The 281,096-nt window shown below is 41.8% G+C and overlaps 2 protein-coding genes across 4 annotated transcripts; one reads left to right on the top strand and one right to left on the bottom strand.

Moving 5' to 3' along the window:
• Window positions 1–78,942: 78,942 nt before the first annotated feature.
• Window positions 78,943–194,265, top strand: Pds5a (PDS5 cohesin associated factor A). The gene is made up of 33 exons (XM_028882242.2): window positions 78,943–79,092; window positions 79,985–80,159; window positions 113,509–113,712; window positions 115,381–115,467; window positions 115,928–116,025; window positions 121,576–121,702; window positions 122,843–122,923; window positions 125,737–125,877; window positions 127,406–127,521; window positions 128,177–128,271; window positions 129,087–129,232; window positions 134,028–134,179; window positions 135,702–135,815; window positions 139,631–139,712; window positions 140,527–140,575; window positions 141,371–141,510; window positions 145,830–145,945; window positions 153,673–153,778; window positions 156,337–156,497; window positions 158,364–158,487; window positions 159,817–159,975; window positions 162,676–162,744; window positions 164,299–164,435; window positions 165,800–165,923; window positions 166,310–166,514; window positions 167,657–167,771; window positions 172,949–173,081; window positions 174,152–174,271; window positions 178,136–178,198; window positions 178,841–178,986; window positions 179,891–179,999; window positions 184,559–184,911; window positions 191,794–194,265. The coding sequence occupies exons 2-33, from the start codon at window positions 80,025–80,027 to the stop codon at window positions 191,795–191,797; spliced, it is 4,011 nt and encodes a 1,336-aa protein (XP_028738075.1). The 5' UTR covers window positions 78,943–79,092; window positions 79,985–80,024; the 3' UTR covers window positions 191,798–194,265.
• An 8,397-nt stretch (window positions 194,266–202,662) lies between these two features.
• On the bottom strand, window positions 202,663–265,743 carry Ube2k (ubiquitin conjugating enzyme E2 K). 3 transcript variants are annotated; one of them, XM_028882240.2, is made up of 7 exons: window positions 265,618–265,743; window positions 235,549–235,642; window positions 229,304–229,362; window positions 220,012–220,094; window positions 208,176–208,275; window positions 206,038–206,166; window positions 202,663–205,783 (listed from the first exon to the last, which is right to left on the bottom strand). In XM_028882240.2, the coding sequence occupies exons 1-7, from the start codon at window positions 265,678–265,680 to the stop codon at window positions 205,709–205,711; spliced, it is 603 nt and encodes a 200-aa protein (XP_028738073.1). In that variant the 5' UTR covers window positions 265,681–265,743; the 3' UTR covers window positions 202,663–205,708. The 3 variants fall into 3 exon arrangements, with proteins under 3 accessions (XP_028738073.1, XP_028738074.1, XP_037064944.1); XM_028882241.2 differs by lacking the exon at window positions 235,549–235,642 and having other exon boundaries at window positions 265,618–265,636; XM_037209049.1 differs by lacking the exons at window positions 220,012–220,094; window positions 235,549–235,642; window positions 265,618–265,743 and having other exon boundaries at window positions 229,304–229,357.
• Window positions 265,744–281,096: the final 15,353 nt, after the last annotated feature.

The following is a 281,096-nucleotide window of genomic DNA, read 5'->3' as shown; positions in this document are numbered from 1 at the left end:
TGAGCTTGAGGCCACCTGGACAGCTGAGTTCCAGGACAGCCAGGGCTATGTAGAGAGACACTGTCTCAAAAAATAATAAAAATAAAATTTGATTTTATTACCTTTCCCCCTCAAGCCCTCTGCACATTCTTCTCTTTTTTAAATGTATACTGATGTCTTGCCTGTATGTATGTCTGTACACCACATGTATACTTGGTACCTATGGAGGTGAAAGGAGGATGTCAGGTCTCCTGAGACTAGAGTTACAGACTGCTGAGCTGCCATGTGGGTGCTGGGAATCAAACCCAGGTCCTCTGGAAGAGGAGCCAGTGCTCTTAACTGTTGAGCCATCTCTCCAACATCCCTTTCTGGCTTTTTGAGGTAGGATTTCTAGCTCAGACTGGCCTGGAACTCATTATGTAGCCCAGGCTAACCCTGAACTTATTTGTGGCAGTCTTCCTGCCTCAGCTTCCCAAGTCCTGAGATGACCCGTGAGAACCACTCTTGGCTTGTTCTGGTTTAGAAGTCCTATTTTAATTACATTTAAGTTCTGAAAGAATTCTTTCTAGACTTTAGACTTCTCACTGTGGTTCTTTCATCATCTATTGGGACTTTGGTAGGTACACATTTAATACGAAGCAGCTTTAACAAGAACAAGACCCAAGACCATCCTCAGCCACATACTAAATTCAAGGTCAGTCTGGGCTACATGACACTGTGCCAAAAAAATAAAAGGGTAGAAACCGACAAGCCATACTTAAAACAATGACCTGTGGACCACCAGCCTAGGAAGTTTTAGTGAACCAGGCACACACTAACGTAGGAGCAACAATGTGGAATTTCTGGCTAGTTATTCATTGATTAGTAGTCATAAAAATCCAGCTGACTCACCAATTTAGTGTCCCAAAGAAATCAATGAAGTACTCTTTTAATTTGTTAAGTTCTGTGTGTTCAGATAGAATCGATTAGATTAACTGCAGTCTAGGTGTACTAATTCATCGCTAGAAGGCAATGAGCTCTGAGCTCTGGGACAAGGAGGAAAGTCCTCCCAGCCTTCGTAATGCCTTCCTTCTAACCACTGCAAAACCTACCCTAGGCCGAAGACCTCCAGGAGGACAGGCAGGAGGATACAACTAAATCCAATAACCAAAACCCTTAACCATTTTAAAAATATGTATCTTTTTTGTTTGTTGGGGTTTTTTTTGTTTTTTCGAGACAGGGTTTCTCTGTGTAGCTTTGCACCTTTCCTGGATCTCACCCTGTAACCCAGGCTGGCCTCAAATGTACAGAGATCCGCCTGCCTCTGCCTCCCGAGTGCTGGGATTAAAGGCGTGCGCCACCACCGCCCAGCATATGTACCCTTATACATGGGAAACTAAAGTGTCAGAGGGAAAAATGTCCAGGTGAGGCTCCAATACATTTTATTTCATCCACATAAGACATATTTGTACATGGTGGCAGTTGACCCTACAATCAATGACATGGCCATTTACTTGGGATAATTTATTATACTGGCACATAAAATAGTAAGAATGTCTTATAACTGATGGGTTGAATGGATTTTTGAAAATGTAGTTATTTTCTGGGTATCAAAGATTTAGGCCAGACATGGTGGGGTTCACCTTCAATCCTAGCTTGGAAAGTAGAGGTAGGTAGATTCCTATATGCGTTTGAGGCCAGCATGGTCTACACAGCAAGTTCTGAACAGCAAGGCTAGCTACACAGTGAAACCCTATCTCAGACAAAAAGCAAATGAAGTTCTAGTTTCAATGGAAATGTGCTAAGAGAAAGGTGAGAATCATAAAACTCTAAGTTTCCCTGAATCCTCGTGTATACCTTGCTTGGGTGACATTTAGCAATTTGAATATTTCCTAGTCTCTTCTTATCTGTAATCAGAACTAAAAACAATGCATGCAAATTTCCACAGTGAGGTGAATTAAACACAAATACTATCCATAAAGTCCTTAGAACAGTACCTGGCATCAGTAGGTGTGGTTTTATGACCATGAAGATGAAGACAATCAAGGAAATAATGTATTACTCTGCCTAGCACAGGAAGTACCAAGAGGGTTCGATCTCAATTCCTACATAAACTATTTTCGAGAGAATTTAACAGATGTTGAGATTCACTGCTTGACCTGACAGGTGACTCCTCCCCAAACTTACATCATTTTGCATATGAAAGGCTGAAGGGAAGTTAAAAAAAAAAAAGGCAAGTCTTTCCTACAACTCAAGCTGACTAGTAAACTGCTCTGCTGGGTACGGTTGCCCATACCTTTAAGTACTTGAGAAGAAGAGGCAGGTGACCTCTGCGTGGAGGCCAACCTGTAGGAAGTTCCAGGCCAGCCGAGGCTATATACGGCGACCCTATCTCAAAAAAATAAAAATAAAATGAAGCTTCCTTTGTATATCAAAAGGCAAGGATAACCAGGATTAATAACGAAGGTTTAAAAAGATTTTTTTAAAACACACATCTACAATGATAGTCGTTAGCCTCTAATTGTGTACACGATGCACGCCTTTACCACAACATGCTGTTTTCCTATGAAGTTCAGTACTGTACTGCCACTGTTTCCCCCTCACGGCCACTAAAGCCAACAGGTGCACAGACCCGCTGGGTACTGTATGCTGATTTGCAGGAAAGGCAGGTCTATTAAGCCTTTTCCGGTTGGGTTGCTTTGTTGTTGTTGTCTGTTTGTTTGTTTGTTTTCTCCTCGTTAACTAAATCGCGGTCTCTCTGCAGAGAAGCAGCAGCCATTTCTTTCTCATTCTTCCCACCTTCGCCACCACGGTAGCCCCCCATCCTCGCAGAACATTTAAATAATGCGTTGGCATAGTAACCGAAAATGGACTTCATTTCTGACCTTTAAGAACAACAACAACAACAACAAAGATCGGCTGAAGGAAAACCATACCACGCCTGTCAAGGCACAAAACGCATGTTCTGATTTCTTAAAATACGTAAGAATTATCTCTGCGAAAACTGAACCACAGGAGTTCAAAGGAGTTGCAGTCGAGAGCTAATCTGAAAGACAAGAGTGGAAGCGGTCTTTTTTTTTTAAAGGGCTGAAAAGGGGGACATTGTTATCAAAGGACAACGTATTGACATAAATAAATAAGTGAAAACGGAGAGGCAGAGGCAAATCAGTCATTGTTTTCTAAAAGGCCAGGTTATCTCCGGGATTTTCTCCTCGGAGCTCAACCAATCCCCACCTTTTCTGAGTTAACCAGTCTCCAGGCAAGCCGCGCTTCCTGATTGGCTCGGAGGTATCGAGTAGAAAAAGCAGCCAATCCTTCCCCAAGTCAGAACTGTGCTATGGAGACATTACAACCACTGCATGGCAAGAATGTGTACAAACCTGTCGGTGCAGCAAATCTCAGCTGCTACCCCTAAAGACAGTTGCGGAAGGAATCTCTAAAGCCAGCGGGCCCCCCCTAGCTCAGACGTGGCTTCGACTTTAAAAAAAAAAAATTCCTCGGGCTCTCTTTTCTGGGGGAATCGAAGTGTCGTAACCAAAAGCGCACACGGGGTAAACTCTGCCCTCGGTATGACTCATTCTCTCGCAGCCCGGTTTCCAGAGAGCTCGCACTGGTATCCGGGAGAGCGGGAAGGAAAGTTCGGGGTGGGAAGGGGCCGGGGTGGCAGGCGCACACGCCGGGAGGGGGAGGCAAGCGTGCCCCCGGCGGGGTGCAGAGCGAGCGATCGAGCGTACGTGCGTGTGTGGTTTGGAAGGGAGTAAATAAACACCTCTACGAGCAAGCACTCCGTGCCCGGGCAGGCGGCCCAAGTTCCCAGAAGGCTCGGCCTGGGAAAACGGCGGGGAAGGCTCGCGGGGGCGCGAGGTCAAGTCGGGGCGAGGAGGCACCGGGAGAGCCCCGGGGGCGGGAGGGGTGTGTCGCGGCCTGGAGGCCCGCCAGGCGCTGGAGGCCCGGGAAGCGGCCGCGGCGCCCGCCCGCCCGTCCGCCCGCCTTCCCTCGGCTCCCCGGGCCGCGCGCCAGGGCCCGCCTCCCGCGACGCCTCACTCCCCTTCCGCCCGGCGCCCGGCCCGCGCTTGCCCGGGTCTCCGCGTCGCTCGCCGCCCGCCCCGGGGCCCTCTCCTCTCCCGGGATCCCCCCACCCCGACCTCCGCGCACCCAACCCCGCGCGCGCAACCTTTCCATCCCCTTCTCCTCGCTTGGCCCCCTTCTCCCCGGGTCCCGTCGCCTGTCTCTCCCCCCCCCCCCCCCCGCAACAACTCTCCGTCTTTACCTGCTCCGGGGAGCGGGACGTCGAGGCCCCGGGTGCCGCGTCGTCGAGTGAGCGCCGCGGGTCCGCACAGCCCTTTCCCGCCGCCGCTGCTGCTGCTGCTGCTGCGCTCTCCGGCGCGGCGCGGCGCGGCGCGGGGCTGGCGAGCAGCTGTGGCCGCGGGGAGGGAGGGAGGTGGAGGGGGGAGAGAGAGAGACGCAGCGAGCGAGGGGACGAGCGTGCGGAGCGGGGACACACTGCCGCTCTCCGTCCGACCCGGGAAGAGCAGCGGCCCTCTCCGGAGCCCGCCGCCGCGAGAGGGCGGGTGGGCGGCCGCGTGGGGAGGGGTCTCGCGGGCCGCCGCAATGGCTGCCACGTCGCCAGGTGGATCGCCGCCCTCCGCCCCCGCCCCGGCTCGGGGCCGTGACCTCTGTCACTCAGGCCCCTCCACCCCACCCCACCCCCGGGGGCTCCCTCCAGGGTGCGTCGGCCCACGCACGCCCCAGGAACCGGCCCGGTGACCCGAGCCCACCGGTGCTGGCCACTCGCGGGCTTCCCTTAAGGGAAGCGAGTCCCGGGCCTGGCGGACGAGCGGGCGGGCGGGCGGAGCAGCCTGGGACCCGCGGAGGGTCCCCACCCACCCGGGGGGCTCTCCCGGAAGCTTGCGGCGCGCTTCCCGCGTCCCCTCGGGCTCTGGGCAAGAAGGCGGGCGCGGGTCTGTCCCTTTGGCGGTGCCGCGGGGCCCCGCGGACTGCTCGTCCCGGTGTGCCGCGGCCGGGTCAAAGCCCTCACCTCGCTCCCCGAACCCGAAAAAAGCCAAAAAACAAGGTCGTTTTTTTGGCCCGGGCGGCGAGGGAGGAACTGGGAGCTGGGGCGGGCCGGGCTGCAGCTGCGAGGTCGGCGGGGCGAGGCGGGCGGTGGGGCCCGCGGTGGCCCCACGGGGGCCCCCCGCTCGCTCGGGGCAGACAAGGCGGAGGCGCCCCCGCGGGGAAACAAAGGGCCCGCGGCCACCGCGGCGACCGGGACGGAGGCTGCCGGTACCCGGCCCGCGCCGCCAACGTGCGGTCGGCACACGCTGGCCCGAGCCCAGGAGAGCTGCGGCCTTTGCCCCCGCGGAGCTGGAGTTTTCAGGTGCCAAGAAAAAGCAACAGTGTTCCCTTCCCTCTGCCGATCCGGGAGTGTTAGCCCGTCCCCTAAGCCCGCTCCATGTTTTTCCGTGCTGGACTCTTGACTTCCCTGTTTCATGTGTCCCTGCCCTGACGCGAAACGATCGCGGTGCTTTCAGAGTACAAAAGTGTCTCACGCTAGCCTTCTGATTAATGATGATACTGGACGTTTCGGCTTTTTTTTTTTCTTTTCTTTTCTGTTTTCTTCGGGAGTTTGCTCTCTCTTTGTAATTACTTTGTATTCTTTCACTGCCCCACCCCCCCTGCCGCAGTAAAATAACCTCATGATAAAGTATTCGCCTACATCAAAGAGACAGATTAACTGTCAGTGCTGTTACGGCAATTACTTAAACTGAATGTAAATTTGGAGAGAATACAAGTGAAAAAATGTTTCCCTTCCTTCCTTCGGGTCTGGTTTCAAACACTCTCACACTCAATGAGAAAATGGTCTAGTGGTTGGTTTGTTTGTTTGTTTGTTTGTTTGTTTTAGAAACTAGTACATTTAAGCAGAGACCTTAGGGTGGTAAATTTTCTGAAAAATCTCCCACACAGAAAAGAATATAAAAGGAAATTTTTTGGCTTTTTAGAGATGTTGAGTTTCAGTGTTTAAAAAAATTACTACACAAGCGCCTTTATTAAGGCTTTTTCTAAATATCATAAACAAAAAAATGTAATAATCCAGAATCCCAAGCATAAATAGCTATTGCTGAGAACCTAACATTAACTCTGCTCCAAGCAGCTATTAGGAGGCTAATAACTAACTAATATATGCCACTTTTGAAATGAAAGAACCTTAGTAATTATAAACTTCAAACAAATCTAGCAAGCCTATATTAATTTTGTTCACCTGAAGTATGTTCAACACGATAATAAAAACTTGTATTTAAGTTCTTGATTTTCTTTTGAACATCGGTTAAGGATTTATCACCTCTTAAGTCTGAACAATAAAAAAGGAATTAACATTAGAGAATATATTTCAAGGCAAACACCACCCAAGCTGAATTATTTTTGCTTACTATTTCAAAAGAAAAATGTCAACCCCATAAAATGCTGAAAGTCAGAGGCAAAGAACAAAGCGGTCTCTACCAGCGTTCACAATGCCAGGCTGGCTTGAACAGTTACAAGGCTCCTGCTTCCTTATTGGTTCACATTCTAAGCCAATAGGAAAAGTACAACACATCTTTCAAAGGAGAGACAGCATTGGAATAAATGGATTGTTTATCACGTTCTCTTCCAAGCTCGTGTGTCCTGTCATTTCAAAGAAGAAATGTAAGAATTATTGATGGGTGATACTCCTCACAACACACACACCTTCTGAAGTCTTCCAGTTGACTCTAGTATAATTGGTTATAATCAATTACGTGAAAGTAATATTTCTTTAAAATACCAGGTGAATGTGAAGATTGGCAAAATGCCTACTAGCTTTTTTATTAATGAGGTAAGTCCTCAAGTTTTAGATAAGAAACTAACCTTTAAGGGAATAGTGAAAATTTGTAAATGTTTTGCCAAAATGACATCGGCTTTTGTGAATAAAATTGCCAAGGCATCACAAATCTGTATCTTACCTAGAGCCATTTTGAACATATGTAACGGATAAATTCTCAACCTGCTTGTTTATATTTGCATTTAGAGCCTAAGTATGATTTCATTCCAACAAAAGTAATCTGTGGCACTTTACTATTCCTCTGCCTTGGGTTCTGATCTACATACAGCATTCTGGTTAATTCTAGCTATTTACATATATGTGATTTCCCTTGCTGGGTTATCAATTCCTGGAAGATAGGTTGTTCCCCGCCCAGCCTTGTGTTCCTCACTGCCAAACCCAGATACTTGTACAAAATAAGCAGTGAGCCAAGTGAAAGCTGGAGTAAGCGTGCCCTATGACAGCAGATGGTAAACCGAAGGAGAATATGTCTGGGTTTTTTTCTTACATGATAGCTGATCGATTGTTTTCATTCCCAATTACACTTGGAATTGTTGCTAGGATGTTATTAAGAGAAAGCAGAGCATACACTGAAAGCCTGTGTCTTATTTCAGGTCTCAGAAGGGCTGGGGTTGTAGCTCAGTAACAGACCCCCTGCTCTTGCTTAGTGTGTGAAGCCTCGGTACTAGAGAAATCAAACGAGTCCTGTGGAAACGGAATAGAAGATGCTACTGCTGTTATCTAAAGTAAATGAGCTTTAGTGGATTTGTGTCCGACTTCCTCACCACACTCAGACAATGGTAGTTCTGTGGCCTTGAGAATTGCTTCAGTTCTCCAAACTCAGTTTCCTCATCTTTCAGATGACACTCATAGTATCTACTCTTTGAATGATTAAATAATGAACACATTAGAAGTTCAATAAATTATTATAGATATGAGTGGGCTCAGTCATGAAAAAAGTATAATTTTCTACAATTATTTAATCTATAAAAGGCAGGTAGAGTTCCACGGGTGGTGGTGGTGCACACCTTTAGTCCAGGCAGAGGCAGGCCGATCTCTGTGAGTTCGAGGCCAATCTAGTACAGAGCAAATTCCAGGACAGCCAGAGCTGTTACATAGAGAAACCCTGTTTTGGGGGGCGGGGGAGGCAGGTAGAATCACTTAAAGTTGTCAGAGGTTGGGGACACATATGGCTCAGTGGGTGAAGTGTTTGCCATGAAAGTGTCAGGGCCAGAGTTCAGATCCCTGGGACATAGATAAATGGTGGGTGTGGCAGCCTCCCTATAATTAGATCACTTGAAAGGTGGAGCTATGATCCCTTCTGTAAATAGCCACATCAGCGAGCTCTGGGTTCAAGTGAGAGATCCTGCCTTAAAGTACAGTGGAGAGGAATGAAGATGCCTCGTGTCGGCGTCCAGCTGCAAACATGCATGCACCCACACAACTGTGAACATGCATACAAGCCCACATGCAGATCCGAAAAGACCATGATGAATCCCACTACTTTATATCCTACAAAATTAACTTTGAAAATTCAGTAAACGGGCTAAAAATAGCTGAGGGGTAAAGTGCTTGCTCTACCAGCATAAAGAACAGAGTTCAGGTTCCCAAAACCTACAGAAAAGCTGGGTAGATGTGGCATCCCTCTGTGATCCCAGCACTCAGCAGGCCAGACTAGCCCAACTGAGTTCTGGGTTCAAGAGCCTTGTTAAATAGAGTGAGAGGGATCGAGGTCAGTTCTGGTCCTGTGTATACACGTGCCCACCACACCCACTCCCTCACACAATGCAAGAAAAGAAAAAATGTCCTGCGTGAAGGACGGAGCACCATGGGCATCTACCAGAAGAGATTTTTGTTTTCTTGTTTATTTTCTTATCTTTTCTTAAGATGTGTGTGTGTGTGTGTGTGTGTGTGTGTGTGTGTGTGTGTGTGTGTGGTGCATGCAAGTATTCTCAGAGGCCAGAAACTGGCGTTGGATTCCCAGGAACAGGAGTTATAGGGTGGTGAGCCATCCAACATTTTTGTCCAAAATTTGAGTCCTTTGGAAAGCAGTAAGTCCTCATCAACCAATGAGCCATCTCTCTCGCCCCCAGATTTGTCTCCATTTTAAGATAGGCTCTCAATTATTAACCCAAGTAGGCCTGGAATTCATGGTCCTCTGTCTCTGTCCTCTGCGTTCTGGGGTCACAGGCATAGACTTCCCCACCCAGCCAGAGGAGGTTACTGCTACCAATCAGGAGAACTCTGACATGAAAAAAAAGAAAACTTAGTATGTCGCTCTTTTCTCAGAAACAGTACTCACTATGCTAGCTTTTCTCAAAGTTGTGAGAAAATACACAAATAAAGGATAGTAAAGAAATTAAAATAAGGGGTGATTAAAAATAGGCTTTCTCTAGCCGGGCGGTGGTGGCGCACACCTTTAATCCCAGCACTCGGGAGGCAGAGCCAGGCGGATCTCTGTGAGTTCGAGGCCAGCCTGGGCTACCAAGTGAGTTCCAGGAAAGGTGCAAAGCTACACAGAGAAACCCTGTCTCGAAAAACCAAAAAAAAAAAATGCTTTCTCAAAGTTATGAAAAAACAAGGAGTCAATAGTACATGTCTTTTAAACTGGAGGGTTCTTCTTAGTCCTTTGTGTTTTTCCCCTTGAGTTCACAGAGCCTTTATGATACTCATGTGCTAATGAACTTTAAGAGAGTATTGTATTAATAAATATATCCAAACTTATTTGACTACAAGTAAGTAGTCAAATTAATGGCAAGTGTCTCGGGACATATTCAGATTGTATATTATTCTATAGGAGGAAACATTTATCTGTTCATCTGACAGTCCATGTGTCTAAATCCTGCTACTCAGGTCAGCCCTGTCAGCATAGGCCTGAAACCCCAGCTATTTGGAAGAGACAGAAGGATCTTAAGTTCAAGGCTGGCCTAGGCAACTTCATGGGGACCTGTCTCAAAATATAAAAATCAACGAAGAAGGCTGGGAATGCAGGTGAGTGGTGGAGCACTCGCCGAGGATGCGTGAGAGCATGGCGTCAGTCCCCAGTAATAGTACATTGGTGACGATCCAGCCACTCTTGAAGAAAGGGACCTGAAACAGGCACTCTTGAGAAGCAGCCCTTTGTTTTATCCAATTTTTTGACATGAATAGACAAGCATGCAGCAAACTCTAAACTTAAAGACAAAAATGGGATCAGTAAACATTATTTTTAAAAAAACACAGCTAGGTAATGCCAAGGATATCATCCTTATCTGGGATATCCTCTAGGATAAGCTCTGTATTTTTGTGAGGACTTTATGACAAGCCATATCTCAGACTGGAAACATGCTATGATTATATCACCTGCTTTCTATCGCTCTGAATTTTCATGTCTTGGCAGGGGCTGTAGCTCAGTGCTTACCATGTGCACTACCAACACCAACAGCACCAATGGTAATAATGATGTGTGTATCCTTTAACCAATAAGGAAACTGTATTGTCGTGGGATATCTGTACACTGTGTGAAAATGTATTGCAGTAATTGGTGTAAAAAAATACAAACGGTCAATAGGAGGTATAGGCAGGACATCCAGGCAGAGAGAGAAAGGAAGAGGAGGAGGAATCTAAGTGTGCAGGAGATGCCAGGAGATACAGAGAGCAAACAGGAGGTGCAAGAGATGAAAGAGAGATAACACCACGTAATAGGATGTAGATTAATATAAATGGCTTAATTTAAGTTATAAGAGCTAGTTAGGAACAAGCCTAAGCTATAGGCCGAGCTTTCATAGTTAATAAGAAGTCTGAATGTTGTTACTTAGAGGCTGTCTGGCAGGACAGAAAAAGACTCACTCACTACACAGTATCCTGTTTTCTGGATACTATAATCTAATCTGTGATACACACACATAGACACACACACACACACACACACACACACACACACACACACACAAGTTAAAAATGGTAGTTTTAGATCATGCCTTCCTGCCTCAGCCTCTATTGTCATGGGATTACAGGTGAGTCAGGCTCACTTTTTTCCCTCTGGTACTAAGAAGTGAACCCAAGCCGGGCAGTGGTGGCGCATGCCTTTAATCACAGCAATCCGGAGGCAGAGCCAGGCCGATCTCTGTGAGTTTGAGGCCAGCCTGGTCTACAGAGTGAGATCCAGGACAGGTACCAAAACCTACACAGAGAAACCCTGTCTTGAAAAACAAAACAAACAAATAAACAAAAAAAAGTAAACCCAATGCTTGTTGACATTTGACATCTTGTTTGGCTGCTGAACCACTCTTTCATTTGAAACAATCACAATCTTTCCAATACATTCTGTTTCTATAATCAACCATTTGCCTATTTCGTCATTCCGTCATTCACTTATCTTTAACTTTACACTCTAACTCAAATGATCTTCCAATAAAATTTTCCCAGGTGTTCAAACAAATGAAGTGCTTCTTTCTCCTCTATGTCCATGTTCCCTCCTATTCTGTGTCTCCATTGCAATGGTAGCTTTTTATCGGATGGGGGTAAGTGTGTTTGTGTGTGTGTGTGTGTGTGTGTGTGTGTGTGTGTACATATTTTACTAAAACTGGGAGTTATTTTCCTCTAGATAAAGAGATACACCCACATTAACTAAAAGATGTTTCTTCCTCCTGTATCGAGGTGGTGCACGCCTTTAATCCCAGCACTCCAGAGGCAGAGACTGGCGGATCTTTGTGAGTTTCGGGCCAGCCTGTGTAGACAGAAGTTTCTGTCCCCCCAGCAACTCCCAAATACCCAGAAGCTGCTTCCCAAATTACCACACAGAGGCTTACATTAATTATAAATGCTCACACAGTAGCTCAGGCTTATTACTAACCATCTCTTACACTTAAATTAACCCATTATTCTTACCTATGTTTAGCCATGTGGCTTGGTACCTTTTTTTCAGTATGGCATTCTCATCTTGCTTCCTCTGCATCTGGCTGGTGTCTCTGGACTCTCCCCTTCCCAATATTCATAGTTTGGTCACCCTGCCTATACTTTCTGCCTGGCTACTGGCCAATCAGCATTTTATTAAACCAATTTGAGTGACAAATCTTTACAGTGTACAAAAGGATTATTCCAGATCATTTCCCCCTTTTTGTCTAATTAAAAGGAAGGTTTTAACTTTAACATAGTAAGATTATATACAACAAAAACAGTTATTAAGTAAGAATTGCAGTAACACTAATCCATTTGCATTTGGCAAAATTACAGAAAATAATTATCTTATCTTTGTGAGTCTAAAGTTTTGTATCTATTTTACTTTCTATTATAACTAAGGAAAACTATAATTATAACTATTTAGTCTTCAAAAATCAAAGACTCCAGAAGCTTGAAATGTTACCTAATGACAGGATCCTCAAACTGCCCGGACAGTCACCCAAAGTTTCTCTGCAATGTTGGGGCATCCAACTCTGGCCTACAGACCTAGCATGTCCAACAGACTTTCCTGTGAAGGAGGATTTTTGAAGGAGTGTCTCACCTTGTCTTGGTAAAGTTTGGTAGTCACTCTCTTTTGTGTTCGGCTTGTCCAATTTGGACAGCATGCTGTCAATAGTCAAGGCAAAGGCAGTTTCTTGCCCAGTGGCCAATTTTTGCCACAAAGAAAGTAAAGTCCACAGACCCTGAGCACAACCATTAATAAATGGGACCTCTCAAAACTGAGAAGCTTTTGCAGGGCAAAAGACACAGTCAATAAGACAAAAAGACAGCCAACAGATTGGGAAAAGATCTTCACCAACCCCACATCTGACAGAGGATTGATCTCCACAATATATAAAGAACTCAAGAAACTAGACATCAAAGCACTGAACAGTCCAATTAAAAAATGGGCTAAAGAGCTAAACAGAGAATTCACAAAACAAGAACTACAAATGGCTGAAAGACATTTAAAGAAATGCTCAACATCCTTAATCATCAGAGAAATGCAAATCAAAACGACTCTGAGATACCACCTTACACCAGTTAGAATGGCTAAGATCAAAAACACCAATGACAACCAATGTTGGAGAGGATGTGGAGCAAAGGGAACACTCCTCCACTGTTGGTGGGAATGTAAACTTGTACAACCACTGTGGAAATCAGTATGGCAGTTTCTCAGAAAATTAGGAATCGAACTACCTCAAGACCCAGCCATCCCACTCTTGGGCATATACCCAAAGAATGCTGATTCATACCATAAAGATACATGCTCAGCTATGTTCATAGCAGCACTATTTGTAATAGCCAGAACCTGGAAACAACCTAGATGCCCATCAACGGAAGAATGGATGGAAAAAATGTGGTACATATACACAATGGAGTACTACTCAGCAGAGAAAAACAATGAAAGCATGAAATTTGCAGGCAAATGGATGGAACTAGAAAAAATCATCCTGAGTGAGGTAACCCAAACCCAGAAAGACAGTTATGGTATGTACTCACTCATTGGTGGATTCTAGATATAAAATGAACAATCAGACCACAACCCATAGAACCATAGAGGCTATATATATAGCATGGAGGTCCCTAGGACGACTGTGGCATATAATAAATTTCAGTTTTACTCAATTATTGAAAAAAAATAGCCAAATGAATGGAAACACATGAACTATGAACCAAAGGCTGAGGGGCTCCCAGCTGGATCAGGCCCTCTGAATAGGTGAGACAGTTGATTGGCTTGATCAGTTTGGGAGGCATCTAGGCAGTGGGACCAAGTCCTGTGCTCATTGCATGAGTTGGCTGTTTGAAACCAGGAACTTATGCAGGGACACTTGGCTTAGTCTGGGAAGAAGGGACTGGACCTCCCTGGACTGAGTCTACCAAGTTGATCACAATCCTCGGGGGAGGACGTGTCCTGGAGGAGGTGGGAATGGAGGGTGGGCTGGGGTAAGGGGAAGGCGTGGGAGGGGGGAGAATAGGGGAACCCATGGCTGATATGTAGAACTGAATGGTATTGTAAAATAAAAAAATATATATCAAAAAAAATGCTGTAAAATAAATTTAAAAAAAAAAAGAAAGAAAGTAAAGTCCACATGGAGTTTTTTCGATGGTCATCATCCTCTTTGAAGTAATTGGTGCTATCAGGAGCAGACATATCTCACTGTTGAGAAAAATCTAAGTTCTTAAAACATTTTTAAATGCCATATTTTGTAGGTCTTTGACAAGTTTGAAGATTACCTATCTATCTTAAATATATCTCTGTATGACCTTGAAAACCTGAGTATGTTTGCTATTATAGATGACTATTAATCTGTATTTCTTAATTATATATTATATTTTTAAATGAGCTGCATAAACAATATGCTAAGCAGGAGTAGAGATATATATACAGTATAACAAAATTAACTTTAAATTTGTATCAATAAACCAAAATCCATATCAATGTAAAATATGTAATGTTAATAGTTGTTTTTTGGACTAAAGTAGATTCAATAATCTACCCTTTTATCCTATCATTTCTTTTTCTTTTTTCTTCTCTCTCTCTCTCTCTCTCTCTCTCTCTCTCTCTCTCTCTCTCTCTCTCTCTCTCTCTCTTTGTTTTTGGAGACAGGGTTTCTTTGTACCTTCCCTGGAACTTACTCTGTAGCCCAGGCGGGTCTCAAACTCACAGAGATCCACCTGCCTCTGCCTCCTGAGTACTGGGATTAAAGGCATATGCTACCACCGCACGGCTCTTATCCTATCATTTCTATATCCCCCATTTTTCTTTTCAGAACAAGATCCCTGAATCTAATCTCTTTGTTTAGTTTTTTTTTTTTTTTTTTCCTGACCATCACCAGTAACAAGCCTGGTCTACAGAGTGAGTTCCAGGACAGCCAAGACTACACAGAGAAACTCTGTATTGAAAAAGACAAAAACAAAAAAACAAAAAACTTATTTGGGACAGGATCCAATGAAACCAAGCTTAATGACCTGAGTTTAAGGCCAAGATTCATGTAGTGGAAGGGAAGGGAAGAATTTATTCCCTCAAGTCCTCTGACCTCCACATACATGTGGCATGCATATACCCACACACATCCACATATAAGTAAATAAATATAATAAAAAATGTAAAGCTATGATGGCATTGAGGAAATATATTGATATTACATGTTAACTTTGGGAGGTGTGGCTGGAGAGATGGCTCAGAGGTTAGGATCACGTACTGCTCTTTTCTTCTTCTTCTTCTTCTTCTTCTTCTTCTTCTTCTTCTTCTTCTTCTTCTTCTTCTTCTTCCTCCTCCTTTTTTTCCAGAGCTGAGGACCGAACCCAGGGCCTTGCGCTTGCTAGGCAATCACTCTGCCACTGAGCTAAGTCCCCAACCCCCCACATACTGCTCTTAACCCAGAGAACATGGGTTCTCTAGTTCTACAGGATCTGACACCCCCTTCTCACCTCTGCAGGCAAAACACCCATGCACATAATTTTCTTTTTCAATTGTGTGTTTAAAAAACCAGTTTGGGAGGTGGTAAGACGGGGTCTCGCTATGTAACCCTGGCAAACCTCAAACTTGCAGCCACTCTCGGCCTCCAAGTGCTAGGGAAACTGGCATTACCAACATGCCAGCTACCCCTGTGTTGGTGCGTGTATTTGTGTGTGATGAGCGTGTGATATGTGTGTGAGTATGGATGCACGTGTGCCATAGTGAATGTGTAGCCATCAAAGGAGAACTGTGGGAATCAGTTCTCTTCCTCCACTACATAGGTTCCAGGATTGAATTTAGGTCCCAAGCCGGCAGTGGTGGCACACGCCTTTAATCCCAGCACTCGGAAGGCAGAGGCAGGCGGATCTCTGTGAGTTCGAGGCCAGCCTGGGCTACAGAGTGAGTTCCAGGACAGGCTCCAAAGCTACATGAGAAACCCTGTCTCAAAAAAACAAAAAACAAAAAACAAACAAACAAACAAAAAAGACTTTAGGTCCCGGTGTTCCTGCAGCAACCCCGTTTACCCACTGAACAATCCCATTTGCGCTTGTTTTGTTCTTCATGTTTTAGATAGTGTCTCTTGTGTACTGATTCTCTATGCAGCCGAGGTTGTCCTTGAGTTTCTGGTCTTCCAGTCTCTACATCCAATTCTGGGATTACAGGCATGCATCACCAAGTTGTATGTCCTGCTAAGAATGGGACATAAGGCTTAATGCATACTAAGGAAGCAGTCTATCTCCTCACTCTATTTTTTCCTTTTTTTATTATTTTGTTTGTTTGCTTGCTTACTTGCTTGTTTGGAGACAGGGTCTCTCTACATAGCTCTGGCTATCTGGAATTCTCTATGTGGACCAGACTGGCCTTGAACTCACAAAGAGATTTGCCTGCCTTTACCTCTTGAGTGCTGAGTTGAAAGGCATGTGCTACCACACCTGGCTTCTTTTAATTTTTAAGCGTTTATTTATTCTATTTTTACATGCATGAGTGTTTTGTTTGAATATATGTATGTACATCACATGTGTATCTCCTACCTGAGGATGTCAGAAAAGGGTATTGGATCCCCTGGAACTGGAGTTACATGCAGATGGTGGTGAGGTACCAGTGCAGGTAATCAAACCCACATCCTCTGCAAGAGCAATAAATGCTCTTAACTGCTGAGCCGCTTCCCCAGCCCATTAGTTTTTTGCTTTTTGTCTTTTCAAGACAAGGTCTTGCTATGTTGCCCTGGCCAGGAGATACTCAATGTGCAACCCAGGCTGCCTGGGGAGTCTCAGCAACCCTCTGCCTCAGGCTTTCATATATTGGGATTACAAGGTTGTGCCAGCACAAATAGTTTTTCTCTTCTGACTTTAAAGGAAATATAAAAATTATCATGGATCTCTGTAGGTACCACAGACCCTAAATACTATACTCTCTTTGGGTGATGGAGAAGTTGGCCTTGGCACCCCTGGACGCTGGAGGAATTGTGTACTCTCTGGGAGCAGACTGACTCAAGAGAAAGAGGAGCTGAGACCGGCAGGCCTAGGCTGTTCTTCCAGAGTCTGTCAATTTGGTGAGCCTCTTTCCCCTCAGTTGGAATCAGTGAAGAGGTAGCAAAAAACTAGAATTTACACCACTCCAGCTCAACTCCCAGGAAAGATAATATCAGCAGAGAAGTACCAGTTCACCATGTATAATCCCAGCACTTGAGAAGTGGATGCAGGAGGATCAAGAGTTCAAGGCTAGCCTTGTAACCTTGGTTACACATCAAATTTGAGATCAGCCAGCTATAAGAGACTATGCCTCAAAAAAAGAGAGAGAAAGGAAAGAAAAGCCAAGCATTTTTTAGAAATTCTATCCTTATTACAAAGACTGTTGTATTCAGTTTTGTGTGGTCCCAAATGATACTTAAGTACTGAGGGCGCCAGGTGGTGGTGGTGTACGCCTTTAATCCCAGCACTCAGGAGGCAGAGCCAGGCAGATCTCTGTGAGTTCCAGGCCAGCCTAGTCTACAGAGTGAGATCCAGGACAGGCTCCAAAACTACACAAAGAAGCCCTGTCTCAAAAAAAACCAAACAAACAAATAATAAATAAATAAGAACTGAGGGCATCTTGGGAGAGTTTGGCTATATGATTTCCTGTCATTTTGACTAAGACATTTGGTGTGCTAGTTGTAGGGGCATAATTAGCTCTCTCTAGTCTTGCCATCTTGCTCCAACTTCCCATTAATCAGAAAATAGTTTATGATTAGGTTTCCCTTGAAGATTTTCCTACAAAAGAAAAGAGTCTCAAGTAGGTGACAAAATGAGCTTTATAGTCTTAGAATAAATCAACAGTCTGGTTTACAAGTCATTCTAAGAGACAATATGAAAGCCCACAGATTCATACAACATATTTGTTGAACTGAATTTTTTTTTTTTACATTATTGAGTCAGAGAAGTGCTGTGGAATAATTCTCTTGTACACTGTAAAGATTTGTCACTCGGATTGATTTAATAAAATTCTGATTGAACAGTAACCAGGCAGGAAGTGTAGATGGGGTGACCAAACTAAAAATGCTGGGAAGAGGAAGGGCGGGGTCAGGAGTCACCGGCCAGATGCACAGGAAACAAGATGAGAATGTCACACTGAGAAAAGGTACCAAGCCAGGGGGCTAAATGTAGATAAGAATTTTGGGTTAATTTAAGTGTAAGAGCTAGTCAGTAATAAGCCTGAGCTACTGGCTGAGCATTTATAAATAATGTTTATCCTCAGAGTCAATTATTTAAGAAGTGGCTGCCAGGTATTTGGGAACAGGTAGGCGAGAGAGAGATTTCCACCTACAGAGAAGTTCAGGTTTAGAATCTTGGCCACGATGGTTTGATCCAAGTTCCTACAACCCTACAAGACTCAATCTTGTAGCAAGTTTTTATTTAGCTGAGGTTCAATTTTCCCATTTTCTAAGCTCAACCTACCCCACTATCCCTACACTGCTTCTCATAGTTTCCTATCTTAAGACCAATCAAGTGAGTGGAGAAAGAAACATTCCAGCAATTTTTTCCCCCCACAGCTATTACTTTCCTACAGTCCTATCCAATGAGAGGGAATTAAGAATACATGATTTTTTTTTCCTCATGGCTCCTAACTGGGAAAGGATTAGTCATTAGCAGTTAGTTCTATATAAAACAAGTCATGTCCTTTATTCTTGGCCAAAGAACAGGGCAAGCCCCACAGATCAGCTTCTCACCTCATCCTTCCTGACAAGCTGACTGACGGAACTTTTTAATTGGGTTGTAACCATCTGTTAGGCTCAATAAGAATTCAGCTTCATAAAGAGAGGGAAAAAAACCTAATGCTGGGAATGTTGGTACACACTTGCAATGCCAGCACTTGGGAGGCTGAAGCAGGATTGCAACTTAAAGGCCAACCTGGGCTAATTTAGAGATTCTTTCCAGGAAAAGAGCAGGAAGTCAGGAATGCAGAGGGGGGGGAGGAGTCAAGCCTAGTGGCAAAGGCATGTAATCCAAGCTACATGGGAGGCTGAGACAGAAGGAACACAAGCTCAGGCATGCCTGAGGTACAGAGTGAGTTCAAAGCCAGCCTGGACAGTCCAGCCCTTGGAAGACTAAGACAGGCAGACCACGGTGGGTTTGAGGTCAACCTGGGCTACATAGTGTGTTCCAGGACAGCCTGGGGCTACAGTGTTAGAATCTGTGCAAAACAGATGAATCACCAGTCAAAATTTGTTTGGATGCATGCTGTGTGATATTTTGATTGTGTTCTGACAAATAAAGCTTGCTTGGAGTCAGAGGGTGAGGCCAGCCACTAGCTGACCAAATTAACCATAGAGGTTTGGAGGACTGTAGAGAGAGGAGACAGGGCAGAGAGAGGATCTCAGAGGATCTCGGCCCTTTTGGATGGAGGAACCAGACAGGTAGGAAGCAACTGTGGTTGTTCCTCTGTTTCTCTGATCTTTCAGGTTTTTACCCCAATATTGGACTCCCAAATTTTTATTGATAAGATGAATTAGATCAATACTTCAGGTGCATGCATAGCAATGGTTCTATTCTTTCACCAACTCAGCAAGCATAGATGGACAGCAACTTGAGGCCTGGACATTTGTATGACAGCTCCACTTAGGGGCTGGCAAACATTATCTGATTATGTGACCATAAGAAATAGAAACCGATTTTATCAAATACATACTAATGTCTCCCTCGACCATTAGGATAATTATCTCCATTTTCAGAGTAAATTGAAGTTCAGACAGAGTAAGCAATCTCCCTAAGGCCACACAGCTAGAACTAATGACTGAATCATATCAGAGTAATGACTCACATGCAAGCATGTCAATAAACATCACTTGAGTCTGCACTCTATGGCAGGCCCTTTGAGTTGGCATTGAGGGTCCAGCTGTAGTCTGTCCTTGAACTCCATCAGCTCCTACCACTAAGTCAGTAAGCCTGCCCCACACAACACTCATGCTTTATGCAAACCCTTCTGAGAGAGGGGCATCATTCCTCCAAGAGCTCCTTTCCTTTGTATCTAGATCTTCATCTGGATCGCCCCTCTTCTCTCTCCCTGCCCCGTTTTTCCTCTGCGATGGTCTCATATTGCTCAGGATGGCCTCAAACTTAGTTCAGAACTGAGGATGTCCTTAAACCTTCTGATCCTCTTACCTCCCTCTCCTGAGTGCTGGGATCACACGTGCGTACCACTGTTTACCCCTCCTAGAGACAGTGTGACCTGGGAGGTGGGCTAAAGTCTCATGCAATAACCAACTTTATTCAGAGCATCGGACAGTTTATACTCGGAGTTAAGAGGGGTCACGTGAGTAAACTGTACAGTCATAAGGGCAAGCCATTTGTGGCTAAAAGCTACACATGGCAAAAACATGTGTTTCCATAGAGACATATAAACAAATAACAATAGCCAACTGTAGAAAATGATCTGAAGTAAACTCATTCATATCCGATACACTTGGGAGGGGTATGGAAGCATAATCCAAGAACGATTCTGCGTTGTTGAAGAAACAAGGGTCACAAGACTCTTGTCTTGGTTTCTTGAAGTTTCCTCACAATGGCTCAGAAGTCTCCTTACGTGACTTCATTCCTGGACCATGCTCTGACATACCACCACACCCACTGTATACAGTACTGGGGGGAAACCCAGGGTTTTCTTCATACTAAGCACGCACTCCATAACCTGAGCCGCATCGACAGCCTTCACTTTTTGAGATAGAAAAGTTACAAAAACATGTCAGAGTTCACGTCCACTCTCCACTCGGCTCCCCATATTTTCAACTTGCATAAGCACAGTCCTCAGACCCAGCTTGTTAACGGGGTAATAACACTACCAAAGAAACCATTGCTCTAGACCTCTCAGCACCGTGACAGAAGCCTAAGAGAAAAGTTTGAAGACCTGAAGGTTTATTTCACCTCATTCTTTCTTTCACAAGTTTCTTTTTTTTTTAATTATTTATTTTATGCATATGGATGTTTTGTCTGCATGCATCTCCAGAAGAGAGGATCCGCTCCCATGAGACAAGAGTTATAGGACAGTTGTGAACCACTGTGTGGATGCTGAGGTCCCCTGGGAGAGCCGCTGGTGGTCCTAACCTCTGAGCCATCTCTCCAGCCTTCCTTCACAGGTTTCGGTTCCAGGTATGTTGGCTCCTTTACTTAGTGTCTGAGATAAAACATCACGGCATGGGAAGTGTGTGGAAGAGCTACTTACCTCATGGCAGCCAAGACGCTGAGAAGAGGCACAGAGAGGGATCTGGGAGGAGAAACAGCCTCCAAGGACATGTCCCAGGGGACGTACTTCCTCCAGGTAGGCCTACCTCCTGAAACTCTCTCAAAATCGTGTCACCCGCTGGTGACCACATCCTCAACACGTGCGCTTAAGGGAGACATGGCATTTTTAGCATAACAGCTACACTTTACCCGTATTGAACCACCTTTTCTCCTGGTGTTCTTTTTTTCTGTTCTAGAATTCAGTCTAGAATCCCACACAGCACATAATCAATGTGCTTAGCCCCCCTCCATATGTGGTTGGCAGTTCCTTTGGTCTCATGATCCGGGCACATTTGATCAGGACTTGAACAGTCTCCTATTGCTTGAATGTTTAATGGTCTTATTAAAAAAAAAAAAAAAAAAAAACTCAGAGCCAGATATTGGTGTAAATGCTGAAAGGTCAGAGAGACAAAGGAACAAGCCACTAGAGAAACTTCTCACCACTACCAAATCCTCAGGCCAAATGGAAGGCAAGATCCTAGCTCCATGAATCTTCTGACTGAAAGCCTCTGAGTCCTCAGCCGAAAAAGGCCTTCTTAGTTCCTGTCTCCTCAGGCCTTATAGCCTTTCTCAGGCCAGCCATTTCACTTCCTTCCTAGTGCTGGGATTAATGACATGTGTGCTTCCCAAATACTGATAGCAAAGGCATGATGAGATCTCAAGTGCTGGGATTAAAGGCTGTGATGCTCAAGTTCTAAGGTTAAAGGTGTGTGCCACCACTGCCTGGTTTTGTTTCTCAATTAGACTGAATCTCATGTAGTCCAAGGTGGCTTTGAACTCACAGAGATCCAGACGGATCTCTGCCTCTCAAGAGCTAGGATTAAAGGTGTATGCCACCACTGCCTGGCCTCTAGTGGCTGACTCTGTCCTCTGATCCACAGGCAAGCTTTAATACACAATATATCACCACATTTCCCCCCTTTTTTTTTTGTCTAAAATAATAGAAGAAGGTTATAACTAATATAAATAGGTTTTTTCTGTATCCCAGACTCTAATCAATATTTATAAGTATAATTCAGCTATCATTTGGCTTAAAAGGGCTTATTGGGAAAATTATAACCTGTTTTTATGTTCAAGCTATCTGTGTATTATTTCTGCTGCAGTTGTACATAAAATATTTTTACATTCAAAAAAAGGACAAATACTATAGAATTGTATTACATAAAATATATAAAGAATATACAAATTCATAGAGACAGAAAGATTAGATGTTATCTCAGATGGAGAAGAAAGGAATATAGAGCAATGATTTACTAAGTACGGAATCTGTTTTGTGTGATGGAAAAGCCCCACAAATAGTCAGTAGTATCAGGACATAATATCATGAATGTAATAAATCAATACAATTAATGTAATTAATGAATATCATAAATATAATTATTGAATGAATACTGCGAATGTAATAAATGAATACCACAAATGTAATTAATATCATGAATGTAATTAAAAAATAAATAAATAAATAAAAACAATACCAAAAAAAAGAAAAACTATATACAATAAATACAGTAAGTATATACAATATATACAGTCAAGAATTGCATTAACAGGGTTGGAGAGATAGCTCAATGGTTAAGTTCATTAGTTTATGAGTCCTTTTGATATTTCCACTTCTCTTTTCAAGCACTTCTTTATTTCCTGGTGCCTCAAGATGTTTCAGGTTCAATATGTCCCTCAAATCAAGTCCTTTTAATTAAAGAGCAGTATTGAGGAACCAAGATCTGGGCATGAGGTGTGCTCATTGCTATAAGTTCTCACTATTCCTGGTCCGTCTTAGTGAACAGAAATAGTGAATTACATGTATGTATGTTAACATACACACATACTCACATTTATATTTCAGTCATGTTGGATATTGTGGCTCACACTGAGTAGGCTGAGACAAGAACATTGCCTCAGGCTGAAGGCCAGCTTGGCCTACACAGTGAGTTCCAGGACAGCCTACCAGACTTGAAAGAATGAACGTCAATATTTCTCAAACTATTCCACAAAATAGAAAGGGAAATAAGACCATCAAGTCAGTATTATCACACTACTAAAACCAGTTACCCAGACACCACCAATAACAAAAGGAAAACTATGTAATAATTTCACTGATGACCAGACACAAAATTTGTCAACAAAATAATCACAAACAAAAGGCATTGGGCAACATTTACATACCTGTAATTCTAGCCCTTGGCATGTAGAAGCAAGATCAGGAGCTGCTAGTTCAAGGCCATTTTAGGCTACTTTTTTGTTTGTTTGTTTGTTTTTTGAGACAGGGTTTCTCAACGTATACCTGGCTGCTCTGGAACTTGTTTTGTAGACCAGGCTGGCATCGAACTCACAGAAATCCACCTGCCTCTGCCTCCTGAGTGTTGGGATTAATGGCGTGCACCACCACCACCTATCAGTGTTGTTTCTAATGGCTGTTCATCCAGCAGTGTGCTAGGGTTTTTTCCGTCTTCTCCAACATCATCTTTCATCTTTTGACAGAAGTCAGGAGACAGCTCATTGTGGCTGGGCTTGCGCTTCTCTGATGATTAGTGATGCTGAGAATTTTTCATCTAGCTCTTTGCAGTTTGCGTGTCTCCTTTTAGAAATGTCTGTGCATATTCTTTGGCCGTTTAAAAAATCACGGCATGTGCTGCACCTTTGACGGTGTACACATAGAGGTCACAGGACAGCTTGAGGGAGGTGGCTCTCTTCTTCCAAGCATGAGATCCCAGGGTCAAACTTGAGTCACAAGCTTGGCGGCAAGTACCGTTATCCATTGGGCCATCTCATTGGCCCTAACCTTTTCTTTCAAAAACTTCCCTGAAACACAACCCAAACAAACGGAAACAAACCTCCTTTCCATAATACTAGGAGCCATGTGTACCCAAACACAGAGGAAGGGTAACTACTAGGAGAGCAAGGGAAAGCCACACATCCCAGGAAGACACAGCCACTGAATGCTGGAAGATGTGTTAGGGATGAGATACTGCAAACAGCAAGGGGTATGCTGGGAATGGTGGGTACACCTGTAACCCAACACTGGGGAGGCCGAGGTACAAGGATTGAGAGTTTGAAGATAGCCTGGGCTACATAGTAAGTTCCAGCACTGACCACTAAGGAAGGGAGGGAGTGAAGAAAAGAAGCCTGGGAGAGAGGGAAAGAGGAAACGTGGGGGAGGAGGGGGAGAGAAGAGAAGCGGGGTGGGCCCTGCATCAGTTACACAACCTTCCCTCCCCACAAATCCATTATCTAAGGAGAACCAAATGTGTGCCCTGAGGCAGGTGGGCAGATTCCCTACATCCTCCCTTCCTTCCTCTCCCTGGACTACAGCCCCAGAAGTCAGGGTTATTCTTCCTGGCAGGAGGTTGGAGACTTTCTCGCCTGATTAAATTGCTACAGAGAAAATACCTAGATAAACAGGCACGTGGGGGAACACCCCCGCCCACGCTGGCTAGCTGTCTCATGGATCTAAAAATAGTCTCACAAGCAACAAGACCTGCCTCCTCACACCCAGCTTCCAGTTAGATCTGCCACAAGTCCACTGAAAGCCAAAACAAACATCCATGGATCAACAGACCTGGAAGGCTTAGAGGAAAGCTTCCAAAATAAAGATGGACACCAAGACAAACAAGCTGGAGGAAGAAAACTATCTTAGGGATCACCAAGATAATCCAGGGAGCAGCGGAAATTTTTGAAAAGTAAATTAATATGGTTCTACACCAGAGGACTCACATCCTGTAAGGAGGAAAAGAAACGGGGGATGGAGGGATGAGGAGAGAGAGCTAATGAAGAAGGAGGAAGGAGGAAATGGGCTGGGCGCCTAGCTCAATTGGTAGTGTGCAGGTCTAGCCTTCACTAAGCACTGAGTAGAGTCCCCCCACCACATATATTGGATGTGGAGGCACACACAGTGTCAGCACTCAGGAAGTGAAGGCAGGAGGATCAGCAGTACTTGAATCATCCTCAGGGACACAAAGAAGTGGAGGCCAGCCTGGGCTACATGAAACCCTTCAGGGACACAAAGAAGTGGAGGCCAGCCTGGGCTACATGAAACCCTTCAGGGACACAAAGAAGTGGAGGCCAGCCTGGGCTACATGAAACCCTATCTCAGGGACAAAATTGTCTTAGGGGGAAAAAAAAGATATATCTTAAAGTTTAATTTGGGGAGTGGGAAGGGTTGGTGTTACTTTTGTTGTTGTTGTTGTTTTGGTTTGGTTTGGTTTTTTAATCAGGATCTCACTCTATAGGCCAGGCTGACCTAAAACTCACTATGTGCCCAAGCTGGTCTTGAACTCTTGGCAGTCCTCCTGATTTCCCCTTCCTGGAATCACTCAGTTCAAACTTTCTAAGCACTGGGTAAAAGGAGAGGGGCAGCAAATCTTTAAAGGGGAGGAAAAGGCTGCTTGTGAGTTAGAATAAATTAAACTTCTCCATGACAGAAGACAATGGTTCATTGCTCATCAACTGCAGAATCGGGAATAATTTGAACTTAGAGTATGACACGCACAGTAGGCTAAGTTTTCACTTCTTTGCCCCCCTTTCAGGACGCTGCTGAAGGATACGTCTGAGTAAAGGAAGAGAGCAAAAGGAAGGGGTAAGCCATCAAACCAGGACAGGAAGTGGGGTAGAGATGAGCACCGCACAGGAGTCCAGCCAACCAGAGAGGGCCAGCCGGCTTAGGAGGCTAGACAGAGAGCTGCCTCCTCCTGCAGGCTCCAGCTCCCACCTGCTCTGGCCTCCATGCTCACACACCAATAAGATAGATAAAAGTAATACAAGATTTTCATCCAGCGGGAAAGATCTGAACGGCACAGGGACCTCCAAGAGGTGGGACCGTGTGAAAGCGTACAGCGTGGTGAGAAAATGGAGTTCGTAGGCATTGGAAGATGGGGAAAGACTTCTGAATCTGGTTAGAGGATCAATGCGAACAAGAAGGAGAGAAAGTGACTACCATTCTTCTTTAATTGGAGGCCCAGGAACAAACATATAGTATCTATATATGTGTATGTATATGTATATATGTTTGTTTATGTGTATGTGTGTGTGTGTGTGTGTGTATACACTAATGGTATATATTCCTGAAATTCAAGGAGGTAGCCCTTTTTCCAAATTCAGAAACAAAATCTATGGATAAAAATATCCACCAGGCGGTGGTGGCGCACACCTTTAATCCCTGCACTCGAGGCAAGAGGCAGGCAGATCTCTGTCAGTTCAAGGCCAGCCTGGGCTACAGAATGAGTTCCAGGACAGGCACCAAAACAACATGGAGAAACCCTGTCTCAAAAACCAAAAATAAAACAAACAAACAAACAAAATCCTATATATCAGGCTGGAGAGATGGCTCAGTGGTTAAGGGCACTGGCTGCTCTTCCAGAGGACCCAGGTTCAATTCCCAGCACCCACATGGCAGCTCACAACTGTCTGTGTAACTCCCGTTCCAGAGAATCCAACACCCTCACACAGACATATATGAAAACAAATCATCAATGCACATAAATTTAAGGGTTGGGAATTTAGCTCAGTGGTAAAGCGCTTGCCTGGCAAGCGCAAGGCCCTGGGTTTGATCCTCAGCTCCAAAAAATAAAATAAAATAAATTTAAAATATCCTATGCAGTAATTAATTATAAAATCAGGGTCTGGGGGTTGGGGATTTAGCTCAGTGGTAGAGCGTTTGCCTAGCAAGCGCATAGGCCCTGGGTTCGGTCCTCAGCTTCAGAAAATAAAATAAAATAAACGTGTGTGCCACCAAAAAAATCAGGGTCTGATGTAGCCCAGGATGTCCTAGAACTCACTCCTGATCCTCCTGTCTCTGCCTTTTTTTTTTTTTTTTTGTTTTTTGTTGTTGTTTTGAGACAGGGTTTCTCTGTGTAGCTTTGGGGCCTTTCCTGGAACTCACCCTGTAGCCCAGGCTGGCCTCGAACTCACAGAGATCCACCTGCCTCTGCCTCCCGAGTGCTGGGACGCCTGGCCTGTCTCTACTTTCTAAGTGCTGGGGTTACCATGACCAGCTTCTTCTCTTTTGCTTAATTATTTGAATACATGTGGGATTTAGTGTATGCATTTATTCAGGACAAATTCTTAGAAGTGGAATCGGCAGGCCAATAGTCACTCCATTCTGTCCACTTCTGCAAGGTAGTTTTTAAAGCATTTCCTTTACTTTTATTTGTGTATGTGTTTGCACACGTGTGTGCAGGTGATCACCAAAACCAGCAGAGGGTGTAGCATCTCCCAGAGCTGGAGTTCACAGGTGGATGTGAGCCTACTGAAGTAGGTGCTCAGATCTGAATGCTGGTCAACACAAAGCGCTCTTAACTGTGAGGCAGGGTAGGGAGGTGAGAGGTGGACAGAAAAAAAAAAATCCAGCTCTTAGTGCTTCAAGGTAATAAACGCAGATTAAAATATTTTTGGAGGAATATGCCCATAACTGGAAGAAATAGTTATGCCTGCTCTGGGAATGCATGAAGATTTCTCGAGGAATTTGGCCTTTGTATCCTTCCGCTGCCTTTAGGAGTTTGGTGGTAACCATGGCAACTGGCCTAGCACTAGAAGGTGTGTCATTTAGCAGGAATTTAATGTGTCATCTAGGTGAAACTGTGAAGCTCAAGATGGTCGTGGAGATACTCTGGCAGCCCTCTTAGCTCCTATGGTTTTTGGCTAGTCCGCCAGAGCAGCAGCTTCCGGCCTCCAGGCACCCTGCCCTCCAGGAGAAGAGTCGGGTAGGGCGAACATTCCGCAGTCACTGAGGCAGAACAAGCACATCGGGTGATCAGTGACAGCGCCTTGCTCTTCCCAGCAGCTGCAAGCATGACGTCCTGAAGGCTTCTGTGAGGTCCGCGAGCTAAGAGGGAAGAACCCAGGGGATAACTGTTAGCAAACCGGCGCCCCCAGAGGCTCTAAAGCCGTAAGTCAGAACTTGAATCCTGATGCTACAGGGCTGTCAGATGTTTCCATAACTGGTCAACTTTGGGTCTATCTTACCCCATCGCAAACAAGGTAAACCAAAACACAAGGCAAACACAGGTACCAACATCCTTCCTTTCCTTTTTTTTTTTTTTTTTTTTTTTTTTTTTTTTGTAGTGACAGGGTCTCACTATGTAGCCCTGGCTGTCCTGGAACTCACTCACTCTGTAGAACTAGAAGGCCTCAAACTCACAGAGATTTGCCTGCCTTTGCCTCCAAGTGCTGGAATTGAAGGTATGTGCTCCCACCCCCAGATATTTTTTTTAATACTGGGACAGACAGCCTGGTCTACAGAGGGAGTTCTAGAATAGCCAGGGCAACTACACAGAGAAATCCTGTATCAAAAACAAACAAACAAACAAACGGAGACAGAGTCTCATGTAGCCCAGGCTAGCCTCAGATTTTCTCTGTCGATGAGAACAGCCCTGAACTTCTGCTCCTGCTGCCTGAACCTCCTGAGTGCTGGGGTTCCAGGGGGCATCATCTCACCTGGTTCATGCTAATGCTGGGAATCGAACCCAGGCTTTGTGTATGCTAGTCAAGCGCTCTATGAACCAATCAATAGCCCTAGCCCCTACGTTGAATTTCCTTTTTCTTTCTTTCTTTCTTTCTTTTTTTCTTTCTTTCTTTCTTTTTTTTAAGATTTATTTATTATGTATACAATGTTCTGCTTCTGCTTGCACATATCCTTTCAGACCAGAAGAGGGCACCAGATCTCATTACAGATGGTTGTGAGCCACCATGTGGTTGCTGGGAATTGAACTCCGGTCCTCTTAACCGCTGAGCCACCTCTCCAGCCCCGAATTTTCTTTTTTTAGCTCCAGCTGTTAGAAACACAAACAGCTCCCGTTCCCATCAGCCTCGGTAGGAAATCACTATAAGGAAAGGGGGAAATCTCCAGCGCAGCATGGACAGCTGTCACACCTCCCTCTTAGTCACTCTTACTCTGGCTCTTCCCCCTCCTTCTTTTCCCTGCCCTGCCCCTCACAGATTGCCCTTGCCACGCCTCCTTGGGTCTGCATTCCTGTTTTCATTATTGCTGAAGCTAGGTAAACCTCTGCCATGTCCTCAGCCCCTCCCCCACCCCTTTGCTACATCATTTTCCTTCTATTAGCTATTAGAAAGCCCTAAGAATAAATCTCTTTCCTACACAGTTGACCTCCCCACCACCACCCACAAATTGTCTGTGGTTTCCCCTATTAGCACTTTTTGACCAACACTGTTTTGGAGAAAGTGCATTGAGGCAAGGTCTCTCTCTGTAGCCCAGGCTGACCTAGAACTCACTATGTAGCCCAGGTTGGCCTCAAACTCCTACCTCAGCCTCCTAAGTGCTGATATGATTACAGGCATGAAACAAAGGTAATTGGATTTCTGTGGGTCCAGGCCAGCTAGAGCTACATAGTGAGACCATGTCTTTCAGAGAGAGAGAGAGAGAGAGAGAAGAAGAAGGAGGAGGAGGAGGAGGAGGAGGAGGAGGAGGAGGAGAAGGAGAAGAAGAAGAAGAAGAAGAAGAAGAAGAAGAAGAAGAAGAAGAAGAAGAAGAAGGAAGGAAGGACTTTAACAAGAAAGACCTATTACAAAGCCATAGTAAAAACGTTGGTGTTGAGAATTAAACCCAGACTTCCTGCATCGTGGGCACACATTCTACCACCGAGTTACACCCCCAGCACTAGACGTATGCTCCTCACACACGGGCACGTTCACTTCCTGTCTCTGGTCGTGCAACACCCTGTGCTTAAGACTCTGCCAGCAAGAAGACCATCACCAGATGCACACCTTCAACCTTGCAGCTCCCAGACCATGAGCCAAAATAAATACATCCCCACCCCCTCCTCCCCTGTCTCTCCAACAGACGCACAAGCCAGTATGATCTTGGGTACAGAAGTCAATTTAAAACCGTGGGAAACTTTCTTCCTATTCATCACAAAGGACACAGGGTGAGTATTATGGCCTCAGGACGCTACCACCCAGTTCCTCAAGCTCTTGCTCTGTTTCCACCTGCAGGGCTTCTGTACACTGTCTTCCCCCACACAGTAATGACAGCCAAGGGCTGGAGAGACAGCTTAGGGTTGGATGCACCCCAAGGGGACCAGGGTTGCATTCCCAGCATCCATCCACATGGCGGCTCACAACCTTCTGTTACTCCAGTTTCAGAACTGAGGGCACTGCATAATGCAGTACACATACACACACGGAGGCAAAACACCCCCACACAGAGTGTCCAAAGATATGGTACTTACTTTGGAATAGTAGAGCACTGCAAAGTCTGTGACTACGTGAGTCACAGTCAACTGTAGGCAAATTCAAATTGATCAAGGCAGGGGCCATTTTTTGTTGCAGTTGTTCTAATCTGTTTACATTTATTTTTGTTTTTGTTTGTATGTTTTGAGACAGGGATTCACTATGTAGCCCTGGCTGTCCTGGGACACACTATATAAGCCAGATTGGTCTCAAACTCGCAGAGATGCACCTGCCTCTGCCTAGTGCTGGGATTAAAGGCGTGTGCCACAATGTCCAGCTTGCATTTATTGGGTTGGTTAACATGTACATGTGCTGAGGTCAGAGGACACCTTTTAGAACTCAGTTCTCTCCTTCCACCATGTGAGTCCTGGAGGTCCGACTCAGATCGTTAGAGCTGGCAGTGAGTACCTTTACTTGGTGAGCCTTCTCACCCACCGAGGGGAAGATTTTAAAGGCAAAATTGATAGGAAAGTCAAACATGGTGGCACATACCTACTGTCCCAACATTTAGGAGGCAGAGGCAAGAGGATTACCACTAATGTGAGACCATCCTGGTACTGCTTAGGAAATCATAGACTAGAAAGGGCTACATATCAAGAAGCTGACAAAAAAAATTGAAGGAAGATGATGATATAACTTAATCAATAAAATGGTTGCCAGACATGTACAAAACCCTGGGTTTCATCTCCAGTACCACATAAATCAGGCATGGTGGTGCACACCTGTAATCCCAGCATTTAAGAGGTAAAGAAAGGAGGATCAGAAGTTGAAGGTCAACCTCAGCTACATGGCAAGTTTGAGGCCAGAGTGGGCTAGATGTCATACAGTCTCAAAGAAAAAAATCAGGCCTGGGGATGTGGTTCAGTTGGGAAAGTGCTTGCCTAACACACACGAAGCCTTGGGCTCCGTCCCCAGCATCGTGTAAAACCAGATGTGGCCGGGCGGTGGTGGCGCACGCCTTTAATCCCAGCACTCGGGAGGCAGAGCCAGGCGGATCTCTGTGAGTTCGAGGCCAGCCTGGGCTACCAAGTGAGCTCCAGGAAAGGCGCAAAGCTACGCAGAGAAACCCTGTCTCGGAAAAACCAAAAAAAAAAAAACCAGATGTGGAAGACCCTGCCTGCACGTGAGAGGGGGCCGTAGAAGGTTCAAAAAGTCAAGTTCATCCTTGCCTGAGCTCTCCTGTCTCAGAAATAAATAAAAGAAAAACAAATTATAAATCAAATAATTATAATAGCCAACTATTATTTTTTTTAAATACCTGATGTAATCCTCATTTGAGCGAGGTCATCTTATTTGTTTTTGTTTGTTTGCTTGTTTTTGTTTTTTTATGTGCCATGTTTTGCCATGGGTGTGCAGGGCCTTGGAACTGGAGATACAGACAGTTCTAGGCTGCCCATGCCGGTGCTGGGAATTGAACCCAGGTCCTCTGGAAGAGCACTCAGTGCTCTTAAACACTGAGCCATCTCCTCCAGCTGCCTTATTTGGTTTTTTTATTATTCATTTTATTATTTTTATTTTATGTATGTGGACATTTTCTATGTGCACCATCTGCATGCCACTGAGGTCAGAAGAGGGTGTTGGATCCTCTGGGACTGGAGTGTTGGACTCTTGTGAGCCAAACCAGGGTCTTCTGCAAAAACGACACGTGTGCTTAGCTACTGAGCCATCTCTACACCCCCTTATTTTTGTTTTTAAACAGGGTCCATATGTATCCATGCTGACCTGGAATTCACTATATATTCCAGGCTGTCTTCACACTTGGGATCCTTCCCTTCAGCCTCCTGAGTGCTGAGATTACAGGTATGTGCCACAAAAACTCAGCTTGGGCCAGGCGGTGGTGGTGCACGCCTTTAATCCCAGCACTCCGGAGGCAGAGCCAGGCAGGCGGTGTGGTGGTATTCTAATGGTACTGAAATGTGATTTTGATTATGAACCTGCTTTTAAAGAACAACTTGTTTAAAATGTTTTACATTGGTATAGATTTTAGTTTATGTTTAAAATGTTTTACATTGATATAAATTTTAGTTTATTGATACAAACTTGAAGTTAATTTTGTTATACTGTACATATATCTTTCTATTCTTGTTTGAGGTATTATGTTTATGTAACTCATTTAAAATTGTAATGGATAATTAAAAAATAGATTAATAATTAGTCATCTATGATAATCATATCTGTAGCCATGTTAGTTAAGTCTTCTAGGTATACATAGATATATTTCAGATAGATAGGTAATCTTCAAACACTTCATAGACCTAGAGAATATGGCATTTAAATAACTTAGAATTCTGTTGACATGAGACACAATTGCTCCTGGCTGCACCAATTGATCCCGAGAGAATGTTGGGCTTCTAAGACATTTCCATTTGGAAGTTTGTCTTTTTGGCACAAAATGGCCTACTGGGCAAAGAACTGCCCTTGCCTTGATGGCTGACAGTACAAATGCAATGCTGTCCTTTCTGGACAAGCGGGACACAAGGAAAGTGACCACTCTATTCTGCCAAGACAGGGTAAGATGGTCTCTCAGAATTCCTGCTTCTGAAAATGGTCTGTCAGATACTCTAGGCCTGTAGCCAATTTGAATGCACCAACAATGCTGAGAAACATTAGGTGACTGTCCAGGCTGCCAGCTGTCTTGGTCTACTCTTACAAGATTCCCGAAAGTTGCTTGCATCCATCTACCATTTCTCAGGTACCATTATGTTCCTTCTCAGGTCTTTGATGTGGTTGAAGACTAGATAGTTATAATTTCCTCAGTTATGATAAAAGATAAGTTAGATATAAAACCTTAAACTCACAAATATAAGATAGATAGGATATCTTCTTTAATATTGTAACTAATTCTTGCTCGATAATTGTTTTGTTATATGTACTTTTACCATGTTAAAGTTAAAACCTTCCTTTTTAAAAAAAGAAGAAAAGGGGAAGTGCTGTGGATATCATTCTATATAAATAAAACACTGATGGCCAGTGACCAAACAGGAAGTATAGGCGGGACAAGGAGAGAGGAGAATGGGGGAAACAGGAAGAAGGAGGGAGACCAGCAGCATGTGAAGACGCCGGTAAGCCACCAGCCACGTGGCAAGGTATAGATTTAAAGAAAAAAAAAAGGTATAGATTTATGGAAATGGATTAATTTAAGCTATAAGAACAGTTAGCAAGAAGTCTGCCACGGCCATACAGTTTGTAAGCAATATAAGTCTCTGTGTTTACTTGGTTGGGTTTGAGCAGCTGTGGGACTGTCGGGTGACAAAGATTTGTCCTGACTGTGGGCAAGGTAGGAAAACTCTAGCTACAAGGCCGATCTCTGTGAGTTCGAGGCCAGCCTGGGCTACCAAGTGAGTTCCAGGAAAGGTGCAAAGCTATGCAGAGAAACCCTGTCTCGAAAAACCAAAAAAAACAAAACTCAGCTTGACAATGATTCTTGGGAGTGGTAGTAGTCCCAGGTTGAACAAACAGTTGCTAGGTGGATGTCCCTGAGTAAGTGCCTTCCGTGTAAGGTTGGAGTGACCAGCCTTTATACACGCTGAAATTTTAGGAGAGTCTCTGTAATGAGTCTTTTTCTGTCCAGCCAGCCAGCTCCCAAATAATGACATGAAGACTTCTTGTTAATTATAAAAGCTTGGCCTATAGCTTAGGCTTGTTCCTAACTAGCTCTTGTAACTTAAATTAACCCCTTTATATTAATCTACATTCTATCATGTAAATCTACCTCTCCCATCTTTGCACCTCCTCTTTCCTCTCTGTGTCTCCTGTGAGCCTAGATTCCTCCTCCTCTTCTTTTCTTTCCCCGGAAATCTGCCTATACCTCTTACCTAGCTATTAGCCATTCAGCTTTATATTACACCAGTCACAGCAATGCACCTTCACACAGTGTACAAATATCTCACAACAGTCTCTTGTCAAAATTACTAACCAGAAAGCTTTTTTAAGATACTTTCCGCTCTTTCCTTTCTGCTCCTTCCTTCTGTCTGGACCTCCTCCTTCTCTTCTCTTCTCTTCTCTTCTCTTCTCTTCTCTTCTCTTCTCTTCTCTTCTCTTCTCTTTTCTTTCTTTCTTTCTTCCTTCCTTCCTTCCTTCCTTCCTTTCTCTCTCTCTCTCTCTCTCTCTCTCTCTCTCTCTCTCTCTCTCTCCCCTCTCTCCCAATAAAGCTCTAAAAGGTTTAAAAAAAAAAAAAAGCCGGGCGGTGGTGGTGCACACCTTTAATTCCAGCACTTGGGAGGCAGAGCCAGGCGGATCTCTGTGAGTTCAAGGCCAGGCTGATCTACAGAGTGAGATCCAGGACAGGCACCAAAACTACACAGAGAAACCCTGTCTTTTAAAAAAAAAAAAATGAAACAGTGCTGGAGAGATGGCTCAGAGGTTAAGAGCATTGGCTGCTCTTCCAAAGGTCCTGAGTTCAATTCCCAGCAACCACATGGTGACTCACAACCATCTAGAATGAGATCTGCTGCCCTCTTTTAGCATACAGGCATACATGCAATTAGAATACTATATACATAATAAATAAATAAATCTTTAATAAAACAAAAAAAAAGATACTTTCCTTCATAATCTTCTGATTTTATTTACTCAATACCCTATCACTTCTGATTCCAGGTTCTTGACCTGTCCATCTTCAAATAGACAGCCTCATTCCACCTCTGCATCTCCTCAGAGGGTCATCCCTAGGTCTACCTTCAAAACCAAGAACTCAACCATTCTCATATGAAAGCCAGCGAAGCTTGTTTGAATGAGAACAGAAGCCATTTCCTGCACACAGCACCCGCCAAGAGTTTGGCTGTCATCACTTGCTTTTGGCAGAGGCTGAAAGGTGAGCAGGAACTTATCTAGTGAGAGCAGAGAAGGCATCAGGTTTAATGGGATTAAACATCAGATTCAGAGACCATGAGGAAGCTGGAGCTGGGGTGACTAGGAGTGAGACATCCTACAGGGTTGACATAGAGAGCTTATTTAGTTTGGTCTTGCCTTGAATTTAAATGGAGAGAGGGGAAGACTAGAGGTCACTGGCAGAAACCCTGACCCTCTCGGACCAGTTGCCGCAGAGGTAATTCAGTGTTCTACTGTCTTACTTGGTTTGGCCAGTGCTCATTTGCATATTCAGTGTTTTACTATTTATTGGCTGTGACTGTGAGTTTTTTCACTTTAGCTTGTGCAGTTTTTCACACTGGATGACTCCTTGCCTTTGGACTAATTCCCATCTCTTTTAATGATTTTCCTACTTCTCCATGCCAAGCCTTACCTTCTCTCTATTAGATCTTCTATACCTGGCCTCGTCTTTCTATATTAGATTTCCTCCTCCGTGTGCAAATAGGATGTAGTCTCTCTCATCAATCTTAATTTGTCTATACGTGTTTTCAGTTGTGAATCTTCTGGAAATCGAATTACCTTCTTCTCACTCCTTTGGGGTAGTCACTATTCTAAACGTTGATGTGTGTCTTTTTCCGTGTGGATGGCTCCATCTCATGGGCTGAGGGTCTACACTGAGTATACGAAAAGCAAGCAAACTGAGTACCAGCATTCCTTTTTGCTTTCTGTTTGTGGACACAATGTGAGCAGCCACCCTGCCACCCTGCCTTCCTGTCATGGTAGACATGACATCTATTCATTCATCTATGTATGTATGGCATTTATTCATTATTCTTTATTTGTGACAATTATTCCCTCTGAAAGTGTGAGCCCCTGCAAATCCTGTCTCCCTCAAGTTGCTTTTGGTCAGGTATTAGAGTGCAGCAAGGGGAAAAGGAACCACTACTGCTGTGGAATAATCCTTCTGTACACTGTGAAGATGCATTGCTGTCATTGTTAATATAAAGCTGATTGGCCGGTGGCTAGGCAGGATTTTGGGGGGCAGAGAGAATGCTGGGGAGAAGAAGGGTAGAGTCTGGGGAGACAATGAGACACAGAGCCAGCAGGGTGGGAAGTTCAAAGATGAGGTAAAGGCCTCAGGGCAGCACATAGATTAATAGAAATGGGTTACAGGTAGGTTATAAGAGCTGGCTAAAAACAAGCCTGAGCTATCAGCCAAGCATTTATAATTAAGTCTCTGTGTGGTTATTTGGGGAGCGGCTGGTGGGACAGAGCTGATCTGTGGTCTCGGCGGAAAACTCTGCCTACATGCTCCCCCACCCTCAAATGGATTTCAGCCTTTCCAGTAGATTTAGCTAGGCAGGGACTGAATATTTAGTTATCTGGAATTAAAAACAAGCTCATTTCATTCAACGTAACATAAATATAATAGACATTAAATAATAGGTCCATTTTCCATCTCTAAAACCTGTCATTTGAGAAGACATAGAGGTGACTTGGCAGATAAAGGCGCTTACCACCAATCCTGAGTGGAAGGGCTCAATCCCCGAGACCCGCACTATGAAAGGAGAGAAACAAATTCTGTATGCTGCTCCCTGACCCACACACATTCCCTCTGCACACAAAATAAATAAAATGTAATTTAAAACCTGTCATTTTGAGAAAGTTTCATAAATCAAAGAACTCAGTGGATATCTTCTGAACTTGGCTTTCATGCCACACAATGTCTTGAGATTCCCCCCAAGTTGTTGCTCATATCCTTAATTATTCCAGGGCAGGTAAAACAGCTCTGAAGATTAAATGCACTTATAGAGCAAGCCTGGTAACCTGAGCTTGATCCCTGAAAGTTACATAAAGGTAGAAGAACCCACTCCACAGAGTTGCCTTCCTACTGCCACGTGTGCATTGTGGCATCTGTGTTTACACACATCCATACATTAATATACACTATATATACACATATACTACTAATAGCATCCAGGAGCAGGAAAATTGCTGTGAGTTTGAGGCTAGCCTAGGTTACACAGTTCACAGCCTACCTTAGCCTTGGAAAAATAAGAGTTCTTTTTTGTTTGTTTGTTTTTAAATCTATTTATTTATTATGTATACAGTATTCTGCTTGCATATATGACTGCACGTCAGAAGAGGGCACAAGATCTCATTATAGATGTTTGAGAGCCACCATGTGATTGCTGGGAATTGAACTCAGGACCTCTGGAAAAACAACCAGTGCTCTTAACCTCTGAGCCATCTCTCCAGCCCCTTGTTTGTTTGTTTTCTGAGACAGGGCTTCTCTGTATAGTTTTGGTGGCTATCCTCGATCTCACTTTGTAGACCAGGCTGGAGCGAACTCACAGAGATCCGCCTGGCTCTGCCTTGAGAGTGCTGGGATTAAAGGTGTGCGCCACCACTGCCCGGCTAAGAGTTCTTTTTAATAGTGAGTACCCATGGTCACCTATTAGGCACACTTTTGATGGTTTCCAGATTAGAGTTATTTCAAATAAAATAATTACAAACATTTATATGTAACTAGTATGTGAGCATAAATTTTCTTTCTCCCATTTTTTTTTTGTTTTTTTTGTTTTTACAGAGTTTCATGTAGCCCATACTAGCTTCAAATTCTCTATGGAGCCAAAGATGACTTGAATCTTCTAAATGCTTGGACTTTTTTGTTGGTTTGTTTTTGTTTTTTCAAGACAGGATTTCTTGGTGTAGCCCTGCCTTTCCTGGAACTCCCTTTGTAGACCAGGCTGGCCTCTAACTCAGGGATCTACCTGTTTCTGCCCCCCAACTGCTGGGATTGAAGGTGTGTGCCACCATGCCCAGCTAAGTGCTTAGATTTTAAGAAAATAAACCGTCAAAGCGGTCCTAGAGTGGTTGGCCGTGAACTCAACAACGGTTTATTTATTTCAGGCGGTTGTGACAGGGTCCCACACATCCCAGGCTGGCCTTGAACTTGCTATAGAACTGAAGATGACCTTTAGCTCTTGACCCTCCTGTTCCTGCCTCCTGAGTGCCAGGCTTGAAGTGCAGGCGTATGCCAACATGCCTAGCTTTGTATTCCTCCCAGGTAATTGTATCCACTTGCACAGCTTCAGATGTCCAATTTTATCTCTATGCACAGGACTGATCTTCTGCTTTCCAGACCTTTATCTCTAACTCCAATCTCAACACCTCCACTCCAAGGCCACACACTTGGACATCTCAAAACTTAGTGTTATCAAACCTGTACTTCTGATAAGACTTGCAAACCTAGGCTGCCTCCTGTGTCCCGTTCCTTGGCCAACAACCTCACAAAATCAACTGTTCGTGCCAGAACCTGGGATTCTACTTCATAATGCTTTCTTCTATGTCCGTCCAGTAAGTCTTGCTTTGTTTAGTTATTTGCCTTTTGTTAATGGGGGGGGGGGCCTTACATAGTACAAGCTGGTCTTAGAGTGGTTGTGTGGAAGACAATGACCCCCAACATGCAGTTACTGTAGTAACCCTCAGTTTAAGATGCTACACCTATAGAAACAGAGTATATGTGTGCATTCATATGTATGCTCAATTGTGAGAGTACATATATATATTCCATTTATATATATTACATATATACTTTCCATTTATATATATATATATATATATATATATATATATATATATACTTTCCATATATGTATGAATTCTAAAAGGCAGTTTAAGTTTATTGATTGGCTAACACCATCACTGGAGGCTGAATGGTCTAACAATGACAGTCTGGACAGTGAGAGGCAGAAGGCAGAGACAATGGTATCTGCTCAACCTGAGACTCGGAAGGCCTGAAGACAAGGAGGAAGTACTGCTGATGCTGGAGGCCTGGAGGTTTCCTGATAGTCACTAGTTCAAGGCCCACGGAAAGGCTGAAGAAGTCGCAGTGTGATGCCCAGACAGCGGCAACAGCAATAGATGCACTGGCTTAGGGAGGTGGAGCTTCCTTTATACTCTGGCTGGCTTTCTCTTCCTCCCCTTGTGTTCCAGCCGGGCCCCTGACTTGGTACTGCTGGCTAGATTCAGGGACTGGGGAGTGATTCTCCCCTCACAGGCACACCCAGAAGTGTGCTTTCCTGATCCTAAGCATCTCTCAGTCCATTCAAGGTGACAGTCGGTATTAAGTACCTGGAGCCTGGGGCAGTTTTGCTTGAGCCTAAGAAGTTCAATGCTAGGGCTGAGCAGTGTAGGAAGACCCCACCCAATAAATAAATAAACAGATAAATAAACAAATAAATAAATAAACAGATAAATGAATGAATAAATGGATGAATGAATAAATAAATAAATAAATATAAATAAATAAATAAATAGCATACGCCTTTAATTCCCACACTCCTGAGGCAGAGGCAGGCAGGATCTCTGTGAGTACAAGGCCAGCCTGGTCTCCATGACAACTTCCAGGCCAGCTAAGGGCCACATAGTGAGAATGTATCTTGGCGGGGAAGGGCAGAGAATTCGACCTTGGCTACGTACCACTTCAGAGCTTTAGCCCAGCTCTTCTGTTCCCTCTGAGCCTGGCCAACTCCTCCAATGGAGACATCCTCTTTTCAGGGAGAGCTTCTCTGGACCCACATGCTGGCTAGCTCCGAGCACATCTTTAACCCATGTTTTGGCATAATGATCCTACTTATTAATCGGTCGTTATAGACTATATGATGCTTAATCTTAATTACCAGCTTGAGGTGATTTAGAGTCCTAGAATCACCTAGGAGATGCAGCTGTGTGTGTCCGTGAGCACATTTCCAGAGAGGTTTAACTGAGGAAGACCCACCTTGCTTGTGGGCAGTACCAGCCCATGGACCAGGGTCCTGTAAGTGAATAATAATTTAAAATAAGGTGATAAGCGAGCTGAGCATCAGTATTCATCTCTGATTTGATTCTGGGCTCTAGAGGAAATGTGACCAGCTGCTTCACACTCCTGTCCCTGAGTTCTCCCCAGAGAACTCCCCAGAGAAGGTGGATTGTACCTTCGGACCATGAGCCAAATGAAACGTCTTCTCCTCCTCCTCCTCCTCCTCCTCCTCCTTCTCCTCCTCCTCTTCCTCTTCCCTCTTCTTCTCCTTCTTTCTGTCCTTCCTTTTTGTAATTATCATCTTTTTCAATTATGTGCATCATGTAAGTACAAATATGTGAGTGCAGATTCTCACAGAGGCCAGTGGTGTTAGATCCCCCTGGATCTAGAGTTCCAGGTGATTGTGGGCCACCTGACATGGATGCTGGGAACTGAACTCAAGTCCTCTGGAGGAGCAGTAGGTGCCCTTTTTCCACCCCCTGAGACAGGGTTTCTCTGTGTAACAGCCCTGGCTGCCCTGGAACTCACTTTGTAGACCAGGCTAGACTTGAGTTCACAGAGATCTGCCTGCCTCTGCCTCCCAAACGCTGGGATTAAAGGCACGTGCCACCACATCTGGCTTATAGTAGGTGTTCTTGAACCCTGAGCTATCTCTGCAGCCCCACTTTCAGATTTAAATTGCTGTAACCGCGTTAAGAAAAGTAGCTGTTAATACAGATAGTGTGTGTTAGAGGCCTACTCTGTCTTGTTTTGAGAATACCATGCTGTCACAGATTACTTACACCTATTTACTGTCCTGTTACCGGCCTTTAGCTCAAAGTACAGTCGGCAAGTGATACACATATCTGTGGAGTAAACGAGTAATTGAGATGGACCACCGTATATTTCTATATTTTTTTCAAAACGCCGATGATCTTTAAGCACCCTTTTGGATGACAATGATTTCATAATATTATCTCTCTTGGAGATACTGAGGATAACCCAGCCTCTAATCTCCATATTGTTGGTGAGTTTTCTCTCCTTATTTGCTAGCTTCTCAAAATTTATAATGACTGCCGGGGGGCCATGGGAGTATACAGCAGGTGACAATGAGTGTTTGACAAGTCGACCTCCCTGATGGGGAGCCCCACCTGGCAAAGCCGTGGGGTGACTGGCTGTGGAAACTGCTTGTTTTCTGTCTGTAACTTTTTCGGGTACCACTGTTATGCCTCCCTAATAAGAACAGCTGCGGGGTCCCTTCCACAGCCCTTTGGTAGTATGTCTTATATCTCTGGGCACACATTCAGCTGTGGATTTCTGTTTAAGCTGTATAATTCTGACGAGCAGAAATATTACCAGAATATTCTTCACTGACACAGGAGAGTAACAGCATTCTCAGTCTCAAAGACAGCCTTTTACACACTTTGCAAAGACCTTAGAACTAGTCCAAAACAGACTAAGCTGCCCCGACAGAATATACACAAAGACTAATTCCAGGTGTTGTTTATTGCTAAACCAAGGCCGGGCTGTTTACACTAAGATTGGCTTCTTGCAGTAGTTCCTTCTGCCTGTACCCTGGCTGCTCAAGGTTCAGCCAACTGTTTAATGTCTGGGACCCCTCACCAACTTAGAGCTATGTGCATGGGTCAATGTGACATTACTAGCCTGAGAGAAACTATGTGACTTATCTTGTGTTTTGAGAATGGGTAGGACCCTGAAAATGTAACCTATAATTGTCCAGAGTTTGGCGGTGAGCAGCAGCAGCGGTGTGCAGAGAAACGTCTCTGTAGAGCTCTGTGAGAGCCGCTGCAGAATGTGAGTGAAGTGTGTGTGTGTGTGTGTGTGTGTGTGTGTGTGTGTGTGTGTGTGCTGAGTGAGAGATGAAGAAGCATGAGAGAAGTGTGAGGGAGTGAGTGGGTGAAGGAGTGAGTGAGTAAAGAGTGAATAATGTAAAAGAAAGATGTATGAGTGAGTATGGGAGAGGGCCGTGTGAAGGAGCTGCTGCTGTGTAGAGGAGCCGTGCCTAGGCACTGTGGAAAGTGCTGTACGGTGAGAGAGCCGTGTAAAAGAGATATTTAACTGCGGCTGTGTGGAGATTTGTAACTGAGTGGAGACAAGGAAGGTGAAGCTGTATAGAAAAGAGATGCAGAAGAGAAATATATGTAAAAGATAGATATGTAGCCATGTGAAAACAGATGTAACTGTATAGAGATGTATGGCCGCAAACATGTAAAGAAAGATACGTAGCTGTGTGCAGCAGTGTGGAGATATGTAGCTGTGTGGAGACAGACGAGTCAGAGACCATCTTTAAGATGAAGTAAAAGAGAAAGTTAACACCAGAAAGCATGTGTGTTTCCTTATTTCTCCAGTCATAGATAGATTGAAACTTTTTCCTAATTACCCTCAGATAAAAAAGTTTCCTATCCCCAGCTACTCTGAGGCATTCCTTTTATTTCCCTGAGCTGAGCTGGTCTCCCACCGGCCACTTAAATGACACTTCAACTTGTTTTAGTAACATCAGATAAACTTTTAGGATAGTTGACAAGGTTGGGAACCACCCTCCACCCCACCCCAAATCAAGTTTCCTTCATGTATAAGATACAAATTTTCAGCCAGGTGGTGGTGGAGGTGGCGCACACCTTTAATCCCAGCACTCAGGAGGCAGAGGCAGGCGGATCTTTGTGAGTCCGAGGCCAGCCTGGGCTACAGAGTGAGATCCTGGAAAGGTGCAAAGCCACACAGAGAAACCCTGTCTCGAAAAAAAAACCCAAAAATAATAATAATGAGATACAAATTTTCAATGCTCAGTCTTGAGGACAGCACAAACAAATGTGAAAATGTTACATTGAGAAAAAGAAGCCCTCCACAGGGACTAGAGAGATGGCTCAGCCCTAAGAGCATTTACAGCTTTATCAGAGGACCCGAGTTTGGATCCAAGCACCCACAGCTGGGCAGCTCATCAATGCCAGTAACTCCAGCTCCAAATGATCTGATGCCTGATTCTGACCTCTGTGGGTACCTGTACACGCGTGCGTGCGTGTGTGCGTGTGTGTGTGTGTGTGTGTGTGTGTGTGTGTGTGTGTGTGTGTGTAAACAAATATAAAAAATATCTTTTAAAATTAAAAAAAAAAAAAAGCCAGCCAGGCATAGTGATACACACCTTTAATCCCAGCCTTTAGGAGGGAGAGGTAGGTGGATCTCTGAGTTCAAGGCTAGCCTGGTCTACATAGAGTTCCAGGACAGCCAAGGCTACAAAATAATATAAAATAAAATGATAATAATAATAATAAATATTAATAATAATAATAATACCTACAGGAAAATGTGTATGTTTCAAAATCTCTTGGGTAGTAATAAAGCTTAAATACTATGTGTTGCTTTATTTTGTATCTGCAGTGCTGGAGAAACCAAACCCAAGGTCCTGTGTAGGCTAAGCTAGTGCTGTCCTATTAACGTTCATTAGTGAGTTGCTATGGTATAGTTCCTGGCAGCCATTCCCATGCTGGGATAAATTATAATGTCATAAGGAAGCAAAAAAGTGAATGTAAACTACACAGACAGACTCCACTGAATCCCAAATAAATGTATCTGAAATTCCACCTCTCCACAGCTAAATCCCCAAATGTCTAAGGGCTTTGTAAGGTTGCCCCTCATAAGGGTCATGCTAAACAGGGGCCTGGTGCAGAGTCTTTGGTGTGGGTGAGGGGTGGCTCCAAGTTTATAGCTGTTTAAGTCACTTATAAATGGACCCAGCTGTCATTTCTTTTTAATAAAAACATGAAGTTATCAGTAGTGGTGGCACATGCCTGTAATCCCAGCACTTGGGAGGCTGAGGCAGGAGGATCACAGCTTGGGATTATACAATGAGATCTTGACTCAAGAAACAAAATAAGAGGTTGGGGATTTAGCTCAGTGGTAGAGCGCTTGCCTAGCAAGTGCATGGTCCTGGGTTCGGTCCTCAGCTCTGGGGGGAGGGGAGGGAGGGAGACAAAATAACAAGAAGCAAAATGAATGAAAATTTTCAAAATCCTTATACAAAAAAAAAAAAAAAAAAAAAACTAATGGGGCCCAGAGAGATAGCTCAGCAGCTAAGAGCACTGGCTACTCTTCCAGAGGACCAGGATTCAATTCCCAGCTTCCACATGGCAGTTTGCAAATGTCTGTAACTCCAGTTCCAGGGGATCTGGTGCCTCTTCTCGCCTTCACAGGCAACAGGCAAGCACATGGTGCACATACAGGCAAGCACGCACACACATGAAATAAAAATATATACATATAAAAAAGATGGAGCACCGTATACCTAAGTTGTTGCAAATAACTGGACTGCATCCTTTCTACAGTTACATAGTAATCTATTCTGTGCACTGAGTTTTTCTCTCTCATTCATCAGCTAGCTGGTTGGGCACATCTGTTGTGTGCAGCTCACGTCTATCCCAAGCAGTACTGCATTGAACACTGGGGTGTAGATGCCTCAGCACAGCAATTTCATTTCCTTTGGATAGACATCCAGTAGTGAGACTGGATTAAATGGAATGTTCTATTTTTAATTTTTTTGAAGAACTCCCATATTGTTTTCATATGGCTGTACTTATTTAATTTCCATTCCCACCAATGATGCTCTTACACATCCACATCCTCACCAGCATTTTGTGTCTTCTGTCTTTTTGATTATAGCCATTCTTGCTGGCAACAGACTATTTTGATTGTTGATTTGACTCTGCTATTTATATATAGTGGCTCAACCTACCTCCCCTTTGGGGATCCAGTGCCACTGCTTGGCCGCTGCCACCCTGGCATCTAGTCACTTCCATTGCATTTTGTTTTTCTAATTAATTTGTGTAATTACAGTTCCCAAAATAAGGTCTGGCCTGCAAGAAGAGTAATCACAGAGCTCTTCAGGGATGCTAGGGCTCCTCCCACACAAACGTAATTTTCCAAGAATTTAATTTCTCAAAAATATGTATTTGGTGGAAACTTAGGCTGAGATCACATAGAACAAAGATTTGCACCAAGATATCATAAGCAAAGACATGTGTTCACTCTCCTAGACAGAGAGGGGCCAAGGCACTAAGGATATCAGCCCTCCGGTGCTAGAGGCTAGAGTCTGTCTAAGGTTGACAAAATTAGTAGCTGCTTCCTAGAAGTCGTCCACAGTGCAGTCGCTGGGCTGGTTCCAAGAAGCTGCCTGCAGGGTGGTAGGATTTCCCTCCTTTGTCCCTTATCTGGCTAGCAGACAGATGTCTCAGGGTGAACACAGTACTTTTCCACTCAGCTAAGACTCAAAGAAAAGGCAGCTTAAAGGCTGTGGCGGGGTGGGTGGGTGACGGAGACGAGACTGATGGACACCAGTTTTGAACTTATAGCCATATAAAGTTTGGCTCTTTCAGCCCGTCTTCTTGGCTCTCCCAGTAAAAAGGAACAATGTTACTGGAGCTAATGTCAGAGCCGGCAAGTCTTGGCCACTGTGCTGGCTACTTTTGTGTCAACTGGACACGGCTAGAGTCATTTGAGAAGAGGAACCTCCGTTGATAAAATGCCTCTACCAACCTGGCCTGTGGTGCATTTTCTTAATGCGTGATGGATGTAGGAAGACCCAGCCCATGGTGGGTGGTGCCACCCCGCAGGTTGTCCTGGGGTATATAAGAAAGCAGGCCAGGCGGTGGTGGCTCACGCCTTTAATCCCAGCACTTGGGAGGCAGAGCCAGGCGGGTCTCTGTGAGTTCGAGGCCAGCCTGGGCTACCAAGTGAGTTCCAGGAGAGGCGCAAAGCTACACAGAGAAACCCTGTCTCAAAAAACCAAAAAAAAAAAAAAAAAAAAAAAAAAGAAAGCAGACTAAGCCAGCCCCAGGAACAAGCCAGTAAGCAGCATTCCTCCATGGATCTGCTTCAGTTCCTGGCTTGAGTTTCTGCCTTGACTTTCCTGGATGATGAATTACGAGATGTAAGATGAAATTAAATGCTTTCCTCCCCAAGTTGATTTTGGTCATGCTGTTTGGTTTTAGTTGGTTTGTTTTCTAAGAGAGGGTCTTATGTAGCTCTGGCTAGAACTCTCTCTCTCTTTTTTCCCCCGCCCTGAGACTGGGTTTCTCTGTGTAGCTTTGCATCTTTCCTGGAACTCACTCTGTAGCCCAGGCTGGCCTCGAACTCACAGAGATCCGCCTGGCTCTGCCTCCCAAGTGCTGGGATTAAAGGCGTGTGCCGCCGCCCAGCTGCCACCACCATCTGGCTAGAACTCTCTATGTAGATGAGGCTGACCTCGAACTCACAGGGATCCCAGAGATCCACCTGTCTTTGCTTCCCAAGTGCTAGGACTAAAGGTGTGCGGCAACACACCTCGCTTTGACCCTGCTGTTTTATCACAATAGAAATCCTAAAATAACCACCCATGCTGAATAGGCCAATTAAATGGACTAAAAGGGGTGAAAAGTAGAAAAAGGGAATCTATTCACTGAACACTACAAGTCCATCTTTGGGGTCCTGATAGGAGGTTTAGGTTTATTTTCTTTTATTTTAATTTATTATTTTTGAGGCAGAGGCTCATGTAGCACAGGCTGGCCTGGACTGGATATATAGCCATAGATGACCTTGAACTTCGATCCTCCACCTTCCCAGTGTTGGTATCAGAGGCATGCTCCTCCTTACCCGTTAATTCGGTGCTAGAACTGGAACCCAAGGCAAATGATCTACCCACTGAGTTACATCCCTAATCCAATTATGACAGGCTTATTATTATTATTATTATTATTATTATTATTATTATTATTATTATTACATTTGTTTATTTGTGAGAAGGGGCATGTGTCCCACATCAGACAGAACCACCTGTAATTCCATCTCTATGGGATCAGATACCTCTGACCTCAGTGGGTCCCTTCACTCACTCATAAACACATAGGTACACACACATACACCTAATTAATAACAAAATATGTTTGGCCTGCCCTCATGTCTGTGCACTGTGTGTCTGGTGCCCAGGGGGCCCATTGGATCCCCTGAAATTGGAGTTACTGATGGTTGTGAGTCACCGTGTGAACCCAGGTCCTCTGAAAGAGCTACAAGTGCTCTTAATCACTGAGCCATCTCTCCAGCCCCAATAGATTTGTTTTTAAAAGGTGGAGAGTGATGCAGGAAAACAACCAGCTTCAGACCTCCACACGTGCATATGTGTGTATACCACAAAGATACATAATACCACACACAAAATTAAAAATAAATATAGATCGGGATGAAAGAACTTGTGTTGGTCCCAATCATCGAGGGAAATTGGGACGACTGGTAGTTTCCAGACAACAAAATCACTATATCTTGTCAACTTATTGTTAATGAATTCTGACGTTGCGGAAAGACACAAACATTGTCCATCTATGTTTCTGAGATAGCAAATTCACAGTACCCAGGCTGCCCTAGAATTCTTAGGTTTCCCCTGCCACAGAGAATTCTCCCAGGACCGTGCCCATCTGTAAGGGCTTTGGGGACTCCCACGGTGACTACATTAAATGTAGAATAGAATCTCTTAGTGGGTTTGCATGGACGAACTAGCCGGATTCAGTTTTGTGGTCTCTCACCATCGCCCAACACCTTTAATAGCCGTTCTCTCTCGTGTTCCCTGGATCTCCACTCGCGTGAATGTGTTTATTCAAACGCTTCTTTCCAAGCCCAGGACACCCCCTCACTCGGGGTGGGCCTCACTCGGTACCTCACTTTAGGGGCCTGCTGGGCCTTGAATCTGGCTACAGCTCTAGAAGCAAAGAGCGGTCGGCCTTGAGATCTTCTTGTCTGGCTATTGCCAGGAGAGTGGCTGTGCTGGGGGGTGGGGGTTAGGGGGCCGTGGGGGGGCGGCGGGGGGGGGCAGTTCTGCTAGGGAAGGGGAGACCTCTCACCAGCAAAGAAGACTCAGCAGAATCAAGGAATCCAAAGCCCTGATGTGCCAGGGGCAGTCTTGTCCCTGTTTTCTTGAGGGAAGAACGGACTTTCCGGAGGTCTCTTGAAAAAGCAAGCTGTAGGAGAGGAGAACTGAACTGCCTTCCGGATAGTCTTTCGGTTCTTTCTCAGTTCCCTGTTGAGCTGTAATTTTACCCTGGTGGTGGTGGTGGCAGGCACCAGGGTGTCTGTCTGTCTGTCACTATCTCCCTCTTTTGCTGTCTGCCTGTTTATCTCAGTAGCTTGCTCACACTAGTTACTTTTCCTTTGTTCCTTACAAAGTGAACCAACAGCAATGATGGTGTTAATACTCACAGTGGGTCAACATACACTTAAACACACAGTGAGCGCAGGCACTGTGTCTAAGTACTTTATCCCATTAGACATAGATTTTTGTCTAGCAGGTTTTTTTGGTTTGTTTTTTGTGGTGTTGGGAATTTAAGTCAGGACCTCAAAGACACTGAGATCTGCCACAGAGCTACATCCTCAGCCCACTGTCTGTCACTTTTTATTTGTCTGTCCGTCCCCGTCCCCATGTCGTGCCCTACCCCCACCCCACAGACTCTCTCTGTATCCCTGACCATCCTGGAACTCTCTCTGTAGACCAAACTGGCCTCAAACTCAGATCCACCTGCCTCTGCCTCCCAAAGCATTGAGATTAAAGGCATATGCCACCACCACCACCCAGCTACTTTTTTCTTTTTTTAAGAAGGGTTTTGTTATGTAGCTCAGACTAGCCTTGATTTCACTATGTAGTCCAGGATTGCTTCAAATTTACAATCCTCTTACCACCATAGACATGATCTATGACACCTAGCTGTCACATTTTACTTACTTATTTTTATTTTTTAAATAACTTATTTATTATTTAAATTTTATATGCATTGGTGTTTTGCTTGCATGTATGTCTGTGTGAGGGTGTCCGATCCCCTGAAACAGGAGGTACAGACATATGTGAGCTGCCATGAGGCTGCTGGGATTTGAACCTGGGTCCTTTGGGAGAGCAGCCAGTGCTCTTATTTTTGTTTATTTATTTATTTATTTATTTATTTATTTATTTATTTATTTATTTTTTTTTTTCTTTTTCAGGCAGGCCTGAAAATACCCTGTGAACACCAGGGTCACCATGAACTTGCAGGAGTCCTTCTGCCTATGACTTCCTCATACTGGAATCACAGGCCTGATCAACCACACCCAGCTTGTCTGACATTTTCTTCCTTTTCTTTCTTTTTTGAGACAGGCTCTCTCTGTATACCTCTGGATGTCCTAGAACTCCAGACCAGGCTGACCTCGAACTCACAGAGATCTGCCTGGCTCGGCCTCCTGAGTGCTGGGATCAAAGGCAGGCACCCACCGTGTCTGTCACTCTTGGGCCTGGCAGCTTGTGCACGCACACATCTGTAATCCCCCAGCTGCTGGGGTAGAAGCAGGACCGCCCTAAACTGGAAGTAGCCTGATCCACATAGTTTCAGGCTAGCCTTAGCTACACAGCAAAATCTTTTTACCCTAAATGACAGCAAGAACTGGGATGTAGCTCAGCAGGCAGGGTGCTAATGCTTGACTAGTATGCATAAAGCCCTGGGTCTGAGGCCGGGCGGCGCTGGCGCATGCCTTTAATCCCAGCACTTGGGAGGCAGAAACAGGTGAATCCCTGTGAGTTCGGGGCCAGTGTGGTTTACAAAGTGAGTTCCAAGATTGTTACACAGAGAAACCCTGTTTCGAAAATAACAACAACAACAATAATAAAGCCCTGGGTCTGATCTCCAGTATAGCATAAAATGTAGCACATGAGAAGTAGAGGGGTGAAGATCAGAAGTTCAAGACCATCCTCCACTACATAATGAGTTCAAGGCCAGCAGGGATACACAAGAGATGAGAGAGAGAGAGAAAGAGAGAGAGAGAGAGAGAGAGAGAGAGAGAGAGAGAGAGAGAGAGAGAGAGTCTTATTTAGTCTAGAATTCATTGCACAGCCAGCAAGACAGACCAGAAGGTAAAAGCGATTGCTGTTAAGGCTGACCCCTGAGTTCGATCTCTGGGACCCGTGTTGTGGAATGAGAGAACTGACTCCCAAAAGTCGTACTCTGCCCTCCACATTCATGCTGTGGTATGAGTCCCCACCCCAACCAGTCACTCAACTAAATGTAATTTTAAAAATTAAGAAACAGAACATTACAGAAGCAAAGTATACTGGTAGGTGGTGGCACACACCTTTAATCCCAGCACTGGGAGGCAGTTAACAAGAAGAATATAAAACACTTATTTGTGGCATTGATATGTTTTATGCGCCTGGACATGGTGGCACATGCCCTATCACTAGCGTTTGGGAACTTGAGGCAGGAAAATCACTGGGGAAGGGGGGGTAGAGGCTGCCCAGGCTTCCCAGCAGGTTCCAGGCTGGCCCTGTCTCAAATCATTGAATAAATCAATGTTTGTAAATGATTACTTTATTAAAATGTTCCCCGATGTTGTCTAACCTCTGCTAGCATACTATGTATTTCAACCGTTTTTGTTGCGTTGGTCTTAAATGGAGATGGATTCTTAAAAAGCCCGGGATGGCCGGGCAGTGGTGGCGCACACCTTTAACCCCAGCACTTGGGAGGCAGAGCCAGACGGATCTCTGTGAGTTCGAGGCCAGCCTGGGCTACAGAGTGAGTTCCAGGGAAGGCACAAAGCTACACAGAGAAACCCTGTCTCGAAAAACAAAAAAACCAAAACAAACAAACAAACAAACAAAAGCCCGGGATGGCCTAAACCACTTTTAAAATCCTCCTGGGGACTTTTGCCCATCAGGTGACAAGTCCTCTGAGCTAAGCCTTTGGGGGGTGGGGCTGTCTGCCAACCAGCAGTCTGTTCCTGCAGCTTCTTTGTGCTAATTGTGCGAGTACTGAATTGTAAACTATTGCTTATTTATTTACAAGTATACTTTTTTGGATTTTTGTTTTGTTTTGCTCTGTTTCCTGAGAACAGTGATTTGTTTGTTGGTTTGGTTTGGTTTTTGGTTTTTGAGATAGGGTTTCTCTGTGTTACAGTCCTGGCTGTCCTGGAACTTGATTTGTAGACCAGGCCGGCTTGAACTCAGAGATTGGCCTGCCTGTGCCTCTGGAGTACCGGGATTAAAGGCGTGCGCCACCAACAGCCCTGAGACAGTGATTTCATGTTCTAGAACCCTCCTGCAAAGGCAGAGGCTTGGTGTTGGTGTGTACCTGTGACGCCAGCGCTCAGGTGGGATTTCCCGGTGAAGACAAAACACCGTTGTCAATTATACAATGAGCTGGACTCAGTCTGAGCTACAGGAGACGCTCTCTCAGAAAACAAAGCATAAAGGCCAGAGAGATGGCTCAGCTCAGCGGGTAAAGGTGCTTGCCGTGAAAGCAGAGAGACCTGAGTTTGATCCCCACAACCCACAGGACAGTGGCGAGAACCAACGCCACAAAGCTGTCCTCTGCCTCTTGTGCTATGGCAAGTTAGTTATCCCATGTAACAATTTGTGTATAAAATATATAAAATAATGAATAATCTTTTTTTTTTTTTTTTAAAAGTACAGTTCAGCCGGGCAATGGTGGCGCACGCCTTTAATCCCAGCACTCGGGAGGCAGAGACAGGCGGATCTCTGTGAGTTCGAGGCCAGCCTGGGCTACAGAGCGAGATCCAGGACAGGCACCAAAACTACACAGAGAAACGCTGTCTCGAAAAAAAAAAAGGGGGGGGGGCTGAAGAGATGGCTCAGAGGTTAAGAGCACTGGCTGCTCTTCCAGAGGAACCCGGGTTCTATTTCCAGCATCCACATGGCAGCTCACAACTGTTTATAACCCCGGTTCCAGGGAATCTGGCATCCTTACACAGACTTACAGATAGGCAAAACATCAATGCATATTTAAAAAAAAAAAAAAAGTACTGTTCAGAAACTTCACAGGTCAAAATAAACTCTTTCTTTAAAAACGGAAACAAAACAGAACAACACAAACCACAGGAGGCTAGAGAGATGGCTTGGTGGTTAGGAACACTTCCTGCTCTTGCCAAGCAAGATCCGAGTTCTGGTCATGGCCAGTGTGACTTGCAACTGACTATGACTCCAGTTCCAGGGAACGCTCTTCTGGTTTCCAAGGGCACCAGATACGAAAGTGGTGCACAATCCGCACGCAGATAAAACACTTATACACATAAACGTAAACAAATCTTAAGTAAACAAAATCATCTTAAAAAAAAAAAGGAAGGAAGGAGAAAAGGAGGGATGCATGACTTATGAAAAAGAAAGAGAAAGAAAAAAATCAGAATCTACCTAAGTTAGCTCAGGTTGGGCACGGGGTTCCTCACTGCAGGCCCAGCTACTCATGAGCTGAAAGGAAAAAAAAAAAACAAAAACCTTGAGATTAGGAGTCTGAGGCCACTGCGGCAACACGGTGCACCCTTATCTAAATAATTAAGTAAACAAATGAGAGGGAAACAACTCCTACTGGATCTAAGGACTGAACCTGTCTGAATAAACACAAATAAAGAACTCGGGTTTCCTTGGCCTGTAGAGACAAAGCGAGCTGGAGAGGCTGGCTGTAATTCGTCAGACAATTCCCCTGCCTCAGTTAGCTTGTTATTGTATGGGGGTTCAGTCTAGGGCCTCGTGCCTTCCAGGCAAGCCCAACACTTCTACTGAGCTATATCACCAGAATCCTTTTTTGCTTTTTTTTTCTATTGTTTTTAGTCATGTAAAATTATTTATTTCAACTTACATTTTAAATGTTGTTAGATGCCAGATGCATGCTAGTACTGATAAAAAGCTGCAACAGAAAGGCACCTGGAAAGTAGGCACAAGTTACTCTCCTTGTTAGTGTGACCAAGTTTTTGAAACACTATCTCATTTAGCCCAGCCTGGCCTCCAACTTACCATGTATCTGAGGCTGAACTTGAACTCCGATCTTCCTGCCTCTACCTCCCGGGTTCTGGGATTGAAGGCATGTGCCACACCAGGTCTGATTTACTCTTTCCACTGTTTATGTTGAGACAGAGTTTCACTAAGTTGCCCAAGCTGGCTTTGAACTCACTTTGTAGCTCAGGCAGGGCTTGAACTTGTGATCCTTACGTGTCAGATTCTCAGTAGCTGCCAGTACCATTTGGCACCAACAGGCCTAGCTGAAAGTTTCGTTGTTGAGGAGTCTTAATTCAGAGTTCCTCTCACTAATATGCTGTTTCTCAGCTAAGCCTATTAACTGCATTTTCTCTTTCCACTTTTCTTTCCCACACTGGCCAGTGTCCGGCATGCTTTCACGGTCACTCGGGCTTCCTCTGACATGCTCCTTCCGCCAGCCTCTGCTTGCTGACCTGCACTGTCGAGATTCACAGCTCATCTTCCCTGTTGTTTTTCCCCAAATTCTGTTAGTAAAACTGTCCCCAAGCTCAAGAAAAACAAAGAAAAGTAACCAAAATACAGCTCTAAAGAATTCCTCATGCTAACTAGCATTGTCGAGAAAAAGAAATGGCCGTGATGACAAGAAGTCTTTGGCTGGAGGGAGATAGAATTTTTTAATTCTTTTAAATAGAAATATCCTTTAATTTTTATATGGATATAATTTTTGAAAATATTAAATTATATTAAAAGTTTTGCAACTCTTTTGGGAGTGTGGGATGTGTTCCCTCCAGCCCTTGTCCCAACACTGGAGTTCCAGGCACTCCAGGCCTGGTCCATTTTTACATGGTACTGAGAATTGGAACTGAGGTCTTCACACTTCCACAGAAAGCATTCTTGCTTACTGATTCATCTCCCCAGCCCTTGTTTTAGGTTTTTTTGTTTTTTTTTTTTTTTTTTTTTTTTTTTTTTGGTTTTTCGAGACAGGGTTTCCCTGTGTAGCTTTGCGTCTTTCCTGGAACTCACTTGGTAGCCCAGGCTGGCCTCGAACTCACAGAGATCTGCCTGCCTCTGCCTCATGAGTGCTGGGACTAAAGGCGTGCGCCACCACTGCCCCGCTGTTTTAGGTTTTGAGACAAAGTCTCACAATAGCCCAGGCTAGCCTTGAACTTAATATGCAGCTGAGTATGACCTTGAACTTCTGATCCCCCACCCTCTACCTCTCAAGTGCTGAGGTTACAGGCATGACCTACTACTCTCTAATCTTTGTCCTGAACTCCACTAGCTGAGGATACCGCAAGAACTACTCAATCCCCTGAGCAGTGCTGAAGAACTGGATTCCACCTCTTGAAGGTCTCATCAAGAACTGAGTCTTTACACAGGAACCTTGGAGAACACACCACAACCACACTGTCGCAGTCAGACTTCAAAAGTGTTTTTGAGACTGGCCCCCTCCATGCTGGAGTTACAGAGGTAAAGCACCATGTCTGACTCTGCTTTCCATTTTAGGGGAGGTGCACACAGATAAAACACTTTTGGGTACAATTACACAGTCTTTAAATAACTATGTGCTGGGAGCCATCCCATGATGAGGACAGGTCCTAGCAGAGGATGTATGGAGTTGGCGGGGGAAGGAGAGAGCCAGGCATGATGGTCGGGAGAATCTTGCAGCCTGACGGACTAGCAGCCAGAGTGCTTTTTTATTTATACAAAATTTAGTAAGTAAGGATAGATTCATGTTGTTCCAAAACATAGATCCTATCATTTTTGATTTTGGACATGTGTCTCACTTTTTCTTGTTCATCTTTTAGTCATCATTGGTAAATTATGACAGAACAGTGTTATCATTTCCAATCATTTTCCCTCAAGTTTTGACATCATTGATGAACAGAGTTATCATTTTTACTCATTAACCCATAACCCAATTTTTAAGAATCTAGAGGCTCAGGCTCAGGCTGGTAGCTTTGGTTGCTTCAAGGATGCTAGACCAAAACAAAATCTTTTTTTTTTTTCCCAAAACAAAGTCTTGAAGCCAGCCCACACATATTGCCATGTCCCAAGCAGTGTATTATTAACTCTTAAGGGTCAGAGTGCCCAAGAAAAATCTTCAGGCCAAAGCTGCTGAAGTTATTCCAATTCTGACGTGGTAACTCCAGCTAATGTAACTTGGTTGCTGTATATGCCACATAATTGTCGGAGTGTACAGTGGGAAGAGACTTGCAGTCTGAACTGTGGCCAACTCCTCTAGCCCATCGAATCTTGTTAACCTTTTTGAGTGAACCTTTTTGATTATCCTGTTCCTGAGTAAATACGGGGACAGATATTTCAAGAATGTCTCACAGCCTCATAAAGAGACCTCTGGCTTCTTTATGTGTCACAACCTCCAGGGAAGGAAGACCTTCAAGTAGATAAGGGTATCTCCCTAAAAGTGGGAGGGGTAGTGTGTGAGGACTTTCCTTGGGAGTCTTAGAATCCATACTCCTGGAAGAATGCATAAATGATTCATAAGAAAATTTCCATCACCCAGGTGGTGGTGGTGGTGGTGGTGGTGGTGGTGGTGGTGGTGGTGGTGGTGGTGGTGGGCACACGCCTTTAATCCCAGCACTCAGAAGGCCAAGCCAGGCGGATCTCTGTGAGTTTGAGGCCAGCCTGGACTACAGAGTAAGTTCCAGAACAGACTCCAAAGCTACACAGAGAAACTGTGTCTTTAAAAAAAAAAAAGTCCATCAATACCCCCAAATTGTACAACTATTAAAAGTCTCCCAAGTATGCAGCAGGTGGAGATGAAAACCAAAGGTGGCATGGCAGCCATCATGCGGCTCGGCTCTGCTGGGTCCTTGACAAGCAGCTGTGCTGGCTTTGTGACTTTTGTTTGTTTGTTTGTTTTTTGAGACAGGGTTTCTCTGTGTAGCTTTGCACCTTTCCTGGAACTTACTTGATAGCCCAGGCTGGCCTCAAACTCACAGAGATCTGCCAGGCTCTGCCTCCCAAGTGCTGGGATTAAAGGCGTGCGCCCCTGCCCGGCTAGCTTTATGACCTTTGCTGTTCCCATCAGATACAGCCGAGGCCAACTATGACAAAAGAATTAATTATGAAAAGCTTGATCACGCCCGGCACAGAGACACATGCTTGTAATCCCAGCATTCCCGAGGCTGAGGCAGGAAGATTTATGTTTGGGGCAGCCTGGTCTGCATAGCCAGTTCTAGGCCGGCTAACACTACATAGTGAGACTTTGTCTCCAAAAAAAAAAAAAAAAAAAAAAATAGTGTTACATTTGAGTTCTATCCCCAGCAGGACCGTACACCTGGCATTGCGGCCCATCCCATTATTTACCATTAATCCTAGAATTTAAGCTGTAACATCTGGAGGGTCAGAAGTTCAAGGTTGTTCTAATGCTACATGCCTAAAACATCAAACTAAGAGAGCCCCCAAGATGGCTCAAAGCGTAAGGCCATGTAAGCCTGGTGACCTGAATTGGACCCCTGGATCCACCTAATGGTAGAAAGATAGAATTGACTCCCAAAAGTTAGCCTCTGACCTCCACAGGAGCTCTGTAGCATGTACACCTCTCTCATGATGCATACACAAATAATAAGTTAAACAATATTCAAACAAACAAAACCAAAAAGGAATGCAGTCATAGGAAGCCTCAGTGATTCAAACTCCTTCTCTTTGTCTTTATCAGTCACCAGCAAAACACAGGTAAACTACAAGGCTGTATTTTAATACATAGTCAGCTCTCTATACCGGCAGCCTTTTATACTCATCTTCAACAAGGTAGATTGAAATACTCAGAAAAATATATGTGTTGGGTGTGGTGCAAGCCTATAATCATCCCACTTTGGAGGGAGAGGCAAGAGGATCAAGAGTTCAAGGCCAATTGCAGGAATGTATTGAGTTCGAGGCCCACCTGAGCTCCATGAGGCTGTGTTGAAGGAGGAGGAAAAAGGATGCCATGTTGCCAGAGGCCTGCAGTTCCTACCCTGGGGAGGGTGAGGCACAGAGACACTCTGTCTTCAAAAACCAAAAGAGAAAAACAGCAGCAGCAGCAGCAGCAGCAGCAACAACAACAATAACATGCACTCCACATGCAGTCTGCTTCTCTTATTATTATTATTTCCTAAACAACGCAACAGATATGTGTATGACACTGATACCATATTAGATATTATAAGCAATCTAAACGTGACTTAAAGTACGGGGGAGTCAGGCATGGTGATAAACCTGTAATCGCAGCGCTTGGGAGACAGAGGCCAGAGAATCCACAGAAGCTCAGGTGACCTACAGCTTGGGAGGTAGAAGCAGCAGAGTGTGGTCCCTATGTTCAATGGCCTGGCCCGCATAGTGAGTTCCAACACAGCCAGAGCCACACAGTAAAACCCTGTTTCAAAACAACATAGCCGCCAGGCCGTGGTGGCACCAGCACTCGGGAGGCAGAGCCAGGCGGATCTCTGTGAGTTCGAGGCCAGCCTGGGCTACAAAGCGAGTTCCAGGAAAGGCGCAAAGGTACACAGAGAAACCCCGTCTCGAAAAACAAAAAGACAACAAAAAAAAAAAAAAAAAAAAAAAAAAAAAAAAAAAACATGGCCAAAGAACGAATCAGAAGGTAAAAGCTGTAGCTACACAAGCCTTATGACCTGAGTTCAATCCCTGGAACCAACATGGGGAAACTGGGAGCCTGGAGAGCTGACTCAGTAGTTAAGAGCACTGTCTGCTCTTCCAGAGGACCTGAGTTCAATTCCCAGCACCCACATGGTGGCTCACAACAGTTTATAACTATATTCCAGGCTATCTAGTCTAAGAATTTCACCATGATTCTGTCTCCATCTCCCACCTCGTGTAGGAGTGATGGGATTGTAGATGAATAACATATCTATTTTTTTTAGATTTATTTATTTTTATTTTATGTGTATGGATGTATTGCCTGCATGTATGGCTACATACCACGTGCATGCAGTACCCAAGAAGGCTAGAAGAGCGCATTGGGTCCTCTGGGTCTGGAGTTACAGACTGCCTCTCAAAACAAGGTGGAAGGAGAGAACCAACTCCAGCAGGGCTGTTCTCTTACCTCAGTATCATGCTGTAGCACAGGCATGTCCGCACTCACACACACACACAAAATAAACTAAAGCAGCAATGCAGTATACAAGAGAACATGCATAGACATAAATGTTACACACTTTTACGGAATGTGCGGAGAGTGTGTACAAACATCGTACCATTTTATATAAAGGTCTGGCATGTTACATCTGCAATGATCAATCTCTCAGGTTCCCTATTTGTTTAGATTTGCTTTACTGGTACCAGGGATGGAACCCACAAATGCCAGGCAAGTACCCTGACAACTGAGCTGTATCCCCAGCCCCCATGCTTTTAAAATGTAAGCCACGATTTTAGAGATATCTAAAAAGCACAAAGTCTCACTTTTTTTTAGTTTGATGGTGTTTGTTCCATATTATTAAACGTTCTATATAGCTAGAGATATAAGGATAACCAGGTCTCCATGAACCAAACAGACTAAAACTGAATAAACCAAAGCTGTGTTCAATAGCCTGGTCCACATAGTGCATTCCAGCACAGCCAGGCTACACAGTGAAACCCTGTTTCAAAATAACAGGGCTGAAGAAATGAATCATCAGGTAAAAGCTGTAGTTCTATATAACTAGAGATATAAGGGTGATTCCTATTTATATTTGTGAAAGTGCACAGGATAGATTTAATTAGTTATATTTCAAATTAAAAAGCAACTTCAAATAAACAGAATCAATACAGTTCTGCTCTGGGCATCTTAAACATTTAGTGTGTTTATTTATTTGGTTGTATTTCACCTCCATTCACTTTCACTGTAGCAGCTCTAGTCTTCTGTTACCTTAATTCATCCCTTTAAACATGCTCAATATCTTCCTTGGCATCCTGTTAAAAACAGTATATCTTTGCCAAAAGACAATATCACAACAATTTTTATTTCACTAATGGCTGTTTTGATGGTTTAGGAATTGAGGCAGACTTCATCCTACAAAATAAAAGGAGAGCTTCCACTAAACAATAGACTAACCAAAAGTTGCTTGTTTTGTTTTGTTGGTTTTGAGAGAAAGTCTTGAACAGCCTAAACTAGCCTCTAAACTTGATGTTGCTGAGGCTGGCCTTGAACATCTGATCCTTCTGTCTCCACCTCTCCAAGTGTTGGGATAACAGGCTTGCACCAACGTACCCAGCTGGTTTTTGAGATAGGGTCTTCCTATGTAGCTCCAGGCTATCCTCAAACCGGATCTTCCTGCCTCTACCTCCCTAGCTGCTGGATTACAGGCCTGAACCACCTTACTGGTTTGCACTGTATTTTGTTTCTAGAGACTGGCCTCAAGCTAAGTGATCCTCTGTCTCAGATTTCAGAGTAGCCAGGACTACAGTTGGGTATCACTACACCCATCAAATACCGAGAATTTGAAGTCTCTGTAACCAGGGTCTCCATGAACCAAACAGACTAAATCTGAGTAAACCAAAGCATGAAGATAATACCTGTTTGCTATGGTTTGATGCCCACCCTAAAAGTCATCTTGAAATGTAGTCTCCATTGTGAGGTGTTTGGAGGATGGAATATTGGGCTAGGGAGATGGGTCAGTGGATGAGACACTTACTGAGCAAGCATAAAGACCAGGGTTCAGATCTCTAACACCCACATAAAAGTCAGGAGGACATGCAGAACCACCTACACCCCCAGTGCTTGGGAGGCACTGAGGCAAACTGCTAGCCACACTGGCCGAATCAGAGACTTTTCCAGGTTTATTGAGAGACCCTGCCCCAGTAAATAAAGAGGAGCGTGGTGAAGGAAGACTCCTAGTATTAACCACACAAATGTGTGTGTGCACTTCTACAGTGCATGCCAAAATGAGAACAGGCATACAAAACATGTTCACCACACACAGAGAAAGAGAGAGAGAGAGAGAGAGAGAGAGAGAGAGAGAGAGAGAGAGAGAGAGAAGCACGAAGAAGACAAAAAAGTGGGTGGAGTCCTAAGCTCACTCTAGTTGGGAAACCTCTGGAAAGTAATTAAAGTTAAATAAGGCCTTTATAAGAGAGAGCTGATATAGGACGCTCTGTATCACCACATGATGCCTTGTACTATGGCCTTTGGCCTTTGAAGAGAGGCTCCACCAGAAAGAAGCAACCACCAGATGTAGCTTCCAAGTTTTAACTAGGATTCAGAACCCTGGGCCAAATACACTTTTCTTCTCCTTCTCCTTTGTTTCCATTTTTGAAACAGGGCATCTCTATGTAGTCTAGGCTAGCCCTTAACTCATTTTGATCCTCTTGCCGATTACAAGCATAGGTCATCATACCCAGCACCTTTTTTTCTTTAGAAATCAGTCATTCTGTGATACTTGTTTATACCAACAACACATGAACTAATGCCCCCATTTTTGAGACAGGGTCTTGGGGTGTAGCCCAGGTATGGGGTCCAGGAGTGGTAGCACACATGTGTAACCTTAGCATTCAGGAGGCTAAGACAGGAAGATCACAGTTCAATGCTAGTCTGGGCTACACAGTGATTTGAAGGTGTGGGGTAGGACTTCTTAAACTTTTTCCACTCATGGTGTCTTTTCATCCAAGAAATTAATTAATTTTGAGACAGGGTTTCTTTATGTAGCCCTGACTGTCCCAGAACTTGCTAGGTAGACCAGATGATAGCCTTGAACTGCCATCACACCTGGTGCTTAAGAAATTTTTAAATGACCCAAGTATCTAGCTCTATAAAATAAGTATCTAAATTAAACATTTACTTGCAATATTTCATGAAAAAGTTTAAAAATTAATTTTCTTTGGTATATATCTTTTAATTATATACTTCTTTGCTTATTTATGTATTTGCTTTCTTTTGAAACAGGGTCTTGTGTAACCCAGGCTGGTCACTGTATAGTCAGGCCTAGTGACGAATGCCTTCGTTTCCAGCATTTGTGAGTTCGGGGTAGCCTGGTCTACAAATTGAGTTCCAGGGCAGCCAGGGATCTGTTACACAGAGAAACCCTGTCTTGAAAAAACAAACCAAAATAAATAAATGAGTAAAATAAGTCACTGTGTAGCCAAGGATGGCTCTAACCTCCCGATTCTCCTGCCTCTACCTCCCAGGTGCTAGGATTACAGGTATGCGCCATCGCGCCCAGCTAATTTCAACATTTATTCAAACTTTAAGCCGTTCCCATTCGAGGCTCTGGGAGCATTGAGGAGGAGGTGGGAGCAGAAAGAATGTAAGAGCTGGCGGATGGGGAGGAGGGCTGTGTGAGATGCTGACTTCTGGCTAGCGCACACATCACCTCACAGCAGCCAGGGGCGTCTGCCCAACACCAAGCGGTCAACATTCCATTGTGAACGAGGGAGGGGCCCGAGAGGCCCACTCTTGGAAGGAGAGCCATTGGCCATTGACGCTGCTGAAGGAGAGTCATTCTTTGTGGGACCGTGGCCCAGTGGGTGGCCTCATACTCATGCCCATATGGGCAACACTAATTAGACTCGGGGTTATTAATACCACACCAGAAAAAGAGACATTTCTGGCCTTTGGAGGGAGTTAAAGGGAAGCAGTGGATGGCTATGGTCAAAATACACTGTGTGAATGTCAAGGCTGGAGGGACCGCTCAGCGGTTAAAAGCACTTGTTGCTCTTCCAGAGGACCTGGGTGCAATTCCCTGCACCCACATGGTGGTTTACAACCATCTGTAGCTGCAGTCCCCAGGATCCAATGTCCTTTTCTGGACTCCAAGGACTTCTAAGCACATACATAGTGCACATAGGCAAAACACACATAAAATGAATAAATCTAATAAAATAATACATTGCATAATACAATGTATATATATTTTCAAAGAATAAATAAAATATATATTTTTTTAAAAAAATAAACACACACACATAGAGTAAATGATAACCTAACTAAAATCTTCTTTGCTTACACTATACCGCCTTCTTTTTGGTTTCCTTATTTTGTGTGTGTGTGTGTGTGTGTGTGTGTGTGTGTGTGTGTGTGTATGTGTGTGTGTGTGTGTGTGTGTGTGTGTGTGTGTGTGTGTGTGTTGGGGGTTATGCATGGTACAGCACATGTGTGGAGATCAGGAGACAATTTGCAGAAGTCTGTTCTCTCCTTCCTCCATGTGGGGCCCAAGATTGAATTTGGGTCTTAAGGCTTGGCAGTTTACTAGTTGGTTTTCTTTTTCTTTCTTTCTTTTCTTCCTTCCTTCATCTCTCTCTCTCTCCCTCTCCTTCCCCCTCCTCCCTCTGTCTCTCCTCCTCCCCGCTCCGTGTCGCCCCCCCCCCCCACACACTCCAGGTTCTCTCTGTATAGCCCTGGCTGACCTAGAATTTGCTATGAAGACCAGACTGGCCTCAAACTCACAGAGATCCACCTGTTTCTGCCTCTGCCTCCTGAGTGGTGGGAATAAAGGTGTGAGACACCATGCCCAGAGGTCTGATTTCTGAGATGGGTCTCATGTAGCTCAGGCTGGACAGGAGATCACTATGGAGCTGGAGATGACCATAAGCTCCTGATCCTCCTGCCTCCACCTCCCAAATTCTGGGAATACATTTACGCACAGCCAAGCCTGGATCTTTTGTTTACTCTTATTTATATTTGTTTATTATAGGATAACACCTTGCTTAACAGCCCAGAGTGACCGTGAACTCACAATCCTCCTGCCTCAGCCTCCTGAATGACGGGATTATAGGTGTGTTTCTGCTCTTACAACTTCCACCTAAGCAGGGAATTAGAGGCACAGGACCTAGACCAAATACCCACCACTGTCAGGGACAACACTGCTGCTCTCTCAGGCACTCCGTGGAACCCTTTATCCATCCCTCCTCTTTCTTCTCACGTGTGGTGATATTTTATTTGTATGTTAATAAAGTTTGCCTGGAGGTCAGAGGAAACAGCGAACCATTTTAAGTAAACATAGAAGTCAGGCAGTGGTAGCACTCGCCCTTAATCCAATCCCTTAGCAGACAGGGTCTCTGTGTGTTCAAGGCCACACTAGGGAACAGAGTCAAGCGTGGTGACACACGCCTTTAATCCCAGTACCAACCATAGAGACCTGGAGGTCTGTACAGACAGGCAGTGGCAAGAAAGTGAGGTAGCTGGGCTAAGAGAGCCAATGAGAGAGCAGAACAGCAAGGCAATAAAGGCACGGGTAAGACAGGAAGCAGCCCACATTTGGAAGCTGCAGAGTTGGTGAGGTAAGGTTGGCTGGTGGCTTTCCTATTTCCCTGATCTCTAAGGCTTTCACCTCTATATTTGGCTCCGTGTTTTTTATTTAATAAGATCATTTAGAAATTCATCTACACCCCTGTCCATTCTTCCCCTCCGCCCAGCACCTAGGAGCAGAGGAATGCTGCTTGGAGATGAGCCGTAGGGCGGTCTCACCTGGCCTCTGTTACCAGGATGTGGCTTTGGGTGTCCCAGTGCTACATTGCTCACAAACTCAACCTCAGGAGTCTGGGACCGACTGTGGCCCAGCAATCCCCGGGATTATAGACATTAGCCACCATAATGGGCTTCATTATGATCTCTTCTCTCTCTCTCTCTCTCTCTCTCTCTCTCTCTCTCTCTCTCTCTCTCTCTCTCTGTTGTTTTTTCAGGACAGGGTTTCTCTATGCAACAGCTCTGGCTGTCCTGGAACTCACTTTGTAGACCAGGCTTGAGGTCACAGATTATCCATCCTTGCCTCCCAAGTGCTAGGATTTAAGGCGTATGCCACCACTGCCTGGCTTTCAGGATGATCTTAAAAGTATCAGAAACCTGGGTTTTTCAGAGCTCTTCCTAAGAATTGCCTTAAATACACAATATTTTCATGTTATAGTTGTCTGTAAAGTGACTGGTGTTTTGTTTGCTTTTTGGCTTTTTGTTTTGTGTTTGTTTTGAGACAAGGTCTCACTGTGTAGACCTGGTTGGCCTAGAACTCATGAGATCTACTTGCCCTTGCTCAACACATTCATGATTTCTAGACACATGTATTTCCTCATAGAACAATTCTACTCTATCCATTTTCACTAACAGTCCCAAATGTTGTGGAATATTAGTTTAAGATGTGTTACATGTGTTTATGCTGTGGAATATTTGTTTAATGATGCAAAGATAGGTTGCATTCTTTTATGTTGCATTTGTTTAACTCTGTAAAGCTGTGTTGCTTTGTCTGCCTAAAACACCTGATGGTCTAATAAAGACCTGAATGGCCAATAGCTAGGCTGGAGAGAGAAATAAGCAGGACTGCCCGACAGAGAAAATAAATAGGAGAAATCTAGGGATGAGAGGGAGGAGCAAGAAAAGAAGAGGAAGATGCCAGGGGCCACCAGCCACACAGCCAGCCATGGAGTAAGAAGGAATAAAAAATATATAGAATAAAAAAAGATAAAAAGCCCAGAGGCAAAATGTAGTTAAAGAGAAATGGGATAATTTAAATTAGAAAAGCTGGCTAGAAACAAGCCAAGCTAAGGCCAGGTATTCATAAGTAAGAATAAGTCTCTGTATTTTTATTTGGGAGCTGGGTGGCAGATTGCCAAAGAGTACAAAAAAAAACAACTGCACCAAACTTATTTAGTTTCCTTACAGTAATTTAACTTAGAAAGTTGAGCTCAATGAAACACTCCTGTAATCTCAGATAGTAGGGAGGCTGAGGCAAGAACCTTTAAAGTTCAAAGCCAGCCGAAGCTTCAAAATGATTTCAACTTAGTGAGAACTTGTCTTAAAATAAAAAGCAAACAAGAGAGCTGGACATGGGGCACACACCTTTAGACCAGAGGCAGAGGCAGGAGGATCTCTGGGACTTCTAAGCCAACATAGTGAGTGTCAGGACAGCCAGGGATACATAGAGAGATCTTGTCTCAAAAACAAACAAAACAACAACAACAACAACAACAAAGGGGCTGGGAGACGGCTCAGCAGTTAAGAGCACGTGTTGCTCTTCCAGAGGACCAGGGTTCAGCCCCCAGCACCCACATAGCAGCTCACAAACATCTGTAACTCCAGTTCCAGAGGATCCAAAACCCACTTCTGGCCTCTTTGGACACTGCACATATATGATGTAAGATATTCATGCACACAAAACACTCATACACATAAAATAAAAATAAATAAAATCTAACAAAAAGACAAAGGGGATGAACAGCGAAGCCGAAAATGTCCTGTCACCCAGTGACAGCAAAGCCATCACACGTCACCCTGCAGCCTCACACATCCTCACATTTGCAGGAATGCGCCTATAAAATCACGGCACTAAGTGAACGCACAATTACGTATGGTATATAATACTTGATAACGACCATGTTATTTGGTTTACATATTTACTACGCTATGGTTTTTATTTATTTATTAAACTATACTTTTTATCATTATCTTAGAGTGTATTCCAACTTACTCCATTTTATTTTACTTTCATATTTTTTTGGATTTTTTTTTCTTGAGATAGTCTCATTTTGCCTAGGCTGCTCTTACACTCCTCCACCTCAAAGTGCCAGGGTTATAGGAGTGTGCCCACATATCTACACTCATCTCCTGGTTAACAAACGTTTGCAGTGTACGTCACGTCACACTGGCTGCAATCTCGTAGATCTCACATTTACCAAGAGTCATAACTAAATCAAGAGGCCACGTCAGCACTGTGCACTTGGCTTAGCAGGTAAAGGCATTCGATGCCAAGCCTGCCGACCTGAGTTTACTCCCTGGAATCTACAACCTGGAAGGGAAGAACTTATTCCCAAAAGTTGTCCTCTGGCTGCCACATGTCCCATGCACGTACATGCCCATATACACACAGACAGTAAAAAAGAAAAGTCCCTGTCAAATAACTGACCTATATCATCTGGGTCTGTGCAAACAATGTTTGAATAAACATTTAACAACGTATTTCTCAGAAGTTTTCCTCATTAACAAGTGACATGTGGTTATAGTTTATTTACCAAAGTTTTACCCAAGTCACAGGAAGTAAAATATAATTCAGTCCATTTCTATTTTTCTGGGATAATGACATCACTGTTTTTCTTCACCTTTTTTCCCCCCCATTTAATTGTTTTGCAGCGGGAATGGAAGCAGTATTACAGAGGCTTGTGTAGCCTAGACTACCTCCTAAGTGCTGGATCATGGACATGGATCTCCATCCCTTATTTCTTCTTTAAACTGATGTTTTGTTTGGCATTACCGGTGATCAAACCCAGGGCCTCCAGATGCTAGGCAGGAGTTCTACCACTGAGCTACTTACTGAACCTGCTTAAATTTCATTTAAATCCAATAAAACAGTTTTTTTTAAGTTTTTCATCATTAAGGTAGAAAAATACCATCTATGTAATACAGATATCAAAACCAACAGCTCTTACATGTAGCAGTCATTAAGATTTTTTTCATTTACTGCTTTCCAAGTAGTTTTTCTTCACCTTTCAGAATATCAACCTTCCCATCACCTGTTCCTTTCCCTAAGGAATTCTTAGCTAGGCAAGTCTAAATTTGTACCTCCAAATGGATGACTCTGAGGTGCAGGAGCATCTACAACTCGGAGACTCAGAGAGAGAATTCATCCTTTCTAACAAAGCACATAGGGTACCTTGCCTGCTACCAGAGGTCAAGTTCACATAGGCTTTGGCACTAACTCTTAGGTCTAAGTGGCCCAAAGGTCATCGGGTGGACAAAATATCCATTTCCACTCAAACGGGGTCGGGAGATTTTTCCTGATGTCCTTGAGGTTTCTCTCTGGGGAGGAGCTCTGAACTGGAGCCCTGCCTTGAAGTGAATCCAAGGATCTGGTACATGTTTTTAGAGGTCTTTTGAAGAACGCTTCTTCATCCTGGTGGTCATGTATGACCATTATGTGGCCAGCCTAATGTCTAATCCCATAACCAGTGGCCCTCTCGCAGGACGTGTGTTTATACTGGCAGATGCCCTTTGGGGTAGCCTGTGTCTGACTTGTTCCTATCATGATAGCTGTACTCTAGGAGAGTTTCCAGTAGGAAGAAAGGTCAGTTTGCGTGTCAGTCAGTCCAGTCGCAAGAGAGCATTCAAAATGGACACAGAGACAACAGAAATCAGCTTCACTACAAATTTACAAAGGAAGTAAAAACAGACGGGCTTCAGAGAAAATTCAAAAGCCCATTCAAAGAGACCAGCTGTGAAGACATATTTTGGAGACCAATTTAGTTAGATATGTGACTTTCCAGTTTGGCTTGTTTCTTTTCTTTTTTAATATTTTTTCAAGACAGGGTTTCTCTGTGTAGTCCTGGCTGTCCTGGAACTCACTCTGTAGACCAGGCTGGCCTTGAACTCAGAGATCTGCCTGTCTCCTGAGTGCTGGGACTAAAGGTGTGCGCCACCACCACAAGGCGGCTTCTGTTTCTTAACAGGATTATTACTGAGTTCATGGTGGATGGAATCCATTAAGGAATAGGACACATGAAATATTTTCAGTGCCTGCACTCAGCATGGAAATTTCTGAAAAATCTAGGGCACACAAAGCATTTTCAATGCCTGTACTCAGCAAGGAAATCTCTGAAAATTCTGCATGACCAGAGGGCCTAATGTGCTTGTGAATGTTATGTGAGTGAGTGCATTCGTGCGTGAATGTGTACATGCGTGTGATACATGTGAGGGTGCCTTCCAGGGCCAGAAGAGGGAGTTGGATCATCTGGGGCTGGAGTTAGAGGTGATTGTTAATTGACCAAAGTGTGTGCTAGGCACTGAACTCAAGTCCTCTGGAAGAATAGTAAGTACTCTTAATCTTGAACTTCTGACCCTCCTCCTTCTACCTCCAGAGTGCTAGGATTACAAGCCTATGCCACCATGTTGGGTTTACCTGGTGCTGGGTTCAAACTCCAGGTTTCCTGCATGCTAGGTGAGCACACACCCTACCAACTGAGCTGCATGCATTCCTGGCCCTTAAATGCACTTATTTCATGTGTTTGGGTGTTTTGCCTGCATGTATGTGCAGTGCTCCAAGTGGTACCTACAGAGGCCAGAAGAGGGCATCGGAGCTCATGGAACAGGAGTTACAGTTGTGAGCCACTGTATGGGTACTAGGTATTGAACCCAGGTCTTCTGTAAGAGCAGACAGTGCTCTTTATCACCCCTTTGTGCACACTTATTTTGGTTTTGGTTTTTGGAGACAGGGTTTCTCTGTGTAGCTTTGGCCATCCTAGCACTTGCTCTGTAGACCAGGCTGGCCTCGAACTCACAGAGGGATTAAAGGTGTGCACTACCAATGCCTGGCATTTTTGTTTTTGTTTTCAGACATTTTCTTGAGGTTGGCCAGCACAATCCCATTCTACGTCCAACTTATCCTCTCATGGTGATGGTGGGTAGCAGAGCGTGAGGGGGTGATGGAGAGACCTCCAACCAGTACCTCTAGGTTTTTGTAATTTGTCAGAGAAAGAATTCAGATACAATTCAAAATAAGGAATTGGGAAAATTTATTACAAAGCAAAGATGCATACTCAAGAGGTGAGTGTGGGCATTCTGTGTAAGTCACACTCAACAGAGTTTGAGGCAATTTTATTTGGTTTTGCCTTTTGGTCTCACTGTACAGCTCTGGCTGGCCTGGAACTCATTGTGTAGACCAGAGAGATCCACCCACCTCTGTCTCACAAGTGCTGGGATTAAATATGTGTGCTACCACACCAAGCCTTTTTTTTGCTTGTTTGTTTTTCTTTTTTCTTTTTCTTTTTTTTTTTAAGTGGTGTCTCACTTTGTAGCTTTGGCAGACCAAGAAATTGTTATGTAGACCAGGTTAGCCTCAAACTTGTTCCTTCTGCCTCAGCCTCCCAAGCAGTGCTGGAATTACAGGCATGTGCCACCATACCTGGCTCGTGGGGGCAGCATTCTTCCTAGATCAACTTACTGGTGGAGAGGATTCTTCAGTTACGGTGGCGAAAAGGCGGTGGTGCATTTCCACGATACGGACTACCCCTCTTTGGGTCTTTATATGGGGGTTCTCAGATGTTCCAGAGTCAGATGTGTAGCGTGTGATGGGCACGTTCACAACTGTTACCTTAATAAAAGATGGAACACCATTCTAATGAAGCAAACAACAGTCCGTAGTGGACCGCCATGTTGTCAGCCGGTGTTGGCCAGAGCTGGTTTTCCGGGTTTGAGTCGTCTTTACCTGCGGTCCTGCTGTAAGGCAGCTGGGCTGTTGCATCATCCTTGAGCAGCTAGCTCTGCAGCTGCCTCTTCATGCTGACTTCAGTGGCAGTCTGGTCTTGCCCTCGGCCTCTGAAGGCATCAGGCGTGCAGGTGGTGCGCAGCCGTACATGCAGGCATGCACATGCACATGTAAATGAAAATAACCCCTTAAAACAAACTCTCCAAAAGCAAAGAAGAGAGGAGAGGAAAAGAGAGGAGAAGGGAGAGGAAGGGAGGGGAAGAGGGGAATAAAAAAACATCGAAGTTACCACTGAGGTGGGGGAGGTTGTGCCTAGAGCACAGTAGGACGCCCGAGATATTCAAAGGTTAACCTAACAGTTCTGGGGCTCCTGGCGGGACAATGGGTAGAGGGCATTGTACTGGGAAATGGTCTTGGTTTGTTTGGTGGCAGGTCTAACAGCTCTTAAGTGCCCACACTGTGCCCACCAGTCAAATTGTAGCTTTGGTTCTGAGATATTCTTGACCACCTTAGATAATTTCCCCTCACCTAAGCAGGTAAGAAGACAAGAAGGAAAAGAGGACAGAAGACAGATACAGAGAAACTGGGGGGAGACAGGGAGGAAGTGGGGTGTGGCGAGGTGAAAGGGGCAGAGAAGAATGACTTCTCAGCCTTTTGGCTAAGGTCAAACGGAGAGGGTTTTTACTTCCTACAGCAATGCCAGTTACTGACAGTTTCTTTATTGTCTGTCCTGCTGCAGACATCGGATTCTGCCAACAAGACTCGTTCCTATTTCTGCTGTCCCTTCTATTCTCGCCTGTGACTTGCCAGCCACCGAGAGCCCTCACAGCATAAAGGAACCCTCAGCATATAATATACGCATATAATCTATGTAAATGGTATCTAGTGCAAATCAGGACAAACCCCTGCATTCTACATATTACCAACCACAATTTACTGGGTTACTTACAGGAATCTGGGTGAGGGGTTATCTATAGGAGCAGGAGAGAGCCTTGCAGGACTGTTCAATAGAAACTTGCAACAATAGGAAGTTCAAATTTTATATTGTTCAATATAGTATTCACTAACCATGATCCTATAAAAATAATGACTTTTATTTTTATTCTTTTTTGGTTTTTTGAGACAGGATTTCTCTGTGTAGTCCTGGCTGTCCTGGAATTCACTCTGTAGACCAGGCTGGCCTCAAACTCATAGATCTGTCTGTATCAATATACAAAATGTAAAATATTTGAGACTAGTGGTTGTTCAAAAGGAAACTCAACAATCCACCCTTTTATCCCATCATTTCTATACTATATCCTCCCCTTTTCTCTTCAGAAAGAGATCCTTGCTGTGGGATGGTCTGTATGTCAAATTGCTCTGATTGGTCAATAAATAAAACACTGATTGGCCAGTGGCCAGGCAGGAAGTAGGTGGGACAAGGAGAGAGGAGAATTGTGGGAAGCAGAAAGCTGAGGCGGAGAGACACTGCAGCCGCCGCCATGACCAGCAGCATGTGAAGACGCCGGTAAGCCACCAGCCACGTGGCAAGGTATAGATTTATGGAAATGGATTAATTTAAGATAAAAGAACAGTTAGCAAGAAGCCTGCCACGGCCATACAGTTTGTAAACAATATAAGTCTCTGTGTTTACTTGGTTGGGTCTGAGCGGCTGTGGGACTGGCGGGTGACAAAGATTGTCCTGACTGTGGGCAAGGCAGGAAAACTCTAGCTACAGATCCTTGTTCAGTTTTTTTTTTTTTTTAATGACCATGACCAATAACAATTTGTAACCAATCCCCCTAAACAATGACAAATGTCCATAAACCACCACATGACCAAAAACCACCCACCCCACCTTTTGCAATGTGGACATTGTATTCTCTAGACTGCTTCCTGTTGGCTAGGGGTGCTGGCCTCTTTGTGAGACCCTGACAAAATTAGGATAATGGTCCAGTCCTGGCTAGCATAGTCTGCGAGACTGAACCCTCTCTGCCAGCAGCCTTGAAGCTGTTCTGGATGCAGAACTCTGAGGCACTCTGAGAGGCTGACTCACCTGGGCCACCCGTTTTCATTGGTGTCCTGTCCCCTTGCCCTGAAAACACATAAACTTTCAAAGGTAACAGACATATCTGTATTAACACAAGTATGGAATGTGTGGTATGCACAAGTCAGTTAAAGATGATTTTTTGTTCCATGTTTGAGCAGGTAAAAGGCATCTGTCAACTTTATAAGCCCGGATTGTATAACCAAACTGTAATATAAATCTCTATCCATACCATAGGAAAGGATGGCATGTAATAATAAGTCATGAGGACTGTACAGCCGATATATCTCATCCAGTCTCAGAGCTGTTCCCATGTCAAGGGATCAGCATGTACATCACATGTCTTGTAGTCTTTCTTGGCTTTTTCTCTCATGTCTGTAGCCAAGATCCTCAGGATATCTCTCCCGATCAAATCTGATCTCTATTAACTTTGAAGGAATCCATAACTTTTCATTTCCTGTGGAAACAAAAACACAACTTCTCCCCAAACACAACACATTTTTTTCATTCTGAACTTCCATTCTGAAGTCAAGACATCCCTAAAGTATATAGGCTGGTTTAATTCTGCAGTCCCTTCCACAGTTGAATGTCTCTCAGGAGCTGTCATTTTTCTGTTTATTAGCATTCAAAAAATTTAAAATTAATACACCACCATACAGGATCCAGACCCTCTGTGTATTTTCCATCTTTACATGGCTTATCTTTTTAATATTATTTTATTTTCTCTTTAAAGACTTTATTTTCTTATTAATAAAGTATTTTTTGCGACGGTCTATACCCATTTTCTTTTCTTTTTTAAGCCTACACACATTATTTAAACACACCGTAACCTGTTTAGAAGGTTTTTTTTCCGTCTGGATCTGTCTTTATTGAACATCTGCAGCAGTCTCTGATGGAGTAAGACAAATCTTAAACTGCTTTGTCAGCTCAGTTTGGTGCATGCTGCTGGCACACGCTGCTGGCCACTGGCTCCAGCCAACGGGCAGTCTCTGTATGCCAAGCCTACCTGAGAGATCTCAGTCACCAGGAAGCTGTGTTTGACTCTGTGTTTTGAACTTTTTTTTAAAGTGTTCTCAGATCTTATGTGGATATATGTGGCTGGACTTTGGGTGCCATGTGCAGACAGATTTTTCTTTGGGCCACCAGCTCACAAAAAACAACACAGAGACTTATTATTAATTATGAAAGCTCAGCCTTTAGCTTAGGTTTGTTTCTAACTAGCTCTTCTTTTTTTTTGTTTGTTTTTTTTTGTTTTTGTTTTTCGAGACAGGGTTTCTCTGTGTAGCTTTGCGCCTTCCTGGAACTCACTCTGTACGCCAGGCTGGCCTTGAACTCATAGAGATCCACCTGCCTCTGCCTCCCAAGTGCCGGGATTAAAGGCGTGCACCACCACTGTCTGGCCTAACTAGCTCTTATAACTTAAATTAACTCATATCATATCTTTTAATCTATGTTCTTCTACATTCCTGTTACCTCATCGCCGTCTTGCCCATCCTGCTTCTGTAGACAGAAATTTCTCCAGTCTTGCCTTACACAACAGGCCTGACAAATCTTTTCTACCCATAGTCCCACAGCCACTTATAAAATAATCACCCAGAGGCTTATATTAATCACAAATATAGGGCCTATGGCTTCAGCTTCTTGCTAGCTAGATCTTATAACTTAACCCATTCCTATTAATCTATATGTTGCCACGTGGCTGTGGTGTTACTGGTCTGCTGATGACATCTTGTTGCTCCTTGGGCAGCGGGCTTGTGTCTCCCTGACTCCACCCTTCTCTCTCCATCTCTGCTTGTATTTCTCACCTGGCTGTAAGCTTTCTTGCCATTGGCCAAAACAGCTTTATTTATTATCCAGTGGGAGCCACACATACTCACGGCATACCATCCCACAGCATTTCCCCTTTTCTGTCTGATCAAAAGGGAAGGTTTTTAACTTTAACATAGTAAAATTATATATAACAAAACAGTTATCAAGCAAGAATTACAGTTACAATAATCTATTCGTATCTGGCAAAATTAAAGAAAATACTCTATCATCTATCCTATTTTTGTGAGTCTAAAGTTTCATATATAATTTATCTTTTACCATGACTAAGGAAAACTATAACTATCTAGTCTTCAACTCCATCAAAGACCCCAGCAGGATATAATATTACCTGAATGAACAGGAAGTGCATTGCAAGTAACTTCCATAATTCTAGAAATGACAGAGACATCTGGCTGCCTGGACAGTCACCCAAAGTTCCTCTATAACATTGGGGCATCCATCTTGAGCCTACAGGCCTAGAGTCTCTGGCACAGCTTTCAGTGAAGCAGGAAATTTTAAGAACTGTTCTGCCCATTCTGGCGAAGTTCATCAGTGGCTTCTCCCCATGTCCTGTAGAATGTCTGGCAGTTTCTTCTATGAAGCAGGAACATGAAGGACCATCTTGCCTTGCAAAGTTCAGCGGTCACCTTCCTATGGGTCCTGCATGTCCAGTTTATACAGCATCCTGTCAAGCAGTTGAGGCAAGGGCACCTTTTTGCCTAGTGGCTAACTTTTGCCACAAAGAAAGCAAACTCCATAATGAGTTTTTTCAATGCCCATCATCCTCTTAGGATCAGATTGGTGCTGCCAGGAGCAAACGTGTCTCATGTCAACAGAATTCTAATCTATCAAAACATTTAAATGCCATATTCTCTAGGTCTATGAAGTGTTTGAAGATTACCTATGCATCTGACATATATTTCTGTAAATCTGGAGAACCTAACTAACATAACTAGAAATGACAAGCATAGGTGACTATAATTCTTTGTCTTATCTATCTAAATAACCTAAGGATTAAGGCTTCACATTAACAAGGTAAACAGTCTGTAAGCAGATGTACTGTATAGAGACAATGACCTCAAATTTGTGACAATACACAAAATATATTAAACAGAGGTAGAAATATATAGTGCAATATGCAATATGACAACAATATCCTTAATATGTATCAATATACAAAATATTCTAAACAGAGAAAACATACATATAGTATAATGAATATAATTTTACATTTGTATCAATATACAAAATATTTCAAACGGGAGTAGAAATGTACAACACTTTTGGTTTTTGTATTTGTATCAATATACAGATTATCTTTGAGAGACAAGACTTCACTATCTTGCCCAAACAGACCCTGAACTCTTAGACTCAAACAATCCCTCTGTCTCAACCTCTTTAGCAGCCTGAACTACAAAATGCTTTACTGATTATTTGAAAATATGTTTGTTATAAAGTGTGGGGGATGACAGCTGATACAGTGCTTGTCTAACATGCCCAGCGCCCCATAAGATCACGACTGGTGGCCTAGTCCTACAGTCCCATCACTCATAGATAGAGGCAGGAGGGTCAGAAGCTCTGAGTCATCCTCACCTACATTTCTAATTCAAGGCCAACCTGGGCTACATGAGACGCTGTTTGTTGTTGGGTCCCCCCCACACACACCCTGCCCCCCACAGGGTTTCTCTGTGTAGTTTTGGTGCCTGTCCTGGATCTCACACTGTCGGCCAGGCTGGCCTCGAACTCACAGAGATCCGCCTGACTCTGCCTCCTGAGTGCTGAGATTAAAGGCATGTGCCACTGCCACCCTACATGAGACTCTGATTCAAAACAAAACAAAAACAAAAAAGGGAAGGAAGGGAAAGAAAATAAAAAATGGCTAGTTTATCTTCTACCTACCAGTCTTGTGTATATGTATATGGATGTACACCTATATGCACCCAATGAGTTTAATTAGGGTTGCTTACAGGTGCATAGATGAGGGATTGTTTACAGGAACCAGGCCAATTTATTTGTGTCTCGACTACTGTAGCAAAGGTCTCTTTCCCCTGGAGAATATTCACTACCTATATAGATCTTCGGGAAGAGTGAGGCTTTGTGAACACCTCTCCCTGAAACAGGATGATTGGAGCTCAGTGGTTCTAGACAAGCCTGTACAGCATAGACTATCTCTAGGGAAACAGAGGAGGAGACTAACACAGTAATTTATATCTTTGATCTCAGCACTCTGGAAGCTGGGGAGGACTACAGGGAGCTTGTGGATAACTTGGAATACATAGTGAGTTTCAGGCCAGCCTGAGCTAGAATGAGATCCTTTCTCAAAACAAAATAAAACCAAGCCAGGCACGGCAGCAGACATCCCAGTATTCATGAGGCAAAGATAGGTGAGGATCTGTGACTTCATGGACAACCTGATCCTAGAAGTTCCAGTCAGCCAGGGCTACATAGTGAGACCCTATCTCTAGAAAACTGTTAAAAGCAAAAATATACAAAGTAGGATTTTGGCTGATTATGACAAGCTAATACCTGGAAGAAGCCAAGGGCCTTCCAGAGGCCAAGCTGAGGCTCAAGGAGTCTTGGTGATATTTGGCTTTTGATGATCAGTCATGTCGTGCTATGAGTTTCTTGTGTGCTATTGTAGCTTTTCATCATTTATTGGGCACCATTTCCCCTCTACTAAAGGAATATTTAGATAACCTTCTGCGCTGACAGCTGTGCACAGTCAGAACCCCAGTTCAAGCCTCCCTGTAATTGTCATTGGCAGCATCCGGCCAGCTCCATCCCCAGACGGAGGATAGTACCTTATCAGAGATATCTCTGTACTCTCTAAGAACAGACTTAAGTGTCCAGACTACCCATCTGAGAAGGCCTGGTGGATGTGCCAATTAAGCTTAACTTTCTCCTTTCCCAAATCTTACCTCTAGTTCCAGATCTCCTTTTAACTATCGCCAGAGGCATCTAGCTGTTCACAGGTTGCCTAGTGACCGAGCACACTTTTCCCCCACCCTACAGAAAAAAAACGACAGATAGCTTGGACAGATAGGAGCCACAGGAAAAAAGAAGGCAGTTTTATTTTCTCCCACTGACCTAGCAGTTTATAGATTATTAACATTTTTTATCGATCACGTTTAAGATTATAGGTGAGTACATAAGATCCCTCTTCTTAGATATTACCTGAATTTAGCCTTTAGCTAATCCATTTCCCCATTAGTCAGTTCCCTTTTGGGTTGCAAATGATAATTAACAATTATTGCCCCTCTATGTGATTCTTATCACCACTGTGTTTGACCCTGGAAGCCTGGCTTTGCACTGCCAAGGGATTACTGCTTGTAAGTGTATATATATACCGGGACTCCCAGGGCACGGGAGGACGGGGGAAGATTTGGAAGAATAAATGACCGGACTAAGAGCTCTGTGTGCTGAGACTCTATTTCCCAAATAGTCCTCGCCGTTCGTAGTTCTCTCTCCTGAGCCCCTGGGATGTATAATATTAAGGCCGCGGATATTATACAAGAGGAAACAAACACAAACCAATCAAGCAAAATTACCAGAGGCTGGCAAGATGGCTCAGCAGGTAAACGGCACTTTGTGCCAAACCTAACAACTGGAGTTTAATTCCCCAGAACCCACATAGTAGAAAGTGAGAACTGACTCCTGCAAGTTGTCCTCTGGCCTCCATAGGATTGATGGTTGTGGTGTGCTCAAATCTACTCCCCACAACATAAATAAAATAAATGTTTAAAAATATGTAAAAAGGCCGGGCATGGTGGCGCATGCCTTTAATCCCAGCTCTTGGGAGGCAGAGGCGGGCGGATCTCTGTGAGTTTGAGGCCAGCCTGGTCTACAAAGCGAGTTCCAGAAAATGCGTAAAGCTACAGAGAGAAACCCTGTCTTGAAAAAAAAAGCAAAACAACAAAGTAAAAAGACAGGTGTCCTGGGGTATGTATGTAAAAGAATGGAGAACTGGAGGCTGGCCTGGGCTACATAAATGAGACAATGTCTCAAAAACAACAGCAGAAGCAGCAACAAAAGAACAACTTTCAGTGGGCGGTTACTTTTTTTCCTTGGAACTTGTGTCCCACCTGTCCTGGGCCCCTGGGCAGCTAGGATTAAGAGGCCCGCCCCAAACCAGACATTCTAAAGAGGGTTGCAATTTGTTTTAATTATGTTACAAATCTCAGCATTTACCATCTTTTGAATGCTTACAAAATTATATAATAGTACAATGTTTGAATAAGAATAGCCCCCTGTGCTCAGCTGTGGTGGCGCACACCTTTAACCCCAGCACTTGAGAGGCAGAGGCAGGCAGATCTCTTGAGTTCAAGGTCACCCTGGTCAACAAAGCGGAAACCCCGTCTTTGGGGGGTGGAGGGGGTAAAGAATGGCTCATTGGGGGGTGGAGGGGGTAAAGAATGGCTCACATAGAATCACGTATTTGAGGGAAACGGCACTATTTGAAAGATCAAAAAGATTAGGAGGTGTGGCCTTGTTGGAGGAAGTGTATCCCTTGGGGTGGGCTTTGAGGTTTCAAAATTCCATGCCATGCCCGTGTTCTCTCTTCTGCCTGCCCTGTCTGCCTCCATGCTTCTCGACATGATGATAATGGACTAAGCCTCTGAAACCGTAAGTCACCCCCTAATTAAATGTTTGGTTAAGAATTGCCTTGGTCATGGTGTTTATTCACAACAGTAGAACAAATGCTGAGACAAATCGTAACAAAGTAATATATTGGTAAAAGTCATAGTTTCTTTTTTTTTTTGTTCTGTTTTTCAAGACAGGGTTTCTCTGTAGCTTTGGAGCCTGTCCTGGACTAGCTCTGTAGACCAGGCTGGTCTCGAACTCACAGAGATCCACCTGCCCGAGTGCTGGGATTATAGGCGTGCACCACCACCTCCCGGCAAAAGTTATATTTTACCAGTACATAAAAAAGTAACATTCAATAAGGGTGAAGCTGCTGGGCATGATAATACATGAGTGCCTATCTGCAATCCCAATAGGCCCGAGGTGGAGCCAGGAGGATTGAGAAGCCAGCCTGGGCTATACAGTAAGTTCCAGGCTGGCCTCAGTTATATGGAGGGACCCTGTCTCAAACAAATAATACAAACTTTCCACCACCACCACCCCCGTTTTTATTCTTTAGGTCTCCCAAACCTACCTCAACCTCCCAAGCACGGAGACCACAGACACATCTAAGGAGATCTGCCTCCTCCCTGCCTCGTGTGTTACTAGTCTAGAAGTCTTGAGCTCAAGAAATCCTCTTGCCTCCGTCTCTTGAATAGCTGCAACTCTAGGCTAGTTAAAAGGTGGGTGTTTCAATCTTGACCTTAAATCGCTCAAACACTGCTGCCCTGAGTTTTCCTGGGCCATCCTTTTCTTTGGATGAAAAAGTTAAGCTTTGGGGCATCTACAACTTAATAAAAAAAAAAAGTGAGGTCTCACACATTCACACGACTCACCCAGGTATTTGTAAATCTATAAGACCACCTCCCCCTCTTTTATTATTTTTTTTTCCGGGGTTCCACTGTCAGAAACCCTGCTGTGTGTTTTCAGCCCGTACCCAGAATGGCTGGGAGGCCCGGAGCCCAGGCAGCCCCAGCTTGAGAGCGCCCCAATGCTAACTTCCGACTCTGCAGCTCTGCAAACTCTTAACGTTTAAGGAGTCTCAGGGTGCTTCCAGGGGCGAAGACACCGGAACTGGGCGCCCACGTTGTGCCCCGCTGTAAAAACTTTGCCTCGGCTTTCTCCGTCGGGAGGGGAAGCCGGCGATTAACCATTTGTCAGCCAGCCCGCTTCCACGGCCCCACCGGACGAGCCTCGGGAGAGCCTCGAACTCCGTGCGGGCCGCCGGCGTCCCCCGGGTCGGCGCCTCCCTTCCTCCCTCCCTCCCGGGGTCGGCTTTCCCGCCACCGGGGGCTCCTCCTCCTCCTCCTCCGCGCGCCCGCTCGGCTGGCCGGCCTCCCGGAGGCGCCCGCGCGGGCCGGGTCTTGGCGCCAAACGGGTGGCGGCGCTGTCCGAGCCCGCGCGCGGCCGCGCCGGGGCCCGAGGGAGGCGGGGGCTCGGCCGGCCGGCGGAAGAAGGGGGCGGGAGCGAGGCGCGCGGTGCTCTCGCGGGCTCTCGCGCCGCTCGCGTGACGGGGGCCCTTGGGCGTGCGCGAGGCCGAGGCTCGGGCTCCGCGGGGCGCGGGCGGGCCGGGAGCGCGCCGCGGGGGCGAGAGGGCGTCGGGTGCGGGTGGGCGCGAGGTGCGGGCGGGCGGGCGAGCGAGCGAGCGAGCGAGCGAGCGGGCGGACGGACGAGCGGGGCGTGCGTGCGTGCGTGCGTGCGCGGGGGGCGCGCGGGCGTGCACCCGCGCGCGGGCTCCCGGTAAAAGGGAGTCGCGGCCGAGGCTGCGCTTCCTCAGCCCGACGGAGAGCGGCAGTGTCGCCCCGGCCGGCGCACGCTCGGCCCCGCGTCTCCCCCGCGGCGGCTGCTCCTCGGCACCGCCAGCCCCAGCGCCGCTCCGGGGCGGGCGGGCGGCGGCGGCGGCGGCGGCGGCGGCAGCAGCAGCAGCAGCGGCGACGGGACCCGCGGAGCCGCTTTGTGTGCAGGCCGACGAGGGGCGGCGGCGGCGGAGGCAGCGGCGGCACAACCACCTGACAGAGGCCCGGCGCTCGCTGCACCGGCCGCCCGCATGAGGAGGACGAGGTAAAGCGGCGGCCGGGCTCGCGCCCTCGGCGGCGGCGGCGGTGGCGGCGGCGAGGGAGGGAGGGACGGAAGGGGGGAAAAGACCGCAGGGGGAGGGAGGGCGCGCGCCGAGGCCCGCCGGGGTTGTCCGGAGCGGGCCCGCTCAGGCCTCGGCGGTGCCGGGGTGGCGCCGGGCGGCCGAGGGACGGGAGGCGCCGCCGGGGCTCGGTGGGGCTGAAGTTACGGAACAAAATGTGAAGTGCGGAGCCGCGTCCTCCGCTTCCTGGCGCGGGGCTCGGGCCGCGGGCGGCTGGCGGGGGTGGCGGGCGGGCTGGCTGGGGAGGGGCGGCCGCGCGGCGGGGGACGCCGGCGGCGGGGGGAGCCCGGGGCTCGGCGCGGCCGGGGCGTTCTGCGCCCGGGCGCCGGCGCCGCGCGTGGGTCCTCTTGGGTACCTAGTTTTTGCGGCCTAAGCTGAACCCTCTAGGCCTCGCGTCTCCTTTCCCGGAGGGGACCGGCCAGGCGGGGACCCGGCCGCTTCTCCCGGGCCGAGCTGGGGCCTTGGGGTCCTCCCCGGTCCCCCGAGGCCAGCAAACTTCCGACCTAGGTGCTCGGGGGTGCGTTTCATTGTGAGAAGAGGGCTAGGAAACTCCGGGCGCTGTTGGGCACCTCCCGCGGCCGCGGCGGCTGCAGCCGAGAGAGCCGCCGGGTGGTTCCGGGGCTGGAGCGGCGGGTGGGGGCGGCGGACGCCTAGCGGGACCCGAGTCCCAGGAGAAGGAGCGAGTGGCGGGGGGTCCCCGGCTTCGGGGGAGGGGGGAGGAAGAAAGGGTTCTTCCCTGATGAGAGATTTTTTGAAATGAAAAAGAGGTTACAAAGTCGCCCCTTTCCCGCTGAACTTTGATTTTCTGACCGATAGAGGCCGGTAGAGGACTGTGAAAGAAAAGTTATCCCCCAGGATGGACTTCTCGCAGCCGAAGCCTGCCGCTGCCCTCTGTGGCGTCGTGAGCGCGGACGGCAAGATCGCTTACCCTCCGGGAGTGAAGGAAATCACCGACAAGATCACCACCGACGAAATGATCAAACGTCTGAAGGTAAGAGTCTGGGTCGATGCTCTGCACTCCGGATGGCTTTCTGACTCGCGTGGTTTCGCTGGACCACTCAGCCTGGCCTTGGGAGTTTTTAAAGATAGTTTATCGTCTTCTCTCTTGAAAGTATTGTTCCAAGTTGGAGACATCTTTAGTTCTGAAAGGACATAAGTATCATGGGAAATTTAAAAGGAGTGTGATTATTTTCTATCCTGTTAAGCATAAAAAAAAAAAAAAAAAAAAAAACCACCCAAGTTTAATTGCTTCCCTTCTCCCAGTGATCCATTTCATTTAATGAATATTGTTTAAGTGGCTTGTACCCTTAATTGTAAGCAGTGATTTGCCCTAGAAGGTTCCTATTTTCATCAACTCCAAGTAAGACTGGTGTGAGCACAAGCAACCTTTTTCTTTAATGTTTGTTTGGTTTTTGTTTTATGTGCCTCGGTGTTTTTTGCCTACATATATGTCTATGTGAGAGTGTTGGTTCTTTGGAACTGGAGTTACAGACAGTTGTGAGCTGCCATGTGGGTGCTGGGAATTGAACCCCAGGTTCTCTGAAAAGAGTCAGCCAGTGCTCTTAACCGGGGAGCCATCTTTCCAGCCCACAGGCAACCTTTCCTCCCCGCCCCCCTGGTTTCTTACAATTTCCGAATATCTGGAAGCTTAACTATGTATACCGTGTGGCTAAACTTTATAGAGGGTACAGATTTTTCGAAATTGGAGCCTAAAGTGAAATGATTTTAAGTACACATTCCCAAGAAGTTTGAGAACTGTATTTTCGTTATTTCTGTGAGGTTTGTCTTCCTTGATGTAAATGTGGCAGTCCTTAACATCATTTTATGTTCCAATCTTACATTGGTCAGTTTTGGGCTTTCTTTTTTGTGGATATAGATTGTGCCTTACCAAGTGAGGGCAGTTTTGTTAGGGAGTCAGCTTCAAGCAGTGATTGTCACTTTGGGGCAATTTTGATTCACCGGGGATGTTGTAGGCATTTTGGATGTCAGAATTGGGGCTTGTTTGGAATAGGGAGGTGAGGAGGAATAAGTCCTGCTAGTAAACCAGCAGTAGTTGAGGTGAAAGATCTTAAACTTTTAAAGTAGGGCCTTGACAGTGGAACTAGAGATAAATAATGGGTCATGTGAGCTGTTAGAGAGAGGTCTCCTGTAGCCCTGCTGGTCTTGAACATCTTCCTGCATCCACTTTCCAAATGCTGGAGTTATACCACATCCTGGTAAAACATGATTCTCAAACTGGGGGTTGTGATCCCCTTTGGGAGTCGAAACACCCTTTCACAGGGGTCTCATCAGGTATTTACATTACAGTTATGAAGTAGCAACAAAATAATTTTATGGTTGGGGTTACCACATGAGAAACTGTTTTAAAAGGGTCAGCATTAGGAAGCTTGAGAACCATTGTACTAAAAGATGTTTCAAAGTTAAGTCAGACAGGTGGAAGGCTAGGCAAGAAACATTGTTGGCAACTTTTCTGCCTTGTGAAACTTTATTTTTTTATGTGCATTGGTGTTTTCCTGCCTTATGTCTGTGTGAACGTTTTGGACCCCCTGGAACTGAAGTTGCAGACAGTTTTGAGCTGCTGTGTGGGTGCTGGGAATTGAACCGGGGTTTTCTGGATGAGCAGCAGCCAGTGCTTTTAACCACTGAGCCATCTGTCCAGCCCCTTTGTGCCACTTTAAAAAGTGTGTTTTTAGGGCCTGATCTTAGAACTGAGTATAGTATCTAGTAAGGGTTGTGTGTTTAAAGTATGTCTGTGGTTTAGTTTCCATTTGTTGCCTTTTTGAAAGAATCAGTACTTTAATTAAAACAGATCTTTTCTGTTTTCTTTCCATTCCTTTTTACAGGGGTGGGGAGGGTACATGTGTAGGCAGTGCATGTTAAACCCAGACCCTGCGCTACCACAGAGCTACACCTCAGCCTAAAGCAGATAAATCTTTTTGTTTTCGAGACAAGGTCTGACCTAAAACTTGCTATGTAGAGATGAGGTTGGTCTCAAACCTCCCTCAGCTCCCTCATCCTTGGAAGTGTCGCCATGCTCAACTTTTTTATTTTATTTATTTATTTTTTATTATTATTTTTTTCCTCAAGACAGGGTTTCTCTTTGTAGCCCTGGTGGCTGTCCTGGAACTCAATCTGTAGACCAGGCTGGCCTCCAACTCTCAGAGATCCACCAGCCTCTGCCTCCCGAGTGCCGGGATTAAAGGCGTGTGCCACCATTGCCTGGCAGTCAACTAAAATCTTTATGTGAGAATGTATATATTGCTGTGTGTGTGTGTGTGTGTGTGTGTATGTGTATGCCTACTTGTATATGTAGGTACATAGGTCCTTTTGTGTATGTTTGTGGAGGCAAGAGGACAGTCTTGGGTATTATTACCCTCTGTCCTCTGTCCTTTGAGAGAGCACCTCTGATGTCCACCTCCTTTGAGACAAGGTTTCTGGTTGGCTTGGAGTTCACCAGTTAAGTTAGGCTGGCTGTCCAGTTAGCCTGGAGAATCTTCCTGCTGAGATTACATTTATTATGGTCACATGGAGCTTTTTGTGCTGTGCTGGGGATTGGAGCTCCAACTCAGGTCCTTATACTTGGAAGGAAAGTACTGGTTGCTTAGTATCCCCCCCCCCCCCCATGGATCTTGGCTGCTAAAGAATGTACGTGTACTGATACTTTGCTAATGTTTCATAAGATTATATGCCCGGCAGTGGTGGCGCAGGCCTTTAATCCCAGCACACAGGAGGCAGAATCAAGTGGATATTTGTGAATTCAAGGCCAGCCTGGTCTACAGAGCTAGTTGCAGGACAGCCAGGGCTACACAGTGAAATCCTGTCTAGTAAGGTGTATATGTATATGGTATTTTGAGTATGACTCTGAACAACTAAGAGAAATAAAGCTGTTCAATAAAATTAGCATTGTACCTGTATGTGTTTTTGTCCTTTGTATTTCACTCCCACCCCAGTTTGTTTGTTTATTTTTTAGTGTTTTTGAGACAGGGTCTTTCCATGTAGCTCCAGCTGTCCTGGAACTCATTATGTAGACCAGGGTGGCTTCCTCTGCCAGAGTACTGGAATTAGAGACACATGCCACTGAGATTGGCGACTCACTCCAGGTTTGACCAGGTTCTTTTTTGTTTGTTTTTTGAGACAGGGTTTCTCTGTAACTGCCCTGGCTGGCCTGGAGCTTACTTTGTGTAGACTAGGCTGGCCTGGAACTCACAGAGATCCACCTGCCTCTGCTTCCCAAGTACTGGGATTAAAGGTGTGTGCCATCACTGCCCAACTTGAGACAGGGTATTATGGTTTAGGTCAGGTTAGTCTTAGATTCACAAATCTTTCTTCCTTGGCGTCCTTATTTGAATGTACTGGGATGACAGGTGTATGCCACTAATCCTAGTTATCATCTGGTTTTGATTAAGTGTTTAAATTAAGAATATTGAAATAAGTCTGCTTGTAGTGGTACATGCCTTAAATCCCAGCAATTCTGGAGGCAGAGGCAGGTAGATATCTGTGATCAAGGACAGTTTGGTCTACAGAGCGAGTTCCAGGACAGCCAGGGCTACAGAGAAACCCATTCTCAAACAAAACAAAAATTGAAATAGCCAGGCATGGTGGTGTTCACGTTTAATCCCAACACTCAAGGAGAGACAGTTGGATCTCTGTAAGTTCTAGGCCAGCCTGGTCTACATGAGTTCTAGGCCAGCTAGGAGTATGCAGTGTGACCCTGTCCCAAAAAATAAATGAAATTAGATAAAATAATATTAAAACCTTGAATTCTTAGGGGTGAACTGAACAGTCTTAAAAAAAAAATTGGGGGCCAGCTAGATGATTCATTAGGTAAATGTGCTAAATCTGAAAGCTTGAGTTGGATCCCTGGGACCCTATACACTGGAAGGAGAATGGATTCCCACAAGTCCTCAGACCTCCACATGCAAGCAATGGATATTGCCCCCCTCCCCAAAAAAAAATGCAATGAAAAATTTAAAAGCAGGAAGTTAGGAAATTTTCCACTTAAGGATGGATTAAATATTAGAAGTATTACTGACTGAAAGATCAAGGACAACATTGGCTTAGCTATCCTTTTTTTATGAATTCTTTGCAAGTTAAAGTTGGCCTCTGTCTCCCAAATGCTGGGAATTGAAGGCGGTCATCTTTTTCGTTTGTTTTGTTTTGTTTTTTAAATAAAAACAAAAATCACATAGCCCGCCTGGACTTGAACTTAAGATCTTCCTAACTGGACATCCAAAATACTATCTCACACACACACACTCACACACCACCATGCCTGAGGATTGAATTTAGTACTTCATGTATGCTCAACTGACTGATACCCTACCAGCTGACCCATATCCTCAGCCTCTGTTTCTTTCTCCCCCTTCATATTGTCTATTTTTGAGAGAAGATCTCCTTATAAAATTCTGATCCTCTTATATCCTAGGGGTTACAAACATGTACCACTGCATGAACTCCATAATTGAAGGAAAAAGTGTGTGTCTGTGTATAGGTGCACTGTGCCTTGATGTGCATGTGGAAGTCAGAGAACAATGTGAAATAGTTCTCTTTTTCTACCCTTGGGTCCCAGGGATTGAACTCAGATTGTCACACTTGGTTGCATTTTGTTGCTAAATACTTTTACTTACTACTGGCTCCGTAATTTTAAAGTTAGAAGGATTCTAAAAAATTTCTGGAACCCCCTTTTAACAGACAACAAAATTATGTCCGTAGCACTCATCAGGATCAGTTATAAAGCTGATTAGTGGCAGATCCAGGGCACTGGTATTGTGTTTGTTTTGGTTCTGATGTAGCTTGCATCTAAGGCATCTTTACTAGATATGACTAAAGATTTGTGACTAACACTTTAGTTACATTTAATATTTTAAATTATTTAAATTTAAATGTGGGGCGGGCACTCCCCAGCACATGTGTGGACAGTTTTGTATAGTTGGTTCTCTCCTTCCACCTTTATGTGTTCTGGGAGTCAAACTGAGGTAGTCAGGTGCGGCAATCGCCTTTGCTCTCTGAACCATTTCACCAGCCCGAGAGTTGTGATTTGAGAGAGGAGAGGGTGGGCAGGTAGGCTGACTCATCTGGTCCCAAGCTTGTGTAGCTGAGGATGACCTTGAATTTCTCTGTCTCCTTCCAAGGGATTATAAAGCAAGCACATCTCTTTGCTGGGTTTATGCTGGGCATTTGCTCAGGGCATCCTCAGGTTTGTATAGTAAAGAGACTTTTTTGAGACGTCCCTCTACATAGCCCTGCTTGCCTCTGAAGTGCTAGAGTTGAAATAGTACACCATAATGCCTGGCCATAGTAAAATTTTAATTTCCATTTTTGAGGAACTACTTTATTTTGTTAGGTTCTGTTACACTTGGTTTTCTTTTGTTCCCCTTGAATATACTGGGTTCATTTCTGCTTTACTAGGTTGTTCACATTATATAGCTCAGTACATCCTTTGGCTGTAGGTGTCAGTTTTCACCAAGGGAAGTGTCTTAGATTTCTTTCTTATTGGGTAGTTTGTTTTGTTTTGTGGGGGGTTGTTGTTTTGCTTTGTTTTTTGAGACAGGGTTTCTCAGTCCAGCCCTGGCTGTCCTGGAACTCACTCTGTAGACCTGGCTGGCCTCAGGAGATCTGCCTGCCTCTGCCTCCCTGTACTGGGATTACAGGCGTGTGCCAACTCCTTCAGGTCCTATACCTGAAGTTTTGACAGTGCACTGGACATTTGTTTCTTTGATTTGTCTCTGTGCGGGCTTCATGAACACAGGCGCTAGATCAGATTGGCTCACTTTTGAGTCTCACAGCCTAGTCTTCCATCTTAACTTGGCCCACAGTTAGATACATGACAAATAATTGTTAAATGATTACTTTCATGTAGAGGTTTTTTTGTTTTGTTTTGTTTTTTGTTTTTTCGAGACAGGGTTTCTCTACGTAGTTTTGCGCCTTTCCTGGAGCTCACTTGGTAGCCCAGGCTGGCCTCAAACTCACAGCGATTCGCCTGGCTCTGCCTCCCAAATGCTGGGATTAAAGGCGTGTGCCACCACCGCCCGGCAATGTAGAGGTTTTTAATCCTTCCTACTCTTAATTTAAATTTTTAAGAAAATTATATGCATGTGCTCACTTGCAGATACCAGAATATTCCTGGGAGTCAGTTATTCCTTTTCATCTGGTGCAGCAAGGTCCCTCTTTTCACTTTCCTGAGTATGCCACGCTAGCTGGCCTGCAAGGTTTAAACAGTTCTCTTATCTCCCATTCTGTAGTAAGAGTGCTGAAAATATGTTGTTTCGGGGGTGGGGATTGAGATGTTAAAGGTTCATTTCCCCCTCTATCTTAATTCTAATATAGAAGTATAAATATTTATAATTTCTTTTTGACTTTTAATTTCGTTCATTTTTCCTTATCCTCCTTTGATTCTAGCCTTTTATCCTTTCATACTTATTTTAAATCTTTTTTCCATGTACTGGGGTTTGAACTCAGGGAGTTGCTCATGCTTGGCCAGTGTTCCATCACTGAGCTACAGCCTCAGCCCTGACATAACCTTTTTTATTTTTAGATATATTTATTTTACGTATATGAGTATTTTGCTTGCATGTATGTCTTTGTACCATGTGTGTGCTTTGTGGCCTCATAGGTCAAAAGAGGACATTGTATCCACTGGAACTGGGGTAATAGATGGTTGTGGACTGCTGCCATGCTGGTGCTGAGAATTGAACACTGGTCCTCTGGAAGAGGAGCCAGTGCTCTTAACTGCTGAGCTCAGCCATAACCTTTTTAATGCATTCATGCAGTGTGTCTTAAGGTTCTGTTTTCTGGTTCTCTTATTTCTTCCTGCTTAGACTTCGTTTAAAGTTTTATGGCAAGTATACTATTCAGGGGAGCTGAATAGACTAGTCCTTTGTTGCATTATATTGGGAAACATGTCATTTGCTCTTCTAGGTATGTTGTTTAATATTTGGTCACATTTGGTCACATTATCTCCATTGTGAAGATAAGTTTCTTTTCCTTTCCAACTAGTAAGTAGTACTTTAAGAAATAACTTATTAGGATAACTTGTTTTCTAGCTGTCTTTGCTTTTCTGTTGCTGTGTTAAATGACTGACCAAAAGCAACTTAGATGAGCAAAGAATTTATTTGGATTATGGGTTACAGTTCATCTAGGGAAACCAAGGAAGGAATGAAGCAGAGACCAAGTATGAACTCTGCTTACTGAGGTGCTTTCTATGGCCTGCTCAACTTTCATATATAACCCAGGACTATCTGTCCAGGAATGGCACTCCCCACAGTGGGCTGGGTGCTTGTAAATCAATCATTAACCAAGAAAATGCCCCCAGTGAGGCAGAGGCAGGCAAATCTCTTGAGTTCATGGCCAGCCCAGTCTGCATAGCATTTTACAGGCCAGCCAGAGCTACACAGTGAGAGCCTGTCTCAAAAAACACAAAGCAAAAGCCAAGAAAAGAAAATGCCCCACAGATATGCTTATAGGCCAGTCTGATGGAGGCAATGCCCCAGTCGACTCTCACGTGACAGTTGACAAAAACTTATCATGATTAGCCATGTTTAGAAACATTTCAAACTCAGTGTTTTCTGAGTTGAGGTTCAGACTGTCTGAAATGAGTGTGTTGGCCCTGGTATATCCTTTTTTTTTTTTTTTTTTTTTTTTTGAGACAGGGTTTCTCTGTAGTTTTGGTTCCTATCCTAGATCTTGGCTCTGTAGACCAGGCTGGATTTGAACTCATAGAGATCCACCTGACTCTGCCTCCCAAGTGCTGGGATTAAAGGCATGCACCACCACCGCCTGGGTGGTTCTGGTATCTTTTTTAATATTAGTGTCTTTTTTTTTTCTTCTTCTTTTGAGATAGTGTCTTGCTGTGTAGCCCTAATTGGTACTGGAATTTACTGTGTAGACCAGACTGGCCTGGAACTTGTATTAATTCTCCTGATTCTGAGATTTCTTGAACCACTGTGTTAAGCTGAAGGAAGAAAATCTACCTTTTCCAAACTGAGTGTTGAACCAAGCAAGTGCTCTACTGCTCCTGAGCTGCATTCCTCAACTCCAGCCCCTACTCTCCTTACACTGGCCTTCTACCTCCCCTTTGACTGGACACAAGTCTGTATTGGCCACAGCTCCTTCAGGGGATAAAGTGGGAGGAGAGGATAGCACTGATGGAGTCCAGCCATGCCGGACTGGATGGAAATGGTCGAAGGGCTTGTTGTACAAGTCCGTTCTGCTTCTTGTCACCTCCAGCAGGCTGATCATGTCCCAAAGGTAGATCTTCACCATCTCCGGCTTCTCCATGAGAGGTACCTACTTGGCCTTGCTCAAGCAGCTGAATAGTGAGCGCAGCATCCACTGCAGGTCTTTGTTCAGGGGTTGCCTCTGGCAGATGCTGTACAGTTGCAGCAGCTGCCCGTAGGATGTGTCAAGCAGCTGGTTCAGGTCTGTGTCATAGTAGGTGAACTTGAGGAAGCCCCACTTCTGCTGCTCCACTTCCTCCATCATGCCAGGTGCTCAGAAAATAATGTGCAGTTGTCTTTGTAGGGAGTGAGCCCTTTACTTGTCCAAGGTGTTGTCATCGTGTGCTTCCTGGCCCAGATTTGGATAGTTCTTTTATTCCAGTGGCTCTAGTTCCAGTTTTAGTAGAAGGTGGCATTTATAAATAAAAATCTAGGCTTTGTATTTGCTCATAGGATATAATTTCTTTAATTCTTTCAATATACAGAGCTAGGAAATAAACCTAAGTTTATTCAGTTAGTAAGTCAAATGCCTGTTTTGATACCTCCAGTTGAAACTCACCACATAAGCTTCCTCCATTTTATATTTAGGATTTTTTCTTCTTTTTATAAAGTGGACCATATTTCTCTAACATTGATTTAAAAAAAAACATTCATGCTATCCTACTGTAAGCACAAAAGTAAGTTCACATTTTATTATCAGTATCATTTATAAGGTTTCTTTTGTTAAAAGTTGGAGTGCTAGGGATTGTGTCCAGGGTCTCAGGCTCATTCTATGAGCCAAATACCTGCCTACAAGATTTCCCTGTGCCGGGCAGTGGTGGCTCACACCTCAGCACTCGGGAGGCAGAGGCAGGCGGATCTCTGTGAGTTGGAGGCCAGCCTGGGCTATAGAGTTCCAGGAAAGGCGCAAAGCTACACAGAGAAACCCTGTCTCGAAAAACCAAGGGGGAAAAAAAAGAAAAGAAAAAGATTTCCCTGCAGTTTGCTTTGCTTTATTATTACTGTGTATGTATCTGTGGTGTGTGTGCATGGGCACACAAGTTCCCTGCAGTTTGCTTTGCTTTGTTATTACTGTGTATGTATCTGTGGTGTGTGTGTGGGGGGCACACAAGTGCTATGTCATGTGTCAGAAGACAACTGTGGATTGGTTGTCTTTGACCTTTATGTGATTTCCTGACTTCGAACACAGATTGTGGGGGTTTCATGGCAAGTACCCTTACTCACAGGGGCGTCTTGCTGGCTCTGCAGTTTTGTTTGCCCCATTAAAGGACATGTAAAGTACCATGTTGTTAGTTAATTGAAACTGAAACTTTTTAGCAGCTTTCTGATGTGTGTGTCCCTCCAAAGTTATTTAGAATATGTCCTCTTGAAGAAAATTCGTAAATATCTTTAAAGAAAACGGTAAAAATTAGGCAGTAATGAAATTGCTTTTAGACCCTTGTAGAATTATTGTTTACCATTTTGTCTATCAATTTTCATTACTTCTTTAATTGCAATTTCTTAATTTTTTTGTTTCATGACCCACCGTTACTGTCTCAGTTCTGTACATCTTTCTTATGGTTTACTTTTTTAGTAGACTATTATTTTAGAGTAGTTTTAGGTTCACAGCAAAATTAACTGGAAGGGACAGAGTTCCCAGCTAACCCCTCCCTCATCACAGTCTACCCTACTGTAATACCTTTGTTCAAAGTAGCACATCGTTATCACTAAGTTCATATTCCTTTTTTTTTTTTTTTTTTGGCGTATTTATTTATTTTTCCTTGGCCTCATTTATATTTACTCATGTGTTTACTCCTTTAAACTAGCCTTTTAAATTGATTTGATTTGTTTGTTTGTGTGTCAGAAGACATCTTATGGCAGTTTGTTTCTTTTTCTGCTGTGCTGGTTCTAGACATTGAACTCAGGTGGTCAGGCTTGGTGGCAAAGCCACTTACCCACAGGACCAACTTTCACTAGCATTTTATTTGATTTCTAAGTTTTAACGATTGGAAACAGTCTGGTTATGCAGCCTTAGACTAACTAGCCTTCAGCTTTTTTAGGTTCTTGCCTCAATGCTGGGATTACAGTTAAACCCGTCATGCCCACCTTCCTGTATATTCCTCTCTCCCTCTTTTTTGAGACAGCTCATGCTGCCTAGGCTGGCCTCCAACTGATTATCTAGGATGAACTTGAACTGCTGATCCTGATCCTCCTGTCTCCACCTCCCAAGTTCTAGGATCATAGGCATATGCTGCTGTTCACTACTTTTGAGTGTGTGTGTGTATGTTGGTATTGACTGTTTTTGATACTCTTTGTTTGTTTAAACTTTATATACATTGGTGTTTTGTCTGCTTGTATGTCTATTGTGAGGGTATCAGATCCCCTGGAATCAGATGGAGTTACAGACAGTTGTGAGCTGCCACGTGGGTGCTGGGAATTGAACCTGGGTCCTCTGGAAGAGCAGGCGGTGCTCTTAGCTGCTCAGCCATCTCTCCAGCTCCTGTTTGTTTTTATCTGCTTAACACAGACTAGAATTATCAGGAAAGAGTAACCTAATTTGGGAAAATTCCTCTCCATCAGATTGCTTGTAGGCAAGTCTGTAGGTAATTTTTTTTGTTTTTGTTTTTGGAGACAGGGTTTCTCTGTGTAGCTTTGTGCCTTTCCTGGAACTCACTCTGTAGTACAGGCTGGCCTCGAACTCACAGAGATCCTCCTGCCTCTGCCTCCTGAGTGCTGGGATTAAAGGCATGCGCCACCACCACCCAGCAGCATTTTTTTTTTTTTTTTTTTTTTGATTAATGATTGATGTGGGACGACCTAGCCTGCTAGTGGTGAGTCCACATCTGGGCAGGTAGTCCTGGGTAGTAAGCAGGCTGAGCAAAGCCATGGAGAGCAAGCCGGCAGCTCCCTTGTGGTCTCTGCTTCAGTTTCTGCCTCCAGGTGCTTACCTTGTTCTTGCCCTGACTTTCCTTGATGATAGACTGTAAAATGTAAGATGAAATAAACCCTTTCATCCCCAAGATGCTTTTGGTCATGCTTTTAGTCATAGAAACCTGTGACTGTAAGTGTTGTATGGTGGTATGTGTATACCTGTATGTCTATATATGTATATCTGTATATAGAGGCCAGGAGTCAGTGTCGGTGTCTTTCTCTATCACCCCTCTCCCCCTCTCCTTTTCTTTGAGACATGATTTCTCACTGAACATGGGGTCACCAAATAGCAGGATTGCCAGGTTAGTGACACTCTTCTAGCCCATCCTAGTCTTCCAATCTCTGCAACTATAGGTGTGGACTGCCATGCCCAGCTTTGTTTTGTGTGTGTGTGTGTGTGTCTGTCTGTCTGTCTGTGTGTGTCTGTCTGTGTGTCTGTGTGTCTGTGTCTGCATCTGTTTGAGCATATGCACATGTACGTGAGTGCCCATAGAGGCTAGAAGAGAGACTTGGATCCTCTGGAGCTAGAGTTACAGGTTGTTTGGAGCTGCCTGACAAGGGAACCAAACTTAATCCTGGAGGAACAGCAAGTCAGCACGTGCACTTCTGAGTCATCTCTCCAGACCCCCCCAGCTGTTTTTTTTGTTTTGTTTTGTTTTTAATGTGGATGCTGAGGATCTGAACTCCAGTCTTCATGCTCACCCATTGAGCTGCCTTTCAGCCATTTCCTTCCTTCCTCCCTCCCTCCCTCCCTCCCTCCCTTCCTTCCTTCCTTCCTTCTCTCTTTCTTCCTTCCTTTTCTTTTTGAAAAGATTTATTTATTTATTGTGTATACAGTATTCTCTCTGCATGTGTGCCTGCAGGCTAGAAGAGGGCACCAGATCTCATTACAAGTGGTTGTGAACCACCATGTGGTTGCTGGGGATTGAACTCAGGACCTCTGGAAGAGTAGTCGGTGCTCTTAACCACCGAGCCATCTCTCCAGCACCGTTTCTTTCTTTTTTAAAGAAAGGGTTTCTCTGTGTACCCCTGGCTGTCCTGGAGCTCACTCTGTAGCCCAGGCTGGCCTCTAACTCATAGATCCACTGCCTCTGCCTCCCGAGTGCTGAGATTAAAGGCACAAGGCGTGTATCACCTCCTACAGGCTTCACTTTATTTCTTAACATGAGAAATCCTGAACACTCTACACTTACATATTGTTTATACTGTTTTTGAATCTAAGTGGGTTGTATCACCCAATTTTAAAAATCACATTTATTTATTGTGGTTGCTTGTGTGTGAGTGCACATGTGCCATGGTGCATGTGTGGAAGTCAGGACAACTTGAAGGAGCCCGTTCTCTCTTTCTACCGAATAGGAGTTCAGGGGTTGAACTCTAATGGAGTCAGTTACTTTTTCTGTCTAATATGAGTGCAGGAATTGAACTCAGATGGTCAGACCTGAGAGCAAAGTGCCTTACCTGCTGAATCATCTTGCTAGCCCTAAAGTGAGCACTGAAGTACCAATTTACTCATTTTAAATGAATATTAGAGGATTTTTATTTTTAAAAGATATAAAATTTTTATTTATTTGCATGAATGTTTTGCCTGGATATGAGTGAATATGTGTACTATATAGATGTAACCAACCGTCTTATTAAATAAGAAACAATGCAAAAGAGAAAGCCGAGAGGTCAGAGCTCAGAGCTAAAATCTCACCCTTCCACCTTCGGTGTCCCAGCTTCCCGAAAGAGAGCTCTATTTCCTGTCTGTTCGTCTATTTAAAGTATTTTGTTCTGCCTTCTCATTGGTTGTAAACCCAAACACGTGACTGCCTCGTCACTGTCTGAATGTACAGCCCCCTAGGTCTTAAAGGCATATGTCTCCAATGCTGGCTATATCCCTGAACACACAGATATCTATGGGATTAAAGGCGTGTACCACCACCGCCACACTCTTGCTATGGCTCTAATAGCTCTGACCCCCGGGGAACTTTATTTATTAACATACAATCAAAATCACATTTCAGTACAATTAGATTACCACCACATTACTACATGTGTGTCTGGTGTCTACAGAAGCTAGAAGGGGGCATCAGATCTCCTAGAACTGGAGTTACTGATGGTTTGGGTGACCATATGGGTTCTGGGAACCAAACCCAGATCAGGAAGTGTATGTAACTGATGAGCCGCCTCTCTACCCCCTCCCTGGAGTTACATACAGGTGGTTCTGAGCCACATGCATTTTGGCAACTGAACTTGGGGCCTCTACCGGATTAGTACATGCTTTTGACCATGAACCATCTCTTCAGCCCTCCTTTTAGTTTTTTTTTTTTTTTTATTTTCCATCCCTTTAATTTTATTTGCTTGTTTATTGAGAGACAGTCTATCCAGGCTGCGTTTAACTCGTGATCCTCTGCCTCTGCCTTCTGAACACTTGGCTTTCCTCTCCTCTGTTGATGAGTGATCATGCCACCCTTGTTAAAAATTTGAGGTGGATGTGGTGGCACACAGCTGTGACCCCATCACCTTGGATGCAGAAAACTCTCTCAGACTAAAAGCAGGACTGGAGAGATGGCAGAGTTGGTAAAGTGCTTTCCAGCCAGCACGGGAACCTGAGTTTTATCCTCAGTGAGAACCCACAATCAAATGCCAGCCGGGTGTGGTGGTGAATGTCTTAATCCAACACTTGGTGGGCTGCGGCTGTTTTAGATTTTTATGTTATGTGTCTCAGTGTTTTGTCTGCGTGTGTATATGTGTACCATATTCACACAGTGCTTGTGGTCAGAAGAAGGCATTGTATTCCTGGGGACCGGAGTTACAGGCAGGATGAAGCCATCTCTCCAGCCCCTCCACCTTCATTTAAAATAAGCCCCTACGTGATTTTTGGTTTTTTGAGATGGGTTCCTCTGTGTAGTTCTGTCTGTCCTGGAACTCGCTCTGTAGACCAGGCTGGCCTCAAACTCACTGAGGTCTGCCTCCCTCCCTGAGTGCTGGGTTTAAAGGCCTGAGCCACCACTGCTGGATTGGTGATCTTGATACAAAGAAAATACTTGAGAGTTCTAGAAATATACTGTATAACTCTAGAAATATACTTTCTAGATAGAATTTTGTATATTTTTGGTATGTATCAAAAGGAGTTTAAAAGGTGGTGGTGGCACACGCCTTTAATCCCAGCACTCGGAGGCAGAGCCAGGCGGATCTCTGTGAGTTCGAGGCCAGCCTGGTCTCCAAAGCGAGTTCCCGGGAAGGCGCAAAGCTACACAGAGAAACCCTGTCTCGAAAAACCAAAAAAAAAAAAAAAAACAAACAAACAAAAAGTGGTGGTATTATTATTGTTATTATTTATTATTATTATTTTAATGGTTATATAGCCCAGGATGGTCCAGAACTCACAATTATTAAGTACAATTTTACTAGTGATTTTAAAAAGTGGTACTTAATAAAAGTAGGTTATTTACTTGTGAAGGCAGATGTTGTGGGTTTCCAAATGTTTTTCATGCTTTCCTGTTCTCATTTGAACTGATGGCTACAAGTACAGCACCTTAGCATCTAGAAGGAAGGTGAAGTGGCGGTTCCTGCACATTGTGCTAAAGGAGCTTGACTTTGTGCTTTATTTGACATAGGGTCTGATTGTGTAGGGCAAACGGGCTTTAACTTTAAGCAGTCCTCCTGCCTTAGCCTGCTAATGTATGATTAGTGTTGGGATTGTCGGTCTCAGTCTCACTGTTTCTAAAACGGGGGTCAGCAAAGCTGGCCTGTTCTTCACTGGTGTGTGTCATTCCAGAAGGAGTCATCGTTATTTACATATTAGACGTGATCCCAGTTGGACTTCTGAGTCGTCAAAAATAAAATCTAGATGGGTTGATTTTACTTCATTTTTTTCATTTCATGTTTTCATTCATTTTCTTTCTTTTTTTTTGTGTATGCATTTATATGCACATAGCAGCAGGGATTGTGAAAAGCCTGTATGCACACAGGAGTGGAGGCTAGAGGTCACTGTTAGTATTGTCCTCATCCCATCTCCACTTTCTTTCTTGAGACACGGGGTCTTTCACTGAACTGGAGACTCACCTTTTTGGCTTGATTGGTTGGCTGGCAAGGCTGTGAGGTATTCTTGTCTCTACCAGTTCCCACCTTTCCTTCCTGGGATGATAGGTATGAGCCACCACACCCCAGCTTTTAGGTGGGCACTGATGATCTGAGCTTAGATTGCCATGCTTGTACAGTAAGCACTTGACCAACTGAGCCATCTCTCCAGGTCCTGTCCCCCCACCCACCCCACCTTTGTTTTTAGTAATAAGCCCTGGAACTTTCTGGACTCTACTCTAAGATCATTGGTTCTGTATCCTAAGTGTTGGGGATCAAAGGCACTCACCACCACATCTAGCATCACTGATGAGCTTTTTAAAAAATTTATTTAATGTGAATAGGTGTTTTGTTTGCATGCATGTGTGTGCCTGGTGTCTGCAGAGGGCATTAGGTCCCCTGGAACTGAAGTTGTAGATAGTTATGAACCCTAGTGTGTCTGCAGGGAGTTAAACCCAGGTCCTCTGGAAGAGCAGCAAGCGCTCTTCACCACCAAGTCATCTCTCCAGCTCCCTGTGAACTTTTTACTCCGTGTTATACATTAGCTCTTGAGAGTGTTGGCTTACTGCAGGGTAATCATAGACACTGAGAGTAAACAGAAAGGTTTACAGGCCGTTTTCCAGTGCAGTAGTATCTAACCAAGTGCACTGTTTTTATTTTATAAATGTATTAGAATTAAAAACAAAATACCTCACTTAGGATTTTCTAAATGTGTCTGGATCATCTGATTACCAAAGCTACAATCTCTTGCTCCTCTTCCAGAGCCACCTGGTGTTCTTACAGTACTAGGGATCACTCAGCTGAGCCCTTACTGTGAAACCCTCGTCAGCCGCTTCATCTGCTTCAACAGCTCAGAGTGGTTGGGTGACAATCTGAATTCAGTGTGTGGAACTAGTGTGTATTTCTGTGGTAGATACATTCTTCTCACGAAAACCAAAACCATAAATGAGCTGACCAAGTGTGAAGGTGGAAGCAGAACAGTTGACTACGGTCTTAGTAGAATAGTGGAAGGGGCACTCAGATTTCTACTCTTCAGTGCGAGAAGTAGCAGTTGGTCACTAGTCCAGAGCATCCATCACAGTTTAAAAATAGAACTGACTTACTGTGTCATGGGTGAGGTCACACAGCTGACACTGTGACTGTGAGCCATTCTGCTGGACTTGTTTCATAAGTGGTTACTATAGGGTGCAAAGATAACAGGGTTCTAAGACTTAGAGATCCTCACTAATTAAATTAAGTCCTAGCCTGGTGGATTTTTAACATTTAGAAACTCCTTTTTGGTTTGGTTTTTTTTAGGAAGAGTCATGCCATACAGTAGAGGATGACCTTGAGCTCATGATCCTCCTGCCTCAAGTGTTTGGATTACAGATAAATGATATGCTTAACAACACAAGGTTTTCATAGTAAAATTTGTATAAAGATAAGCTACAAGTTTTTTGTCCTTGCCTCTGCTGCCACTTACTGTGACCTTGTGAAACACATCTCGACTCAAGAGGTATGAAAATAGGAGCCTTAGAATTGATGGAATATGGAAATTTTTGTCTGCTAATAGTAGAATTGGCACTTTGTTCTATTATGTCTAAATAGCCAGTTTTACATAGCTATGTTTCTGTCTTTGTTTTACAGTCACAGAAAGAATAAGTAACATTTAGTTTAGGTCACCTGTTCATGAAAAGCAGACCTGAATTCATAGCTGGTATCTGATTAAACCCAAAATACAACTTGTGCCCTTCTGTGCTGTAAGGAGGAGGTTAGCTGTGGAGATTGGAGCAGAATGAGTATCTGCACTGCATGGTGCCCTGGTCGGCATGGTGTATTTAACCAGTGGGAACTATCCAGTGCCGGAGATCAGTGAAGTCCTGGGTGGTGATGTAGGATAATGTTAAGTCATGATTGAAATGGCGCGTTTAGCTCCACATCGTGAGGCAAGAGTGACTGCACAGTTTGATTGGAGATTTAGAGTTCATATTGAAGGCAACAGATGGGTTTACTAAGGACAAACAGAGGAGTGCATAGGTAGACTTGTTCTTGAAAGGAAATTGTGCAGTTAAGGATGCTGGAGGTAAAACATTTTTGAAATGTGAGTTCCAGATTCCACTAAGGTCTGATGGAAGTGAACGCTGATGAGATAAATTCACAAGAGCTGCTTTCAGTAATTAAGCTGAGACCACACGTATGAATTTGGTCTTTCTGGAGGAGATTGAGGCATATGGTCTTTCTGTGAAGTTATAAAAGCCAAAGTATTAATTGGGTTCTTGATCTCCAGTTAATTGGAAATCTGAATTCTTAGTTTAGGAGCTCCAGATTTAGAAATTTTCTGAGGATTTGTATATATTCCTGGATTCAACAATAGAAGATGTAGATAAAATTCTCTTTCCTGGAGTTCACTTTTTTATTCAGTTTCTCTCTCCTTTTCACATTAAGGGTTATATAATGTTTACATATAACCTACTGTTTATTATTTATGCCTGAGTTTTGTGGTATTATAATACTGATACCTGGAGAGATGGCTCAGTGGTTAAAAGTGTTTACTGATCAGTTCCCAGCACCCATGTTGGGTAGCTACAGCCACCTGTAACCCCAGCTCCTGTGTGGCACGAATCCTAATTGGTCTTATAATAAAAACCCAGAGCCAGATATCAGAATAAATGCTGAAAGATAGAGGAAACAAGCCACAGCCACTTCTCACCTCGCCAATTACTCAGCAGAAAGGGGGAAGATCCTGTCTCCATGAATCCTCAGGCTGAATGCCTCTGAGTCCTGTCTCCACTCGCCTTATAAATCCTTTCTCTGCCCTATCAAATCACTTCCTGTCTCAGCCTTTCTAGTGTTGGGATTAAAGGCGTGTGCCACCACTGCCTAACCTCTATAGCTAATTCTGTGACTGGCTCTGCCTTCTGATCTTCAAACAAGCTTTATTTGTCAGAGCATATACAAAATATCACCACACTCCTGGGCATGTGATACTTTGGTGGCCTCAGACACCCAAGCTTTCGTGAATATACCTACACACACACACACACACACACACACACACACAAACACTTTTAAAAAATCCTTAAAAAGTACTGATACTTCTTTGGGCCTTTTTTATTTTTAAAAGGAATGTACAGCCAGGTGTGGGGGTACATTCCTGTAATCGCAGCTCTTGAGAGGCAGTAGCAAGAGGACTAGGAGGAGTTCAAGGCCAGCCTGGGCTACATAATACCCTGTCTCAGAAAAGGAAAGAAATGTATACTCATTTGCTAAAGGATTATCCTGTGTTTGAGCTTTACAGCACCCCCCCCCCTTCCTTAAGTGGCTTTTGCTTCTCTGTTTGTCCTATAACAACTCATTAGGGTGTGCTGGGGATGTCACTCAGTGGGGGAATTATTATTTTATTGAGGCCTTAGTTCAATCCTTAGACACTGAGGGGAAAAAAAGAAACTTGCTTGTTTATTGAATGATATATGCCAAAGAAGTCAGGCTCTAGGGGCTGGAGAGATGGCTCAGTGGTTAAGAGCACTGACTGCTCTTCTAGAGGCCCTGGGTTCAATTCCCAGCAACCACATGGCATCTCACAACTGTGTAATTCTGAGATCTGACACTCTCAGACACACATTCATGCAGGCAAAACACCAATGCACATAAAATAAAAAAATAAATTATTAAGGGGGAAAAACACTTTTTGTTCTTAAATGGGAGTGAGGTTCAATTCCCAGTACTTACTTGGTAGTTCACAACCATTCATAACTCTAGTTCTAGAAGGTTTGACCCCTGTGACCACCAGGTAGGCGTGCGCACGCACGCACGCGCGCGCGCGCGCGCGCACGCACACACACACACACACACACACACACACACACACACGGTACACATTATGCAAGCAGAACACTCATATAAATAATTAAATTTAAAAAAACAAAAGTCAACCTCTAAAGCTTATATAGATATCATAGTATGAGTTATTTTGCTTATATGTTCCAGGGCAATTATACCTTATTTTAGAAAACAACTTATTTGTTTACTTATTTTTATTTTGAGGCAGGGTCTCACTAAGTAGCCCTGGCTTTCCTGGAACACTCTCTGTAGACCAGGCTGGCCTTAAACTCAGAGATCTCTGCCTCCCCATTGCTGGGATTATAGGTTGGCGTCACCACACCTGACCCCCGCCCCCTTTGCGTGCGTGCGTGTGAGCGTGTGTGTAGGGGGGATTACATGTATTTATTTGTGTGGTGCAGAGGAGGGTTGTACATATGTTACAGCACACATGTGGAGGTCAGAGGACAATATGATCTCCTCATTCTCTCCTTCCACCAAATGTGTTCTGGGGATTTCACTCAGGTCACTAAGCTTGTCAGCAAATGCCCTTACACTCTACACCATCTTGTAAGCCTTCCTTGCCCATTTTACATTTTTTTTATCTTTTCATTATTAGTCACAAGTTTTATATACACACATAATTAGTTACAAGTTTTACACACATACATAATGCAAGTACCTTAATAAAAACATGATTTCAGTGAACTGATTAAGTCTATTTTCTGTTTTGAGTCTAGTTTCTCTGTTTTCTTTCTTTATTGGTATTTTATCTAAGAAATCCTCACTTTAACAAAGATTTATGTATGCTTTTGCTTCTAATTTTTTGCAGTTTTAATTCCTCTTTTTTTTTTTTTTTTAAATTTTGGTTTTTCGAGACAGGGTTTCTCTGTGTAGCTTTGCGCCTTTCCTGGAACTCACTTGGTAGCCCAGGCTGGCCTAGAACTCACAGAGATCCTCCTAGCTCTGCCTCCCGGGTGCTGGGATTAAAGGCGTGCACCACCACGGCCCGACTTAATTCCTCTTTTTAAAGATTTATTGTGTGTGTTTCCATGTATGTATGTATGTATGTTTTTATGTATGTGCACCGTGTGTGTCTGGTGCTCGGTCAGAAGACGATGTCCCCTATAACTGGAGTTACAGATGTAGTGATCTACCATATGGGTGCTGAGAATCGAACCTGAGTCCTCTCCAAGAACAAGTGCTCATAACTGCTGAGCCATCTTTCCGGCCCTAGTTCAACATTTCTGTGTATTTTAAGTTAAGGGTCTAATTTAATTCTTTTGCATGTGGACATTTCAGTTTTTCTTAAACCATTTTAAAGACATGGTTCAGAGCTCAGAGTCTGCATATTATTAGTCCACGGGTGGTTGGTCTTGTCTCACTCCTTGACCCAAAGGGCAGGATCACCAACAGTCTAAGGTCCTGAGCTCTGCTGTTCCAACTTCTCAGTGGGTCCACAACTGCTACTTATGTTTCTTCCCTAGCTGTACATTGTGACCTGGTGTCCTTAGGCTCTCTGACTTGTCTCTATAGTTCTAGAATAGCTCAGTCCTCAAAAACAGAAACAGAAGGTCCCCTCTGTCAGTGGTGCCAAGCTGACATTCTGAGTGGAGGAGGGCGTCAGGAAGTTGATTTTTCTCCAGTGCTCGTCAGCCATTGCAGGAGGGGGATTGTCCCACGGTCCCGGCACTGCCTTTAAGGCTCGGAGAACGGTGGGGCTCTCTGGTAGGCAGGGCTGTCAGTTTCTTGTCACCAGAGCTGCAAACCTGAGCTCTTTTTTGGTAATCAGAATTGGAGTAGTAAATGACAGACTGCTTCCTTAGATTTCTTAGCTGTCTTTCTGTTTTCTCAAGCTTTTGAACTGCTTGTCACTTTCTTGTTGATACTAACCAGTGCCTTGGAATATAATTTCTCATGTTTGATCTTGCTTCTTCTCACTCAGAGTCCCACAAATGAATCATCTGCACCCTCATAGTTCTTGAGTATTTTTTCATCATCAAAAAGCATTGGATTTTGTGAAATACTTCTTCTGAATATTTTCATGATGTTTGTTTTTTGGTTTTTGAGACAGGGTTTCTCTGTGTAACAGTCTTGGCTGTCTGGGAATTTGCTTTGTAGACCAGGCTGGCTTTGAACTTACAGAGATCCAACTGCTTCTGCCTTCCCAGTGCTGGGATCAAAGGTGTGCACCACCACCTCCCAGCTGCATGATTTTGTTTTATATTGTAATAATATGTATTTATGTTGCTTGGTGTTTCAGATATTAAACTAACCTTGCATTCCTGTTATTAAATCCTACTTGGTCATAGTAAATAATATATATTTATATATTTTATTATATGAATTATTTATATGATTTAGAATGCACACACACATATGTCTATATATATATATATATATTCTATTCTAGTTTGCTTTCTCTTGGTGTGGTAAGGGGAGAATAGAGGGAATCATTGAGGGAAGCCACAGCAGTAGTAACTCAAGCAGAGCAAGAGCAGAGGGCACAGAAAGGTGCTGCTTTGCTGTCCTGCTCTTCATGGTTGGATTGTTTTTTGAGATAGGCTCTCCAGAGTGTTGGGGTTAAAGGCGTGTGCCACCACTGCCCCCTATACTCATTTTCTCACGATGTCCTTATTGTGTTTAAAATCTAATCTATCTCTCATATTGGAAGAATTTTTGTAAAATTGGCACTCAGTAAGTAATATTCAGCAACCTGGGCCTTTTCTTGTACAGGTTTTTCATTACTATCTTCACATTTTCTGTTTCTCTTGTTAATTTCAGTAGTTTGTGTCTAATTAGGAACCTGTGCATCTTATCTCAGTTATGTAACTTGTTGGTATTTTATAATCTGTTTTATTTTTGTACAGTCAGAAATATCTTTCATTTGAATCTGAATTTAGTTATTTCTTTTTGGTTAATCTAACTAGAGTTCTTCATTTTGTTGAGTTTTTTAGAAAACTGGCTACTAAGTTTCCTTTTTACTGGCCATCTGTGGAATTGAACTTGGTGTGGGAGAGGTTTGCTTCTGTTTCCCTTTCCTGGTAGTTTCCTTTTTATCTTGCTTCTAAGGAATTTCCCTGTGTTGACCCCCCCCCCCTTTACAGCTTACAACATAATTAATTCCATCTGTCTTTTTCTATATAGACACACTTGTCTACTAGAATCTTAATTTTTTCCTTCTTCTAATTCTTAATCCGTTTAATAACAACAAAGGAAATTAAGAGAAAGAAACCAACTAATGTTTTCATTTCATGTATGAGCAAAAAGACTTTAAATAATGATTATTCATTTTACAAGTAGAGCAAATGATATACCATTGTCAAGGACGAGACAGTTACAAGACTCTCAAAAAGCTAGCAGACTTCCAGCACCTGGGAGACAGGTAGGAGATCTTTGAGTCTGAGGCAGCATGAACTATATATACGTCATAAGTTCCAGGCCAGCCTGTCTCAAAACAGAAGGGTTGGGGATGGAGGGAGGGAAACTGAGGAAGCCGGCAAGCAGCTTTCTTCCTTGTTCTTGTTTTAGCTACCACCCTGACATCCCTCAACACTGGGCTGTGACCTGGAAATGTAAGCCAAATAAAAATCAAACCCCAGGTCCCCTAAATTGGTTTGGTCAGTGTTCATCACAGTAGGGGGGAAGCAAACGAATACCTGCAGGAGCACCTGCAAAGAGATGTTCAAAGCCCTCATTGTAGTCTGCCTTAGATTACCTATGTTTATAACAGTCTTGCTGTCTGGCTGGGAATTCTCCTCGCAGGTCACAGATCAACTAACGGAACTTGTTCTGAGACCAGACTGGCCTCAAACTCATAGACCCTCCTGCCTCTGCCTCCCAAGTGTCAGGTTAAAGGTGTGTACCACCACTGCTCTGCCCTTTTATTACTATTTTTATTGACATACAGTAATTCCATTTTTTCTTTTTACATCTTTATCTTTTCTTTTTCTTTTCCAGTGTTTCTGTGATCATCTTTGTGAATAGTCTATTAGAAATATTGAAGTTGCTTTAGGGTTCACTCTAGGTAGAATTGTTAGGTCTTTGTTAGGAATTGAAAACACCAAAGTGGGTTCTCTGAGTTATATTCCAGTCGGCAGCAAAGTTCGAATTTTCTTTGGATTTATCTCCCTGAGTGGATTGACAAAGTTCTTGTAGTTTACATTTTGCCTGAGTTCATGCTGGTCTCGAACTCGTGATTCTGTTCTGCCTTGGCTTCCCAAGTATGCGGACTCCAGTGTGTACCACCACTCCTCCTGGCTTCCAAGACTAGGTTATTAACCGAAATACAATTAATGGAACATTTTGATACTGTGTAGTCTTTGTCCTTGTTTCTGGGAGATTAAAACAAACTATAGTATTTCCCAGTGAGGACATCTTTGCCAGTGAGGCAGCTTTTGACAGTAAGGGGAAAGACCAAGCACATGGTACAAGGGCTGGAACTTTTGACTTCCTGATCTGAAATCTCACTCGTTCAGAGGGACCCTGATAAATAAAGCTGGGCATGAAGGTTAAAGGAACTAACTTCCTGTTGCTGAGCACACTGTTGTACTAGAGAAGAGCGGCTAGGTTCCCCAGGAACACGGGAGCTCTGCCTCTTTATTTAAATCTTACTTTATACCAAGACCTTGCCTTCATGTCCCTTCTGCTTCACTGTTTCTGAGTTACATCCTTTAAGGTAAAACTAATGATTCCTATTCATTTGTCTAGCAAATTTTTGAACCTGAAGGAGTTGTAGGAAATGCTACATTTGTAGCTGGTTTGTCAGAAGTACTGTGTTCCCACAAGACTTGTGGCTGGTGTCTGAAGTGTGGTAGAGGGGAGTCTGAAATTTACTTTTTTTTTTTTTTTCTTTTTTTGTTTTTTAAAGACAGGGTTTCTCTGTTTAGCTTTGGAGCCTGTCTTGGATCTCATTCTGTAGACCAGGCTGGCCTTGAACTCACAGAGATCCGACAGCCTCTGCCTCCTAAGTGCTGAGTTTAAAAGCATGTGCCACCACCACCCGCCTGAAATTTACCTTGTAAAAGTATATATATTCATGTATTTTATGTATATGAGTTCTCTGTCTTCATGCACATCAAAGAGGGAATCTGATCCCATTACAGATGGTTGTGAGCCACCACGTGATCGCTGGGAATTGAACTTCGGACCCATTGAAGAACACAGTCAAGTGCTCTTAACTGCTGAGCCATTTCTCCAGCCTCAGAAGTTTACCGTTTAATTTGTGAGATCTACGCTAACTTCAGAAAGTTACTGTAATTGAGTGACATTCACTCACTTGGTGTCAGAGAATTACTGTTGCGATATATGTGATTAGCTTTGACATACACATTTATTCATTCATTCATTCATTTATTATTTTTTGGTTTTTCGAGACAGGGTTTCTCTGTGTAGCTTTGTGCCTTTCCTGGATCTCGCTCTGTAGACCAGACTGGCCTTGAACTCACAGAGATCTCCCTGTCTCTGCCTCCCTAGTGCTGGAATTAAAGGCGTGCGCTACCACCGCCCGGCCATATACATACATTTAAACGTGTGTGTGTGTGTGTGTGTGTGTGTGTGTGTGTGTGTGTATGTGTGTGTGTATTTGTTCTTGGTGTCCCTACTACCATCATGATGGTGAATACCTGTCATCACCAGAAATTTTACCTCTTTCTCCTTTAGTCTTCTCTGTTCTCTGTGTCAGGCCCATCATATTTTAAAGATTAATACATGTAATTGCCTCTATCATATCCTTTTAATTGCCAAATAGCATTCTTTTGTATGAGTATACCATATGAGAGTATAACATTTTTGTTTGTTTTTGTAATAAAATCATTCTATGGAGGCTTGGCCTAGAGCTCTATGTAGAATAGGTGGCCTTGAACTCACAGAACTACCTCTGCCTCTGGAGTACTGGAATTAAAGGCATATACCACCATGCCCAGCTTTCATTTACTTTTTTGATGAACAGATATTTCCAATTTTGAGATTTAAAATTTTTTATTCTTTTTTTTAAATTACATGTAGAATATTTTGCCAGCATGTATGTCTTTGTACCATATGTGTGCAAAGCCTGTGGATGCCTGTAGAGGACATTGGATCCCTGTTGGGCAATTTTATTTTAAGGTATATTACTAATTTTGTTTATGTTGCATTTTTTTAAACTCTGTGAAGCTGTGTTACTGTGCCTGCCTAAAACACCTGATGGTCTAATAAAGAGCTGAACAGACAATAGCGAGGCAAGGATAGGTGGGGCTGGCAGGCAGAGAGAATAAATAGGAGGAGAAATCTGAGAGAAAGATCAAGGAACGAGAGAGGAAGGAGGAGGGCATCAGGGGCCAGCCACTCAACTACACAGCCAACCGTGGAGTAAGAGTAAGATTTATAGAAGTAGGAGAACAGGAAAAGCCCAGAGGCAAAAGGTCGACAGGATAATTTAGGTTAAGAACAGCTGGCAAGAAACAAGCCAAGCTAAGGCCAGACATTTAAAATTAAGAATAAACTTCCATGAGTGATTTATTTGGGAGCTGGGTGGCAAGCCCCCCAGAAGAGTAAAACCATCAAACAGCAGACAAACTCCCTAGAACTGGAGTTACAGATAGTTGTGAGCTGCCACATGGGTGCTGGGAATTGAACCTAGGTCCTCTAAGAAGAGTAGCAGTGTCTTAATTACTGAACCATTTTTTCCAGCCCTGATTTTAAGATAGTTTTAATCTGCTGTTAATAAAAATTTGTTTTTTTAAGATAGGGTTTTTCTGTGTAGTAACCTTGGCTGTCCTAGAACTCTCTTTGTAGACCAGACTGGCTTCAAACTCAGAGATCTGCCTGCCTCGTGCTGGGATTAAAGGTGTACATTATCACCTCCCAGCTTGTTCATGAGTTTTTATGTGATATAGTTTCAGTTAAGTATTTAAAAGTGGCCTGGGTATTGTAAGGTGCCTGTGTAGTTCCAGAAACTTAAGAATCTAAGGCAGAGCAATGGTTTGAGATAGGGTCTACAGGGCAGACTGGATAAGTCCCTGTTTTATAATTTAGTTTTGAAAAAGGGTCTTGTGTACCCGAGGCTGGCATAACTGACTGGTTATGTAGTCAAGGATGACTTGTAATGATTCTCCTTCTACTTCCTAAGAGTTAGGATTACAGGTATGCACTACCCTATGTAGTTGGATTTTCCTTTGGGCCATAAGCTCATAAAAAAAATTGACACAGAGACTTAATGATGAAAGCTCAGCCGATAGCTTAGGCTTCTTTCTAACTAGCTCTTACAACTTAAATTAGCCCATTTTCATTAATTTACTTTGTGCCTCATGGCTTTATTACCTCATCTCAATATTGCCCATCCTGTTTGCTTTATTTTATGTCTGGCTGGCTATTCTGCCTTCTTCCTAGAGTTCTGTCTGTCCAGAAGTCCCTGCTATACTTCCTATTTAGCTATTTATTTATGTTGGTTTTTTTGAGACAGGGTTTCTCTGTGTAGCTTTGGAGCCTGTCCTGGAACTCACTCTGTAGACCAGGCTGGCCTCGAACACAGAGATCCACCTGTTCTGCTCCTGAGTGTTAGGAGCAAAGACATGCGCCACCACTACCCAGCCTACCCTTTTATTAAACCAGTTGCAGTGATATATCTTTACATAGTGTAATCAAATGTCTCTCAACATTTCCCCCTTTTTGTCTAAATAAAAAGGAAAGGGTTTTAACTCTAACATAGTAAAACTAAAAGAACAATTATCAGGTAAGGATTACATTTATAATGTCCTACCTTGTCTTGGCAAAGTTTGGCAGATACTTTCCTTTGTGACCTGTTTGTGCAGTTTGGACAGCATGCTGTCAGCAGTCGAGGCAAGGGCAGTTTCTTTGCCTAGTCACTGGCTTTGTTATAAAGAAAGCAAACTCTATATGGAGGTTCTTTAATGCCCATCATCCTTTTTTGAAGTAAATTGGTGCTGCCAGGAACAGATATGTCTCACTGTCAAGTAAAGCCCTAGGTTATTAAAACAAAACATATTAAATGTCGTATTCTGTAGGTCTTTGAAGTGTTTGAAGAGCACCTATCTAAAATACATCTCTGTATGACCTTGAAAACATACCAAACATGACTAAGTTTGATGGTTAAAGATGACTAACTACTAACCTGTATTTCTTTATTATCCTAAATAGCTTTCAAGGACTAAAACTTTACATTTTTAAATGAGCTGCATAGGTATAATACCTTAAATAAGAATAGCAATAATAAGTATAACAAAAATAGCCTAAATTTTTACCAAATATACAAAAATCCATACCAATGTAAAATATTTAAGACTCTAGTTGCTTTTTTAGTTTAAAAGTAGATTCATTAATCTACCCTTTTATTCCTAGCATTTCTGTATCACCCCTTTTTCTTTTCAGAAAGACATCCCTGAATCTAATTTCCTTTGTTCATCTTTTTCCCTGACCATGACAATAACTTTTTTTTTAAAGATATATTTATTTATTAGGTATACAGCATGTATGAGTGCAGGCCAGAAGAGGGCACCAGATCTCGTTAGAGATGGTTGTGAGCTATCATGTGGTTGCTGGAAATTGAACTCAGGACCTCTGGAAGAGCAGTCAGTGCTCTTAACCTCTGAGCCATCTCTCCAGCCCCCGACAACAACAACTTGTAACCAACCCTGCTAAACAATGACAAACATCCATAACCCACTGAATGACCAAAAACCATCCACCCCACCTCTTGGGAATATGAGCATTGTATTGTCAAGACTGCTTCCTGTTGTCTGGGGGCTCTTCCATCTTTAGGGGACCCTGAAAAAATTTAAGGTAGTGGTCAGGTCCTGGGAATGGCTAGCTGTGGTCCAGTCTTGGTGTGATGGGATAATGCAAGGCTTATCTGAAATTCTGGCTGGAGTAGTCTCTGAGACTGGACCATCTCAGCCTGTAGCCTTGAAGCTGTTCTGGATACAGAACTCTGAGGAAACTCCAGCTGAGGCACTCAGAGAGGCTGCATCACCTGAACCACACATTTTCCTTGGCATCCCCTTACTCTGAAAATACATAAACTTTTAAAGGTAGCATATATATCTGCATTAACACAAGTATTGACTGTGTGTTCACAGGCCAGCCAAAGATGATGTTTTTGTTTTATGTTTGAATAGGTAAATATACATCACCTGCCTTGTAGTTTTTCTAGGTTTGTTTCTTTATGTCTGTAACCAGGATTTTCAGGGGGTCTCCCCCAATCAAATCTGACCTTATCAACCTTGAATGATTTCACAGCCTTTTGTTTTCTGTGGAAACAAAAGCATAACTTCTCCAATGCAGCATATTTTTTGACTTCCACTTTGGAGTTAAGCCATCTTTAAAATATTATAGGTTGGTTTAATTTGGCAGTTTCCATAATCCAGTGTCTCACAACAGCCATTGTTTGCTCATCAGCAGTCAAAAAATTTGATCAGTACAGCACCATACAGGATTGAGACTCTATGTGCATATTCCATTTTTATGTAGCTTTTTATTTTTTATTTATGTCTTAATAATATTCTATTGTATGAATAAGCCACATTTTATTTCTCTCCAGTATTTGATAGCTATTTGAGTTGTTTTAACTTTTTTACTATTAGCAACACACTGCTGTAAACCTTCATGTACATGTTTCATAGGTGCACATTTTCAGTAGTTTGAGGATATATTCCTAAGGGTAGAATTGTTGAGTAACAGAGTAACAATGTTTTGCATTTTGACCAACCACCAAACTGTTTTGCCAAAGTGGCACACCATTTTACAATCTCACCAAATCCTTGTTTTTAAGGCTCTGATTTTTGTACAAAAGCATTCAATCATTCTGTCAGACCATACCAGGAAAAGTAAGCTATAGTTCAGAGCTGTTCTATTCCATTTACTATTTTTTTTTTTTTTTTTTTTTTTTTTTTTTTGGTTTTTCGAGACAGGGTTTCTCTATGTAGCTTTGCGCCTTTCTTGGAACTCACTTGGTAGCCCAGGCTGGCCTGGAACTCAGAGATCCGCCTGCCTCTGCCTCCCAAGTGCTGGGATTAAAGGCGTGCGCCACCACTGCCCGCCTCACTTAACTCATTTTTATCAATTTACTTTCTGCCTCATGGCTTTATTACCTCATCTCCATATTGCCCATCCTGTTTGCTCTGCATCCGGCTGGTGACTCTGCCTTCTTCCTAGAGTTTTCTCTGGCCAAGTCCCTACTATATCTCCTGCCTAGCTGTTGGCCATTTAGCTTTTTATTAAACCAATCACAGTGACATATCTATACAGAATGTAATCAGATATCTTGCAACAATCATGTTTGGTTTATGTGTGCTTGAGATTGAACCTAGAGCTATGCATGCTAGGCAAGCTCTCTGCTAGCTGAGCTCTATGTCCCTAGCATGATGTTACATCTCCTTTTTTCTTTTCCTCCCTCCCTTCCTCTCTTTCTCCATTTCTTGTTTGAGCTTAAATATTAACTGTATTTCATCATTTTTTTAAGTTTCATGTATATGTATGTTTTACTGCTTCCATGTATCTATGTATACTATATATGTGTCTGGTGCCTGCAGAGGCCATCAGCTGAGCATTGTGGATGTTAGGAGCCAACTCAGGCCCTCTGCAGGAACAGTAAGTGCTCTTAACACCGAGCCATCTCTAGCCCCTGTGTCTTCCTCTTACTGAAGTTATCCACAGTAATACCATTCTACTTTTGCCAGTGTATGTTTCCTTTGGGAGTGGGGGCTCGAGACAGGTCTCTCTACGTAGCCCTGGCTTCCACTCACTGTGTAGACCAGGCAGGCCTTGTATTCACAGAACTCCATATGCCATTGCCTATGTGCTGGGATTAAAGGTGTGGTCCACCACCCCCAGCTATTGTTTGTTTGTTTCTTTTTTCCCTTTTTTTTTTTTTTTTTTTTTTTTTTTTTTTTTGGTGTTTTGACATAGGGTTTCTTTGTGTAATCCTGACTGTCCTGTCCTGGAACTTGCTATGTAGACCACCAGCCTAGAACTCAGAGATCCACCTGCTTCTCAGAAGTACTGGGATTAAAGGCGTGGTCTACCACTGTTGGTCCCATTTTCATACTGAATAGACAACTCACATACTACCTGCTTTCAAAGTGCACAGTAAAAACCCCAGTAATCAAACCTGGGAACAGGTTCAGTGGTGAAAGCACTTGCTGGCCAATGGTGAAGACTGGGAGTTTGGGTCCCCAGACCTCATGTGAATGCCAGGGTTACGTAGCCGCCAGCCTGTAATTCCAACTTCAGTTGCCAAACCTTGGGATCACCAAAGCAAGCTGGCCAGCAAGACTAGCCATATTAGCAAGCTCTAGGTTTGATTGAGACCGTGCCCCAATGGAGAATGATTCTCAATGTTAACCTTTCTTTGTTCAACACATGTATATGCATATACCTCCATACATGTGCACTCACACATGCCCCCCCAAAAAAATTTCCAAACATGCATACACATGCATAGTACACCCATGGAGAAAATAACAAAGCTACAGTAATCAAAACTATGCTGCAGACATATAAATCACAGGACTATAATAGTTTAGAAAAATAGTCCTGCCATATCACATTACCATCAGTCTCTTTAAACAACAACGGAAAGTCAGAACAACTCAAGGGAGAAAGAATGGATTTATAGGTGAATAAGGTGGTGGTGGCGGCGGCGGCGGCGGCGGCGGCAGCAGTGTGTGTGTGTGTGTAGCAATGTTACCATTTTGCTTGACAAAAATACTTTTCAGTACATAAAGAAATTAACCCCAAGACAAATGTAGAACCTACAACTATAGAACTTAATTAGGAAACTTATAAGAAAACTTTGCAACTTGATTGGTCAAAGATTTCTTAATACAATAAACAAAAACCTTTAGAAAGGAAGAAAGTGTTAACTTTCTATTGAATCTATGCCTGATGTGGTGGTACAGACCTTTAATCCCAGTACTGTAGTTCTGGGCTGTTTCTCCAGCTGTCTCAAAATTTGCTGAGCTTTTCTGTTCCATGTATAACACACCCACACACATGGAAAAAAAAAGGGAAATGAAAACCAGCTACAGTAATCAAAACTATGGTACAGATACATAAACCACAGGAGGAATATAAGAGGTGCGTCTTACAGCTCAACTTTAGATGCATGGGCATCTAGGTCAGCCTGCACACAGTCTTTGTGAGGGCTCATTTCCCAGGGTACTACATGTGGCCTTTTCAGTTTAGACAGAGCAGCTTTGTAACCTGGGATTGGGTTGGCAAAGGGGACATTGCTGCCTCAGTGCTTACAGCTCCAGCTCCATCAAGCTAGCTAATGTCCCTCTAGTCAGTACATCATGGCTGTACCCAAACCCATTGTGGGAAAGAACTACATTAGAATGAAAGATGAAGAGGGATTATTTGTGTCTTAGAGTTTCTGTTGCTGTGATGAAATAAAACACCATGGCCAGAAGCAACTTGGGAAGGAAGCTTACAGTTCCATACCATAGTCCATCATCAAAAAGTTGGAAGGGCAAGAACTTAAAGCAGAAGCGGAGATCATGGAGGAATGCTGTTTCCTGACTTTCTCAGTCTACTTTATTATATTACCCAGGACTACCTGCCCAGGGATGGCAGTGAGCTGGGTGCTTCCACATCAATCAAGAAAGTGCCCTATAGACATGCTTACAGGCCATTCCTTTGGAGGTATTTTCTGGTTAAGATTTTCATCCCTGGATTAGAGAGATGGTTAAGTGGTTAAGAATTCTGCCTGTTCTTGAAGAAGACCTAGGTTCAGTTCCCAGCACCCACATGACAGCTCATAACCGCCTGTAACTTCTCTTCCAGAGAATCCAATGCCCTCTTCTGGCCATTGAGGACACCAGGGATATAATGTGTACAGATACATGTACAGGCGAAATACTAATACATGCAAAAAGTAAATAAATAGAAATTTAAAAAATTTAATGTTCTTCCTAGATGAATCTAGTTTGTGCCAAGTTGACATAAAATCTAACTAGTTCAGGATGGTAGTCTTCAAGGTTGCCTCAAATGGTATCTGTTTCGTTATATTCTGTGTGTAGTGCTTTCTAACACAAGAGTAGGTCTGACCTCAGTAACTATGAGGATATTGCAGAAGTCACAACACTTTCCTAATTTGCAGCTACCTAGAGAGACCATGGAGAGAACCTCACTTCTTTTGTGCAGTTAGAGCCATGTGGATATTAGCTATTACTGAAATATCATGCAGACTCATTCAAGGCTTCAGATGGCATTCTTGTCATAGTGCAACCCCTTGAGAAATTCCAAGCTGTGAACCACTTGGCTTAAGCCATGTTCCCAATACTAACTGCATGATAAATACATAGTTATCGTTTCTAGGTGCTTCATGGGAGGGAGGGTATATTTTTAGATAGCAATAGATGAAAATACACACCTTTTATGTGTACTTTTAAAAGTAGAGACAAGATTGAGTCTTGCTATGCAATTCAAACTGACTTTGAGTTATCTCTGTAGCTCAAGTTGGCCTCAGACTCAGCATAAGTTATTTATAATTAAAACTTTCCGAGGCTGGAGAGATGGCTCAGAGGTTAAGAGCACTGATTGCTCTTCCAGAGGTCCTGAGTTCAATTCCCAGCAACCACATCGTGGCTCACAACCATCTGTAACAAGATCTGATGCCCTCTTCTGGTCTGCAGTCATACATGCTATATGTACAATAAATAAATAAATCTTAAAAAAAAAACTTTCCATCAGAAATACTATATGAAACATTTAAATAATGGTTTTGTATTATACAAAGGCCAATAAAATTTCAAGCAAAGAAGGTTAAAGGAGCCTGTAAAATTCAACTTTGATTATAAAAATGAAAATGATGGAAAGATGCTAAATATTTGATCAGTTGTGTATATGGGGGTCAAAACCTTTTTAATTAAATTACATTTGAGTAATGAAATCAAGCATGTTGACATATATGTGTAGTCTCAACTGCTTGAGAATCCAAGGAAGAATTTGGGAGAATCACTTGAGGCCAGGAGTTTGGTTCTGCTCTGACAACTTAGCAAGATGTCATCTAAATAAATAGTTCAATACGATCACTAGTGGATGTTTTCAAGTTTTTGTAAGAAAATATGGTGTAAAACAGATAAAGTGTCTGAGTAATCTACAAGGTGATTCTTGTTTTTTATTAGTTTCTTTGTGACTATAGTTTTCATGATTATCCTTTTTCAGAGCGTGGGTGTGGGTGTTTATGCTTCTGTGGTGGTTGGGAATGAACCCAAGACTTTGTGCCCTACCACTGACATACACGTCCCCAGTTCCCTTTTCCCAGACTTACAGAACGGGGGGAGGAGGGACACCTCTTACTAATTACTAAGTACTGTGAGTTGATTATTTTATTTTTATTTATTTTTCTTACAGATGGTAGTGAAAACTTTTATGGATATGGATCAGGATTCAGAAGATGAAAAGCAACAGTATCTCCCTCTAGCCTTGCATCTCGCATCTGAATTCTTTCTCAGGAACCCTAATAAAGATGTGCGCCTTCTTGTAGCATGTTGTTTGGCTGATATATTTCGAATCTATGCCCCAGAAGCTCCATATACTTCCCATGATAAACTTAAGGTAAATACAATGTTTACAAAAAAGTTACTTTTATTTTTGTCACATGAGCATGGTTTTCGACCACAGGTTTCATATAATTATCACCTACAGACATGACTAGTACAGAATGAGGCTTTGAAAGTTAAAGATCAGAGTTTGTCCTGGTCTGTTCATATTTAACCTTCTTGTTAGTCCCCCAGAAAACCCAGTCGGATAGATGGGAAGCATAAGTAGTGGCTTAATGATAATTTGTGAAACAGTAATATACTAAAATTTACACATTGAAATAACTTTTCCCCTTACAGGTTATTAAATACTGGATATTCAGAACTGCTCGTTTTGGTGGTTCTCCTTTTTTTCTGAACAATTAAAAATAATTATTAAAGTGAACTATTGAACTGATTTTATATTATTTAAATTCTTGGGGAATTTGTAAACTTTAAAAAACTGCCTTTTTATTATCTATGTGTATGTGCCTGCATGAGTTTATATGTAGTGCGTTCATGCAGATGTCGGCAGAAATAATAGGAGGGTGTTGGATTTTCTGAAAGGCGTTGCAGGTGGTTTGAGCCACCAGATGTAGGTGCTGGGAACCAAACTCAGGTTCTCTAGAAGAGCAGCAGGTGCTTTTATCCGTCAGCCCATCACACCTTTTAAGTACAGTCAGCATCGCCCTCTCATCCCTGTGGTTTCTCTTCCCATATTTCAATCACTTGTGATTAACCCAGGTATTAGATGGGAAATACCACTATAACAGGTCACAGGGTATCAGTTTGATAGGACCACGATGAAGTGCGCGGTCACGCTTTATTCCTCTTGAGACATGTGCCGTCTGCCTGTGACTCACTCAGTGGCTGCCTTAGTTAGCTGAGAACTGGAAAAGTGTCCTAGTGTTTGTTTAAGTCATCTGTTCATTAGTAATGACCCCTTTTATAACATTGTAACTTTTATAACTTTGTTTTATTTTATGGTTATTTTTGCCCATGTCGTAAGTGCCTGGTTTATAGAATAAACTATCATGACTATGTATGTAAGGAAAAAACAAAATGCATGTAGATTACAAGAATCCACTGTAAGAATTACAGCAAAACAAGTCATTTTGTACCATACTAATGCTCCTTGGAATGGACAAAACCGTCTAATGGAAATGTACTAAGGAATAAAGCACCACCATCAGTCCTCAGCTTAATGTCTTGCTTTTGTTCCAAATAGCTTTTGTGTCACACATCAAATTCAAAACCATGGGCTGAAAACTACTTGGTTACATGTCAGAAATAGTAATGAAAAGACTCATTAAACTCCTTAAAACAATGAAGATAGTAGTTTTTCATGATGCGACGTAGGGACAGTGAGTGACCAAAAGCTCTACAATTAGAAGAGAATGTAGTAAGATAAACGATGGACGTTCTCAGATGAGATGTCCTAAAATAGGCAGTAGAAGTAAGTCTTTATAAAGCTTTAGTCCAAAGAATGTTGTTTGTTCTCATCTTTTCCAGTCATTGAAAATAATGGAATGGGCTGTCCCATAGCATTCAAATAAAGGGAAACAGTCTTTCTTGTAGTTTGTAATTACTTTTATATATCTATACCTCTATATGTAGATATAGATATACACTTAGTATATTGCAAAAATGATAAGTAATAGTGTCTAAGCTAATATATTTTTCATTTTTTTTATTTCTTTAACAGGACATATTTCTCTTTATTACCAGACAGTTAAAAGGTTTGGAGGATACAAAGAGTCCACAGTTTAATAGATACTTTTATTTATTAGAGGTAACAGTAATACTTTATTTAATAAATATAATTTCATGTAGTTGCAAATTCTTAAAACTATTAATATAAAGTAAAACTTTTATGTATAACTTAATAAATTCTTACATTTCATAAGGAAAATATCTCTATGTTTCCTCCTGTCTTAAAAAGATAAGTATATCCAGTGGGAAAAAATTTGATATTTTATTTTCATTCCTAATCTAAAAATGAATTTTCATTACTTCTGAAATTTTATAACTGTATAAGTATATTTGTAATAACTCCTAACTATTCAGTACTTTTCAACTTGAGAAAGTTGATGCTGCCAGATTGGAATGATCTATAATTTATAATTGTGTACATTGAGTTTTTGTAGACTTTAAACAATTCTACTTGTAAAAATTAAATTGTATGAGTGTGCTTTTGTATAACAGTTCTGCATATATGTGATTAACCAATTATTTTTATTTATTGATTTAAGAATTTAGCTTGGGTTAAATCATATAACATCTGCTTTGAGTTGGAAGATTGCAATGAAATTTTTATTCAGCTTTTTAGGACTCTCTTCTCAGTAATCAAGTAAGTTTTTTTTTTTATTGTGTGTGTTCTATATATAAATGTACTCTAATACATAAACTAAACTCTTCAGAGTTCTAGGGATTTCTTTTCTAAGACTATTACACAGAGGGGAATAAACAAGTCCTGTGGTTTGAAAGCTGTCCTTACCATTGTTTTAATTATGAGACAGGAGCTACTTTGTATCTCTGAGAGACCTTGAACTTCTGTAGCCAGGTTGACCTCAAACTTGTAGTAGTCTTCTGCCTTAGCCTACTGAGTGATTGGGTTATTAGGATTGAGCCAGTACGCCTGATACACTACCTTTTAAATTTATGGTATAGATTAATTGGTTGACTTCTCTGTGTCTTTTTATGTGTTTGAGGCTAAATATCATTAGAGGATCATAAAACAGTCCTTGGAGTTTAAAAATTTTTTTTGACAATTGTGTACATATATACATTGATCATATTCACCCTCAGGATACCCACTTTTTGTCCTTTTTTAAACACCCCCCCCCAACCCCCTGAGTCCTGCTAGTACTTCCTGCTGGAATATTTAAGTCTGGTTGGCGTGATCTTGTGCTGGTGGTAACCATAGAGAATGAGTTCATCGGTGCAGTTGCCGTGCCATGTTCAGAAGATAGTGTCCACAGCACTCTTCTCCCTCCTGCCCTTCGGTCCTTTCCATCCCTCCTCTGTGTTCTTCCTCAGGTCTTGGTTGGAGAGGGCAGTGAATGGCATAGGTATTTCATTTACAGCTGGGGCTCAAACAACACTTATTCTCAGCACTTTGACCAGTTATGAATCTGCATTGACTGTTGTCTACTTTAGACGCTTCTCTGGCCAAGGTTTAGAGCAGCACTGACCTATGGCTATCAACATGAACATGGACATGGTTTAACCACATACCATTTAGCAAAACAACGGGAGTAGGTTCTCATCACCAATCATCCCCATGGCCCATGAGTTTAGTATACTGGGCATGTAGTCTCCCCGTGGAACAGGCCTCAATCAGAAGGTGGTTGGCTACCCTCCTAATTTTCACTTCACTATTGTACCTGTGGAGCTTGTCAGTTCTGTAGCATTCAGGGTTCATTCACCACTGTATAATAACATAGGTGACTTCTCTCTCCTAGCTGCTTGTATAGTACCTTCTGCCACTATGAAAGCTAGCTATAAGGTGGAAGTTTTCCTGTCAGTTCCATCTTGATTTCTCTAAAGGTCCTGCAGCCGAAGTATATTTGTCTCCAGTGGTAGTTATAGTGGACAATCAGGAGCAATGGAAATAGTCTGTGTTAAGGAATGTGGGGACACTTTTGGACCTCAAAGAACTCAAAGGGAGGTTGAAAACACCTTGTTTTGAATAAACGAACCCAGTAGAAACAGTGGCAGCATTGTAGTGTAAATGGCATAAGACGTGAAACAGTGACGTACTTCCTGTGCATCATTGATGTAGAAAAGAGCAGATTAGTCCATTACTTACTAACTTTGATACTGTCTGCCTTTTGGATGGAGGTATCTATGCGTGCATGCATGCATGCATGTAACATGTATTTTGTGAAAATGTCGGGATGGAATCTAGGGTCTCACACTTGCAAGATACTAGGCAAGTACTCTACCACTGAACTATAGCCCTGACTCTTCAAAGTCATATACATTGCTTAAATCAACTTTTCATAGAATGGAGAAACTAATAGAAGAAAAAAATCAGTATAGTTACTGGTCAGGAGACAGGTGAGTCCAAACTGATTTCAGTCTAGTAGTTTGATTATTTGTTCATACCTAACATTGTGAGATGTGTCTTAAAGTATCATATGCAAATATGTCTTATGTTAATTTTAAATTCTCTACCACATTAAAATATGTAGGAAGAAGCAATTGAAATTCATTTTATTAATTCATTGTATCCAAAAAAATTAACCTTTCATTATATGGCTCTGCAAGTTTGCATATTAGAGAGTGTATTTCTAGAACTTTTTCCTTTCTCCTTTGGTATGATGAAGATTTGGTATTAACCTGAAGTAGACAGATTTGGTTAGTCCAAAGTTAGAAGCCAAAACATTTAGATCTTAAGAGCTTCCTGTCTCATTTTTACTGCCAGCAAGCCATTGGAATAAGTGATAGAAACTTTTATATTAATTAACTTTTTATGTATAACAAAACATACTAGGAACTTGATAGTATGAGAAGTAATTTCCAGCCCATGATTCTGCTTGGAAGTTTGTCTGGTCTGGATTATCTGCTGTGTCTGTAGTTATTTAACAGGACACCTAGCAATTGGTTGAAATAATGGAACAATAAAATCGTGTTTTTCATCACCCAACAGGCTGGCCCCAGCATCTTCATACACTGAATAGGCTTCAAAATTGTCAAGAAAGGCAACCTCCACATAGTAGAACATGATAATCTTTTAGTAGCTTCTGCCTGATTGGCTAAGCAAGCTGTATAGGCAAACCCAGATGAAAGGATTGGTCAGATAGTCCATCCATGGTTCCTCATGGATGGAACCTCATTGTAATGTGACATACAGGAACAGTTTGTGGGGAGAGGACTCGGTTGGTAAAGTGCATTTTGTATGAGCATGAGGACCTGAGTGTGAACCACAGAACTCTGTAGAAAAGCCAGGCTCCATGGCACATGCTTGTAATCTCAACGCTGGATAAGTAGAGACAGGCAGAATTTAGTGCTCTCTAGTCAACCAGCCTGCTTGGTGAGTCACAGGGAGACTCCACTACCTCCCTCAAAAGTTGGTGGCTCTTGAGGATTGACACCTGAGTTTGTCCTGTCTTTAACACATGCTCAAATAGGTATTTGTGCACTATGAACAGACACACATAGACACACCAAACAAAAGAAGAATTTAAAAAGAACAGTTTGTAACCACTGTTTGCAGTGTACCAGCATTTCATAGGCTTATTTCATAGGCTTTCCTTTTGAAATTTGATTACTATCTCCAACAACTTGTGAAGTTACTGATTTGTTCCTCCTATAATCTTCTCCAAAAAAATCTACTCCAGCTACTTCGAAGCCTTTTTTTTTTTTTTTTTTTTTTTTTGGTTAATTCACTTCAGGAAATTTGGTTAGGATATATTGTAGAACTTTTGGCTTTGGTTTGGTTTGGGTTTTCTACTTGGGGCTCCTTGAGTTTCTAGACTCCGGGCATATCTTCTTTTGATTACTCTTCACATAGAAAGTCCAAAGGTTATTCATTCTCCAGATACAAGGAATTTTTTCACCTACATGTGATCATCAAACACTTGATTCTTTGAGTTTGATTTCTGAGTAATTTTTTGCTCACTGATTACTCAACTCTTAAAGCCTTATTCTGTGTGCACTCCAGGAAGAACTATTAGGGTCCACTAGGGCTGTCTTCCCTAGTCTAACCGCCTTTTAACTTACTGAGAACTATGAAAGTTATAAGGTGCTGTTTTTTCATTCATCAGTGTGCATGATAACCAATATCAGAACACTTGTTTCTATATTTTACTCAGTTTTTAGTTGTTTCAGATACAGGGCACATCACTCTTGTTACTGCATCCAGCTGCAAGTAAAGTTGTAAGTTTACTGACCCAGATTGGTGAAATCTTTAAAATAATTTGTTTTTGAGACAGGTTCTTACCAGGTATCCCTGGCAGGCCTAGAATTCGTTATGTAGCCCAGGTTGGCCTTGAATTCACAGAGATCGGTCTGCTTCTCAGCAATAGAGAGGCTGAGGTAGAAGGAATGTCACAAGTTTGAGGCTAGCCTGGGCTACAGCAGTGAATTCCAGACCTGGACTACAGAATGAAATTTTATCTTAAAAATACAATAAATTCTGGGCATGGTGATGCATGTTTTTATTCCCAGTACTTGAAAGGCAGAGGTAGGTAGATCTCGGAGTTTGAGGCCAGCCTGGTCTACAGAGCTAGTTCCAGGTTAGCTGGGGCTACACAGAGCAACGCTGTCTCAGAAAATAAAACAACACAACAAAACAAATAGTGGACAGGAAAAAGATGGCTCAGTAATTAGGAATGCCTTTCAGCTCTATCAGAGGACTCATGGTTATCTCACACCAGGTGACTCACTACTGCCTGTTGTTGTGTTTTAAAAACGGTGGGAAGGAGTCACATTATACAGCAGGGCTCACGTGGGAGGTTTATAGGAAGAGGGGAGAGAAGGGGCAGAGACCGGTCCCTGGGGATGAGAGAGAAGGAAGAAAAAGAGACAGAGGTGCCCTTTTATAGTGAATGTGCATAGGAGGTGCTCTTAGTGGCTGCCACTGAGAATATATCCTGTCAGGACCCTAAGGACAGGCCAGTACAGATGCCTAAATGCTGACACCTATAATTCCAGCTCCAAGGGGATTTGACTTCATCTTCTATGAGTGTCCACACACATGTGGTATACACTCACACATATACACGTAAACAGACCTAAAATAAATTAAAAAATGAAATGAATTTTTGGATAAGTAAATAAATGAATGCCTCCCAAGTGCTGGGATTAAAGCCCTGCATCGCCAAGCTTGGCCAGGAAAAAATTTTCAGTCCCTTTCATCTGTCTTGCTGTACTCTTGCTTTCCTTCCTTTGAGGATATATGGATCTGAGAACCAAGCACTCAGGTGTGTGTGTGTTTCATCAAGTTTAATATCTATCTATATTCTTCAACTCATTCCCCTGCCACACACACACTAGATACATAGAGAATTGTGCCAGTTGGTGTTTTGTAAAGTGTGTAAGATATTTTGGAGAGTACACACGAAAGGACTGTCTTCCTGAACATTGTAGAAAACTATAGCAGTGTGACAAATAACCCCCCCAAACTTAAAAGCTTATATGTTTTGATCATTAAATGCTAGATGAGTTTTTTGTTGTTATTTCAAGAAAGATTTTAAAACACTTTAGATAATTCAATCTTTCAATTTTGTTTTAAACTTCTGTATTTATACTATAGAATATAGTTACATCATTCTGTAGACTATAAAATTTTTAAGGGATTTCTTTATTGTGAGTATGTGAGTGTTATGGGTAAGTGACTTTTAGAGAACACTTCATTAGAAATTAGGGTGATGTTTGTTTAGAGTACTTTATAATAATATGGTTCAGTTATCACAGGAGGCCTTGAGGGGGAGTAAATATGACAGCTGAAATTTCTTTGCCGTGGTCAGCATGATTCCCTCAAGTAAAAATCCTTTAACACCTTAGATTGTTTATGTTGTATTGTGATTGAATCTGGGGCTCCCTGTGTGCTTAGTGTTCTGCCACTGAGCTGTATTTCCCATTCTTACTCTCTCCCTAGAGAGAATCTTGCTTATTTTTATTTGTTCAGCTGGCTTTAAGCTATGACTTACCCTTCTCAGTCTCCTGAGTCACTAGGATTATAGGACTTTTGCCTCTAGGTCCTAAGATTATTTCTTTAAACTGGAAATTTTAACTGTCATGGTGGCACTTAGGGTGAAGAGGTACAACCCAAGTTTCCTAGGTTACGTAGTAGCAAGACCTCGTCACCAGTAAACAAACAAGTATATGAAAGAAAATGACACCCGGGAACTTTGTCTTTCTATATGTCTTAATTATTTTCCCTTCTTTTTAGCAATAGCCACAATAAGAAAGTACAAATGCACATGTTAGATTTGATGAGTTCTATCATCATGGAAGGTGATGGAGTTACTCAAGAATTACTGGATTCTATTCTTATCAACCTCATTCCTGCACACAAGGTCTGTATAGTATCAATATATTAAAGATCAGTTTACCTAAATAAATCAGTTCCTGGCTTTTGACCATTTGCAATTTTATATAATAATTCCTATTCTGACCTTAGAATGAGTCACAGTCTTACAGCCATTATCTTCAGATACGTTGTTTAAAATATTTAAAAGTTTTTTATTTGCTTTTTTTTATGTGTATGAATGTTTAAACCTGCATGTATGTCTGTGCACTATGTGTGTGCAGTGTCCACAGAGGCCTGAAAAGGGCCTGGAGTTAAAGACAGTTGTGAGACACTATGTGGGTACTGGGAATCAAACTCCTATCCTCTGTAAGAGAGGCCAATTCTGTCAGCCGTGGGCCTCAGAAATGTGTTTCTAGTTTCTTTTTGAGAGGTAATAGATGAATAAGATTGAATCTGTTTCATCGTAGAGAGATGTTGAAGAGTGTTCTTTAAAACAATAGTTTTCTCACTAAATTTTTAAGATTTAAATATTGCCATGGCCACCATCTTTCGTAGAGCCTTTAATGTGTTGTCATACATTAGGACTTAGGGAAGCATAGCAATCATCATTTCAGAAACATGATCTGGGTGTGAGACACCTTTACTACACTCGCTTGGGAAACAGGCAGGCAGATCTCTGAAGGCAGCTTGATGTATAAGTTCCAGGCCAGCCAGTGCTTTCTTTCCCTATTCTTTCTTTTTTGTGGTTTAGGAATTGGAATCTAGGCCCTCATAAATGTTAGATGATTGGTCTACTATACCACTGAATCACATCCCCAGGACGTTTCTTCAAAGACACGTTGATTCAACAGTGAACAAGTTAGCATTTGGGTTGGGGAAGGAGCATGTATTTAGGATAATATGTGTAGTGAGTTCATTTTGGTTAACATAGCAGCTCAAAAGCCTTGACATCTGTTTTAGTTCAGGAAAGCTTTATGTAGGTTGAACCTTTGGCTGCCTGTCTAATGAATTATTATAGTGTTTGATTTGTTGAGTTCATTTGGCTGGTACCTTCTGTGTAAAACCTTGAATGGAATTCACTTAACTTTTTTCATATTTTGGTAGATTTGAAGTACTTAACTGTTGAAATGATTCTGTCTCATTAGTTCATCAATTCATTTGTAGCTTTACATGATTTGTTTTTCAGAACTTAAATAAACAGTCCTTCGACCTTGCAAAAGTCCTGTTGAAAAGGACAGTCCAGACTATTGAAGCATGCATTGCCAATGTATGTATTTCTGTATACATTTATTTCAGAATTCTGTGATTCTTGGGTATTGTGTAGATTGATTAGAATCATTCATATACAGATATATTTCTTATGTAAACAGTTTTATTCAAATAAAATATAAAAACTTACATGTAAATGTGACCACAATTAGAGAAATGTAGCAAAACTATAAAATGTCTTCCAACTGGCACAAGTGATAGAAATGACTTTAAAATCTGACTACATTTCCACATTTCCACCCCTTCTTCTGCATCTGTGTTCAGTTGTCATATCCCTCCCAAATATGTGAAACTTTCATTTTGTTTCTGTATCTTTTCCCTTCCTTTTGAAAAAGGGTCTCATTATGTAGCCCTGGCTGGCTATATAGATAGATCATGCTGGCCTCAGAGATCTGTCTTTCTCTGTATACATTTTTCTCTTTGTGTCTTCTGGGTCATTCTTCTAAAACTGTTTCTTCTTTAGTGAAAGATGTGTGTTATGGGGAGCTGGGAGTCAGAGGATAACCTTTAGGATCAGTTCTGTTCTTCCATCATGTTTTGGGAAATCAAACTAAGGTCATCAGGTTTGAGAGCAGCTTTTAGCCTTATAGATAGTATTTTTAAAAATTTATTAATAACTGGATGGTGGTGGCGCATGGCTTTAATGCCAGTACTTGGGTGGTAGAAGCAGGCAGGTTTCTGTGAGTTCAAGGCTAGTCTGGTCTACAAAGCAAGTTCCAAGACAGCCAGGGCTATACAGAGAAACCCTATCTTGGGGGAAAAAACAAAACAAAAACATTGACATTCACCCCTTTTTCCTACCACATGCACATTTAGAAGTATGTGTGTAAGTTAATTTCTGTAATGGATATGACTTTAATCCCAACACTTGGGGAAGCAGAGCCAGGCGAATCTCTGTGGTCTACAGAGTAAGATTCAGGATGGGCACTAAAACTTCATAGAGAAACCCTGTCTCAATAAATAAATAAATTATAATTTTGCTACCTTAAAATAGTAATTCTTTTACAAATTTAGTCATGCACATCTATTGTCTTTTATGTCTAGCTCTACATTTTAGCTTTTTATTAATAATACAAATAGATATATGTTGACATATACTCACTTCCCTTATTGCCTTGTATTAGAGGTTTTATCAGTGTTTTCCTTTACAGGTCATCTTTGAGAACGCTACACTATCTATTGTGGAATTACCTCTCTATAAACAAGAAATTATTAATTTAAATTGTATAAAATTGCTATGTCTGTTATAAATTAAGAATTGATATGTTAACTTTAATGTTCTCTTCCCAGTTCTCAGAAATAACCATTAGTAGGTTCAGATACGTTTCCATAAGTATCATCCCATGCTTATTTGTGTGTATACATATATTCTTTAATTTCTATGTATAGGTTATTTGACTACATGTATTTCTGTGTACCATGTATGTACCTGGTACCAATAGGGATCAAAAGAGGGTATCAGATCCCCTGGGACTAGAGTCACAGATGGTTGAGAGCTGCCCCTGTGAGTTCTGGGAATGTAACCTGAATCCTCTGTAAGAGCAGCCAGTGTTCTTGACTGCTGAAATGGGGTTTTATTTTAAGACTTTTTATTCTTTTCAAAGATTCCATATTAAACATGAAAATTTTTCTGACTCATAATTTATCATGCTTTCTAAAGAAATACATAAAACTTTGTGATGTCAGAACCAAATGCTGATTTGCATAGAACTGTGTTTTTAACATTTTGAAATCTAGTTCCTGGCTGGAGAGATGGCTCAGTGGTAAAGAGTGCTTGCTGCTCTTCAGAGGACCCAAAATTCCCTTCCCAACACCCATGTCTAGCAGCACACAACAACTGCCTATAACTCTAAATCCAGTGGATTCATGCTGTCTTCAGGCCTCCATGGCCATATACTCAGAATAATGCACACACAAATGAAATCTAGAAAAAGTAACAAACATTCTCATTCATATATATATACACACACACATACATATATATATATATATATGAGGGGTGTGTGTACGTATGTGTGTGTGTAGGTCACTTGTGATATTTTTTGTACTCTAGATATTAAATATTCTTTTTCTCTTCCACTATTCTTTTAGTGTATCCAAGCCTCTCTGGGAGTACTCATGAGTTTGATTAATTTCTTTTGGAGAAGGTCAGAAAATGGCATCACATCACCTGGAAGTAGAGTTACAGGCAGTTATGAGCCACACTAATAGATTTTGGGGAAGTAAATTTGAGTCCTGCAAGAGCAATGCATTCTTTTAATTGCTGAACCATTTTTAAATTATCATCTAACTTGTGTCTTCAACCTTTATTTTTATCCTAGTCAAAATGTATTTGACTTCCACTAGATACATAAAACAAAAGAACACACAAACTTAAAGCCTACCTTAAAATATTTATTACTGAACCTATAGGAAAAATAGAATAACTTAAAAATCAGATTGAGACTTTAAATTTTTTTTCACTACTGAGTGATTGCTTTGTAAGTGTCCGTATAATGAATTATACACGATGTCTAAATTCTTTTATTTTAATGAAAATGAAGGTTTTCAGAAATGTCATCCTTATTTGAAACACAGCCAATAATCAGTGTTTTAATTCATGATTTGGTAATGTTTGAAAGTTTTTCTTGTTTGGATGACTGTCATTATATGTTAGTAATTCAGTGGCTAATCTGTCGTTCCTTTCCGTTATATGTGTAACACTTAGTCACAGTTTTCTTTGCATGTCTATGGAAAATTGCCTGAGTTTTTGTTTTTGTTTTTTGTTTTCAAGTAAAATAACACATTTTTTTATTGTAATGTCTCCTATAGTTTTTCAATCAAGTCCTGGTGCTGGGAAGATCGTCAGTCAGTGATCTGTCTGAACATGTATTTGATCTGATTCAGGAACTTTTCGCTATAGATCCTCATTTATTGTTGTCTGTCATGCCACAGCTGGAATTCAAACTGAAGGTACCGTTAGGTTTACAGGAAAAAATGTGTTTTGAAGATTTTTTTTTTCACTAATTAAAAAGGAAAGAGATACAAGTTTAGTGTATCTTAGCTTCATGACATCACAACATGCATAGTTGTTATCTACTGATAAACATAGTGACACAGAGATAGAAAATTAGTGTTGTTTTTGAAATTTATAATATCCAGTATTTTGATATTAAATAATACTCATATTTAAGTAGATACTAAATTATTTTACTTATTGTATAAGTAATGGGTTTAATCATTGTTATGCCAAATCAGTATATTAGGATGCTCATACAGTCAGTCCTACACTAAATATATAAATAATATTAGAAAAATAATTGATAAACTATTAATGGAGAAATTTTTATTTAATGCTGAATGCTGTTTATTGAAGGAGGGAAGATGTCTTAAATACAGGCTTACAGCACAATGGGAGAACCCTGGAGGGCAGAAGTTCGCTCTACCGATGTTTTACAATCTTGCATCTAAGCTGTTAACGCCCATTATGCAGGATACACAGACAAGGAACTTCCCTTAAACATTCAGGAGGGTGGAACCCCGCAGGGAACTTGAGTTTATAAATTTATAATTTTCAAAGTCAAATATATCGAAATGTATATAACTATGGAATTAAATTTATCATGCCCAATAGAATGAAAGATTTATTTGTTTATTTATTTATTTATTTATTTATTTATTTATTTATTTATTTATTTTTGGTTTTTCGAGACAGGGTTTCTCTGTGTAGCTTTGCGCCTTTCCTGGAACTCACTTGGTATCCCAGGCTGGCCTCAAACTCACTGAGATCCGCCTGCCTCTGCCTCATGAGTGCTGGGATTAAAGGCGTGCGCCGCCACTACCTGGCGAAAGATTTAATTTTTAATCTTTGTTCCACTCATTAATTAAAATGGATATTGTCAGTTCAACTTATATCCATGAGATAATATTTTACTGTGACTTAGATCAGTCTGTGTATCAGCAATAAGAAACCATTTTACACAAGAAGACCATTCCAAATTCACTTGAGGAACATGAATTTTACAGTCAACTTAGCAGTTTGGTGTTAGTAATTTATAGTTGTAAAATTTCACATTAATTGAAATAACTATGAATCTTTAAATGTAGTCACTCAAACGTAATACAAAATTTCCTTCTACTCTACTCTTAGACATTAATTTTTTCTTAAAAGGTTAAATTGGATTAACTAGTAAATTTTGGATGTACTAAACACTGTTATTGCTCAACATTGTTTTATTTTGCTTGAAGTCTTAGACAATGTAAAGATTTAATACAATGCTTATATTTGTACAAAGTCTTTATAGTCAATGTATCATTTGCAAATAAGTTGTAAAGTAGGCATAAATTAGCAATAGGGAAGATGTAAGAAGGTCAGAGAGCTACATAATCTAACAGAATCAGACAAAATTTCTCAAAGTAAACAAAAGCTTGTAATATTTCATGTTGTTCATAATAGTTTAAATAAAGTGCAACCTCTCTTCACTGTATCTTTTCTCTGTAGAGCAACGATGGTGAAGAGCGATTAGCTGTGGTTCGGCTTCTAGCTAAATTGTTCGGCTCTAAAGATTCAGATTTAGCAACACAGAATCGGCCTCTTTGGCAGTGTTTTCTTGGGCGGTAAGAAAGCGTAACTTTCAAATTTTGTATGGTCTCAGAGTCCACTTGATTCAGATTACATATACCAAAACATTAATTGATATTTGTTGGCTCTGTTGATGTCTGTGTTATAATTTTCCTTTTAGAATAAATTGTGGAGCAAAGTATTTATGAAGGAAGTTTATTTGTTCACTGTAAAACTTTATGCATGAATGTGTCTTGTGGAGTGTGTGGTATGTTCTAAGTATTTTTTATTTTGTAGCAAAATTTCAAGTTTAATAATTTTAGGTGTGTAAAAGAGTTGGATAATATGTTTATGGTAGTTTTTGTTTCAGCATGGTAAGCACATACTGTTTGCAAAAATGTTTCTATAGGATTATGTATCTTCTGTTTCTTTTCTTTGAGACAGAGTCTCTGTAATGTAGCTCTGGCTGTCTTAAGCTCACTCTGTAGACCAGACTATCCTTGTCCACCCTTCTCTGCCTCCTGAGTGCTCAGATTAAAGGTGTGGGCTACTACGCTCAGTTTTCTGTGTTTTCTATAAAACACATTAGCTATCAGTATAATTAACACAGTTTCTACTCAGTAATCATCATTGTCATTTATAAACACTTTCATGTTATTTATTTGAAAATAATACTGCCTTATTAATATTGAGCAATCTTTTTCTACTTAGCTTTAATGATATTCATGTTCCTGTGAGATTAGAAAGTGTGAAATTTGCCAGTCACTGTTTGATGAACCACCCGGATTTAGCAAAGGATCTCACAGGTAAGCTCCCTGGTTTATTACACATACTGCTCACAAAACATTTCAGATGTGGCCAGTACCTAACTCTAGTTTCCGAAAAGAATTTGATTCTAGGATGGCTTCATGTCTACTTTGTGGACTAGGAAATTATTTCCTGTTAATAAGATAAAATTTTGTAAAATAAAATAAACATTCATGTATTGGTCATTTGTAATTTTTTTAGAAATCATATGTTGAGATAATGTAAGCCTTATGACATTACAGTTAGATACAAAGCACATCTACATCATTAAACATAATAACATACCTAATGTGTGCAGAAAAAAGAGGCTATTTTCTAGTTTAGATTGTAACTTTTCATTATTCAGTTTAAAGTATTTACACCTACCTATTTAGCAGTAGCACCTGAAAAGCTTCCATGAACATGCTGTTATGTATTAAAACAGAAGAAATACCTTTTTTGTTTTGATTTTGTATTATAATTGACTAGAAATTCTAAAGGTCATTCTATGTTCTTTATTATATGATTTTATAGATATCATTTGTCTTATGAACATTTGTATTCTTTTTTAATTTATAAATGAAATTCCATGCTGTAAAATTGGTACTGTGTTGTCATTTGACCTTCTACCAAAACAATGATTTAAGATGTGCTCGAAGTAATAAGTATAGGTTTGTGAGTAGTAAAGGCTGCTTAGTGATGTCTTACAGGTAATTTTGCTTCATCCTTTATTTTTTAAACATTAATACAGACAAAGCTTTTGTCTTTTTATCATTTTGAATCCTAAACACTTTTATAACTAACATATAGCTTAACTCTTCCTTTTTAATCATAGAATATTTGAAAGTTAGGTCACATGATCCAGAAGAAGCCATTCGTCATGATGTCATTGTTACTATAATAACAGCTGCCAAAAGAGACCTTACCCTCGTAAATGATCAGTTACTTGGCTTTGTCAGGGAAAGGACACTGGATAAACGGGTAAGATCTGGGATTATTGCTCTTTCTTGATTTACTGTGTTCAAACTGTTTGACACGTGTGCCTGGTATTATAATACTAATTGCAGCTTTTCTTTGGATATCAGAATAACACTAAATGTGCAACTGTGGGTTTTTATGTTTCGTGTACGCACACTTCTTTTAGAGACAGGTTGTCACTGTGTAGGTACTGGAACTTGCTTTGTAGAACATGCTGGCTGCAGACTTGCAGAGATCTGCCTGCCTCCATATGCATAGTCTTTGCTTATCTTTATGAATAAGTATTTTGTATTCTCAATCTTTTATCATATAATGGGAATGGATTTTTCTTTCCTTTAATAATTTATTTTATTTTATGTGCATTGGTGTTTTGCCTGCACGTATGTCTATGTGAGGGTGTTGGGTCCCTGGTACTGGAATTATAGACAGTTGTGAGCCGCCATGTAGGTTCTGGGAATTGTACCTGGGTCCTCTGGAAGAGCAGCCATCTCTCCAGCTCCAAGGGAATGGATTTTTCTTATAGTATTCTTATGTAAAGAAAAAATAGGTAAATGAAATAATTTGATTTCTGCAAAAGGCAAGTCATTGGTTATGTACATTTACTTGTTATTTATATTTTGCATGACTTAGCTGGATCTGTCATTCATGTAGTTAAAAGAATATATTTCCTAAGAGAGTACGGTTTGCACAATGCCTGCTATGCTGAGCAGAAATGGTTCTGTGGTTAGTTATTTTGCTCTTTTTGTCATTGGATGTAGTTAGAAATGTGGGCTGCCAAGGAAGGGTTGTGCTGTGAACAGTTATAGTAGTTACTGAAGAAGAGTTTAGTCAGCCTTAAGACAGAGCCAGCTGTGGTGTCGCAGGCCTTTAATTGGGGGGAAGAGGCAGGGGGATCTCTGAGTTTAAGGCCATCCTGGTCTACAGAGTGAGTTCCAAGACAGCCTGAACTACACAGAGAGACACTGTTTCAAAAAACCAAAAGAAAAAAATCTTGTATAGTATTAGTGGGACCAGCCTTAATGTTACATATCCCAGGGACTCAGGAGAGAGAGCTACGAATATCTCAGCACACAGAGCTCTTAGTCCAGTCATTTATTCTTCCAAATCTTCTTCGGCCTCCCGTGCCCTGGGAGTCCCGGTATATATATACACTTACAAGCAGTAATCCCTTGGCAGTGCAAAGCCAGGCTTCCAGGGTCAAACACAGTGGTAATAAGAATCACATAGAGGGGCAGTAATTGGTGTTTTTTTTTTTTTTTTTTTTGTTTTTTTGTTTTTTTTGTTTTTCGAGACAGGGTTTCTCTGTGTAGCTTTGCGCCTTTTCCTGGAACTCACTTGGTAGCCCAGGCTGGCCTCGAACTCACAGAGATCCACCTGGCTCTGCCTACCGAGTGCTGGGATTAAAGGCGTGCGCCACCACCGCCCGGCAAGGGGGGCAGTAATTGTTAATTATCATTTGCAACCCCAGAGGGAAGTGACTAATGGGGAAATGAATTAACTAAAGGCTAAATTCAGGTAATATCTAAGAAGAGGGTTCTTATGTACTCAAATATAATCTTAAACGTGATTGGTAGAAAATGTTAATAGTGTATAAGTTGCTAGGTCAATGGGAGAAAATAAAACTGTCTTTTTTTTTTCCTGTGGCTCCTATCTGTTCAAGCTATCTGCCATTTTTTCTTCAGGGTAGGGGAAAGTGTGCTTGGTCGTTAGGCAACCTGTGTACAGCTAGATGCCTCTGGTGATAGTTAAAGGGAGATCTGGAACTAGAAGTAAAATTTGGGAAAGGAGGAAGTTTAAGCTTAATTGGCACATCTGCCAGGCCTTCTCAGATGGGTAGTCTGGATGGATGCTTAAGTCTGTTCTTAGAGAGTACAGAGATATCTCTGATAAGGTACTATCCTCTTTCTGGCCAGATGCTACCAATGACAATAATTACAGGGAGGCTTGAACTGGGGTTCTGGTGAGCATAGCTGTTAGCTCAGAAGGTTATCTAAATATTCCAAGAAGTGGTTAGGTAAGGAGTTAGAGGTCTATAAAGTTAGTAAGGCTGTAAGAAAGGAGAGTCCAAGCTAAATTGTGTAAAGCTGTTACTTAAGGTCCACCTGACCTGGATGGTGTCTCCTTGTGGAATTTACCTTAAGTCAGGAGATGAGCATGTGGTATTCTGGAATGTTATTTCTCTTAGTCCTTGAATGTGGCTAAGGGAGATCTGATTCCAGTGTTGAAAGGGGAGAAATGGATCAGCTGGGCAGAAGGAAGCCTTTCCTAAGACTGTTCTCCAAATACCTTGATTGTGTATGTCCAGAGAGTGATCAGTCCACACTGTTAGCCCTTCTTAGGTAAAAGTCAATTGGGAAAACTTGAAGGCAGACATGATTTTCATAACAGAAGACAGCTGATATATAACAAGCCAAGTAACACCAAAAGCTCCCTGGAATTTGGCTTCCTCTGAAGGAATTCCTTGATCCCTTCAGGTAGTAGCTTTGCCATAGCCAGCTCAGTTCCTAAAATATATTCCTGCGGCCCGTAGCAAAAAAAAAAGAAAGAAAGAAAGAAAGAGTCTTTTTTTTTTTTTTTTTTTTTTAAAGCACGAATTGCTTTATTGTATACTGGTTCATTTGACATTCTTGTAAAACTCCTGTTTTCTAGAAATGCATAATTTAGGTGTGATTTCAGAGTATATCGGTATGTTTTGACATGTTACCAGAGGTGGTCTTTATCTTCTTATTTTCAAAATATTCATGTGAAAGATGTTGAAAAAGAAAAGAACACTAACATGTTTAATGTTGTCAATAATTAAAACTTTTGTGGGTTGGTGTTTGTTTGTTTTTGTCTAAATTTAAATTCCCATGTTGTGGTGAGTTCACATTACTAAATCTCCTCTTTCTCCTTGACTTATTACCTATCAAGGCTATGGATGGCTAGTGTGACATTTCTTCCTTTGAGAAAAATACTGCTCTTATTAATGTTTATCTCATATTTTCAGAAAAGGGTAAATAAATTATTCCACCTGGCTACATGATCTGATCATATCATTTACTATACATTTTTTAGTTCAGGATTTTGATCTGAAGTTATTTTATTTATTTGTTTGTTTGTTTATTTTGTTTTTTTGAGACAGGGTTTCTCTATGTAGATTTACGCCTTTCCTGGAACTCGCTTTGTAGACCAGGCTGGCCTCGAACTCACAGAGATCCCGCCTGGCTCTGCCTCCCAAGTGCTGTGATTAAAGCATGTGCCACCACCGCCCAGCTCAAGTTATTTTTTTGCATCATTTTAACACCTTTCTCTTCTGGAAAATGGGGGAACAGGAAATAATCTTAGATTTCAGTGCTCACATTTCTGAGTTTCATTCCACACATTTGGAAAGCTAACAAAATTATTAAAAAACTTAAGAGAAAATACGGACTTAAAATCAACTAAAATGTTTTCTCTTCCCATTTTTAAAACAAAGCTTTCTTTTTTCCTTTTTTTTTAAATGTCGTCTTTCTTGGAGCCCTGACTGTCCTGGAAACCTCAACCAGGCTGGCTTCAGACCTACAGACATCAGTCTGCCTCTGCCTCCTAAATATTGGCATTAAAAGTGTTCACTACCAGCCGGGCGGTGGTGGCGCACGCCTTTAATCCCAGCACTCGGGAGGTAGAGGTAGGCGGATCGCTGTGAGTTCGAGGCCAGCCTGGGCTACCAAGTGAGCTCCAGGAAAGGCGCAAAGCTACACAGAGAAACCCTGTCTCGAAAAAACCAAAAAAAAAAAAAAAAAAAAAAAGTGTTCACTACCATGCATGGCCTGGAGAAATGGCTCAGTGGTTAAGAATATTGGTTCCTTTTCAAGAGGTTCTGAGTTCAATTCCCTGCACCCACATGGCAGCTCCCAACTGTCTATAACTGTAATCCTATGGGATCTGATGTTCTCTTCTGGTATGCATACATACATGCATACAAAACACTCATATATGTAAATAAATAATAAATAAGGACAGGCTAGCTATCACCACTAAAGACAATCTGGAATTTCTGGTTCTCTTGTCTCTACCCATTTGGTGTTGGGATTCCAGGTGAGCAACGATGGGAATCAAATCTTGGTTCTGAGCATGTTAGGCAGGTACTCTTCTGAGCTATATTCCTAGACCCCCCCATACTTTCTTTTTCTTTTTTTTTTCTTTTAAGAATTTTTTTTATTATTATTGGTGTATGTATGTGTATGTGACATCTGAAGAGTTCATGTAGCTCCCAGGATTGAAATCTGGTCACCAGGCTTGGCAGCAAGTGAACCACCTCACTAGCCCCATTATTTGCTTTAATCTACAAAGTGAGGAAGTTTACTAAAGATAAGCAAAAAGGTTCTTAACTTTGTTTTTCCAGAATTCTTGATACTGAACTTTGTTCTTAATCACAGTTAATCTCAAGGGTATATGATTAAGAACTAAAGCATTGTGGCCTTTTGTGTATAGAATAAATTATTTAATTTACGCTTTTTATTTTTACCTTCTATTCACATCAATATTTAAAGAATTGAATTGAATGAAATCTGTACTTTGCTTGGTTTGAGGAAGAATTAAAAAAATTGGTAGGTCACTTAGCAGTGCTGCCCTGTTAAATTTATGAAGTAGCTGATACCTTAGCAGGAAGAGTTGTCAGATGGTTAGTCAAACAGTTGGGCAGAGCTGCTGCTGAGAGGATCCACCATGCTGCTGTGAATGCACCCAGCTGCTGCATAGCCTAGCGCAGCCGTTGCAGGATTGTCGATTGGAAGATAGCTCTGGTGTCTGACTCATCTCATAAGTGCTATTTTTCTAGTGGCGAGTAAGAAAAGAAGCCATGATGGGTCTGGCTCAGCTTTATAAGAAATACTGTCTTCATGGTGAAGCAGGAAAGGAAGCTGCAGAGAAAGTCAGCTGGATAAAGGACAAACTTCTTCACATCTATTATCAGAATAGCATCGACGACAAGTGAGTCTAATATTTTATTAAAACTGCTTTTCATTTTTAAATACTTCTATTTAATTTTCATATAATTCATTTCTAAATATAGAAATAATTTTCTGTATATTTGTACATAGGGTGTTTAAGTATGAGTCTTCCCAAGATTGTAAGTAGCATTATAGTAGTAAAGTGTGTGGACTTGGGACTGAGGCAGGACAGATACTGAAATGTGCGTTCTGTCTTTTCTTTTTTTTTTTTATTTCAGCATTATAAAATGAGGAGGAGCAGCAATGCCTCCTGAGGGGCTATCATGTGGATTTAGGTACTGAGTGTCTGAATAAAGCAATGTTTGGGAGCCTCTCTCATTAGGTTATTTTTGCAGAACTGCTGCAACCAGTAGAGAAATTTTTCTCATTTCTTGAATGTTACTTATTATTCTATTTTTAAATTATGCAAATATTTGGTTTTTGTGAAATATTTTGCAATGTTTTGTTGAATTAGAGTGATGACTTATGTATCACTAGATATATGTATTGCATTGGTTAATGAAGAGCTCTTCTATTATTTTATTCTAGTGATATTGAATAATAAATTTAGACTGGAGATAAGAAAAGTCAAATGTGCATATTTTCAGGAAGTAATATGAGAAATCCTCTTGTTTTAACTACATGACAGCATGGGGAAACTGAACTACAGTCAGAGGAATTTAATAAAAAAAAAGATTAAAAAAAAGGAAAGAGAGTCAGTTGTTCTTGATATTATAGCTTCTTGTTAGTGCTACTTGTAATCTGTAGTTTCAACCTTCTGAAGATGAACTGGGACAGCCAAACACTTGTGTTTAAGAATGACGTTTAAGAAAACAAGGCTAGCCAGGCGGTGGTGGCGCACGCCTTTAATCCCAGCACTCAGGAGGCAGAGGCAGGCAGATCTCTGTGAGTTTGAGGCCAACCTGGTCTCCAAAGCGAGTTCCAGGAAAGGCGCAAAGCTACAAAGAGAAACCCTGTCTCGAAAAAACCAAAAAAAGAAAAGAAAAGAAAAGAAAACAAGGCTATATATAATTCCAACACTTTGAAGGCCTAGGCAGAGGTTTAAAGCAAGCTTGGCCTGGGATACGTGAAACTTGGTCTATTTTTTTTTAAAAAAGAAACAGTACCAATCTCTCCTCTCCCAAAACTGACAGAGAATAAGCAGGACCAGTGCTCTCACATGTAATCCCAATCCCAGCACTGGAAAGGGTAGGTAGGAGGAGCTACATGAGTTCAAGGCCAGCCAATGCTACAGTGTGAGACCCTTCACTTTGGAGTAACATTCAAGCATCCTCGAACAAATGTTTTAGGACAAATAATGAAATAGGCTCCAAATACAAACTAGATGTAAAGTACCTTACTGAGTCTCCCAAGGGAAAGAGTGACTGTGTACTGAAGATGTTCATGATTTATGTGCACATAGCTCTCACCAGTGGTGTAGTGACTTGATACAAAATGGTTAAATTCAGTTATCACCTCTTAAATAGCGTATTTGTTTTTTTGTGTGTGTTTGTTTTCCATAGACTCTTGGTAGAGAAAATCTTTGCTCAGTATCTTGTTCCCCATAACCTGGAAACTGAAGAGAGAATGAAATGCTTATATTATTTATATGCTAGCTTGGATCCAAATGCTGTAAAGTAAGTTATGTTTCAATGTCTCATATATTTCTTAGGTGGGGCTTTTTAATTTTTTTTAATATATGCATGTCTGTGTCAGTATGTATGTGTTTGAGTGTTCATGCACTTTTGATAATGATGTCAGTATTACGCTTTCAAGTATTCAGTCAGTTGTGTCTAGATTGATGTGTATGGGTATTTAAACTACCAGCCTTGGCTACGTATTGAGTTTAATGCTAACCAAGATACTCCATCTTGACTGAAAAGAGACAAGCATACAAGTTGACTGGGGTGCCAGGCATGGCGGCTCTATCCCAGCACTGGGGAGGCAGAGGCAGGTGGATCTCTGTGAGTTCGAGGTCAGCCTGGGCTACAGAGCGAGATTCAGGACAGCCACAGTTCTGTAGAGACCCTGTTTCAAAAAAACTAAAAAGAAAACCCACAACTGGACTTGGGTGAAAATTCATTGGTAGGTAGAGGTCTTACCTGGCATGCTGGCATGCACAAGGCCTTCGTTAAATCATCAGACACAATGCATAAAACACTGCAACTTCAGATTGATGAGAAAGTTGTGGAAATGGCAGAGTACATGGAAATATCACTTTTGACTTTGTCATTTGTTCATTCTAAACTCACGTGTGTTTTTCTTCATGATTGGAGAGACATTTATAGATATAGTGCTCTTTACCTCTAAATGTTTCAGAGTTGTTTAGTATGAACAAAAATATTCTCTTACATAATTTTACATGACTAAAAGTTTAAATTATCTGACAGTCTACAACTGTCTGTATCACACAGCATATATTTACACAGACATATACACAGAAATAAAATCTCTGAAAAAAGTTTTAATTTAATATTATACAATAATCTACTGTATTTAAATTTCCTCAGTTTTCCATGTATTCCTCAGGGATGAGTTTTACACCATCTGTGATTACATATTACATATTTAGTTTTTACATTTTTTTAGAACAGTATTGCATAAATATTGTTTAGTTATTTTGTACAATTTGGCCTCAGTGTGGGTTCTTCCAGTGTTTTCTTGTTGGATTGAGATTATGCCTTTTCATTAGAAATTCCACAAGCTAATGCTAAGACCTTGAGACATTGCAGCAGTTATTCGTCATTCTTTGAAAGCTTAATGGTGGAAGCTAAGGCTCCTTTAGTTGTCTAAATCCTGCTATTCATTGATACAATTTATATTTCTTTATCCTCCCTTCCTTTCATCAGGGTCTTATGTAGCCCAGGCTAGGTTTTAACTTGCTATGTAGCTTAGGATGACCTTTAATTTTTAAGTGTAATGCTGGCATTACAGCATACACTTTGAACACAGTTTATATAGTGCTAGGGAGGGACCACAGAGCTTTGTGCATGCTAAGCAAGTACTCCACTGCCTGTCAGTCCTCCAGTTATCTTTATTTGTAAATATCTAAGTCACACAATAATTCTTAGAAGTGCTCTTGACAGCTGGAATAAGGAGGGGATTTGTATGAGGTAGGTAATCTCTTTCTTTCCCTGTCTGTCTTGACAGGGTCTCTTGTAGCCCAGGCTTACACAGACTAACAGTTATCTGCTTTGACACTAAGTGCTATGATTACAGGCATGCCCCACCCTACCTGGTGACACTTGAATTCTTCTTAATTTTTCAGTCTTTGTGTGAGTGTGTGTGCATGTGTTCAAGTGCAGATGCGCGGCAGCATGGATGTAGGCCTTAGCAGACAGTGCAGGACTCACTGCCTGCCTTCCACCTTGTTTGAGACATGATCTTTTGTTTACCTAGCATATGCCAGGCTAGCTAGTAGCCCTCCAGCTTCCAAGCATTCTTCTGTTTCTGCTTCCTGTTTCATCATAGGATGTAGACGCATTTTTTAACAGTCTTATTAAATAAAAAACACGGAGCCAGAAATTGGGGTTAAAGCCTGAGAGAGATCAGAGGAATAGGAAGAGCCACCAGCCAGCCATCTCACCAACTCTGCAGCGTCCAAAAGCGAGTTACTTCCTGTCTACCCACGCCTGTATGCCTTGCTGTTCTGCTATCTGATTTGCTCTCTGTCCAGCTACATCACTTCCTCTTCCTATCCATCTCTGTCACTTCCTGTCTGTCTGTACAGACCTCCATGGTTAACTAATGTTGGAATTTAAGGCGTGTGTGCGGCCACACCCATAGACCCAGACAGATTCCTGCCTCCCAAATGATAGGATTAAAGGCATGTGCTAACATTGCATGACTTTTGTGTTTACTTACAATGACTGGCTTTTTCCTCTGATCTCCAGGCAAATTTTACTTATTAGAGCACAAAATATCACAATAGAATGTTGGGATTATTAGCATGGATTAATGCTTTCTATGCATACTGGGATATGAATGAAGGCAGGTCTTTATTTGTATATAGCAAATATTTTCCACTGAGCATTTCCCTAGCCTGGCATTTAATTTTTTTTTTTAATTATGATTACATGACTTCCTTCTTCCATTTCCTCCCTCCACCCATTTATTTACCCCCTCTCCTTGCCTCTCCTTGAATTCATGGCCTCTTTTTCTTTACTTCTTAATGTGGGGCGTTATACTCATGTGCACACAGGTACCTAAATATACAAACACAGCCTGCTGAGTCTGCTTGTCGTTACTTCCTGTCTGTGATTTCAGGACTGCCCTTGGCCTGGGCTTCCTTCTAGAGAGAGGGTTTCCTCCCTCTCGACATTCTCTTCGTTGCTCATAGTTCTTTGTCAGGGGAGGCCCTGAGGTTTCACTCTCCAGTGTTCACGTGTCTATTAGTGGTGTCCTTTCCAGGGCTTGTTTAGGCAGCCTATTGAGATACTGTTGGTAAAGCTTCCCTGCCCGCTCTGAGAGGTACAATCTCCCCAGATTTCCTGGTCCTCTGCCTCCTAAGATATTTCCACTCCCCTGTCTGATGTTCCCTGAGTCCTAGTTACCATGGTTATGTTTTAGATAGGTGAATTAGGGCTGGTCACAATAATTACTTGGTGTTTGCATTTTGATTGATTGTGATTTTCTGTAATGGACTCCATCTGTTTCAGAAAGAAGTGTCTTTGATGAGGGATGAGAGCTACATCTACCTGTGGAATAAATATTTAGAATACAGTTAGGAATTATACCAGTTTAGCAAAGTGGTGATACTATTTTTATCTCTAAGATTTATGACCTCAAACCTGGCTAGGTTTCTAGAACCAGGCATGATTGTCTTTCCTGTTGAAGGATAATGATAGTTAGAGAGCTGTTGTTTACTAAAAAGATATGAGTGCAACTATTACACCCTTGAGAATATTGTGCCTTGTCAGTTGTGGTTCATAGGTATCACCGCTGTGTAGAACTACTGGTTTGTTTCCTTCCCTTGGAAGCTTGTGTAGCAAGTTCTGGTACTAACAAAGCTAGTCCTTAGGGAGGAAGCTTTCAGCTAACTCTTTTAAGCAGTTTTCATCCCTCATAGGTCTGTTTTTCTGGCACTCAATAATCCTTTGTCATTTATTTATCTGTGGTGTACTCCAGTTTCTATATGCCACCCACTTATGCTCTGTACACCAGACTTCAATACCTTTCATTAGACCAGTACTTTCTAGCTCCCTCTGCTTAGAATTAAAGCTTTTCTTTCAGTCAATTTATGACTTGCCTGGCAAGATGAAATTGATCCTTTGAACCCAGACATTCCCTCTCAGTGGTAAAATACCTGCCCAATATCAAACCTCCTTAAGTTCTAATAAACTGTTGCTTCATATATTTATATTTGAATATAGAAATGGTATACTTAAGTCACGAAGTGGGACATTTTGCAGTGCTGTTAAATGTGTCTTTTCATGTTTATAACTATGTCCAGAGCTCTCAATGAAATGTGGAAGTGTCAGAACATGCTTCGGAGCCATGTGCGTGAACTGTTGGATTTACACAAGCAGCCTCCAGTAGGTTTATGATTTTTGTTTTCATTTACAGATTAAAAGTCAGTATTTATTTATGTTTTTTAGTACAGCATATGTAATGAAAGTATCTCAAGGTATTTTAATTTCCAAATGTCAGTTAAGCGGTTTTCAGAGCTAAATTGCCTTTTTAGTTTGTTTCTTTTCTTATGTGTTTTCTGCTTGTTTCTTTTTTTCAGGTTTTTTTTTTTTATTATTTTTTTTAGCTTAAGCTGGTCTAGAAATCACTATGTTGCCCAGATTAGCCTCAAATTCCCAACAGCCTGCCTTTCAACCTTTGATAACTGGGATTTTAGTCATATTTACTTTTCTTACTATGGTGACAGAATACCCAACAAGATCAAAAGTAACTTAACGAAGGGGGAGTTGTTTTAGCTTGCAGTTTTAGGGCACAGTCCACCTAACCAGGAATGTGTGGCAGGCAGGAAGAGTATAAACCAGCTGGTCATGGTGTTGAGGCTGATTGTTGGTTCCTGGGCTTAAGCAGTCCTCCTACCTTAGGAGATGAGATGACAAGTAGGTTGCTACCACACCTGCTCTTCAGTCTTGGAATGCTTTCCTGCTAATGTCTCCTTCTTTCTTCTCGTAACATTTGTTGCTTTTCTACTGTTCTTTGCTAATATCTCTCTCTCTCTCTCTCTTTCTCTCTTGCACATGCCCACAGGCATGCTGAAGAGGGAGGTTAGCCATAAATTTATCATAGTCTAACTATGGAACGTTATCCAGTGTTTTAATTTCTCTTACAGAAAATTGTTAATACAAATGACTGGTTGTTCTTTTGTTTTTGTTTTAATTTCAGTCAGAGGCTAACTGTTCTGCCATGTTTGGGAAACTGATGACCATAGCAAGTAAGTATGTTTATTTACCCAATGAGCATTTAATAAATATCAAACAGGGCTTTCACATATTTTATTTATGTGCATGAATGTTTTGCTTGCATGTATATATGTGCATCATCTTGTGTGCCTGTTCAGTTCCTTGGAACTGGATTTAATCACAGATGCTTGTGAGCCAATATGAGGTGGGAGGAATCAAAACTGGGTCCTTTCCAAGAGCAACAAGTTCTCTTCCCATCTCTCCAGCCCACCTAAAACAGGTTATTATTTTAACCAATGGACCTATGAATAAATGGTAAAAGATGATCCTTAATTTTGTCTTTAAGAGCCATTTGTCTAGCTTTCTTTTAATTGTTCACCATTATTTATTTATTTAATAATATTTTGTTATTTTTAATTATATGTAAGTATGTATGTCTGTGAGTACATTCTGTACGGAGGTGGGAGATTTCAGATCCTCCTGGAGCTAGTGTGACAGGCAGTTTTGAACCACCTGATGTGACTACTGGGTCCTTAGCAGGAGCATTAGTGTTTTCCTTGCATGTATGTCTGTGTGAGAGTGTCAGATTCCCCTGCAACTGTAGTTACAGACAATTGTGAGCTGCCATGTGGGTGCTGGGAATTGCACCCAGGTCCTCTGGAAGAGCAACCAGTGCTTTTAACCGCTGAGCCCTCCCTCCAGCTGCATCCCACCCCAGTGAACACTCTTAACTACTAAATAATTTCTTCAGCCCCTCACCAATGTCTTAAAGATACTTTTAATGTAGTTATCTTTCTTTTCTAATATTTATTCTCTTCATTTTACAGAGAATTTGCCTGACCCTGGGAAAGCACAAGATTTTGTAAAGAAATTTAATCAGGTTCTTGGAGATGATGAGAAACTGCGGTCTCAGTTAGAATTACTAATCAGCCCAACCTGTTCCTGCAAACAAGCTGACATTTGTGTGGTTAGTGAACTATGATTTTATAATAATTTCTTCTAATAACTTGGAGAAATCTGTATTTCATTACATATATATTTGTGTGACTTTTAACTTTAAGGTGGATACTAAATTACTTAGTAATATATCCAAATGCAACTAAATTCTCCTTTCCTAACACTCTCCAGCCATATTCCAAGAAAGGAAAAAAAATCAGATCTGAGCCAGAAAGACGGGTCCTAGGAAATGACTAAGATAAAATACTTTTTATTTAATGTGTGTTACTTCATTTAAGAAATGGAAAAGAATTTTCAAGATGTTTTGTATGCATGCACTTCCTACTTTTGTCTCTGAACATGGACACAAAGCCTGGCAATAATTGAGTTATAGTCATGTCGTCATCCAGGGTTTTATTTGTAGAGGAAATAAATTCCTATGTAGACTTCTCTTCTGTCTTGCACTCCTTATTTTCTAGGAAACCAGTATCACAGAAACTCGGGGAAGAAAACTTTATTTGTTCGTGTCTTCAGTAATTTGCAGAAGATATACATTATGCTAAGACTAGGCTTAAACATGAATAAAAGATTAGCATTTTGGTTACTTATTTTTACCTTTTTTCTGAATAGGATTAGAGTTGATAATTATTTAAATATGTAAAGAGGGATTAAAGACTATAATAGATGTTCTTAAAAATTCGTCTAGGAGCATGAAACAGTTTTTATTCACTGTGGGGAATCTAAAGAGATTCTTATGTAAGAGGGTGTGCTGCAAGGCCCGCCCACCTAGAGAAGAGAACTCTTCTTTGCCCAGGTTTATTCATGGCCAGGTGTCCTGATATTTTCACCTATGCACTTACCTGAATAATTTATTGCTTTAAATATTACATATATTCCTTTGGTAATTAGAATTTAGTAGTATTGTATATTGCAGAGGATCTGCTGATACAATTGGAGTGATACAGTGAAATGATTTAAATACCCATGAGAGCTTGTGGTTTAAAGTTTTGCCTCTAAGGACAATGAAATGTTGAACATTTTTCATGCTTCATAGCAGGTTATAGTGACTGACCCTCTGTCTCATAAATGCATGATAGTGTCATTCTTTGCGAGAGCAGTGCAGGAGCTCATGATCATGAGGTGGCTTTGTTACTACTGTACAAATCACCTGAGTTCAGATGGCCAGACCCCATGTGAAACATGGTCCTGTCAACACTACAGAGGAAAAAACAGATCCTGGAGGGCTTACTGTCCTACTCACTGTCCCTACACATGCACATCACACACACACACACACAATACAAAACAAACAAAATGCCACATACACAAAATGGACCTGGAATCAAGGGAAACTTTTGATTTGAAAAAAAAAAAAATAGGAATATAACTTGAGTTTAATAACAGGGAGTAGTATGAATCCCTTGATTATTACACCAAAAATATTTAATAGGTTTCAAAAATGGACATCTATGGGCTGACTTCATGGCTCAGCAGATAAAAGTTCTTACCCCTAAACCTGAGAATCTGAGTTCAATCCCTGAAACCCACATGTTGGCCAAGAAAACTGAGTTTCATGGTTGTCCTTTGAAATCAACATAAGTGTTCATTCATGCACACACACCACGTATGCCTACACAAGGGCACTCAAGCCCACACAGTAGATAAATAAATAAGTACATGTAAATCTTAGACACCAGATGTCTGTAATTAAAATGTCCTTGAATGCTCTGAGCAGGCAATGCATGCAGTCAGTGTTTCCTGCTTTATGAATCAGGAAGATGGAGATCAAGACTGCATTTGTGAAAAATAGCTCAATAGGTAGGCATGATCTGTTTGTCTGAATCCCAGCCTTCAGGAGGCACGGGCAAGAAAATCACCATGAGATCATGATCAGTGCAATCCAGAATGAGATCCTCTTTGTTTGTTTGTTCGTTTTCAGTAAATGAGTACGACAGAGCCAGTCAGATAGCTTGGTGGATAAAGGTACTTCCTGTGAAGCTCGATGGTCAGACAGTAGAATCCCTCAAATTAGCCTCTGACTTCCACAAGCCCTCCATGGCATATGCCCCCCCCCCACACACACACACTAAGGAGGTAAATGCAATTTTAAGAGCCTGCTAATGGTTCTTGCTTTTCTCACCTTCCTATTAGCAAGCACTGTGTAACTTGTATATATTATTTAAATCACCCCTGTTCTTATATGTAAAATCAAAACACAAGATCCTGTAAGCTGCAGGGGTCAGGGGTGAGCATTGTACTGTGTAACACTGTAGAGACAAGGGGGGAGAGTTATTGGAGGCCCGCATTAGCTGTGTCTTACACAACAAAAAATAAGCTTATGACCCTAGCACTTGGGAGGCCAAGACAGGATTGAGAATTGGAGGCTAGTCTCTTACTAAATTTATTTTTCCCTTGATCAAGTTTACACTGGTTTAATTTATTGCTAATTTTAGTAATTGTATTATATATGATCTCTTCTTACCCAACTTGTAGATTAAGTGACAGAAATAGGTCACTGCTTTGATAATGAACACAGCACCATAAGTGTTGGAATAGAATTATATACGGAAGAGCAGCACTCACCCCAGGTAGGGGTAGAAACAGGTCAGAGAATGACTTATTCTAGAATAAGTGACTCCTGAGTTGAGTCTTAAAGGATCTGTAAAAAATAAATCATTGTTTTAACAATAGAATTACATTTCTAGTTTGGGGAAATGAAAACTTCTTTGTAAAAATAGAAGATAACTAGGTCCAGTGCTGTTCCTCAGTGGCAAGCTCCCATCTCAGTTCAGTTCTACAACCTAGAGTGAATGGGAAGAGCTGCGGCCGAAAGGTTTCCTTGGTTCTCTACATGCAGGCTACAGAATGCATGCACCACATAAACACACACACCAGTGATAATCAATAAATGAACATTTAAATTTAAAAATAGGAGATGACATTCTCTGTGACTTGTGGTTTGAAATCTTGAGTTTGCACCTGGTTGATGTGTGTTAACACAGTTAAATCACCTGGAAGGCCTAGAGAACATAAGATTCCTTTCTTTGTCAGAGATAGTTGATATAATACTGCCATCTTAAATAGCAACAGTTACTTATATTCATGAATTCAGAATAGTGTAAAATAATTCTGTTTACACTTTGTTAAAATTTTGAAAGACTACATGTTTCTATTTCTCTCTTTTCTTGTGTTTTTCCAGAATTGAAAAATATTGCCGTTCACCCACTTTTGAATATAGCCACTCTTCCCCCTTTTTGTGTGGTTTGCTTTTTAGACCAGGTTTCCCTGGCCTAGGCTGCACTGGAGTTCCTGTGCTTGGTGCTTCTGGAGGGTCCATAGTAGCCCACATTTATGTATTTGCCATTGTATGTCTGCTACATAATCCTCTCTTTGCAGAATTTTTATTAATTATTTTTATTTTATTTTTTTTTTGTGGGGGCAAGAGGACGAGTAAGTCAAGGAGTCAGTTTTCTCCTTCCACCATGTGGATCCTGGGGATCAAACTCAGGTCGTCAGGCTTGGCAGCAAGAACCTTTATCCTCTGAGTCACCTTGCTGCACTTTCCTCTGAGAGAGAGAGAGAGAGAGAGAGAGAGAGAGAGAGATCGAGAGAGAGAGAGAGAGAGAGAGAGAGAGAGAGAGGGGAAAGAAAGAGAGAGAAAGAAAAAGAAATTAGTGCTGGATTGATAGCATTTATGAGCTCCTACTGCTCTTGCAGAGGATTAAAGTTCAGTTTCTAGAACTCACATAGAGCAGCCCACAACTTCCTGTAACTCTAGTTCTTGAGAGAAGTAGCTCTGATACTGTCCTTTGACCTCTGCGGACACTCCACTCAGGTGCACAAACCCTCACTCACACACATACATATACACGTGATATTAAGCATTAAAAGAAGTTAACTGAATGAAAACCCAATATTCTATTAAATTATGAAATAATAAAACCATTTATGCATAAGTGTAAATGTGAATTTTTTTTCAATAGAGCATTTATGTTATTACAGTAAATAGGAATTTTGTAGTGGGAGAATAAGCCAAAATCAAAAATCCTTCAAAACTAATTCATCTTTTCTTGTTTTTCACTGTCTAGTGATTGCTCAGTATGTACATTTTAGTCAGGATGTAAAACAAAAAATTTTTTAATTTTATTTTATTTTACAATATAATTTAGTTCTACATATCAGCCACAGATTCCCTTGTTCTCCCCCCTCCCACCCCCTCCCATTCCCAAAGAAATTGTTTTCATTTCTTCATGCTTTGGAATTTTTCAATGCTTGTCTACCTATAGTCATTCTTATTGTGAAAAACTATAAAGTGATTAAACTTACAGTAAACCTTTTTTTCTTTTATAGAGGGAAATAGCCCGGAAACTTGCAAATCCTAAGCAGCCAACCAACCCTTTTCTAGAAATGGTCAAGTTTCTGTTGGAAAGAATTGCTCCTGTGCACATTGATTCAGAAGCCATAAGGTAAGCCAGAAATTGTATGCCAAATAAATAGATGCTCATCCAGAGTGCTTGGTTGTGAGTGCTGGACCCACAGAGATCGGTCCCTTTAATGATAGAAGTGTACCCACCATTCAAGTACAAAGAAGGATGGCCATCTTAGCATTATTTATTGCCTTTTACTTTTTATGAGTTCTTGCGCTTAGATCTGTTCTGTATGTGCTAATTTTAAAAATCCTAGAATACACACACACAACAAAAAGAAAATTTTATTTCTATATGATTACTTACTAAAAGCCAAACTTTCTCAAGAATTTTGGTGGTCATGTTATACTCTGTTACGTCTTGTTTTATCACTGTGGAATTGATGGATGAGAATATAATGGCATTTTGAAAATGAGGATGTGTTTGTTTTTTTTTTAAAACCTCACATTTTATTTCTAATGATTTACTATTCTGAATTTCTATGAATGATTCTGTCTTGTAGTGATCATTGTTTTCCATGTTTACATACTTAGTAGCACTCATTGGTTCCTAATCCAAATATCTCCGGAAATATCTGGAGACCTCGTCATGGTACTCAAGAAAGTACTGGTTACTCCATCTCTGTGAGTCACTGCTAGGGTTGTATTAAAAGCCATGTTCTGCTCATTCTCAAGGGTTATCATAACAATAGCACTGGCTGGCAGGGTGTTCAATAGAATTCATTTTGACATGGTTCTGGAAACAGTCTCAAGATCAAGATGTCAGCAACTTTGACTTTTTTCTTACTGGGAGCCATCCCTGGAGTGGGCTAGGTCCCAGCAGAGGATGTAAGGAGGTGAGCCAGGCCATGGTGGTCAGGAGAATCTTGCAGCCTGACTGACTAGCAGCCAGAGTACTTCTTTATTCATACAGAAATTAGTAAGCAGGTATACATTTGTGATGTTCCAAAATAGATTATATCATTTTAGTTTTTGGACATGTATTTAACTTCCTTGTGCTCTTCTTTTAGTCTTCATTAATAAACTATGACAGTACAGAGTAATTATTTTCCAATTATTATTTCCCAAGTTTTAGCATCAATAGTAAACAGTTAATTTTACTCATTAATCCTATAATCCAATTTTTAAGGATCTAGAGGCTTATGACAGCCTTTTCTCATGCCTCTAGCTTTTGTGGCTACAAGGACATTAGGCCAAAACAAAATCTCCAGGCCAGCAGGGTGGTGGTGGTGGTGCACACCTTTAATCCCAGCACTCAGGAGACAGAGGCAGGTGGATCTCTGTGAGTTTGAGGCCAGCCTGCTCTACAGAGGGAGTTCCAAGATAACCAAGATTACACAGAGAAACCCTGTCTCAAATATATTTTAAAACCCTGGCCAGGCGGTAGTGATGCACTCCTTTAATGGCAGCACTCGGGAGGCAGAGCCAGGCGAATCTTTGTGAGTTCCAGTCCAGCCTGGTCTACAGAGTGAGATCCAGGACAGGCTCCAAAGCTACACAGAGAGACCCTGTCTTGAAAAAACAAACAAAATAAAACAAAACAAAAAACCCTGTCAGAATACCCAAGAAAAATCTTCAGGCCAAAGCTGCTGCAGTTATTCAAATTCTGGCACAATACAGTGTTTATATCTATATAGAATTTTTCCATATGTATTTTTCTATTAATTTAATTTTCTATTAATATAATTTTTCTATTAATCCTGGCATTCTGTTGTTGTTTGTCCATAAGACATCACAGTGACTTCACATGAGCTAAGAAAGGGAGATCCTGACACCACATTCTTCTATCATCTTTCCATTTCATTCTTTGCTCATCAATATAAGTCTCTGTAGTACTGAGGTAACTTCAGCTAATCTAACTGGTTTTTTCGAGACAGGGTTTCTCTGTGTAGTTTTGGTACCTGTCCTGGATCTTACTCTGTAGACCAGGCTGGCTTCGAACTCACAGAGATCCAAGCGCTGGGATTAAAGGTGTGCGCCACCACTGCCCGGCTGCAGCTAATCTTAACTTTGTTGCTGTGTATGCCATGTAATTGCCTCAGTATATAGTGGGAAGAAACTTGTAATCTGGACTGTGGCCAACTCTTTTAGCTCACTAAATCTTGTTGACCTTTTTGAGTTTACTTTGTTTTGACTATTTTGTTCCTGCATATGTACAGGGACAAATGTTTCCAGAATGTCTCACAGCCTCTAAAAGAGACCTCTGCTTCTTTGTGTGTGACATAACCTCCAGGGCGTGAGGAAGACCTTCAAGTAGATATGGGTGTCTCCCTAAAAGTGGGAGGGGTAGTATGTTCAGGACTTCCTGGGGGAAGCTTACAAACAATACTCCTAGGAGAAGGCATAAATGATTCATATGATAATTTCCATCTATCCACTACCCCCAAATTGTACAAATATTAAGTCTCCCAAGTGTGCAACAGGTGGAGATGAAAACCAAAGGTGGTACGGCGGCCATCATGTAGCTCGTCACTGCTGGCTCTATGACTTTTGTGTTCCATCTCATCGTTTAGGTATGGCTGTGCCGTTTTCTAAAGTTGTCCTCCTTTTCTTCAAGACAGCTACCAGCTTCTCGCTGTTTTCAAATGGTATTTTCTCTGTGTACCCAAGAGAAATCAGTGTCCTACTCTCCTTATCTTTTAAAGATAGCAGTCAGCCTAGGTTAGCTTCATCATATGACTTCACTTACATAACTAGTCTTTAATGCCACATCTCCAGTCTAGTCACACTCTGGGACTGGTGGCTAAAATCTATGAGTTTATGGAGCAGTTCAGCCCAGAACATAATTTTTACTATTATTAAGTTAACAATAGTTAATCTAATCTATTTCTTCTTTATAAATTAAAAGAAACAAAAGTTTAGATCACAAAACTTTTGTCCATAATTATTTTTAAAAATGCAGATATATTTGTCAGTAAGTATCCTACCCTGCCTTGTGTACAGCTCTGAGTGTGTGTGTGTACGCACGCACGCACCATGTCCTTAGTAATCAGTTCTCCCCAGCTCTGTAGCATCATGTTTTAATGGGTTAGATTAAAGATACAATGTAGTACGAATAGGATCTCTTGACTGTGCATGTTGACTTTGAAAGGGGATGTGCAGTGGCATCAGGAAGTTTCACAGGGGTTTGTTATGTCAGCAGATTACTATTATTTGAGTCCCAGTGTTCAGTCTTCTGAAAACTCATTTCAGTAGCATCAGTTGTTTGTTCTCAGAAGAACATCTTAGTTAAGATTGTTAGCAGAGTAATTTTGTAAGAATGCCAGTGTTATTAATTTTTATGAGAAAAAGTGCCTCATAGCTGGGAATTGTGGCCTTTAATCTCAACACTTAAAAAGCAGAGGCAAATAGACCTCTATTAGTTTGTGACCAAACAGATCTATATAATTAGATCTGGGCAACCAGGAATACATGTAGAGAACCTATCTCCAAAAAGAAAAGGCCATATTCCTTATATTTAGCCAGATGTTCACAGAATATTATATTATAAATAAAAGGCTCATTGTTTTGACGTAATAGGTTTGCTTTTAAAAAGTAAAAGCTGTGTTTAAAGTACATTGTGTACCTAATGAAGAATAAGTTACATAACTCAAATTGTGTGAGTGGGTTTGTTGTTGTAGAAGACTCCAAAAGTAAGCTGTCCATCTGATGAGAGGTAAAAAGAAGTAGAAATTATAGGGATTAGCCGAGGAAGGACTACTGGGAATATAATCCAGGTCACTGGCCTTGAGTCTGTGGGTTGCTTAGGTGCTCTGAGCTTCAGTTTCTAGATCTATAAAATTATAGCAATGCTAATTACTACTTAAGTTATGCAGAGGTTTTTATGGATGTAAATATCATTCATATTAATAATACCTAAATCAGTTTAATACACTTAACATGTCTCATGTATTATATGGTGGCTAATATTGATAGTTGTTTTAGGGGGAAAATAGCAAAGAAAAAAGGGGAAAGAAATTAAACATTTAGATAGGCCAGCACTTAACTGAGTAGTAGGTCATGGGGGTGGAGGGAAGACGAGGAGAGAGAAAGAAATGCATATAGCTGTCCTGGAACTCAATCTGTAGACAAGTCTGGCCTCAAATTTAAGAGATCTGCCTGCCTATGCCTCCCGAGTGCTGGGATTATCTAGGTATATGACATCAACACCCAGCTGTTTTGGGCTCTTGAGGCAGGATCTTAATATATGTCCATGTCTGGCCTAGAACTTGGAACTTGCTATATAGACCAGCCTGGTCTTGAATTTGTTAGCCTCCTGCCTCTGCCTCCTGCATATTGCAATAATAGGCTCAGGCCACCCACTGCGAATCATTTATAATGTAGAGTTGTTAAAAAAAAAAAAAAGTATTGGTTCAGATATAGTTATACTCCTTTAATCCCAGCACTAGGGAGCAGAGGCAGGTAGATAGATCTCTGTGATTTGGGGTCTAGCCTAGTCTTCATGATAAATTCCAGGCTATCCAGGGTTATATAAACCCTGTCAGAGAATGCAAATAAAAAGGAAGAAAAAGAAAAGATTGAGAGTAGCAGAAAATTATCCATAATGAAATTACTTAAAAATGTTAACTACAAGCAGGACGGTGATGGCGCACGCCTTTAATCCCAGCATTCGGGAGGCAGAGGCAGGCAGATCTCTTTGAGTTCGAGGCCAGCCTGGTCTACAAAGCGAATTTCAGGAAAGGCGAAAAACTACACAGAGAAACCCTGTCTTGGAAAGAAAAAAAAAGTTAACTAGAATAGTCATTGTAATAATGATTGAAACCCAGGAATGAAAGTAAATTAAAGTGGGAACAGGTGAGGAGAAAGAACTGAATCATGATGAAATAATGATGTCCTCAAATTTTGAAAACAATTTTTGTAGGAGGATTAGTTAAAAGTAGAAAATTAGGAATGATTTTTATGTAAGCCATAAAGGTTAGGTTAATGTGTTGACTGAGCATGTAAAAGTGCTTGCCACCAACCCTAATAATTGAAATTGGATCTCCAGAATCCATATGGTAGAAGAGAACTGACTCTTTCCTCACATGTGCCATGTTGTGTGTGTGCATACACACAGATATATGATAAATATGTGTAAAGTGCAAGGGTGCTGGAAAGATGCTTCTGTTCTGCCGTTAAAAACACATACTGTTATTTTTCTGTATTTTCTTTTTTCTTTTTTTTTTAATGAGATAGGATCTCTACATGGCACTGGCTGGCCTCAACTTTACCGAGATTCACCTGTATTTGTCACCTGGGTACTGGGAATTAAAGATGAGCACTACCACTAGAAGCTTTGAGCATATACTGTTCTTGCAGGAAACCCATGTTCAGCTCCTTGCACCCATTACAGGCAGCTGATAACCGCCTATAACTACTTGTGGAACATCAAAGTCCATCTTCTGGCCTCTGTAGGCACTACACACACACACACACACCTCAATCTTTAAAGAGAGAGGAGAGACTAAAGGGCGGAGGGCTCACAGGAGTCAAATCCGTCCTAAAACTTCTTCGACAGCTTAAGCAAGGGAAAATACCATGGCCAGTGCAGTTTCTCTGGGATTCCAAAGGTGAATCTAGGACTCTCTTGATTCACAAAGACTCAGGTCTTGTTCCCCAGCAGCAGCTGCATCCTGTGCTACACAGAATGGTAGGAGCCGAGCAGAGGAGACGGCAGAAGTGCGGCCCGCTCAGCGGCACTGATATTTGAGGAAATCAAAGGGACAAGTACTTCCCACAGTTGCACACTGCTTTAGGAGGTAGCTGGGATGTGAGACCAGTGCAGGTACCTTCAGGAAAAGGAGGAAAGGAGTGTGTGGCAAGTGAACCCGTTTGGAGGAGAAACTTCGGATGTTTCCAATTGAAGACTTTTGAATATTTAAAGATTTTTATATTTTATTTTAATTGTGTACCTGTGTTGGGTTTGTGCAGGTGAGTAGTGCCCTTAGTGGCCAGAAAAGGGTGTCAGATCCCTTGAACTAAAATTACAGCTGGTCTGGAGACCCCTGACATAAGTTCTGGGAACTGAACCTTGGTCTAGAAGTGTGTGATCTTTCTCAATGAGCCATCTCTCCACACCCTCATAGTTTTACTTTGTGTGTAGCCCCTGCTGGCTCTCTGAACTTGCATTTCTATTCCCAGTGCTAATATTTGCAGTTGTCTACCACGCAGTTCAGGTTCATACATGGTATTAAAAAATCCTTTATTACTAGACCCAGAAATGGAACATAAGCCTGTAATTCCAGCTCTTATCATGTAGAGCTGAGACTATCTTCTGCTACACATCGAATTTTAGGCCACCCTGGGCTATGTGAGACCCTGTCTCAGCAACAACAACAATTCTTTGATTTCCGCAAGTGGTGTACATTCATTCATCCCAGCTACTCAGAGTGAGATGGGAGGATCACTAAGACTGAGTTAAAGGCAGGTCTGGGCAATATGCAAAGACCCTATCTGCTAAAAACAACTCATAATAATTTTATTGAAGCAGTTATGGCATCAAAGGAAAATAACTTTTCTCACTCTGTCCCTCGCCTGTCTCTACCTGTTTTTGAGATGGCATCTTGCTGTGTAATCTGAGGTGACTTGGTGTTCATTGTGTAGCCCATGCTGACCATGGGCTGTGGCAGGCCTCCCCCTTGAGCTTCCCTCACACAGGAATTGCAGGCTAGCACCACCACATCAGTTTTGTGTGGCATAGAGGATCAAACCCAGAGCTTGACAAGGTGGGAAGTCTTTCTACCTAAGAACTGCATTCCTGGTCTCATATTTGTTTTTATTTTAAATGCTACCAGTTTAGTCAGTTACTAGACACCTGTAATTCTAGTCTTGTGCAGTCCTACCACTCAGGAGACTTGAGTCCAGAAGGACCAAGAGAAGTCAGCCTGGGATACATGTGGGGTCTTGTTTCAAAAACAAAAGGTTGGTTCTATTAGATAGTGTGATTTTAGTGACCAGGTAATACTGTTTTGTGGTAATAAATATATTGAAAAGATAACTAGTTTCTTACAGTTACATGGTATCTAATTGTATCTGTTTATGAATACAGCATGTTTCTGATTAATTGCATCTTTGTTAATAATTTGTTAAAATGGAATTACTGATTCCATAGATCAATTTGATTGTGCAGTTAATACCACCTTCCCTGAATATGTTCACTGCTGGATCTTTAAATTACGTTTATTCATCTATAAATTACATGCACATGTAGCACATTTTTGGAGACCAGTGAACAACTTTCCGCAATCCTTGCCTTCCCTTGTGTGGGTTCCAGGAATCAAACTCAGCATCAAGCTTGACAGTGAGCCCTTTGACCCACTAAGCCCTCTTGCCTGATGTCTGAATTTTGTCTGGAGTGGCCATTTGTCCACTTGTCAAGCTTTTTTTTTAAACTGTTTTTAAGTTATTTACAGTCTTTATATGTAGAAATGAATATTGAAATAGCTAATATTGGGTTGGGGATTTAGCTCAGTGATAGATCGCTTGCCTAGCAAGCACAAGACCCTGGGGTCGATCCTCAGCTCAAAAAAAGAAATAGCTAACATTAATAGTTCAGTATATCATTTTGCTGGCTTATTTTTTTAGTCAAATTGTTGTTGTTCCATTAATTTCTGGGGAGGGTATCATAAAGTAAGCTCACCTGTCAAGTGAGTGGTCAGCACTTACCTCATGCCCCAGAAACTTCTTTGACCATTGACTGTGTAGATTCTCTGTGCTGACCATATTTCAGTTGAGATCCAGTTACTAGTGTCAGCAGGCTTACTAACTTACATTTCCTTCTTTTAATAGTGCACTAGTAAAATTGATGAATAAATCAATAGAAGGGACAGCAGATGATGAAGAGGAGGGTGTAAGTCCAGATTCAGCCATTCGCTCAGGACTTGAACTTCTTAAGGTATTTTTAAAACAATATTGTCTCCATTTATTTCTAAAAATTCATAATGGCATTTCCTTTAGGGTGTGCAAGAGCAGGCTTATTTTACTTTAGATTATTCAAAAGATTAAAATTTTCTGGTAGAGATTACATCTTTTTTTGGATTTAAAAAAACAAACAAACAAACAGAGTTTTGTTCTATAACCCAGACTGACATGGAACTCTTCTCTGTCCTTCTGCTTCTCAGCCTGCCGGGTACTATGATTACAGATGTCTGCTACCATGCTTGGCTAGAAGTCAGACCTTATAAAAATAATTTTTGCATCATCATATAATTATTTTACAGTGTACAGTAGCATCTTTTAAAAAAAGATCTATTTCTGGGGGCTGGAGGATGACTCAGTGGTTAAGATGGGAAAGCATTTGGTCAGTCATCCAAGGGACCCAGGTTCAATTCCCACCACCTACATGGCTGTTCACAACTGTCTATAACTCCAGTTCGAAAGGATCTGGCACCCTCATGCAGACATATATGCAGGCAAAAGCCCAATTTATATAATAAATCTTTTTGAAGGAAATGTATTTCTGATCGCCTTTGCATTCCTGCTGTACTTGTTACCATGTATGTTGAATAATCCAGCCTTGTCTTTCAAAGAAACTGTATCTGAGGCAGTTGACTGACAGTTGGCAATTGTTGTTATATGACATCATCTGTATGACCAGGACATTTTAAAGCTATTCATGATCTTTTTTTGTGGGGAGGGGGGTTGTCCTGGAACTCACTCTGTAGATCAGGCTGGTTTTGAACTCACAGAGATCCACCTGCCTCTGCCTCCTGAGTCCTAGAATTAAAGTTGTGCACCACCACCGCTGCCCTGCATGCTGTTCATTGTCTTAATAAATGGAAACTATTCAATTACGTATAAAGAAGAGCCAGGTGTGACTCAGGATTTTTTTTTTTTTTTTTACCATGACTGCAAGTAAGAATCGTTTTCAGTACTAGTGAAAGAAATGATTGGTTCCAAGTTATAGTGTCACATGTGAATAGGGCAGTGTTGTCTTTATCCAACCACAACACTGGATGGAGCTCTCACTGAATCTAGTACAGAGAGGATGAGGCAAAAATACACGGAAATCCCAGCAAGACAAACTGACGAGGCAACCGAGTCCCAGAGAGAGCACTGGAGGAGCCAGCGCTCAGACCCAGCGCCCTGCTCATCTATGCCCAGCCCAGAGGCACAGAGTTTTAATCTGCTTTTTGTCCATTTTAAAAATGGAATTCTCCAGTATTCTATAAATAAAAAAAACAAAACCTCACTGAGCCCATTTCTGTACTTTATGGTGTATGTAATGTTTAATTTTCAAGAACACAAAAATGGACTGCTCAATTTTCTACCTCTACTTGCCTATTTTATCCAATAGAGGCTACCCTAATCATTCTCACATTATAAAGATAAGAGGTTGTAGCCATTGATTGTATAAGCTGGTATAAGTTCCTTAACGATAGAGACTGGGTGGGGCTCATATCCAGACAAGCTAATAATTATATGTTTGTAATTAAAAATTCGCAGTAATGTCTTCATTGTTGATAGTTATGATAATACGAACTTTCTGTGAGGATTTCCCTTGATATATTCCTATACAGATTATCATTTTGACAGCCAAAGCTGTATTTTTTTTTGTTGTTGTTGTTGTAAACATCAGTAAATAAACCTGGATCTTTGATATCAAATAAAAATTCCCATACCTAAATATACTTATTAAACTGAGAGTATTTATTACTATTGGAAGATCACTCTGTAAGAAATGAGCCTTTGGGCTAGAGAAATGGCTCAGTGGTTAAGAGCACAGGCTGCTCTTGCAGAGGACCCAGGTTCAATTCCCAGCATCCACATGGCAGGTCGTAACTGTCTATAATTCCAATTCCAGGGGACCTGACAGACACGCATACAGGCAAAACACCAGTGCACATAAAATAGAAATAAGTTTTTTAAAAAGAAAGAAAGGAACCTTTCTAGTCGGTTAAGAACTTTCTTTGCAAACATCAGCACCTGAGTTTTGATTCCTACTACCCAAGTAAAAATGCCTCACTTGGTAGCATGCTTGTAATCCCAACACTGAGAAAGAGAAGCAGGAGGATCCGAGAGGCTCACTGGCAAGCCAGTCTAGCTTAGTTAGCAGCTCCAAGGCAATAAGAAGTCCTGCCTCAAACTCAGATGTGTTCCTGAATGTACTCTTAACTGCTGAGCCATCTCTCATACGCATTTTTCTTTCTTGTTTTTTTAAAGAAAACATTTTTTATTCTACGTAGTAGTATGAACCAAGAGATGAAGTGATTGGTCAAAGGTGGCATATTAGCTATCTAGGGGAAGTGACTTTAAGGTACCATGCATTATTTCCTTCAATGTCTCATGAGTAAAAGTAACTGTAAAAGTGGCTAAAATAAGTAATCCATATTCCATGTGTTGTGGCTAGTATATGTACACCAGAAATTTACATTTTATTTGTTTAGCAAATTCTCCTTTTTTAATAGATTAGAACTGTTGTCTGTCCTCTTAAAGGTGTATCTATTCCTCCAGGTTCTGTCTTTCACACATCCTACCTCGTTCCACTCTGCAGAGACATATGAGTCCTTGTTACAGTGCCTACGGATGGAGGATGACAAGGTAGCAGAAGCTGCAATACAGATTTTTAGAAACACGGGCCACAAAATAGAAACAGACCTTCCCCAGATACGATCGTGAGTATATTTTTTAACCTGGTAAACACAAAAGCTCATGTGTATTAGATCAACAGAATCTTGATTTGTCTTTCATGGGCGAAGATAGGAGCAGAAAGAAACCTTCACTTTCATGCTAACTATCTGTCTCCCTTAGTCTCTCTGTCTCCTCCCTGCCCCATCCTATCTCAGTTAGGATACATGTAAAGCAACAAACTACAGGCGTTTGTTTAGAAGGACATGACTTGAGAATTTTAGTAATCAAAAGTTATCACAGAATTAAATATCGTATTATATTTATAATTAATGTATCTTTCTAGTCTATGTATTTGTATTTTCTTTCAAATTGGCTATAAATTCAGTAGCTGTATAAACTTCCAGTCCCAACAAAGAAAAATAGGGCAGCTAAATAGTGTTCATCATAAATAGTTGCTTGGTCTTTGATAACGGTGACTATAATCTTGAGAATAAAATACATTCAAGTATATTTTCTTTAGTTGTTCACCAGTATTAATAGTGGTGAGCTTGTGAACAAAAGACCAAATGGTGCTCGGGCTAGCAAGGCTATTTAGACATGGAGCTCCTATCCCGTAGTGCAGATCTCCATGGAGATGGGCTTGAGATGCTCATGAACATGTCAGATATATACTGACTAGCAGGTTCCAGGCTTTGGTTTTTGGTTGAGAGGTATGGCTGTGGTCTTGAATATTGCTATTAGACTCTTCACTATTATAAGTAGGCCTTTGCATTTGATGACATCAACTTTTTGTCTAATTGTATTGAAGGTATAACAGATATTTGCTGTAGAGTTTTGTTGCTATACAGATTTCCTCTGATTATAAAAGTATTTATATATTTATCATGAAAGCTGAAACTAAGGCTGGGTCTGTGCCTCTATGGTAGTGTTTCCATAGTATGCATAAGTCTGTGAGTTGTCCCCAGAATTTGGAGGTGAAGTGTATCTGTGAGGCTAGGAAAATAAAAGGAAGAAAGTTGTTACTAGTGTTTCAAGAATACGTGCCTACTTCATATACATGACTATTTGTAGGTTCATATGAATGTATTTCCTTCATATACATGTTTTGCCATATAGTCAGCATTTGTTGCTTTTTATTATGATACTTGTTTTCATATTGACCTGTGGGAAGACTTTTAGTTTAATCTTTTATGTTACTATACTGGTTAAATGAATTGATTTTTTTTTTCTTTTAAATAAATTTTTACCTTTAAAATCCAGTTTCACATTTTAATTCAGATTCACCTTTTCCTCTCTGTGTTTCCTTTGGCAGTTTTAATACATCTTTATGTTTTAGCTTTCTTATCCTTGCTAGGGCTATATTAGTAGTTCTTTTGGAATGTTAATGTTCATTAGTTGAATTAATCCATGTTAAAAACACCTCGAATGGTAGCTACACATACATGTACTGGATGATTATTAGAACCCTTTAATTTCATTTTACCAAACTGTATGTAACTGCATCTTGTGTGCTCACTCTCATGGGTATCATTTCAGCTGTTTTAATAAAACTTGGCCTTTTACTACTTTTTTCCATGACTGCTTTGAAATAACTGAAGGGAATTATAAAAGGGAACTGGAAAATTAGGAATGTCCACTTAGAAGGTAAATGTGAATGTGCCTGGGGCAGGTTGTAGGTTATTAATTAAGGGTAACTAGTGTGTTATTTTTCTATATTCATAAATTAGCTTTAAAATGAAAATTTATTGCTTAAAATAGCCTTTGAATGATTGTATGTCTTATCAATCAAATAATTTCTAAGAAAGCCTTCTCTACCAGCACAGATCTGATTAAGTAGGGGAAATGATGAATAAGAAGAAACCTGGGGATTTGCATGCTTCAGAGAAATACAGCTGTATTATTTTTTGCAGAACCTTAATTCCCATTTTACATCAGAAAGCAAAGCGGGGAACTCCACACCAAGCAAAACAAGCTGTGCACTGTATCCATGCCATCTTCTCAAATAAGGAAGTCCAGCTTGCGCAGATTTTTGAGGTATACATAGTACATAGAATATGATTCCATTGCTTTGTGTCAGTCTCTATAGATTTGGTAAAACTAGAGTCTAGGTTTTTACGCCTGTTTACATGTATTATTACATTAAAATGTAACTCCTCAGAGCACTTGTCTACTCAGCACCGTATTTTCAGCTGTTAGTCTAGGTTCACATATTTCATATTGGAGGATGTTTTATATTTGAAAGTACTCTACTTAGGTGTAGTCATGTCCGATCTAGCTTCTACTCACAGAGTGTTGATAGATGGTTGAACTGCTTGGTAAGTACCTACAATCATACCTGAATACTAATCTCTTGTCAGTCTGTATGTGATCTGTTGGTGGACTGCTTCTTAAAAGGCATTCCTATTGTTGAAAATTGAAAATGATATGACTCCATGAATTTTACTTTTCATTATTCAAAGTTATTTAAAATGTCTTCTCAGCATAGAAAAAAAATCCACGAACATAACAAATTAGATGCATAGAAATGGAAAATAATGCAGATTTGGTAAAGGACAGATATCCGGATTTCTACTTTTTTTATTTGGGCTTTCTTTTTCCCCTTTATCTTTTTTCTATATATTTTTTTAATTTTTTTTTTTTTTTTTTTTTTTTTTTTTTTTTTTTTTTGGTTTTTTCGAGACAGGGTTTCTCTGTGTAGCTTTGCGCCTTTCCTGGAACTCACTTGGTAGCCCAGGCTAGCCTCGAACTCACAGAGATCCACCTGGCTCTGCCTCCCGCGTGCTGGGATTAAAGGCGTGCGCCACCACCGCCCAGCTATTTTTTTAATTTTATTATTGTCTTAGTTACTCTTTGATTACTGTGATGAGACACCATGACCAAAGCAACTCTCAAAAGAAATCATTTAATGGGGGCTTGCTTACATTTTTAGAGGGTGGATCTATCACCATCATGGTGGGGAGCATGGCAGCTGGCAGACAAGCATGGCTTTAGAGAAGGAGCTGAGAGGTCACATCTCATTTGCAGGTTGCAGGCAGAGAGAGAGAAATGTGGGCTTTGGAAACATCAAAGTCCACCCCCAGAGTAACTGACCTCTTCCAACAAGGCCACATCTCTTAACCCTTCCCAATACAGTTCATTAACTAGGGACCAAACATTCAAACGTGAGCCTTTGGTGGCCATTCTCATTTGAACCACCACAATTAATACTTCAGTAGCTGAAATAACCAAATTGCTTAAATTTAATTAAGTATGATCATATCAGTAAAACAGATTGACTTGGACACGGTAAATTTATGTACTGTAGAACATCTAATGCTTATAAAAACCATTTGGTGACTTTTTTTTTTTTTTAAATTTTCATAGCCACTCAGTAGGAGTCTGAATGCTGATGTACCAGAACAACTTATAACTCCATTAGTTTCACTTGGCCACATTTCCATGTTAGCACCAGATCAATTTGCTTCCCCAATGAAATCCGTAGTGGCAAATTTCATTGTTAAAGATCTCCTGATGAATGACAGGGTAAGTTTCTCATTTAATTATTAAAGTACAGGTCATGAGCTTAATGCTGTCTGTATCTTTTATCACAGGAACATTTCTTTTTCTGTGTGTGTGTGTAAAGCCTAGACACATGCTTTACATGTTAGATATGAGGTGAGTGATGTCCCTACTAGGTTCTAACCCTTATTCACTGTGTATAAATTTTCACACTGTACCCTGTTAATATAACTGTTTGTCACTTTTAGTTTCTTTTTTTAAAGATTCATTTTTTGGTTTTCAAGACGGGGTTTCTTTGTGTAGCCCTGGATATCCTGGAACTCACTCTACAGACCAGGCTGGCCTTGAACTCGCAGTGATTTTGACTGCTTCTACTTCCTGAATGTTGCAATTAAAGGCATTGCACCATCACCACCTAGCCAGTTAATTTCTATTTTATGTGTTTGGGTGTTTTGCCTGCCTGTGTGTCTGTGCACCACATGCAGTGCCTGTAGAGGCCAGGAAAAGTCTGGGGATCCTCTATAACTGGAGATAGATACAGCCACTGTGTGAGTGCTGGGAATAGCAGCTACATTGTCTGCAAGAGCACAATTGTTCTTAACCGTTGAACCGTCTCTCCAGCCCCTACAGTGTATTTTTTAAAGGGATCCATCCAACAGCATAGAATTAGGGTAGGTTCAAGCACAAGGCACACTTATAATATCTTCCTTTTTGGTGTAACATTGAGCACTCTAGACTACTTTTTCATGAAGTTAGATAGGATAGGGATTAAGTTAACACCAAATCATGCACAGTGATCCATCATGTTAAGAATGGTTGGTGTTTTTGTTCAGAATGGTAGGATCTCATCTACCCTACCTGGCTTGAGAGAAGTGGATAATATGTAGTAACAATAACTAGTAGCATGTGTCTGACTTAGCTCATGTTTCCTCCCTGTTGCTGAGTCACTTCCACTGTCCTCCGTCCATCTCCTGGGCTAGTTTTCTATTCTTTGGTTTTTCAAGACAATGGTCTCACTCTGTAACCCTGGCTGGCCTGAAGCTGGGTATGTAGACCAAGTTGGCCTTAATTCATAGTGGTAATCCATCTGTCTCTGCCGTCCAAGTGCTGGGATTAAACCTCATGTTCATCCTGACTTATGTTTTTCTTTTTCTTTTTTTTTTAATGAGGCATGGCTTTACTATATAAGCTTGGTTGGTCTGGAGCTTACCTTGTAGATCAGCCTGGCATCAATCTCACAGAGATTGCCTCTTGCTCTTGAGTGCTAAATTAAAGGCAAGTACCACCATGCCCGATCCTTTATAAAGCTTTTATTACATGTTTTTATTTAGTTGAGGGGTGCATCACAGTGCATTTGTGTGCTTGCGAAGGTCAGAGGGTATTCTGATGGAAATCAGCTCTCTCCTTCCACCACGTGGGTCCTGGAGATTGAACTCAGGTTGTCACCATCTGGCAGCAGGTGTCTTTTCTCCCTGAGCTATCTCACTGGCACTCATGATATGTTATTATCCTTCCAAATAGAAACACTCTTCTACCTGTTAAGCAGTATACTCAAATTCCTCCCAGCATAGCTCCTCAGAACCTTTACGTGCTGACTCTATGGATTTATTCTGGATATTTTACTGTCCATACTTGCCCTTTTATAATATAGCTTGTTTTACTTTGCATTTTTCTAAGATTTATTTTGTTGTGGTATTGATCAAAATTTCATGTGTTTTCTTTCCTGTTGAAACATACTCCTTTATATATTCCCCCATTTTCTTTATCTCTTAATGAACCGTTTTGAATTATTTCCACCTTTTGGCAATTGTAATTAATGCTAATATGTATAATCAGAACATTTTCAGATCTTTTTAATAAGTAAAAGTAAAATTTCTGAGTCACATGGTTATTCTCTATTGAACATTTTTAGATAATGCCAGACTGGTTATCATAGTGTCTGCCCATTTTTACTCTTTTTCAACAACCTTGTCTGAAGGTTCCAGTTTCTCTACATTTTCATTCTTGCTGTTTTGCCTTTTGAGAGAATAAATATGAAATATTTTATTATGGGTGTGGTTGGCTTTTTTTAATGATACTGAATTGCTTCTGTATGTTCACTTGGCATTTGCGTGTCTTTTGGAGAGCTGTCTACTCAGGTCCTTTAGTACTTTTGGTTGTTTTGTTATTGTGAAGGTATTAAGTTTTAGTGGTTTAGAGATAGGGTCTCATGTGGCCTGATTTGGGCTCGAACTCTCCCTGTAAAAAGGCTGTCCTTTAGCTCTGCCTTCCTCCAAAATTCTGGGATTACAGGCATTCACCACTGTACTGGCTAGGTTTGTTCATACATTCTGGGTATTAAATCCTTCTTTAATGTTTGCTAAGTACACGGTAACAAAGATTTCTTCCTGTGTTGTCTACTGAGTTCGTAGTTTTAGCCTAGTTTCCTTTTCCTTTAGGTGATGTTTGTCGATGATATGACAGTTTAGCCTCATTCCTCTTTTGTTGGTACCAAGTTTTCTTAGCACCAAAGGGTATTTTTTAATGGGGTTTTTCCTCTTCTGTTCCATTGCTGTGTATCTATTCATGCACCATGATCTTGATTGCTCTAAGTTTGTGGTATGTTTTGAAGTTGGAAAGTGACTATTACCATTTTTTTCTCCATTTCTAAGTTCTTTTACCTATATATTTTTGCATGGATATTACTCAAGACGAAAAAAACTAAATTTCTTCAATTATCTGTAGTCAACAGGTGAGAAGAATGGAAAATTATGGTCTCCAGATGAGGAAGTTTCTCCTGAAGTACTAGCAAAGGTAAGTTTGGAGAGATCATCATGATCTTTATGTTGAAAAAAGGAATGCTTGTGGGTATCCTGGGCTTTCTCTCATGAGCTGCTTTATTTATTACTTAGTTAATAAGTGTAGGGTGGGGGTATGTGTGTGTGAACATGCACACAAATGCATGTGTCCCCCTGAAGCTTCAGTTACAAATGGTTGTAAGTCACCTTATTGGTGCTGGGAACGAACTTAGGTCTTCTGGAAGAACAAGTAGTACTTAGAACTTCTCAGCCCTCTCTTCACTCCCAAGGTGCTTTATTTGAAAATTTATTGTAAAATAATACCTCTCTAAAGAATTGTAGTTGCCATTGTTGTTTGTGAATTTTTTTTTTAATTTTTTATTTTACGATATATGTTTGTGCTGGGAAATTTAACCCCACATGCTGGGTTAGTGTTCTAACACTGAGTACACCCCTGTCCTATGCTGGGTCTGTGTTCCAACACTGAGTACACCCCTGTGCTATGCTGGGTCCGTGTTCTAACACTGAGTATAGCCCTATACTTTTAGTTATATGTGAGCCTATATTGTAATTGTGTGCTTTTGTCAGATGGCCAGTAAAATACATAAAATAATACTTGCATCTTTAACTAACTTTGTGTATGTTGATAACAGTCTTAAAGTAATTAAGATCACAAATAATTATGTAAACTCCATTTTAGTCGGGATGTTTTAAGATGAAACAAACTTGATTTATTCAACAATTTTTCTGATACTTCAATATTACAAAAGCCTCTAAATAATTAAATAATTGTTTTTATCAGTATTTTTGTTTTGAAAATTTTTAATTGATATTTACTTTTTTATGGAGTTACATTATAATGCATATTGATTAGATCAGGGTACTTGGCACATATCATTTCTTTGTATTGAGAATGTCCATAGTCCTCTCTGCTAGCTACTTTGAAGTGTCCAATTAATCATTGTTATCCATAATTCTCAAATTATGATCATATTTAAAGTTACTACTTAGACTGGCGGCACACGCCTTTAATCCCAGACCTCAGGAGGCACAGGCAGGTGGATCTCTGTGAGTTCTAGGCAGCCAGGGCTTTCTAGGGAGACACTCAAATAAAATTATTTTGTTTTGTTTTTTGAGACAAGGTTTCTCTGTGCCCCTGGCTGTCCTGGAACTCACTCTGTAGACCAGGCTGGCCTCAGACTCCTGAGTGCTGGAAATAAGGTGTGCACCAGAAATCACTACTTCTCCACAAGTGCATTGCTTTCCCAGTTAGCTCTTCCCTCCCTCTTCCACCCGCCCCCCGGCCCTCTAGTCACCACGTGCAGTCGTGTGCCAGTTGCCTTCTCGGTTGGAAATAAGAACACGGTCAGCTGAGGGAGAAGTTCATCTGGAGACTGAACAGAGAGTGATAGTAATTCTGAGTGGTACTCTTTTTATCCCATTGCCTTGAGTAATAAAATACCTGCTGATAAGGAGAAGTAGTGTCATTAATCCAGTTGGTTAAACATAATCTTCCCTTTATTTAGAATTTGAAGTTGCTTTCTTTCTTTAGCGTGTTAATATTTTATAGGTACAGGCAATTAAGCTTCTGGTAAGGTGGCTGTTGGGTATGAAAAATAACCAGTCTAAATCTGCCAACTCAACTCTTCGGTTGTTATCAGCGATGTTGGTTAGTGAGGGTGACCTGACAGAGCAGAAGAGAATCAGGTAAGCTTTCTTCTTCCTGGTTTCCTTGTCCCTGAGGTTGGGTAAGGGATACCGAGTGTTGTTGTTGCACTGTAAGCTTAGGAATTCTCTCTTGGATACATTTAAGAACGTTAGTGTCTTTTTGTCATTTCCAAAAACTGTGAGCATCTGCTAAAAAACTTGTAGTATAATCAGTTCAGAGTTAGTAAACATTCACTTTTGGTGACTAATCAAACAGTTATTTGTTGAATTTCTGCTCTTTTTAACACTATGAAAAGTGTAGCAAAGACAGATTACCCTGTAATGAATGGGGTTGAATAAGTGGAATGATTGGAGGATAATAAATTGACTTTTAATGGTGGCTCAAAAAAAGTGAGAATAGACGCCTTCCGGTGATTCGAGAAAAGTCTATAGATGCAAAAAGAAAAAACGGGTTAATTTATTTCCACTTTTCTGTATAATGAAATTTCTATTTCCTTGTGTTCCTTATTTGAAGACCTTGTCAAGTCCCTTATTTCTTTGAAATACTTGATTAAGCACTGATAAATACTAGGTACTGTTTAGATACTGTGGTTTTTTAAAGATAACATTATTTTCTCAAAATATATAATCTGCTTGTAGAGGTGTAATATATAGACAGTTCATTATGCTTAATGCTTTTATAAATTAAAGAGATATGCAAAAATAAAACAAAACCCAACATTTTTATGGTTGAATAAGCCAAAATTTAAGAATTTTTGGCTTAGTGGGAATTAAAAAAATGGATTCTGATCTTTTTCTCCTCTGAGTTGGTACCATCCTTGTAGAACCGTGAAACATTTTACATCTTTCCTTTTAAATATGTTCTTAATACTAACACATTAACATAATTAAAGCATTCATGAAACATGATAATCATGTAAAATATACGTGTAGTCATGTTCATACCTCAATATCTATCTTTTCCTTTGAAATATCTCATTCTTTATAATTGACTGCTATTGATAAAATGTGTAGAAAATAATGTAGAGTCTTAATTATGTGTATAAATGTATGTGACATAGTAAATGGATTTGAAACAATTGGCTTCTGTTTCTTTGATTTGTTTAAACCACGTTTCCACAATGCATGTGTTCTTGACATCAGGGATACAGATCAGGATGACACTGGCGTTTCTTAGCATTGTGAGGAGTTTGAGTGGTAGAGTGAAAGATTGAAGGCAGAGCAAGGGTAAAACCACAGCTGACTTGAGCCTTTTCTCTAGCTTGAGTCCATACACACAAAGTCTCTTCCTTTATTTGCACGTTAAGTTACCTACTATCAATCTCACACTCAAAGAGCAACTGGAGAATTGTATGTGTATTAATGTTTATAGGAAATGTTTATTTCTTTTTGTTTATTTATAGTAAATCTGATATGTCTCGCTTGCGATTAGCTGCTGGTAGTGCCATAATGAAGCTTGCTCAGGAACCTTGTTACCATGAAATTATTACCCCAGAACAGTTTCAGCTCTGTGCACTTGTTATTAATGTAAGTGGAAAACTTGTTTCAAATCGTTGTCTTCAAAGTTGAAAACATTTACTTTGCTTTGAGTACAGACCCATTTAATATATGGATATACAGACAGATTATTTCCATTGCTCCAATATAATCATCATTTTAAGTTTTTGTTTTGTTTTGTTTTGAGACAATGGTACTCTGTGTATCCCTGTCTGTCCTGGAACTCACTCTGTAGCCCAGGCTGGCCTCATACTCACAATCCACCTGCCTCTGCCTCCTGAGTGCTGGGATTCAAGGCGTGCACCGCCACCCAACCATTTGAATTTTTTAATAACTGCAGATGTTTTTAAAGTACATGTGTGTGTGTAAGCAAATGTTTACCCATCTTATGTGTCTTTGTTTTTGTGCTGATACAGGATGAGTGCTATCAAGTAAGGCAGATATTTGCCCAGAAGCTTCATAAAGCACTTGTGAAGTTGCTGCTCCCGTTGGAGTATATGGCGATCTTTGCATTATGTGCCAAAGATCCTGTGAAGGAAAGAAGAGCACATGCACGCCAGTGTTTACTAAAGAACATCAGCATACGCAGGGAGTACATTAAACAGAACCCTATGGCTACCGGTATGTACTTGATAGTTGTCCTAGTTAGGGTTCCTATTGCTGTGAAGAGACACTATGACCACAGCAACTCTTAGAAAGAAAAACAATTCATTGGGGGGCTTAACATTCAGAGCTTTACCTTATCTAGCCCATATGTCCTTGTTGAGAATAAGGGTAGTCATGGACAGCAAGAGCAAAATGCATACAGACATTAACAACTAAGGCCCCACAGCTCCCTGAGCAAGTGCTAGCAATCTCTGCCCTTGGGAAGACTAGATGGAAGGGTCAAAAGTTCAAGGGGCCTTAGTTTTCCAAACTCCTACCCTGTGACTGTGGCTGGCAGCCGTCAAATAAAAGCCGGCATTACTTGGGCAAGTTTCATTTTCTCGGCCTCTAGGATCTACCCAACTCAAGAAGTGTATTTTAACCCTGCAATTGTTAATGTCTGTATGCATTTTGCTCTTGCTGTCCCTGACTACCCTTGTTCCCAACAAGGACACACCTCCTAGTAGTATCACTCTGTATAAGTTTATGGTGGCCAAATCCATTCAGACTGCTACAATAATTGACAGTGTACATGAAAGGGACACTTGCATTTCCACTGTAGTTTATACTAAAAGGGTTAACTTACAGAATGTTGTCATTATAGTTGTAGTATGTATAGAAACTGAAAGCTTGTATTGGAGTGATACTTACCTTTCCATTGTTTTGGGTAGCTGGGCCATGGTGGCACATAGCTTTAATCCTAACACTGGGGAGGCAGAGACAGGTGGATCTCTGACTTTGAGGCCAGCCTGGTCTATAAAGCCAGTTCCAGGACAGCCATAGCTGTTACATAGAGAAGCCCTGTCTGAAAGGAAAAAGGATTTCTAGATCACTATTTTCTCATGCAATCAGCAGTGTGCTTTAATTACACACATTGCTCGGAGGTTAAAGTATATGCTATTTTCCCTGACTGTTCCAGTCATCTGCTGTGTAATTTGTCTATCCTTTAGCTTTGATTTCTTTTAGGATCAAAGTAAAAATATTGCAATGTCATCAGATCACACACATTCCCTTCTGTTTGTAAATACCTGAGAGAAAATAGAAGCAAATGGTTACAACTCAAACTATGAAGGAATTTATGAACGCTATTCTTGTTAACTATGCTTTTTTCATTTTAGAGAAATTATTATCACTGCTGCCTGAGTATGTGGTTCCATACATGATTCACTTGCTAGCCCATGATCCTGATTTTACAAGATCACAAGATGTTGATCAACTTCGTGATATAAAAGAGTAAGTTGTCTGTTTCAGAAATTCTGCAAATTATGTTCACTCTTAATCTTTTTTATTATTATTCCATTGGAAATTTTATCATTCTGAATTTTTTTCTTTCTTTTTTTTTTTTTTTTTTTTTTGAGACAGGGTTTCTCTGTGTAGCTTTGCGCCTTTCCTGGGACTCACTTGGTAGCCCAGGCTGGCCTCAAACTCACAGAGATCCGCCTGGCTCTGCCTCCCGAGTGCTTCTTTTTTTTTTTATACTTTGTTTTCATTTTCTGTGCATTAGTGTTTTGCCTGAATGCATGTCTGTCTGGGGGTGCCGGGTCCCCTGGAACTGGGTTACAGACAAGTGTGAGCTGCCATGTAGGTTCTGGGAATTGAACCTCGATCCTCTGGAGGAGCAGCCCTTAATTTTTCTTAATTTACTATTATAAATTTACAGAAAAAACGTTTTTTAGAAGTATTTCCATTTAACCATCCCTTTTGTTTATTAGAGCCTCAGCCCCACGTAAACCAGGCATGGTAGCATAGTTTATAATCCCACCACTTGATCAGAAGTTCAAGGTAATCCTCAGTTAAATAGCCAGTTCAAGTCAGCCTGGGATAGTTAAAAACCCTATCTCAAAATCCAAAGGGCTTTGAAAAGAAAAAAATGTAATTTTTACATCGCCCTAAAAAAATTTCCAAAGGAGGCCAAAAATTTGAAAGAGAGCAGAGAGCAAGGATTGATGAGTACGTGGGAGGAGTTGAAGGGAGGGAAGTGATAGAATCATGATCATCTCGGGAAGGTGTTACTTATTCAAATAGTGTTTGATCTGTAAGATATAAATAAAAGCTCAAATTTTAAAAAACGGAAATCTTAAGAGGTATGTACTTACGTGTGAAATGTTCTGGGGCAAGTCTGCACATTTTACAAACACCTGATTGAAGTATTTATAAACTACAGTTTTATATGTGATGCAGGGTGAGTGAATTAAAGGAGTCTGAGAACTACATAAAGACCTATGAAACTTTGAAGCAATATATACTTCATCCATTGTTGTGTGTGTGTGTGTGTGTGTGTGTGTGTGTGTGTGTGTGTGTGTTGGTCTTTCGCTTAGATATTTTCCAAAAAAGACGTGAAAATGAAAAGGTGATGTAGGTACTTGTCCACAGTATAAGCTTTCTTAGGAGGTACCTAGATGGCCAGGCAGTTGTGGAAGGGTTACATTTATTAGTGATGCTGGTGCAGTGGTGTGCAGCTGCAGCCCCATCATTCAGTCTTTGGCAGGAAGGAGATGCTCAGCTCAGGAGAAACGGTGTTGGACACGCACATCTATTTTTATACAGAACAAGTTCTGTGTATGGAGTCATTGGGACTAGAATTGAAATCAGTGATCTTGTGGCCTTTTATTTCCTTCCCTGGGAGGTAAGGTGCCGAAGTGGTGATAGGAACAGAGGAAAGGTGTGAAACAGATGCTTGCCAAGAGCAGGATGGAATTCAGTTTGATAACTGGTTAGCTCATGTACAACAATAAATTATGTTTTGTCTTTTTTTCGGACAAGGTCTCATATAGCCCACTCTGTCCACAGACTTAGTGTGGAATCAGAGATGAACTTGAAAACCTGACCTTGCAGCATCAAGGATGTACCACCATATCTAGCAAATGGTTGAAGTCTTAGATATTTTAGTTAGAGAAGCTGCTTTCTCTCCCTAGCAGTTAAACATTCTGAATATTGCTGCCAAGAACCCAAACATTTGAGTTATTTCAGATTCTGAGGGGTTTTGTGGAGGTGGGGCATATAACAGCAGTACATGTGTACACATGGAGGCCAAAGGTCCGTCTTGAGTGTGGTTCTTCTGGAACCACTGCCCTGGGTTTTGAGACAGGGTCTCTTACTGGGATATGCACATCTAACTATTGAGGCTAAGCAGGCTTATGAGGAGCCCCAAGGGTCTCCTGTTTCTGCCTCCTCATTGCTGGGGTTGCAAGCCAGCGCCACCATGTTGTGCTTTTTCCATGAGGGCAGGTATCAACTAGGGTTCTCATTTGAGTGACAAGGACTTTCCTGACTTAGTTATTTCCCCAGTCCCTAGGTTGCGAGTTTCCAAGGCAAATGTATTCAGAAGAGAATTGGTAAATAGTGACTCTTCCAAAGAGTGGCTCACGGAATATGAACTAAAGATTTAATAAATACTGTCATGATGGACAATTGAAGAGCAAGGGGAATAGAATGGGTTGGAAAATTAGCAAGGTCTGCAGCTGAGAAGTCCGTATGAGGGCAAAGAATATAGCCCCACCTCCCAAACCGCATGCCCTAGAGATGGAACATAGGACTTTATGTTCTGGGTGGCCACTCTACCGCCGAACCATTTCTTTGTCCCAGAGCACGGCTTTAATAGTATACATTCAAGAAAGCCAGTGGAACAGAAAGCAGGTATCCAGAAAGTGAGATATTTGAAGTCTGTTGTCTCTGGTATACCACTTCTAAGAATTTTCAAGGTCTGGGAATGTCTAAGATACCAAGATATGGCAGGATATATGGATAGTTTACAAATCTCTGGTCCAGAAAGGAATGAGTGCTGAAATCACAGGGAGGCTGATAAATGATGGTAACAAGAAGAGAGTATATGTATGTAGTCATGAAAGTGGCAACAGCTTCCTCGGTATAATTTTACATAAACAGATTCAATCATTGGAATTAGCACTGGAGGTAAAAGAGGATGACCCACTTCCCAACCCTAAGTGGGCAACATGTGGCAGGAAGGTGATTGTGACCTCAGGGGATGCAAGGAAAGTATTCTTGAGAGATGCTTGGACCATGGTTTCAGGGGTGTGTGTGGAATGGGGCGTTTACCAGTGTTTGTTTTCTGTACATATAAAGGGTAGTTCAGGAAACTCAGAAGATTTGGGAAGGACAGCATGCTTTGAGGAACACAGTGTAAGCACAGGACCGTGAGCTGTGTGTACTGTGGAAGGTGAACACAATTTTGCAGTCCCATTTTTGTTCAGGGCATACATGTATGTGTGTGTTTTCTGCGTATGCTGACTCCATCTGTAATTGTAATTAACACTCGAGGATGTAGTAGAGGGTTGAGTTCAAAGCCATCCTGGGCAATACTAAAAGCATCAAAACATGTACATTGTACATGGCCTTTAAATTTTCAGCGTATTGTAATTTCACAAAAATGACACGTCCATATTTCTTATATATATTGTTTTGTATCCTAGACTTTGTTAGCATTTTCTGTGTGAAGTTTTAGGCATTTTTATTTAATTCATTTTATTTTTGTTTGTTTATTTTTGGAGATAGGGTTTCTCCAAGGAAACCTGTAAAGCCCTGGCCATCCTGGCCTAGGCTCACCTTGAATTCAGAGATTTTCCTGCCTCTGCCTCCTGAGTGCTGTTATCAAAGGTGGTGTGTGCCACCACCTCCCAGCCACATTTAAAATCTTAAGATTTTTTTTTTTTCTGTTAAAACTTTTAACAAGAATGAGTCTTATACTCTAGGGCAGTGAGAATACTTCCTTATTATCACCAAGAGTAATTTTCTAATGCTGTTGGTCTTTGTGAAAGGATCAAGGATCTTGCAAGTTGGGGCTGGAGAGATGGCTCAGCAGTTAATAGCATTAACTGCTCTTCCAGAGGCTCTGGCATCAATTCCTAGCACCCACATGGCAGCTCACAACTGTCTGTAACTCCTGTTCCAGAGGATCGACACCTTCCCACAAGACACACATGCAGGCAATACACCAATGCACATAAGGTTTTGTTTTTTTTTTTTTTAAAGTGGAGTGTTGTAAGTTAATAGAATGTTAGGATTGTGAACCCAGGGAATTAATGAAGTGTCCACATAAGCAAGCTGAGTGCTTCAGCTTTATATAGTGTGTGAGCCCAGTGCAGTCCCCTTCGTGCGGTGTGTCTGTGGTGGTTCAGATAGTGCTGCAGGGACACACAGTCGCTCAGATGCAGCTTGCTTATGATACATGTTTCGTTTGTTTTGTTTTTAAGTATAAATCAGACCAGTTTTTAAATCCCCATTCCATCCTTTTATATTGGTAACCTAAAGGCATTTGACTCCTCTTTAAAAAAAAAAAAAAGGCGTCAAGGGAGTTCTTTATGTATAAAATAGGGGTGATTTTGTGTGTGTTGCATTTTCTGTTTCGGTGCTTTGATTGTCCAGAACCCTGCAGTCATCTAGGTATGACTGCCCGAGTTAACAAATGTAGATGCTTTCACTTTTGTGTAGTCTGTTACGCTAGCCTCATACAACATCTGATAAGGGTAAAGAAGTCCGGGTAAACAAACAATTGAGGTATAGTCTCTTGTAGCCCAGTGTCAGCTCAAACCAGCTGTATAGTGAGGAGACCTTGAACCTCCATCTCTCAGGTATTACTATCATACCTGGTTTGTGTATGGCCAGAGATGAAACTCATAGCTACATAGAATGTTATCAGATTAATTCTTCCTTTTCAGTTGAGTAAAGCAGGTACTCTTATCTGTGAATCATTTTGGGAACTTGGCAAAAAAACAAGCTCTATCCCCATATTTGTCAGTTCCCCAAGTGATGCTCGTGTTTAGTATGACTTGGGGTTCACTCTTCGTTGGAAAGCTCACATGTCCCACTCTTACTATTTATGCATTAATGAGCATAAAGAGGAAAGAGCAAAAATGATTTTACAGGACACCACATAGTTGCTTAGCTGGTTATCACACATAATAGTCTCCTAACAAACAAACAGTGCTAAGGATATGCAGGATGTTGATTTGTTCATCTCCAGTGTGGATTGAATACATCGGAGTCTAAATGTTTATTGAGAACCTCTATTGTCTTTATGCACCTCGAGAAACTGCCAGAAATTCTCAAAGTAAGCTGTATTTTGTTTGAAATGTTTTGTGACTTGATTTTCCTGTTGAGCCTGACACGATGGCTCAGACCTGTAACTGAACACTCAGCCCTCAGGAAGTAGAGGTAGGAGGATGAGAAGTTCAAATCTATCTAAGCTGTATAGTGAGTTGGACACAGGCTTAGGTTGTGGGAGAACCTGTCTCAAAAAAAAAATAATCCACTTGAATTGATACCATTAATAAAATGATATTTTACTATTTTGTTTTTATTTTATGTAGACAACAAAACTTCTCAATAAAGACTTACTAATCCATTAAGCAAAAAGCCATCTTCATTTATTCTCTTTAATGTGTGTTACTCAGGTGCCTATGGTTTATGCTTGAAGTCTTAATGACAAAGAATGAAAACAACAGCCATGCCTTTATGAAGAAGATGGCAGAGAACATCAAGCTGACCAGAGATGCTCAGTCTCCAGATGAATCCAAGACGAACGAGGTGAGACAAATGTTAGGCAGAGGATGTCAAAGGAAAATACACCAACCAATTTATTTTTCTTGACAGTTACATAATGGTTTAAATTACAGTGTCTGAAAATATATTTATGGTCACTTAAATTTTTTCAGATCATTTTTAATGTATACGAGTAGTTTGCATGTATGAACGTGTACCAAGTGTGTGCTTGGCGCCCATGGATATCAGGTCCTGGACCTGGAGTCATGGATGGTTGTGAGTTACCATGTTGGTTGTTGGTAATCACATCCAGGTCTACAGGAGCAACAAGTGCTGTTAACTCCTCCTGAGCCTTCTCTCTAGCCCTGATTTTGAGTTTCTTTTTAATGCCTATACTTACAAAATTTGTTTTTCTGGAAACCTTCCCCCCCCCCCCTTTTAAATTTATTTTTCTATTATCAGCTTGATACAGTATAAATTCTTATCCTAATAGTGAAATGTTTCATTGAGGCTTGTCCAGTAATTGAGTAAAACCAAAACTTACTATAAGCTACAGTCATCCTAGGGTCCCCCTTGCTATATAGCTTCCCTGGTTCTGTGGGTTGCAGTCTGAATGTTCTTTGCTGTATATCTAGAATCCACTTATGAGTGAGTACATACCATGTTTGAAATGTTCTTTAAAAAGAAAAAAGTGATAACACAAGCCGGGTGGTGATGGCCTGCGCCTTTAATCCCAGCACTTGGGAGGCAGAGGCAGGCGGTTCTCTGTGAGTTGGAGGCCAGTCTGGTCTACAAAGTGAGTTCCAGGAAAGGCGCAAAGCTACACAGAGAAACCCTGTCTTGGTGGGGAAAACGATAACACTTAGAAAGATACAAACTGATAAAACATACAGCAGTCTTGTGTTAGAAACTTCTTTCTAGTGAGAGAAAGTGGATATACTTTTGCTTTGCCTGTACTGGGAGTCTGAAGAATGCTGAGCAGAAACAGGAACTGTTTAAGGAGTAAGTGGCCACATGTCTCTTCAACTTGAATTTCTATTATCTGATGGAATTGGTACTTGTGATTATTATGCAATCATGGAAGTTATGTAATTGTCCTTTTTTTTTCTCTCTAGAAACTTTATACAGTTTGTGATGTGGCTCTGTGTGTTATTAATAGTAAAAGTGCTATGTGCAATGCAGACTCACCAAAGGACCCAGTCCTCCCCATGAAATTCTTTACCCAACCTGAAAAGGTAATTTTCCTCACTTCACTTTTCTCTCATACTAAAGGTGATTTAAATTTCAGTCAACACCCATGACAAATACTAAAAGAAAAAAAGAGTCTCTAAATGTATTGAGAAATAGAAAATTATTATTCTTCTCTAGGTAAGGGAGTCCAAGTCAAGCTTTCTGTTACTGCACAGATGTTCATTCTGGGTATAGAAAAAAACTTTGGGACTTTATCCTTTTTTGTTGAAACAACTAGTTGTGTGTTTCTTTTATTGTGTGTATTTGTGTTTGGACTTTACATTCAGGACCTTGTACACGCTAGGCAAGAAGCGCTATAGTGAGCTTCAGTCCCAGGTACAGAGAGTATGTGGACAGAGTAGACGGTGGTCAGGCAGGGTATGCACTGTTGGAAGGGCAGCACTGCAGAGGCTGAGGCTGGAACATCGTGCATGCATGCATGCTTTGATGAATGAGCAGACGGACGGACGCACAGAATGGATAGATGGATGAGATAAAATGTTAGAATACTTGCCACACACCTTTAATCTCAGCAAAGCAAGTTCCAAGACAGCCAGGGCTATCACACAGAGAAACCCTGTCTTGAAAAAAATAAAGAACGGTGTTGGGGATTTAGCTCAGTGATAGAGCACTTGCCTAGTAAGCACAAGGCCCTGGGTTCCGTCCTCAGCTCTGGGGGAAAAAAAAAGAACAAGCGAAACAAAGAGTTAGGATATTTGTAGTTATATAAATACAAATACATCTTTATATGAAATAAAATATTAATGACTGAAGAACTTGAGGCAGTATTCTCCTTCCATCATGTGGGGTTTGGGGATCAGACTTACAGTATAGGCCTCTAACAAGCAGCCCCACCCACTGAGACATACTGCCTGCCCAGTCTTCTCTCCCCCAGTCAGGGTTTCTTTGTGTAGCCAAGGCTGTCCTGAAACTCACTTTGTAGACTAGGTTAGCCTCAAACTCAGATCCCATTATCCTCTGCCTCCTAAGTGCTGGGATTAAAAGTTGTGCCACCATGTCAGGGATCTTTCTTTTTCTTTTTCTGACATACTGCTTTTAATCTGGTACTGTCAAACATTAGAGCAGCAGGCTTGTGCAAGTCTGTTGAGGTGGCAATATTTCTTAAGCAGAGTAAGTAAATTTTGAACAATTATTTTAGCTACCTGAAATCTTTTTTGCAAAAGACATTGCATGCCTGAGTTAGGCATTGTGGCTGACCTTGTAGTCTTGGCTAGCACTAAGGGGCTGGAGCTGACTTTACATAACAACACCGTGGGTGTGTTGGGGAGTTGGGGGCAGGGAACAAAACAAAGAAAGAAAGTTTTAAATTATACAGTGCTGCATAAGGCCATTTTCATGTATGGATACAATGTTCTTTGAAATGTGTTTTTAAATGAAATTAGTAAGACATTCCTCTGCACCCCTACTGGCCACCTCTGCTTTTCCCCTGGGTTAGTTCTTGCTGTATTGGCGAAGCTGATCTTGAACTTCTGAGGCCAAGTGGCCATCTTGCTTCTGTCTCCTTAGTGCTAGGGTTGCTGCTATCGCTACAGATATTTGTTGTTTCACTAACACTCTTGTACTTTAACTTCCAGAATATTTAAGAGGGAGAGTCATCAAATGATAAAACATAAACTTTGAGTTCGTCATAGTGGTAAAACACCTTTAATCCTAGCATTGGGAGTCAGGTTGGACCTCTTGTGAGTCCAAGGCCAGCCTAGTCTACATACTGAGTTTCCAGGTCCACCATGGAACCTTCTTCCTTCCTCCTCAGTCCTTCACTCCCTACCCCCAAAATATAGCTTAGATAATAGATAGGGATAATTCATGAAAACATCAGTGTTCAGAGTTGATTTAACTTATTTATTGACTAATTGGTATCAATACCGTTAGGGAATGTTATGTTTACCTAATTGTATTGTGGTGAGTTTGTCTTTGTGATTGGAACATAGGTCTTACCGTTCCAAAAATTACATACCTGTTTTTTGACACAGGGTCATAGTTCAGTCTGGCCTTAAACTTGAGATCCTCTTGCCTCAACCTCTCAGTACTGGGAATATAAGCATACATCACTGTATCCAGCTCACAATATTGTTAAGATAACAGATACTTGTTTTCATAATAATAATTGAAATGGAGTATGGAATTCCTTTTTTATAAATGCATGGTATAAGCCTGGCAGGATGGCAGGAGGTTCATGAACCCAACAGCTGGTCTATCTGAGACTGTTTCAAAACTAAAATTAAGATGCCTGTTATGATACTGCACACAGGGGACCCCCTAGTGGACCATGGAGTCCCACACCCGAGGGAAAATATGCTGGGCAGATGTAGCAGCAGCATGTCATTCACAACCCAGGTCTGCATCCCCTCAGAAATGAGATTTTTTTGTTTGGTTGGTTGGTTTTTTAATTTTAATTAATTTTTTAATTATACTCATGATATTCATTAATTACACTCAGGATATTAATTATATTTTTGGTATTTATTGATTACATTCACAATATTCTGTCAGTAATTATATTCATGATATTCATTAATTACATTAATTTATTACATTCATGATATGTCCTGATATTACTGTCCATTTGTGGGGTGTTTACATCACACAAAACAGATTCTGTACTTAGGAAATCATTGCTCTATATTCCTTTCTTCTCTATCTTGAGATAGCATCTAATCTTTCTGTCTATGAATTTATATATTCTATATATCTCAGGTAATACAGTTCTATTGGATTTGTCCACTTTTTTTGAATGTAAAAACATTTTAATGTACAACTGCAGGAGAAATAATGCACAGATGTAGCAGCAGCATGTCATTCACAACCCAGGCCTGCATCCCCTCAGGAATGTAATGGGAGATAGAAAGAGAAGAGAGGGAAGTCGGGGGTGGGCATACTTCATGGCGGGGTAGGGAGGGAAAGGCATAAGAGAGAGGAAGGGGAGGGGTTTCCTTAACATCAGGCTTTTATGTCAGGATGCAGGGCCGTGCCAAGGGTGGGATTCCAAGAGGCAGATCGAATATTAACAGTGCCAGCAAGGACATGTTGTCTACTTTCATCAGCTGAAAGGTAGACTTTATACTATAGTAGAGGAGAGTGATAATACTTGGAACAATATGAAAAACTAGGAATATAATTTATTTAAAATGCTGAATGTAATTTTCACAGGCACTGCATACACATGGTGCACTTACACAAATGTAGGCAAAGCAGTCATACACGTCAAAATAAAGTACATCTGCTGGGCGGGCGGGGGGTGGCGCACGCCTTTAATCCCAATACTCAGGAGCCAGAGGCAGGTGGATCTCTGGAAGTTTCTGGGAGTTGAGGGCCATCCTGGGCTATAGAGTGAGATCCAGGACAGGCTCCCGAACTACACAGAGAAGCCCTATCTCAGAAAACCAAAAATATGTAGGTAGGTAGGTAGGTAGGTAGGTAGGTAGGTAGGTAGGTAGATAGATAGATAGATAGATAGATAGATAGATAGATAGATAGATAGATAGATAGATAGATAGGTCAGTCGGTCTTGCTCGATGTGGTGGTGCATGCACCACCACAGGAGGCAGAGGCAGGAGGATCTCAGTGACTTTGAGGCCAACCTGATCTCCATAGTGAGTTCTAGGACAGCAGGGCTAGTTAAAGAGACCCTGTCTCAAAACAAACAAAAGTGAAATCTTGAAAGGTGGAGGATGTTGCTCTGGAAAAGTTCTTGCCAAGTGTGTGTACTTTTCTGGGGTCACTCAGCAGTAGCACATACTGCAAGAGGGGAATATAACTCCTGTATTTATCCAGGTCAGCCTGAAAATACTGTTGCGAGATAAAAGTGTTCCATTGGGTTGTTTGTTTTTGTTCTTTTTTCAAAATAGGACTTCTGTAATGACAAAAGCTATATTTCAGAAGAGACAAGAGTGCTTCTGTTAACAGGAAAGGTACTACACACACGTGGGGGGGGTGGTTTACTATGTTTACTATGTGTATTGTGTCTGGTATATGCCCCCAGATTATTAGGGATGCATTATGAGTTTGTGTAGCACCTGTGTTCTCAGATATTTTTCTTCAATTAATGACTGTTCAGAATCATTTCCACATATTCTTAGCAGTGGTGAAAAGCTCAAGTTCATTTAAAGTTCTTAGTGCAGAATTTCATAACTTAAAAAAACAGTAAGTAGATAAGAAAGATAAATTGAAACACTGATATGGTAGATAGATTGTAATTCATAAAAGTAAGGTGATGTAAGATTATACATTCAGTAGTCCACTTCTAAGGTAAATGCATCATTATGTGTTTTAGAGGCATGCATTTTGTTTTAATTAAGAAATAAGAGATAGCAAATACTGCCTCATTATTAAGTGAAGGTAATTCACATGCTTTTGCTTATTTTAAGAGAACCAAATATTTTCCAGAACTATCATTTATAATAATAACATTTCAAGAGAACAACAACCCTTGGCTTTACATTAAAACATATGTTTAGGCTGTTTATAAATGTTTACTAATTCCTTTCCCTAAGGTGTGAAATAACGTGTGTTTTTGTTTTGTTTTCCTCCTCCCCCCCTTTTTTTTTTTAAAGCCAAAGCCTACTGGAGTCCTAGGTACAGTAAACAAGCCTTTATCAGCAACGGGAAGGAAGCCTTATGTTAGAAGCGCTGGCCCAGAGACTGGAAGCAATATTAACACCAGTTCAGAGCTGAGCCCTTCAGCCGGGAGTCGTTCAAGGCAATTGATTTTCTCTGAATACATTTTATCCTCTTACCTCCTGCTGACTTATGTTTTAACTTACTTCCAAGGCATTGGATCATAGTATAGGTTTCTGTAGAAGTTGTGTAAAAGAATATTCATGTGTTTAGGATTTTTGTTTGTTTGTTTTTCAAGACAAGGTTTTGTTGTGTAGCCTGTCCTGGAACTCGCCTGCCTCTGCCTCGGCCTCCTGAGTGCTAGGGTTAAAGTCCTGCAGCACCACCACTACCCGGGTGTGTTTTAGGATTTTTTTGAAGTTGAGCCTCAACAATTTACTGTATCTTTTCTGAGATAGGATCTCACCATGTAACTCTGTCTAGCCTGGAACTTGATGTATAAATGAGGCTGGACTCAGAGTCACCTGCCTCTGCGTCTTTCCTGGTGCTGGGATTAAAGTTGTGTGCCATTGCACCTGGCTTACAAATAGTGCTTTTTAAGACAATGCCTTGTTCTACACTCCAAGCTGTGTGCTACAAACTTGTAGCAATCATCTTGCCTCAGCCTCCAGGTAGTATAATTAAAAGCTTCAATACTAACGTTTTTAAAGATTTTATTCATATCTGTGAAATTTAAGAATAAAATTGTGTTGAAATCACATCACAGCACATTCAAAAATATAAATTCTAGAACAGCTATGGTTTAAACCAGCGGGGACTAAACACCTCCCAGGCAAATGGATACATAGTAATATGATCAGTCAGTCGATAAAATTGATTATTTTAGTTCTGCTTTGAAATAATGCTTAGAACAATTTCTAACAAAATCTTTGTGGTTGGTTCGTTCTAGGCAGTGATTTAGGTCTTACACTGTTAATGTTAAATAGAAATGAGGTAATAAAGTAAATGAAATACCTTTGTTTTGTTTTTCTTTGTTTTTCTACTAGGGAACAGAGTTCAGAGGCATCAGAAACTGGAGGTAGTGAAAATGAGGAGAATCCTGTGAGAATAATTTCTGTCACCCCTGTAAAGAATATTGATACTGTAAAGAATAAGGTAAGTGGTTCTTCATTTGTTTGCAGTGCTGAGGACTGCGGATTACATGAGGTAGGGCAGGGGAGATGGCTTAGCAATGAAGTTCTAACTGATCTTTCAGAGGACCCAAGCTTAGTCTCCCACATGGCAACTCGCAGCTGTCGGTAAGTCCAGTTCCAGGGGATCTGACACCTTCTGGTCTCCATAGGCACCTGCACACATGTGATAAACAGATATACATGTGAGCAAAACAATCATATGCATAAAATAAAATTTGCAGAGTATGTAAACAAACAAAACAAGTAAAATTTTCCTGTAGAGATTCTACTACAGTTTCAGGGTTACGGTAAGAAACTTTCAGACAGCAAGTGACTGCAGTGCCACAGGTGACATACATGTTTATTCCAGTGTCAGACCAGCTGCACTCTTGGTCTGCTAAAATGATGATTCGTAGTAACATCCTTTTTCCACACTGCTACTCTGAACACTTGAAAGGAACACATTTGAGAGTTGGGGGTGGGTGCAGAATCTGATGATCAGAGACATTCACTATGTCCAAAGGCCACTACTCCACTTTGTTTCTGTTACACTTTTCAAAGGTAGATGTTCATGACTTAGCGTTTTTAAATGTGCATGAATTATTGCTTTGGTTCTTTGTTTTTAATTATTTATGTTTTGTGTTCGTATTGGAGCATGTCAGAGGACAGTGTCCACCCTGTTGAGGCAAGGCCTTTTCGTCCCTGCTGCTCAGCACACTCCAGGCTGACTGACTCTCTAGCTCTAGCTTGTCCTCCTTTTTCCACTTCCCAGTTCAGGTTACAAATGTTTGCCATTAAATGTGGCTTTTCCTGCTAGCTTCTGGGGACTGAACTCACTTTTATATGCTGAGGCATTTCCCTAGTCTTGCTGTGTAGACCAGGTAGGCTTCTAACCTGTGATCCTCCTGAATTACAGACACGTTCTACCATGACATTTAAACTGCAGCACCTAATCTACTTTTTTTTTTTAAAGTATGTGTTACTGACTTGTATATGCAAAGCTTGCTGTTCCCATGGAAGCCAGAAGTAGATGGATCCCCCGAGGCTGAAGTTAGAATTGGTTGTGAGCTGTCTTTTGGGTGCTAGGAGTGAATTTGTGTCCTCTGAAAGAGTAGTAATCCTCACCTCCCAGTTTTTCTTTCTTTCTGTTTTTAAATACTTATCTTGTTTTATATGTATGACTGTTCTGCTACATGTATGTCAGTGTACCACGTGCATGTGTGCCAAGTGCCCACGGAGGTCAGCAGAGCGTATTGGAACCCCTAGGAAATAGAGTTTCAAATGGTTATAAGCTACCATGTCGGTTCCGGAAACTGAACCCAGGTAATCTGCAAGAGCAACAGGTGCTCATAAGCACTAAGCCAAGTCTTTATGTCCCTCCCATTTCTTATCATTGTTTTAACAGGAAGGAAGGCAATGATAATAGGAGAGCTTGATAATAGGAGCATAAGTCAGATTTGATTTTAACCCTAGCTCTGCCACTCACTGGCTTGAGGGTTGACTTAATGTAACCTTCCATTCACTTGTAGAATGTCATGAGTTTCTCATCTCAGTAGCAATGGCTAGAAACAGCATCTTAATAGACAACACAGAAACACCTCACTGCCAAAATTCTTGGGATGCAGAAGCCAGTAGATCTGCTTATTATGGGTTCTGTACACAATTAAGTAGGCTGGGCGCAAAGAACCGTATAAGGTGCACTACTGCTGTCGACATTGAGTCACACGTACTCACGGCAGTCAGTCAGATGAAATGCGTTCCTGGGCCTCTACCTAGAATGAAGTAAACTTTTTAGGGCCTCACACTCCCTCTCTGTCTGTCCGTGTGTCTGTGTCTATGTTGTGCTAGAGAGGAAATGTAGGCCTTGGTGTCTGCTAAGCGTGGTTTTATGTCTGAGCTACAACCCTAGGCAAGTTGGACATGTAAATTCTTATTTCTGAAAGGTCAACACTTTGCTCTGAGTGATTTGAAATAGCAGACTGAACCGTTCCTTCTACTTTTTACACTTGGAAAGAATGTTCCTAAGGGTGGGTACCTTGATGTGACACAGTTGTTCTGTCAAAGAATTTCGACAGATTCAGTCAGTTCTCTAAGTCGATACTGTATTTTTTTTTTTTTTTTTTTTTTTTTGCTCTGGTCTGATCTTTCTCTAATTCAGGCACTATAAAGATATAAGGGAATATTTCTTGCTAACCAGTTTCTCAGGAAAATTGTACATGCATGTTATTGTTTGTTTTGATGCAGGGTTTTTAGAGACAAGGTCTTAATCAGTAGCCCCAGCTGCCCTGGTACTCACTATTTCAACTCTTGTTCCTGGCCATCCTCCTGCCTCCACTTCCCAAGTAACTAGGATTTTAGGTATGTGCCAGTACACTCAACATGGATATGCATATTTACAAATCAGTATATTTGCTCTGAGGCAAATTGTAACATAAAGGATGAAAACTGGATGTATTCAAAGAACCAAGATTGCTTGTATTCAGGTGAGGGACATTGTCAATACTGCCTCCCTCCACATTTGGCTTTTTACTTGCTTTCCTTATATATGCATATGTACATAATTTTCCTGAGTGGGACCTTATGGGTAGTTTGCTTTGTAGCCCAGGCTGACTTCAAAATTGAAATCTTCCTGCCTCAGCCTCCCTAGTGTTGGGATTATTACATACAAGCTCTACCATATTGGTTGATTTCAGGCTTAGCTTAGTGATAGAGGATTTGCCCATATATAAGGCCCTGAGTCAGTCTCCAGTTAGTACAGACATTAGCTGTGTGGTCGACACATCTTGTTTGCCCCAGAAATCTGTTTCTTCAAGATGACTTAAGCCTATTGTAACACCAATCACTAAATGGTCAGATATTGGGGTAAATGCTGAAAGATCAGAGAGACAAAGGAACAAGCCACTGCCATGTCTCACCTCACCAACTCCATGAATCCTCTCTTTGAAAGTCTCTGGATTCTCAGCCAAAAAAGCTCTCTAGCCGAAAGGGCTCCAACTGAAAAGGCTTCAGCCGAAACGCCTCTAACTGAAAGAGTATCAGCTGAAAAAGACTCTCGTTCCTATCTCCTCACACTGTAGACACCTGTCTCCGCCCAGCCATATCACTTCCTGCCTAGTGCTGGGACTAAAGGCGTGTGTGCTTCCCAAATACTGGTAGCAGAGGCATGAGATCTCAAGTGCTGGGATTAAAGATGTGCGCCACCACTCCCTGGCTCTGTTTCTCTCCTAGACTGAATCAGTCTCATGTAATCCAGTGTGGCCTTGAACTCAGAGATATCCAGACAGATCTCTGCCTCCCAAGTGCTAGGATTAAAGGTGGCCTCTATGTTTACTCTAGTGGCTTGTTCTGTTCTCTGATCTTCAGGAAAATTTTATTAGGGTACACAATATATCACCACAGCCTATCCCTCTTGTGATGTGTTATTAAAGTTCGTGGGGACTGCTGTAGGGCGAGCACTTTTGTGGGTTACCCATCCTCTCAAGGGAGACTTAAAGTAAAGCACTGGGTGTGACACTGAGTTCTGGATTGTGCTCTGTAATAGGAAGGCTTGTGATGATATCCCCCTGTTGTTTGCTCTCACTCTAGAAATACTGTTCTAGGGGAACGGAAAATTTTTGCTTTTTGTCTCAGTATGTAACCCAGGCTTCCCTGGTGTCTGCTCTGGGGCTGCTGCTGGCCTCAAACTTGTCACCGTTCCCTGCCCCAACCTCCCACATTCTGGGATTGCAGTGTGTGCCAAGCCTGACTTCTCTTTTGATGGGTTAGAACTGTAACAGTTAAACTCATGACTTGTTCCTGCATGTCGTCTGTGTGATGGGTTAGAACTATAACAGTTAAACTCTTGACTTGTTCCCTCATGTCGTCTATGTGAAGGTCAGTTTCATTCTGCCTGTCCTTGCTTCTCCCAAAGCCCATTTCACCTATTTTGATGAAATGGGGTTTTATCACTTGTGACGTTTTATATGAGGTAATGGTAAATTGATTTTTTAAATAGGAAAAAGGGAGTTAACAGTTGAATGATGAGAAACCAAGTAGATTTTCTTTTCTTTTTCTTATTAAAAAAAAAAAATGTGTAGTTTTGGTGCCTGTCCTAGATCTTGCTCTATAGACCAGGCTGGCCTTGAACTCACAGAGATCCACCTGGCTCTGCCTCCAGAGTACTGGGATTAAAGCCATGCGCTGCTGCCACCACCACCTGGCATAATAACAAGTTTAAAGTACTTTCAGAAGCTAGAAAGATGAGTCAGTGGTAGAGAGCCTTTGATGAATAACCGTACTTGAGCTTGGATCCCAGTACTGATATAATGATCCAGGTGTGCTTTCATATGCACCTGTAACCCTAGGAGGGTCTGGGAGAGACTGGCCTAAGGTTGAAAATTGAAGAAGAGAACACACAGTGCACTCCACACACATGAATGAATTGGATCCACATGCACGCCAAATTAAAAAATCAGTTTATTTTTTTAAAATTCATAATCTTTTCTAGTATACTCAGGTATTTAAGGAATTTATGTTGACATTATTGTTTTTGTGCTCTTTTAGGAAATTAATTCTGATCAGCCTACCCCAGGCAACATCAGCAGTGACCGAGGAAAGAAAAGAATTGTAACAGCAGCTGGTACTGAGAATATCCAACAGAAACCAGATGAGAAAGTCGATGAGTCAGGACCTCCTGCCCCTTCCAAACCTAGGAGAGGACGTCGCCCCAAGTCGGATTCTCAGGGCAATGCAACCAAAAATGATGATCTAAATAAAGCTCCCAGCAAGGGAAGGAAGAGAGCTGCAGGCAGCCAGGAGAGCCCTGGGGGTCTGGAAGCAGGTAATGCCAAAGCACCCAAGCTACAAGATGGAGCCAAAAAGGCAGCACCAGCAGAGAGACAAATTGACCTCCAAAGGTAATGTAGCACACCCATCCCACCTTGTCAGGACCAGGGAAAGTGTTGATGATAGCAAAGACGAGAGCGGGCTAGATGCTTGCTCAGCAGGACATACTTCCCCATGTTGGCACTCCATCGGGAATAGAAAACATTTCCAGCCAATAGAAAACATTTCCAGCCAATAGAAAACATTTCCAGCCGGGCGGTGGTGGCGCACGCCTTTAATCCCAGCACTCGGGAGGCAGAGGCAGGCGGATCTCTGTGAGTTCTAGGCCAGCCTGGGCTACCAAGTGAGCTCCAGGAAAGGCGCAAAGCTACACAGAGAAATGCTGTCTCGGAAAAAAAAAAAAAAAAAAAAAAAAAAAAAAAAGAAAGAAAGAAAACATTTCCATTATGTGTATTGGTACAGTAAATGTATAAGAATTGACTGAGAGTGAAGGTACCCACCTGTCGTCCCACCCTTGGAGGCAGAAGGAGCTAATGAGTTAACACCAACATGGATGATGAAGCAAAAGAGGAGAGAGAAGAAGAAATAAACTTGTTTTTTAAATTACTACTTTGAAGAGAATAACATTATGAACATACCACAAAAATGGATGAACAATGAGGGCATTATGCTAAATTAATTACACCAGTCTGTAAAGGACCTGATTCAAGGCTTTTTGTATTTAAATTTTGCTTATTTGAAACCTTGAGAAGCCTCGGACTCAGGCAGCCCTCCTGCCTTAGTCTACCTCTTGAGTGCTGGGGTGGCAGGTGGGAACCACTGGTCCTGCAGCTGGTGATTAGCAGCCTCTGGGAGGTTCTGCAGTAGGGATCTTGAAGACTGAGGAGACAGACCTTCAGAACGTTTATGAAACAGTTGAGGACGCCAGGAACATCCTAAAAATGGGTGGTGAAGGTTATACTATGGTGTGACTAGACAAAACTCCACTAACTGAGTCCTGAGAATACTTTGCTACATAAAAATCTAAGTTGACTGTTTATTCTCTGGAATGCTAAGGAACAGAATCATTTTAGATTTTGAATTTTATAGCATTTGCATATATATAATATCTAAGAGATAGAAACCAATTCTAACACAAAATTCATAGTTTTTCTTACTTTGCATGTGTGTGGGGGTGGGGTGGTTTTTCGACACAGAGTCACTGTTTAGCTTTGGCTGTTCTGGAACTCTCTCTATAGACCAGGCTGGCTTGAACTCACAGAGATCCGCCTGGCTCTGCCTCCCGAATGCTGGGATTAAAGGCGTGCGCCATCACCAACCCCCAGGTGCTTATTTGTTATTTGTTATTTGTTTTGAGGCAGCCTCACTGTAGACCAGGCTGGCCTGGAGATGACCTTGTGACCATTGCTTAACTCTTGTCAGTCTTCCTACTCTGGCCTCTCAAGTGCTGAAATTGTAGACATGAGCCAGGAGCCACTGTCCCTTACTTCTTACATGTTTATACACAAATCCTGAAAATAGGAGCTGAGGACGTATCGCAGTCGATGAAGTGTTTGCATGTCACAGGTGACATCCTAGCTTTGTTTCCAGCACCATCTAAACCTGGGTATGATGGCATCGAAGTTCAAGGTCACCCTTGCCCAGTTTGAGATCACTCTGGGCTACATAAATAAGACTCAAAAAAACAAGAAAGAATGAAAAGGTAATTTCATAGGACATTTTTAGTGCATCTCTATTCTTGTCCACATTCCATCACTTGAGATCAAGTGTGTGTAATTTTCCGTTTACTGTCTCATCAGCATTTTGTAGCATTTCCTATTTCTGGTTTTCAGATTAGGATTGTTTAACCTGCTGGAGTAGCTAATGCTGATACAATTATTCTGTGAGCAATGAATGTCTGGTGCTGAGCTAAGGGTGTGAGTTAATGCACGGAAGCTCACAGCAGTTTTCCATGGCATGTGCTGTCCTTGTCGCAGGCTGAGCGGGCCAGTGCAGGCTTCTTCCATCCCTTTGCTTCTGTGAATGGTGAAGGCAGGGTTAAACACGCAGTGTGCCTCCAGGGTTGTCACCCCAAAAGGGCTTGGAGGATGAAGTTGTTGTCCTTGTACTGCTCTTCCTGCTTGCCGTCATAAAGGCTTTGAGGACACTTGTTTGCATGTTGGCTGTTGCATTTCATCTCTGTGACCCTATGACTGTTTTCATAGTTTTAATAACTGTTAAGTAAGCATCAAGAATTTAACATAATCACATGTAAACTAGACCAACTGTAAACACATTGCCAACGTCCTTCAGAGTACATGCAGAGAAAAGAACCAAAGGAAAGATCAATTGCTTTGGAAAGTTGCAAACTTCCAAAAAGTTGAAATACCCAATGATAAGAAACAAACCCTGGTGGAAGTTGGTTAGAGTTACTTGTAAAGCAGTGCTTCTCAACCTCTGGGTCATTACCCCCTTTGCCAAACCTCTGTCTCCAAAATTATTTACATGACAAATTCATAACAGTAGCAAAACTACAATTATGAAATAACAAAATAATTTTTTTTTTTACGGTTGAGGGGGTCAACACAACATGAAGTACTTACTGTATTAATGCTGCAAGCCACAGGAAAATGTAATGAAATTCAGCTACAATCACAAAAGCTACTACTTGGAAAAGTCAAGGACTTCTCCAAAAGTCAAGCCATGGCTTAAGTCTTGGTGATATTTTAGCTTTTGTGTGTGTGTGTGTGTGTGTGTGTGTGTGTGTGTGTGTGTATTAGCTGGTTCCTAAAATGACTTTTTCTTGTGTGCTTCCAAGAACTCGTAACAGTGTATTTATCTAAAATGCCTATCAAGCATCCAAGGCCAAACAAAACAACACCTGTCTCCTAGGTCAGTTAGATAGCTTTATTTCTTGTGCAATTTAGGGTGAGACCCTCCTTTCTTACACAACCTTAGTAATAGCCCCCTAACTTTTTACCTCACCACTTCTAGGAATGCAGACTGCGCACACAGACCCCCTTTTGATACACTAACCAGTCATTAGCACTCAGGTGACCTCCTCTTTTACCTCTCCCATTTTGGGTTGTAAAAGAAAGCCTGGTGGTCAGTGCCTGAGGAAAATTCTTACCTGCCTTTATGACCCCATAGAATTCAAGTCTGGTGGCCTTGCTCAACCAGGGGACTGCTATTGCTTGGGTTTATGACTGGACTCCTGAGATACTTAGGAGGAACATGGAGATTGGAGAGGGATAAGGAGGATTTGGACCAGAGAGAACATGTGAATGAGATGGAAGATGAGGAAGAGTCAGATGGGGAAGTCCTAGCTGGGTAAGAACAAGATGAAAAGGACCTAGATGAGGCAGAATTATGACGAGAGAATTAAGATAGAACGTAGAGGGAGCAGTAGGTAAATATAGAGAGAAATCAGGCAAGAAAGGAGCTAGGCACGAGAACAGAACTGAAGCTGTGTAAATAGGATGTTATACCAGAGGAATTAAAGCAAGTGGACTAGAGAGCTTGGTGTGCTGAGATTCTATTTCCCGAAAATAGTCCTTGCCGTTTGTAGTTCTCTCTCCTGAGCCCCTGGGATGTATAATATTAAGGCTGGTTCCTCTAATATTATACAAGATATTAAAGGGTCCCAGCATTAATAGCTGCTCTAAAGGGTACATGACAATAATGCCTGGGGTGTGTGTGTGTGTGTGTGTGTATAATATATATATATTAGTAATAGGAAAAGTTGCTGTGGTCAGCCCTACCTTAGGAGAAAAAAAGCACGGCCATTGCTTCAAATATATCATGTCCACCTCAGTAGCCTGTTAACACTGATAACTGCAGATATATTTCTTCTCTGAATCAGTTATTTTGAAATATTTTTTATCCTGTGAGCATTCAGTGTCCTATTATTTCTCCCTTTCTTGTTGTTCCCCACCTCCTTCATCTTATTTTATTAGAACAGGTCTCAACAGCTGGATGTTTGTCTTGGCTCTGAGTTTTGTTGCTTGAAGAAAGATGTTTCTCTAGTTCCCTTCAATGAGTTTGCAAACTGTCTTTAAAGTTCTGCATTGAAAGTAGTGTTGTGGGCCAGACGGTGGTGGTGCACACTTTTAATCCCAGCACTCGGGAGGCAGAGGCGGGCGGCTCTCTGAGTTCGAGGCCAGCCTGATCTACAGAGTGAGTTCCAGGACTGTTAATCAGAGAAATCCTGTCTCAAAAAACCAAACTAAACCAAGCAAAAAGTAGTGTTGTGAGTTCCAGGTCAGCCTGAGCTACATAAAACCAAAAACAAAGGCTTTAATTCCATACCTCAGATGTATGGACAGGTCAAACTCTGCTCGTGCTCAGACTTTTTATTTAAAAAAAATCATAAACAAGGGCCTAGTGCAGATGACTTGGCCTGTAAGGCACTGGCTGCCACGGCTGGCACCTGAGCTCTGAGTCCAGACCACACACAGTGGAAATGGAACCACCTATAACAGAGCCTGGCCCTGGTGCATCCCACAGCAAATGGAGTACATTTGTAGATTTAATTTAGTTTTTTATGTGTATGGTTGTTTCACCTACATGTATGTCTGTGAAGGCCTTGTATCCTCTGGAACTGGAGTTAAAAACAGTTGTGAGCTGCCATTTCGTGCTAGCAATTGAGCCTAGGTCCTCTGGAAGAGCAATCAGTACTCTTACCACTGAGCCATCTCTCCAGCCTCTATAATAAATTTAAAGATATAAAAATAAAAGACAAATACAAACAAAAAATACCAGCAAATATTACTAATTCTTAATGTTTTCCTTATACTGAAGGCCAGGTTCTTCCATGAGGAGGAAATTATTCATAAACACCAGTGGAGGTGGCTAGGGTACATCTGAGCTGATCTCGAACGTCACATTAGCTAGGCATGGGTTCACATGTGTGTAGTCCTCCAAGGTAGAGGCAGAGGGTCAGACTTGGAAAGTCATCCTCGGCTCTGAGTGGATTTTGAGGCCACCCTGGGCTCGGTGAGAACCTTTTTTTTTTGTTTGTTTGTTTCTTTGTGTAGTTTTCCTAGATCTCACTCTGTAGCCCAGGCTGGCCTAGAACTCACAGAGATCCGCCTGCCTCTGCCTCCCGAGTGCTGGGATTAAAGGCGTGCGCCACCAACGCCGCCGCCGCAACCCAGCGAGAACCTGTCTTAACAAATAAGCAAGACAGTGGGCAAACAGTCTTCAAGCTTATGACTTGTAGGAAACTTGAACTTTAAAGAGATGTGATAATGGATGACTTGATGGTTTTCTTTTGGTCCATGTCTGCCTGGCATGCTCATTGTGTGATCTTGGGAGTTCAAGGATCTTGGAATTCCAGTCTCTGTTAAGCAAGAGGATTGATTTATTGGTTTCTTTGTAGTAAGAACACAACATAACCTCCTGTTAGGCACCTGTTTGTTTGAGGCAGGGTTGCTAAAGTTGGCTTTGACGTTACTGTCAAGCCTCAGTCTCCTGAATATGTAGATTACAGTCCTGTGGCACCATGCCAGGTTTATCTATTAAGTCTCATATAAATATACTTTCAGTAACAAGTAAATTTCTTCTTCATCAAAGTAGCACTAACATTTTCCTTTGGGACACAGACTGGATGGAGTCTAGCCAGTTCTTGCCACTGTGAGAGCAGTTCATTGGCCACTGTGAGAGCAGCCAGGAGCTCTGTAGAGTCAGGGATGGGAGGCAGCCTACACAGGGCTCTTGGACAGCATGGTATTAATCTAAAATCCTATGGGAATCCTTGTGGTTACTTCGCCTTTTAGCATTCCATCTTTGTGAAGTTAACAGGTTTAGGACTCTATCTTATTCCAAAGGTGAACTATAAAGAAGACAGAGTCTTAACACTGATTAATCTGTTAAGAATATGGAAAAATATGAGGGAGCATTGGTCAAGCATGTGCAAAGCCCATGATCCGTCACCTGCACTTCCCATCTATGGAAACCACGAATGAACAGCCACAGCTGCTCCTGGAGCTGGAGCTTTCCTGGTCCTGCCTGGCCCACGGTCGGGACAAATCTCCTCACCCGCCAGTCCTGCAGCTGCTCAGACCCAACCCAGTAAACACAGAGACTTGTGTTCCTTATGAACTGTATGGCCGTGGCAGGCTTCTTGTTCTTACATCTTAAATTAATCCATTTCTATAAATGGTTATCTTGCCACATAGCTCGTGGCTTACCAGTGTCTTATATGTTGGTACTCATGGTGGCGGCTGGCAGTGTCTCCTCTGCCTCAGCCTTCCACTTCCCAGAATTCTCCTCTCTCCTTGTCCCGCCTATACTTCCTGCCTGGCTACTGGCCAATCAGTGTTTTATTTATTAACCAATCAGAGCAACACATTCAACATACAGAACATCTCACAGCTGCTCCTCTCAGGGAAGAAGAAGAAATCCCCACCAGGGCATGTCCATCCGCAAACCCCACAGGCCATTTACCAGATAATTGGTCACTTCTTTCTCCCAAAGAGACAGGAGACATGGCCCCTCTCCTGTAGGTTAGGGATTTGAGTCTGTCATAGAAGTATCATTCTGCCAACCTGTTAACTGACCCGGACGACATTTTCCTTGTGTTGTGTTGTGTCTGCGTAGTGTAGGTTATGGTTTACTGTTCTAAATTATGTTTGTTTGCACAGTCCAGAAATGAAGGCTTGCTTTGCTAGTTATAAATTTGCTGTCTAGTGTCTAGTAGTAGTTCTTTTCTTGTAATTTCATTTTCGAAAGAATTGATTAAAAACCTGCAATTAATCAAGATGGATGGTTTAGCATTGTAAACAAATATGCCCTGACCACAGTACTTAGCAGCAAATCAGAGAGAGACTTGTGTGTTGGTGTTTCGTTTTTTTCCCTAAAGCTAGTGAAAAGTGAGTGTTAGTTCACACTTGGGGTTGAAAGCATGAAACTCGGTAGACGGTTCTGTTGGCTGCTCCTTCTGTGTTCTCACTTTATGTTCTTCTGTTCCCAAGGTAAAAAGAGAACTTGCACAGGGAGAAAATGAAGGCCAAACAGAAGCAGATTCCAGGTTCTGTAAAAACTGGGATTCAAATGTCCCCAAACAGAAAACGAAGCTCACTTCAAATACACACTTTCTGCCTTGAAAACTGAGAGAAGCTAGCCTTCCTTTTTCCACAGCCACAGTCCTCTGGTGGAAATGTACAGCAGACTTTAGAGAGAGGCTAAAAGCGTCTCTGTTCTTCCTTCCCCCAGACTTTTCCTGTGAAAAGTCAATAATTAAGCAAATTGCTTAACACTTGGTTCCAGTTCCTGCATATCTGGAGCTCACAGGCGCCCATGCGACCCATTCTTTCCATGCTGCAGCTGTCACGTCGGAGTGATGTGTCCTCCTCACTGTCAGAGCTCGTCCATCTGGAGCCACACAGGGAGCAGGTGTCTACAAGAGAGCAGACGACATAGTTCTTTGTTTTCCTTTTGGAAACTTATGTATTATTCTTTCTGCCTGTCTACTTTTCTGCAAATAATGAGATGTACAGATTTCTGTTACCTGCTATGAAAAGTAATGTCGTGGCAATTTTATAAATGTTGCTATCTGATTTTTATCAGAATGAGAAAATAATTAAAATTATTATTGATTTGCAAGTCATAAATACTTCATATTATGATTTCTCCCATTTTAGTTTAATATAATTTGCAATAAATGTACATATGTTTCATAAGGAATATCACTTTAAAATGGTTTTTACTCCTATGATTATGTTGGAATATTTGGGATTTTAAAGGAGTAAAGACTGTCCAGGATTTGGTTTTATAATTTTTGTCATCAGATTTTTATTATTAATGTAAAAAAAGTTGTTTTTTGTTTTTCCTTTGTGATAGAAGTAGATGGACACTGGCAGCTTTCTGAGAAAACTGAGATGCGTAGGGTTGCTGCTGTCAACCTTAAGTACCAGGCTGTTAGGAAAGAAGAGTTTTATTTTTGTCTGATAATTGGGGCTCAGTTTTTAACTTTATTTTACAGACAACTGTTACAATACTCTGTTCCTTCACATCCATTGTTCAGCATAGATAATGTGCACACCATTTGTGTGCACATAATCATTGAATTTTTGCATAAAATAAATGCTTGTAGATGTCCTATGGAAGTCTTTCATCTTTCTATCATGCTTTCCTTTCTTAGGAACTGTTATGTAAAGGGCTAAAGTCACAAAGAAGGGAATGAGTCCCGTCAACTCTCAGTTATCTGTGGAGGAAGTGGCTGGGCTGCAAGTGGTTAGTCTGGAGTGGCCATACACAGGAGAAGAAGGAAGGCACCTTCGAGAACGACTGAGGAGAAACTTGAAATTAATTTTTTTTCTCCTCCTCAAGAGGTTTTGCCTGTCTCTACTCTTCCCACTTGGCTTGTTCCCAAAGCAAATGTGCTGCTCTGTTCGTATTGTGACTTGGTCTGGATGGGATGTATAAAATCAATGAAGGGTCAAAATTTCTTCAGGATAAAATTCACAGATAATATATGTCACTTCAGTTCTCATAGATAATTGAGAGTTGGCTGTAAACTGACTGGGTGAAAGATCGGCTTGTCTTAAGTTATCTGTTTTACATATACATGTTTAGGTGTCAGAAGATGGCTAGAGAACAGTGGATACCAATGACAGAAACAATATTTCTTGAAAGGGCATAAAAGCCCTCCTCTTCCTGTTGCCTCTTCATAACCCTCTAGAAAATGCAAACATTGCCTCCAATATACTGACAGAGTATCTATGCATACAGATCAGTACGGTCCCTCAGTCAATCACCAGTGGTGTATTCTATTTAGAAGAAGTTTGAAGGTCAGGGCCACCAGTTTGCCAACAACACAACTGCATTCTGGAACCCAGTGAACCTCTGTGTTGAGCGGTTACTCACAAGGGGTAAGAAGGAAGGCTCATGGGTCTTTAGACTAAAGAGAACACAGCATTACTGCCCACATCCCTGGCTCTTTGGAGTTTTGCGGCAGAACAGTTACTCCGGGGCCTGTTCCTCATGGGTGTGTCAGTGGAAGAGGACTAGATCTCTGCACTAAGTCAGCTGGCCAAGGATTAAGCAAATAGCGAGGGACTTGTTTACTGGAAATGGGTCAGGTTTTCTTTAAAAAAGAAAATGTAAAATCTCTTAGGAATTTGATCCTTACATCTCAGAGAAATACAACACAAAAGTGCAGATTATATTTGAGAATTACTGTTAACCCTTTGTGTCTAGTTTGAAGCTTCTTGTATTTGTCTAAACTACAAGCCAGAGTTTTGTATCTCCTTTGATAAGAAGTGTGTATAATGTAAAGTAGTTTTGCATATCCCGTGCTGCACATGGGCTGGGTTTTTAGAATTTTTTAAAAGACTTTAAGCAGAACCTTGTAATTTGTGTAAATGACAAGTGTAAAATCCTTCCATAAAATGCTTAAAAATATGCACTGTTTCAAATAAAACCAAGAAATGCAGCATCACGTAGAAGTGTGGAGCCCTGAGTGTTCATGCACCTCATGTCGCACACTGTCCATTTGAGCCTCTGGTGGAGCTTACGGTGCCCAAAGAAGGAAACACTGACAATCAATCCATTCTAGAGGATCTTTGGGAAATTTTCCAATCTGTTCTTTAACCTAAACTTAAGAATGGTCATTGTTTCCTACTGTTCCTGGGGTAAGTGGTGGACATGATATACTAGTTTAAGAATGGAGACTGATCAGATCCCACTGTGGACAGAAGAGATGAACAGAATGAGGTAAGACAGACCATCAGGCTAGCTTCATATTTTACCTTTTATGGGTTTGTCATTTTATAGCTGATGCTCCCTGCAGTTGGCCCCTTGACATTCATGGATTCTATAAGAATATTTTCGGGGGTGGGGGGAACATTATTCCCCAAACAAGACAATATATATGGTTTAGCACTTTAACAAAAGTGTATGTTATTTAGTGTATGATGAGCAATCTCAGAATGAAGTCAAAGGGAGAAAAGGTGTCGTCATATGTGACCACTGCACCCTTTCATATGGGCCTTGAGTATCCGTAAGGGGTGAGGGCGTACCTCTGGTTGGCCTCAACCAATCTCGGTACTGATGGACAGATGTATTGTCGAGACTTCTTTGTCTTCATTTCAACAAGTCTACCTGCTCCGACAACAGCACTTGCTGCCTACTCAGGTAATCTGGCCATCAGGGTGCAGAACCTTCTGAATTCCATCTCTCTCTCTCTCTCTCTCTCTCTCTCTCTCTCTCTCTCTCTCCCTCTCTCCCTCTCTCCCTCCCTCCCCCTCTCCCCCTTCTCTCTCTCTCTCTCTCCCTCCCCCTTCTCTCTCTCTCTCTCTCTCTCTCTCTCTCTCTCTCTCTCTCTCTCTCTCTCTCTCACGCATGTATGTATGTATGTCTGTACCACTTGCATGCCTGATCCCGTTGGGGGTAGAAAGGATTGTTGGTTCCCCTGGAACTGGAGTTGATGGCCCCCATGTGGGTGCTGGGAACTGGGCCTCAGTCCTCTCTCTGTAAGCTCTTAAGCTCTAAGCTCTCTTTCTCCAACACCCCCAACCCCATGTAGTTAAGTGTTTCTTCTTAATGCAGTCTCATGCCCAAGCTGTCCTTGAACTCACTGTAGCTGAGGATGAACTTGAACACCTAATCCTCCTCCCTCAACCCCTAGATAGCTGTGATGGCTCCCCCTATCCAAGCCTTAGACTTCAACCTGGACACCAGAGCTTCAAGCTTTCACAGATACACAATGTAAGAATAATAACCTGATTGGTTGTCTTGCCTCAAATTGTTGCACAGACATATATCTCATTTCTAAGGTTTTTGGGCCAAGGTGATGATCAAGACTTGAGGTGGGGGTATTTCCAGGTCATGTTCCCTTATCAATACCTGTTGCTAAACAGCTGCCTTTCTCCGCTTTGCAGCTAGTTGTTCCCATCATCATCTAGCAGAGACCATGTTCCAAACGAAATGCATTCCCTTTGTAGACAGCACTGCGCTCATTTGTTTCAGAAGGAGCTTGAGATAGAACCAACTGCAGTTTCTCTACCTAGCAGGGCAGCATAGTATAAGGTCGGGGATCTGTGGCCCTCAATGGGCATAGTCGTGCATGCCATTAATCCCAGGAGGCCGAGGCAGGATGATCTGAGTTCAAAGCCAGCCTAGTCTACAACGGGAGTTCCAGACCAGACGGGGCTACACAGTTGAGTCCCTATCACAAAAAGGGGAGGAAGGTGGTTGGGAAGTCAGCAGATAGTCAAGTCATACACAGTATCATGATAAGGAAACAAGTTTACTCTTAATTGGCTAAAAGCCAAATGTGCAGGCATCTGATTTCTTAAAAATAGCATGACTGCTACATGGAGTAAGCAGTAGGAGCTAGAGTAGAGAGGTCTACTCTAGATAGAGATCTCCGAGACAAGAGGGATAGCCACAGACAGCAGTGTGAGAAACAGGAATCGGTCTGCTTATTTACTACAGGATCTCATGTATTTGAGCCCATTTGAACTAGCTGTATAGCCAAGAAAGGCCTTTAACTTCCTGGGTCCTCCTGCCCCTCCAACGCTAGTGCTGGGCTTCCAGGCCTGCCCTGCCACACCCTGTATGGATGGTGCCGTACTGCAGGGGAGGATTTCCCAAGACCCTGTCATGACAGCAGCTCTGGAGACCCGCAAGTCTCCTGCTCAGAGCAGGAAAACCCTTCTAGAATGGATTGTGGTAGATGTACAAATTTTGTGTATTAAATCATGGGATTATACACTCGAGTTTTTTCTCCAATTTTATTGGCAATAATTATATTTTTGATTTATGTATTGAATTACATACTAGGAGTGGACTGTATAGTAGTAGGTAGATTATTTCTCAGTAAATCTTAAAAGCACATATACACATGCAACACATTTTTGGCAGTTCTGGGTGTTGAACCCTGGGCTTCACACATGCTTGACATGCTCTACCCTGAGATATACCCCAGCCTTCACACAACAGCCGTCAATACACAAGACAAGCCCACATTTCTTTAGAGACTTGTTGGAAACCATTTGTTTATGCTGTGATCTGGTTGCATCCATTGATTAAAAGCACCATTTTTTTTTCTTTTCGTTCTGATTTATTTTGTATTTTTAGGACAGGGTTTCTCTGTGTAACAGCTCTGGCTATTGTGGAACTCAGAGGCCAGCCTGTGGCCACTGCCACCGCCAGACTTAAAAGCATCGTTTCTTACGGAGTTTCATTGACTTAACTCCAGTGCCTGCTTTCCTAGAATTTTCGACTCCTTGGTTTCCTGTTCTTAAGTAGAATACACACTTGATCACCAATTCCTGCCCTCCACTCCAGGGAAGGCTAGCACAGTGCTGTACCCGGGAGCTACCCCACAGTCTCTTCTCTTGCTCTCCACATGGAGTACTCTGGTCCTGCCTCACACTGGCAGGCAGCACTGGGCTACAGGACAGGTGCCAGTGTGGACCTCTCTTCCTTCCTCCCAGAAATCACCAGGTGCTAATAGCATCTTCCCTTTGTGTAGTTTCTCCGCTGGGGTGGATATGTTCATGTTCCTCAGAAAATCGCAATGGAAGACCAAGTTTGAACATCTGGAAATCTCTACACCGCCTGCTACTTGAGCTGAGAATGGGACTAGTAGTTAGAAATGCCCTGTAATCAAGCCAGCCATGGTGACGTAGATCTGGAATTCCAGCACTCGGGACAGGAGGCAAGGACTGATTCTGAGGCCAGCCTGAGCTGTTTCCGAACAACAAAGGTGTTCTTCACTCAAACTTCGGAAGTTTCCATAGTCAAGAAATAGTGGTGTTTTATTTTCAGATTTCCCCTAGCTCCAATTTATTTTCTGGCTGTTACCAATATTGTGAAACAAAATGTGCTTATAAACATTGTGCTGGTAAAATTAATTTGCTAAAAATATGCCATGTTTTTCTAAAAATATTTTCTGCATTCCTTAAACTTTATTATTTTGGAGAGTTGTCTTTGCTCGAGACAGGTTTTCACTGTGAGAGCTGTTATAGCCCAGGCTGCCCTGTTCAGCACTTTCTTACATGTGCAGTCAGTGGTTATTTTGTGATAGTCCACATAGTCCAGGCTCTCCTCCTGAATGCTGGGGTTACAGGGCTGTACCACTGTGCAGGTATATTTCGGGCAAGTTATATTTTCAGCTTTTCTTCCTGTACTGATGATGTTCATTAGTACATGGTGCCATTTTCAAACGTTTGGTGAACAGTTTAGTTTGCATAGCTGTTTCTTTGTCTTTCCTTTTCTTGGAACTGAGGACTAAGTTCAAGCAGGGCTTTACAAATGCTTGCCAAGAGCTACCGACACATGCCCAGTAGTGTCTTTGTTTGCCTTATGATGCTGCAGTCCCACCCGGGGCCTTGTAAACACTGTGCATGTATGTACCACTGGGTCTCGGCCACCCCCACCCCCACCCCCACCCCGTGATTCTGCAGTCAAAGTTCACATGTATGAACTTAGCTTTCTCACTGAATCCCTTTGAGTGATAGGAATGATCTTTCCATCTTTCCTCTTCCTGAGGCTTAACTGTGGACTGAGGAAACAGCTTAGCTGGTGAAGTACTCACCTCCCCCAGCACCACAGAAAAGGTTGGGGCTGGTAGCACAATTATAATCCAGCACTGGGGAGGCAGAAACAGATGATTTCTGGGTCTTGGTGGCCACCTAGCCTAGCCTGCAAGCCCCAGGTCCCAGTAAGAGACCCTGTCTCTACAAACAAGGGAGATAGATCATGAGGAACATTTAAGGTTAATCTCTGGACCCCAATGGACAAAATACATGTGCACCCGCAAACTCATGTACAGACCAGGAAGCTACCACATCTTCATGCCGTTACTGTGATCTCAAGAGGAATTTCCTTCCATTAGTAAGATCCTACGTCTTTTAGTTAGCCGCATGCCGGGACAGCAGGAAGCCAGACTGCCGGCCAAATCTCATTTTGCAGCTGCTGATTTGTCAAGCTTCTGGGTTCCCTTGCCCTCTGCAAACAGTTATACTGTCTTCGCATCTATCTGCTGCCTGGTGATGGCATGGCAGGGAATCTGTATCAGTTTGTTTGTTTTTTGAGGCAGTCTCTCTGTGGGGCCCTGGCTGTTCTGCAACTGTGTAGACCACACTGGCCTTGAGCCTACATAGATCTTGCCTACATCTTCCTTCCACTTACTAGGATTAAGGGTGTGCACTACCACACCTGGAGTTAAAATAAGAGGAAAATCAGCCCACATATCTAACCAGTTGTAAAATAAGACAGCCTTACTCAATGGTCTGTACCTACCTATCCAACTATTTCTTTATGGATCCTCACAGGACTGTATGCTTTGGCTATGAATAGTTTGAGGCATAGTCACATAAACTTGCAATCCAGGCACTTGTGATAAAAGTCAGAAGGATGACCAAGTTTGAAGCCAGCCTGGACTTTATAGTAACCTCCAAGCCAGTCTAGGCTTTTATAACATGAAACCTGTGTTAACAAAAAGGAAACACACACACACAACAAAATAAAACAAAAACCCACGAACATTAGCGATTATACAGTATAAGCTTAAGATAAGGCCAAGCTGGCAAAATCTAGGAGGTATGCGTAACTTAGCACATTTTTGTTGTTCACTTTGTCTAAAGAGTATGGTGCTGGTCCCTGGCAAGGGCCGCACCAGCTGCATCACAGCTGGAAGACTAAGGAGCAGCCATGTGCACAGGTGCATGGTGCGGTGTCCTGTATTAGAGCTCCATCACTGCACTCTGCAGGTGCTGATCCATGGTATAGGTCTCTCCAAAGGTCCAAGGGTGCATTCTGTCTACAGAATATTGTTGGCAAGCCATAGCCATATAGATCCAAGCCACACCACCAATTGATGCTGTTTTGTGGTTAGTTTTAGGTTGTCTAACTTTAAGGGGGTATGGATTTTCACACAGACCCTAGCGTGAAGATGCTAAGGCCAGACTCAGTTCTGAGAAAGGATAAGACAGTGAAGCAGAAGATTTTTGATTTGGTTTTCTAGTGGTATTGTGGTGGTTGTTTTACTTTTCAGAGTTATGCTATGTATCTCCCGGGCTAGCCTAGACTCCGTGGGTTGTGGAGGAGAACAATAGAAACACATTTGAAAAGCAGTTCAAAAGGGTGGTGAAGAAACAGTGACCAACAGGAATTAGAAGTCCGAAGGGTAGTAAAAGGATCGGTGAAGAGATGCCAGTGAAGACAGGCTTTGCTGGGGTCGGGTGCACAGTACTGGGAATGGAGCCCAGAGCCTTGCACATGCTACAGCCACCTCTGAGCTCCTGTACCAGCCTGCTTTCATCTCTCAAAAACTGGGCTGAAGAACCAAGGTAGGAACCTCCACTTTATATAATTAAGAAATTAAAACCGGCAGGGAAGTCTCCTTGTGACCCCCACGCTCTCTGAGCAGTCTCCTGCGGCCGGTCCCCACTCTCTTCCCGCCTGGCCTGGCCTTCCCTGTGCACATCTCATTAACTGTCCTGTTGTTAATTTGCCCACGCTCCAGCTGATCGCACCGTCCTTTTCTCCTCTCCAGGTCCAAAACTCCTCTGAGCGGGTCACCCACAATAGCACAGTAGGCCTCCGTTACAAAATGAAGGCCAAAGCTAAGGGGTGCTGGGGATGGTTTGGGAGGTAAGGGTGATTCCTCACTGAACATGGGGATCTGCACTTGAGCCCCAGCACCATATTTAAAAAATAAAAATTTAAAAATCCAGGCATAGACACATACCTGTAATCCCAGTGAGACCCCTTCGCAAGGGATAAGGCAGGGACCAAAAGAGAAAGATCCTCAATATGACTTTTAAGTCCTCCCTTACCTCTTTAGTCATTTGAGGCAAGGTCTCGTCCACTTCGCAAATACTGGGAATCGAGCAATGTGCCACCAGACTGGAGAGCTAGCTCTATCATTTCATCCGATTTTTACAAATGGGGCTAAACACTAGACATATTTACCTAAAGAACAGGATCAGAAAAGTCCTGGCCTTTTGTGATAGGGTCAAACTATGTAGCTCTCTCAAGCCTGGAACGGGACATACAGACCAGGTTGGACTCAGACTTATCTCCCTATCTGCCTGCCTCCTGGGTGCTGAGATCAGACATCCTCCACCAGACTCTGTCATCTTATCTTAAAAACTAAATTTAAAATCCAGGACATACGAAGACCATCTAGAGTCTTCATGTACCATGCAACCTTTCCAGGACGTGTGCGCTTATATGAAAACTTAATAGTGCTGCCTCAACCACCAGCTAAAGTGGAGAACTTGAAACCCAGGGCCAGAGCTCAGTCAGACAATATCCCACATTCAAATAAGCAAGTTGGACTAGGAGCTTCAACCCTTTGCAATTCAAAGACCCAGCACACTTGGTAGATAGAACCTATTAGCACTTGCACCATTGCTATAAAACTGGGGAAAGCATTTTCCTGCTCCGAGGTTAATGTGAAGGCTTAACTCCTTGTCCAGAAATAATACATAAACCATGTGGTGGGGGGGGGGGGGACGACATGCATGCATTTATTTTTAAGAATTCCCAATAAGGGGGAAAATTCAACATCTTTAAAAATGTGTTTATTTTTTAAAAATTCAGTTGTATACAAAAGTGTTTCGTAGTTTTTAATTCTCAAGACAAACACCCAACCCTCCACCCGCAGCCCACCCTGCTTCAATGGTATTTCTGGTAACCAGCCCATTTTCCCCTTACAGGAAGTTAATGGCTCAGAATAGACCCTCCTACAGGATTTACCATCACTAACAAACTGTTTAGAGATCTAAAGAAGCTAACAAGCAAGGGTCTTTCCCAGTGAGGTTAATGAAAATCCTATAATGGCAGTAACTTCCAGCGGACACCACAACAAAGCACCATCAATTGCTGAAAGCTAAAAAATAGATATTTTCAATAATATTTCATTTTCTATTGGAAAAGTCTTTTAAATTACATTAAATAAGTCTCTTTTCCCCCAAAGAAATTGTCTAGCTTTTATTATGATGCCTGTAAAAAGTAGGTGACCGGAAGCAGACATGATCAGGAGCAGCACACACAGTGCAAGGACTGGATCCACTTCTCTCAGAACCAACAAAACTACACCCCACCTCATCCCAGACAGCAGCGTGGTGGGGAGAACCAGGCCAAAGGTGAGACAGTCATGGCACCTGCTGGTGACAAGTGCAGGCTTCTGCGGTCCTAGCAGTAAGGACGACGACAACAGCAAGAGAGAGCCCGGCACTCTCCCGACCTTATGCAGTGGATCTGTACTGTGCATGGCACCAGTGCAGACAGAGTCTATCACCACCTGTGCAGACACTGCAGGCCATGCTTGGGAAAAGGCTCTGCAACAGTGAGGACTGGGGCTTGCCTCCTCAGGGACGCCAACAGGCTGATGGGTATGCATTTACTGCAACAGGGACTGAAAGGTGGAAATGCGACTTGGAAACATCAACTCCTTGAAGCTAGAACAAGTGATTAATACAGAATCATTACGTCAAAGTCCAATGAAATAAAGTTAACTGTAAACAGACACCTTCCTTTTCCTTCTTCCTATCTAAACGCTGTTCCCTCTATGTACACAATATACCTGACTCCACTCCTCTGCCCAAATTCATCTTAATTCCTTATACCACCAAGGATTCACTTCTGGTCTTGCTACACTGGATTTGGAAAATGCCCTTCTTCTACTGCAGGTATACAAGCTCCTACCAGGAGCTTACAATCGAGCTTTGCTTTTCCCACTGGTAAATGTGCCCAGCAGCCTGACCAGTAACGTAGCATGCTGCATTCCCAGTGACTAATGAACAACCCTGCTGCCGTCCCTTCCTGCAGACAAAGATTTTTGCATAGTGTTACATGCCACCAACAATCAGGAATATAAAAAATTTCAATAAAAAGTGTTTTAATCTCGTTTTATAGGTTACACTTCTCAAAAGGAAAATACTCAAGATTCCAAACATTAACATATTTTAGAAGGTGTTACGTGTTTAAGTAAACCAAGAAACATTTGAGAGCACAAACTTGGGGCAGCTGGCTAGTACCAGTGTGCCGTAAGTATCTACATCCTGTGCTTGGAGTCACACATTCCTGTGATCTATCCCAACAGGCTCACAACTAAGTTTTCTACTAAAAGTCAGGCCCAGGCTCAAGAAAAACGCTGGACCATGTAAAAGCCCACTAGAGGGTCAGTGACTTGTAGTAAATCTGCATGCTCTAAATGAGGTCTCACTAAAATTGCTGGGGAGGGGAGGTGCCCGACAACGTCTGTGGAGTCCTGGCTGGTGTGGAACTTACTATGTAGACGAGAATGGCCTCGAACTCAAAAACGTTGCCTCTGCCTCTCAAAAAGCCCAGGACTAAAAGCATGCACCACCACACCCAGACCAAAAACTTTTTAGGACATTTTAAACTGACAAATTCTCAAAACAGAATTTAAAAATAATTTCCATCAGGGTACTAAGCCTGAATTTTTAATACTTTCCTAAACATATTTAATACCAGAATAAAAAGCCTAAGCTTTTTTTTTTTTGTTTTTGTTTTTGTTTTTGATAAACTAAACCTACCAGTTGGGAAGTTCAAAACAACCCAAGAGGACAGAGAGGAAATATGCCAGAAAAGGCTATTATCACGTGAAATGAAAATGAGGAATCTCAAGCAGACTTGCTTATGTAACCCAGAGAGCCTTGAACTCATGGTCCTAGCACCCAAGAGCTGGGATCACAAGAGAATCTGCCACCACACCCAGCTGAAAATCCCTTTCTATAAAGGCAACATCATGTAAAATCGGTGAAAGCCAATGTTCTACCTTCTCCAATCTCCTGGATGCTGGGGACCCTTCAGTGTATTTAGTACACACAGGATCGGCCCAGTCTGAGGCCAATATGCAAAAATAAAAATAAAAATAAAAAAATCCAACCAGGACATAGCTGCCTCCACGAGCAAAGTAGGTAATGCTTGACTCTGCCCATCTGAGTTAGTTCTCGTCTGTGTCTGACCAGACAGTATACCCTGACAATACAGGCAAAGAGTCAACTCCAACAATGTTTCATTCTTTTAAATATCCAAATATTAGTGTTATCAAGCCACCTCCACTTACAAAAAAAAAAAAAAAAAAAAAAAAAAAACACTTTCTAATCAATAATGGAGCTAAATTGTCCATAATGTCACACAATTCCATCTAATCTCAGAATATAAAGAAAAGTACAGTTTTAGCTATTTAAAATAAATAAAGAAAAACTTGTTTCCTTTGGCATCTTTAGAAAATAAACTACAGCAATAAAAGGATGTGGTTGCAACAGGAAATGTGTGCATCCGCAAACATGGAGAACATAGCAGCTTGAGTTTATAGTGTGCAGGACCAGCAACACGAAGCCACCGGTAACTGTGAAAGCCTTACAAGTTGCTGGAAGAACCTTCACATCTTTAATGTTATAGTATAGTTCATGGTTCTTTTATTGCTTGTAGTATCAAGATTATTGAAAAGTCAAATGAAGTTATGCTGAGTTAATAGGTTCAAAAAGTATTTTCCAAACACTTTATGACTATAAGATGAAGAACACTTCAAGAAAACAAACCTTTTAGAATATGACTTTCAATAGAGAGCCTTACTTTAATTCAGACTGATTCCATTACATTTCTGTTATTTATGCATTGGTCCTCAAAATTTATAATTGTACCTCCTATGTAACAACTGCCTACATAAATTCATTTGAACCTTATTAAGATGGTTAAATTAAGTGTTTGAGTTTGTAAAACGAACATTTTCAAACTTTGAACTTAGAATGAGATGTGACGTCATTAAGAACAGGAAGTCTATGTACAGGAGAAGGGAAGGTTAATTCTCACATTCTCAGAAACATCATAACGAAAGCTAGAGTTATAACGCACGCCTATTCCTAAGTGCATCTGAGTATGTACAGTGAGACACGAACAGCCTTCTTTCATGTGTGGACATGGGGAGTGCAAGCAGAGTCACCTCACGTGTCTGATGAAGCCAACTATAAAGTCCCAGTTACACCGGACACCAATGGAAACAGTTGGCTGCATCCTTCAAGTTTCCAAAGATTTCAACAGTTTAAAAATGTCAAATTCACTGAAAAACTAAGTAGGGTCCTTTTATTAAACCTGCGAATACTGCAACATCAAGTATTACTTCTTTTATAAGAGAAATAAAATTGGCAGCCATTTTTACATTATTACTTACACAGTGAAGAACTCAGACAAAACATTTCAAATCTATGACCTAAAAACGGAACAAGGACACTTCCTCAGCACGGTTCCCACCAAACACAGAGAAACTGACCAGGAAAATCTTAGCTCTGGATGGTAACAGGGAAAAAAATAAGAGCGTCCTTACCCGTCCACAGGGACCAGAAGGCTCTAATTAGGTCATCTCTAAATCTGGATAAATCGCATAATTCAAGAATTTCCTAATGCTTAAAAGGGTGGTCTTTTCAGCTCCCCATCCTAAGAACTCAAGTACAGGCATGCAAGTCAAGTCACAGGCACAGAGGACCCAGGTTCAAACGCTTAGGGGGGCTCTGCTGCAACACGACAATGTGAGCGGTGGTGGCGGCGACACTCACTCGAGGGTCACCCTAGTTATTCAACAGAACCCTGAAGCAAAGTCGCTAGTCTGTTACACTGCTAAATACTAACGGAGCATGGGTTTCCATGGTTTTAGCTTAGCTCAATGAATTTTTACACTATTAAGAAAAAAATTAAAGTATTTCCCCTTTGTAAATTTACACAGACGTTTAATTAGCTTTATTTACAGAGCAGGGAATTTTTTTTTTTTTGCAGTCTCCAATGGTGCCTAGATAACATCATTAGGCAAGAATGCCAGTTTAAAAGAAATTTATGCAGAATCCTAAAAATAACAGATGTTGGTGCTCCTCAAGAGGTGGGCATGGCTGGCAGCAGCTCCGTGCCTCAGTTACTCAGAAGCAGTTCTGTTGCAGTCTCTACATCCCATGATTTTGAAGACAAGGCCACTATTACTGCATTCTGTAAAGAAAAGGACAACAGCATCACATCTCACGGAAGCACTTGCTAAGCTCCGGAAACACTACGGTTTTGACGGAGAAAAAATCATGCATTCTTTCCTCTACCAATGACTGGAGTCAACAACCAGAATCAGTACTGATTTCAAAACCAAACACTACTAACCCAAACTACCCTTCCTTTCCGTCGCTGGCCCGCCTGGCCCAAGGCTAGGAGCAGTTAGAACGAGGAAGTCAGAGCAGTCCCTCCGTACTTACCCTATCAAAGCCCATAGCACACAGGTTTTCTATTTTTTTGGTGTATTCTGGACTAGAAACTGGTGCTCCAGCATACACATGTGCCCAAAGCCGAGCTGTCTGCTTGAACATTTCAGGATTTTGTTTGTACTACACGGAAGGGAAAAAAAACGATTAACATGACAATACAGTTGATCGGTAACAGCAGCTCAACTAAGACTCTATGTAAGACGGGCCGGGGGCTCGGGCTGTGGAGCAGTGAACGGCAGCGAGGGCCCGGTCACCAGTTCAGTCCCCAGCCCCCCATGTGACCAAACCCAAACGGACTCATTTCCCACTGCGGATGTGTCATTCAAAACAGGAAGCTTTGTGAAAAGAAAGGACAGAGTTAGTACAGGTCACAAACATCTAATATTAAATGAACTATTATTGAGATGTTCTAATCACTGTATACAAATTACACAACTAAACAAAATCAGCAGCATGTGAAATTACACGAATGTTGGCTGATAAATATAACCAACTATGCTACTAGGCCGAGCTCAAGCTGAGACACCTCTCTTCAAGCTGTTCTGTGTAGTAATAAGAACACAACACTCAAAAACCCTAACTTGTATCATGCTTTAAGAAAATTTAAAACTCAGAGTCCTTTTGGATAGTAAGATTTGCCACATGAATTTGAAAGAGAAGTGTGGTTGTTTTTTTATTATTATTATGTATACAGTGTTCTGCCTGCATGGATCCCTGCAGGCCAGAAGAGGGCACCGGATCGAACTACACATGGCTTTGAGTGACCTGGAGGTTGCTGGGTATTGAACTCAGGACCTCTGAAAGAGCAACCAGTGCTCTTAACTACTGAGCCACCTCTCCAGCCCCAAATCTGAAATTCTTTAAGAAATGCCTTACAGGAAGGATGCTTGCAAATTTAGTTTGATTTTTCTTTCTTTTGTAGTTCCACATCTCCTATTTGTGTGTGTGTGTGTTGGTCTGTATGTGTCACTGGGAACGTGAAAAAGCCACCTGCTGTGGAACCCTCACCACTTGAGTTCCATCCTGGAAACTGGAACTCAAAAAGTAGTTGTCTCCACAAAGTTGTCATCTAATCTAGACAGACAGACAGACACACACACACACACACACACATTGTGGCTTTTGTAAAACCTATCAATTCATTTAATATTTTGTTTAATCCCAGCACTCAGGAGACAGAGGCAGGTGGATCTCTGAGTTCAAGGCCGGCCTGGTCTACAGAGTGAGTCCAGGACAGCCAGTCAGGACTGTAACACAAACACCACCTCACCCCAACCACCCCCCAAAAAATGGAAGGAAAGCAAGCAAAAATTAATCATAGGGCCGGGCAGTGGTGGCACACGCCTTTAATCCCAGCACTTGGGAGGCAGAGCAAGGCAGATCTCTGTGAGTTCGAGGCCAGCCTGGTCTACAGAGTGAGATCCAGGACAGGCACCAAAAACTATACAGCGAAACCGTTTCAAAAAAAAAAACATAGGAACTGAGAATCAATTCCAAATATAGGGAGAAAAGAGAGAAGTATTTCATAAATTGATAGATGATGTTTGACTCTGTAAATTGGAATATTTTAACGAAGAGGTTGGCAAACGCTGTCTAAAGGTATGGATAATAGTTATTTAAACCTTTCATGCCACAGACCGTGTATAACACTGTCACTGTGACTAGATAGCAAAATGAACAAGTGGATATGACTCTGTTCCTATAACATAAGATTAGCCAAACCAGCCAGAATGGATGTAACTTGCCTTACCCTTAGAGGGATTAAAGATAAAAAAACAAAAAATACTCCACTCCCCACATGAACATCACTACCAATGCCACTACTGCCAGCTCCACTCCAGTGGTAGAGGGCTATTACAATTCCCACCGGAGGAGCCCAAAAAGCGTATAGAGAGAGGGCTACATGAGCACACAAAGCACAGCACACATGTGGGAAAGAAACTAGATCTGGACGGCAGCACACGGGTGCTCACTGTGCAATGCTCCATACATTAGGAAACAGCCTCTACCACGTACCCAATGAAACCATTTCCAAATTTAGTCCCGATATAGAATGTTCATATGCTGACATCAAATATTAAAAACGACATACACACGTCTAAGGAAGTCTTTCAAAGTGGCCTGCTTACCTGATTCGCTACTACTGCATCTTGGGGGTCATCTGGTTCCGCAGCTGCCAACAGTGCTTGCAATGACAATAATACCGTGCGCAGAGTCATTGCTGCTGCCCTACATTTCAAAACAGGAGACATCCCTCTTAAAAGGAGCTCTGAAGGACATAACCAAAGCGTATGCTCTCGGAACCGACACAAGAGTTAACAAATGCATGTTTGCCAATATGTGATCCTTATACTGAGTCTATTTCTAAGACAATGCACATCATCGGATCCTGATCCAACCTTGCTTTTTCTCCTCGAAACTTTTACCTATCTTGTAAGTTTTATCTACTCACGCCATTTTTAATTCGTTTTCTTCTTAAAGAAAACATTTTAGAATTTATGTGTATGAGTGTTTTTCTCCATGTATGTTGTGTGCACCACAGTGCCTGGTGCCAATGAAGGTCAGAATAGGCTCTGGATCCCCTAGAACTAGAGTTACAGATGATCACAAGCAGCTGTAAGGATGCTTGGAAGCAGTCAAGTCCTCTGCAAGAACAAATGCTCTTAACTACTAAGCAACCTCTCCAGTTCCTTACCCACATTTCTTAATAAAGAGATAATTAAAGTTATTAATACTAATACAACCTGTGGAATTTTTTGAAAGAATTTTGTTTTGTTTTTCAAGACAGGGTTTCTCTGTGTAACAGAGTAGACCAGGCTGACCTTGAACTCAGAGATCAGCCTGCCTCTGCCTCCCAAGTGCTGGGACTATAAAGGCGTGCACCACCACCACCACCACCGGGATAATTTTATTGTTTTGAATTATAAGAATATTTATGTATGTGCACGTTGAGTAGAGGTGGTTACAGAAGCCAGAAGCAGCTGATCCCCTCCAGTTCAACTACAGACAGTTGTATACCACTCCACATAGGGACTGGGAATTCAACTTGGGTCCTTTGAAAAGCAGTACATGCCTTTGAGCACTGACCCATCACTCCAGCCATCTCTTTGAAGGGCAAATAAATTGGCTTTGAAAAGTTCTGCAATCAGTCCATAATATTCCAAACTAGGACAAATTTTTATTTCAACTATTACCACTTGGGTTTGGAGAGAGGCTCACAGTTACCCATGTGTACTGCTTTGGCAGAGGACCTGAGTTTAGGTCCCAGCACCCATATTGGACAGCTCACAATTGCCTGTAACTCTATCTCCAGGAGACCTAATGCTTTCTGGCCTCCTGAGGCACCCACATAGACTACACATACACACACCAACACATATACATAGTTAGAAATAAAAATAAGTAATGCTTCTAAATATATTTACAACAAAAACCTTGGACTTTATAAAGCAATTATTTGTTTAAAATTTGCTTCTAATAATGAAATGTTAATGAGTGTAAAAACTACAACGCTAATATGTATTGAAGAACCTGTCAGCCTAGGGCCTTGTGAAGGCAAGACACTCTACCACTAAGCTACAACTCTATTCCCGGTATGCTCAATTTTTAACCACACAAATGATCATTCTAAATCAGTCTTTTCTGGTTGAGCTCATAATTCCTAAAAGCCTCCTCTACAGAGCAAGTTCCAGGACAGCCAGGGCTACACAGTGAGACTCTGTCTCGAAACAAAGCTAACCAGTGACTATTTGCAGTATCCATGGATAATATATAAAACAAGACAATCCTAAATGTTTAGGCAAAAAAGATAACTTTTAGAAACAGCATGTGTTAAAGCAGTCAGTTTCATTCAATGTCCTTCCCCTCCTGATGAGCAGCATCAGCAGAACTAGGGAACTTAGTTCGGGGACTGAGTCTAGCTACAGAAAAAAGAACTGGTCCCTCCTGTCTCATCTTCCCAAGTGCTAAGACTTTCGGCATGTATTACGAATGCTCAGCTGATGCCTTGGGAACTTAAGAAATGAAAATTCTCACCACACCCCTCCTCAATTAGAAGCTGGGAATATTTGAACAGATTGTCCGACAAAAATGACAGAAAATCGTATTTGAAAAATATTGTTCTTTACAATTGAAGCTAACTGGCACCAGCTGCTCTCCACCAACGAAGTGCGTGCAAGGTAGGTCTCTATTTCATGTATTAAAATGCTCACTACAGAGCCGGGCGGTGGTGGCACACACCGTTAAGTCTAGCACTCAGGAGGCAGAGGCAGGTGGATCTCAAGGCCAGACTGGGCAACAGAGTGAGTTCCAGGATAGCCAGGCTGTTATACTGAGAAACCCTGTCTCAAGGGAAGAAAGAAAAAAAAAGTTCACTACACATGGTTCTCTACAATGATCTCTGGGAAGCCAGGCACGGTAAGATAGATATAATCGTAGCACTTGGGAGAGGAAAGCAGGAGGTCCAATTCAGCCTAAGGGATAAAGCAAGACTGTCTAATTCAAGGGAGGAAGAAGAAGCAACCAGAATGAAAATTTCTAACTGATCAATTTCTATCTCTAAGGGATCTAGAGCAATTAGGAAAACCTGGCATGATGCTCCGAGGGAGCTGACCTTGCCAAGCACAGTCCTGAAAACCTTTACACCAGCACGTAGTAGATACAGAAAACCAAGACTTCAAGGGAATCCTTAACTACACAAAGCATTGTGGGCTACACCGAGACCTGTCTCAAAAATCAAACACCATAGAGTATATAAAACAATAAACAGGCTGCCATGCTGACTTAGCATTGAAAACGCAATCATTCTTTTAAAAGCTTTTAAAGCACAGGCTGGTGGTGCAAGCCTTTCCTCTCAGGAGCACTGTAGGCAGCAGACGCAGGCCAAGGGTTGAGGCCAGCCTGGTCTGCAGTTTCAGTCACCTCAGTCCTCCAAGCTTTCTATCCCAGCTGACAAAGCAGACCTCGGGGTTCAATTTCCTAAGAGCTTCAAAGTTAATTCTCAACCAAGAGTTGAAATATCTTTTTAGCACATACAGAGGCTGATGTGAAGGCTAAGTCGATAAAAACACTTGTGACACCAGCCTGAAGACCCAAGTTCATCCCCAGAACTCAGGTAAAGGGTCAAAGAGAGAACAGAATCCATAATGATGTCCTATGACCGTCACACAGACACCACACCCACACATACAATAAACAAGTTCTTAAAGAAATATAAGTTAGATGCCGGGCGGTGGTGGCGCACGCCTTTAATCCCAGCACTCGGGAGGCAGAGCCAGGAAAATCTCTGTGAGTTCGAGGCCAGCCTGGGCTACCAAGTGAGTTCCAGGACAGGCTCCAAAAGCTACACAGAGAAACCCTGTCTCGAAAAACCAAAAAAAAAAAAAAAAAAAAAAAAGAAAAAAAGAAATATGTTAGAACACATAACCGAACAAACGCCCTTAAATAGTCATACTTGTCTTTCCATTACCACACGAAGATGGAAATTCTTTCCTTAGGAGAGTGTATCACTCTAATTTTAATTCTTTAGGAATTTTAGTTACTGGAGAGATGGTTCAGTGATTAAGGGTCCTTGCTGCTCCTTCAGAAGACACAAGTACAGTTCCCAGACCCTATAGCAGCTTCCACGTGTCTGTAACTACAGGTATATGAGTTTCAACACTCTGTGGCCTCCACAGGCATCAGGCAGACGTGTGATACACACATACACAAAACTAAAAGGCCAAAAACATACATTTTTTTTAATCTGAAAGAAAGGCAGAGAGAGAGGGAGAGACAGAGAGAGAGGGAGGGAGGGAGGGAGGGAGGGAGGGAGGAAGGAAGGAAGGAAGGAAGGAAGGAAGGAAGGAAGGAAGGAAGGAAGGAAGGAAGGAGAAAGAGAGAGGGAGGGATGGAGAGAGGGAGGGAGGGAGGGAGGAAGGAAGGAGGGAGGGAGGGAGAAAGAGAGAGGGAGGGAGGGAGGGAGGGAGGGAGGGAGAAAGGAAGGAAGGAAGGAAGGAAGGAAGGAAGGAAGGAAGGAAGGAAGGAAGGAAGGAAGGAAGGAAGGAAGGAAGGAAGAAAGAAAGAAAGAAAGAAAGAAAGAAAGAAAGAAAGAAAGAAAGAAAGAAAGAAAGAAAGAAAGAAAGAAAGAAAGGAGAAAAAGAAATTTCTAAGGTTGTTTTCTTCCTTCCTCCCTCCCTCCCTCCCTCCCTCCCTCCCTCCCTCCCTCCCTCCCTCCCTCCTTCCTTCCTGGTTTTGTTTTTTGTTTTTTGAGACAGGGTTTCTCTGTGTAGCTTTTGGAGCCTGTCCTGGATCTTGATCTGTGGACCAGGCTGGCCTCGACCTCACAGAGATCCACCTGCCTCTGTCTCCCGAGTGCTGGGATTAAAGGCGTGCGCCACCACCGCCCGTCTTTCTTTTTTTTCATATTCATAGGTGCTGTGTCTGCATGAGGGGGCCAGGTACACTGGACCGGGAGGTACAGGCAGCTGTGTGAGCTGCCATGTGGGTGCTGGGAATTGATCCTGGTCTCTGGAAGAGCAGCCAGTGCTAGTTAACGGCTGAGTCGTCTCGCCAGCCCCTCTAATGTTATGTTTAAAGGCACATTTAAAAGTAGCCTAAATTTATCAGCATAAAGATGACCCATACTAGCAAAGCAACACAGACACAGGACAGAAGAATACATCACATCACTGAAACATGCAACACAAGCTGCTTAACCTAACAGGCTGATGGACTTGTTTTCCTTTGATGATGTTACAACACAGAACCAAGCCAAGCATTCTCTAACATCAGCTAAGAGAGCTAAAAAGCCCAAGTCTGCCAAGAACTTTCTTACACCCTTGCCTTTTTGTTCAGCATTGTGAAGAAAAAATTTCACTTTCTGTCCTAACGAGGCCTTGAACTAATGCTAGAATTACAGGTGTGGGAAACCATGCTTAATTCACGTGCTTTATGTATGTGTATATGTATGCATGCACCTGTCTATTTTTTTAAACCTGTTTACTTTATGTAGATGAGTTTTCTGTCGGCAATGTTTGTCTGTGTATCATGGGTGTGGCCAGTGCCTGCAGAGGCCAGAGGAGGGTGTGGATCCCCTGCTGCTGGAGTTAGATGTGAGCTGCCATGCAGGTGCTGGGAGTTGAACCCAGGTCCTCTAGAAGAGCAGCCAATGCTCTTAACTACTGAGACCTCTCTCCCATCAACTAAATTACTTCTTTTAAAAAATTATGTTCGGGGCTGGAGAGATGACTCAGTAGTTAAGAGTACTCAACTCTTCCAGAGACTCAGGTTCCCCACACCCACATGGCAGTTCACAACTGCCTAGAACTCTAGTTCCAGGAGACTGGATGCCCATGGGAAAACACCCATACACATAAAACAAAAATAAATTAAAAGAGAAAGAAAGAAAATGTGTTTGAGCCAGATAGTAGTAGCACATGCTTTTAATCCAGCAAAGACAGGAGGTTCTCTGAGTTCCAGACCAGCCTGGTCTAACAGAGCGAATTCCACAACAGTGAATTCTAGCACAGGCCTTTCATCCCAGTGCTCCAGAGGCAGAGGGAGGCAAATCTCTGTAGATTCAGAACCTGGTCTACAGAGTGAGTTCCAGGGCAGCCAGGGCTACACAGTGAAACCCTGTCATGAAAAACCAAACCAAACCAAAACAAAACAAAAAATAAATAAATAAATAAAATAAAACAATGAAAGAAAAGGATGTTTGCCATCAAAACAAAACCAAACCAGAAAATGACAGTTGCTAGTAAAGATGTGTACAGGAAATTTAACTCTCATTCAGTTAGTGCCAACAGTGTGGAAATTCCTCCAACAGTACATGGAGCTAATAATAGCTGCACTACACGCAGGCTAGCAGCACTATACACAAGTGCCCAAAGGGAGCTGCAGTTTCCCCTGACGAATGAATGGATCAACAAAACCTTCTAGTTTTTAGTTTAGCCTTAAAATGTCATCTGTGACATGTACAATGCTACCATACCGATAAACCTTAAAGCATTATGTGACCTAAAATAAATAGGACATAAAAGGACAAATCATCTTATGATTTTATTGGAGGCAACTAAAGTATTCAAATTCAAGTTTCATCTTTTAGGTTAAAAAATTTCTGCCGGGCGTTGGTGGCGCACGCCTTTAATCCCAGCACTCGGGAGGCAGAGCCAGGCGGATCTCTGTGAGTTCGAGGCCAGCCTGGACTACCAAGTGAGTTCCAGGAAAGGCGCAAAGCTACACAGAGAAACCCTGTCTCGAAGGAAAAAAAAAAAAGAAAAAAAATTTTTTTCTGAGCTAGGAGTGGTGGCACACACCTTTAATCTCAGCACCCAGGAGGCAGAGGCAGGCAGATCTCCACCCCAGCCTGGACTACAGAACAAGTTCTAAGACAGCCAGAGCTATACAGAGAAACCATGTCTTGAAAAAACCTAATAATAAAAGTCATTCTTGAAACTGTCTGCATAAAGAACTTAACATAATTCGACCACATACTTAAAAATGGTCAGGAAGAAGCAAACTGTCCCTTTCCCACCATCCCTCGGGATACTCCTTTCCAATTTGGGCAGAATGGTTCTCACGGAGTGGAAATAAGGACCGTCTGACACTAAAAAGAATACACCACACCTCAAGAATACACCACCAACATCCATAAGCAAACTCATGGAGAAGCCTCAAAGATTAGTGATCCTGTGCACGTGGAGACGTAAGAACTACCAAGAAAGGAGACAGGGACTCCAAAAGTGTTTGCCCAACAGAGTTGTCTGGGCTGAATGTGCAACATGCCTAACATGTACTAAGGAGGAAGACTCGCAAACCACGCCTGAGAGTTTGTTCACGTGTTGTAACGACTTGAATGAAAATATGTCCTACATAGTGACATGTATTTCAACACTTGGTCCCCAGTTGAGAGTACTGTTTGGAAGGTTTACGGTACTTTGAGAATGTAGAGCCTTGCTGGAGGAGAGTCATGGGAGTGAGCTGATGCTTTCAGTTCACTGTTTGCTGGTATACCAGTGAAATGATAAGAGGCTGCACTGGCTGTCTGCTGCCCTCGGGTCCCTGCCATTATGGACTCTTGCCTTCTGGAACCATAACATAAAATAAACACTGTCATTTCTAAGTTGCTTGTGGTCATGATATTTTATCACATCAACAGAAAAATAACTGATACACTTGTATTCTCACACCACTTTTTAAAACATAGCTTCCTGTCCCAAAAAGAAAAGACAGGAGGTTGGTGATAAACAAATAAACTGATAAATGAATGGATAAATAAGGAAGCATGAAGACATGAAGTTGGGAAAAGATGGCAGGGGATATTGAGGAAGCTGAAGGGGAGAAATGAGAAGGGATATAATCATATTTCAATGTATATACATTATGAAATTATCAAAATAAAAGGTATTAATTTTTTTTTTTTTTTTGTTTTTCGAGACAGGGTTTCTCTGTGTAGCTTTGCGCCTTTCCTGGAGCTCACTTGGTAGCCCAGGCTGGCCTCGAACTCACAGAGATCCGCCTGGCTCTGCCTCCCGAGTGCTGGGATTAAAGGCGTGCGCCACCAACGCCCGGCTTAGGTATTAATTTTTTTAAGTAATACTAGCCAGGTATGGTGGTACACACTTAAATCCCAACATTTAGGAGGAGAAGCAGACAGATCTTTGTCTTTTCAGGCTAGCCTGGTCTTTATGAGATCTCACATAATAAATAAATAGATGACAGATAAATGAATGAATGGTGCAATACTGGTTAATGATACTCAAGACACTTTGAAATAACTGCTACAAATACCAAACAAAGCCAACCCTAGAAACTATCTTTGATGGCAATAACACATATTTTTATTGTTTTATATTAATCTTTAAAATCTAAATTTGCTAATGTAAAAAATTAAGTATCTGAAAAAACTTCCATTCTATTCATTCTTGTCACAAGAGCTAATTAAATCTGTACTTCACTGAGCTTTTCAGGATTTCATACGTATAATTAATTTTATTTTAGGAAGTACTAAAAGGCAAACAGAAATATGAAATTTCAAAATATATTAGTTGGGGTCGGCAAGATGGCTCAGCAGGTGAAGAAGCCGCAGTGCAAGGCTGGCAAACCAACTCTGTGCCCGACACAGAAGGCAGGCGACGGGAAGGAGGACTCCACAAGCTGTCTGTCCTCTCACCTCCCGCATGCCCCGAGGCCCGTGCTCACACACCACCTACACACACTGATGAATCTCCAATAGTCCAGCATTGGCCTGGCCTGCAGCCCAAAGTTCAATCACCAGCAAGGCAAAAACAACGAAAAACCAGGGATGGGGGGTGGGCGACGACAGGACAAACGGAGTCTGCCAGAGCTTGACAGCCTGAATCTAATCCCCAAGGCCCATATGGTGGAAGGAGAGGACGCCTCAAAGTTGCTCCAAGTACACCACGGCACACATACACACGTACACAAACACAGACAGACAGAAATTTTAGACCTATCTTTATCAAATGAACACAGCTTTCATGATAATGCTTCAAATGGCCTGAGTAGAGCAGGGGAGACTAAGAGGGACAGGCCACTGCAGTCATTCAGACAAAAGGGAGGTGGCACTGGGAATCCAAAGGACAGTAGGGAAGCTGCTTGTGAGACCACAAGTTTACTAACAGATTGGTGTAGACAGATACACAACACCAGAGAAAAGAAAAGCCAAGCCTGGTGTGGTGGCGCACACCTTTAACCTGAGCATGGGGAGGCAGAGATAGTGGATCTCTGTGAGTTCGAGGCCAGGCTGATCTACAGAATAATATCCGGGGTAGCCAATGCTACAGTGAGACCCTGTCTTGTGGTGGTATTGTGTTCCCCAAAATATTGTGTACTCTAATAAATTTATCTGGGGTCAGAGAACAGACAGCCACTAAATACAAAGGCTAGAAAATGGTGGCACTCACACCTTTAATCCTAGCATTCCAAAGATAGAAATCCCTCTGGATCTCTGTGAGTTCAAGGCCACATTGGAAATAGCCAAGCATGGTGACACACACCTTTAATCCCAGAAAGCCAGCCTTTAATCCCAGGGAGTGGTGGTAGAAAGCAGAAAGATATATAAGGCATGAGGACCAGAAACTAGAGGCATTTGGCTGGTTAAGCATGTGGCTGGTTAAGCTTCAGGTTTTCCAGCAGCAGTTCAGCTGAGAGCCATTGGGATGAGGACACTGCAGAGGCCTCCAGTCTGAGGAGACAAGACCAGCTGAGGATCCGGCGAGGTGAGATAGCTGTGGCTTGTTCTGTCTCTCTGATCAACCAGCATGGACCCCAATAACTCGCCTCAGGTTTGATTTTATTAATAAGAACTTTTAAGATTCCTGCTACACTGTCTAAATTTAAAAAAGAAAAGAAAGAAATTCCAAGATCATAATGAGGCTTCCACCTAAGAAACTGACCAGAGGTACAACTGCTAAGAGCTTCAATGAGGAAGACTATGGAAAGAAGCCAAAAGATTTTTCTTTGTTTCTTTACGTTTACTTATGTGTATGGGTATGTTTTGCCTGGAGGTATGTCTGTGTACCATGTGTGAGCTTAATGCTCCCTGAGCCAGAAAAGGGCACCAAATGCCACGGCACTAGAGCATGTGGGTGCTGAGATTCCAACCTAAATTCTCTGGAAGAACAGCCAGTGTTTTTAACTGTTGAGTCATCTCGCCAGTCCCCAAAGAATTTCACGATGTAGTAGAACTGGCTGTGTAGAGCAGACCAGCCTCTAACTAACAAAGACCTGCCTGCCCCGCCTCCTGGATGCTGACATTACCAAAGGTGTGCATCACCAACTCTAGGAACAGGAGGAGGGTTGGTTTTTAACACACTCAAGATGTTTGTTATGTAATTCAAATACAGACAAATAGACATTAACATGAGCTTGGAGTGTAAGAACGTACTCATATGCTGGCTCCTAAGATGGCTCAGAGAGTAGAGGCATTTAATGGGAGAAAGGTACTGACTGCTAGAGGCTGACCTCGGCCTCTCTCCATGCTCTGTTATTCCATGTGCACACAGACACAAATATTTTAAAATGTAAAAAGAAATATACTAGGAAGATAAGGAGGATATTTGTAACTTGACAGTTTGTAAACGAGAAAATATGACATCAGAGTAGCAAAGATGGAGAAAGAGAATCTAGACCTGACCCCTGCAGCATTCTCATGGGCAGAGACCCCAGAGACCCAGAAAAACAAGCAGGTTATGGAGTGGAAACAGGAAAAGAAAGCCAGAATGGACTTCCTGGAAGCAAAATAAAAACAGAACATCTCTAATTATGCAAATATGATTGACATCACTAAGACGTGAAGTTTTAGAAGAGGCTGTAAATAAAATGTTATAGAAAAAACAAAACCAAACCACGAGACCTTGACTTTTAAGACGCTGGCAAAAAAGTCACAAATCAAAGAGTGACTACTTAAATATATTCTAAAATAAATCAAGAAACTTCGAACAAAAAGAAACTAAAACAGGAATCCTACTGTCACAGAAAAAAACCCAAACTACCCATATACTAAATGTCATGACTGCAGTATGAGTACTACCAACTATCACTTTCTTTCCCTCCGAAAGGTGAACACAAGCTTAAAGATCTGAGCACTAATACATGATTTCTGTAAGATCAGTGCTCCGCGTATAAACATCTGAGCACTAATGCATGATTTCTGTAAGATCAGTGCTCTGCGTATTCTTGCCAATAGCACTCTTTTCCTGTGTTTGGTGACATCACATACTTTTATTTCCCCCCTTCCAAAGCAGGGTCTCACTATGTAGCCCAGGCTAGCTTCAGACTCAACAATCATCCTACCTCAGTCCTCAAAGTGCTGGAATCACAGGTGACTATTCCCTTCCTCAATTTCATTTTATAATTCTGGACAATTTTTCCATTAGTAAGATTATGTGCTAATTATGAGTAAGAACATTGAATGGCTAATCTAGTCCATCACATTAATTACTGCTAAAATATACCAGGCTCCATTCTAAATATATCACATGAACCAATGTACTTCATTCTCTCAGGCCAGTAAAGTAAACGTAAGTGTCATCTCACAAATAAGAAAGCCAAGGTGCACAAATATGCTTATAACAATACAACCTCACAAATGGAATAGGGATTTAAATCTGACGGCTACAGAAACAGGAACTCTGAAATACTCAACCACTACCAAGAGCGATGAACATGCTCCTATAATCCCAGCACTGTGAAGCGGAAGGCAAGAAAAGAGCTCCAGTTCCAAGGCTAGCGTGGGCTGCACAGCACAACCTTCTTTAAGAGAAAACAAACAAGCAAACAAAGCAAACCAGTGAGCTTGTGCACGCAGCTGCACCAGTGAAATAATTCAGCAAGCGAAGGTGCTTGCTGCTTCCCTGAGACTGCGACCTCGAGCTCGGTCCTGGGGCCCAGAGAGCGCAGAGCACAGACATCTACAGGCTTCGTCTGACCTCCACAGTGTACCGGGGCAAGTGCGCGCGCGCGCGCGCACACACACACACACACACACACACTTACTTAAAAATCAAACTCAAAAATACATAAACACAGTAACTAAGCAAATGGCGTGAAAGAAGACTTAGGTAAAAGAAAATACTACTTGCAAAAGACCTGGTACCACCCGAGAGCCGAACTGCGCTCAATGAATACAACTCGACGTGAGAGGTGACAGCTTCAACTTACATTTTTAGTCTCTTACAAACACCTTCTTTAGAGAAACAAGAAGGAAATTACCAAAATAAGAAATGGAACCCAAGAGTCTTAAAATGTAAAATTAGCACCTGACATTTCTTTAAAAGTGTCCATACTTTAAGCAGCAGTTTATAAAAAGTCTCTTAAGTACCTAGTTGAAAGTATATTTTGATTGAGATCATGATAGCTCTTTAAAGTATAACTTAAGTTTTGGAGAATTAACACACTTCACATTCTTAGTCTTGATTCTCCTATGAGACAGAGAAGAGAGCAAATTCAGAAGTCTCTTACCATTGATCTTTCAGGATATCCAAACAAATAGCCCCTGTGACGGAACTAATATTAGGATGCCATATTTTAGTGATAAACCGGACCTAGAATATAAAGCACACTTGAGTTTTTAAGTAACAAGGGAAAAGCAAAACAAAACAAAAACCCCAGTATGTAAAGATAAAACAGAACTAGAAGAAAATGATATTCCAAAAGAAATTATATACTTTTATGGCATCATTTTTCCAAGGAGGTGTTTAGTGAACAAAGCTTTCAGTAGGCCAAAGGTCAATGACATATGTTTAAAACTTTTAATGTACATTCTACATGCAAACACAACTAACAATTATCAGATGTTTACACTGTACCTAGTATTATGCTAGATGTGAGAAATAAGACTATAAAATCCAATAAAATAGCATGTAAAACCAAATAGAGACATTAAATGATACCTACCCAAGTGTGAGGTAAGGTACAAAACAGGCTTAAAGAAAAATGGATGCATATGTACTAATGGCTTATAATGGTCCTAATTTCTCTATACAAGTTATTCTCAAACATTATTAAATAATTCAAATATTAGAAGGCCTACTATTACATGTCTAACACTACTGAGAAACTTAATTTTAGAGTTTAAGAAAACTAAAATCAAGATGGGCGTGGTAGCAGACACCTTTAATTCTAGCATTGGGGGACAAGAAGCCAGACCTCTGTGAGAGTTGGAGGCCAGCCTGATTTACATAGACAGTTCATGCCAGCCACGGCTACAAAAACACTGTATTCAATGATACCTACCTTCTCTCAATAGCTCTAAAGAATTTGTGACAGGCCAGCTCATCCGTCCAATGTAAGATCATGCTATTAGCTTGACTTTAGACCACAACTCAAATCTCCATAAATCCCATACTCTACTCTCTGCCTCACTATCCCATTCAAGGATATGGTGCTGGTGTTCTGCCTGAACTTTTGTGTGCTATTTCTTTTCTCAGTACCATTCTTCTATGCTCTCCTCCCCTGCACTAAATTCACACTTTGAGCTTCCATTATTTTTCACTTCTTCCTAATCTATTCCCACAAAATCCTTTACTTCTCCCTGCTCATATAACTGACTTCACGGCTGTAATCTGTCTTGTCTGGTCTGTAATGAAAGGTTCTGTCTCTACCACCTGCTTTAGCATCTTCAGTGTCTAAAGTAGCCGACACTTACTATATATACGGACAATTACGGCCAATGTGTTGTCACGGGGATAAACAAGAGCTCTTTCAAATACACACAAAGTCAAGTAAGGCAGACAGGACTTATGCACAGCACTCTGACTACACTTGGATGGGTCCCTGAAAAGGCTAGAAATGGGTGTCAGACCCCGTGGAGCTGGAATTGCAGGAAATTGTAAGCTGCCTAAGATGTGCCTAGAAATGAACTCAGATTCTCCGCAAGAGCAGCAAGGGCCTTCAGCTGAACCAGGCAGCCCTCCAGCAACCATTTCTTTGTAACGAATATACCCACAAAAATGTCCAACTTAATAACCCATCAATAAATTAAACTCATAAAGACATCAAATAATCACTGAAATTAACAGCAATTATCTCAAGGAAAGCATAGCACTCTATAATTGTTGATAATTTATTTTGAGACAAAGTCTCACTCTGTATCCCTGATAGGTCTGGAACTGTATAGATCAGGTTGGCCAACAGATGGCCTACCTCTGTCTCCCCAGTGCTAGGATTAAAGGTGTGCTCCACCACACCCAGCTACAATCTTTTTCTTTTAGATTGATTGATTTATTTCACGTATATGAGTGCTCAATCTGCATGTATGTCTTTATGCCAGAAGAGGGCATCGGATCTCAACATGGATGGTTGTGAGCCCCCATGTGGATGCGGAAACTGAACTCAGGCCCTCTGGAAGGGCAGCAGCCAGTGCTCTTACCCTGAGCCATCTCTCCAGCCTCTGCTCTGTCATCTTAAAGGGCTTCAGCCTTTGTGACAACAATGAAATATACAGTATTTTTGTTTCCTTTGGTTTTTAAGATAATGACCCCAAACTCAGGATCCTCCTGTCTCAGCCTCCAGGGTGGAGAAACTTTAAAGCTGCACTAACTGCAAGCTTTTGTAAAACAGAATTCTAAATTCCTGCTAAAGATGCCAGAAAGAGCATTTAGGCAAGTGATCTGAGGACATGTTAACTCGTCTTGTTCTTGCAGGGAATAGGGAGCCACGTGGGTCTCATGTGGGTCTCATGTGGGTCTCGAGCCTAGGAGACCCAGGGAACAGAGACAAGAGCTCTGCTAGTGAGCTATAGTGCGAAGCACTGCGTCTTGATTTAAAGAGAAACCCATACATAGTCTATCATTTCAGCAACTAATTCTTTTTTTTTTTTTTAAAGATTTACTTATTTATCCTGTATACAGTGTTCTGCCTGCATGTGTCCCTGGGTCTATATGGGTGCTGGGAACTGAACTCGGGTTCTTTATAAGAGTAGCAAGTGCTCTTAACCACTGAGCCATCTGTCCAGTCCCCAAACAATTTCATTATTCCAGAATGAAACTAAGCATTCCCTGTCACTTTGTGATGGCCCAATTCTTTTTTTAAAGATTTACTTATGTATTATGTATATAGTGTTCTGTCTGCATGTATCCCTGCAGGCCAGAAGAGGGCACCAGATCTCATTACAGATGGTTGTGAGCCACCATGTGGTTGCTGGGAATTGAACTCAGGACCTCTGGGGGAGCAGTCAGTGCTCTTAACCTCTGAGCCATCTCTCCAGCCCAACCCATACATATTTATTGAAGATATATATATGTACAGAACAAGGAATTAAATGGAGCAAGGAAACTGTTAAATTAATTCTTATTCTGATGTGAAAATATTTTGAATTTAGATGGTCCAATAAAGACAATTTTTCTTCAAGAAGACACTCAGTTATCACCTACCCATTCAGCAGTGACAGAATAATAAGACATGTTTGTGTACACCAGCATTCCATCCCCTATTTTTTTCTTACTGTTTTTATCACCCTTTACCTCCTTTCTTGCTCTGCCTTTCCTGAGCCTTATGTGATTCTTAAGCAACCACACACTTTCCACGCCACTGTTCTAAACCCACCTACTATCCACCAAATACCTATGTTTCTTCCAGTTCTTTAATTCCTGAACTAAGTTTACAGAAATCTAAAACTTAACAAACAAACAAACAAGAAGTTGGCAGGGATGAAGTTAAGAAACAGAGCCAAGTGGGTGGGACACCTCCGGTCCCGGCATCTGGGAGGAGGAGCAGGAGGCTCACAGGGCTAGTCACAATATCTGTGCAGAGTTCTAGGCCTGCCTGGACTAAGTGTAAAAGTCAAATCAGGTACCAGATGTTACGCTCACTTGGGAGGCAGAGGTAGGTGGACTGCTGAGAAGACTTGGCAAGCATGGTGTACATACCAAGTTTCAGGGCAGCCAGAGATACATAGTAAAACTGTGTCTCAAAATAAACAAGGAAACAAATTAACAAAACAAGCAAGCAAACTAAGAGTGGCTGAAATGGCTCAGTAATTGTAAGATCTTGATGAGTCAGTCAGAGCTGGTGTTTCCCAACTTCAAACCCAGGTACTTGGTAGGCAGAGAAAGGCTATCTCTGGGAAGCCAACTCGGTCAACACAATTGGACAGACACCCCCTTGGGATACAGTCTCACTATGCAGCTTTGGCTAGCCTGAAACTCACAGAAAAGCTGGAATACAACACCAGGCACAGCCCGTGAGACTCTCAAACAAACAAACAAACAAAACTTGTGCTGTGGGGCCTAACAGCACCAATTCAAATCCCTACAACCCATGAAAAGGTAAAAATCGAGAACTCAATCTCCAAGTTGTCCTCTGATCTCCACATGCACACCACAGTGTAAATACACAATACTGCAATGTTGGGGAACAGTGGTCTTTCTGAGTCACACTCTGCATCAATGAAAAACATTTAAGTGATTTGTAGTACTCTAGTACTATATACACTAATAAAAACAATTCAAGTCTCTATTTTCATGCATTAGCACCATGTAAGAAATTCAAAGCTTGCTGGGCAGTGGTGACACATGCCTTTAATTTTAACACTGGGGAGGCAGAGGCAGGTGGCTCTTTGTGAGTTAGGCAGGGGGATCTCTGAGTTCAAGGCCAGCCTGGTCTACTGAGCAAGTTCCAGCACAGACTCCAAGACTACAGAGAAAACCTGTTTCAAAAAAAAAAAAAATCTGAATATTGTATACACAGAGAGAAAATTGTTACAGATCAGAAAAGAGACACTGCTTAATTAGTTATACTAGCAACGATTATCAGTACTATTCTCTCTTCCTACAATGTAGTCTCCATCTCTCATTCTCAATTCATTAAATATTACAGTTCCTACTTCATGTTAGACAGAGACACAAGCTCACAATTCCATCATTAACTTTGATGAAAAAAAAACTTCAGAATGTTGCATTTACTCCGTAATAGACAATACTTCACTAAAAGGAAAGAAAATGCTCTATTACTGAAAACAGGCAGACCTGCAGTTTTGGAGAGATGACTCAGTGCTTAAGAGCACTGGCTGTTCTTCCAGAGGACCCAGCTTCAAGTCCCAGCACCCCCATGGCAGCTCACAACTGTCTGGAACTCCAGTTCCAGGGAATTGGACACTCTCACACAGAGACACAGAGAGGTGGGATACCAATGCACATAAAATAAAATAAATTATTTTTAATTTTTAAAAAAGAGTAGCATTGGTATTTAATATTCAGTTTCAGAGCTGGAGAAATGGCTCCATGGTTAATAGAACTGGTCATTCTCCCAGAGGACTGGGGGTTCAATCCCAAGCACCCAGATGTTTGTTTCTTTTTTAAAAATAAACTGCATTTAAAGAAAGCCAAAGGCTCAGATATTTACTCTTTTGGTGTATGAGGATGTTTTCCATGCATTTATGTCTGTGCACCACATGTATGCCTGGTGTCCAGGAAGACCAAAGGTGGCAGTGGATACCATGAACCTGGATGCGCAGAGGACTACGAGCCATTACATGGGTTCTGGGACTCAAATCCAGACCCTCTCAAAGAGCAGCCAGTGCTCTTGACACCATCTCCCCCGGCCCTCACAACTATTTCTACCTCCAATTCCAGGGGACACGAGACACTTCCAAGGGCACTGCATGTATGTGGTGCACATACATATATGCAGACAAAACCATACACATAAAATAAAAATAATCTAAAGTAATTACTACTTTTTTCATATATTAAAGAGCTATATTGGCTAGTCCAGTAGTGAGGTGGCCATTCTAACTGGGGGCTCAAACAGCTATATACCCAGCCCATCAGCATCTAATTCTAAATTACTTTTGTTTTGTTTTGTTTGTTTGGTTTTTTTTGTTTTTTTAAGACAGGGTTTCTCTGTAGCTTCAGTCTGTCCTGGAACTCCCTTTGTAGACCAGGCTGGCCTCGAACTCACAGAGATCTGCCTGCCTCTGCCTCCCACCACCACCCAGCTCTAAACTTTTATTACCTCAAGAAGAAACCCTGGGCCACAGCATTTGCCTAGTCGGCACAAGGCCCCATGCTCACCCTGAACATAACAAAAATAGACAAGAAAAAATGAAAGCAAAGGGGTGAGAACATGAGCCGGTGAGAAAAAGGAACTGATGCACAAACGTGGAGACCTGAGTCTAAATCAAACACACATGTGCTCAAGCACGTGCACACTCACACACAGAGGGGTGGGGTAATATACGTTGTTCTTACTCCTTCCGTATCAGGATCACGGAAGGATAATCAGTCTAGTAACCTAACACACAGACTACCCAATCCTCAAGAACCTGGATGCTCGTCAGCCCTTAGCCCAAGTTCTCTCACCTTTTAGAGCTAAAGGCCATTACAGAAAACGGAAATTCACAGCACAAACGACAGTTATCACTACTGTTGTCTAATACTGAAAATGCAATGGCTGTAAAGCCTGTTTCTCCCTTCCTTTTCATTTCCATCTGGAATGAAAAATACAGTGTTGCTTGGGTCTAGGAGTTCATGACCAGCACAGGCAACACGGGGAAAGCCCTTCTCAAAACCAAGAACCCACTGGGCACGGTATCATAAACCTTTCTTCTAAGAATTCGGGACATAGAGGCAGGCAGATCTCCATGAGTTCCAGGCCAGTCAAGGCTACATAGAGGGACTGTCTCAAAACAAACCAAACACCCATGGACTGACTAAATGGCTCAGAGAACAAAGGCAGTTGTTACAAACCAAGTCTTACAACTTGAGTTTGATCCCTGGGCCCCAAGTAGTAACAGAAGAAACAACTCCCACAGTGTGTCCTTTAACAGACATCAGTGTGTGCACATTGGACCACTGGCATTTACAGAGTGAGTGTGTGTACATACACAGTAAATAAGCAAATAAATTTATTGAAAGCCCACTCATGTGAATGGATAAACAAAGTGGAATATTTACATACAATGAATGGAACACTCAACATTAAAAAGGGAGGAAATTTGGACATGTTACAACATGGATGAACAGAGGCAACAAAATGCTAAGGTCAGACACCAAAGGGCAATACTGTGTGATTTGTCTTCTACAATAAACACAGAACAGCCAAATTCACAGACACAGACAAAATAGAACAATGGTTTTTCTTTGCTTTTTGGGGGAGGTGGGGAGAATGGTATTTTATTTCGATAGGGTCTCTTCTATTTGTAGCTCTAGCTGGCCTGGAACTCGCTATGTAGACCAAGTTAGCCTGGAACTCACAGAGATTCACCTGCCTCAGCCTCCCCTCAGCTGGAATTTCAACAGTGGTTTATAAAAGCTGGAACTAGGGCACTAGAGAATTACTATTTAATGAACACACATTTCACTTTAGGAAGATGAAGAAAGTCTGGAGTAGACGCTTATGGTTACACAAAATGTCAATACATACTGCTGAATAAGACATCTAGAAATGGCTGAGGGGACTAGGGATGTAGCTCCAGAGTGCTCACCTAGAATGTAGAAAGCCCTGCCTGTAATCCCAGCACTCAGGAGGTGAATGCAAGAGGATCATCAAGGTCATCCTCAGTACATAGACAGCTACTTTGTCTCAATCAATTAAAGGGTTAAATTGGTAAATTTTATTTTACTATATTTTACCACCATTACAAAAAGAAAAGCAAACTCCCTTCCCTCTCAAAAGTCAGGTATATCATAAAATAGATGTCCATGAGCAACAGAGCAACAGAGGTCCCAACTCATCCTGGAACACTGCAGGGGAAGCCAAGAAGTACAGTCTAATGTGCACAAGGTTCAATCCACAGCAACAAAAAACAATGAACGAAAAATATTCAACCTGCAAGGTTCACTACCATATTAATTCCTGTTTGTATTTTGGTGCTGTGTACTTTTGGGTTTTGTTTTCAAGAGGTTTCTGGTACAGCGCCAGAGGGCCTCAATCTCCAGGGGTTGAGGTTACAGGTTCTTATCCACTCTTAAGTAGAAACAACCAAGAGGTTAAGTGATACATTCCAGAACATTTCAGCTGCTATGATATGCTGATCAAGGACATTAAGCTATTAAAAGCTATAGATAAGATACAGAAGTAATAATGCCACTGAAAGACACATATTCAATACATGAATTGGTACTCATTTTGTTAGCATTATATAAATTTTACAAAATACTAATGAGATGGGGAACAACTCTTTATTTAAGAGCATTTCTTGCTCTTCCAGGACCCCAGTTCAGTTCTCAGCACCTACAAATGGCAGCTTACAAAGTCTCAGAACTGCTTGTATCCAGATTCTAACTATAAGGGATACCTTCTTCTAGTCTCATGGGCACCCATACACACTTCATACACATATTCATATTCACATGCATCCACATAAATACCTTTAAGAACAAAAACTACAGGCCAGGAAAGCCTTGACATCCAGCATTTGGGAGTCAGAGGCAGTTGGACTTGGGGAAGTTCCTGAGGCCAGCATGGTGTATCTATCTACACAGGGAGTTCCAGACAAGTCAGAGTTGCACAGTGACCCACTGTCTCAAAATAGTGGGGGAGAAGGGGTAGAGGGTCGGCTCAGAGGTTAAAATGTTTCATGGAGGGCTATCAAGATGGCTTGGAGATCAGGAGCACTGGCTGTTCTTTCCATGAATCCAGGTTTGATTCCCAGCAACTACATGGCAGCTTACAATTATCTGTAACTCCAGGACCAGGGAAGGCCCTCTTCTGGCCTCTGTGGTCACTGGATCACACAGTGCACAGGCATATATGCAGGACAAACACTCAAAACACATTTAAAAACAAAACAAAGCAAAGCAAAACAAAAATCAAAGACATGTGCTCCTCTTGTAAAGGAGCCATGTTTTGCTGCCAGCCTCAGGAGACAGTTCATAACCGCCTTTAACTCTAGCTCCAGGGGACTCAGGTAAGTTCTCTTCTGGACTCTTTAGGTGTCTGCTCTTCCATATGCACACAGAGATATACAATTAAAAATAAAAAAATAACCCATTAAATTATTAACCCAGCACTTGTAGGCAGATCTCTCATTTCGAGGCCAGCCTGGTCTACGTGGTAAGATTCTGCCCAAATAAATAAGAGCAGATAAATCTATTAATTTTTTTTAAATGAAAGCTAAAAAAGAAGTATTTGTTGGGCACAGTTTACAAAGATGTATTACTCTGTATTAGGTTTCCTTGTTGCATACAGTCCTTGAGTAATGGACTTTTTGGTCCATTCTTTCTCAACACTCATCACAGTTAAAATTGTGGCTTTTCCCTTCCGCAATGTGAGCTCCATAAAAGCAGAGTGGAAATCTTCCTGATAAATTCCTTGCACACTTTATGCATTTTTTTAGTTTGTTATTTGTTGTAGTTTGTTTGGGGTTTTTCTTTTTGGCAGTAATTCAAATAGAACCCAAGGCCTAGCACATGCAAGGAAAGTGCTCTACCAATGAGCTAGCTAATCCCTGATCCTCAAATAATTTCTAAATGTGTGGAATATACTTCTTTAAACAACATTTATTTAAAACAAGAAAGAAGCTCTCTCTAAATCAATAATCTAGCTATTTTTCAAAAGCTAGTACGTGGGCCCTTATGAGATACACATTGTACTTCAAGATAGTCATCAATGGCTACCTTTAGTAAACTCTGCATTCCACTCTAACTTCAGAAGCAAACCATTGACCAGTGCCTGAAATCTGGTCTATTAAATTTAGTCACATTAACTCAGAATGCTGGAAGTGAAATATATTGATATTCATATATTAATAAGGTGAGTCAAAAATACAAAATATTTTAAAACTCCATGCACAAAAGCAGGCTTACAATACCTTAGGGGGATTAAATGGATATGTTTCTGGTATTTTTATCTCTAGTTGATATCTTCCACCTAAAAAAAAAAGGAAAAAACAAAATTGAGAATGCTGATTGACTCAAATATGTGAAACCAAATACACTGAAAGACTGTTTCAAAATATCTATTTTGTATTGAGTGCTGAGAAAATTAGAATTCCAAAATAAAATAATCAGTTATAATTTTATAAGAATAAAGCATAGAAAACTTTCACTGTATATAATTATATTAATTAGCAGTAACAGAACTAGAGACACAAAAATACATTAACTCTATAGACAAACCAATGTCAAATATTTTATTAATAATTAGTAGCATAAGGTTCAGGTCTTATTTTCTCTAGTCCACCTGGTAAGAGATACCAACAGGAAACAGAAGGTTTAAAAAAAGGAAGGAGGCAAGGAATTACAGGACACACAGCAGAGACAAAGGACATAGATATGTCATTAACAAAAGGAAAACTCTCTTAACTACTTCTCTCCAAAGTCTCGACCTTTCCATTTATGCTCCTAAGTGGGGCAAGGGGCGACATACCTGTAACCCCAGCACTTGGATAGTATAGAAAGAAGAGAACCACTGGGCGGTGGTGGCACACTCCTTTAATCCCAGTACTAGTGAAGCAGAGGCAGGGGGATCTCTGTGAGTTCGAGGCCAGCCTGGTCTACAGAGTGAGTACCAGGACAGTCAGGGCTACAAAGAGAAACCCTGTCTCAGGGAGGAAAAAAAGAGAAAGGAAGGGAGGGGGGGGGGAGGGAGGGAGGGGGGAGGGGAGGGGAGGGAGGGAGGGAGGGAAAGGAGAAGAGAAGAGAAGAGAAGAGAAGAGAAAAGAAAAGAAAAGAAAAGAAAAGAAAAGAAAAGAAAAGAAAAGAAAAGAAAAGAAAAGAAAAGAAAAGAAAAGAAAAGAAAAGAAAGAAAAGAACCAGAAATCCAAGGCCAACCTTGGCTTCACAGAAAGTTCAAGACTAGCTTGGGCTACATAAGACCTGTCTTGAACAAAACTAAAAGAATCAACTTGTGTCCCTAACTTAGATGTCAACATTTTGCTTAAAAGAACAAAACAGGGAAGAGAGGGATCTTTGGTATGTAAAATGAATAAAAAATTTTTAATTTAAAAAAATGGAAAAAAAAACAAAACAATAAACAAGCTCAACACTATATTCTTCCAAGATTTTACAAAGTACTAACTGGCTAATTTATATAAACAGAAAGCAACTTTCTGTTTGGTTTTAAAGTTACCTTGGTATGGGAAGACTAGAAGATCTCCTGATTCAAAACCCTGCTGACCTACAGAGCAGAGCATTCAAGGCCAGCCTGCCTTAAACACACCTCTCTCTCCTGCCCCCCAAAATTCTACCTCTAATTAACCTCCCAGTTCTAGATTTCATGACCCACTAACATGAAAGATTTGCTATTAAAAAACAGGAAATAAAACTGTGCTACTGAAATACACATGAAACGAGGTGATTTTTCTATTAATAATCAAGGTAGAAACTAGATTAAAAAAAAAAAACTAGCCATGTTACTGAATCACTTAATTAGAGATTTCATTACAATATTATTCCTTCATACTCATGTGAAAAGTAACGCACAGTAAGAAGTACGCTAGTCGGCCAGGCAGTGGTGGTGCATGCCTTTAATCCCAGCACTTGGAGGCAAAGGCAGGCAGATCTCAGTGAGTTTCAGGCCAGCCTGTCTACAAAGGAGTTCCAGAACAGCCAGAGCTACACAGAAAAACCTTGTCTCGGAAAACTAAAAGAAGTGTGCCAGTGGCATTATTATCATCAACCAATCAGCTCTTGATAAATGTTAAGCAGGGAACTGTTGTCGGTACATCAGGGGTCCCTATCAAATCTACCTTTCTCCACTGTTGTGAAAGTATGCATGTGCATCTCAGAAAAAAAAATAGAGCATTTCACAATACTAGGTTCTGTAAGCAACACCCACCCCCCTCCCAGGCAAATCCCGAGGTCTCACTCTCTATCTAGCCCAGGCTGGCCTGAAACCTGCAGTTCTGCCCCAGCTTTCCAAGTGCTGTGACTACAGAAACGCAACATTGTTCTGCATCTTTCCAAGCTTTCTGATTCAATTGTTTTTGTCTTAAATTCCTTTTGGTAGAGTCCCCTCTATTAAATGATAAATGAACTGAACAAGAATCTGAATCAAGAACACACGGAAAAAGTGAAATATAAAGAAAACCAGTCCCAACAAAAGAAAGTAAAGACAGGTAAGAGAAAGGTACTGAAAAGAATTTTGAAACTATGGAGATGGCCCTTATATTAAGGATAAATAACAATTCCAATACAGGTATGATGCAATTAGCTTGAATAATATGTAGACTCATTGTTTCCTTTTTCAATCGATTACTAAAGTGAGAATAAAATCGCAGCCTATACTCATGAGGAAGTGGCTCCAGTACATGCGCGCGCGCGCGCACACACACACATACACACACACAGGACTTTCTCTTCACCGAAGAGCCTCTCTTCTTCTAACTAAACTTCACCTTTATCTGTCACAAAGCTCTTCCTTCTTAAATGCTTAACACGATTTTCAGGAGTAGTTTAATAGCCCAGAGATATTATATAAATACTGTTAGATTGTGGGGTTCTCAAAATCCTGTTTTTACTCCACGTTACATTGGTTTGTCTTGTACTGGACAACAACTTTCATACAAAATCACTGTAGGATCAGTCATGACATACAATAATTGCCGCTTGGACAATGGATATGAAAGTGCATCACTAAGTGATCTCTCCTGTGCAAACACCACGGCCCATCAAAGCAGCTAACTGATGCTGGGTATTAAGCTCAAGGGCCCATAGTCATACAAGTGGCCCCATCACTGAACATCTAAGGCATTTTTATAAGCAGAATACACAATGACCTTCAATATAATTTATTTACTTCTTAAGGAATAGCTTTTATTCTATTTTAGAGACCAGATCTTGCTATGTTACCTAGGCTAGCCTTGAACTCTTAGGCTCAAGTAACTCTTCTTCTCACCCCCCTAAATAGCTAAGTACAGACATGCCACTACACACAACTTTAATAGCTTCCAATTATTAAACATTTAGCAACTTTTTCTTCTATCTTGTCGGCTGGGAGTGGGGCTGAAACGCATCCTCTATAGCCTACTCATTTCTGGAACTTAGGTATCCTAGGGCAGCCCTGAATTCAGAGCACTCCTCAGCCTCTCAATGCTAGGGATACAAGCAAGGGCCCACTATGTCCAGAGAGACAAGGGTGAGCTTTAACTTCCTCCAAAGAGAAGAAAGGAGGTGGAGGAGGAGGAGTTACTGAACCGCCATTTACTCACCAATTTGAAAGAACTTTGAGACAAAAGAACTAAATTAGTTCTTTACCACAAAGTTACTTAAAAAAAGGAAGTTAAGAAACCTGAGTGAGTGAAATGCAATATGGGAATTTTCCATGTTCATTCTCTTTGATACTCTTTTTAATGATAATACAGATGAGTATTTACAGGTCAACTTTGACTTCAAGTTAGACCACAAACAAAAGCAGGCTGAGGAGCCAGAGCCCAGTTAGAGCTTCTCCAGGAGGCCATGGCCCTGAATTCTAAGCCCAGAATGCCTATCTCAGCTCCAAAAGAAAGCATCGGAAGGAAAAAACAAACACACTCACCCTCAAAACAAAACAGCAAGCCTGCCTGCCTTCCACAGTAGAGCAGATTTTCACCTGCGCTCATATGCACAAGTTTGACTTAAATGGTACTTTTCTTCAAATACTGCTTCAACAGTTTTATGATAAAAAGATCTTAAAATAATCTACTCTTCAAGCACTTGCCCCCAAATCATAAGAGAACTAATAAAAAATATTGTCTTATTTTAAAGCAGCTACAGAAATAAACAAATAACTTGTTTTAGCAAATAGGGAATGTTTTATCTTAATTAAGGAAAAATAGGGCTGGAGAGATGGCTCAGAGGTTAAGAGCACTGACTGCTCTTCCAGAGGTCCTGAGTTCAATTCCCAGCACCCACATGGTGGCTCACAACCATCTATAATGAGATCTGGTGCCCTCTTCTGGCTTGCAGGAATACATGCAAGCAGAACACTGTAAACATAATAAACAACATGATAAATAAATATTTAAAAATAATAAATCTTTAAAAAAAAAGAAAAAATATATATTATCTACTTTTTCAAAGTTCATTTATTTATGAAACATGGCTAATAAGGTAACAAACATTCTATCCACTGAGACTAAGAGGTCCCCGTGTATTGTAAGTTTGCTGGAGAGCTCTAGAATAATACTATTTCTTGCATTTTAAAAATATCTGAACAATCTCAAAAAGTACTTCAGGAACAAATATGAGGTTAGGGATGTAGATCAGTTTATAACTTCTTGGGAACATACACAAGGCCTTGAATTTAATCCTTAGTACCACAAAAAAAAAAAAATAATAATAACATAATTACAATACCTGCCATTAAAGAAGCTAAGAGAGCAAAACAATATTTGCTGCTATGACATTTGATTTTTATAAGGTAATTAAAATCTTCTAATGGATGTCAAAAGAACTAAATGAGCCAGGTGTGGTGGTCCACGCCTTTAATCCCAGCACTTTGGGGGGCAGAGGCAGGCGGATCTCTATGAATTCAACTCCAGCCTGGTCTACATAGTGAGTTTCCAGGACACCAGAGCTCCACAGTGAGACCCTGTCAGGAGAGGAGGGTGTACAACAAGCCAGCCATATTAGTAGGTATGGAATACTTAGCAATATAAAACATTTACACTTCAAAATTGGTGCTCCGGCATATGGGTTGTGCCCAGGAGCCCAGCAACTGGAAAATGGGAGGAGCAGCAGGAGCTCAGAGCCAGCCTCAAGCTCAGCTGCCACTCTGAGGACAGGTTAGGTCCAGGAGAACCTGTCTCAAAAAAAACTGAGAGGACAAGGAGAGAATAGGGGGAAGAGAGAGGAAAGTCAGGCAAGTAGCTCACACCTATAACCCCAACACTCAGAGAACTGAAGCAGGAGGACCGCTTCAAGTTTGAGGCTAGCTCAAACTACAACAAGAAAGAATTGACAGCGACACTCTAATGATGCTGCAGGATCTCTGAATGAAAACAAACTGCCAACAATGTTGAGTTCTTCTGAACTTCACTACAGATTACTGAGAGCACTACATCTAAGGAAGCCATCAGCACCACTTCTAATCCTTGGGAATCCTGATTTCCTCAAAAGCAGAAAGTCATTTACAAGCATAGGCTTTGAAGTCAAAAGCAAGCAAAACCCCAACTGTTCCACTTAAGGTGTTTGACCTTAGACAAATGACTGATCTCTAAACTCAAGTTTGTCTATTAAACAGGGTTAGTAGACTTACCTTGTATGGTTAGGAGAAAACTGAATGAGAAAATGCATGTAGTGCTCTTACAAGGAAGAGCTATCACATAAGACCATATGCTTTCTATTAAACAAATAATCTGAACAGTTATTATGTAATATGCCAAAGCCATGCTTCTCCTACATGACCCAAACTTGCAATAATACATGTTAATGAAGATTTGTCTAAGAAATCCAAATACTACATGTTCTTCCTTTATCATATTTAATTCCAGGTTCTAAAGTAAAGAGCTAAAAGGCATAATTATGAATATGGAAATCAGCAAAGCTATTTTCTTTTTTGTATGTTTTAAAATAATCACTCAAGTGGTTTTAAATAAAGAAAATTAAGTTCTGAAAATCTATATAATTACGTGACCAAGTAAAAAATGATAGGAAGGGAGAGCTTTAAAAGCAAAACCAACATCTTATTAGTCAAAATGTTAAGACAAGGTCTGTTATTAATCATATCAAGGGTATCTGAGTATATCTAAGTTCAAGGCTTAACATTCTATATTTAATCCTGTTATGCTATAAAATCTGTGGCTACTTTCAACAACAGAATTGAGAACAAGATAAAGAAAGAAGCATAGCAGAATAAGACATATGGAATGTTAAATTCTAGCCTATGTAACCTGTAACCTGGCTCTACAAAATGTATTTGAGAAATTTTTTTAAAAAATCTGTTAAAACTCAGTTAAAAAAAAAACCAAAAAACAAAAAACAGTCCAGTTAGGTGTCAAAATTTATCATCTTATAAACTGTAGTATACCCTAAGCCAAACATGAGTTTTATAGATAGATGCTCAAGATTACTCTGACTCAATCTTTCAGACAAGGTCTAATATGCACAATATTTTGATACAGAAAAAAGTACTTGCCTTCATATGGTGTGTCTGGAGGTCCTGCTATTTCTCCTCTTAATTCTGTAAAATTCTCATCTACAAGATCTACTTTAATTTGATTTTTGCTCGTCTTAAAAATAAACAGAAAATAAATGTTAGTTATACCAGCAAGAAGAAAGTCTAATTTAAAATATTACCTATGTTAAAAACCCATTTTTCATGTTTGATTATCTACTTTAGTAAAACAAGTCAAAACTTTTCTAAAAATCTAAAAAAATTTTAAATAAACACATTTTAACTTCGATATTTTTAATAAACTAGTACCAGTTTGAACAAGAGCACAAATGCTTGTTGACCTTGTAAGAATTTTCTTAGAAATTACTCTGTTGGCCAATTCAGTGCATGCTATTCATCCACAGTGGACTGTTAAGATACTCTGTCTCTACGCTGTCTCTGCTCAATCCCAAGAAAATGGATGGTTCAGTAAAAGCCATTTAGTTCTCATTTGAATTAACCATAACAACTCTTTAGATATCTGATAAACTGGTTAAATTACTATACCACCCACCGCAATGATAAACACTCTAGGCATAGCATTCTTTTCCATGGTAAAAGCCAAAATTCATTACTAGAATCTGCTAATGCCTTCAACTTATTTTTCTGCTTCATTTACTTCAATGACAACTATCTTCTAACTAAAACAAACCTACTTTTAACTTACCTAAATCTACTTGCACTTAATGATCTTAAAGTATTTTTCATAACCTTGTGACACACCATCCTCAAGAGCCATGGTAACCACACCCAATGTGATTTACATTAGCATTCTCTTCTAAAGGATCTACCTGCCTGCAAATAAGCTCTCTTCATTACCATCGTATGCTTTTCTTGTTATTTTATTGCACTACATACTGAACACTCTTAATTTACCGGTTTTCTTAATTTAAAACTAAAGACCTAATGTATAGGTTTTTTATTTGAATTCCATATTTTTATGTAAGTAACATGCCTACATGTATGAAAGCAAGCTTCACAAAGATCCAACAGCAAGCTTGTTGGTTTTTGTGAGCACCTTCTGGATGGATGGAACAGCAGGAATGAATAGTTTAAGGCCTTTAGTGTCTTCTTTTCACCTCTGACAGAAACCATCAACCAGTTTTACTGTTTTGTCTAGTAAATATTTTTAGCATAGAAACAGCATATAACTCAAAATCCAGGTTTCTAAGCTTTCCTCACTCATAGTATTTTAATAAAAGCACAGGATGAAAAAAATGACTGTTATGCATTCTAATTGGTAATGGTTTCTTTCATAACCTGTTGTCTAAGATGACAGTATCTCATTTTTTCCAAAATATTTTGTTAAAAGATTATTAATGATAAATATACATGAGAAGCTTCTTCCTGTATCCTAGGAAATTAGAACTCTTTTTTAATTGTGGTGGTGGAGGCAAAAATATGTATTTTAGTAAAGTAAAAAGCACTCTGTCCATTATGTACAAGAGTTAAAACTGAAGGCACCGAGTTTTGCCAAACAATTCAAGCAACCTTAAGTATTAACTTCATACACTTCATTTCTCCCACTAAGATTTTTAAGCAAAACAGTATCTTGTAAATCATCAATGCTTTCAAAAATCACTACATGGCATCCACAATCAAACTACTTCTGTGTAAAACGAAGTAAACAATGATAAAATGTTGCAGGACTAAAGAATCTAATTAGAGTCAAGTTTTTGAAAGGGAAAGGGAAGATAATAAATTAGAAAACTTCTTACAACAATTCCAATTCTCTGGTTAGTAAAATACTAAGTAAATAATTATTAATTTTTATATCTGTCCTTTTATCTGTCCACATCACCCCCATATTATAATTCAGAGGGAAAAATAATGGATCTTTTTTTTCACTCTAGAAAAAAAAGACTACTAGTGTATGAAGAATTTACTAAATCAACTCAAGAAACTACCACCACCATGATGAATCCCATTATAAAGAAGCATTCTACACGGTCTAGAGTAGGGTCTTTATCTTCAGATAACTAAAAAGAAAAGTTACAGAAATGTAATGGAAAGTTAAAAACTAGGATTTTTCAAAACTCAATTTTTCTATTAACTTAATTATTCTTTAGAGCTTTACAGTTTGATTTAAACATCCAATTATTTTACAATCCAAACCTCCCACTACCCCCACATCCTAACTTAAAAATGTGTGTGTGACTCAGGAACATTAGGAAACATGGACAACAGCCCTAGAAAAGGCATGGCCTCTTCAAACATGTGCTGAATCCTGCTCTGCCCCTGACTCATGTTAGTAATTCAGGGTATGTCACTGAATCCATAACTATCAATTTTATTACTATAAAATGAGAATTTATGTCTCACAATCAATTTGATAACATCAATTTTACTATTTCTGTAATTCACGTCTTTTGTTGTTGTTGTTGTTGTTGTTGTTGTTGTTGTTGTTGTTTTTAAAAGGGGAACAGTAGTGGTGCTGGGAATCAATCCCAGGGTCTTTGGGCATGCGAGGGAAGACATCACCAGTATTTATCTCAGAGGAAGTAAGTTACCTAAACAGACATTCCATCATTACCCTTTGCTTAACAATATCTACAAACCTTTGATTACAAAGTCTTGTTTTGGTTTTGGTTTTTGTTGTTGTTTATTTGGGTTTTGTTTGGATTTCTCTGTGTAACAGTCCTGGCTGTCCTGGAACTCGATCTGTAGACCAGGCTGGCCTCCAACTCAGAGATCTGCCTGCCTCTGCCTCCGAGTGCTAGGATTAAAAGCATGCACCACCACCACCCAGCTACAAAACCTTATTTTACAACTTACTTCTCAGTTCTGCTACCAGACTAATATATGGTATTCTAAAAATGAAAAACAACATGTTACCTATGAAGAGTACATCAGTCAGAGGCTGCAGCATTTACACAAACCCCTGAAGTGTGGTATTTGGGCACTTCAACTTTAGTGAGGATAACTGCAAATTTGTTTTTCTATAACCATCTTCTAATAGTTCAGCACAAGGCAGGAGTTCTTCTGATTCTCCTTTGGATCTACAAAGCATTACTAATGCTTAAGCACAAAATAGATGGCCAGGCACCTCTTGAGTTTGAAGCTACATAGCAAGTCCCAGGACAGCAAAAAGCAGGGGGAGGGATGAGTAAAAGACACAGCCCCTAGTAAACAATGTAATTATTAAAATAGAGCAAAGCAGCATAGAACATTGAAGATAATCTGTATGAAGCTAGGTGAACATTACTACTAACGAGAAAGTGCAGAATCAGTTGGTAAGGGTGCCTAGAAGGCATGAAATCCTGGCTGGACTTGTGACCCCAAAACTAGGGAGGTGGAAGGAGAAATATCAGAAATTGAAGGTCATCCTCCGCTACACAGCAAATCTGATGCCAGCCTAGATAGACTACATGAGACTTTGTCTCAAAAGGAGGAAATCGAGGGAAAGAAACTGGAGGAAAAAGGAAAAGAAGGCCAGCCACATGGTTCACTAAGTAAAGGGAGTTGACACCAACAGTGACAATTTCTAGAACCCATGTGGTAGGAGAACCAACAACCCACACATCAAGACAAGCTGTCCTTTAATCTCCCTGCACCCACATGTGCATGTACACACAAATGTAAAATTAAGATGGTAAAAAACATGTAAAATGCAATGTAGTTCTAGGCTGGGAATAGGTATACAGAGCATGGCTGTAACTTAAAGCTAACACCACCCTTCCCTTATCCTCAAAAAAGGGTTGAGAAACGTCTAATACATTTTCAGGGATAAGGAAAAAAAACAGTACAGAAAGCAATCCTTGACACAGCACTGCTAAGTGTAAGTAGCAATGTGTGCTATCACTGTTCTTTCAGTCTCTCTATGCAGACCAGGCCAACCTCAAACCTGTGGCAATCTTTTGCTTCAGCCTACTAAGTGCTGGGATTCTGATTATGTGCCACCATGCACACGTGGTATTGAGGATGAAAGCAAGGCTTTGCAAATGCTAGGGTAAGCACTCTACCTAGCTGAGATACATCACTAGCCCATAAGTACTGTATTTGTTATTATGAGTATGGGTACTATGAGTACATAAATGCCTGTGCACCACTTGCTTGTCTGGTGCCCATGGAGGTCAAAAGAGGCCACTGGATCCCCTGGAATAGAATTACAGGGTGAGACATCATGTAGGTGCAGAGAATTGAAAGAGCACGTGCTATTAACTACTAAGCTACCTCTCTAGCCCCATTTTTTATTTTTTAAAAGTAAAAATTTTCAAATACACCTTGCTTGCATTTATTCTAAAATGAAATTTTAAGCTAAATATCAAGCTGACAAGGTAGTACATATTTATAATCCTAAGCATTAAGGATGCCGAAGTATAAGGATCACCTTAAGTTCAGGGCCAGCCTGGTCTACCTACACATCAAATTCCCACCCAGATGAACTGCATGGACAGAGATCTTAAAAGGGGGTTGGGATATGCTGCTGGAGAGATAGCTCAGGGTTAAGAACACAGTTCCCAGCATCCAGAGGGTGTCTCTCAACTGTCTCTAACTCGAGTTCCAGGAACCTTAACATCACCAGCTGTGCAGGTGGTGCGCACACATACCTGCAGGCAAAACAGGTATACACATACAATAAAAACAAGAGGCCAAACGAGGTGGTGCTTGCCTTTAATCTTAGCACATGGGAGGCAGAGGTAAATGTATCTCTGAGTTCAAGGCCAGCCTGGTCTACAAAGGTCAGCCAACGGTACAGAGAAACCTTGTCTTAAAAAATAAAATTAAACAAAAGAACGAACGAACGAATGAATGAATGAATAAATGAATAAAAGGGAGGATGGAAGAGAGGGAGGGAGACACAACTATATGGGCATGGGAGTCCAGTACTCCTGTCAGAACACAAGTCTATGAATGAAGCTGTGTGAAAATTCTGAGAGTTTCTAAGAAAGACCTCTGTTCCTCCAATACATGAGTTGTTCTTGGAATATGCTTTTGTGCCCCTCCCAGGTGTGGTAAATAAGAGTGGGTTTACTTCAGATTACCTATGATGTTACGTTTATTATTCAGATAATGTTTCCAAGCAGAGGTTGTCCTAGTGACTGCATAAAGCTTGAATTCATGTGAACTTTGCTAAAATGACCTTGCTTGACCCTCCAAATACCCTCAGAATATAAACTGTCCTGAATAAAGGTGGCTATTTCATGAGACTTAAATCCACCTATTTTTAGGCTACATTCTCTGAAGGTTCACGCCAACTAGAGCGGTAGGTAACATTCTACCACTGAGTTACATCCCTCCAGCCCTGATATAAAAAAATTATTAATTTAAACCAAGTGTTGGTGACAAATGCCTTTAATCCCAGCCTGGTCTACAAAACAGGTTCCAGGCAGTCAAGGCTGTTACAAAGAGAAACCCTGTCTTGAAAGGAAAAAAAAAAAAAAAAGCTAAGAAATAAAATAAAGGGATTACTAACTTAAGATGGGCAGGCTAGTTCCCACTCACAATCCCAAGCACTCGGGAAGCTGGCACAAGAGTGAGTACTGCTGGTCAGCTGAAGCCACACTGTGCTGGACGGTGAATTCTATGCCAGCCTCAGCTACGGAATGAGAACCTGTCTGAGAGGAAGAGGAAGCGCACCAGCAAACCGAGGCAAGAAAAAGGGAAGAGAAGGATATGACTCTCCACAAGCTTAGCAGCTACCATTTGTTATGTTTCAAAGAAAGCCAGGACAAGTCTCACTCAGGACCTGTGGCTCCTCCCAACAAGTCTCACCTGATCCCTACCCTAAACCTCTCCCTCCCAGGAGCTGGGCTTCGCTTCCCTTCCCCCACCTTCTCTTCCCTATACAACAATATTTTGGCTGTGTGCCTTCCTGGTTTCTTGGCGGCCTCTCCTCTTGCCCCTCCCTTCTCTTGCTCGCTCTCTCTCCACCCCCTTTCATCTCATGGCCTGGTTCAATCTACTGGTGACGTTCAGCCGGACCCTTCCAGGTCCATCGTGTCTACAATAAACCCCCTCCTCCACCATACCTTGGAGCAGACATGGTCTCCGTTTTCCACTCACCATCATTTTCTTAAAGTGTAATACACAATTCCACAGCACACATTGCTTACCTCTCATTTACTAATCCCAATGACTTAGGAATAAGCCACGATTTTTATATCAATTTTTTGTTTTGGTGTGGTTTTTGGTGCTGGGGTTCTTGATCATGATAACAGGAATTCTACAAGAATAACACCTATAGTCCCTAAACAAATCCACTTTTAATTCTGAAGCATGAGGCATGTAATATTCCCAAAGAAGAGTTGATATGAAACTAAGGGAATAAGACATGGTAGGCAAGTGAGGACAGGCAAACCTATTATAAAGAACAAGTTGTACCGGGCAGTGGTGGCTCACGAGAGCCAGGTGGATCTCTGTGAGGCCAGCCTGGGCTACAAAGAAAGTTCCAGGACAGTCAGGGCTGTTACACAGAGAAACCCTGTCTCAAAACATTTTCTAAATTTAAAAAATAAAAACAGACAAAACAAAAACACACAAAAGGGACTGGCAAAATGGCTCAGAGATATAACACTTGATAACACTTGATTCTCTCCATGTTCGGTTCCCAGCACCCACAGTGTGGTGGTTTTCACACCCATCTGTAACTCCAGTTCCAGAGGATTGGTACACATACATACATACATACATACATACATACATACATACATACATACATACATTCAAGCAAACACTCCTACATATAAAATACTTAAAAATTTAAAAATTTTAAAAAACAAAATCAAGTAATATGGTGAACTATAACACTATAAAATTAGTTGCCCTATTTAATCCAACATTCCCAGTCCTATAAAACAGCTAAAATATCATTCATTACAGTTTTTTAAAAAGCTGTAATAATTATGCAAATCACAGCAGAAAAAATAATAACAAAAAGAAAATAATCTCAAAATCCAACAACTGAAGGATAGCTTCAAGGATTATCACATAATTCAAAGGAATAAACCAACAGAGACACTGGAATAAAAGTAAACCAAGAGAGGATGGAGAGACAGTTCAGTCTGTAAAGGGCTTGCCTTAGAAGTTCAAGGACTTCAAACAAACAAACGTGATAATGATGGACAAGGTGAGTCATACTCCCAGCACTGGGGAGGCAGAGGTGAGTAGCTCCCTCCAGTTCACAGGCCACCCCGCCTAGGCACTTACCAACTTCTTATCCAACGGTAGGCCTTGTCTCCAAAATAAATACATAAAAACCTAAAGACTGATACCTAGATTGTCCCCTGGGTTCCTTTTGTGTGCATACATGTTCTCACACTGTCCATGTGCTGTGTCTTCTGACCTAAAATGTTTGGAAGTCATCATGCCCACTAGAAGACAAGCACAGGAATGGGAGTGGGATCTACATATGCACAAAACCCTCTGGTTCAATCCTCAGCCCCTCAAAAAGGAAACAGCAACAAGCTCAACAAAATGAAAGTCAACAGCACAAGGCACAGAGCAAATTGCTGTCCCTCAAACTGGAGAAGCAGAAAAATAGAGATCACAAATTAACAGAGCACAATCTCATGATGTTCTCTGTGGGAAGTCACACCAATTTGTAGCTCTACAGTGATGGATGCATTACTGGAGGCATAAGTGAGCAAAAGTATGAGCAATTAAAAACTCCTAGGAAGTTTCCAAGTTATCTGTCTTTTCCTCAAACACTGGTCCTCGAAATGACATATGAAAAGAACTCCAGCAGGGGAAGAAAAAGGTGGCTATATTCTAAGTCCACAGTATTCTGTCCTTAAACAAGATCCACCATCAAGAGAAACATTGCACCAGTCTGCCCAGAGGCAAGAAAAATACCCAACTACGGCCAATTCTAGCCTTCCAGTCTTACCTAAAGAGGGTAAAAAGCAGCACTAGGAAAGGTAACAAGCGAGGTACACAGCTTCAGTCAAGACTGAAACCCATCCACAGAATGACAGAGCAGTTCTCCCCCAGAACACCTCACCATCAGTAGGCTCCTGTGTGACAACAGCTTACATACCTCTAACTTATTAAGAACGGTATAAACACTGGGCGGTGGTGGCACATGCCTTTGGTCCCAGTACTTAGGAACCAGAGGCAAGTGGATCTCTGAGTTGCAGGCCAGCCAGGGTTACACAGAGAAAACCTGTCTCAAAAACAAAACAAAACAAACAAAAGAACAGTCTAAGGAACTCCAAAGATGATGATGAGACAAAAACAACACATGAGAGAAAATCTTATCCTGACATCTGCAGACACACACACAGCAAAGAGTCAACACTGACTAACCCTTAATCAAATAAGCATAAAATCTCAAAGCAGAGACAGAGGCATCATTGGAAATAAAAGGACAGCCAGGACTGTAAAGCAAGATGCTGAGGCCACCTCCTCCTTAACAAGAAAACAAAGGTGTGTGGGTAAAGACAAGACCAGTCATGGGTAAAAGTCCTTGCTGCTCAATCGAAGCATGGGGGCACATGCTTTGGTGGTGTTTTGTTTGGTTGGGGTTTTTGTTATTGTTCTTTTGTTTTTTGAGGCAGGACTTCTCTGTGTAGCCCTCCATGTCTCTGTAGACCAGGCTGGCCTTGAACTCAGAGACCTACCTGCCTCGGCTTCTCATACTGGGACTAATTGTGTGTGCTACCACACTTTACTGCTTTGTGATACTCTTGTCTTGGGGGTCTTTTGTTTGTTTTGTTTTGTTGATCAGTTTTGGTTGTGGGTTTTCTTTTTAGTCAGGGTCTCATTTCTAAAATGTAAATGTTTGATTATTATACCTATTCTGTATACTTATGTACTTGGGTAATAGGTCACAATTAGAAGAAGTTCAAGGAGACTTGAAATGACTTATGGTAATACCATAGGAGAGTACCACTTACACCACTCATTTGATTTTATGGGTAGGAGGGTTTTGCCAACATGCTTGTCTGTGCACCATGGGCTTGCCTAATGCCCAAAGAGGTCAAAAGAGGGCACTGGATGGTTACAGATGGTGGTGAGCCACCACGTGGGTGCTAGGGGCTAAACCCAGGTCCTCTAAAAGAGCAACAAGTGCTCTTAACCACTTAGGGGGAAAACCTCTTCTAAGAGCTGCTTACTGTGTTGTTTCTTCACAGCAACAGAACACTGACTAAGACAGTCCCTAAAGGTTTATAAATTGTTAAGTTAAAAAAAAGTGTACACACCCAACACATATTCTCTGTGTAGCAGCCCTGGATTTTTGGCAATACTGGGGATTACCTTTACAAGAGAAACCAAGAGCTTACTCTCCCCTCTCCAAATAAGGACAAACCTAAAGGCGGACAACTACAAGCCAAGAGGGTCCTTACCAGGGGCATCTTGTTTCAAACTTCTAAGAAACTCTGAGATCTTGTTCTCAGACTTTAAGAAATAAATTTGAGTCAGCAGTCTACTGTAGTTTGATTCTGACAATATAAACTGACCAAGAGTAATAAAAAAATGGAAGGGGGACATTTTTAGCACTAGAGTAACTATCATGCTGAAGGTACAGCCTAATGTGTTGGGCAAAAGTACTACACTGAGATGACTCCCCCAGAGCCATTTTCTATTTTGTGACAGAGTCTCGCTAAGTTAGCCTTTAACTTGGGACCCTTATGCTTCTGCATCCCAGAAAATAGGATTAAAAGTATGCACCATCATACCTGATACAATTTTCTTGATTCCAGAATTCTAGATCAATAAATTCTTAAATCATTATTGCCCGGAGTTGGTGGCACATACCTTTAAATCCCAGCACTTGGGAGACAGAGCCAGGAGGATCTCTGTAAGGCCAGCCTGGGCAACAGAGTGAGTTCCAGGACAGGGTCCAAAGCTACACAGAGAAACCCTGTCTCAAAAAACAGGGGGGGATGGGGAGCGGGGAGAAAAAGAAAATCATTACTTGCTGGGCAGTGGTGGCACACACCTTTAGTCCCAGCAGGCAGGCGAATCTCAAAGTCCAAGGCCAGCCTGATCTATAGAGTGAGTTCCAGGAGAGCCAGGGCAACATAATAAGACCCAGTTTAAAAAATCTGAAGAGGCTGCAGAGCTTGGTTTGGTAGCACAGACCTATGATCCTAAAGCAGGAGGACAGATAAATTCAAGGCCAACTTGACCTACACAGTGAAAATTCTGTCTTTTTTTTTTTTTTTTTCTTCGAGACAGGGTTTCTCTGCGTAGCTTTGCGCCTTTCCTGGAGCTCACTTGGTAGCCCAGGCTGGCCTAGAACTCACAGAGATCCGCCTGCCTCCGCCTCCCGAGTGCTGGGATTAAAGGCGTGCGCCACCACCGCCCGGCGATTGAAAATTCTGTCTTAAATACACACACACACACACACACACACACACACAATAGGAATTGGTATGAATTTGATGAACTAGGCTACCTCACGATTTTACTAATGGTTGAGTAGATTACAATCCCCCTTTCAAAAAGCTTGGTTTAGGGGCTGGAGAGATGGCTCCAGCAGTTAAGAGCACTGGCTGCTCTTCCAGAGGACCGGGGTTCAATTCCCAACACCCACATGGCAGTTCACAGTTGTAATTCCAGTTCCAGGGGATCCAACACCCTTACACAGACACACATGTAGGCAAACACCATGCAAATAAATAAATCATTAGAGGGGAAAAAAAAAAACTTAGCTTAGGGAAATAAACTCAATTCTGTAAAGACATCCCATTCAGCATTGTACAGTATAGTGGGAAAATACTAAAACATGTTTAAATTTCAGTTCCTACAGTCCTTAAAAAGGACTGCTTAATGTAACAAAGAAAGTACATACATTAAGGGGAAAAAGACAGCATACTAAGAATCTACTTTGATTAAATGGGGGAGGGGGACCCTGTTGGACAGATGTCTCAGTGGTTTTCCAAAGGACACAGTCTTAATTCCAAGTACCCACATAGCAGCTCATAGCTATCTGTAACTCCAGTCCAGGAGATCCCATGTACCCTTCTGGTCCCCATGGGCACCAGGCACACATGTGGTGAACAAACACACATGCAAGCATAACAAAACAAAAAATGTATTTCATTTTTTTGGAAAAGGAGAAGGAAAAGAAAGAAAACAAAGAAGCTAGAACTGGTAATCCTACCTACTCAGGAAGTTGAGGCAAGGGGGTTAAGTTCAAAACCACCCTGATCCACTTAGTGAGAGCTTGTGTCTAACTAAAAGAGGGATGGGGGTGGATGTAGCTCTGTGGCACTGCACTTGCCTAGCATGGGAGAAGCCCTGTGTTCAATCTCCAGGACCACCAGTAACAAGAGTGATACTGGCCAGCATCAGCAACAATCTTGTACAGTGGTTCTCAACTGTGTGTTGCAACCCCTTTGGGGGTCCAACAACCTTTTCACAGGGATGACCGATCAGATATCTTGCATATCAGATATTTACATTAAGATTCGTAACAGGGGCTGGAGAGATGGCTCAGTGGTTAAGAGCACTGGCTGTTCTTCCAGAGGTCCTGAGTTCAATTCCCAGCAACCACACAGTGGCTCCCAACCATCTATAAAGAGACCTGGCGCCCTCTTCTGGCATGTGGGCAGAACACTGTATACATAATAAATCTTTTTTTTTTTTTTAAGATTCGTAACAGTAGCAAAATTACAGTTATGAAGTAGCAGCGAAAATAACTTTAGGTTGGGGAAGTCACCACAACATGAGAAACTGTATTACAGGTCACAGCATCAGGAAGGTTGAGAACCACTGATCTAGTTAGATGAAAAGCTGTATATAGCTTACTTTCATCATCTTTTTGTACAAAAGAAAGGTTTTAAAATTGTATATGTGTGAGTGTTTTGCTTACATGGCTGCATGTGCACCAAGTACATGTCCTGTGCCCGCAGAGGTCAGAAGAGGGCACCAGATCCTTTGGAACTGGATAGTTAGTCATGAGCCACCACACAGGTGCTGGGATTCAAACCCAGGTCCTTGGCAAAAGTAACTAATGCTCTTAGCTACTGAGATCTCTCTCCAGCACCATCCGTAAATTTTTTTAATCCTCACAAAAAGCAAGTAGACAGGACTGTGTTCCTGGCAAATATTAATAAACTGCAAACCCTCATTCTTCTACTGTTTTTGTTGTTTGTTTGTTTTCCCGGAGACAGGGTTTCTCTGTATAACGGCCCTGGCTATCCTGAAACTCGCTCTTTAGACCAGGCTGGCCTCAGATCCACCTGCCTCTGCCTCCGGAGTGCTGGGATTAAAAGTGTACGTCATCAAGGCCCTGCTTCAAACCCTTATTTTTATGATAACCTTGATTTTTAATCAACAAAAATTATACCTTCCCCCAAATTATTTCATTGTTCCCAGATTCCCATATGCCTTAAATTAAGTTCACTTTCTTCAGCACTGCAAACCCAACAAGCTGGCTTCATCCCAACATCAACACTCTGATGACTTCAATCACTGTTAATTGGTCCGTTAAAGTGCACACCAAAAATCCCAACTGAAACTTAACACTATGCTGAGTGTCTCTTTCTATTCAAGATTAATCTTCTCACTTTGTTATGCACACCACCCTACCCCTCCCTCTTCTTTTTCAAAGACTTCCTAATAATATTGTTGGAGAAAAAAAAATCTGATTACTCTCTAGCATACTCAAATTCTCCTACCCACCAACATACAATTCCCTCCATTATCTGCCAGTTCTTTTCAAAGCTCCCTCAAGCCTGGCTTCCCCAGCTCTTTATGGCCTCTCCTCTCTCCTCTCCTGTTAAACTAAACTCCTAATGTTACATTCTCACCTCATCTTTTAGTAACCCATTCCAAACAGATTTCTGTCTTCACCTTTCCAATAAAAACTCCAGCAAGGACACCAATGGTAATTGTGTTGAAAATTCAAGGGTCTTTTCCTTTTAGCAGCCTAACAGGCCAATTTCTTCCAAACACTCCTTTTCTTGGCTTTAGTGACACCATGCACTTCTGCTTTTCTTAACACAAGTATTAACTCACTTTATCTTTTGTTAGTTGTCCTCAGTTTCAATTTCAGTATGTACAAAAGGCTGAAAACAAAAGACCAGAACTTCATCCCAAAATCTGTATTTTAGGCAATTTCCTCCCTAAGATTTCCCAGTTGAGACTTTAAATGCTTAGCTGCTTAGCTGACCTATGTCAAATCTCTCTCCAGATCTTGCCTCCAGACTCATAAACTCAACCGCTTGCTTGTTATTTCCATCAACATAAACCTAAAAATGGACATAGCAAAATTTGTGCTCTTTTCCATCTCTCCTATCTCAAAAATGAGCCTCACCACTAATTACTAAAACCAAAGTGTTTTGCTAGCTAACCCATGGGATTGTGTTGTCTGCACCTTTGGAGTACATCCCAGCACTACACGACTCTTCAGCTCCCACTCAACTCTAACCCAATTCACTACCCTCTCTTGTCCACGTGATCAGCCTGAGTTTTTTTCCCTACCCTTTCTCCACAGCAAGCTATTGAATTTCCTGTCTCAACTTGATAGGGTGGCATAAACCTGTGGTGACAACACTTGAGACAGGCAGGAAGATCTGGAATTCAAGGCCAGCCAGTCTACACAGCGAGACCTGACTCAAGAACAGACAATTTCCTTTTCTTTTTTCACTACTGAAACAATGGTTTTAACTGGAAATCGATGTGTTCCACCAAAATACACTTTTGAACATTTTTATTTCTCTGTGCATGGGGTGGGGGACATGTGGAGAAGATAAGACAATTTGTAGTAAGTGGTCCCCCCTCCCATCGTGTGAGTCCCAGGGATCAAACTCAGGTCATTAGGCTTGGCAGCAGGCACCTTTCTTTACCTGATAAAACATGTCACCAACCCTAGATTACATTTCTTAATCTTCTTTAAGTCAGTAAAAAGGTTTTTAAGCAGTAAAAAGCAAAAGTTCTTTTCAAGAACTTCTGAGAAAGCTGTATGAGGGAGGCCAGCTCAGCTGTCTTATGTCCTTCCCTGCTGAACTTCAGATGTGCTGTCTGGACAACCGTTTTGAGAATTTAAAAACAAAAGGCACATCCTTAAGGACTATTAGTTGAACATGAGAAGCCGTCTATTAGCTGGGCATGCTGATGTCTTCCTGTAACCCCAGCAGCACTGAGACAGGAAGGTCAAGGTTGGAAGAAACTGTCAGGCCACACACATAGCTGGACCCTATCTCATAAATCTAAAGGATTTTCCATCTGTAATGCTAAAGTCACCTGGAACACCACCTTCAGACTTCCCTACTTGTCTAAATTATTGACCACTATCTTGTTTGTTAGATTCAGAAACAAACCTCCAGAGCAGCAGATCTCAACCTGTGGGTCACGCCAGCAGACATTTACATTACAATTCATAACAACAGCCAAATTAGTTAGGAAGTAGCAACAAAATAATTTTATGGTTGAGGGTCACCACACCATGAGGGACTGTATTAGAGGGCCGAAGCATTGGGAAGGGTGAGAACCACTGCTCTAGATCCTTTTTCCTCAAATGTCCCCACCTCCACCACCACCACCACCCCACACACACACACAAAACCACCACCCAAACTTTGTCTTTTCCTTTAAACTGGCCAATGGTTTCAGTGGTCACTTAAAACCCAAATTCCTCTCTTAAAACATTTTAAGTTGATTTGGATCCTACCACCCTTTCCAAGTTCATCTTCACCACTACCCACAAACTCCTAGCTATGTTTTAGTTATTTAAACAGAACCCATTCCTTCTCTGAGTACTGATCTCAACAGTTTCAAGTCCAAGGGCTATGTAGTAAGACTACCAAGGCCTACCACTGCTAGTGTCTCAAAACACTAAAAAAGAAAAGAAAAACAGGCCAGATGTGGTGGCACACACCTTTAATCCCAGCACTCAGGAGGCAAAGGCAGGTGGATCTTGTAAGTTCAAGGCCAGCCTGGCCTACAGAGGTATATCCAGGACAGCCAGGGCTACACAGGAAAACCCTGTCTTGAAATTTAAAAAGACATGGTGATGCTTAGCACTTGGAAAGTGGAAGGAGAAATTCAAGGTCATCCTCAGCTACACAGTGAAGTTAGGGTGGCCTGGGGTATAAAGCCTTGTCTCAAGACACAAGGTAGATGTAGCAACCTTTACTATCTATCTAAAGCAAACTGTAACTTTTATATTTACAAAAACTAAGAAAAGTGATTAAGCTGGGCAAGGTGAGCACATGCTTTTAATCTCAGGAGGTAGAGGCAAGCAGATCTCTGTCTACAGCCTGCTTGTCTACATAGCAAGTTCCAGACCAGCCAGGGTCTGGAACTTATGAGACCCTGTCTCAAAAGGGGTGGGGAAAGGAAGAAAAGGAAAAGATCACTGACTTTTTTCCATCTGTAGTTGTTATGACTATCAGCTTTCCAAAGTTGATCCTCGTGACATATAACTAAGTTTATTCAAATTTCCCCAAATATGGCTGTATAAGGGTTATTCCCAAGGAACTCTCTCCCTGAGGTTAAATTGAATTACTCAACCTTACAGCTTCCTTTAAGCTATACACACACACTTAAAATTAGCTGTTCAGTATCTCACCGCCTTGGTATGCCCAAATCTACTTAGTAAAGCAGTGACAATGTCTATTTTATTAACCATCTAAGCAGTATTCAATAAATATCTGCTGAATAAATGAAAATATGAAGATAAACAAACGAACCCACAGGAATACAGATGATGTCATATATACTACATAGATGCCCCTTGAGATCTTCACAGGAGAAAACAACAAAATAAACCCAAAATAACTTCCTTCTGACTATCAAAAACTAGCTTCCTAGTTTTTGACCTGGACATTCATTTTCTAAATAGAGGACTCAACTAGTCACCCTTATATGGAATAAATATACAACTTGACCTGGACACCATCTTTAACAATTTTACACTTCTAGTCTCAGAAGCAGAACAAAATGTATTACTTTCATGATGGTTGGGATAAGCTCCCCAAAATCTTTCAACTTACTCAGGAACAAGTGCCTCCTACTTAGCCACAAGGTGCTGGAACAACAGAGCGGAGTGTCAATGAGCTAGGTCTCCACCCTCGATGACACATCACCAGGGGTTTGTTTGTGTGAATGTATGTTTGTTTGTTTTGGTGTTTTGAAACAGGGTTTCTCTGTGTAACCGTGGCTGTCCTGTCTCTATAGCCAAGGCTGGCCTGGAACTCAGAGATCCACCTACTTCTGCCTCCCAAGTCCTGGGACTAAAGAAGTGAAATCACACCTGGCACATTCTCATGCAGGCACATGGAGGATAGTACAGCACCTCACAAAGTAAACATCTTAGGACAAAAAAGTATGACCAAATCCAGAGACATTTTTTAAAAAGGCCTCACAGCTGGGCATGGTGGCACACACCTTTAATCTCAACACTCCAGGAAGAGGCAGGCGTCAGAGAGTTCAAGGCCTGTTCTATATATATTGAGCTCCAGGCCAGCCAGGGCTGCAGTATACCTTGCATGGGGATGAGGTCTGACATAATTACCACCGAGGGCTGAGGATATAACTGAGTACTACAAACATGCCAGGCATATATAAGGCACTAGGTTTGCATGGAAGCAGAGATGGCTTAGGGGAGCACTTCGGTTAATTTAGAAAGCAGGCATGGCATAATCCTGTAATCCCAGCCTTCAAGAGGCTGAGGCTAAATTGTAAGCCTGTTCTCATTCGAAAGAATGAGTGAATGAAGACTGTTGTGGGATATTCATATACTGTGTGAAAAGGTATTGCTGTGACTGATGTAATAAAAAGCTGAACAGCCAACAGCTAGGCAGGACTTCCAGGCACAGAGAGGACTATGGGAAGAAAAGAGGCAGAGTCCATAGCCAGATGCAGAAGAGGCAGCATGGGCAGTATGGAGAGATGAGGTAATAAGCCACACAGCAGAACATAGATTAAAATATACAGATTAATTTAAGTTATAAGAACTAGTTAGGAACAAGCCTAAGCTAAGGCTGAGCTTTCATAATTAATAAGAAGTCTCCATGTCGTTATTTGTGAGCTGGTGGCTCAAAGAAAAATCCAACTACAGAAAACATTTACATATAAAACAAATATTTATTTAAAAAACACCTAAGAAATTTATAAAGAAAAAAACACCTAAACTACATCCAAAAACATAGTAAGAAATCAGTATATACCACTCATATATACTCTCAAAATTCTCAGCAATAAACTGGAAATAACTAAGTAGAAAGTGCTCTGAACTTTTTTTATCCTAGGGACTGAAGAGATTGTTCAGTGGTTAACAGTAATGACTGTTTTTGCAGTGGTGGCGCACGCCTTTAATCCCAGCACTCGGAAGGCAGAGGCAGGTGGATCTCTGTGAGTTCGAGGCCAGCCTGGTCTACAAAGTGAGTTCCAGAACAGGCTCCGGAAGCTACACAGAGAAATCCTGTCTCGAAAAAACCAAAAGAAAAAAGAAAAAAAAAGAACAGCATTAAAGAACGTGCATTAAGAACAGCATTGAACAAGATAACTCACAGATGAGTAAGACAATCTCAACACACAACGTGAAACAAAGAAATCTAGAAAACAACCCAGTCATCATTTGGGAGAAGGAAGTACATAAAAATGGACAGGAGAAGCTAGAGAGATGATTCAAATGATTAAGAGAGCATGCTGCTCTGTCAGAGGGCCAGTTCACTTCTCAGCACCCCTATTAGGGGCTCACAATGGCCTGCAACTTCAGCTCTAGAGGATCTGATGTGCTCTTCTGGCCTGCTCAGGCATACACACATATACACATACATACATACACATATACATATGATATACATATGTTTCTTTAAAAGATCTACTTTAGGTGGTGGCACACACCTTTAATCCCAGCATTCCGGAGGCAGAAGCAGAGACAGACAGATCTGGCAGCCTGGTCTACAGAGCAAATTCCAGGACAGCCAGAGCTACAGAGAAACCCTAAAGGGGAGGGGGAAGCTTTTCGTTTTTTAAAAAAAAATCCCAGTAGGGTTAGGATGTAGCTCAGCTGGTAGAACATTTGCTGAGCACGACAAAATCCTATGGTTCAATCCCTGTACCCCATAAACAGATGTGGTGGTGTATAACTGTACTCCTAACACTTGAATAGGCAGAAGGATTGAAGTTCAAGGTCATCCTCAGCTACATATCCAGTTTGAAGCCAGCCTAGGATACAAGAGAGCCTGCCTCAAAAATAAGTGGAGAGGGGAGCACAAAAGCAAAGTGTACCTATCCAAGATCTGAAGCAACAACACTTTAAAATACCAAGCTATTACATTCCAGGAACCTACAAGATGCTTAAAAGAAAAGGATTCTAAGAATTGTCAAGGAGTTTTCTAGAAGTCTGTTACAAAACTGTACAGATCTAAGTACAATTAATAATACACTGAGTGCACTGCAGAAATCGGACAGTGACAGGAGAGAACAGGAGTAACTCAGGGCTCAAGAGAGACTATCAAGTGGCATTTTTAGCCAGGCATGGTGACACATATGACCTGTAATCATAGTGCCTGGAAAATGGAGGCTAGAGGATAAGGAGATTCAATATCAGTCTTGGCTATACAGTAAGTTCAAGGTCAACAGAGTCTACATGAGACCCCGTCTTCAGAAAAAAAAAGAGGTAATATTTTAGGATAAGTTTCACTTATTTCTTTTTGTGAATGAGAATTTCATTTTCTTGTTCAGGTAGGTATTAATCTCCTGGTTCTGATGATTTCAACCTCTTGGGTGCTGGGATTATATGCATGTGCCCCATACTTGGCCTAAGGACGTCACAGAACCAAAGGACTGGTAGGATGTGGTCCTAGCACTTGTGACGCAGAGGCAGGAGGGCGGTCTCTGTGAGTTGGAAGCCAGCCTGATACACATATTGAGTTCCAGGACAACCAGGACTATGTAGAGAGACCCTGTTTCAACAAAACAAACAAACAAACAAAAGCAAAGGATTGGAGTCAGGAAGATGGATCTACAGGTAAAGAAAAGACTGGCAAACTGAGCTCAATCACATTAATTCACATGGTGGACCAGAGCCAACTCCTGCAAGTTGCCCTCTGATCATCACCCCCAACCCCCAATTCTTTTTTAAATAAGGGACGGGGCTAGTGAGATAGCTCAGTGGTTAACCCACATGGTGAAAGTAGAGAAGTGACTCCCACAAGCTGTTCTCCAATCACACCACATCTGCCATGACATACATACAAACACACTAATAAAAAAAACGTGGTGGTGGTGGGGAATATGTACCTCAAGACTTGGTCCAGGTCCTACAGCTGAACTAAACAGCAAGCAGTTCAGTACTGTTCAAGTTTTGAAATACAAAGTCTGAAGTTTAGACAGGGATAAAAGTATAAATCTGAGCCTTGATACGAAATAGGCTAGGAAAGCTATAAAGGTTACGACTATGAAATAGGCAGCAAAGAACATAAGGGAAAATGACAGCACAAGATCATTTTTAACTTTTTTATATTTCATGTATGTGTTTTTGATATAAGGCCCCAGCTGGTCTGGAACTTGCTGTATAGACCAGGCTAGCCTTGAACTCACAGAAATCCACAAGCCTGTCTCTCAAAAGCTGGGATTAAAGGCATGCAGCACTACACCTGGCTTTTTTAATTTTTAAATACATGTACAAGTGTGTGTCTTCGTGGTCCATGTGAGTGAAGTGTCCAGAGTGGCCAGAAGATAGTAGATACCCTAGAGCTGGAGTTACAGGAGGTTCTAAGCAGCCCGAAGTGGGCATCAGAACCAATCCTGGGCAATCTGCAAAAGCTGTAACTACTCTTAAGAGCTGAGCCATAACAGTAGCCCCTATTTTAATTGTTTGTGTGTCTGTGTAATGTACATGCAACTAGCAGTCACTATCAGGTGTGTTCCTCTACAGACCTCCACTTCTTTTCTTTTCTTTATTTTCTTACTTACTTATTTATTATTTATTTTCTGGAGGAGGGATATGCATGTGTCATGGAACAAGCATGTGGGGATTAGAAGATAATTTGCAGGAGTCAATTCTCTACATCCACTATGTGGATCCTGTGGATCAAACTCAAGTAGTCAGGATTAGGAGTGAGTCTTTACCTGCTGAGCTTTCCTGTCCACCCCTCACCTTATTTTTTTGAGCCAAGGGTCTCTCAGTGAACCTGGCGCTTGCAATATTAGCTAGACTGGTTAAGCAGCAAGCCCCAGGTACCTGCCTGTCTCTGCGAGCCTTTCCCCAGTGCTGGGGACACAGGGTACCCACTGTACCTGGCTTTTATGAGTGCTAAGCATCAGAACTCAGCTCTCCACACTCAAGCAGCCAGCATTTTTTTACCCACTGAGCCATCTCCCTGGCCTGAGATCTATAAAGGAAAGGTGGGATAAAACTAAGACACGGAGTCAGTCATGAAAGAACCATATAGTGAGAGTGCGCAAGTTACATATAGTAAGAGCAGTGAGATTCATAAAAACAGAAAAGAGAAGGGGGTGACTTCAGGGATAGAGTGAGAGAGAGTAGAGTGTTACTGAGCAGATTCTTTTCAGTTTTACAGGACAAGGAAAGTTCTGGAGAAAACTGGTAGTAATGGCTTCACAACAACACTGTAAATGTACTAACACCACTTAAGTATACATCTAAAGGTGATTAAGCGAGCAAACTTTGTTTAGTGCTTTACCAGGGCCAGGGGGTAGTACTGGGATCAATTCAGAGCCTTGCACACACCAGGCAAGTACCCCAAAAATGAGCTGTGTCCAGAGCTATGTGCTTTTTTTTGTTGTTGTTTTTCGAGACAGGGTTTCTCTGTGTAGCTTTGCCCTTTCCTGGGTTATGTGCATTTTTATCATACTTTCACAGAGTAAATAAAAAAAAAAACTCACATAATAGGAAATATCAAATATATAAAGAATGCTTAGCCAAAAAAAAGTTAATGGAGAAAAAAAAGGAAAGAAAAAAAAGATGTGGAGAAAGGAGGGACATTTTCTTTTCTTCTTTTTTTTGGTTTTTGAAGACAGGGTTTCTCTGTTTAACAGTCCTGGCTGTCCTGGAACTTGATTTGTAGACCAAGGTGGCCTCAAACTCAGAGATCTACCTGCCTCTCTGCCTCCCAAGTGCTAGGATTAAAGGTGTGAGCCACCACTGGCCAGCTGAGGAGGGACATTTTCAATACACACTTTTCCTTAGTTTACAAACTGTCTCCTAAAAGACATTAACACCTTGAAGCCCATATATTCCTATGCATTCTCCTCTCTGGCCATATACCCTAGGAGATGTTGACAGGCTCTTAATTTAAACAATGACGTCAACTCACAGAAGCAGTCACTGAGGAGCTAAGGAGACGGCTCAGTAGGAAAGCACAAATGTTAGCACCGGAGTTCAAATCTCCAAAGCCCATGTAATGCACTTCCGGTGTCCCTAAGGTGAGATCTGGGCCAAGACAGAGAATCCCCCAGAAACTTCCAAGGCAGCCAGTTTCTCATAAAACAAAGAACAAAGAGACATCCTGTTTCAAACAAGAAGGAATGGTAAGACCAACACCTGAGACTGACTGTACTGTCCTCTCAATGTGGTGTGTCTCCCCCATGTGAGACCTTGTCTCAAAAAAGAGCTAGAACTTCAGTAGAAAAACCAGGACTTAAAATTGAATTATAAAGCCCACACTCTTAATTACTAAATTTACCACTTTACAATCTAAGAATTAAGTATCTCTGACTCCTGGCCAAGTTTCAATTCTCATATAAAGAGGGATAAAGGAAAACAAATACCTAATATTAAAACTCTCTTTGCACTTTTGTCAGTATTTACTAGTATTATAAAAAGACTATTCATATGGAACACTGACATATTGTGCTTGGAGTAGACAAAAATGTGTCATTCACCATTAACTAGCTTGGTATCACTGACCCACAACCAACCTCTTTGGACCTGTTTTCCAATCTTTTTCTTCTTCGTTTCTTTTTTCTCTTTTCTTTTTTAAATCAAGACAGGGTTTCTGAGTGTAGCCTGTCTGTCCTGGAACTCGCTCTGTAGACCAGGCTGGCCTCGAACTCAGAGATCCACCTGCTTCTGCCTTCCAAGTGCTAGGATTAAACTCGTGTGCCGTCACCACTCAGCAGTTTTCCAATCTTCCAGGTAAGGAATTCATTATGGTATCTTTGGGCTCTTTAAATACACACACCAAATTTTAACCATTTCTAGGACACTATTCCCTACAGTGGTTTGGGTTTATCTGGGGTTTGCTGCTGTGTGGCTTTTGAGACAGGGTCTGATGTAACTCAGGCGGCCCTAACCCCTCCTTCTCCCGTCACCAAATCTGGAGGGTTTTGTCTGTTGAGATTGGGTCTTTCTCTGCAGCTCTGGCTCTCCTAGAACTTGCTATGCAGACCAGGCTGGCCTCCAATTCACAATCCCCCTGCCTCTACCACTGGAGTGAATGCTAGCATTAAAAGCCTGGAGTGGAGGTTTTCAGTTTTTTTGTTTGTTTTTTTGTTTTGTTTTGTTTTTTAAACAAAAGATTTTGAAGAGCCATCTGAAATAGCTTACTTAGCAGGTAAAACTGGCCTGCAAGCCTCATGACCTGAGTTTGATTTCTGGAACCTACAGTGGACAGAAACACCTTTCCAAAGTTGTCCTCTGATCTATGCGCATAGACAGATGACAGACAGAAAATTTTAAATTTTTAAGGGAATTTTTCAAAAACCTTCAAACTTGAATCATACAGTATATACTCATGTCTAGTCTTTTACTCAAACACACACTAATCTGTGCTGTAAGAAATCAGAAAAGGTGGGCATAGTGGCACATGCCTTTCATCCTATCACTGAGTAAGCCGATGAGTTCAAATCAAAACCGGCAGATAGGCCTTTAATCCCAGCACCTGGGAGGCAGAGGCAGAAGAACCTGTTGAGTTCTACATAGCAAATTCCAGGGTGGCCAAGACTATAAAGAGACCCTGTCTCAAAAAAAAAACCCCAACAACAAAGAAAAAAACAAAAACCAGCAGGTCTACATAGCATGTTTCAGGTCAACCAGGGAGGGCCATATAGTGAAGCCCCTTGTGAGATTTAAAAACAAAATGAGAAAAACAACTGGAGGTAGGGTCCTATGGTACTGATAATGTTCTGCTTCTTGATTTGAGTGCCAGTCATACTGTATGTCTACTTTGCTTTGATATGGAAAAAGGTGCTTTCCCAAAAAAATAAAAGAACATAATTTCACAACTATGCTGAGTACAGAAAAGCTATAGACCTTTCTGTTCTGAATAGATAAATCAATCTCTCTTCCCCACCCACTCTCTCACCTGTCTGTGCCAACAAGTTAGCTGAAGTGCCTCTCAACTTTTCTTTTGAATCCATCCTATGAACCTCTTCCATTCTCATACCCACAGAACACCCATGACACTTAATGTTTTACACCTAGCCGCCCCCCCCCCCAGTGCTAACAACATGCCATAGTCTTACAGTCCCACTGAACTGTACTCCCAATCCTGACCCAGCATTGTCACCTACCCTTTATGTACTCCTCTACCGTTCTAATCAGGTAAGTCTTTGAGGTGTTAAGATCAGTATTCTCTGGGGGCTGGAGAGATAGCCCAGTGGTTAAGAACATGTATTGTTCTTGCAGAGGACCTGAGTTCAATTCCCAGCAACCACATCAGGCAGCTTACAACTGCTTGTAACCCCAGCTCCAGGGGATGGCCCTAACCTCAGGTACATGCACATATACAGATATATACACATGTACACATAAATAAGTGATAATAAAAATATGTTTTAAAAAAAGATCAGTATGCTCAATATATTCACAGAAAATAAGGATAGGCTCTACAAAGGAGTGACATGCCAGGGAAGCCAAGATGCATCTCAACATTTGCCAGAGACCAAAGTCTCTTTTGCAGTGCTGAGGATAGAATCTAGAGCATCCCACAAGCTAGACAACCTCACAATCTTCTTAAGAATAAAGTAAAAGGCCAGGATAGTGTTCATGTGTTTAGTCCCAGCACTTGGGAGGGAGAGGGAGGCAATTTCTTTGAGTTCAAGGCCAGCCTGGTCTACATGGTGAGTTATAGCCAGGGCTATGTTATGTAAGGACTCTGTCTCCCAAAACAAATAAACAAAAAAAGCAGAGCTGTGGTAGCAAACATCTTTAATCCCAACACTTGGGAGCCAAGAGCAGGCAGATCTTTGAAGCCAGCCTGGTTGGTCCACAGAGCTAGTTCTAGGACAGCCAACGCTACACAAAGAAATCCTGTCTCGAAAGACAAAAATAAATAAATGACAAAACAAAACAAGAATAAAGTAAAAACAAGAAATGTAGTATCACTTGTACAGGTTTTTGTTTTTTAAACCAGTATGTAAGACTGCTGTGTTCGGGCCACTCCAGAACCTCATTAGGCACACTAAACAATCCACACAAAGCTGTAGCTTATGTAACTGAAGAAAAATTCTACTCTTGCTGAGCAGTGGTGGCACAGGTCTTTAGTCCCAGCACTCAGGAGGCAGAGGCAGGCAGATCTGAGTTTGAGGCCAGCCTGGTCTACAGAGTAAGTACCAAGACAGCCAGGGCTACACAGACAAACCTTGTCTCGAAAAAAATAAAAAATAAAAATAAAAATCTACTCTTAAAAAATTCTTATATTTCAGGTATACATATACCTGAATGGTGGAGCACTTACCTACTATACATAAAGCCCTGCATTTGATCATAAGCACTGAAAATCTGTTAAAATTTTTTTCAACTTCTAGTTATATTGTTTTTTGTAGGTAACTTTACCTTTTTCTTTAAATCAAAATAGAGAGAGGGTGGGATTTAGCCTAATGGTACAGCACTTGCTTACAATGACCCCCCCCACACACACACACACACAGAGAAGAGGGGGAAGAGAAGGGGGAAGAATTAAAAGAAAAACAAACTTAAAAGTTCAAAAGACAAAAGATCAACCACCCTTTGGATAAACACTACACACCGTATATAAAAGACAGTCCTATAGGTTCTTCAAAGGAGTTCTGTCTCCAGTAGTAGGTCTTACCAACTGGCTGTCAAGAGACATTTACCTCATACTACTGGCAAGGGTAGTAGATTTAGTAGCAGTAAGGGCACCCAATGTTAGACATTGGAGATACTCATAAACACCTCATGATACATGGAAAGCCACTCAATTTAAACTAAAAATAAAAACCTGCTCAAAAGTTCATTAATTCCAGAGTTAAGAAATTATATCCTATGGAGGTATGATGGCACATGCCTTTCATCCCAGGATTCAGGAGTAAGAGGCAGGTGGAGCTCTGACTTGAGGCCAGCCTGGTCTAAGCAGTGAATTCAAGAACAGCCAGAACTGCAGAGAGGAGAGTCCCTGTCTTTAAAAAAGAAAAAAAGAAAAGGAAAGGAAATCAAAAAGGAAATAACAAAGAAACTATGTCCTACAGAATCAAAACAGTTTAGAAGTTTGCAAGCTACTTGCATATAAGATAATTTAGGTCAAGCCAGATCAACTATATAGTAAATTTAATAAAATTTAAAATTATGAAAGACTAAATACTAAAGAAAAACTTAACACACAACAATAATTTCATGAAACAAACTTGCTTATACCACAGATTTAAACATTCCCTTTAATTCCAGCACTTGGGAGGCAGAGGCAGGCGGATCTCAGTGAGTTCGGGGCCAGCCTAGTCTAGAGAGTGAGTTCTAAGACAGCCAGGACTGTTAAAAAGAGAAACCCTGCTTTAAAAAAAAAAAAAAAAAAAAAAAAAAAAATCAAAGAAAAAAAATCAGCAAACTATAGTTAAGAATTGAAAAAAAAAACACACACAACAGGTATCATGAGCATAAATATACCAATTTAAGGGCATTTTATATCACTAAACTTCAAATTTAAAAATATTTTATGTAGAAATTCAAGTAAACCTTTAATTATAGGTACCAATTAATGAGTTTATACTAACATTAACTAGTGCTTAAATGCTTTATCAAGTAATACAAAGTATTACAAGTAATAAAATGGCTGAGCAGTGGTGGTGCACACCTTTAATCTCAGCACTCAGGAGGCAGAGGCAGATGGATCTCTTGTGAGTTCGAGGCCAGCCTGGTTTACAAAGCAAGTTCCAGGACACACTCCAAAGCTACATAGAGAAACCCTGTCTTGAAAAAACCCAAAAAGTAATAAAATGTGGGCCCAATTTTGAAAGTTAAAAGTATGCCTATTCTTACCAAGCCATGATAGTGTAGTGCATAGTAACATAAGCAAATCCAAATTCTAAAGCCACATTTGCAATAAAGTCATGTAAACAATAATTTAACACTCTGAACCTCAATTTTCTCATCTAAAAAATAGGAGATCTAATTCAAAGACCTGTTGCTAAGAATTAGCAATATATAAACAATAGTTGAAGAGGCATTCTGTAAATGGCAGCTGCAATAACTAGAAGCAATAATACAACCTATGAATATACTAAAGCATGGCTTAATCTGTTGATCCTCACAATTGGCAATTCACCTGACTTGACTCACAAACTATAATGTATTTTAGGTAAATTTCCTATTCTGAGCAACTCTGAACCACTACTTAAAATTCCATCATATTGTAGAGTATCTAACTGATAAAAGGCCCATCTCCAAGTAGTACTTTATGAAAAATAGATGCTGCCTTTATTTCATTAAGTACCATTCACATGACTCAAAGTCCATAGTATGTCCAATCATACAACTTCCCCTACACATATATAATCAGTTTTAACCATTTCCCATAAATCCTTTCACTGTATTGTGAAAATAACAAATACAAACCTCCCCTTCCGACACAAACATGATTGTCTCTCCTTAGTACCTGACTCTGTCTTTCACATGTATGTTAAGGGCTTATATTTTAAATAATACACTCAGCAAATAACCACTTCCAGCCAATTCCTATGACCAGAATTCAATCAATGGAAGCTATCTTTGTATTTTTGGAGACACAATCTCTCTATGTATTCCTGGTCATACTGGATATAACTCACAGAGTTCTGCCTGCTTCTGTCCACCCACCTCCAGTGCTGGGATTAAAGGTATGCTCTGGCAAGAGTTATCTTTACAAAGGTACTTAAAAAATAGGCCAAAAATAAGTCATTAGATCAAACCAAAATTCTTAAACACTAGCATATGGATGAAACCTGGTACACTGGAGATTTACAAGAGGTCACATATTGAAATAATTACTTGATCAGCTATTAAGATATATATTTTTTCTGTTTTTGTTTTGTTTGTTTTTTCAAGACAGGGTTTCTCTCTGTAGCTTTGGTTCCTGACCTGGATCTCGTCGCTCTGTAGACCAGGTTGGCCTCGAACTCACAGAGATCTGCCTGGCTCTGCCTCCAGAGTGCTGGGATTAAAGGTGTGCGCCTCCACCACCCCGCTGGATATATATTTTTATATACTTAAAAAGAAAATATATAGGGGTTGGGGATTTAGCTCAGTGGTAGAGTGCTTGCCTGGCAAGCACAAGGCCCTGGGTTCGGTCCTCAGCTCCGGAAAAAAAAAGAAAAGAAAATATATAGACTGCACTATGGGGTCGTTCATTGAGGTGAAAATTAATCAATACAGCCTATCTATGGAACTGGGTATACTAAAATGTCAATGAAATAAAATATTGGTTGAAGATAAAACTATCTGTTGGTTGTGCTTTTCTACATTATTAAATGTTTTTGGTTGAGACAGGGTTTCTCTGTGCAACTGCCCTGGCTGTCCAGGAACTCATTCTGTAGACCAGGCTGGCCTTGAACTCAGAGATCCACCTGCTTCTGCCTCCCAGTATTGGGATTAATGGCCAGCATGTGCCACCATGTCCAGTTTACAATATTAAATTTTATCTGCTCTTTTCCTAGTATCCTTTGCAGTTTACTTTCCTGGATTAAGTTCCCTGGTAGTCTTATAAAGGCACTGTTCCTGAATAACTTGTGTTCACATTTCCTATTTTCCTTCCTCAGAAACACTGACAATTTTTTCTTTTTAGTCTCATACATGGGAATGAGCTTTTATTTTATTTGCATGTGTGGGTCTAGAGGTCAAAGGACAGCCTTCTACCATGTGGGTCCTCGGGACCAAACTCAGGTCACCAGGCTTGGCCACAAGCCTCCTTTTCCCATGGAGCCATCTCCTCAGCCCATCACTTAAATAGAAAGTCACATCACTTAAAGCAAAGAGGGCATATGGATTTTCAGGGCAGTAACTTAAATAAAAGAAAGCATTAGAAGTCTAAAGACTTGAACAACCTTATTGTAGAACAAATAACTCTGACAACAAAATGAGCTCTTATCTCTCATTAAGAATACATTTCTACGCCGGGCGTTGGTGGCGCACGCCTTTAATCCCAGCCTTTAATCCCAGCACTCGGGAGGCAGAGCCAGGTGGATCTCTGTGAGTTCAAGGCCAGCCTGGACTACCAAGTGAGTCCCAGGAAAGGCGCAAAGCTACACAGAGAAACCCTGTCTCGAAAAACCAAAAAAAAAAAAAAAAAAAAAATACATATCTACAACCCCAAAGTACATTTGCTTATTAAAGAAAAAGTTACAGTCACTGTTAAGATGTATGTGAATACAGACACTCAGGCTGGTTCTGCACTGTTCCACAAAAATACAAAGTCATCCTTCCATTCAGAGTTTTTGGCAAATGAATACAGAGGTCAGAGTTCATGCTATGTCAAACGGATCACTACTTATTTCTTAGCCTGTTTACTAAGTCTGCTAATACAGTCATTTCAATTTGAAGTAACTTTCTACACATCTACTTGGAAAGTTGGAGTATTATCTGCAGACTCGAGGCACAAATGCTGGAGTGATACAAGATTTCTAACAATTACTCATACTTAAAATGCCTAATTTTAAAAATCGTTACTGACATTAGCAAAATACCAAGATATAAGGAAAACATAAACAGTACTGTTTATTGGACAACGGCATGTGAACCTTGAGAAAAATAATTATTTTCAGAATTTTGTTGCTTAATTCAATCACAGAAAATCTGGCATTTTTGTTCATTCAGGTCTGAAAAATTGTACTATCACTTGCACAGCTGAGTCAAATTATTAAATTACTTTCCATATTTCACAAAAAAAATAAATATGGCCAGCATTAATATATTTAAATTCTGAAGGACTCACGGGCAGCAAGAGTCTTATTTTTTAATATGCTATTTTGTGGTATACTATTTTGTGTGAGAACAAACCTAACTCAATAATGAGCTACAACAATGTGTATCTGATGAAATCTCTTATTTGTAATGGGCCTCTTTTCAAAAGTAAGACTCAAGTTAACTCCGAGGGACATCATAATGAAGTTTCACAGCACAACACTAGTCACAGAGGCATTGCCCTAGGAGAGACTCTGATATTGGTAAACAGTATTTTGAATATGCAACTCATCCACTTCATTATTTTCCCTAGTTCAAACCACTTAATGTAACAAGCAACTTGACTTTCACCAGGAAAAAAAAAACCTCTAAATGTCAATGACGAGGCCTACTTACTGGTGGAGTACGTGGAAAAGAGATAATTGTCTAACTTGGAATTAATCTCCGATATGTAGTGTAAACTGCTTCAACACCCCTTCCAAGAACGATACTGACCATTATGTCTCCATGGGTCCCCCAACACTCTACTGTAAGGGAGCCCATACCTAAAGGACTCTCTGGGCTCCTTCCTCAAAGAAAAGACAGCCCAGGCCTGGCAGGCAATATAAACACCCGGAGTACCCCCTAAAAAGTGGGGGCCTGGGAGGTGCGCCGCTGCCGGGGATCTAGTTACTCTCTTTCCCCTTCCCCCAACCCACTTCCCGGGTTTCTTCCCTCGGCCTGGCTCGGTCCCCACCCCAGAGCCACACATCCAGATGTTGCCGCCGCCCCGGGGCTCCCCTCCGGAGCTCACGTGTCCCCCCGGCCAGCGCCTCGGCATCTGCCCCCCAAAACCCCGATCCTCCCCAGGCCGGCCGGCCGCGAGACCGCCTAAGCCCAGGGCCCGGGGAGGGGAAGGGAAAGGCGGCAGGCGCAGGAGAAGGAGGAGGGGAGACCGCCGCTTCCCCGGCGGCCGCAGCGAGGCCTCGGGGTCGCGGGAGGAAGGAGCCCCCCTCCCCCGCCCGCCCGCCCCGGGCCGACTTGGGGTGGGGTGGGGTGGGGTGGGGTGAGGGGGTGTCCGGTAGATCATTTCTGACCTCCTCGCTCTTCAGCACCTCCTTGAACTCCCGCTTGATCCGCTGCACCGCGATGTTGGCCATGGCTCTGCCCGCAGCTGATTCGTACCCGCCTCCTCCGCCACCGCTACGACCACCACCACCACCGCCTCCGCCGCCGCCGCCGCCGCCGCTGCCGCCGCCACCTCTTCCTCCGCCGCCTCCTCCCTCAGTGATTCCGACCCGAGCACACGAGCGCTGCCCCTGCCGCCCCGGCCGCCGCGCTCCCCCTCCGTGTAGAATCACCTCCGCGCCCGGCCACCAAAATGGCGCCGGGTCCGCGCATGCGCACCACGCTGACCCGGGCGGGCGGCGCAGCCGCTCCAGGGGTAGCCCCCATACGTCTGAGCGGCGGGCCCGCGCCGCGCCGCGCGTCGCCGCCGGGGCTTCGGACGCGTGGCTCCGCCCTGCCGGCGTCTGGGGCCGAGGAGGGTGCGGCCTCCGCGCCGCCGGGTCCGCGCGGGGGTCGGTCTGGGCCCGGCGGATCTCCGGAGCCCCTGCCGGCTCGTCCGCCCCTGGGGACCGGGAGGGCTCCGGTGCCGAGGCTCGCCCGCACCCCCGCACCCCGAGGTGGGAGCCTCCACCCGGCGGGTTTCCCCCGGCCCCACGCGGCCTGAGCCCCCGCTCGAACTCTGCCCGGCCCGGAGCCCACGGGCTGGAGGTGCCCTCCCTGGGTCTAAAAAAAAAAAAAAAAACCAAAGCAACTCTGCAGGAACTCGGTCCTGCCCAGCGTCCGTTGGTAAACCACCCCCACCCCGGGAAATCCACTGCCGTAGCTTTTGTTCTTGGAACCATGATAACGCAGCTATTATTCGGTCATCCCAGGTATTGAGGTTGTGCAATGCATGGTTGGATCCCACGGGTTGTACTCGGTACAGGTATCACCAGGGGTTGGTTTCGAGGCCGGAAGTTAATCAGTCGTGGACCTGTTTAGCTAATAATGACTGCTGAGCTGTAGCGCTAACATGTTTTTCAAACTTGAATGTGCTTCAGCATCCCTGGAGAGCTTGTTAGATTGCTAGCTAGGCCCTTTCCCTAGAGTGTGGATGGGCCTAAGAATCTGTGTTTCTTAGCAAGATCCCTGACTGCCTGTTTTTCAGCGACCTCACTGTGAGATCGCCTGAATTAAGCCTATGGAAATCTGTGTATATTATAGTGAAGTTGGAGGACGAAGGAGCTTTAGACCTGCAAAGGTGTTTGGCAGATACCACTTAAACAGTGAGTATAATTGAATGGAGAGGAAGATAAACTAACTAGTAAGATAAGTTTTAAGTGAACAATAATGTGGAAAGGCGATTTGAAAGTGGTTCTTACAGTTGACAGCAAATAAAATAGTTCGGGTGCTGAGAGGTGTGTTGAAAATAACGTTTAGAAATAAAGTGTTATTTTAGGAGTTGAATATTGTGAGACTTACATGAGCTGAGTGTGGTGGTACACACTTGTAATCCCAGGACTCAGGAGTCAGCAGAAGGATCAGGAGGTCGAGACCAGTCTAACAGTGCCACAGGAGTCCGAGAAGATATTTGTACTCACCGTTCTGTCCCAAGCCAACTCTGTTGTCAGCTACGATTCCCTCATCTGTGAAATAAGGAGGTTGCTAGAGTCCAAAATTCTGAAACATCCCTGAGTAGACATAAATTATAGAAACTCTGGTAGCAGAGCCCCCTAGTGGTTATAAGGAGGGGTCAAACTAAACACGACAAAGAATTTTCGCCATGATAGAACTGGAGAAATGCTGTAGGTATTTTTGCCCATACATACAACTTAAAACAGTTTCAATCACACTCTGTCTAACCTCAAGAAACTTAACAATAATCCACCGGGGAACAAGTTATAAAGGTCTGATAATTTCTTTGAAAGATAGGGACTTGGTAATGCTTTTTCTGTGCCAAAGCTTGAACCCGGGCCTGTGCATGCCAAGTGTGCGCTAGGGATGGCCTGCAGCCAGCCAGGTTGTGGTGTGTGTTTATGTTTAGGCAGGCTCTCGTTATACAACCCAGGCTGACCACAGATTGAAACTTTTCTGACTCAGTCTCCCTAACGACTACAGACAGACACCACCACACCAGGCTCAGGTTTGTGAATTTTTTTTTTTTTTTTTTTTTTTGATGCAAGTAATCATTTTACTGAATCGCATTTTTGGAATTCATTCTATTAACATTCTGGAGAACCAAAGGGATGTGACTAGTGATAGCTGAGTAATTTCATGAGTAGTAGCATAGCAGTGTTAATGTTAGTTTTGGCAAAGCACCTTAGTAATTTACAATGTTCAAATTAACAGAAGGTGGGTAAAGAACAGACAGAAGTCTCTACTACCTTTGCAACTTATCTGTAAATCCATAATTCTCAACTGGGCATGGCAGCTTATTCCCGTAACCCCAACGACTTGGGAAGCCAGGGCCCAGGAGTTAGAGTTCAGCCTAGAGGAGGATGGTCAAGGGACTGGAGTCTCTGGTCTGGGTGGAGACCCGACATTCCAGCTGGGCTAGTTCAGTGGCTGCGGCTCAGGGACCACTGTCAGCATACTAAGGAGATGAAGGACGGCTTGATTAGTTCTTTAATGAGATGCTGTACTTTTCCTTCCCAGCGTCTCCGCCCCTAGTGAAGTAGCCCAGGAACTGAGCTTTGTGAGGAGATAAGTCTGCCCACTCTTTGGAATTGCTGCGAAAAGTTAGGTTTTTACCTTCGTTCTGTCTGTTTGCTAAGTGTGCTTTTCCTTAGCACTTGGGCTCCCCCCCCTCCCCCACATTTTGGGCTTCCTTACTCTTTCCATAAAGCTTCCCACTGCATGGCTGCTTATTTTCCACGTGTCTGACTTCCCTGTCTCCTTCAGCGGTTTTCTTTCCTTATCTCCTCCAGCTAGCTGCTGAAATTTAGAACTCACCTGGCTTGAGGTTTTCATTTTCCTCTTGTTTTAGTTTGTTCTTGAGAAAGGGTTGCACTTTGACTGGCCTGGAGCTCAGTGGTAGACCAGGCTGACCTCAGGAAAGATCTGCCTGCCTCTGCCTCCAGAGGGCTGCGATTAAAGACAGGCCCCCACCCTTTTTTTAATCCTTGTTTCCTTTTGAGTCCATCCTTAAGTTCTTTTATTAATGAGACTAGAAAACCCCAAAGGGTGATTCCAGTAATATCAAGACCTTCACTCAAGAACCTTTTTTATTTATTACACAAGAATCCAGGTGGTGGTGGTGGTGGTGGTGGTGGTGGTGGTGGTGGTGGTGGTGGACGCCTTTAATCCCAGATACTCAGGAGGCAGAGACACAGGGCCAGCCTGGCTGGTCAGATAGGATAGGAGAAATAAGGTAGATTATTGTATCTACTTGTAAACTAAATCAATAACTATCAGCTTTAGATAATTTGCCTTGGTTTGTATTCTTGTATATTGATACAAATATAAAATTATTTTTCTATTTCTGTGTAAGACAATTTGTATATTGATACAAATGTAAAATTATATTTGTCATACTGTGTATGTTCTACCTCTGTTTCAGATATTTTGTACATATTAAGGATATTGTCATATTGCACTATACATTTCTACCTCTGATTAAGATATTTAATAAGCTGTCACAAATTGGAGGTCATTGGTTTGTACTGTACATCTGTTACAGACTGTTTATTCTTTTTTTGTTTGTTTGTTTTTGTTTTTGTTTTTCGAGACAGGGTTTCTCTGTGTAGCTTTGCGCCTTTCCTGGAGCTCACTTGGTAGCCCAGGCTGGCCTCGAACTCACAGCGATCCGCCTGGCTCTGCCTCCCGAGTGCTGGGATTAAAGGCGTGCGCCACCAACGCCCGGCCAGACTGTTTATTCTTATAATGTGAAGCCTTAGTCTTTAGGTTATTTAGGTTGATAAGAGTTACAGATTAATAGTCACCCATGCTCGTCATATTTCTAGTCATGTTAGTCAGGTTTTCTAGATATGCAGAAATATATTTCAGATGGACAGGTAATCTTCAAACACTTCATAGACCTAGAGAATGTGGCACTTAAACGTTCTAATAACTTAGAATTCTGAAGACGTGAGACACGATTGCTCCTAACAGCACCATCTGATCCTGAGAGGATGTTGGGCTTCTAAGACATTTCCGTTTGAAAGTTTGTCTTCTTCTTGGCAAAAACTGACCTACTGGGCAAAGAACTGCACTTGCCTCAACTGCTGTCCTTTTCAGACGAGCAGGACACAAGGAAAAGCTACTGCAGAATCTTGCCAAGACAGGGTAAGATGGTCTTTCAGAATTCCTGCTTCTGAAAATGCTCTGTCAGATATTCTAGGCCTGTAGCCGGAAGTGGCTGTCCCAGTGTTTCAGAGAAACATTGGGTGACTGTCTAAGCAGCCAGCTGTCTCTTTCATTTCCTGCAGTTTTTAGGAAGTTGCTCTCTTGCACTTCCTGTTTACTCAGGTAGTATTATTTTCCTTCTCAGGTCTTTAATGGGGTTGAAGACTAAATAGTTATAATTATAGTTTTACTTAGTTATGATAAAAAGTAAATTAGATGTGAAACTTTAGACTCACAAAAGTAGGATAGATGATAGAGTATTTTCTTTAACTTTGCTAAATACAAATAGACTAGCTATTGTAACTATAATTCGTGCTTGATAACTGTTCTGTTACATGTAATTTTACTATATTAAAATGAAAACCTTCCTTTTGATTAGACAGAAAAGGGGAAGGGCTTTGGGATGATCTGTCTGTACACTGTGAATATGTGTTGCTACCATTGGTTAATAAAGAAGCTGCTATGGCCTATGGCGAGGCAGAAGAGAACCAGGTGAGGAATCCAAACAGAGACAAGGAGAAGAAGGCAGAGTCAGAGGAGACGCTGAGCACTGAGGAAGGGGGTGGGGAGCAAGATGTAATGGAATGCAGGTAAGGTCACGAAGCCACATGACAAAACATAGATTAATAGAAATGGATTGAATTAAGTCATAAGAGCTAGCTAGTTAATGATAAGCCCGAGCCACAGGCCAAACGGTTTGTAATTAATATAGGCCTCTGTGTTTGTTTGGAACTGAATGGCTGTGGGACCAGGCAGGACAGAAACTTCCGTCAACACTGGTCTACAGAGTTCCAGAACAGCCAAGGCTACACTAACCCTAAAAAGAAAAATATTACAAAAGATATTACAAAAGAAAGAACTTGTGTGTGTGTGTGTGTGTGTGTGTGTGTGTGTGTGTGTGTGTGTGTGTGTGTGTGTGTGGTGGCATATATGTAGAGGTCATTGAGACAATTTGGGGAGTCAGCTCTACCATATAGGTCCAGGGATTAAGCTTGGGTCATCAGGTTGGCAGTGTTAGAAATTAGTTCAGGGTTGAAAAAAAAGGAGCCCAGCATTCCAACTGAAATGTCTGGACAAGGCCAACTTTCCTCTTGACCAATAAGGTGTGTTCAGCAGAAGCATGAACGCAGACAGGCAGTGCGTTGGTTTTTAGTCTAACTCAGGCAGTGACCGTGCCTTCTCCTCATTGGCTGGTTGGGTCCCACCTCACAGGCTCCATTTCATTGGCATGAAAGGAATTGGTGCACAGGAAATGAAGGCAGGGAAAGAGGTCACCGCTCTGGGCCATCAGACTCCTGGAATACTGCCAGCCTTGACCTTTGTGTGAACAGAGGAGGGATTAAAACATTTACATGAAAGTCTTACCAGGTGGGAGAGGGATTAAAAACACTTGAACTCCTTGGTATAAACACAAGTTTCATGGTATTTGTAGAAAAAAGACTCATATTTGATATTTCTACAACAAGAAGCAACTAGCCACTGAACTATCTCCCCAGCGCCTAGATCTGCCTTCAGTAAACTACTTCCTCTAGGACCACCTTAAAAATGTATCAACTCCTCAATAATGCCATGAAATCAGGAATCCATCCTTGTCTATGGATTGTTAGGTCAGAGCCCCATGATCTAACTGCCACTCAATGATTGGATCCACTAATTGGGACCATGTATATGGCAGGGAAGATTACATTTGCATAAATAGTGTTTATGAATCTTTAGGTAGTACTAGAAAAAATATGTAAGCGACTGAACAACAGTAGCCATCCTTGCGAAACAAACTTAAGTATTTGGGGAAAGAAAAGTAGGTGAGGGCCTACCCGTGAGTGCTGAGCCTGACAATTGAGTTCTGTCTGCAGAACGCATGGGAGGGAAGAGCTGACTCTTCCTGTTTGTCTCTGACTTCCACACATGCACACCCGTACACACATAACACACACAAATGAATAGAAAACTAAGTGAGTGCTCACCGTGTATCCTGTTGTATTAGTGTGTGTTTTTGCTTATTTGGGGCAGGGTCTCAATGTGTAGTGCAAGCTCACCTCCAGCTTGTGATCCTCCTGCATCAGCTTCCCAAATACAAGGATTTTAGACATGGGACTGCATACTAACCTAGAGATTTCTCTCTCTCTCTCTCTCTCTCTCTCTCTCTCTCTCTCTCTCTCTCTCTCTCTCTTCTCTTCTCTTCTCTTCTCTTCTCTTCTCTTCTCTTCTCTTCTTTCTCTCTCTCTCTCTCTCTCTCTCTCTCTCTCTCTCTCTCTCTCTCTCTCTCTCTCTCTTCTCTCTCTTTGATTTGTTGTGTTTTTGGTTTTTTTAAGACAGCCAGTCCTGGAACTCAATCTGTAGACCACGCTAGCCTCGAACTCACAGAGATCCACTTGTCTCTGCCTCCTGAGTGCTGGGATTAAAGGTACTCACCACTACTGCCCAGCTGAGGTTGTTTTCTTAATGTTCTCTGTGATTAAATGGCAAAGTGGTACTTTAACAAAATCTGTGGTGAAGTGTTTGTGCCACTGAGTCGTGAACTGAAGCCACTTTATTCATGGGACACAGTTTTTACTGAAAATACTGACTGACGCCTGCTCTGTTTATGCAGATGCATTATTTAGTAGGTATTTAATCTAAGAAACAAGACTGCCATACAGCTTCATGGTACAGCACTTTTCTGGAATGCACAATTCCCGAGTTTGATCACCAACATCACAAAAAAAAAAAAAGAAAAGAAGAAGAAGAAGATACGCCTGTCATTCTGAGGCAGACAGCTACAAATGAGATTTTTTTTTTTCAACAATAAAATTCAACTTTTAACTGAAAATTCTGGTTTTTAAAAATTTTAGAGATGGTGGTAGTACACAGCTGTAATTTCAGCACTTTAGAAATGAAAGCAGAATGTCGTGTCCTGTCCGTCATTGCCGTCATAGTCGTCGTGATGTCCCATGTCCCCCTCCATCCCCTCCCATCCCACCCCCCTCCCGGGGCCCCTTCCCCCGTCCCCCACCAGGTGTTTCTTATGAATTTAATTTTAAAGAAAAAAGTGAATGTTTGATATGTTGCAAAGAAATGTGCCAGCACCTGCAAGGTCTGTGTGACCCGTTGACCAATAGTAACAAACTGCCAGTGGCGCACGCTCCGGAGACAGAGGCAGGCAGATCTCTGTGAGTTCGGGGCCAGCCTGTTGTCCAGTGGCTAACTTTTGCCACAATGAAAGTTAACTCCATATGTAGTTTCTTTAATGCCCATATTTTCTCTGAAGTAGATTGGTACTGCCAGGAGCCGACATGTCTCATAGTCATAACAAAAAGAAAAAATTTTAAGTTATTAAAACATTTTATTTATTTTTTTTAAGATTTATTTATTGTGTATTATGTATACAGTGTTCTGCCTCCGTGCCAGATCTCATTACAGATGGCTGTGAGCCACCATGTGGTTGCTGGGAATTGAACTCAGGACCTCTGGGAGAGCAGCCAGCGCTCTTAACTGCTGAGCTATCTCTCCAGCCCTATTAAAACATTTTAAATGCTATATTCTGTAGATCTCTGAAGGGTTTGAAGATGACCTGTCTATCTAAAATATATCTGCTCAATCTTGAAAACATACCTAATATGACTACAAGTTCTATTATAATGTCTAACTACTAACTTTCATTTCTTTTTATTCTAATAGTTGGTAATAATAATATTCAAGAATCAGCAAATTGCGTTACATTGTTAAATGAACGGTATAAGTACAATATCTTGAACAAGATTAGAATTATATGTATGGCATTTTCTAACAATATCAATATATATATATATATAATTTGTATACAATATAAAAAAATCCAATCCAATGTAAAGTATTTGAAACTAGTTAATTGTTGCTTTGGTTTTTCTGTTTGTTTGTTTGTTTTTTAAACAAGCACCTTAGGGCAGGAAAACTCTAGCTACACATGTGGGTACTGGAAATTGAACCCAGGTCCTCCAGAAGAGCAGCCAATGCCTTAACCACTGAGCCATCTCTCGAACCCCTATAACTTACTTATTAACACTATAATAGAGTGTTCTTTTGAGACAGGGTCTCTATGTAGCTCTGAATGACTGGAACTCACTATGTAGATCAGATGGGCAGTGGGCCTCGGGATTCACGGAGATCCACTGCCTCTGCCTGAATGCTGAGATTTAAGGCCCATGCCATCACACCCAGACTCATATAGTGTAAACGGAAGGAGAAAGGGAAAATTTGGGAGTTATAAAAGCCCTCTCCCCAGATCAGATTTTTTTTTTTTTTTTTTTTTTGGCAGTCTGACTTTTTTTTTTTTTTATTTTATTTGTGATATATATTTTTTATTTTACAATACCATTCAATTCTACATATCAGCCATGGGTTCCCCTATTCTCCCCCCTCCCACGCCCTCCCCTTACCCCCAGCCCACCCTCCATTCCCACCTCCTCCAGGACAAGTCCTCCCCCGAGGACTGTGATCAACTTGGTAGACTCAGTCCAGGGAGGTCCAGTCCCTTCCGCCCAGACTAAGCCAAGTGTCCCTGCATAAGTTCCTGGTTTCAAACAGCCAATTCATGCATTGAGCACAGGACTTGGTCCCACTGCCTAGTTGCCTCCCAAACTGATCAAGCCAGTCAACTGTCTCACCTATTCAGAGGCCTGATCCAGCTGGGGCCCCTCAGCCTTTGGTTCATAGTTCATGTGTTTCTATTCATTTGGCTATTTTTTTTCAATAATTGAGTAAAACTGAAATTTATTATAAGCCACAGTCGTCCTAGGGACCTCCATGCTATATATATATATATAGCCTTTATGGTTCTATGGGTTGTGGTCTGATTGTTCATTTTATATCTAGAATCCACCAATGAGTGAGTACATACCATAACTGTCTTTCTGGGTTTGGGTTACCTCACTCAGGATGATTTTTTCTAGTTCCATCCATTTGCCTGCAAATTTCATGCTTTCATTGTTTTTCTCTGCTGAGTAGTACTCCATTGTGTATATGTACCACATTTTTTTCATCCATTCTTCCGTTGATGGGCATCTAGGCTGTTTCCAGGTTCTGGCTATTACAAATAGTGCTGCTATGAACATAGATGAGCATGTATCTTTATGGTCCCAGATCAGATTTTAATGGTCACTTTCTGAACAAGTCATTGACAAATGTACAGAGACCAGGTATGCCTAATTTCTTTTTCATTAGTAATAGTCAATGGGATTAAAAAGAAAGCCCAACTTTTGAAGTTACTGCCTCAAAGAAATAACACAAGTTAGATTCTTTCTTAATACAAAACTGATTATTGCAACTTCAGTACACAGTAAATTGAATTTACATACCCATGACAGGTAGGTACTATAATTGAATTAAAGTAGAAAAAAATAGCTTTCTACCTTCTTTCATCACTCATTTGTCCTTTTGCAAACACTTTGTCAATTTTAGTTTCTAACATGGTGTTAGAAGGACCCCCATGTAATATTTTCAAATAGCGTAAAGGAGTTCTGAGCATATTGGAGAATATTATATTAAGATATTTGAGTATATTATGTAAAGCTTGAGGGATGGATATATGTATGGTTCAGCAGTTAAAAGCACTTGTTCTTGCAGAATAATCAGGTTCAGTACCCAGCACCCACGTGGTGGCTCACAACAGCCTATGACTCCAGTGGCAGAGGATCTGAAGCCCTGAGCACCAAGCACATACGTGGTGCACAGACATTCATCAGGCAAAACTTCTTTACCCATAAAACTACTTAATAATAAAGCATGATGGTGCCCACCTTTAATCCTAGCACTCAAGAGGCAGAAGCAGGAATCATACCATAAAGATACATGCTCAGCTATGTTCATAGCAGCACTATTTGTAATAGCCAGAACCTGGAAACAACCTAGATGCCCATCAACGGAAGAATGGATGGAAAAAATGTGGTACATATACACAATGGAGTACTACTCAGCAGAGAAAAACAATGAAGGCATGAAATTTGCAGGCAAATGGATGGAACTAGAAAAAATCATCCTGAGTGAGGTAACCCAAACCCAGAAACAGTCATGGTATAAGTGGATTCTAGATATAAAATAAAGAACAATCAGACCACAGCCCATAGAACCATAGAGGCTATATATATAGTATGGAGGTCCCTAGGACAACTGTGGCTTATAATAAATTTCGGTTCTACTCAATTATTGAAAAAAAAAATAGCCAAATGAATGGAAACACATGAACTATGAACCAAAGGCTGAGGGGCCCCCAGCTGGATCAGGCCCTCTGAATAGGTGAGCCAGTTGTTTGGGAGGCAACTAGGCAGTGGGACCAAGTCCTGTGCTCATTGCATGAGTTGGCTGTTTGAAACCTGGAGCTTATGGAGGGACACTTGGCTCAGTCTGGGAGGAAGGGACTGGACCTGCCTGGACTGAGTCTACCAGGTCGATCTCAGTCCTCGGGGGAGGACTTGTCCTGGAGGTGGTGGGAATGGGGGGTGGGCTGGGGGTAAGGGGAGGGGGTGGGAGGGGGGAGAATAGGGGAACCTGTGGCTGATATGTAGAACTGAATGGTATTGTAAAATAAAATAAAATAAATAAAAAGAGGCAGAAGCAGGTGGATCTTGGTGAGTCAGGCCACTCTGGTCTACATATCTAGTTCCAGGCCAGACCATGTCTCAAAATAACAATACTAATAATAATAATGAAGAGGTCTCAGAATTTCCCTGTTGTAAGGAATGTGCAGTACAAGTGAGAAGTAACCAATGGGGCCTTCTCATCCTCACTGGGCTCACCAGTTGCCTTTCCAGTAGGCCCTCTGCTGAGCATCCCAATTGCCATTGCTGAGTTGGTTAATTCCTTTCCCGTTTCCAAAGCAGAGTGCTTTATTTTAGAGCCTGGAATCACTGAGAAGCCACTAGGCTCACCTCAAAGGCCAGGAACTGGCCAGTATGAGAACTTACTGTTAAAGTTCACCACTAGTCAGCACTTACTCAGTATTTTAATTATGACAATTTCTTACCATTCATCTAGAACACAAATACTTCTGAAATCAGTGTTACTAAATTGCTCATGTTGTTGGCTCTCACAAATTAACTCTCCATCCTCACTTGTCTGCTCTGTGCTCTACAGTGCTGGAAGTACGATCTACAGCGTAGTGTCTGCATCAGCGAGTGGGGCTCCCTTAAAATCTGTGTTCCGTTTCAGTACAGCTAATGGGAAGCTCTAACAGAAGGTGCAGCTGACGGTTGATGATGCCATTTCCGTCCAAAGCCCACACTTCCTGTCCAGTCGCTTTCCCAATAGCTCTTTAATCATTTCGCTGTGTGGAGGCCCAAATTACTCAAGGTCAGAGAGAGAATCTGAGCTTCTTTAGCCAGCAAGGTTGCATCGGGATGATTTGCCCACGGGCGTGGTTACCAGGTGTTTGGAGGGTCTGCTCTTGGCTGTATCTAACAAGGGGGAGGTCTTTTGCCTCGCCTCTTAGCATTGTTATAAAAAGCCCTTTTGAATAAAGTTCTGGGCCGTTGGGTATTGACCCAGGTCCTCCCGAAGCCATCCTGTGTTTCTTTCTTCTCGTCAGCTAGGCTTATCCTTCTACCTGATATTTTCTTATCCCTCTCTCCTCAAGAGTCCCCAGGGTAGGGTGGAGCAAGTCCCCACACCACTGATGTTACAGTAGTCAAGCATGTGGGTACCAAGGCTTCCTGATGGTGCTAGCCTTTGTCATCTTTAATGCTTGTAGACAGTCTCGGTCAGTTCCTCCCCTTAGCTACCTTGAGATGAAGCTTTGCCTTCCTCTGAGTTACTCAGTACTGTATAGAACAGTAGCTTTTAGGTTCTGCATTGCCCTGTGTGACTCCATTTTATAAAACAGCAGTACTCTTCGTTTTAAGTTCAAATGATAAGGCCTAATGACTCTACATAAATAAATAACCACCATCTGTCCAATATAAACCATGAGGCACAGACTGGTAACTTATTTACACAGACTATTAATACTTAACAAACTTTTCAAATCAGGAACACTTCAGCATGCAGTGTTCTTTCTTCTTTTTGATTTCTTAACTTTATCTTATATGCATTGGTGTGAAGGTATCAGATCCCTTGGAACTGGAATTACAGACAGTTGTGAGCTGCCATGTGGGTGCTGGGAATTGAACCAGGTCTTCAGGAAGAACAGCCAGTGTTCTTAAGTCACTGAGCCATCTCTCCTGCCCTGGCATGCAGGGTTTTCTGATACTGTTTTGATATCATGGTCTGGACACACCAAAAACAAAAAACTCATGGATTAGCTTAAAGGAGGCATATCTCACATTAGGGTATTGTAAGATGAATTGCTAAACAGTCTTATTAATAAAAAATAAAATAAAAAGCCCAGAGCCAGATATTGGGGTGAAAAACTGAGAGATCAGAGGAATAGGACAAACCACAGCCAATCTTACCAACTCCTCAGCCTCCACAGAGAGCTACTTCCTGTATACCCATGCCTATATGCCTTTCTGTTCTACCATCTTATTTCCTCTCTCCATCCAGCTACATCACTTCCTGTCTCTCTGTATAGACCTCCAGACCTCTATGGTTAGTGCTGGGATTAAAGACATGCCACCATGCCTAGCTCTGTTCCCAGTGTGGCCTTGAACTCACAGAGATCAGGATGGATCTCTGCCTCCCCAATGCTAGGATTAAAGGTGTGTGCCACCATAACCTGACTTCCCTTTAATATAGTGGCTGGCTTTTCCCTCTGATCCTCAGGTAAGCTTTATTGGGGTGTGTGGTGATACTCTATTTGTGCTGAAATGTGGTGATATTTTATTTGTGCTTTAATAAATAAAGGTTGCCTGGAGATCAGGAAAAGGCCAGCCATCATAAGCCCCTGACGCAGGTCTAGGTATCAGATGACAAACACCTGACTGTCCCTGAGCCTTCTGTGTGCCCCCCTGCTTGACTCTGCCCACTCAAACTAGAATTCCTGCAGAAGTCTAGACTCCGCTCTGTAACTGGATTTTTATGTTAAGATTTATTGTGTGAGCTGGGCAGTGGTGGCACATGCCCTTAGTCCCAGGACCCTGGAGACAGAGGCAGGTGGATCTTTGTGAGTTCCAGGATAGCTAAAGCTACACAGAGAAACCCTCTCTTGATAAACCAAAAATAATAATAATAATAAAAGTACTGTGTGTAGCCAGGCGGTGGTGGCGCATGCCTTTAATCCCAGCACTCGGGAGGCAGAGGCAGGCGGATCTCTGTGAGTTCGAGGCCAGCCTGGGCTACAGAGTGATTTCCAGGGAAGGCACAAAGCTACACAGAGAAACCCTGTCTCGAAAAACCAAAAAAAAAGTACTGTGTGACATTTCCTGAGAAAAGGTATGTCTGTCTATTCACCACAGATACGATAATGACAGGCTAAATTGAATTCCATCCAAGACTATTTGGGTGAACCCATGAGTTTATTGGGGTTACTCACAGGAGTGTAGGTGGCTACGGAGCAGCTGCGTCACCAAAAGTCTCACTCCTATTATTCTCTGTCACACACACCCAGGACCCCATGCAGGTAGTCAGGATAGGTATACGTGGGGCAGGAGGACACGGTGACAAATTTCAGGTGAGGGTATCATGATCTTGCTCCTCTTCCTCCCACCCTTTCTCCAAGAGAGAGTAACCCTTACCCACTACTGTTAACATAGACTTAGCTATCAGGCTCCCCCACCCCGACCCCCACTGTTTTCTTGAAGGACTGCAGGCCAAGGTTTTCTGGAGGTCACCCAAACTGCTGCTGCTTCGTGATAGTGGTGGGCATGTCCCAACAGAAGGAAATGACTCAACTACACAAATATCTCACCACCTGCAATGACGCTTTGCATCTGTATCATCTCTCTGCCCTTGCCTTTAGTCAGACTTTTTGGAACCCTATAACCTCTTTAACCCTTTCATAGCCATGTTGAAAACTGTATGAGGCTGGAAAGATGACTCAGCAAGTTATGAGTACTTCCTTTCCCTGAGTCCTTCCTGTCCTTGAGTCCTTGCTGTCCTTGCACTCATATTGGGTTACACCTGCCTCCAGCTCCAGGGCTTCTGACCCCTCTGGTCTCCAAGGGCACCAGTATTCACCCACACATATACACATAATTTAAAAATTAATAATTTTAGGGACTAGAGCAATGGGTCCATGGTTGAGGGCACTTACTATTGCAGAGGATCCAGGTTAGGTTCCCAACACTCACTTGGTGGCTCACATCCATAACTCCAGTTCCAAAGCATCTGAATCTTCTAATGAACTCTACAGGCTTCTACATGCATGTGGTGCACATACACACAGGCACACACACATAAACACATACTAAAAATAATAAATCGCTAGAGACCTATATAAACCTGTCTGTGGTAGTGTACACTGTTGGTTGTTTTTACTCTTCACTCCGCTCTTTTGGGGGCCCACCACCCAGCTCCCAAATAAATCACACACGGAGGCTTATTCTTTGTTAGAATGCCAAGCCTTAGCTTGGCTTGTTTCTAGCTAGCTTTTCTTAAATTGTCCCATCTACTTTTTGCCTCTGGGCTTTTAGCTTTCTCTATTCTATATCCTTTTCTTTCCTTCTCACTCTGTGGCTGGCTGGGTGGCTGGGTGGCTGGCCCCTTACGTCCTCCTCTCCTTTTCTTGCTCCTTCTCCATCCTTGCTTTTTTTTTTTTTTTCTTTTTTGTTTTTCGAGACAGGGTTTCTCTGTGTAGCTTTGCGCCTTTCCTGGGACTCACTTGGTAGCCCAGGCTGGCCTCGAACTCACAGAGATCCGCCTGGCTCTGCCTCCCGAGTGCTGGGATTAAAGGCATGCGCACCACCGCCCGGCCCCATCCTTGCTTTTTCTCTTTATATTTTTCTCCCTGCCTGCCAGCCCTGCCTAGTTCTCTCTCCTGCTCAACTGTTGGCCATTCAGTTCTTTGTTAGACAGGCACAGTAACACAGCTTCACAGAGTTAAACAAAAGCAACATAAAAGAATGCAACACGCCTTTAATCCCAGCACTTGGGAGGCAGAGGCAGGCCGGTCTTTGTGAGTTCAAGGCCAGCCTGGTCTACAGAGCAACATTCAAGAAAGGCACAAAGCTACACAGAGAAACCCTGTCTCAAAAAAAAAAAAAAAAAAAAAAAGCAACACATCTTTGCATCATTACACAAATGTTCCATAACATAAACAAATGTAACACATCTGAAAATAATACTGTACACAACAGTACAC

This window comes from Peromyscus leucopus, chromosome 10 (assembly GCF_004664715.2).
Source record: "Peromyscus leucopus breed LL Stock chromosome 10, UCI_PerLeu_2.1, whole genome shotgun sequence".
Lineage (NCBI taxonomy): Eukaryota > Metazoa > Chordata > Mammalia > Rodentia > Cricetidae > Peromyscus > Peromyscus leucopus.
This window is presented reverse-complemented; position numbering and strand designations above follow the sequence as displayed.

Bases quoted from the DNA above. Each gene is read 5' to 3' on its own strand.
- Pds5a (XM_028882242.2), top strand. From the start codon at position 80,025: ATGGACTTCTCGCAGCCGAAGCCTGCCGCTGCCCTCTGTGGCGTCGTG. The intron at 139,713-140,526 runs GTAGGTTTATGA...TTTTAATTTCAG, and splicing joins ATTTACACAAGCAGCCTCCA to TCAGAGGCTAACTGTTCTGC. The intron at 158,488-159,816 runs GTATACATAGTA...AAATTTTCATAG, and splicing joins AGCTTGCGCAGATTTTTGAG to CCACTCAGTAGGAGTCTGAA.
- Ube2k (XM_028882240.2), bottom strand. From the start codon at position 265,680: ATGGCCAACATCGCGGTGCAGCGGATCAAGCGGGAGTTCAAGGAGGTG. The intron at 220,095-229,303 runs GTATTGTAAGCC...TTTATATTCTAG, and splicing joins ATCCATTTAATCCCCCTAAG to GTCCGGTTTATCACTAAAAT. The intron at 206,167-208,175 runs GTAAGCAGGCCA...CCTTCCGTGTAG, and splicing joins ATGCAGTAGTAGCGAATCAG to TACAAACAAAATCCTGAAAT.